General features: G+C 41.8%; 4 protein-coding genes across 4 annotated transcripts; 3 read left to right on the top strand and 1 right to left on the bottom strand.

The window, feature by feature from the left end:
• The first annotated feature begins 57541 nt into the window (after positions 1–57541).
• PARD6G (par-6 family cell polarity regulator gamma) lies at positions 57542–123735 on the top strand. The gene is made up of 3 exons (XM_058833423.1): positions 57542–57769; positions 70716–70938; positions 120941–123735. The coding sequence occupies exons 1-3, from the start codon at positions 57698–57700 to the stop codon at positions 121798–121800; spliced, it is 1155 nt and encodes a 384-aa protein (XP_058689406.1). The 5' UTR covers positions 57542–57697; the 3' UTR covers positions 121801–123735.
• A 1025-nt stretch (positions 123736–124760) lies between these two features.
• On the top strand, positions 124761–131800 carry BLOC1S4 (biogenesis of lysosomal organelles complex 1 subunit 4). The gene is made up of 5 exons (XM_058833453.1): positions 124761–125027; positions 125349–125420; positions 126662–126763; positions 127444–127578; positions 130840–131800. The coding sequence occupies exons 1-5, from the start codon at positions 124815–124817 to the stop codon at positions 130936–130938; spliced, it is 621 nt and encodes a 206-aa protein (XP_058689436.1). The 5' UTR covers positions 124761–124814; the 3' UTR covers positions 130939–131800.
• A 12068-nt stretch (positions 131801–143868) lies between these two features.
• GLIPR2 (GLI pathogenesis related 2) lies at positions 143869–169007 on the top strand. Its single transcript, XM_058833522.1, has 5 exons — positions 143869–144208; positions 156067–156175; positions 159551–159654; positions 166404–166481; positions 167439–169007. Exons 1-5 carry the CDS (start codon positions 144196–144198, stop codon positions 167597–167599), a joined length of 465 nt encoding a protein of 154 aa, XP_058689505.1. The 5' UTR covers positions 143869–144195; the 3' UTR covers positions 167600–169007.
• Positions 169008–189767: 20760 nt separating this feature from the next.
• LOC131575928 (interferon alpha-inducible protein 27-like protein 2B) lies at positions 189768–194328 on the bottom strand. The gene is made up of 3 exons (XM_058832029.1): positions 194033–194328; positions 191156–191302; positions 189768–190279 (listed from the first exon to the last, which is right to left on the bottom strand). Exons 1-3 carry the CDS (start codon positions 194178–194180, stop codon positions 190251–190253), a joined length of 324 nt encoding a protein of 107 aa, XP_058688012.1. The 5' UTR covers positions 194181–194328; the 3' UTR covers positions 189768–190250.
• Between the last annotated feature and the right edge of the window lie 12355 nt (positions 194329–206683).

Here is a 206683-nt window from a genome sequence, read left to right as displayed (position 1 = left end):
CAGCATTTGTGACACATATTTCCCTATTCCAAAGGCTTTGACTGAATATTCAGGAAGTGTCATGCCTACGCTGTCATCCCCGTATAATTTTTTTCTTCATTTTCCAAGAGAAGATTGTAGAGGACTGGTTGATGGCAAAAAATCCTCACATTCCACAATTTCTGTCTCTTACATGACAGACCCACACTTGACACTACTAGGGTCCTTCTGGTTATGTTTTCCAGGAAGCAAAATGAAACATTCCTGTTATACTCAGTTTTGTAAAAATTAATCAGAAATTGCCTTCAGTCAACATGAATAGAGATGTAAACATGGATTGCATAAAGCTCTTAAGAACATCCTCAATTTATGCTCATTTTCATTGATGATAATCTCACAGACCAAACAAGTGCTAAGTGCCTGTTTAACCCCAGCACGGAGCTAGGGCTTTAAATTCTGAAACCGCTTTTTATCACTCTGGCAGCAACACAAATCACAACCACAATAACAGAGCTTTACAATGGTTCAAAAAAAAAGGTAAACAAGGAATCAGGCCTTAGCTTTAACTCTTCGAGCCAGCAGGGGTGCAGTTTTACCCATGGATGCTCTCCCCTCTAAGGAAAGAGTTGTGGTCAGGAGTGCAGGACCACCAGCAGAGAAATCCCCCACACTGCTGTTTATCAGAAATGTTTTATCACCACCTTTGAACAACTTGTAACAAATTTAGCAGGGTACAACAACTATTGTTTTATTGTACCTCAAATAGGATGCAGGATGTGACTGACCAGCATAAAGAGTTACGCCTTTAAGTATATTCTTCTGTTTCTCTTCTTTCCGTCTTTATATCATTCTGATTGTTATTATTATTTTCTTAAACTACAGTTTTTATTCCTATGGACATGGGAGCTATTTCTGTACCATCCCCTTTGATTTATTTCCACACACAGATGCTGGGTCTTTTTGCTCTTTGTATTTCCCAGTGATGGCAGGTCTATTTTCTGCTTCCCCTCTGTTTAATCCTACTCATATCAGTAGAAGTTTTTCTTATTTATTGAAGTATAAATTGAAGCACAACCTGTCCTGCCTCACCAAAACTACAGAAACTCTTAACCTAAAGGGAAAATTAACTTTTAAATTAATACAACCACAGCTCTCATTTCAAGAGAATTATAAATTATTATAATTATTATCTCATTTCAAGAATTATAAGCCACTTCCTCTTTATTGAAACCTTATGCTTTTCACAACCTCTACAGCTGATAGCTTTTATTCAACAGACACTGAGCAGTACTGAATTTGAGATGTCTTGCCTCTTTTGTACAAGTCTGGGATTTATTTTTTTAAGTACTGATTTTGACAGAGGCTTCACACAACTAGTTTTACCAGCTTTTAATAAGTGAGTGCATAACCTGCAGTAAGTGAGTTTAAAAGAGCATTTTACAAAACATTAGTAAGAAGTAATTTGTAATCATGGACTAAAAGGTTATATATAGAACTTAGAGAATGAGGTTTTATGATTTTTTTAGTTAGCTAGTTTTCCATTCCCACAAGGGTTTGTGTTTTTTTATTGTGTCCTCGCCAGAAACCAGAGAGCAGGAAAACAGACATGCATGCTGCCTTGCAAGGACCATAAGGGAGAGCCCTATCCCAGTGGGACTACAGCCTCAGTGAGCTGCAGATCTCTTCTAAGCAAAACAAAATGTCAGGTGCAAAGGAGTTTGAGCCCACATTACAAAGGTCAGCAGGTCAGTCACCAGTGAGACATCGTTTTATAAACTTGTAGTCTCTGAAAGTCAACATTAAAGCAGGAAACAGGCATCTTGAGACTTCTTGCAGAGAAGACCTGTTCCTTACAGAGCTTTTGTCTTGTTTTGTTTTTTAATTATTATTCTCACTTCAATAATAAATGATCTACCAGGTCCTTTGGTCTCAGACTCTGGTAATACCAACTTTTTCTGTTCCTGTGGATATAAAGCTGAGCAATACATCTGATAAAGTATAGCTGTCTTCCATTTTGCAAATTTGAAGGGTACTTCTACGTATTCCTATGTACAAAACACAAAGTATTTCACACGTGAAGGGTTACACAAAAATACTTGTTTAGCATTAGACATATGAAAACAGCAACAATTTTGATGGTTATTGCTCACTTTTTAGGAGGCTGCGTCATGATGACTAGTATTTGAAAGCAGAAAGTGAAAAAAATGTTTACAAATACAGTTTTCCCTTAGTATTTTCATGTTTTTCTTTAGAAAACTGGGGTTAAGGGATTCACAGTTTTCTATCTCTTCATAGTATTCAAATCTACTGAAATAAATTTTTAACTGACTCACCATATTTCATAGATGTATTTCCAAAGCACATTTAGCAGCCACAGGTGTAGTGGTTAATATGCACGGTGCTCCCAAATGTGCATTTTTATGGTTGGTTTTCTTCCTTTGCTTGTTTAACTGGCAAACTGCTGGATCTGGAAATCAGTGTATGAATTTCCTCAGAACAAAGCTGTTCCTTTTCTTCTCTTTTCACTGTGAGTTGTATGAGATCATGCCCTGCAGTCCTGTCATGCTCCCTGCTTGTCTTGGCCCTTCTCATTTTTGGTACTTGGCATAACTTTTATCTGGATGTCTTAACATGACACCTTCATTCAGGAGAAGCTGACTCTGACAGCTTCAACTGGCTGTGTAGAACTGATGCCCATGAAAAATTAACATTTATAGGGCTTCTAAAGTCAAATCCATCCTTTGTTTAACTTAATTGGTTCTGCTGGAAATGAAGCTCTATTTTGTTCCATCATTTTGAAACTCAACACACTCTTTGCTCATCCCAAACCATCATCACAGGGACTTGTCACTGGAGGCCCCCATTTTTCTGAGTCAGCCTTACCACCCCAAATGGCTCACAGGCCATTTGTGCCTTGGTCTGTGCAATTTTTTCCTCAAGATAATGAACCCACATATACATGCTCACCTCATTCCCCAGTCTGAACACACTCCAGCAATCTCACATCACTGACACACAAACTGGAAACAAATGAGATGATTAGGAATTGTAGCATTTAAATTTCATCAGTGCTTTATTTTCAGATTTTAAAAAAATAATTATCTCTCTTTGTTCTCACAATTTTGCTTTAAATAACGGGTGTGAAGCTGCACATCTTACAAAACCTGCTCTTTATTCCAACCGAAAGCTGAGAATTGAGCACCAGTCCAAAAGAGGGGTTCAGAGCATAGGAAACCAGCACAGTATTTTGATTAATCTCCTTTTATGTTTGTCTGGTAAGAGAGTAGTGCCAATATTAATGAAAACAATTGTGACTAATGCAGTCAGCAAGACTATCAGAGAATTTTCCGCCACGTTACAATAGGAGCCCATCACTAGAAACACCTTAATTACAGCTATTATCTCTTGAAATGTCTGAGTAACTCTTAACATTAATCTGATTTGAAATAGAAAGTTTCCATTATGTAGTGAGATGTTAAACAGGGCTTTGCTGTGTAATTACATGGGGTAAAGTAACTATGAAAGTCGATTTTGTATGAAGGCTACACTGACTGCTAATGAAAAGATCTCATTTTCTGGCACCTGTATTTTCAGTATTTCCATGGAGAATTGAGTCTCATTTTAAGGAACATTTTCACATGGTAAAAAGGGGGAGTAAAGAATGCAATTATGACCACTGTGAGAGAAAATAAGGGAAGTATTCGTTAATGCAAAGAGACGTTTACAGGGAGCTCCAGCTGGGTCCCAGAGGTAAAAACATTTCCATGCCCTCTCTTTCCTAGCTTGAAATCACTGATTTTCACAAACTTGTTCCATGGTAAAGCATCCTGCTTGCTGCCCGCCATATGCTTAGCCTTTACACTGGCTTGAGGCACTCCAATTTATTCCTTCAAAGTTGCTCTAGTCCATGAAAACACACCCTGTAGGTGTGCTGGACACCTTGCATAGATGATGACAGAACCAGAGTGGATGTCTCTGCCCAGAAAAAATGTTTGGTGCAATAGCACACACAGCATGGACAAATGTTCAGGCTGCATCTCTGACATCATCTGGCATCTCTTTAGATGAGCTGTTTCAGGAAAAAATTAATTCAAGTGGATTTTAGGGAGGCATCACAGCCCATGAGAGATAATATTATTAGGCAACATGTCTGGAGAATGGGTGTCTGCTCCAGGCTCAGAGAGACCTGGTTTGGGGTGGCTGCTCTCCCCAGCATCGTTGCTGTGAATCTGAAATGTTTTCAACCTGCTCAGCCTTACCAAGGGAGGGCTTCTGTTGTGGATGATGAGAGCACGTAGCTACATATTTAAAAGGAGTCATTTTGGTTTGGAAGTGTACTTTCAAGGGATATATTCACAATAACAGCCATCATGTTCCCACTAAAGGAGAGCTGAAGGTTCCCGTGCCTACATGCAGTGTGAGGGACTGCACGGGTTGCACTGTACTCTGAACCTGGTCACCCCTTTGAGGTCCTCCTGCACTGGACACTGGATTCAAAGCCCAGAGAAGGATCTCCAGACTAAATACAGGGAATTTAAGCCCTAAATTAATTTTCAATCCATCTGCGGCCTGCATGCCTGCACAGTAATGTTTGTTCCAACTCTTCCATGGTTCTGTTTTGTAATCAACACTAGAATGTAAAGAGAGAGAAAAGAGTTACTGCTGAGGTGGTGTGTAGAAATCACCCTTCCTGCATCTCTCTGTGAGGTGGGAGATGGGCTTTAATGACAGAAGCTACATGGGGCAGCCACAAGCTGAGTCCTCTTTCCCCAGCTGCTGCCAGCCTGCAGATACCCCTTAGCTCCAATGGAGCAGGACCAGCTCAGGATGGCAGGAGAAATGGCTGTGGCTCTGTTTCCAGACATATCCTAAAACTTTTAAAGATGAAGACTTCTAAATTAAATAGTGACAGTGGTACAAAGTGGCAGAATGAAATCCTGCTCAGGTTGATATCTCAGTGAAACACCTCTTGTTTTGAGAGAGGCTGTTGGATGCTTTACACAGATAAAGGGCTGTTACAGAGTTGTCAAGGGGCTTCTAGCAGCTGGTAGAGTTAAGGAGAACACGTTCTCAGTTTTTGATTCCCTGCCAAGTCTTATGTAAAATATTACTCCCAATGTCTCATAGAGAGGAGGATAGAGATGTGCTCAGCAGTCTTGTTTAGGTAGCTGTTCAAATAGATTGCTATCATCTGTCACTTTGGCCAATATGTCTCTTAACTTTGATGGTGTGACCAAGAAGTTTAATTTATTGTTGTTAATACTTAGGAAAGGGGTTAATTTCTCCAGCACATTAAAATTAGGAGCCAGGAGACTGCTGGGGTGTTCTCTGCCAGGGTCAATGAGAAGCCTGGAAAAATTTTGGTTTTAGATGAGGATCCAGGTGGCAGCTGGGTGGCAGAGCCTGGAGGAACATAGAATCTCTGTTTTTCAGATGAGCCTCAATTTAGCTGAGAGACAGAGCAAGGACAGCCAATTGCTGTAGATTAGGGGAAGATCAGTGCCTTTTCAGACACGCTAACCAGATCATTTGGAAACCCACAAATACACATGAAATTCAGGCCAACCCATTCTTTTTTCAGTTCCTCCTACAAGGAGAGAACACATGTGATGGCTCCGATGATATGCAGAGCTTGCCAAGATACCACAATAACTTGAGTTTTACCTAAAATCTAATTAATGAGATCACTGAAGGCAACTGTTTCTGTCTTCCTGGTAAGTAAATGTGCATAGGAGCATGGACAGGAGTTTGGGACATTTTATGGTCATTAAGTCGAGAGTGATCTGCTTAGGTTTAGGCTGTGTAGGAGATTCTAAACAAATCAATAGATACTTCCCAACTATACTTTCATCATAAGGCACAAAATGCTAATGTAGGTGGCATATTACAAGGACCTTAAATGATTGACACAATGAGATGGCATTTACAGACTTGTAACTATGGGGAACAAAACTACACGGACCCCCTTCTGCATCTGAACGAGATCCCTTTATTGCAGAAATCAGTCCCTTTTATACCTTTAATCTCCACCCAACATAGCTGAAATCAAACCTAGGCCTAACAGAATTTAACAGAAGAAGGGCATCCATTGGCTGGCTCAACTGCAGGGCTGCTGGCCACGTGTTACTCCATCCAATCAGGTTCCCTCTCTTACACTGTCCATGCATTCCTCCAGCCAATCAGCATCCTGCTTGTATGGTCTCCACATTTCTCTCCAGCCAATCACAATCTCAGTCCCAGCTGTCAGTCAACTGACTCCTCACTCATAACTACCTCTCACCTCTCAGCCACTTCCAGCTGTCCAGCCTCCAGCTGTGCCTTCCTGCAGGGCGTTCTGGTGAGCATAAGCCTTAACCACTTAAACAATTGTAACCTCATGTCCCACATCTTCCCCCCCTTTTTTTAATTATGCAACGAAAACCTACCAGGAAAAATGTAAACAACTCCTAAGACATTAATAATAATAACAACAACAATAATAGCCATAATAGCTTTTCAAAAACTCTAACATATGCTTATAACATAGCAACTGTATACACACAGAATCGGAAGGGTGTGACAAAAGGTTGCACACACCATGATGGAACCCACTCCACATGGTGACCTGTGGAGACACAGGCATAGCCTCTCCCCCATGTTAATAAGTCCAGGGGTCCTTTCCGTTGTCCACTTAGTAAGTCCTCTGCCATTACTTGAGGTCTTAGATGGGCCTTTGTGTTGAAAGAATGCTGTCTCTCACATGCAGTTTGTCCCATCTCATCCTGATTTAAAAAATTGAAGACATATAAAGCTTTAGCTAGTCTGTCATGAGGGCACCCCAACTCCCCCTCTTTTTCTTTTTCAAGCATGGTTTTTAGGGTTCTATGGCACACTCGACAATAGCTTGTCCTGTGGGAGAGTGGGGAATGCCCATTTTGTGGGACACACCCCATTGCTGCAAGAAGATATGAACTCACTCTAAGGTGTAAAGGGATGGTGAAAAAACAGTCCTTTATATCTAAAATTACTAAGGGGAAATTGAGGAGTATCATTGTGGGTGATGGAAGCCCAGATTGCAGAGCATCCACAGGTTCAATAACTGCATTTACTGCCCGTAATTCCTGCAATAATCACCACTTACCATTTTGCTTATTTATACAGAATATAAGTGTTCCAGGGACTAGAAGATGGACAGATATGGCCTAAGGACAATTGCTCTTCCACAAGCTGCTTTAAATTTAGTAGCCATTCCTTTCATAGGGGCCATTGGTTGACCCACACAGGGTCTTCAGTCCACCATGTGAGTTTACATTTGTCCAGTATTTGATTTTGGAATGGCTGATCAATGGCCCCTATGAAAAATGTTTTCTGGTGAGGTTGAGTCTATTTGTATGGTTGTTCCAAATTGTCCCAGAACATCTCATCCCCAAAATGTGCATGGTATAGGGGCAATGAATGGGGCAATCTGGGCAGTTTGCCCATCAGAGCCAAGGACAAGCCAAAGGTGAGCGCTTTGTCTAGGGCGTTGCATTCCTCCCACTCCAATTAGGGTTCATGTGGGGCTGATTGTGGGCCAGTTACTAGGCCATTCATTGCTTTTCATTATAGAGACATCAGCTCCAGTACCAACAAGCCCTTTAAATTTTTTGCCATCTATACTTTATGTTAAGGTTGGCTGAGCTGTTGTAATAGAGCTTGTTCAGAAAACCTGTGGCTGACCATGCTACTGAAGTTATTTGTGCCACGTTTACCCTTGCCTCTAGGGGTTTTGTTGGAAAAGGGAATAAGCTGTGCTATACGTTGACCTGCAGGTATAAAGCAGAGTGACACATGAGTCCATAGCATAATTTGTGTCTCGCCTTCATAATCTGAATCAATAGATCCAGATAGCACAAAAAGTCCCAAATTAGTGGCAGAGGAATGCCCTATTAGCAAAGCATGGATGTTGTTACCAAGGGGTCTCCACACTCCAGTAGGAACTAAGTGCAGTGAAGATGTCATAAGAGTTATTGATTCTCCAGAGGCAAGGTCCAGCCCCGCACTGCCTGCGGTTGCAGGCAGGAGCTCGCTTGCCAAATATTGTGCCTCACTTTTTTTTTTTATTCTCTTTTGCTTCTCTTTTTTTGATTTTTTTGACCTGCCCCCTGCCAGAAGTTTCCCAGCTGTGTAGCCTTCCCTTTTACAGGGTACCAAGAGCAGCAGTCAGCAGCACAATGCTTCCCACTTCCACATCGGGGACAATCTCTAGGTGGTATTTTTATCCCATCCCTTTGTTGTTTTTTTAATCCTTTTTAAAATGACCCATTGAACCGCATTTAAAACACCCCCCACCCGCGTGTCTGAAACCCAGAAGTGCGCAGCCAAAGCTGCTGCCAGAGAGTTAGTATTGTAAGTGGTAGTTCCCACATTTTGGCATGCTCTAACCAAATCTGCTATGTCACAAGTATGTGGGTTAGGAACAGCGAGCAATGCTTTTCTACAATCTTCACATTTGTGAAAACAAGCTGCCACAACAGAATAGCTTTGGCTTCATCATTATCGACTTGCTGGGAGAGCGTGGGTTCAGTCTGTCCAGGAACTGTACAGAAGACTCTGCTGGACCCTGTAAAGTCTTAGTGAAAGACATGTTAGAATCAATATCCGTCCCTGAGAGTTGCTACAGGGCCGGCAGGGCTAGGTGAGTGATGATACCATACACCTCACATGGATAGTATTCTTGCTGTAGGGACTGCATACAGACCCTCTCTGGTTAGCTGCACGACAATTGGTGGGTTTCTGTCTCACAGCATTTCTGCCTGTGTTGTACACAATTCTGTAAACCACATTGCAAACTGTTGTTGTAAAGCATTTAGAAAAATGGTATGACCCGAGAATGTACCCCCAAAATATAGCATGTAAGCTTCTTCCCCTTATCTTTTCCTCTCCAGCTCTCCCTATTGGATGTAAGACCCTAACCCTCCCTCTTTCCCCTGCCTTCAAAAAGAGGCGCTTATCTATACTCTCTCTTTCTCCATGGGACCCCAGGAATAAGCTGCAATACCATCTCAGCAAGAGAGAGATCCTCCTTTTTAGGCCTCTGGTCCATGCTACATAATATCTTCCCTGTCTCCCTGGCTGCTGTGGACAGTGGCAACAGAGAGGCAGGGGACATATTTATGTAAAAAGTAGCAAACTGCATCTCTGTTAAGATCATTTTCATTATGCTTTTCCAGTCCTGAGGCATAAGGACATACACTGTACTGAGAGACTCCAGGTAGATTAGGGCATGCTGGGAGGATATGCTGCTTTCTTTTACTAGTGTCCTCAGTTCTTTAATTGCTTTATAATCTAATTCTCTGTACACCGGCTGTTGGTTCGGCACGTATATAACTGGACAGGCAGTGACAACCGCCACATCGCCCTCCTTCATCGCAGCTTCCTTACACTTCTGACAACACTGGGTTGCAATGTCATCATTCTGGGCAAGAAGTGAGCCTGCCACTTGTTCACAATGTAGGAATTCCATGCTGAGGGGGCCAACTGAGCGGGGATTTTTATCGGTGTAAGACAATTCCACAGGGTATGGGTTAATCTCGGAGTAGCCTCATCAAATGATGAGATATGCATCAAATGATGCATATCATGATCATGTGATGGTAGATGCATCAAATGTGGGTTCTGGTGGTGCTGAAGGCTCAGGGGAATTGGCTTCAAAAGCCACATAATGGCTGACCTTCGCATGACTTTCTTTAATGGCCGCCATGATTGTTCCCTATGTAGAGAGGCACCCACAAGCTTCAGCATTGCATCCCCAGCAATATAAAAAAGGCTCTTCCCTACCACTTGCCAGGTTTCTGATTGAAGGGAGTAAGGATTTCTTTTCATGTCTAAACAATGATAGATTCTCTGGGCTTGCCAGTAACGATATTCAGAAAGCTGTTTTAGTTTTTAAGAACTAGAAATAGACTAATGTTAAAAGGGTCTTGTCGGTGTTATTTTTAGGTTCTAATACATTATCATGAATATTCTTCCTTCTGACTTTCTTACTAAGAAATTTAGTATATGTTTGCCTATATTTTCCACTTTTCCACTCTGGCTGAGAGGATCCCGAAGTGCTATTGCCAACACTGGGCATGCAGTGCTTATGAGTCATGCTACACCAGACTGAGCAGCTGGCTTTAAAACTGTAAAATCTCTACTTTTTCCTTCTCTCATTGCCCCCCTGCATATTTGCCTTGCTTTTCCATTTTAAATGAACTCTTTCTATCCTGTCTTCTTTTTCTGAAACCTCTTGAATGCCACATCCACAAGCTTTGCTCTTCCTTGGTTCATTGCACTGGGAGACATAGAAATCCAATCAGGTAGGAAGAAAGAGAAAAGAAAGGTGAGAGTATGCCATGCTGTCACCCAACATGCATCCTTGTCTGATTTCACACCTTTAGGCACCTCTGTCAAGAAGTGCAGTTCTTCCCCTGTACTGAGGAGATGTCCCGGAGCTGCTGAGGTGTTGGTTAAAATCTCACCAGGCTCCCATCAAAGCTTGAGCTCAATGAAGCAGGGAGCTGTATGGCTTTTCAGTCCACACAGAGAAGGGTGTGAGGGATGGCATCAAGCACTATCCTGACAGATGCCTGAATCTTTCCCCACAACTTCTTTTCACTGCCTTTGAGGTTGCTGTTTCTGGGGGTGTCCTCTGTTGCAAGATTAAGTATATATTCTGTTGACCACATTCCTAGTTTTTAAAAATCCTCCTGATCATGCTCGGCCTTTGGAAGCAGGAGTGGACATTGCTTGGACTCAGTCATGGGGAACCACATTGCTGAGGCTGCTCCTGACCACATGAGATCCCCAAAAGCTATGTGTGAGGAACTGCAACATACAAGTTGAAGAAATTCCATGTACCTCTGGCATTTGAAAGCAATCCAGGGAAAATGCTCCACGAGTAGGGAAGGCATTGCCTTTCAGCAATTCGTATTTGGAAAGGAAGATGCAAAAGGCCTCATCCCAAAGTACAGTCCCCAGAGGCTGCCTGGGAAGATGCTGTGGCCCCTATTGGAGCAGGTGGCTGAGGAGCCAAAAGTCCCTGGCATCTGTCACACAGCTTTTCCCTAATACATTTCCTTATATCCAGTAACTAACTGGATATAAGAGGAGCACCAGTAGTACACAACTGATGGCCCAACACCAAAACCCTTCAAATGGAGGAGACAGCTCACATCAGTGGTCTATTTATCCATTCTTGAACTTCAAGCTTTTCCCAGCAATTAATTTTTTTCATTAAAAAAGCAGCAAAAAGTTAATTCACAACAAATCTATTTGTTGATGCCAATTTTTGCCATTTCATCATACAGTAATTAGGTTGGAAAAGATCTTGCAGATCATGAAGTCCAACTGCAGCTTTTCATCAAAAAACTCCATTACAATTCAGCTCTAATGCCATAGCAAACAAACAGAAACACGTATCGCTTTGGCATAGGACAATATCAGTAATTTTCCCAAAGTGATAAATTTGGGAAGGAAGCAGAAACTGAGACAGTCTCATAACTTTGTGGCAAAGTTTTAGTGACAATAGGCAGCACTGAGGCAGCACTGTTCTATGTAGCCCCTCTCCCTGGATCCCACTGTGTTGGAAAGACATCCCTGGATCAGGGGCACCTGGCAGGGCTGACAAGACTTAAAGTGTTTGCAGAGGTTCAGAGCTCCTCTGCTCTTGGGACTTTTTATCACTTTACTTGTCCTGTGCCTGTGTCTGGCAGTGCCCCCAGGTGCTGCTCAGCTGTTGCTTTTCCTGCCCCAGCTACACACTGTCTTTCTTTAGCTTTGCAAATAGGCTTTCCTCGTTCTTCTGATCTCATCCTGCTCTGCTTAAGGAGTCTTAAGTCATTGCGTGGCAGCTGCATCTCGGGGGAATTTGGAGTTCAGACATGGGTTATGTGTGATAACAGCTCTTCATGCCAGCCACAGCAGGCTGACAGCAGCATTGCAGGAAATACAGGTTATTTCAGGAAACAGCTTGGGAAAAGGACATCTTGCATTTTCTGGAGATACTGGCTCTGTCCAGGCTGTTTCACAAAGGCAGGATGTGCTGTAGGAATCAGCTCCATATGAAATGATGGAGATGGTCCCTGCCAAGCACAGCAGCCACCAAGGAGGGACTCTTCCCAGATGTCACATAAATATCTCAGTTTCACTTATGGCCAGCAGTGTCATCAAGCTGATTGACCAATGCCAACATTCACCTTTTAGGCAGCATACCTGGACATTTCCCAGGTCAAATCCTGTCCTCATGTCAATACATCCAAGACCATTCATGTTAACTAGGAAGAAATTCAGCCTCCAGTCTATAAGGGACACTACAAATGCAGTAGCCTGGACAATGAACTCCCCTCCTGAGCCATTTAAAGCCATCCAGCAGCACAGGAGTTACACAGGGGTCCCCACAAGGTGGAGAAGCAATGAGGAGGGACAGGCTCCCTTCCTGTTAGCTTGGTGGGTACTGCTTTTCCTCATCAGCAATGAATGCTTTAACAAAAACACAGGTCCAATAATAAACCATGTCATGTTTGAGTAGAAATGGATCTGAAAAGGCTGATGGATTAGTCAGTGGCAAAGATGTTTCTTACCTTAGTGGAAGAATAATAAAAAATTTAAAAAAAGGTTTGTGTTAGCATCCTCTGTGTGTGTTATCTTCTGCTGCATAATAATGTATTTGTAAGTTCAATATAGTATATATATGTACATCATCTCCTTCAGGAGATTGTTTGGCTTTCCTTTTTTTAAAGACCATTTCAGTAAGGAACAATTTCCTACCACACTGTTAGTTTCTTTTGAGTTTCAACAGGGAAGGAGTCACGCTGTAGCTGCCAGCCCCAAATTTTGACAGGCTCCTCCATCTCATATTTGAACCATCAGCACAGCTAACTTGGTGTTCACAGAAAAATCATAGGAAACTCAGCTGATTTTAACATGCATAGATAGGCTCCTGAACCACCCAGACATAAAAGACTTCTCACAAATAATTGGTGAATTATTGATGCAATTAAAACATCCACTTTTCCTATCCACGGGAGCAGATCATTCATTTCTGATTGCTTCAGCACTTTCTGGGGGATCTTTGATCAGCTCTGTAAAGCACACTATACATTTCCATTTTCTGCTTCAGGTAAGTTTTATCACTGGGCCAAGGGCTTAAGAAATTAATTTAGCCCATGAGTCTGTCAGGCTTAGATTTCAGTGTAGGAAGAAATGGAAATCTCTTAAATGTCAAAACCTTCCCTTTAATGGCCATGTTAGTCTGCCATAGGTGCCCTGCTTTGAAAAATCAGTGCATACAAAATGCAGCACTTGGTGTGGAGATAACAAAGCCCATCACTGGGACAAATACATCAGGTGTTTGTTCTTGTTTATTTAATAGTCCTATTAGAGACTTTTAGGTCACACCACTAAATAAGCAGGCATGTGTCCACTTGTTTCTGTGAGTCATATTGCAGTAAAGGGAGTTATTTGAAAGAGCAGGAAATTAGTGATTCATTAAATTAAATTGCTGCACATTCCACTTGAGAGTTGTGTTAATGGTACTCACTGCATGCAGATCTGAATTTCTAACATTCATGTAAATTGCAATACTACATCCATATAAAATCATCACAATGCAGAACATCAGCTTTGAAAAATCTAGCTGGATTCAAAAAATCATTATAGTCTCCCTTTTTTGAGTTCTCAGTGTAATTTTCTAGTTGGGACTACTTCACAGTCTTAAAATTCACTTACCACAAACCAATGTGAAAGGCAGACTTCAGTTAGTCTCAGGCATACAAAGAAGGAAAGAACAGAGATTGGTGGTCTGTGATCATTCAACCAGTACTTCTGGCTTTCACATTTCTACAGAAAATTTTGCATGGGCTAATATTAAGACAAATTGTAGCTCAGGGCTTTTTTTTCCCCTTTTTTTCTTTTTTTCTTTTTTTTTTTTTTTTTTAATGTCAGAGCTATTTTCTTGTCATCACAGAATCTATGGGTCTTTTTTGCTGTACATTAAGCAACATGACTAGTGTCCATTTTGCATAGTTCATCCTCTCCCTTCTCCAAAGGAAGCAATATGTGTGTAGCATTACAGTATGCAAGGATTTTGTAACTGATGTAAAGGATTGCAAGGAAAAGCAGCCCCAGTTCACAAGTTAAATCAATCCTATGGATATGTGCAACAGATGTGAGCTAATTATAATTAACATTAAATGAAATTAACTTTCAATGAACTACATTATATTTGAAAGTCCACTTGAATTAAATGACTCCTGTTTCCTTCCCTTTATTTTTTCTATTGGTAATATTGCCAATTAAAGGTCATGCTATTTTCTGAAGCCTTTTTGTGAGGTTTGTTGTTTTGCTGATGCTTCTCAAATCCCACAGTTGGGATGTGCAGCAGTCTGTGCTTGCGTGGTTGAGCCCCCTGGCCCACAGACATGACTCCTCATGCAAACAAGCGTCTGAAACTACAGATTAGAAAATTAAATTCAACTGTCTCATGGCATTAAAGGAAATGGCCATTTCATGCAAAAATTAGATGTTTTGCCATAATGAACACACAGAGCAACACGGAGGAAGATGGGCTGAAAATGCCACCTGCAGAACACATGCACACAGCACCCAGGCTGGCATGTGCAAACTCTAGGACATTTTCTATTTATTGCTGTACCTGCAGTGGGCTGCATAAGCATCCCTTTATGAACTGCAATTAGGGTTAAATGCAGTATATTTAACTGCAGTCAGACTTCCAGCCTGTGGGGCTCATAGAGCTTTCCATAACTATCCAAGGATTTTTTTTTCTGGGTTTTGCTTTGAATAAAGAAAAGCAGAGTTTTTGAGGTATCTGTCAGAGTGCAGCTCTTTCCAAGAAGGATATGGCCCATAACATCTTCTAAGTATCAGCTTAAGCTTCTCTTAACCTTTACTTCACAGGCACTGTGTACTTGTTTGCAAATACCAGTCTAAGAAGGTTTCTGTCCAGGGGTGATGCTTGTATGATTTTGACTGCAATATCAGTTGACACTTGTACCTCCAGCCCATAGCACTTGGCCAAATACCTCCCAGCCAGACCTAGAGTTAGCACAAAGCTGAAATCTCACAGGCCCAGCCTCTACCAAGTCAGGCTCTTCCCTCATGTCAGTCTAATATGTCAGTCTCCCACCAGGGAGGGAATCCCTGTATTCCATCTTCAGCCTAATTTCTGAGGACACAGAGAGTCCTTTCTCATCCCCTTCTTTTTTTTCTGTGCTTTTCTCATGTAAGAATAGTCACTTTGTTTCCTATTTGTAAATTGTCCTGAAGGATAACAAAACAGTGTTTATGGCAGCTATGCTTAGCAGCCAAAACAAGGGTCTGTTTTATTCATAAATGGAGAAAAAGGAGCAGTGAAAACCAGGAGATTAGTTCAGGTAATTACAGCAGGTGAAGAGTTTAGTCTCAATCAGGACGCTTTCATTGCTGCTGTCCCACTTTGCATGAACACTGGGAGACAGTGTTAAACCAGCAGAGAGCTTGAGAAGAATTATCAAGGCTTACAGTTTTAACCTGCTATTCCTGCTCCCCACAAAGCTCTTGCCCACAGCACTCCCAAACACCACTTGCCTGACAGAGAAGGGAGGTGCATGGGCACTCAAAGGGGTTGTGGGTGATGGGAATCAATGGAGCACAGCAGCAGACTTAGAACTGCATCCTCAGCTCAGAGGCTGCTCAGCAACTCTTTGGCACAACGCAAGTTAAAAATCTTTTATCAGGCTGGCCAGAGATCACAGCACAGTCAGTGGCACGAGCCTTAAGCTCTTTTCTGTACTGGGGCTGGAATGTTCACTCAATGCTACAAATGCCATTTTAATACCTTCCAGACACTCATAAGTGATAGAACTTGGAGTAAATATTTTACAGAAGACACTTAAGCATCATTATAGATGAACTCCTAATTTATAGTCTAGGAGCAAATGTGGGAAAGTCGAGATGTGCTTTACTTCAGTTGTGGTGTCAAAATAAATCATGCACTCCAGAATTTTTCATGGTTTCTTATCTATCTTATTTAGTCTGTTTTGCTTAAACAAATCAATATTTCTGCTCACATTCATGTGAGGACATAGGCACAACCTGCAGGTTTGCCAGCCTTGCCTGGCTCAGGAAGACTTTCCAGCAGGTACAGCTTGGGGTGAGAGCATCTTGCCTCTGACTTGACACCCTGTGTACCAAGGAGACATTAGTGCTGGTAACAGCTTTGGTATGCAACAGGGCTTCACAGGCAGGAATCCAAAATGCAGTTGTAACTTGAATTAAACAATTCCAAATTTCTGAGGGCAACATGTATCAGCCACATATAGCTATACGTAGTGGCCATGTATATGCAAATATATTAATAAACATGGACAGATTAAATGCCCGAATTCCTGTATAGGAACTAAGCATGTACATATTTATTTTATTTGGAGGTTGCATGCAATTTTCAATCAAACAAAAAACAACAGGGATGTCTTATTAGGAAAACCATGATGGAAGCATGCATGGGATGCCAGAGACAGTAAAATTACCCTCCAAGCAATTCAAGTCTTCTGGAGGTTTGCTTTACACTGTAATTTAACATTTCTGGTGTAAGCAACTCAGTCAGACTGACATTTAATTTCAATGGTTTGGAACTGTGGAGCCACTGCAAAGCTGGGAATAGCTGGCTGCCACTGAGTCTGGTCCAGCCTGCTCCAGCAGCCAATTTCTGCTGTTGGCAGGGAAAGAAGGCTTTGACATAGCTTCTCCCCAGCTGCAGGACTAGCCAGCATGCATCCACCAGCCACGTGGCCAGGGAGCTCCACAGGGCTGCTAGGTAGAGTCCCTGAGTAAACAGAGTGCCTGGCATTAACAGCACCTTTTGGATTAACCCACAGTTAAAAGTTATCCTACATAATGATTAGTGCAAAAGTGGTAATTATTAGTAATGAGCAATTATTAAATTACACTTGAAAACCTTGTTGTGCCAGCTTCTGAATAAATACATCTGAGGAAAAACATCCCTGCCCTGAGTTCTTAAAGCCTTGTTTAGTGACTGTTCCTAGGGTGTGGCCAGAAGAAAAAGAAAATAAATCACAAAATATGTTATGAGCTTTATGGTTCAGAGGAAATTCTGTACTAAGCACTTGCAAATACTATGTGCCCCTCAGCCGCTGGGTTTCATGACTCACAAAGGTGAGCTGGTAGAGAAGTTGTCAAAAAGCCTTGCAAAAAAATTTCAACATAGCGTTCCACATTATGACATGGAGTCATAGAATCTTTAAGGTTGGAAAAGACCTTTAAGATCATTGAGCCCAACCATTAACTCAGCACTGCTAAATCCACCACTAAACCATGTCCTCAAGTGCCACATCTACACATCTTTTAAATACCTTTATTTAAATAATTTAAATATAATTTAATACAAGTTTTAAATAATAGAGATAGTGACTCTACCACTTCCCTGTGGTAGATGCCTGTGAGGCTGACCCTCCTACCAATGAAGAAATTTTTCCTAATATCTAATCTAAAGTTCTCCTGGTTCAACTTGAGGCCATTTCCTCTCATCCTGGCACTTGTTACCTGGGAGAAGAGACCAACCCCTACCTGCTGAAACCTGCTGAACCACCACCTGCTGAAGTCTCCCTTAAGATAGTTGTGGAAAGCAAAAATGTACCGCTCCTTAGCCTCCTTTGCTCCAGGATAAACACCCCCAGCTCCTTAGCTGTTCCTCAGAAGACTTGTGATCCTCCAGCAGCTCTGTTGCGCTTCACTGAACACACTCCAGCACCTCGATGTCATTTCTGTTGTTAGGGGCCAAAAACTGAACACAAGATTGAGGTGAGGCCGCACCAGTGCCAAGTACAGAGCGATGATCTGTCCTCTTGTCCTGCTGGCCCCACTCTTGCTGATACAGGCCAGGATGCCATTGGCCTTCTTGGCCACCTGGGCACACACTGGCTCATGTTCAGCTGCTGTGGATGACATCACCAGATTGTTTTCCACCAGCAGCTTTCCAGCCACTCTGCCCCTAGCCTGTAGTGCTGCCTAGGGTTGTTGTGACCCAAATGCAGGATCTGGCACACAGTGTCATACATTTGGCCTCAGCCAATTGATCCAGCCTGTCCAGACCCTTCTGCAGAGCCTTCCTGCTCTCCAGCAGATCAACACTCCCACACAACTTGGTGTCATCTGCAAAATGACTGAGGGTACACTCAATCTCCTTGTCAAGTCATCAGTAAAGATGTTATACAGGACTGGCCCCAGGGCAGAGCCCTAGGGGACACCCCTTGTGACTGACCGCAAACGGAATTTAACTCCAGAGGAACTTAATGCCTCCTTTAGCTCAGTGTTTAATAGTAAGACCAGTTTTCCTAAGGGTGCACAGCTCTCTGAGATGGAAGACAAAGATGGGGAGCAAAATGAAGCATCTACAATCCAAGCAGAAGTGGTCTGCACCACTGAGACACACACGAATCCTGTACTTGGGTTACAACAACCCCATGCAATGCTACAGGCTTGGGAAAGAGTGGCTGGAAAGCTGCCTGGAGAGGGATAAGCACATCCAGAATTTTGAAAGAAAGTGTGCAAAGCATTAAATAGCTGCAAAACATAGCAAGACTAAGTGATGACATATAGATGAATAGCATCCTTTCACTGCCTTTAGCCTGATTGGAATTGTTCCTGTGCAGTTGCAGGGTGGATTAAAGACAGGATTTGGAGAACACAGTATCATGGTCCCAGGGGACTAGTTATTCAAATTTATCTTCTGTATATCTTCATATAATCATTGCAGTGTACAGTGTAAAATAGGAAAAGGTTTTAATATGTTTCTGTCTAGATATGTTTTGTCATCACAGAAAGCACCACTCAAATTTTTAAGTAAAGAAAGTATCCTACCACTACTGGGATAGACCGAAGCTCATTTTGGGGCTGGAATGGTCCTCAGTCAGGTTGCTGTACTGCTGGCCATTTACAGAGTTGGTAACCCTTTCCTTTCAGCAGCAGGATCTCTTTCTCTTCTGAGTCCTTCATTTCAAATGAAGATCATAAAAAGACAAATCATCTTGAGATTGGGCAGTTGTTCAAACCCACCTGAGCAGAAGCAAACCAGACAAATGGGGTCCCAGCAGGTCCCAGTACCCTCTGCCCTGAAGCATCACTCATGTTAGTCTTGTTCCCTTAAAGTTTTCCATTACCTTATGAAATCTACTGTCCTATTTTGCCTGGGATTATTTGTTCGTTAAACATCAACAATGACATTTAAAAGGTATTGCCACAGGGAGGCCAAATTAGATCAGGGTGGCTGCTGTGCCAGGCACTGTGTGTGCACAGAAATAGATGCGTGGCTGGGAGGACTCTAATTCTCTTAACCTCTTCCTATGAGACCTTCAGACACTGTTGAAGGCTGATGATGACTGTGGTAGGTACTGTCAGCATCTAGCTGACCACAGGGTAGAGAAAATCACATGCAGCTGTGAGGAGGTATCCCTTCAGCCATGTATACTTTAAAAATTCAAGCTTAGCCTGACCAGAGCTACTACCAGAAAGGTAGAGTAAACCTGTTTCAAGGGCACAACTAAAGCAGTGCAGAGAGCCCTGTCTGCTGGGGAGAGAAGATGGACCCAGACTGATGTGCTTAAGCTGTGTAAGCTCTCAGCGACAGCATCAGCCACAGCACCAGAAATTCCATCTGTTATGATGCAACTGCTCTTCATAAAATATTAAGTGGAAATTCATTAGGCCAGAGGAAGTGTCCTCTGTCCCTCTATGCACAGAGCATTCTTGTCCTCAGAGCAAATGCCTTTTTATACTCCTGTGCTGCTCTTTGTCATGCTACCAAACATGTTAATGCACTGAGGTCCTTTCCCACAGTATTATGGAAGACTGTTATTCCTGAGTTGGTAAGAGAAATTCTCAGGGACATAGGTAGGTGTAATTTCCACATCACCCATGGAGTAGTCTAATGTCTGTTACTGGTGATAGGGAGGCAAGCTGGCCTGCTTCCTTCAGTTCGCACTGTGAATATCTTTCTCTAATATAAAGACATACCCAGGGCAGAACACAAATATCAAAATATTAAATCTCTTCCACTTTATCTAGAATCTCTCTGTGATAAGAGGTTTCCAAAGGCTAGGAATTTAACATGGAGTTTGAATACCCTTTGACTGTTATTAATCCTTGTGGAGTAATAGTGGAGGGAACTCCTCACCAACCATGGAGCTTTCAAGTTAATTCCCTGTAGAAAGATGCCTGTAACACAGCTGTGACACTCCACTTCCTGCAGAAGCTATATAGGGGAAGGAGAGAGCTGGGCAGGCAAATTTGTTCTACTTCAAAATGGCCCCCAAAGGGTGCCCTGGGTTAAGGTACACCATGGCAGGTGAATGGCTCTATAGCACCAAAGTTTAGCTGACAAATTTTGTCTCATCTCTTAAAAAAACTGCACTGAGCAGAAAGCTCAGAAGAGGAAAAAGTGACAGATGTTAATATCTATTACTGTTTTTACAGATGACTGCGGTCACTGGTTCTAAGCCAGATTTTAAGACAGTGTAAGCTTGTCTTCCTTGATAATATTTGTACTTCATCCTAAATCCCATGTTGTGGTAATGTTCTAAAGTTTTTGCTCATTTTCATTCTGTTATTTATAATTTACTTGGGGATTCATGAATGTACATTTTCTATGTTCTTAGAGGAGATGAGGTGCTTTTCCTGCTGTGTGGTGTCTGCTGAGAAGACAGGATTGTATTAGGTTTCAGTTATTCACATTTCACAGTTAAGCTGCACTCTGAAACTGCCCTACCATTAGTAACACATTTAGATGTACAAAGGAAAGGGTGAAAGCATATGGGGAGATTCAAGTTCTGTCAAATCCCTGGCTTTTGCCTTTCATGGGAAGGGCTGTATCCAGGCCTCCTGCAGGAAGTCCCTCACCCTGACATCCCAGTTCTGACAACTAAAGTCAAGGCCATGATAAGCTATCCAGGTTACATATGGTGTTCACAGCAAAAAGTTGGCATCCCAATGAGAAGAAAACCCGTTAGAGAAGGTTTCCATACTTGGCCATAGCTTTGCTCCTAGAATACATGGACTTCTGTAGGGCAGGGCATCAGTTCCTTGGGCTCTGTTCGCTTACCTATGTACTCACAGAGAAAGCTAATGAAGCCAGCATTGCTTTCCCAGCTTCAGCTATTCTGGGCAGTATCGTGGACTTACCATGCTGCTTCAGCTATCTGAGTGCTCTAAAGGAAGGACAATGAGAATGGTATTGAAAGGAGATCATTTGCATTCAGAACTATTTAGATTCCTCTCAGCCAGGTAGCCTTCATGAACAGAACACACATCAAAACTCACCAAGCAGCCTCACTGAGGCAGATGCCTGTGAGGCTTTGCCAGGCTGTTTGCCCCAGCACCTGAGCAGAAGCAAGTCTACCCTTGCTGATAAGTGTAGGTGTGCTGTGCAACCTGGTGATTCTGCTCAGGCTCATTGTGGCTTCCAGATAGCTCCTTTCCCTGGTTCATACGAGCTCTCTGTCTGGTGTCACTTAACACACCTTGTCTGTAAGTGACTGTAATACACCCTTGGAAAGAATTATTTGCTTACTTTTAGTAAGTTATACTGATAAATAAGAAGATTATAATGTTGCTGTTGCCTTAATGCCAATGTGAATGTTTAACTAACTCACTTAAGTGTGAGTAACTGGTGTCAGCTGGGTCAAGAAGTTTCCAGTATCCCTTTTAAAGACAAATATTTTAAACCAGACACGGGTAGAAAAAGCAGTAGCAATTTAGGCTTGCTTGACTGACTGCTCACACTCATGGCCAGGATAGCTGCTGGGAAATTCACTCAAGACCTGCACTCCTGGGAAGGAGGGCAAGCTGGAGTATGCCACTTCCCAAAGAGCCCCTTGGTGAGGCTGCAAATGACACATGGGGTTATCATTTGAATATTGCCGGTCCAGAAGTCACTAAACCTTTTAATTTTATTTCTTGACTGTAACCTAGAGATAAGGTTCTTGCTGTGACAAATGTGTAGAAGATGCATAATTAGGCTTCCAGCAGCACACAGATGCAGTTTTCCTTATTATTTAAGGCTGAGGCTGACAACACAGCCCTTGCCAACCAATATTCTAGCCTAGGGGTATCCTTTAATCGTGCCTTGGATACCACAATCTAACTGCTGACAACATTATATTTGTGCTATTGTTTCTCGTGTTGTGTACACTGAAAACAAGGCATTTCAGACTGCAAAGCACAGCTGATGTAAATAAAAAAATACAGCTGTTACCAGGAAACAGTTGATCAATATGCAGTGCCACGGGAGCATATGGAGAGTAGTATTAACTAGACTAGAATAAAGGATTGGCAGGAGCCATACCCAGGGCTGCACCTGGGGGACAGGAAAAATATCCATAAAAGGAAGGAATGGTTATAGATAAGAGCTTTTTCTACAAAATCAAGGCTTCAACTCACCTGCAAGAGATGAAGTGCAAAACAGATTAACTGGATAGCATGGACCTCTCAGGGAGTTTGGAGATTAACCATCAGAACTGGTACAGATGCAGCTGCTGTTGACTTCAAAGCAGGAGGACATCAGGTGTCCTCAGCTATATCACATGAGAAATTTGGACAGTGATAGCAAACAGCAAATCTCGCAGGAATGACCCATCTAATTATTCCTTTCTGCTCTTCATTTAGCGTCATCAGGAGATCAGCAATTCTCTTAGGTTAAAGCAAAGTGACCTTGTTCTGCTGTCTTGTAAAAAGGCTTTTCTGTCTTTACAACTGTCTCAAAGATTGGTGAAGGTACTGAACAACTGTAAGTCATGCTGTTTGTCTCCCTGGGGTTTTTTTGCAGAGTTACTCTTTGTTGTCTTTAGAAGTAAAAGAATCTCCATTCCTTGGGGATCTTCTTACTGTTATGTGCATTCATTGTGGGAATAAGAAAAAGAATTTTCTGGTAGACCTTTCCCCTTTCCGTGGTTGTAGACCTTTTCCCCTTGCTCATCTCTCCCAGAAAACTAACTGGGACCATCTACATGGGTAAATAGCAGGTATTTGAAAGAACAGAGGATTATATAATATATTTTATGCTTCTATAATCTTTTAGACTTTCTCTATGCTGTATAATAAGGTATTTTATAGAAACGTTAGGCCATAGTCTAGAACAGAAGTTTCTTCTTGAAAAATTCAGTTTGCATGTGGTTGTCTATGCTAATCTTCAAACACTGGAAGTACCCTTATGAAAAGTAAATCTATATGAGGTTTGGGGGTTTGTTTTAGTTTTCTTTTTGCATGTTTCCCCATGGTCCTTGTTTTATGCTGTTTATGGTGAAAATGTATTTTGATCAACCACGGAGTTGGTTGAAATTCTTTCTGCTCTTATGCACTGTACCCTTTGCAGAGAGTAGAAGAGAAAAATCTGGAGAGCAAAATAAAATTTTAGATTACAACTGATGGACTAACAGGATTGATGCTGTCAGGGGGCTCTGCATCTGAGAGGCAGAGAAATTATTCTATGCAGAAAGAGTGAATTTCACTTCTTGTATGGAGAATGTCTACATTTTATCAATATTCTCTGGTTTGTGCAGACATCTTCACACTAATTAATCTGTCAAAATAGTTGTACAGGATTCATAGAAATTTAGTCAGTCTTGAGTCTAGAAAAATCACTGTGATCTTTATCACTTTCCCAGTTAATTTTGTGCTGACAATGGCTTGTATCTTCACTGCACAAAACCTTTCTCTTGTATTCCTCAATTCTGCCTGCCTTCCCTGTAAAATGAAGACAAATAATTCCTTCTAGGTGGAACAACCATTGCTTGCTTAAGGTCTGAATCCTGCAAACATATAAGATTGTATTTAACTGTGCTCTAGATTTCATTCCCATTGACGTCAGGAGAGCTGTTCAGACAGGGAAAATGAAGTGTGTATGTGCTTTGTAGCAATATTAAGTTTTGCCCTTCCTCTTGCTATCAGTCCTGGCTCTCCCAAGTGCCTTTGAAGGCATGAGACTGTCCAAGCATAGATGAGCCATGAAATAAGCTTTGAACAATTAAAGAGGCAGTCCAGCTGTGCATCCACAGCCTCTGCTTTCAAATGTTGCTTTTAACAATGTAGCAAGAGCTGTTTAAAACAGCAACATTTTCTTTGAGAGAGAGAGAGAATTTGTATCACAAATTTTAAATTACTCATCAAAGAGGCAGGAGCAAGCTCAGTTACAGGGTGCTTTCAGTCCTCCTTTCCTCCTGTTACACAACTGCTGCAGACACACAATCGCTTTAATGCCGGCTGCTGACGGGAGAAGGTCAAAGCCTTTGGCTCTGGATGGAAGGACCCCAGGCACTTTGCCTGCAGCATAACAGGGAGGCAAAGGCCAATGAAATGGTTGCTTCTGGCATGATTTATTTGATATAACAGAAACCTAGCTGGAAAGCACATGACAGTCACAGGCTGTGTTAATACAAGTAGGGGAAACAGAGAACTGCAGACCCTGTTGACCATTGCGGTATTCCTGAGCATGTCTGAAAACAGATCATGATGGAGCTGCTGTGATTAATCTCAGCAGTATTGACAGACTGGCAGAGGGTGAAGTATAGGGGAAAAACCTGGAGTCAGATTAAATTCCACTAGATAAGATGGTGTCTGTTAAATTTTGGGGTCTTCTTGTTTTTGTCTTATGTCAGCTATTCTGCTAAATCAGGTAACACACTGGGCTTCTCTCACTGGAAGAGAAGATGGTTTTACTTGTCCATTCAGCATAAGCCTCCCCAAAGTAGAAGTCTTCCTCCCTGGGACAAAGGGGCTGAGTCACTACCCTGCTCTCCACCACAAGTGACCACAAATACTCAGGCCAAGCAAGTACATTCTATGCTTTGTGATGGGTTGGGGAGCAGGTGTAGAGGGCTGAGTGAGGAGCTGAGAGCCAGAGACAACCTGTGAGCTGTGAGCCTGAAACCTGTGTTCTTCTGGTCAGGGAAAGGTAAAGAGAGGAATCTAGTGACAGGAAGACATGAAACTTTAAAGATTAGGAGGGAAAACTGATGTCTGATTTTGCTCCCCTCACTCAGTAGGGGATGTAATGCCAGCATCATCAGACTGCCAAAAACAAGAAGCTGGGTAACTCTCTAGGTGACAATTGGACTAGGGCTACCCAAAACAAAGGCACCTTATCCTAAGCATGAAAACACAGTGCCACAGACCAAGCTACTCCCAGGCTACATCTTTTTCTCATGCAGAAAAACAACTTTCTAGGAATCAGGAGTCTCTTACCCTGGAGGATTTGGCTTCTGTAGAGCACCAGAAGCATCATTAGCCAACCATGGCAGCAACTTCTGCCGAACTTGGTCACCTTTCAGTCTTGTCAGGAAGCACCATACTCAGCACCAGACAGATACCAAAAGTGTAGCTGTGAATATAGTGGATGGACATGTCCTGAATGCATCTTGACATGTCAGATGTAAGTATCCTTTACAAAATGATACATTACATCAACAAATTTAGATTCATTATCTTAATGAATTAATAGCCATTAAAAGAAAAGCTGGGCCATGATCTTTTCTTAAAAATAATTTGTAGCTTTGTCATAAAGACATTTTAAAAAAATTCCTTTTGCTTAAGATATTCTATAGAAATGTAGGTTACTTCAATGTAAGTTCTTTTTCCCCACTCATAGCAAAGACTGAATTGGCAGGTGGAGGAACAAGTAATTTTCTGAGCTTTTGGGACAAAACTGCCTGGCATGACCAGGCTCTACATTTTAACTTCATAATTTGTAATAGTCATTCACATTGTTTTAAGAGAAGCAATATGCTACAAAACCAGACCTAGAATATCTTGTACATAACCTGTGTCAGAAGTAATGACCCTAATGAATGGTAGAGTCCTGGATCTGTGAGCACAATAAAGGAATTCTTGGCACAGCCCCTCCACTCTGTTTTCCTTTCTGCAGATCTGCTGTGCTGCCCTGTGCCAATATGTGAGTGCAGTACCAGGAAACAGCCTCACACCAACTTCAGGGTGATGCTAAAGGGGAATAATTCAGTGAAGACAGAGAGCATGAGCGTGGAGATGTTGTGTGTCTGCACCCCCCTTCCCCTCACTGCTGTGCATGTGCTCAGGGAGTTCCCCACTGTGCAGAAGAACCTGCTGCTGAGTTCCAGGGTGGGCAAGTGCAGGTTCCATCCTCAGAAACAATTCCTCTGGCAGTTCAGCTTGGTTTAATCTCTTTAATCCTTTCGTTAGCTGCCTGTTGGAACCACTGAGAACAAAGCACCTTTTCTTTTTGCTGTGTGCTGATGAGGCATGGTGTCTTAATTACAAACATCTGCCCGAGAGGGGGACAGATTACCTCTCCAGCCCCGTTTTAGAGTGGAAGAGCTAGCTGTGCTCAATCACATTGATCCTTGTACAGAAACCACATTCACCTATACTGCCCTCTGTTTGCTGCTTGTCTTTTAAGCCGAAGAATACATAGATGCAGCGCTTCATTAAAAAAACTCAAACAAACCAAACCAAACAAACACAAGAAACCTGATTGTGTAAATGTTATTTTAAAAAATCTATATTTGATATTTTTCCTGCAGCCATATCTTTTTTCTGATTTCCTTCAATACTCCATTCATTTATTTACATACTGCATGTAAGTCAGTGTGGTACATGCTGGTATAGATACGGATTAAAGTTTTAAACTGTTCATTTGTACTGGGTGCAGCTTGTTTGAAAAACAGCTCTGTTTAATTTGCATTTGGACAGTGGATGTTAAGACAGTACTCTCTGGTGCTCGGTTCAGGCTCGAGTATGCTGAGTGGGGGCACTATTCCTCAAAAATCCTATTTAGTAAATTGAACTGCTTCTAGGGCTTTTTTTTTGTACATACTGTTGGGCAATTCAGTTCTTTACACTGAGTGTGTGACTAAAGGAGAGTGTGTGACTAAAGTGTGACTAAGTGGAGAGCTCTGGTACCTGAGCCTGGGATCTGTTCCAAAGGTCAGGAGGTAGAGGACGGCTTGCAGGCATCAGACCAAGATCTCTGCCATGACCTGTAAGAGTTTAAAGTACAATGAAGATGTGGGGCATTTTAGAGTTTAAAAAAAATGTGTATGTGGATGGACTTCTTAAAAAAAATCTTAATTTTGAAGGAAAGTGAGAGGAGACCCAATAGTTCATGGACTGAATCAATCAAAACAGAAATAAAGCTCTAAGTTCACCTTCCTGTTTGTCATAAGACCACATACAAAGATGAATGACAGGCAGCAGCCTCATGCTGACAGTTCGATAAACCAAGGCTTTGTGTGTCTTATCATATTTAATTAAGACCTGAAAAACTTGTGGCCAACAACACTTGTTGTGGCTGTGTTCATTTGTAATTAGCATGTCAAACCCTTCCACTTAATTGGCTGCCAGTGTGAAAGTCCCTAGCAGGCCACCATCCAAAACACAGACTTTTGGGTGGTGCTGGCTGCTAAGTCTTTTATGTCCCTGCTGAAAGAAGAGGTGCCCTCTATGATGTTCTTCATAAATATTCCTGCCTCTCCCTGCCTCTGTTATTGTGTCTTGCTCATGTAGGATTTGATTGTTCATTTCTAAAGGCAATTTTAAAACATCTGGAAGAAATTATGTTGCTTTCAGGGAGTTTTTTATACTCTCCTTTTTTTTCACTTCAATCAATTCCATTTGGCCACTGGGGACTCCAAAGAGCCCCTTTTTGTGCATACCCCAGCATGTGTAAAATAAAACATCATACTTTGCTTACTGCCATAGGGCAGGTTTTATTTCAGCTTAATCTTTAACTGATGTTCTCAGGCCTAATCTTGCTTCCCCTCCTGTGCTCCTGTGCAGGGAATATTGTCCAGAGCAGGCTGCAAAAGCCTAGTGGATCTCTGTGCACTCATCTAACAAAACCCATGTGCCCAGAACCAAAAAGGATTGTATTCACAGTTTTCTTAATACTTCCTTCTAAATAGGTGGCTCCAAGGACTTCCATGGGGACCTCCTCCACAGGTCTGCTGCAAACTTCCCCATTACAGCCCACTGTCCCAGCATGATATCTCCCATTGATACAGGGCTCTTTTCAGCTGCATCTGTGCTGAGTCACCCACAGCTTCTCTCCTGTTCTCCAGAAGATGATGCTAGTAAAAAACCCAAGGGTAAAAATGCCACCAACCGCTCATGCCCTCTGAGCTGCTTGAATGAGGCTCCAGGGCACAACCACAGTGTAGCCAGTACAAAGTCCCATGCTTCTTTTCCTGGCAGTAGGCACTATCAGGGATTTCAGATGGAAGTGAAGGACATGCTGCCAGTTCCCAAGAGAGGAAGTTTCTGAAGGTGCTGTGTGCTTTGTGTTGTTTCTAATACAGGAGTTCTTGTGGCCCTTCTCACAAGACACTTCATCCTCGGCTGCTTGATCCATCAAGCATCCTCTTGTGTGAGTCCAGCCTAGGCAGTATATCCTGTTCGCAAAACTTCTGTCCTGTGTGACTCCTTGAGCACCAGGGCACAGAAGGGTAACAGCACATTGCACTGGAGCCCCAGATATAGGGAGCATTTTTGACACCTGTACATGCTTTCAGTAACTATTCTCATTCTTGTTGTTCTCTTATATTTTGATGTTTATTTTGACTCTTATTTAACACATATGATAGAAATGATCAAATCTTGCTAGAAACATACACAAATTTGCTGTATTACTGGAGCATTTCATTTGTCCCCATTGAGCAGACTGGGTTGGAGAAAGGGAAGAGTATTTTTGTATACAAGACCACTTCTAACTTTCAACTATATAAATAACAAAAAAAAAAGTAACGTATGATACAGAACTCATTCTCTGAAAAAGCCACCTCTGTTTGAAAAAAAATGACTGATGCTGCATAGTTTGGGATTCTTAGTTTTTTGAATCATCTAATTCAATGGGGCTTTTTACATCTTACTACTAATTTTTGAAAGTTTTAAATATACTCATTCTGACCCATGAAAAAGGCATCTCAAAACATCATATCTTTACATATAAGTGGATATGTACATGCACTCATACACAGTAAGTCCATCTATTACAAAACGCATAGAAATATGTATTTCAATTTATTTCTAAAAGCAAAACCACAAGTAAAATCCTCCCATCTCCTTGACAGCTCTCTGTGTCCTTGACAGATGTTTCTAATAAAGCAGAATGATGCAAAGGGTTAAACAATAGTTCTGTTGAAGTCAGTGTGGCTTCTGCCAATCATTTCTTGTAGGGCCAGTACTGCACTTCAATCTCTGCCCAGACCAAGTTAACAGAAATGTTAACATCACAAGCTTTCCGTGTGGGTTTAGATTCAGTAAGAATATAAAATCATCTGTGAGAACCCCTTCCCCCTCCCTTTCTGAGTGCTGTTAACAGCTTGAAAGGATCATCTCTAATGTTATTAGTAAAAAAGAAAATATTTGAATAATGTAATTTGCTGTTGCTTAGATTTATTATTGCATTTGTCATATATTCTCTACTGCTGCAATATAAAGATATAAAGATACATTTCTGTATTTGCATATTATGTCAATTGAACACTTTTATACAACATCTTGAATTTATCTCTCTAGCTTTATCTCCAGGAGACAGAGCAAATATCCACAGATTGAGGGTAATATAGGGCACAGTGCAAAGTGTCTGAATCCAGAAATAATTCAGAGTAGCACTGCTGTGGAGTATAATTCTCCCTCTGCCTGCTTTTTCTTCATTTCCTTCCATGGGAAAAAAAGGGGGGGAGGTTAGAAACATTTATTTTACCCATCTTTGAAATGGTTCAGTGTTAAAGCTAAATGGAGACAGGAGACGTTTCTCTCCTCATTATCTTCAGTGACCTCGGCACTGGTTTTGCCTATGGAATGCAGGGGTACATCTGCTCCACATCAAAGTTCATTCCACATTTTTCTGCCCTCTGTCATCTCATATTTGCAGTACATTCCTGTCTCTTTCCTTGATTTTCTTTTGCTTTCCCCATTCTTGGCAGACTTCAAGGACACTGGAAAATTCACCATAGCATGTTTTACAAAAACAAAGAAGAATAAGCCTTTGTTATTTGAGGATCATCAGAACAATTTCTGATGAATTCTCAGCAGTCTTGCATGTGGCCTGCTTTTCTAATGCTGTTATTCATATAATTTCCAATATAAACTTTTTTCCATCCATTGTTTATTTTATTAGGTTTTGGTGAGCTTTGCTGCACATGGGTTTCAGTTTGGATTACAAAGGTACCTTTAACGCTGCAACAGCAAACTTTGCTCCTTAAAGCATGAGTTTTTCTTTTGCTTATGGTGCAGAGGTGCCAAAATACACATACACACAAAAAAGAAAGTGTGACAAACCTCAATAAAGGTTGATTCCTCAGCATAGCATACAAGCACACATTTACTGAAATGAGATGCTGCTGAGCTCTCTGTTAGCAGATAATGTTCCTCATATGTTCCAAGAAGTGTACAGGCTCACAAGGATAGGGCCAAAAGATTATTTGACTCTGGCCTGACTAACCTGTAAACCAATAATGGTCAGAGTAAATTTAAAATGCCAGATAGCTTTGTTGCCTGGTCTGCAAATTTTAGCCATCTGCACTGCACTGGAGATACTTGTTCTTGGGTTCTTTTTTAACAAGTTGTTCAATTTCCTTTAGGACAATGTCTGGAGCTCATCTTCTAAAGGATTAAATGATTAGTGTTCTAAAGAACAGAACTGGAACTGCATAGGTTTTAGTCCCACTCACCACCACAACAGTTTGTACTCTCAGGCAGCTCCCTGTGCCACAAGTTAGTGCATGCAATGTGCAAACTTCACTTTCCTGCAATTAAAACCCCCGCTCTGAGTGCAATACATCCATGTCAGATGCACTGGAATGAAAAACAAAGGTATTTTTGGGTTGCCACATTGGGCAGAATAGAACCAGGCCACTTAATTTGCAGGGCAGGTGGAACTAGGCTGCCCTGCATGTGGCTGCCACGAGCAGAATGGATATAAGACCTTTTTATGCCACTTGGCCTGGCCACACAAGCATTTCATGTCTTGCCATAGGTGTTGTTGTGGCTGCAGGGAGGTATCTGAAGACATTGAAAAATGCTCCACCAGTGATGACAAGAAGCATTATTCCTTCTTACTGCACAGTGAAGTACACAACATCCCTGAGTGCTGGAATAAATCAGCCAAGACTCCATTCTTTTCATGCAGAAAGCTGAATTGTTACTGTATAGATAATATTTTGTAGGGTTATCAGAAGGCACTGTATTATATTTGATTGGTTGACAATACATTTACACATAGTTTATTGGTTGGTACATGGTATTTTGCATATCTATCAAACTTCTGTATTTTTAGTTAGTTTACATATTTTTTTTCTATTGGTTCTCATGGGACAAATCCCTTGTTTTTGCAGGTGCATTTGTTTTGCACCCTCAGAATAGATTGTTGTGGTAACAAACTCTCACTCTCAAAATAGTTTCACATGGGAACTTGTAACTGCACTTAGAAGAAGTGACAGGGTAGCTTTGGCAATTTAGCAGAGTGAGGCCTGATTTCATAAGGCTTTTATTTTATAATTCTTTAACCTGTCTATGACACCTGGGCATCAATTTTGCTGAGCTACAAGTGAACTGGGCTTCTATGATGGGCATATGAGTAAAAAGAAATGTTCTGGGCATCCTCCCTACCCCTTCTACCCCAGGCTACTCCTGCTGAAAGCTAGGTTGGTTTATCCCATGTTTACAAGTGAGCCTCTCAGTACCAGAACACAGCACTGATGGTCACAGCAGGCTAATAATTAGGTCTGCTTGTAAAATGCTTTGAGGTCATCTTTTCCTTCTCTTCACACAAATCAACTTATTCATACATAACTAATTCCCAAATTACTTCACTATTTGTCCCCAGCTACCTAACCCTCTATACAGAATCTGCAGGCATAATTTGCATAGATTTGAGATGGGAGAGGAAGATACAATTTTAGTTTTACTCAAGCTCTTGGATGTGACTTTGGCATAGGAAGCTCAAAACGAAAGGCCCAGAAAGGTCAACTGGGTCCTACTTCATTTGCACATCTTTTGTCCTTTTCAGGCTTTTTAACAGATTTCTCTCTCAGAGAACAAACTTGAGTCCTTTGTCTTCTCCTCCTGTTGCCTTTTTTGTCTAGGAAGGCCACTCACTGGTTTAACACTGGATCAGCTTTCAACAGCTTCACCAGTGTGACAAGGACTATTGCAGGGCTGAGATCACATCCAGCAGACATGGAAGAGAGTCTATGGCTCTTCCCAAATTCATTGGTGGTGTGCTTTTTTTCATAGTTCCCATCTGCATTACATTTAGTGCCTCTTTTTCCAGTTGCTTTTGTTTTCAGCAAAACAGAAACAATTTGTGCCATTAGACTGCGTTTCTTGTCTATGCTTAGACAAAGTGTAAATGGTGAGAATCCATTGTGAGCATTCACTGAGTCTTCTCTGAGCTCCTCACTTCTCTGCCTTTGAATTCCAGGGATAAAAAACCCTGCTATTCTCTTTTGCCTGTGAAGAAACATTTCAGTTTCAATCTTGCTTTTCAGGTTCTGCTCTTCAGCCCACTGCTGGTTTCACAGAACACAAATAGTTGGAATATGCCATCTATGGGCCTGAGGAAGGCTTGCAAGCTCTAATAATTGGTTACAGAGGCCTGTTCTGCTATTTAAAGAGGGAGGCAAGCTGTATATTCCATTAAAGAAGTAATGGCAATGTTTGGAGACAACTCCCATCCCTCATGTTAAACCACTCCCATTCTAAATATAAACCTGCCTGGCCACAAAAGTGCTTCCTGTTAGGAAGCGAATACTGATTGTGACTGATTCAGTAGCATCTTACAGTGGTGATAGGAAGGAGAAACAGATGAAACAAAACTGTCCTGATGTTGTTTTGGTGTTTGGTTGGGTTTTTTTTCAGTAGAATATAAATTAATGTCTTACTTCACACAGCTCCTACCAAAGTCTTGGCTGCTGAGGCAGCCTAGGGTTGTCTAAGACCAGAGCTGGACTTTCTGTTACTCCTATCAAAGTCATATCTGGGGATAAATAAGGCTCATTTGCCTTATTTAGCACCTTTTTAAGTGAAATATCATTTCAGCCAATAAAAGGCTGCAAGGTGAAAACTTCAAATAGATCTGACAGGGGACTGAGCAAAGAAAGCTTGTCCTGAAAGTGCGCAGCATGACAAATCGTGAGACATCTCGGTGTGTAAACAAACCTCAGCAGCAGTGGAGAGGTACTTAGGAGGGGATGAGACTATTATTCTTATTCATGGGGCTGGATTCACAGCTTTTCCCACTGGAGCTGCTCCAGTGTGTCAGTGGAGCCAGAATCCAGCCCTGGTCCATGAGGTGCACTTCAGTGACACACTAGAGGAGAAGAGAGGATCCAAGGTATACAGAGTAGTCATTGCTCCATGTAATTTGTGGTAATTACTCATGTGCATGCTTTAGCCCAAGGTTGATTGAATTACCCTTCAATGAAAGACAGTTAGCTGATCAATTCAAATCCCCTGAAACTTATCTTGACCTTAGAGCATGCACAGGGACACTCATTATGAACAAGCACAACCTGTGGCCAGGGCTTGACTTCTCTTCACCATCCAGTGCTGCAAATTCTGCTCTTTGTTACACATGCCTATAGAACCAGACACATCAGGACTGAGAGGAGTGAAAAGAGGTTCATGACCCAGTTTAAGTCATGGACAACAGGAACTAACTCAGTGAGACGACAACAACAACATCATCCAGAACTTTCAAATTTGGAGTAGATTAATAGATCTATATTTAGCATCTTTTGAAAAATGAAGGGACATTGTCTGTCCAGCACCTTTTCAGAGAAAGAAACTTCAGTTTTTAAATAGTCGAGGCATTTAAGCCAAAGAGGACAGCTGATACTGTCTCCTCAGGTTGTCTGTCAATTGTATGCCGAGTCTTTCCCAGAATGATCCTGTTGCTTTGTGCTAAGAATTGGCATTAAAGCTGTGTAAACCTGTTTGTTCATCAATGACCAGAAAGGTTGTTCCCAGAGCAAAATTAGACATAAAAGTCCCCAAATTCTCATGGGGATAGTGCTCAGAATCTATTTCCTGAAAAATATTACAAAAGGCATGCAGTAGAAAAGGCAACCTAGTCAAGAGACAGCCACTAGCAGGCACTTTACAGTGGACACTAAGAACAAGCAAAGAAAGAGCCTTCTGTCCAGAGACACTGGAGCTGCTCACACCACAGGCATAAGCAACCTCTGAATTAAATCTCCTGTCACCTTCTTGAGTAAGGCTGACTTTCACAGATGTGTTAGTGTGGTTCACTAGATGCTCCCTCAGAGTAGGAGTGATGCAAACCTCAGATAGTCTTCCCAGTCAGCCTCCAAGTGGTTCTTGGTTATGCCTCCCAGTGATGTTATCTTGAGGTTTGTGGCCTTGAGAAATAGTGACAAAGTCAATTATACTCATTAAAGAGAATGGCAAGGCTGAAAGGAGAACATTTTAAAGGTGTGTGAGCAGTTTCTATAAACAGCAAGCTAATCTAGAAGGGGCAGCTGCTCTGTACTCTCATTCGATTGTTTCTGAATAAAGGTGCTTTTCAGCAAAGTGTGATATCGATTCTCTTGCTTGCTGCAGACACCATGGCCATTACGCTCCTCCCATACAGCTACAGCTTATCCATGAACAGTTACTTTGACCTGATGCTCTTTTTTTCATATCCTCAGACACTGGCAGCATCTAAACCATGCAAATTTTCTGCACATCATCTTGCTCAGCTCACACACATATCTAAATACTCATCTTTCTCTAATCTCCTAAAGCTCTCCTCCAGGCTCGTGTTACTTTTTTTGCATCTCTACCACAGATCCCACTTCTTGACAGCATCAAATACTGGCATTTTCAAAGCCCTTCATAAGTGAATTAAGGATCCAGTTTCTGGACACAGACAGGACCCTTGAAGACCTTGAGTGAAAGAACTGTGGGTGTCTACTTCTTGTAAGTTAAAAACCTAAAAGAATAAAATGGTAGTTGCTAGCTGTACTCAGATGAGTGCTGGTGGTCTTCCTCACCACATAGCTCCTCAAGGAGCTTCAGGAATTACTGTGGGGAAGACTCCTCTGAGCAGCACAAGCTGCATGTCTTCCCTCCTTGTCTTTCTCTGTTGAGTGTAACTCATAAAAGAAAGTGAGTGCCTGGAGGATGTGAGAATCTATCCTAGCAGTTGCTAGTGCTCCATTGGTGGAGCTCAGACCTGTGTCTTGAGATCTGTGCATTTGTCTTGAAACAACATAGACACACCACTGCTGGTGTCATGACATTACAAGGTGTGTACTCTGGTGAAGCACCAACATGTGCTTGTGCAGAAATACAGAGTTAAGTAGGAAAAGAGATTCCATGTGCATCAGCCCAAATTCCCATTTGTTATTCACAGTTTGTTAGATGGAACAGGTAGTTCACTCAGAGTTCTGCTTTTCAAATCCATATGGTTGCTGAAAGTGATGGTCACATTATTATGCCAGGTGCAGAGGGATGAGTAGGAGTGCTCAGCTTTCCATCCACAAATAAACATTTTTCCAAAACGTTTTTGAAGTAGCCATCCCAGTATTTAGGTTTCCTTATGCTTAATTCCATTGTTTTTTCTGTGTGTTTGTTTAAAAACAGGAGAGAAAGAGGAGAGGAAGTTCATAATTTAGTAACTACTGTAACCTTTCCAAGGACAAAGAGGAGATCTTATCATGTGTATGTGCTTTTTGGTAGGACACCGGAAGGCAGAAAAATAGACTAGTCTAGATTAGACTAGAATCTCAGTTTGTAGACATAGTGGCTCACCTTTATCCACCATAAATGATGCTTCCAGATGCATATCTTAAGTCTGATATGCATAAACCACATGCTGTGAGCTGCTGGGCTTATCAGTCCAAAATATCTAGGAGACCACAGAATAAATTTTATTATGGCCTGGTGGCTGTTGTGCAAAGCTTTAAATTCATGTTTTGTTCTTTCCTTAGTGTTTGTGGGCTTCAGATGGGGAGCAGAATGTTAATATTTCTTTCACTTGGCAGGAGATGTCTGCACACCCCACACCATGTTTTGTTGCTTGATTTGTGGCTGGCTCTCTTCTTCCACTGCATTGGCACAAACACCAGCAAAACCCAGTGTTTCCAGTTGGCTGAGTGAATGAAGCCACTGAAAGAGCTTACTAAAAGAGCAGCCCTTGCAACTGTGAAGCAGTTAACACCTTCATGAGTGTGATGAAAGAAATAATGGTGGTGGGGACAAAGAGTTTTCCCAATGTCACAGCAAGGTTGGGGCAATGCCAGTGCAAAGCCTATGGCTCTCCCTTCCAGGACTTGGCTTCAGTCACTTCTGCCCTAGCTCAGCACTACTCCCACTGGCCAGAGCACAGGGTACATGCTGCTCTTTGTGACATGGCCACCTTGGTTCAGAAACAAGAACTTTGGGGTTTAATTCTGCTTTCTTTGACTGGTTCAGATTCATGCAGCAGTTCCAACACATCAATACTTAAAAAAAAAAAAGGCAGACGTAAAACCGAGGTGGTTTTAGGCTCCTACCACAAATGCTTACTTATTTTCCTTTGCTTTGTGGTCTCACTGGTACGCTGCCTGTCTCATTTTGCAGTCGAGAAATGTGGCCCTCCATCACATGGTATTTGTCATTTAACTCCAGACAAGCTCTGACATCGCATTTTGTTATTTCTAGATGACCAAAACAGAAGAAACAGCTGATGTGTATAGAGGAATTACTTATCTTGTGATTTCAAAAGAACATCCTCGTCTGGTCTTTATGGAGAAGAAGTTTGTCTGTTTCTTGGACACCTTCCATTTGAGTCCCAGTGAAACCAGGTGACACCTGGTGTGCCTCTGCTCCTGCATGCTGGGCTCTCTGTCTGCTCAGTAAGTTTTACTAGTGCTAGAAACTCAGAAATGGTAATTTGTGCTTACTGGAACAAGCATTGCCTGCAACAAGAACACTTGCTCCTCTGTAAAGGACTTTCCACTTTGCAAGGTGATCAGCCCTGCCTGTCCTTCCTTCCTGCACTATAATACCTAATTTGAAGTTGCCCCAGAAATCCTGGTATAAAAGCTTGCACTGTACTTGAGGATGGACCAGTCTGAGCCCTTCAACATATCACTGTAAGTCCAGCCCTTTGGCCTCCTGGAAAGGACTAAGGTTTGTGCTCCAGGTGTGCAATAATTCTACTCATCAGAGACATGAAATCCAAAGTCAAAGCATGGACTTGCATACATTACATAGTGAAACACCAATCTTCACTCTCATGTAACAAAGTGCAGCAAGTGTTTAGTGGACATAAACAGGCAGCAGTGAAAATGTGGATACAAACTATCAGAGGAAGTAAAATAGGATAATGTCAGTCTCAGGGAACAAGTTCTAAGAAAGCAGGACTAGGATAATACTAGGTTTTTTTTAAATTGCTGTTTACTAGATAGGATGTATGTCTATTTAAAATTAACAGCAGCATTAGTAAAAAAATCTACTTAAATCTGCCACAGTCAACAGAAGAGAGGATTGGTCACTGAAATATCTTCCAGATCAAATTAATTTCTGAATAGGAAGGTAGATTTGGGATTTAAAATGGCAGTCCATACCAAAACAGGGAAGTCCAAATGCCATGTTAAATGCTTGTTGAATATAATTTTTTCCTCCCTGTTCCTACTCTTGAAAAAAATTGGTAAGTGGGATAAAGAGAAAATGGTTTTCCTCCCTTGGATACCTCTGCTGTGGGCTGAAGACAGCACAGCACTCCTCAGATGGCAAAAGAAGGAGGAATTCCTTTCGCAACATCTGCCTACGTGAGGGTCCTGGAATTTGCATCTTCCCTGAGCCTGCTTTAGCTCACCTCCCTGCCTTCTTGACATTCCCCTCTTGTCCAGCAGATAAGAGCACATTTTCAGAAACAGTTTTGCAATTACCCATCTTCTTAGTTTTCTTTCCTGACCTTTAAAGGGGATGCACCAAATAAATGCCTTTGTATAAGCGCCAGACTTTCTGCAGGGTGGCTGTTTCAAAGGAGTAAATATGATCTTTTCATAAATACCATGTCAGGCCCATGTAACTCACAACTTATTTATTACAGTCCTAATGCACACCGTGGAAGCCGGGGCTAGTGTTGCACAAGAACATATATCTAAAACATTTCAGGACTGCAGAGCAAGGTAGACAGTTAAATTTTTGTGCAAGCCGCTTGGCCATTGTTGAGTCTAGCTTTTACTTGAGTTTCATGAACTGTTTAAAGCTATTCAGAGTTTAGAAGAAAATGACAGAAATATTGCAGCCTGTGAATTCTTTGTTAGGCATGTGGTCTTGGCATTCAAAATCCAAACTAGCTGCCCAGGTAGAAGGACAGAAAAGTCTTCTGTGACATTGAGAGTATCAGTTTGTCCCCATTGACTTACAGCCTCCTTCAAAGCCTTCTGGCTTTCTAAAAAGCCTTTCTACACCAACCCAGGGCTCATTTGAGCTGGACAGAAAGCTGTTTTAATGAAAAGCTTTCCCAGACTTTGCTGTTGTCATGATATCCTTAGGAGCGGAAAAAGGTCCTTGTCTTTGGTGTGCACTGGCTTCACACTTGTGTCCCCAAACGCGGGCAGTGGGAAGCCAAGAGAAATCCCTTGTTTTATTGAGAAGCTCAACATGGACCTGGAGTGCCCTTACCCAGATGGCAGTCAAAAAATAGTATTGGTTGGGAAGCATGGCTGGGTCACAAGTGTCACTACTTCTGTTAACCCCTTCATTTCCTAAATACAGCAGTGTATGGGAGGATTTCACCCAGTATGGAGGAGTCATGAGTTCAGAGAATCACACCCTGCAGCTGGCTTTCTTGCCATACAGTGTAACATAAATAGCTAAATCCTCCTTCACTCCTCTGTCGTCCCCTGGTGCACGCGTGCCTGGTGGATTGTGAACCTTGAGGAGGTGGTGGATCCCTGTGCTTCAGTGCAGTTGTGGTCAATGTGGTTGTGTCCAATGTCTTTTCTGCCATGGAAACTGTGTGTATACCTCTAACAGATTAGGGACAAGTATTTTATACTTAGCAAAAGCAGAGCAACCATCTCAGGGGTTTTTTTTAGTCCCATTGAGTATGCCTTGGCATTTTTACAGGGCTAGGTGCTTCTTGAAAATGTGGCTCTAATACCTTTGGTGGAAGCAATTTGTTCTTAAAATGAAAAAAATTTTCAAGGCCCTTTCTGTCTGCTGTCATCCTGCACAATAGCATTTGATACATCCTGAAACAAAGGCTGGCATACCAATAGTGAGTGCATGAGATAAAAATAGTTAATGAGCAAAGTGCACTCGCTTCACTCTGTGCTTTATGGATAGTCATAAACACATCTTAACTGAAAACAATCTGATGTAGTATATATTGCTGCTGAGGTGAAAACACTTGTGTACTCTTCATCTCACACAGCCTGTTTTTGTTTATCAGGACGCAAGTAGCTATCAGCACTGGATGCTTAGCTTTCACCTCTAAATCTGGCTTTCAGATCTAGTGGCCTGACTTCTTCCATTTTTGGGGGGTTTGAATTAAACATCAATTCTTTTCGGTGATGAAAGTGTTTTAAATGCAGCAACTCCACCAAGAGGTTTTGAAAGTCCGGTTGCTTGAGAGCAAGTAAAATGAAATTGTGAATAACTTTGCTTTTTTATGTAATTTTCAGATGGGAAGAATAAATCAGAACCACAAAAGGGATGTTAGCAGAGCCAAAGTTATTTAGAGTTTAGGTTTCATAAAGCCATTGGCAAGATAAAGTCTTTTGTGGCTGTATACCAAACTTCTTAAAAAATAATCCAGAAAGATGTACTGTATGCTGAGCTTGGGGCTAACTTCATTAGTAGTCATCATATCTTATTCAAATTACACATACAGTTGGGTGTTTAAATTACAGGAAGACTTTGTGTTTAAGAGTTTCCGCACCATGCCGAGGCTTGGGAAAAAAGTCAGATTTGACACATAATAGGGATTGATGTGCTACTTCAAATGCTGGTGTTACTGGAAAGGAAGGAACTTCCACAGGAAGAGCAAAGGAAATAATACAGGAATCAATAAAGGATGCTAAAAATAGTGCTTGACTTGTCTTCCATGTAAGTCAAAATACCCTGCTCAAGAGATACACATGATATGTCTTGGCTGGTATATCCAAACTGCTCTTACTGGTGTACAGGCTGTCAGGATTTCCTCCAAAGTCAATGGAGAGAGGCAAGTGTCTCTGGAGGACAGTTCATCCCACCTACCTAAGGATTTGCCAGCAAAAAGAGAGTGCTGTAGAACCTGCCATTTTCCTAATTGCCATCAGCTTCACATGTTTAAAGTCAAGCATGTGCCTAATTAATTAATTTCCTGGAGGGTGTTCAGGGAGCTGAGCACCTGGCAGGACTGAACAGCTAGCTTGGAGGAAAACTAAGAAATTTGCAAATGTTCTGGATGAACCTGATGAACAAAACTGGGAAACAAGGAGAGCTTGCCTGCAAGGATGACTAAGTTGCAAGCTTGCAAGCATAACAGGTCCCAGGAGAGAGAATATGATTAGTTGGGTAATTTACAGGTAATATGCTTTCATCGTTTTCTACTTAGCATTAATTTTCTAAAGCACCAGGCAGGAGTTTGCTCAGAGGGGAGGAGAGAGGTAGCGGTAGAGCACAGGGCTGGGGTGACATTGTCCTGGGGGATGCCATGCCATGCCATGCCATGCCGTGCCATGCCAGGAGCAGAGCTCAGGCCTCTGAATCCCCCCAAGCCCAGCTTTGTCTGGCTATGTTTTTTCTCAGACAGAAGTTCTCTGGCAGCATCCATGAGCATCCTCCTTCCATCCACCAGGCCCTCTGACAACATCAGCACAGGGTGGTTGTGCTTGGAAAGGGGAACAGCCACAGCCATTTGCCTATACATTGAAAAAGACTTGATATTTTGGGATTTGAAGCAGAAGCTTCAATTTGGAAGTTCACAGGGATTTTAGCTGTGCAAAGCAGAAGCAAAACTGAGCAGTGTGAGTTGAGAGATGGTGTTGTTAACCAAGGCACTAACAAACAGTGGAGAATGTGACAGGGAAAATGATGGGTCATGTAGCTTTCTTCACACTTGGGATTAACCTTTCCACACTGCAGTGGCTGTTATATCTGACTAGGCAGCTGGTCAGATCTGTTAATTAGATCTATTTTAAGTCCATGTTTAGAGGAGAACTCTTAAAGAACAACAGATTAGATGAAGGACAAATACACTGGTATCCAAGGTTCTTCTGCTAAATGTGAGAAAACATGGTGTGGGCACAATTAAGGAGGAGATTTTTGTTTCTTATATGCTAGAAAAACCTATTATACAAACTCCTCAGGGCTCTCTACGCTCCTTAATGGGGATTCTGTGACTAGATTGGGAGCAATACAAGGCCCTAAATTTGAAGATTATAGCCTGTAACATGTCACAGAAAGTTTTTAACGTAGCCCCTCTTAATCAGCACCAGAAAAACATGTGCAAAGAATAATATCCTCCCTACATGCCTCCCACCTCCAGCCTCCCCATCTTGCAAACAAAAAGCTGCAAGAGCCAACAGATCTGCTCTGGCTTGTTTTATTTCACTTTGAGCTTATTAAAATGCTGTGTTAGCAGTTTATATTTGTTGGCACACTGTTATTTCAACGACATTTAAACAAAAACTACATAAGGAACAGGCAGATCAAGAGAGTAGCTCATTTAATTCTGTGTTTTGAAGGGATCCTATGTAGTATTATAATCACCAATTACATTATCTGTGCTATTTATTTGCTTTTGATTTACTTACTTCAGAGGATGACTGACTTCAGCCGTTTCCCTTTGTTTCTACTCATTTCCGCTTTCAGTTTCTCAAGTACCAGCATGACAAATACAGCAACAACCAAATTAGTCTACCAGCAGTGTTTACAACCCTAAAGGATTGTCTGTGTGGATGTTTAAATTAAATAGGAAAAAATAAATCTGTATTAAAAACAGTATTTATAATGTGTGACTGCACTCCCTTCTCCTCTACAAGGCCAGACCTTGGTATCCAAAGTCCCTGGAATGGAGTGAGAACTGCTTCCATGGTTGGCCATCCCCCAGCTGATAGTTGCTCTTACTGGTGTGAGGTTTGGACACGGCAGCAGCAAAGACTGCCTGCAGCCCTTTATGGGTTGGTACCATCCAGAGCACTGTTGCAGGCCTTTGTTTTGGCTTGATAAACACCCCTTTTAAAATCATTGCTGGTTCCCAAATAGGTTGTTCAGGAGCACTCAAATTGAGCTCTTACCTTCTCTGTACAAGTTGTAGCTACATCTGTACAAGTAAATTTGTTGTTCCCTGCTCCGTTCCCTGGCTCTAAGGGCCCCAGTACCATATGTTTAAGCTCTGCTACTCACCAAAGAGTGTGCCTATCTTAAGCTGCCTTCTGGGAATAGTTTTTGGGCCAGGAGATCTTTGGAAGATGCTCTTTGGCAGGAACTGTACTAACAATTTGACAATACTTTGCAATTGTTCAACAGTTTGAACAAAATTGTTTAATAACAGAACTAAAAGGTTCTGGCTCCTGGGAATGGTCCCAGGCATTATTATTGGACTATTAAATTAATGTTTGCATGTGACTCCTCTTCCTGCTGCTCAGCAAAGCTTGACTTGGTCCCACCCCAAGTTCCAGCCTTGTACTCTTTCATCCCCAAACTGAATATCCACAGCCAAGCAGCACAAACTTGATGCCATCACAAACTGCCTGAACTTCACACCCATGTTGTGTCTTCCAAACAATCAGCCTATCACTTGGGACTCTAATTTGAATGTCCTAAATAAATGTGAACCTTTTTTTACTATTTACTGAGCTTATGCAATTCCCAGGCAATCCTTAAAACTTTCCTGAAATTCAGGAACCAAAATTCAATTGACTTCAGCAGTAGAGTCGATATCACAGCTCTGTGGATGCTCTGCTTCTCTGGATTCACTGGTGCCTTCATATGGTGAGGAGTTGGGCTACAACTAAAAAGTTTTAAGATAAATTCATTTTCTGTGAGCTGCACAAAACAGCTTTAGCTCTCTCTCCTGAAGCCAAGCCAAGAGAAGGCAAAATGTTTCCTTTCCCATAGTCCAACAATGATAACATTTTTCATATCAGGTTCTTTTAAGAAAAAATATACTATGCCTGAGTATGTGGGGAATAAGTTCATCTGACTATTTCATCTCCATTATTTCTTCCCTTTCTTGTCAGCTTCATTTTTCCCCTAGGCTCTGAGAAATGAGCTATTTTTCCCTCTCTGTCACTGGAAATAAACAACTATTCCACGTGAGCTTTTCCATCAGGAAGCAAAGCTGAATCTGCTATTCCCCTACACACTGATTACCGATTGTTTGATCTCTTGGGTGTAATGGTGCTTCCTTTGTCCTGTCAAGGGTGATATCAATGGTGAAACCTCTGACAAAGGTCAGTGAAAATTTGAATCCTGTTATATATACACAACCCAGAATAATTCTGGGTCAGGTTTCACTGTCTACCAAGACCTCCCTCATCCTCACAGGGAGCCCTGAATGTCTTTCCTGTTCTCCACTTCTTCATCTTCTAAAGGTTAAGGAAGCTGGAGTGACAGTCAATCGCTCTGCAGGAGACCTACTGTAGGTTAGCATAAAAGTGCCGGAATGAGTCAATGCTTTACCTGCAGGAGAGCTTTGCCTTCCTCTTAGAAACAGAATGGAGAATGGTTTATATCACATTGCCCAAATAGGCAGGGAAATGGGAAAAATAGTCAGAAATTATTAGGATTTGGTGAAATAAAGATAAGGCATTTGGACAGTAAGTGGTCTATGGCCTGAAGGAAAGAAAACCTTGTATCGGGAAATGACAAGATGATGTGTAAATGCAAATGAAGAAGGGATGATAAGTTTGTGGTGGTGCTGGAGGAGAATCTTATCATGATGTGGAGTCTGGTATCAAAGGCTTACTCTGAATCCTGAGGAGGTGGATACAGTCCAGTCTGATGATCTGACACTGAAAAGCTTTCTTTTCTAGGAGGAGGAAGTCTTACGGGTATCACAAAGCCACTGGGTTGTCCCCAGCTGGGGAAACAAGGAGGGGAATCAAAATTTCCCAGGCTTTCATACAGAGAAGAACAGTGGTGGGGAATGTCATGGTAAAAGCAAGGAGCTGCTCCAGGCTTTGTCAGACTGTGCCCAGCCATAGCAGTCACTTCAGTGCTGTCAGCAACCTCACAACAAAGTGATGGTGGACAGCAGAGGAGGTAAAATGTGGGGTATCTGAAAGGCACAGTTGTCTAAAGCCACCTGTTTCCATCAGCAATAGGCTCGAGGTCCTTTGTTCAGAGGTGGGATGATCTGGATGAAACCTGAAGGCATCAGACAGCAGGGTCCTAAGGAGCTTCAGACAAATTCCTACAGGAAGAAATAAACAAACAAGAAGGACTCCTGGGCTGGTTTTGATGTTCTTTCACTCATATGGGCTCATTAGCAGACAAAATTGTCTTGCAGGCAGCACAGGCTCTTCTTCCTCACACACTTTTCCAGCTTCTCTGACAGGACATAATGACTTGCCAGCCGTCTTAGGCTCATTAGCAGCATAATTTCACATTTTAACTTTCCTGCTACTATGTTTGAGGGCCAATCCTGGCTTCCCTGTGCCTGTGAACTAATTCTTCCTGTTGTAGAGAAAACACTTGGCAGGGTATTAAAGGGAAAAGATACCTTTGGAGATTTTTTTTTTTTTCCCAGGATCACTCTTCAGTCATTTCAGTCATTCACTTTGAAGCTGATTTAAACTGGAAGACCTGTTTTTGCAATCTGGTGGCTGGCTTAAAAACTCACAAGTTCCAAGGTACTGCTTATCTTCTCAGGGGTACCCAAATTGCACATGACAAGCTCAGTGACAGAGGGTTCACCATTATTTTTTTATGTTTATGCCTGCCACCCACTCCTTTACTTAATCTATTTCCAGAACACCTAACTGGTAGCACATTCTTTAAAAAATCATTTTAAATAGAAAAGCTAGACATTTCCCATGAGAATCCCCAGGAAGAAATATGTAGGTTTTATCAGTATTAATTCTTAGCTGGCACTTCCTCCCAAGAGTTATTGTTCCCCTAAGAAATGGTTTTGAGGCAACTACACAACGTAACTTAAAACATGTTGCACATTAGTCCAGTCTCATCCTTTTCATGAAGAGAGAGGACCAGGAGCCAGCCAAAGCACTCTTTGTACTTGTCTTGCTTATGGCTATTTTATAGACTGTAACCTTCCTAATGAAGCACAGCCCACCAAACCTAGCTGGAAGGGACTAATGCTCCAAGCAGCTACTTGTAGAAAATGAACAGTACAGATTGATGTAGTTCTGCTGATGGGGTGTTAATGAACTTCCAGCCCAGAGAACCCTGTCCTGGATATGTCGTTTTCCCAGTTGCGTCAAATAAGAGATGGCGCATTTTCACAATTGTTGCACTGTAAGTAAAACAACCACTTTATGTGTAATGACACTCAGCTTTTAGCCTCAGAAAAATGTCAGCATTGAATACAAAGGAATAAATTTTAAAAAAAATTAGGGATTGGGACCAGCATACAGTACTACTCTTCCTGATGTGTTGTTCTGGCTTCAATCAGCTGGCAGACAGGAGTTTCTAGACCTAAAGAACATACCTGCAGCTCTGTGTTTATTTGCCCTGACAGTGTGTCTTACTTAAGTCTAAATGCTTTAGAACTAATTGAATCTTTTAGCCTTCACAGCATCCTATGGCATCCTGCTGTTTAATGAAATGCTATGGGGGGAATATATTTTATCTTCTTTGCTTTAAGCTCCCACCTGAAGGTTCCTGATTTTTGTCTTATGAGCAAGCACCAATAACTACTCCTTATTCACCTTCCTGTCCCCAGCACAGGAAGGGCATCAACCTCTTCAAGTGAGTCCAGGGCCACCAAGATGATTGGAGAGATAGAGCACCTCTCCTGTCGCACTATATTAGGAGCGGCGAGAAGTACGACACTACTCTCTTAGCTGCATTGTCCAAGAGAGCAAAGTTTATTACTCTTCATCTGCTTTTATAGACAAGTTCGAGAAGGTCCGAGAGGTAAAACTCTCATTGGTCATTAAAGTAACACATCACTAGCATGGGTTAAGTGGAACACCACCCCTGACTCTTTTCCTAAACACCACCTGCAAAGATTGTTGTCCTTCACCAAGGACTGTTTGGATTCTTTCTTATGCTTTCTCAGGCCAGAATGAGAAGCCTGTGTAACTTATTTTCACACAGGCTCTGTTCCCTGCTAGCTTTTTGCATTTAGCATCTACACTCTCCTATGCAGAAAGGCTGAGAGAATTTGTTTTGTTCAGCCTGGAAAAGTGAAGGCTTAGGGGTGTCCTAATTGTGTCCTCCCAGTAACCTGAAGGGATCCCACAAGAAAGATGGAGAGGCGCTATTTACACAGCAGAAAGAGAGAGTATGTTAATATCAGCTATTAGGAAAAAATTCTTTACTCTGAGGGTGATGAGGCACAGGAACAGGTTGCCCAGAGAAGTTGTGGATGTCCCATTCCTGGAAGTGTTCAAGACCAGGATGGATGGAGCTCTGAGCAAGCTGGTCCAGTGAAGGGTATCCCTGCCCATGGCAGGAGGTTGGAACTTGATATCTTTAAGGTTTCTTCCAACCCAAAGCATTCTGTGATTCATTCACTTAGAGATTTTATAACCTCTCCAATTTCTCCTCTCAGTCCTCTTTTTTTCCCAGACTGCAGAACTTCAGTTCATCTTTCGTATTAGAGAAGCTGTATCACACCTGTGGCCAGCTTTGTTGGCCCTTCATGCATCTTTTCAAATTCTGCCACCTTTGAGAGGTGGGTCTGGGACCAGACACCAGATAATGAAGAGAGATATTCACTGTGTGTTTATGTAATGACATTGCTGAAGCTTTGCCTTTCTCCTCCTAATACACACAAGAATCTATTTGTGTTTTCCACTAATACTGAATCAATGTCCCAGGAAATTGTTGTTTCAGATACCAAAGTGTCTGCACAGTGATTACCCAAACACCTCACATAGTCCTTACTACTTCACATGCCTCAAACTGCTTTGCATTAAATAAAAAAGTTGCTGTACTGCTTTTCAGGTGCAGGCTTGCCAGCAGGAATTCATAAGAGAGGCTACCTGCCACACACAGCCAACACACCTGGAATGGAGTGCCAAGTGTCCAGGCCAGCTCAGCAGGCAAGAGGAGCAGCCTGCCTCAGGTTCAGGTTGCCTGGCATTTCCTGGCATGAGATCCTGCCTTTGCTTCCTTAGGGCACTGCCCAAAGTGAGCAAGCTGAAATCTTCCCTGGGTGCCTACCTCAGGCTAGTTAAGTCTTGTTGGGAGTTGATTTCAGTTTGGGATTTCTGTGGTTTGGAGGGGGTTGTTGGTGATTATTTTGTATTGTTTCTCCCAGGCAAAACAGCTCTACCATTGCCAGGGAAGAGGGTAGGGAAGGTACCTCTTACCCATATTTAAAAGAAATAAATTGTGTGGTCTTTCATTTGGAAATTACTAAGCAGGATCTGAGAGAAAGATTGTATTCATGCAGATTACATTTCTACGCAGTGTTTTGTTGAGTACACTGAGCAAGAGACTGATGGCATCGCCGCTGACATGCGCCTAATTTCTTCCAAACATGTGAGGAGTCTAGTTTGAACAACTTTCAGAGATCTGAGTGGTTAAATTTCCAGAAGACCTTTCCTGGTTAGCCACTCACAGCTCCTGCAGGTCATGCTAGGCCAGGGGCACCCTAGTGAGGTAAAATCAGTCCTGTGAGCAGCAAGGACCCCAGACTTGGCAGGAAACAGCTCCAGGCTGCAACAGAAGAAAAAGCATCCAGCTAAGGAGAAGGAATGCAGTGAAGCAAAGGAGGCAGGGAAACTTTAAAGAAGCAATAGAGTAAGAGCAGGGGGACCAAGATTCACCTTGATGCAAAGGACTGACTTGCTCTGGAGAGGAAGGAGAGTAATGAGGGCAGTTTCTATTTACAGGACGCTGTTTTACCCCTGTTCTCCCACCTGGATCCAGACCGTTGAGCTCCCAGCCCTTACCTAGCATAGGTACCTTCATCTCACTCCACGTATGCCACTATATCAGGCACCACAGGTACCTACAGACTGGATCTCTGCTCTACAGACAGGCATTTTTTCTAACAAATTTCAAGTTTGAAGCATGGAGCAGGCTAAAACCAATTACCATCACTTCCCCCTGAAAAGCAACTGGGCTCATCAACATTATGCTGACTCCTCCCAAACACCCACCCTCCAGGGACAGCTTTCTCCTTGCACTCAGGAGAATAATGTCAGATCCTAGCCAGCTGCATGGCGCCAGTGCAAAGGGAACAAAAGCCAAGGCAGTTGTGGGAAAAAGGCCATTGTTCCAAAAAATGTAAGTGATGTCACTCTGCTCCCTAACAGTGTCAGTAAAGCATACTTTCCAACAGCAAGTGTTTCTCTCTTGCAGTTGCCTGCAGTGAGGGTAGAAGGCATGGAACAGATTAATCTGCTTTGCAGAGGCTGCATGATTATCATAAACCACCATTTTTCAGCATAGTCTCCCTTTCCCCCTGGACATGGAGCTGAGCAGCACAGTGGTGTGGGGCTGGATCCCTTGACCGGACCTCACCCGTCATGAGTGTGTGTGGGCAGCAGCAGCAATGGCGTGAGTGTACCTGTCCCCAAAGGGAGGAGAGCTGCTCGTGCTCCTCGTTATTGTACTCCCACTTACAAGTCATCGCCATTTGCATTGTGACATCTGCTAGAAATCTTAATCATGGGTTGTGGCCCCAGCGGAGTAGTCCTGAACAGATGTAAGAATTAAATTTCTAATTAACTTACCACCTTTTTGGCAGGGTGTCATAAACACAAGTTAATTAAGACTCGTGCTAAGCCTGTGTTGCAGAGTTACAGCTATTTCTCTTCATTCTGATTTAGAAATTAAGAAGATAAGGGACCAGCTCATACTTAGTCCTAAACCCCTAATCTCCTGCTGGCCTCTCCACTTTAGCCACTAGGTGCACTCCCACCTGACAGATCATCAACAAGTTTTGACCTGTTGTTGATAAAATTAACAGACTACATCCAGTGTCCCTGCAAAATCTTAAAGTTTTCTTAGAGAGCTGAAAATCATGAAGAATTCCAATGTTTGTTATTCTCCCTACATCACTGCCCTGGAAGTGCCTCCCCCCTTTCAAAAACCTGGGAGCTTACCATGGATGCACTCCTGAAGACATCCATACCCATGTGAATCATTAGGCAGGCAAGGGATGACTCTTAACTGTCCATGGGTTGTACCTCTCTGTCATTCCCATGTGGCTCTCATGACATCTGCACCTACAGCTGCTGAATCCAAGGAGTGAAAGCCAGATTTCCGTACAATCCACTCACGCTGCTCTGCCTGCATTGTGCTAAAACCCAGCCAGTATGGAAACCTATGCAGTGGGATGCAGCTGTAATATCTATGTCTTGTGAGAAACATCCTGGGAGATCAGGATGCTGGCACCCTCTGGTGATGCATCCCAGAGCTGTGTGTATAGGAGGACTACAGGTGGCTCTGCTGCAGAACCCTGCTGGTGCACCAGACATCCTCAGGTGGACTTTGGGCAAAAAGGGTGGAATAAGGCTTGATAGATATCCCGCCCTCCCTTTGGACCTTTACAGGAAAGGAGAAAACAACTTCAGCCTTTCGGTCTTGAAAGACATTTCCTTTCCTTTCCTTAGCCCTCTTGCTACTATCCATGAGCTGGGTACAAGTATTTCCAGGCTCCTCTAGCCTGAAAACAAGGGAGGCTGGGGCAAACTGGGCTTGGTGGGCATCACTCTTTACCCACAGGCAAAGCATGTGGGTAAACGATTCCTTTCCACAGGCAAACATTGAAATTGCAGTTCATTTTTCAGATTCTCTAAGGGAAAGCACAAGTAGAGCTGTCAAGGTAATCTCAGCCAGATGGAGCAACTGTTAAGAGGACTTTGAAATAACTCAAAGCAGACACTTAGAAATGGAGATATGCAGAATTAAGCAACTATAAAACTCTAACTTGGGGTTTCCATAAGCTCTTCATTGCACTTGCTAAGCAAAACTTGCTGATGTTCATGGTGATGATAAAAAACCCAGGCACCAGTCCTCAGTTAGTGGAATCTCATAAATTAAATCCTCTCTCTTTTATTTCATAATCTTTTTATTGCAGAATTGTTCTAGTAAACTAGCCTAAACCTAGAGTGCTGCAATCAGGCACCCTTTATTCAAACTCTTCAAGCTGTCAAGGAAAAAAACAAAGAAGTCTCTTTTAGCCCAGTTTTAATCCATCAGTTCTGAGATTAATGGGGTTTTTTATTATTTTTTATTCATTTATCGTGGATTTGGAAGAATTGGCAAAACTGATCACAGAGAAAGCTTAATTTATGAGTAAGTGTTGTAGTGCTTTACTACTCTGCAGTGCCCTTAGCAGTCAAAACAGTACTTATGAAAATACATCTTAGCAAATGTGCAAATTATTATGAAGCCCTTTCTACTGCTGTCTCATATTTTGAAGAAAATATTATCATTGAAAACTGGGGCTCCTTTGTTGAGCTGCTTATTCTGGTGAGCTACAGGCAGAACTGTACTTAGTGGGAATGCTGTTGAACAGATGGGATCCCTGTTTTGCACACGATTCTGGAATGCAATAAAATTGTTTGGTTCTGGGAAGCATTTTTTTCCTCTTATGACACTGTCAAAATGACCAAAAGGTCTCATTCTGAAATCCATACTCCCATGAGTAATTCTCATTCAAATTTCAGGAAAATGCAAGTTATGAAGGAAACAAAAATACAGGAGCATCACCTCTACTTAGAAATATTCTCATTTCCTGATCGTAAGAAGATGGAAAAGTGAACTTGCTTTGGGAGTATACAGATATAAAGAACCTGTGTACATTGCTAGCAGCAGGAACATGGGAAGGAAAATATGTAAGTCCATCAAAACCAAAAGCCTGCGCTTACTTCAGCAATCTGGCCTGGAGAAGTAATGTCAGAAATCTTCTGAGAGATTTCTCTTTTCAGCACCCTTGGCCAGCAATCCTGAACACTTCCCATCCCTTCTCACCTCACAAAACCATTCTCTTCAGCAGCAGAGGTTGGGGAAGTTAATTGGCTGAAACACAAAGGGCTAGATTCTAGACCAGTATAAATCATTGTGGCCCCCCAAAAATGCCACAGTGAGGCTCCATTGCTTTACACCCACCGAACATCTGGCCCTCAGCCTGTGGGAAGAGAATATAATGTGCCTCATGCTTCATGCATTTCTAAACAGCTGCTCCAAAGGACTTCTTCAAACCTCACATCAGGCTGTTTGCCTTCACTGAAAGCTCTGGAAAGGATTGATTGTTCACAACTGATTTAAATTTCAGTGATTGCAGGGCACAAAGGCATGCTGAAGGGCATCTCCAGTGTAGTAAGCCGCTTCTTGGCAAATCTCTTTGCAAGTCAGGTGGGTGAAGAAGAGATTATGTCCAGTCCCAGCCAATTAGGGCTTCACAGTGCCTTCCATACAGGAGTTTGCTTCAGTAGTTCTGACAGGATAAGGTGATTTCAGCCTGGTACAGCTATGTGTAGTAAGCATCAGATGGAGTTTGCTATGTGAATATATGACCTTTCCCTCTAGTTTTTTTTTTATTATTATTTTTAATCGGGAATGACATCTTTGAATCTATCTTAACGCTGCCGCTGGTCTAGCAGATCTGCCAAAGAAATTTTGCAAAGAGCAGACTTAAAAAGTCACCTGACAATTTTTAATCCTTTTTTTGCTAAGAAGCTTTCAGCTGCAGCGCGTTACATTTTTTAGGAATTCAAGTCAGTAAGCAAGCAAACAAGATTTGTTTGTTGTATGACTTGCATGGCTAGGACATATTATTTTATTATATCCTTTATTAGCAGGTGAGACTACAAAACACCACTTGTGAGAAGGCTTAACTTACCAGCTAGACATAGTGCCTTACAAATTACCTAAAGCTGCAATTCAGGAATATTGGGGTTGTTTATTAAAGGTGACATTTAGTCACTTCCTAAGTGGAAATAGTCAATAAATTATGTTCTCACGAAGATTCTGGTTGCTCTTGGCAGTTAATCGCATTCCATGCAAAGCTAAAAACCTCTCTGTGCTTTTGGTGAGGGAATGAGCCAGTCTGGGCAAAATTCATACTCTCTTACCCTGTTACCATACCCTACACTTCAGCTGCTAGGAAACAAAGATGGTAGATGGCATTCAGATGAGTTAAATTGCTACCCAAAGAGATTAAAGCCAGTTTGTGATTTAAAAGAATTGCAGAAAGGTTCCACAGGCAGGATTCTCTGTTCACTGAGCAAGTTAGATAAGCACTTCAAAGGAAGGAGTGATTATATCTTCATGACAGCAGTTTTCTCCAAAAGACATTAACTTTGAAAATTAACAACACCAATTTTCTTTCCAGATCTAATCAGCTTAACTCCATTAGAAAATTTGGTAGCTACTGCAGAAAAATTACTCCAGTGTCATATTGTGTTTCAATATTCAGTTTCACGCAGAAAAAGTGTTTGCCGTCTGCAAAAATTTTTTTGATAGCATTGGACTAATTAGAAGCTGTATGCTGCATTTGCCAACTTCCAATTATGTTTCAGTTTCCTGGAGAAGTAGGACCAGAAACAGAGGTAGAAGAGAACCAGGCAGACTTGCACACCCTAGGCCTGTGATCAGCAGTACTTTAAATCAATAATATTTTAAAAGTATTTGCAGTAATCATTTTAACACTGTAAGCAGCTGCTATCTGCAGAGCAGCACATTGTAAGCGAAGTTTTTAACCTGTGTGGAAGTAGAAAGACCTACTTCTGGACACTGTGAAGGGATGATATCTATTGCTCTGCTGCAATGAATGACATCTGGGAAATGTTATTGCTTTACTTGTTTTTCTCCTTGGTAAAGAGCAGAAAACCAAGAATCAAAGCAATTGAAAAGGAGGTAAAGATCATTAAATTCTGCAGATTTATGTACAGAACAAATAAAGTTTGAATATTTTTGTATTTCATGGGAAATGTTGAATCCTGGAGAGTCATGTAGTTGAAGCATACTTTGGATGCAGAATAAGGAGCATGATCCTCTCTCTTCCCTCCTTCCAATCCTAAACACATCTTTAGCAGAAAAACTCATCTTTAGCAGAAAAACTCATCTTTCTCATCCCTGTAAAGCGCTGCTGCTTTTAATCCCAGTTGAGGTGTGATTTGGAAAAAGGACAAATGATCTCATAACCTACCTTACTCCCTCTCTTGCGATGCTCAGAGTTTAGCTGCTGGGGTTGTGGTATCCCAGCAGCTTTGGTTCCTGAATTCTTTTCACGCTAATACATGTCAAGTGTAACTGGTTATATTATGTTCACTGGTAAAGCCAAATGGGAAAAATTTCAGCTGACACAAGAGCATGTTGGTTTATCTGCTGAAGCCAGAGTACCTGTGTGTAGACAGCTTGGGGACCTCCATCCACTCCCCCAGAACATCTCTCTGGATAAATACTGGGAGCTGCAACAGCAAGTGCTCATCCTCATGCTTGCTTTTGAGCTCTGCATGCAGCTCAGCAGGTGCCATTCCCTCAACTACTGCTCTGGTCTCCCCTCTTCAAGTGTTTTGTAGTAAAGTCATACAAGAGGTTTCCTCAAATGCTTCATCATCCTTGAGAGAAAAGAAGCATCAAGTTCCCCACGCCTTGAGAACAAGCCTTCACTCTCTCTGCTCTTTCTGCTCTTAAATGCACATACATCTCTCGTAGGCCTGAAGGCAAAAGCTCTTAAAAGGAAAGAAAATGAAGATATTTCACTGCCACAAGGGATGAAACAATGGAAAACCATTGGAGCAGCCAGTCTCTGGTCCTGGAGCATCCATTACTGCTGTGGCTGGTGGCATTATTCTTCTTGTTCCCTTCTAGGTAGCTCCTGCACTAGGGCAATGGATGTTCCCTGGCATTGTACTCTGAGTTTGATGAAGTGGAAACTATCTTCACTGTGGCAGGAACATTGCTCGCTACAAGCAAAACAATAGTTGTCATCCTCCCTCTTCCCCTCTTCGTGCTATGCCTTATTTTGGTATACATTTAAAGAAACCAAAACCAGTCTGTCATTTCAGTAGTTTCCCGAAGCACTTCCCATGTGCTATTTGTAACTCTTGCAAGTTCAATGCAGGGTGTAGAGTTAGAAAAATAACTCCTTGGATGTGAATCTGGGGTATTTTTTACCTCTCAGAGCATGTAGATGACTTGTTAATACTGATGAGGCGTGCAGCAAGTAGAGGGAAGCCCCTTGGAAGCTGAAAACCAGCATTACAGGAATGTGTCTGGCACATGTTGCAGCACTTTTTATTGGTCTGGTAAATAAAAAGCAGTGAAAACAGGAAAATCTGAATATTTTTTAAATGGTCTGTTAGGATCCCTACACTGTGGTTTCCTTGCCCAGTTTAGGGCAAGAAACAAGAGTATTTGGTGAAGTGCTGCATGCAGGAAGGAGCTGGCTGACAGCAAATGTGCCCTCTCCAAGTTCCACATGCATCTTGGGAGCAAGGCTGCAAGAAAGGGCTGAGAGACGGGCACACGGGAAGAAATGGTGATTTAAAAGCTCTGCAGGTCAGAAGCAGGGTAAAGTAACCACAGATTACTAAAACAGATGAAGATTTATAGAAATTGTCAAAGGAATGCTGTGCCCTTGGCAAGCGATGAGAAAAAAAAAAAATCCTGAAAGGTGGCTGAGCAAAAGCAGTTAAATTAAAACCATCTTTGTGACCGAGTCTGAGGAAGAAAACAGCTGGCAGGGGCTGCAGCGCCTCGCACAACCCAGGCTGCGGGAGCCTGGGAGCACCCCCAGTGCTTTGGTTCCTGCTGGTGCATGGAGCCAAAGTCACTGCTCTGTACAGCACAGCACGGGCAGGGAAAGGGGAGGTAAAGGAAAAAGGAATTTTTTCAAGTTGCCCCAGTCATGCCTCAGCTCTGCTCTGGAGGAAAGGGACTAAAGCTGCAACTAATTCGGAAATAGCGAAAAGAAAAATGTATCTTAGAGAATTTGCAAGAATAGACTGAACTGGATTTCAGGGCAGCTTGAATGAGAAGCATTCACTTTTAATAAATTATTAAATGCTATTAAGAAACAATATTGATAAATTATACATAATTGATACTTATGTAATATTCTATTATTCTGCTAACAAAATAATAGAGCCAGTTTCTCATACCGTGACCCCCTGTTTTAGCTTAATTAATAAGCTATCCAGAAACGGATCATTTCTCAGATCAGAGTGGGTTAAGGGTATATACACTGACCTACAAAAGGATGGATATTTAACTCAAATGGAGAAAAAACAGCAGAAATCAGATTTTGTTGATGAAATTTGAAAGGAACCTGTGCTAGCAGTAGCCTCTTTGGAGGTATAAAAAGCATATTTCCTCATATTAGTGTATTTACCTTGCTTCTGTAAGTGTTTAATGCAAGGCTGAAAAATTGGGAAGGAATGGAATAGCCAAAAAGCAGCTTTTTTTACAGGTGAATTAAAAAAAAGAGAGGCAGTAATCTACTAGTTCTAAATTCTTGTAGGATAGAAGCAGAAAAAATATTAGCTCCACTCCTCAAATAAAGTAATATTTGTCCTCAATATACCTGTTAGTTTCAAAGACAGATCATGTGGTGATGGAAATATGAACAGGATCTGCAATGGCTGGGGAAGGGAGAGTGGAAATCCTTTTAGCACTGCTGGTAAATAATCCCCTGTTTTATGCTTTCAAACATATATCTTCATTCTTAATTAATTCATTAGAGTTTACCAGCTTTTATCTCACCCAAAAATATATATAATTAAAAAAAAAAAATTCACAGAATTCTCGTTGGGGTTACACACAACTTGGTAGGCATTATTAGTCTGAAGAGTCTTTATAAATATAAAAGAGATGGTAATGAAACATTTGCACTACCTGAAGTAAGCATAAAATAAAAGACAATCAGGTTTAATCTGTACTCCTCAAATGGGCATCACAAATACAACAAGTACCAAATTTAAAGACTAAAATTAAGACTAAAATTGCTTGCTCATTTCTTCCTATTGAGAACTTTGTTTCTTAAAAAAAAAAACCCAAAACCAAAAATAGACCAAAGAAATTGAAACAAAAAATTTTCAAAAAACTGAAGAGCAGTCTTTCAGCTACTGATTAACTTCATGCCAGTGAACAGTCCTTGTTGCTCCAGATGTTGAAACACTAAACCATACAGATACAACTACTGGATTTCAAGATCCATCTTTACATTGAAACATCCCAAAAGGGCTGTTCAGCCTCTGAGCACCCCAGGGATGCTGTGTTTTCCTGCTGTGATGGCCAAGGCCAAGCTGAGGATGTATCTCCACAGCTTAGCCTTGGACATCACAGCAGGAAAGCAAAGCTGCTGCATTGCTCATGCTAAGATGAAAAGAGGAAAAGATCAAGTTCATACAAACATTTCCTTTCTCAGCTCTCTAGACTTTATTTTTCCAGTTTAATTTGCAGCAAGCCTTCCAAACACAGTGCAAGGCCAGAACATGTGGCGAATGTTCATTTCAGGTCCATTTTCCAATAAGATGGAGCTGTTTGTCTTTGGCACATGTGCTTTGATCCTCCTACTTGGAGTCACATGAAAAGTCAACTCAGTTCTTGTTTTTTGCCCCGAAATTCGTGGGTATTCCCATCACTGCCATTGACACCTGCCCAGAAAGCCTGGAGGAGAGATGGGTGGCTTGTAATGTCTGTTAGGACTTTGTGCTCCTCGCTTAGACACGCAGATGATCCTAGGAGATGTCGAGCAGCAGAGAGCTGGTTGCACAGGTTTGTGCCGTGTCCTGAGCTTCTGTACATCACGATTTGATGTTTTGGGCAGGATTGTGTAGGAAAAAAATACCGCTTTCAAAGGCTCTCAGTGACTAAAAGATGCTGACTGAAGGAAGGTCTGTTAAAATTAAAAAGATCCTTGGCAGAAGACGTAAAGAAGTTATTTCGAGTTATATTCGAGATTCTCAAATTAATAACCTACCTAATTACTAAGAGGTGCTAGAAGAGGGAGGCAGTCCACCGATTTATTTCAAGGAGGGCGTGGTGGAAACTCTCCTCCCAAACCTGGTGATCTGTGGTCTCAAATTAATGACTCGCAGCACTTTTCAGATCCAAACCCTCTTTCAAGAACAATCAGCGCTGTCTGGAAAAGTTTGTGCGGGCACCTCCGGGCGCTGGGGGGCACCCGGGGAGCCACCGTCCGGCGGTGCCGCGGGTGCGCTCTGCGCTTCGTGCGCCGCTGCGGCACCGGGGCCCGCCGGCCGCTCCAGACGCCGCTTCCCGCACCAATTCCTGCTGCTCCGCAGCTCCGCCGGCAGCGCCCGAGCCCCGCGGCCGCCAAGGGGCGTGTCCGGGGCGTGTCAGAGGCGTGTCCGGGGCGTGTCAGAGGCGTGTCCGGGGCGTGTCCGGGGCGTGTCCGGGGCGTGTCCGGGGCGTGTCAGAGGCGTGTCCGGGGCGTGTCCGGGGCGTGTCCCGCCGGCCCAAGGCGCCCCCCCGCCGCCGGCCCAGCCGGAGCGCGAGCCCCGCGCGGATCCCTGCGGCCGCCGCCGCCGCTGCCGTTGGCGCGCGCGCGCGCGCCGGGAACAAAGTGGCCGCGGGAGCGGAGCGCGGCGCGAGCGGGGCCGGCGGCGCGGGAAGGGGAGGCAGCGGGGCCGGGAAGATGAACCGGAGTTTCAACAAATCTCAGACTCTGCGGTATCTGGAGTGCAGCGCGGTGGAAGTGAAGAGTAAGGTGAGCAGACCGCGGTGCGGCCTCGGTCGGGAGCGCCCCTGCCCGGTGGTGCTCTCGAAAATGAATGGGGAGCCCCCCCAACTTCCCCCGTGTCTCCCCTCCCCGCCCGGTGCGGCCGGAGCCGTGTCCCAGGCTCAGCCCGCAGAGCGGTGACGGGCTGGCGGAGAGGCGGGATCACCGCTCTGGGCGCAGCTCCCGGCGAGCCGCCCCTGCCCGGCCGGAGGCGGCGGCGCGACCCTTCCCCGCCCGCCCCCGGCGCGGCGCCCGCCGCTCCTGCTCCATCTTTTGTTTCGCCGCGGGGACTCCGGCCGTAACTTCGTGGGGCGGCTCGGGAAGCGCCGCTGGCCTCGCCTGGCGGGCGGGCCGGGGCTCGGCCCGGGGGCACCGGGAGGCGCGGCGGCGGCGCCGCGCTCGCCCCACCCCGGGACGTTTCAGCCCCCCGGAGCTCCGACCGGCTCCCCGTAGGCGGGATGGGTGCCCCGGCGCTTTCTCAGGAGCGGAGGACCGGGAGGGAGAAGGGCCGGGTCCCACCGCGGTCCTGCCATGGGTCCGAGCCGCAGGAGCCAGAGGGAGACCTGCGGGAAGCTTCCCCGTCCTGCGGCGGCTGTGCCGGGATGCCGCCACCGGCATCAGCTTGTGCACGCTGGTGGTGCTGGGGAAGGAGCCGAGATAGGCAGGGCTGCCGGAGCTGGCCCAAAGGATGGTGTCGGGTGGCTGTGCCTGACGTTGGTTTCGCTGAGCTCTCGTCGAAAGACTTGGGTCGCTCTCGGTTGAACCAGCACATCAAAATCTTGCCTGTGCCTCTGAGGGATAAAATAAGTAGCATTTAAGCAAAACTGAGAAATCTTCCCGAAAGCCCGTGTTTTATACACATAAAACAGACAAGGTGTAGGTAATGCGGAAGTTGGAAAGAGTACGGATAGCGTTAACCTTTGCTGGAGTCTCTGATCACCTGCTGAGATGGTGTTGAAGGTAGTGTCTTTGGGGCTTTCTGCTTGGTGCTGTTCATTTTTGTCCATTTTTGCCATTAAAATTTGTATTCAGATCAAATGGCCTCGAGCAACACATAGAGCAGAGGTGGCTTCAGTGGGAGAAGTGAAGTACCTTGTGTCCAAAGGAGCTTCTAATAATTTCTAAACATGGCACCTGAAATGTGGGTTCAGCCCCTTATTTCCTAACTTCCTATTGCCACCCGAAAGGGCTCAACTGGCGTGGAAAGTTTTCTTTCTGCTTCCATAGCTGGAAAGTTTTGGTTCAGCTTGTTCTGGTTCTAAGATGTAACCCACCCACAACATTCCTTGTGGCTCCCAAATGCTCCAGATCCCATCTTCTGAATTAGACCTCTTACATTCTATGAGTGTTAAACTGAAACCTTTACTAACTACATAGAGAATTTTTAAGTTCATCTCCTCTCTTCTACTTCAGTATTGCCATAGCTTGAGTTTGTTCTATTAGCAATTAGAAAGCAACCTTATAGTAAGGAGCTCGTAGCTTCTCTTACAGCTGCAGGAATTCTGTAAGTGAATGCTACCTGGCTATATAGACACAGAGTAATGTGTAGGGAGATTGTAAGCCTAGGAATGATTGTGGATTTTTGGAGGGAAGGAAAATAAACTTGTATGGGTGGGATGGGTTTACTGAAGACCTTCTGTAGCTCAGGGTTGTCACTGCTGATGGCCCAGAACTTAGTATGGAAACTCTACTGCACTGGAAGAAAACTTAAAGTAGAGGCTAAATTCAAAATACCCCGTTGAGGGCCTACAACAATGATCTGTGAACCTGCAGTGTGTGTCAGTGGAAGCTGTGCTGTTGAATTTCCTGGTGCTGGTGAGTTTTACTGTTAGCATGACTTGGGCACAATAACAGCTAGGCTGTTGATTTAGCAGGCTATTGGTGCTGACATTGCAAGATAGTTTTATTTTGCCTGTGAAGCTCATAGGCTCCCTTTGACAGTGATCCAAAGGAGGTCCAGTGAAAAGCTCTGGCCAATGGTACTTGGCAAGGTGCTGAATAAAAACCTTATACCTCTTAAAAACACAGTGCTCCTGTAGGATGGGTTGTGATGCTGGCAGCCTTGTCCTTGTGGATCACTGTGTTGTTGTGCTGTGGTCATCTAGAAATACAGTGTTGAGATTTTTTTGTTTGCATGGACTGTCTGAGGCTGGGAAAACAAAAAGGTTCAGTAATGCTACTTTTGGTAGCCCTGTGTAGTTCAACCTTTTAAACACTTAGTTACTTGTGTTTTGTAAGTATGAGGCCTGTCTGGGCTTGCCTGGGAACTTGAAAGTTGAGTCTGAGAACTCATGATTTTGCAGCTATCGCCTGAGAGCGCAGGCTGCCAGGTGAGTAGAGGTGGGTGCAGCTCAGCTTCTGCGCCGGGGCATGCTGCTGGCTGGGGATCAAGGGATTCTTGGTGGCTTTTCAAAGGCTGGGGAAGTGGCAGTCCGTGGGCAGGTGGAATCCCTTTTAGCAGAGGAGCTGAGTGTGAGAGAGTGCTGCTTTTACACAATGGTGTGAAATAGATTTTCTCCTCTGAAGATTGAGTTTGAGCAGAAGGAGCTCTGGGAAAAATGGTTTTGAGCAGTCGGATGGGAGATAACCCCAGCATCTGCAAACTTTGATGTCCCTGCCTCTGTTATGATTACCAGGTGGTTCCTACTTAAGAATAAACCAACATCCTGCTGGTGTCTTGCATTAGTCACAATTCAGAAACGGCTCCTGTGAAACCTGCTTTTTCTGGATTTTCTGAATTTCTTCCCTTTTCTCCAAAAACCAAGTTCTTGAATGTCAGTTTGTGCCCTTGATTATTGGAAGGGGGGGAGTTTGTCAGCACTAAGTAACATACTGGATAAGACACTTCTCTGGAAATCCCCAAGTATCCTTAAGTTATAAGGTTCTTGATGCATGCCAGAGGGTTGTTAAAAGCAGTGTGTGTGTGTATGTATCTGTGTGTTGGAAGCGGGCGGTGGGGGGAAAGGAGGAGGGAGCATCTTGATGGCTGAACTCATTCCCGTTTTTGACATCCCTCTTGTGCCAGAGGGCCAAAACCTGCAGGCGGTATTCCTCTTTTTTTGTCCAGCGGACCTGTGAGGTTTGTGGATGATCGGATTTCAGCGGGTCTGAACCAGCCTGTACCTCTGCTGAACCTAGCCTGACCCATCACCCCTGCTGGGAATGTGGCCCAAAGCATGCTTCAGCTCATGATTCTTGTGTCCATGGATTTTTCATGTGTGTGACTACATGGTGGGGACACGGGCAGTGATGTATTCTCTGGCTATGTCATTGCAGAAGAATGGGCTTTGTGACACTGTGTTGTACCTTTTGGTGTATGTCAGGTCACTTTTCCTCTGAGTGATTGTAAGGGGCTACAAAAGCTTCATGGCTCTCTGTGCTGCAGCAAATACTGAAGGGAAGAACCCTCTGTTGTCTTTGCACACCTCTGTTTTCAGACATGGCAGTGGTAGAAATTGCTGCAGTCTTCTGCTTTAAGAAGTCCCCTTCTATCTGGCTTTCTGCTTTCTCCCTTCCTCTACCTCATCCTCAAAGAGCTGGCCTTGAAATCAAAACTCTTAAAAGCTTATTGCTGGATAGAAGAGAGGAAGGGTAAAGAGAAACCTGCTTAGAAGTTGGCACATGTCATAAGAAAATATTAATTGAATTGTAATTACACGTTAGCCTTTCTCTCCTGTCTTTCATGACAAGATAAATTAGAAGCTCAGCTCTTATCTAGGTGTTGTCTCTGTAGCTCAGGGTTAATGTTTCAGCCCTTTTAGAAAGGATCTGAAAACACATTATCTTGCTGGCTTAGAAGAACTGTGTATTCTCATGTGTCTACTACTCACTGGCTCCTTTCCTCTGTTGGGTGACAAGTGAAGTGTCTGTCCCCCTCAAGAAACTGCCTCTAATCTCTGAAAAAGATTTCCAGATGACCCTTTCTCTCCCCTTTTTTCCCCTTTTACCAAGAACTCCAGTGCCTGCAATGTGTGGGGCTTTTTGTGTTTGTTTTGTTTGGGATCTTGTGGCCACAGGCAGAGTTCTTAACCTATTTTTCATTTTCTGTCATTAGCTTACAGAGAGGTTACAGGCTTCTTTGCCTGTGAACATAAGCCTACAGAAGAACAAATGCTTTTAAAATCAGAATTCCTACATTAGTGGTGGAACTTGTCTTGAATTATAACTCCATGTAGCCAGTCTTCTTTTGTCTTGCTCTGAGTGAAAGGAGGATTTATTTTTTGTTCCCTTGAATATTATACACAGTTTTTTCAAACAGGAGGGTAACTATCAGCCCAAATGTGCATTTCTTTTCCAATCTCTTACATATTTTGGAATAGTGGAAGTATAAGATTGCCTCAGGCCTTTAAATGACAGCACTTTGAATTCTTTGTGAAAGTGTGTGTTGTTTTGTTTTTTTTTTTTCACTTTGAAACTGACAGGTCCATGTTTCTGGCTTAAAAGCAGTAGAGTACTGTTTCTCTGTTACTACTATATGAATTCATGTGAACTCTATGTACTAGTAAGAATTAATTTTCATTGTTTCAAAGATGCCTAAATGTACTCATCGTTCCCTGATAAAAGCTTTGCAAAAGAACCCTTTGTTGTTGATGAACCCTCTTGGACAATGGAACTTTTGATAGTGGCTGAGGATTGTAAAAACATAGCTACCTGACTCACATGCTGACTGTCACATTTCTGCCTTATTAATAGTGTCACGTTTTCTTGCATTGCAAACTGATTTACAAATTAACAATAATGTGACTAACATCCTACTACTATAAACAAACCCATTAAGATAAATAGAACCAGTTAATTATAACCATATTTTTTTTTTATACTCTCTTCTCCTATCCTGTTTTGACTCTCATTGAATATCGGTGTTTAGACAGGTGCCACAAATGGATTATTAATAATTTTTCAGTCATTTTCTGATATGCCCTGAGTCGGCAGGATACTAATACGCTGTTCAAAGACAAAAAGCATGTTTGGGATCAGCTGTGCTCTGTGCTCTTAGCAGGTCACTAGCAGCAGAGGCTGGTCTGAGGCACAGTCAGTGCTTTAGCACACCTGCCCAGCTGCCAGGTAGATGTAGCATTCAAACAGCTTCTGGGTGCTTTGTCCTGCTCACGTGTTGTCCCCCTTTCTTAGAAGAAGTGTGCCTGTGCTGTTACGTAAAGATGGATGGTTTGAACCTTTTGCATCTTCCCCCCCTCCAAAGTTGCTGGCATTGCATGTCCACATGGCTGTTGAGCTATGGCAGTATAGGTATACACATTGTGTATTTGAAACCTATAAAGTGTCACATTAAGCAGTGTTAAAAGTGCAGCAATAGCACTAAGAGCAAGCTGACTTTTAATAGCCCTCTCTAAAGAGGTTTTAAAGGTCTGGTTCTGCACTGTCTGGTGTTAACTGAGAGAGGCCTACAAATTGTGTTTTCCAGCCTTTTGTACTTTGATTTCACTCTAACCCTGAAGCTGTACAGGCCTTCTGAAGTTTTAAGGAAAGTTTTCCATGTGTAGCACCCTGAAGCTGTACAGGCCTTCTGAAGTTTTAAGGAAAGTTTTCCATGTGTAGCACACTTCAAAATAGATCAAAAAGCAGCATTCTTTTTAAATACTACAGAACTACAGAATGTTAAAACAGACTTTAAGTCTGCTTAAAGTTTTTAAGCAGTACTTTAGATTTTTCCAAGTTAAGGTCATACTTGTCATACCTGGCATTAAACTAAAATAAGTGCAGTAAAAAGCCCTGTAACTGTCTGATTTGACTTCTGTTTTTGAGCTTGAAAACATAATCGATTATATGCAAACCAAATGTGGCACGGACTCAGAAAACCGCAGTGCTTCCCCCTCTCAAATGAAGACAGTGTGCCACAGTAATAGCAACTTGAGACGGTCTGGATTGTTGCAAAACATGTCAAGAGAAAGAGTCTGTAAACATTAATCTCTTAAGAAGTTTTGCCTCTGTTCCTTTCCCTCCCAGTTTGCTGGGCTTCTCACAGCAGGTATTGTGCTTATTCTGATGTGCTAAATAGCACCTACTAAACTCCTGGTTCCTTTCTCATTATGAAGAAATCTTTGTTTTCATAGTAGGATAGCTTTCTGAAGTGGTCATACCTAATAATCTTAAATCTGTCTGCTAGGTGACATGAGAGAAAGTGACCACAGCTTTCAGCCGAGCCACAGCAGCAGTGTGTCCTGTTCATGCTTGCTGCCCTTACAGATGAGAGGTCAAGCCTTTCAGCTGGAAAGTGTGGCACAGACAAGTCATCTTGTGATGGTTCTGTTCAGGTGATGGCTGCAATAAGCAGCAGCACAATGTAACTTTCTTCTCTGACCCGTACTCTGGCACTGTGGCAGCAGTATTGCCTCTAGGAGTTACAGGGAAGGCTGGAACATTTGAGCTACCTCGTGTCACAGAGCATGGTGTGGTGGAGGATATGCTCTGGTGCTCAGGTTTGGTGTAGTCTCAGGTCTGTCTTGTCACAGAAAGGTGCTAGGTCCTCCAACAGTGTGCCTGAAACAAGTGTTTTGGTATGGGCTTGGGTACCAGCAGTACTAACTGGATGGTTGGCACTCACCAGAAGGCTGCTATCTCGTGTTCCAGTATTCCCATGCTTTCCCATTCTTGATCCTGCCTCCAACCTCTCTCCTGTTTGTAATACTTTTTAGTCTAGTAACTTGGGAATTTCTGATCTGCTTAAAACTTTGTCCAGCCAGTCTGTTTTATGTGAGTAATCTTCTCAAATTTAGTCTCACCACACTGAAACAATCCTAAAGGACACAGAACAATGGACCTTTCAACTTTAAAGAGCACCTCAGAAATTTAAATGTTGTTTACAGCCAAGTCAGAAAGGAATGTCTCCCGTGTGAGGTTAAAATACCTGTGGAGGTTCTGTCTAACAGGCTCCAGGACTTGCTAGCTCCAAGGAGTTCTTCACAGGTGTAATTAATAGTGCCTTCCTCTGTAGTCCCTTATCGTTCCCTTTGCGAGAGACTTTGTGTGCACTTAATCTGAGCTTTTAGGAACCAAGAAAGGTTTTCCTAGGACTCACTGCTTGTCTCTAATTACCTTTACAACGGCAGGCCAGGAGTTAAAAAATGAAATGTACCTTGGAAGACACTGCCTCCCTCTAAGTGAAGGCAAAATCTCCCGGTACAGAGGTATTCCCGTTCCCATTGGAAATGCCTGAAGTTCACTCAAGCAGAAATGTCTGGGGAAGGGTGTGGTGCACCAGCCCCAGGGCCACCCAGCCTTGTGCCATTCCTCCTGCTTCCGCCTGCACAGCTGTTCCCAGTCCCCCTTCAGGTCTGGCCAGGGGTGTGCGTGCATCTGCATCAAATTACTTCTCTGCAGCTGTTGCTGGCGCTGAGCTCATGGGGAAACCTCTGGCGGCAGCTAAAAGGGTCTTAAATAAGTTTGCAAGCAGCCAAAGCCCTTACTGGTTACAGGTTTCCTGTATCCATGTAGGTATCTCTCAGTAAATGTTCCAAAAGTGGTTTGCTCTCGCTGGAGACCTGTAGTAGGGCAGGGCTGTATTTCTGCAGGAAGCTAAGGCTCACGGGCTTATCACAGTGTCGACCAGGCCTGATTGCTTTGTCCCTCTGGGTGGCAAGGTGCCAAATCTTTTTATCCCTCATGCTGATGGTGACATGCCATGGATATATGCATCCTGTCGTGTACTTGTGCTTAAGCTCTGTGGTGCGTTAGAGTGGACCTGTGGTGTGTTGCATAAAAATACAGCACCATCTCAGTCCACATCATTTGCAAACAGACTTTGGTTTGTTCCCAGAGATGCAGGGGACTGGAATAAAAAAAGGAGGATACTTGCTTTTGGAAAGGTAGACTCGGCACTTAAACCACAGATTTATTTTAAAGACTTTGCTTTCCTGCAAACGATTGTTCCTTGAAGGAGAACAACGCTGAGGCTTTAAATATCAGGAGGTGAGGCAGTGAGCAAGGCTGGCAGTGTGCTGGTAGGGAGAAAGTAGCTATGTGGGTGACCTGATAGGAGAGGAACTGCTGGTGCAAGGCTGGCAAAGAAAGGAGGATGATGGTTCCAAACGAACAAGCTGATAATTTTGTTTCTGAGAATAACTATTTTCACAGACTGCTATTCTGTAGTGAGGCAAAATAAGCAGCCTAGTGGTCTAGTTCCCAAAAATTGTGAAGGTAAGTGAGGCAGGGGAAAGGGTAAGCTTGGCTTTAAGTCGACCTTGAGCTGACAGCCAAGCATCTGTGAGGAGATATCTATGAAACTGAATGTGAGGTGCATCTCATGAGCAGCAGGTGATCTGAGAGTGATGGGAACAGAGAGAAGGATTTCTCTTGCAAGTAGCTGCAGAAGAAAGGAAAGTGCTGTCTTGAACTGAGCCTTACAGACCCCTGGAGAGGGTTGAAGGAGTTACAAAGGTTGTTCTTGTAACAAAAAGCAGAGATACGAAACATTGTGTCAAAGAAGAGGAAAAAAGAAGGGGAACCACTGATTTTCTTTGGTAAGAGAAAGTATTTTAAGCATTTAAGATACTAAAGCATGGCTGTGTTTTTATGGGACAGTAAAAGGAGGGATTAGAAGGAAGAAGGGTAGAAGTATGGGATGATGTCAATTGGGAAAAAAGTTTGCAGGAGAAGGTAGAGAAATTGTGTCCCTGAAGGGATTTCTATGAAGGGCAAATAGGAGAGAGGCTGTCTTGCTTTTGTGACTTTCTTGGAAGAAATAGCAAGATGTGAGCAGGGGACTGAGCAGAACATGAAATCTCACACTTTCTACCAGCTCGATCATTTTAGTGAAGTAGAGCTGCTCTGGAACAAGCCATTGAAGAGAGAACTTGTTGCACAGAACATCTGCTTGCTTGGTGGCTTTTTGCCACTAGTGACAATCACTCTGAGACTGGGAGCAGAGCCAGAGAATGCTGTGTGAGCAGGGGAAGATGCAACTGGGTGAGAAAAAGGGAACAGAGAAACAGAGACATGAATGTGACAGCAGAGCTCTGAAGTCCCAGGTGAAGTCAGCAAACACAAAACCATTTACATTATCTTCCCTCCTCCTCTTTCTTGCCCTCTGCTCATTCTCGCTGATAAAGCATCCCTGATTAGCTCTTGCCAGTTTTGAAAATCTCACATGTGAGAAGAAATTACAGTCTATGCAAGGATTAAAGTGTTTAGATTTCTTTCTGTTCTTGATTTTTTTACTTCATAAGAGAAGTAGGTGGCTAATGTAATTCATGTTTATTGCTAAATGTTGCTCTTTGATGTCTTCTTATTACAATAGCCTGATTTCAAAGCCAGCAATAAACTAGAGGGATGGCACCTCATAAACATAGGGCTTCATTTTTGGCCCTGTAAGCATCTTGAAACTTAAAATTTAAAGAAAAAAAAAATAGTTGCTCTCTTTTGCTTGCAAATAACTCCTTCATTTCACAAAATAACAGCTCTCTAAGTAAACAAACCTCAAAATCCTGCTCCCTCATCTCCTCTGACCTCTTTTACCCTTTTGCCAGAAAAAAAGCCAAAGAAAGCAGCTGGTTGCTCTTGATCAGCCTGTGGAAGTTTTGATCAGCTATCTGTGTCTTCCTTGTTCTTTAACACAACTTTTATCTGAACACTTTTCTGGGCATCTGTTTTTGTTCGGTGTTCCTGCCTGATGCGTTGCATTTGTTGTGAGTTTTTTGTCATCAAACTGCAGACAACAAATACAGTGATTGGCTGATTGAGGATCTTGGGAGGGAGGTTATTTTTGTGAAACAAAATGTACAGTTCTTTCTTAGTTGTTTTTTTTCAGTCATAACGAGCTCAGTCAGACTAAATTCTTCTTAAGTTCTCTGTGTTCCTCCTGTCCTCTGACTTCTGCAATACTGGATGCAGTATTTGCATTAGTTAAATAGGCCTGAGTAATTTATTTCATTATGGAAAACTAATCTGCTTGTTAAAACTGTTAGTTTATCAAACAGTGTAATACAGTATTGTTCTGGCAGAGACTGCTGGCAGACACCAGCCCTTGTGTATCTTTCTGTGAAGGGATGTGATAAGATGAACTTTGTGACTTAGACAAGCAGATCAGTCATTTTGGCTATCAGAATTTGTAGTTTCTGTAAGATACAAGGTGGATGTTATCTTGAAATCCCATCTGAATACAATGTAGAGCCCCCAGTCTCCAAGCTGAGTGGTACTGCAAACCCCATTATTGCTGCCATACTCTCTATCAGCCTCATTAGGGATGATGAATGAGCTGAAGCAGTTTTTTCCGCTCTTCTGAAAAGACCTGCTGACAATGGTTGCTGCTAGTGTATGTGCACAGGGTGAATAAATCAGCTAAACTATTACTACAGTAATACTAACCTTTAAACAAAAAGAAGGTCATTCTCATTATCTGCTTAAATCTCTTGACTCTTCCCTTCTCCTCTACGGAGTCACCTTCTAGCTCACTTGCCTCAAAAAGCTGGGTCATGCAGAAAGCACAAGTGAAATCTTTTGCATTTGTTTACTATTGTGCTATTCCCTGGCAAATGAAATTGACTCTTGGGCTTTCCTAGGGCTGAACATGTGAACAAGTCAATTTGACTGTACAGCATTCCTGTCAGACCTCGGTGCCCCGAGCCTGCAATGGCATTCCCACATGTCAGGCTCCACTGATCCTGTAGTTTCCAGTGTGCCTGCAGGGGCTAGGCTGGGAGGCTTGGCCCTTTTGCCAGCTGTCTTCTCATGTGGCAACTGAAGCTGAGCTTTGGGTCATACCAGCCAAGTGCAAGTAACCATCCTCAGTTCTCTCCTCTGTCCTTTTCCGTGTCACTTTCCTGCTGGGTGCAATGTCCCTGCACAGGACCTGAGCCCTGCCCTGGCTGTGTTGGGCAGAGCAGGTGAGATGGTTGGATGGGTTCCCTCAGCAGACCGTGGGTCCGAGGGGGCTGTGTAGGGGGGTGTTGTCCTGCCTGGGGTAAGATTGCACAGCAGCTGCTTCCTCCAAAGTACCAAGCGTGCTAATGGTCCTGAACGAGCTGTCCAGTAAACAAATGGTTACTGGGATTGGCGTCTGAATGCCCTGGCATTTTGGCTACGGGAATCCCAAGGAATCCCGGGTTCCTCCTTCAGGTGTGCAGAGCAGTAGATGCCGCTCTAAGCAAAACCTACAAAGACCTTGTTCCTGTCCCATTGGTTTATCATGTAGACAGGTGTTAAGCTTGACACTCAAAGATGGCTTTTTCAAGCTTGAATCTAAGAAAAAGAAAACTTTAGGATACTTTTTAAATAAGAAGACTTTAGCTTTTTCTTTTTGGTTTGAAATGTGCCCACAGAAGTAAGTTGGCACTCGGATTTTTCTGGGGAGGAGCAGGGGATGGAGGACAAAGGAGGACTGTTTTTTCCTCCATTGGAACCAGCTGTGGTTTGCTCGCCTTTTGTGCATTTGGATGGGCACTCTGAAATCCAAACTGGAACTAGCAGTTAATATTGCAAACAAGCAACATAATTTGACTAAACAAGCTTTCGGATGATCACAACTAGGCTTTGATGCTCAGGAGTGGGATTTTCATAACTGCGGAAGTAATTTGAGAACATGCTTGTGCCCAAAGCCAGTAGGGTTATGTTGGCTTCTTTTTTTCCTTTTTGCTTGAAGATGATTACGGTGATGATTCATTCTTTTGTTAGTCTCAGCAGAAGAAGTGGCTTGCATGTATAGTTGATTTAACAGCTGAGAACCTCTAAGCAAGTCATTCTCCATTTTGAGGAAGAATTTGTCTAGAGGAGATTCTCCCCTTTTTATTTTTTTTTGTGTGCTTGTTAGTTCTGTGTCTTTGGTTTCTAGCCCTGTTTTTGGCTGACTTTGCAAATAAGAACTTCCATGAGGTCCTCATTACAGTCTTGCTTGTTCTTGGATTTGTGGCTGTTGTTCCATGTGCTCAAGAGTTAAGATAGTTTTAGAAGTTTGGTTGATGAGCAGTAGTTTACTCATACTATACAATCTGAAATATTAAATTAAATGTACCAGAAAGGTGATTTAAGCTGTTTCATCTAACTAGATGCCTGTTTTCATTATTTTAATTTCCTTAAATAGGGGATCAGATTTTTCTCTTCTGTTCTTAACAGCATATTTTATTCCTAATATCAGAAATAAGGACCATTGAAATCTTCTCCTCAGTCACTTTGACTTACTTAAAACAGCTTCATGTATTTATAACATTTTCTATTGTCTTCTGCCAAATCACACTCTCCTACCCGTGCTATTTTTTTTCTTTTTGGACAATCACTTAATGGGCTGTAAAGCTTTAAAAATAAAAACCAGTGGAGTGACAGAAAAATTAAAGCCATGAAAACTAACTTTCCTTCTGCTGCATGGATTGCCAGGAAATTCAGGGGTCATGTAGAGTGAGTGTATTTTCTAATAAGAAGCCATGTGCTCACATACCATGCTTCTTTGAAGGTCTTGTGGTTGGGATCCCAGTGGGATTGATGGGAAATGTGCAGAGAATTTTTAAAAGGTTGTTTGAATAGCTGAGTAACTTCTTTTGAAAGCAGTAGAGTGAATATTTCTGCTTTGGACAAAATGGTTCTGTGGATGCTTGAGATGATGATAATGAATGATGGACCTTCAAAGTTAAGTCCTACAAATGCAGTTATCCTCTAGAGGATTTAATGAAAGCTTAATATTTAAAAAATGTGAATTCTTTTAAGATGGAACACTTGACTGTACCTGTGATGTCTTGGTAGCCATGGTTATGTTCTGATGGGAGGACCCATTAGTAGACTTGTAAGCACCAACTTGTGACTGTATTCACCAGGAATAGGTTTGAATAGTAGAAGCTTGTCTCAATGATATCACAAGTCTTTTCCAACCTGATTGATCCTGTGGCTCTCTAAATCTGTGAAAAGAGGTGGTGTTTACCACGTTCAGGTGCCAGACTGGAGCATTGACCTGTGGTGACACATCTGCTGATGTTTTGTTTGCTTTCTCTTGCAGTTTGGAGCAGAGTTCAGAAGGTTCTCTCTGGATCGCTACAAGCCAGGAAAGTTTGAAGACTTCTACAAACTAATTCTTCACATTCATCACATAGCCAACCTGGAAGTGATGATCGGATATGCTGATGTGCATGGAGACCTTCTCCCTATTAATAATGATGACAACTTCTTCAAGGCCGTTTCAAGTGCTCATCCACTGCTCAGGGTTTTTATCCAAAGACAAGGTAAGATGCAGTTTCATTTCAGTGCCTCAAAGTGTGCTGTGGCAAGGGGAAGAGTGGATTTATGGTACCCATTTAAAGGCTGAAATTATGTAACAGGCATCTAGGGGCCATCTTGCTCTTCCTCACAGGCACTTCATTGCAGCTGGGAGGAATGTCATGGCTTCATGGCAGGTAGAGGGACTGCATTGCTGCCTGTAAGATGTTTGAAGGATCCCATGCTGAGAATCACCATGAGCCCTTTGTTGTCTGAGGTGAATGTACCCTGTGCTGCTGCTACTGTGTCATCACCTGAGCATGCCAAGTGCACCGTTCCACCGTTCCATGCTAAGTTCCCCTCCTTCCACCGTTCGGTGGATGGAGGGCAACTTAGTACTACTAGTTCATGTTTAGAAATCTTACCTATCCATCTTGATAGTCTGTGTCATACCCAAGTTATTCATGCCTGTGTGTGAATGCACACAGATGTGTAGTTCTGAAAGGGAAAAACAAATTATCACAAATGGCATCTAGTTTGACTATGCTAACCTGGCAAACGGGCAAATTATGATTTTATTTTTTTTCCCCCCTCTGACCTTACACTAAGGAATGCTGATTCTTCCCATTTTGAATCATCAAGCAAACCTTGGGTAGAATTGCCTGAATGTCAAGATGACATCAGGTTAAAGTGGCCTGTCTGCTGTTCTCTGCAAGGACTGTGTTTGGCAGTCACTTCAGAAGAGGATTGGCTTTTATAACAAGGTGTCTTCTCACAGAGCTCCTTAATTCCCAGGGAAACCTAACTCTATGTTAACACTTCCTCCACAGGTTTTTTTTTCAGCCATGTAGTGATTTATAGCACAGGCTTTTGGAATTAAAATCTTGTCAGCAACAGATTCAGAAACAAGACTTGATTTGAGACTTGGAGCAGTCATGTAGCTTTTTTTGGCCTAGACTCTTGCTGTGTACTGATAAGGATTTAGCAAGAGGCTTCAGCCTGCTCATTGGTGTGAGCTGGTGTAGTGTGTGGTTTGATTTGGTGTCATCAAATACATCCAGGGCTGTGTGGCTCCTGTCTGTTCGGAGCATATTGTCTGCCACCTTTTAGATGTGATTTTTAGATGCTCAAGGAGCCAATTGAGAAGAGGGTTTGGAGCAGTTTGTTTAGTTGGTCTGTCTGTTAGGTGAGTGGAAATGTCTGTGGGAGAAAACTTGCTCCTACTTCTTGTGCAAAAAGTGCAAACGTGGATTGCAAGTCCGATTAGGTCTTCTTGCAGACCTGCTGGGGCTTGTGAGTGTTCATGGTGGGTCAAGTCTTTGTCATGCCTACTTGAGTTTTAAGTTTATTCATATCTCTGGATCAGTCCTATTCAGAACACAGTTGTCCATGCTCTGGATGGACTGCTGAAGCCAGTGACTTAACCCTGCACTGGGAGGGGTTTGCCACTGAGATGCTGATCACAAAAGTAGGCAAATCAGAGAACTGTGGTCTACGTATAGAAAAAAAAATCTCCCTCTTCTTCTAGGAGAAGTGTGCTGGTTATTAAGGTTTCTAACTTTTAACCTTAATGGGAAAGGGCAATATTTCCTTTTTAAAAAGCTTTTATTTTACCTGTTGCTCAGTGAGAAGAGTCATGCTGACAAGTGAAGGAGGACAGGCCGGTTCTTCCTTGCGTGTGGCAAAGCCTGAAATCTTTCCCGACACACCTTCTCCTTCTATAAAGCTGAAGGGAACAGTAAATTCTGGCCCATCCCTTTGCTTAGTGCTAACTTTCATAAGGGACTCCTGAGGTTAACATTTGAGATTTGTACATGTGGATGGTCCCCAACAGTCATGCTCATTTCCTTTGCTGGGGCAAAGTCTTTTGGAAATGTTTCTCTTCAAGAATGAAGGTGCAATCTTCATCTCGTTTTCCTTTGCTCTCCTGGGGTGATAGAGCAGTGCTGGTCCTTCCGTTGGAGACCACAAGAGAACAAGGTGACTAGCACCAAGAAATCACTGTACCATTCAGGGGAATGTGGTGTGCCTGCACCCTAAATTCTGGCTTCAGAGGCAGGAAATCAGTGTGACAGGGATGCTAGTAAAATATGTGAGCAGTGCTTTCTTGGGACTTTGAAGGAGACTGAGAGCATGGGCTCTCTAGGCTGTTGGATCAGGGATCACTGCTTTTCAGTGGGAGTAGTCCTGGGAGCTGGCTGCCAGAAGTTGTTGCAGAGTAGGGAGAGTTTCAGGGAACAGGGCACAAGTATGCAGGCATGGAAGGACTGAATAGTTGAAGGTCAAGTCTCTTTTTCTAGCAAAGCAAACTGTTTATCAACTGCATGATTAGTCACCCTGTCTGTTTTCCCAGTTTACCCTTTCTCTTGTCAGGTCAATTTTACAGTCATGTTAAAACACTTAAAACATTCTCAAAGTGGCAAAATAGGCAACTTAGTCTTTGCACAATAATCAAGCAACAATTTCCTAGTTTGATGTTTTTGTTTGCCTGGTGTTTTTCATCTGAGCTTAGTCTTGCACTTTTTCAGTTCAAAAGCCTTTCTCTCACTTGTCCCCAGAGGCCAACATTGTGCTCATTGCTTGGACTCTTCTATGCCAGGTTTGTGTGTCCAGGTATGGGATGGCTGTTTTATTCCCCTTTCTCTCTTTTGTGTTCAAATCACTTGAGCCCCAAATTTTTCAAGATCACAGTAGTTCCACACAGGGGATGTTAGTGCTTATTAGCCAGCCATTCCAATAAGGACTAGAATTGGTGTTCCCAGTGTGCTTGCAACAATTGCTGTTCATAGTTTTTGGGTCTTGATGAATCTGGGACATTTGCAAGTTATGTTTGAGTAAATTCAGCTATAGCAAGTTTTTGTAGCTCATTGTGATTTGTCTGCTTAAAGTATACGGTACTCTTTCTTCTCCAATACCAAATTACAGTGTGGATAAAAATCCTAATTAGAGAACCAGGCTATGAAAAGGAAAAGCAGTTTTCCTTTGACTTGCTTTCCCAAGCTGCAAGTATGGGTCATGTCCTGTGTTGTAAACTGATGTGGCTCTTCTGGCTTTGTTAGTACAGTAGTGATTTACATCAACTGATGCTTTGAGCACGAGGATTTGTTCACTCAGCTGTAACTGATACCAGACATACACAGAACTCCCTATGGAACGTGCCTGCTGCTGTGGAAGGGGTAGATGTCTCAAAGATCTTAGAGCAATGCAGGAACCTGAGGATGTGTTTGACTTGCTCCTGAATAACTTTTGCATTTTAGCCAAGACCTGCATCAATGAAGAGCTTATCTGATGATGCTGATCATGTTTTTCAAGGCTGTTTGGTCTGTGTCTGACTTAAACTATAGCACTTGAAACAATCTCTTGTATACTGCAAAAATATTTAAGTGTAAGCTATGAATTCAAGCAAAAATCAGGAAAACTGAAAGGAGTTAGTACTACATACTGTGAATGCATTACATTATTTCTTGTATGATTAAATGGAATGAAATTATTATAAAATCTTGCTTTAATGCCTGTATCACAGAGGCACAGCATGTGTTCAAACTAATCTGTATTGGAGCATCTTAAATACAATGGAATAAACAGCAGAATTATAATGAGTTCTTCATTGTAAACCTGTCTCAAATGACTCTTTGAAATTTGCAGGAGGGGTATAAGGAAGTAAGTTGAGATCTAGCAAGTAAAAGAGATTTGAGAATTTCTCCTCTTTTGCTTGTGTTACCTACTGGGGTGTGTTCAACCTAGAAAGTTCAGAATCTCAAGGAAGTGTGGCAAAATGAACAAGCTGATCACCCTGTAAGTACTCTGTGCAGTGCTTTTATTCCAAGATTTCTTTTTTCCAGGCGGTATGTCTAGGGCCAGGTATAGCAAGCAAAGTGGACAGAGTGTGGTTAACTGAGCACACCACTGTAAATCCAGGCTAATGATTCTGATACTGGGAGAACCCATGAAGGCTGATGATGGCCAGACCTTTGCTTCCTACCCGGCTGGGCAGGGTCTGTAGTGTTTGCACGGGCACTAACAGAAAATCTGCTGTAGCTCAAGTTGCAAAGGAGGTGGGAGAGGTGGTGCACAGCCTGTCTGGTCTCATCTTGATGCCAGACTGAGGTCAGATGAACTCACCTGAGAAGCCTTTCTGTTTTGTCCACAACGGAGGTATGTTCTGATTCTATAAAAATAACAATAAATTAATGAATGTGGGGGCACTTTGTCAATCCTTTAGCAAATTCTAGATAAAATTCATAACCTTTCCATGAGTAAAGTTAATTTTAAAGCTTTCTAAAGGTTTAAATAGTTTCATTATAAGTGTCCTGCAAGCAGGAGACAGATGAAGCACTGGAGTGTCAGGTGACAAATTTATTTCAGGTTAACTTTGTCAAGTATTACACTTCTTGCAGGACCATGAAAGGCAAAAAAACCTGAACAATCAGAAGAGCATTCTAGCAGCATGCTAAACCACACTCCACAGCAAAATGGAGCAGGTCCTTATAAATTAGTAAATACCACAAATTAACTGCGGATGTTAATAGACATGGATGGAAGTTAGAGAAGGCTGATGACTTCTGATGTCTGTGTTGTGTTGTATTTTGCAGTCTGGAGAACTGATAGTGTATAAAAAGCTATCAAGCACCACCTTCAGAAACTTGGCATTAGTGTCTTTTCTTTTGTAGTTATATTTTTTAATAGACCATTACTGTTACAGTAAACCAGTACTGAACACCAGTCATTACTTTCCTCCTTGAGTGGTTAGAACTGCTGTCTACCACCAGTTCTTACTTAAAGCTTGATCCAAAATCAACACGGGAAAAATGTGCGTTTACCTGGTTACTGGTTGGGTTTGTTTTAATGTAACTTGGCTTGTTTTAATGTAAAGATTGGAAGATGTTTTTCTTCAACTGCATACAGTGACTAATGTAGTTAAACTGCTGTGCCATGCAACATATTTGTGCATGTTCAGAAGCCATTAATAACCCTGCAATTTGTTATTTACCTGGCAAAGTTTTGTGCAGCTCTAACTACCAACATCTGTGCTTAGCTTTCTTGTATTATAAAATCAGAGCGATCACACTCACATTTAAAATAAAAATGTGCTAATGGGAATCATGCCCATGTCTGCCTGAAAAACCAGTGGTGGGTTGTTTTATTGTCTTTCATACTCTGAGCAGATAATCCCCAGGAATGGTTGTTGGCTGTCTAGCCACATGTGTTAAACACAAAAACTGGCTTTGAGGCAGCAGCTATTTCCAGCTACCTAAAAGTTTTAACTCTATGCTCAGCCTTCTAGAGTGGGTGCAGTTACAAAAGTTTGAGTTCAATTCTTTCACATCTTCTTTTTAGTTCTTCATTAACCCTCCTGTTTGTTTAGCAGCACAGGCATTGACTTTGTTTTCTCAAAATGTTATATTTCTAAACAAGAACAATTTGATTTTACTGTTCTTGTCAAAGGTATTTGATGTATTAAATAATACAGCAGGTTGCAGCACATATTAAGAGAAAATACTGAACTCCTTTGGCTTGAGCTGAGCACATTTTCACAATGATCTTCTAGGAGTCTGGTGGAAAAAAATAAATTTTATTAAAGTGCAGAGGTGATTTGAGATCTCAGTTTATCTGCTCCAAAGGAGGGTGGGAGGGTGTAGAAGAAACTCTGCTGACACTTGGTGTAGCTCATGGGCGCACTGGAGGATGTGGCTCTGCTGTTGGCTGGAGTGTCCCAAGGCTGCTTCCCTGTCTCCTCTGCCCTGGCACCAGTGTGAGCCAGTGGCTGAGCTCCCTGAGCCAGCTCTTTGGTAGAAAACAACTTGCTTGAGTGAGGAGCTAGCGTGGGACGGGCAGATTTAAAGCAGCTTAACACTGCCATGGAGCATCTGCTTCCTGGGAGGAAGAACTTGTCTGCTTCTAGCCTTTGGAAGTGCGTGATTCCACTGGATTTGGAAAGGAAGCAAAGCATCTTGTCTTAGCTTTGACAAGATTAGAGGATGGTGGTAAATTTCATGCTAGTATGTAGGAATTGCTGTTAGGCTTATATTAAATCCTTTCATGACTCTTCAGAAACATTTCTGGTTTTGAACTGGAGGGGTCTTTGAAAGCTTGTCAAGCCAAGTAATCTTTGTCCCACTCAAGTCCTTTGATACTTGAAGATAAGAAAAATGCAGCTGTTTGTTGCAATGAAGTCTGGCAACAAATTACTCTAACTTCTCTGTTCCACCTTTCATGTGCAAATGATGAGACTGTCTAATCATTATCTTTCTACTGGTTTATTAAGCAACTTTGAAAACATAAAGTTTTTAATCTGGCTTGTCAGACATAAACAAAAAACAGGCTTGGATTTTGTTGCTTGCATGGTTAGTGATACCTGGTGGCTGAGCAGAGCCAGTGTGAGGCTTCTTCTTTCCTTCTCCTCGAAAACTCCCATTTCTGAAGTATGAGGATATTTGATTTTCATCACCAGTTACTTTTAATTGCAACAGGAACAGCTGCTAAGGAAGAATTCCAGTAAAAGAGGGATGGAAATAGCATAGCCTACAGCTAGGCTTTGTGGGGTCAGTCGATAGCTGATATGGGAACTGTTGCAGAAATATGTGCTGCATAAATATTTGTAGTTGCAGTGTACAGTAATCACAGAACAGAAGCTCGGCAAAAACAGCAAACAGTTGTTGCACTTCATGTTAAAGCTACATGGGATTTGTTTTCAGTTTCAAAGTTTAATAACTTAGTAATAAATACACATAACCAGCTATATTAAGATTAAAAATAGACTTTGAGTCTTAAAAATTGCATCAAGCTCGTACCAGCACCACACGCTGTGCTGAATTTAGGCTAAAGAAACTTGTTTACAGTGGGAACTCGTGCAGCCTTTAATAGGAGCCTCTCCTCAACTCCATGCCTAGCTTCAGTTCCTAACCCACGTAAGAACGAGCAAATAGACATTCTTCTGTCCCTCCAAACTTCTGTTTGTTGTCTTATAGTTGTGGATTGCTTCCCTAAAAGTACTTTAATAAACCAAAATACAAGAACCTCCCAATTGTATATACTCACAGATAGTCTCAAGTAATGCTATTTCTTGTTTCCTTCCTTGGTTTGATGCTTTTTTCTTTAAGACAGTGGAGATACCCTGGCAAGTGGCTTGGTGAGGAAGGCTTGTCAAATGATCCACCTCTGTTATGGTCCCTGTATGAGGGGAATTTTCCACTATTTACCTTTTCTTACCTTAGTAGTCAAAACAAGAGATTCTGCTTCCTGCTCATGGCTCAGGTTTTTTCCTGTTGGGCCGAGCTGTCATTTCCCTTCTGTGGGTGATGGAAACAAGTATAATGTGCAGATAATGAGAGTGGACAGTCTCTTTATTTTACACTGGATTTTACCTGACAAGACCTCATAAGCTTGAAGTAGCTTTCACATAGCACGTGAAGGTAGATGGCACAGTGCAAATACAAACATTAACTCGAGATTCAGGCCTTCAGGAATAGGTTTTCTGCTGAAATTTTGAAACATTCTAAACCCTTAAGTACATTAAAGGTCTTAGGACAACTTAATTGGTAGGCTCTTGCATTGAAAACAAGCATGTAGTGAAGGATATTTCTGCTAGGTGTTTGTAGTAGGCATTGAAAAATTAACTGCAAATATAGTTCAACAAATATAACTCCACTCAAACTATATTTTTTAATGAATGAAGCTTTCTCTCTTGTCTTCAGTCTGCCCGTGTTGTTGGGATTGCGTGTTTCATAAATGGGTCAGTATTACTACTGCATAAGGACTCTGGGTATTTTTCACCTCCAAGAAAAAAAGCAATTTGGGGGAGGTGGAAAGAACCCTTTCTTGAACCTGCCCCTGATGATGATCTCCTTGGATCTTATTTTTTCCTCTGTGCTATGTTTAGAGCAGTAAAGAACCCAGTGGGAATATAAAGGAAACTATTAACCTAGAAAACTTCACTGTCGTTCTTGCTGTTCAGGCCCCTGCCATATGCTGATACTAAGTAACCTCTAAAAACTCCACATGAATAACTTCCGCACCACTTATCTCCTCTGCCACCCCCAATTTTCCTGTAGTTTTTCTCTTCTGCTTTTTCACCCATATTGTGCTTTTTCTTCCTCTCAGCTGTCAGCTTTCTACTCCTTGCCTCAGCTTTTTAATTGCTCTGCAATGCTATTGCTCCCTGGGAGGAGAATGTGTTAGGTGAAAGCACACAAGGGCTGGTGTTGCTTTACTCCCAGCACTAGAAAAAGACTTGGAGAGCAGTGACAGAGCAGGTGTGAAAGTGACACTTGGTGAGGACAGTTGGCCTTTTGCTGTGAGTCTTGGACCAGTTAGTTTTCTTCTCTGATTATCCCTTTGCATTAGAAATCATAGATTACTTGAGAATCAAAAAAAAAAATAAAGCTGTAAAGTTTTGAAGACAAATGGTTATTTAATTGGAATTGAGATATAAATAAGACATTCTGTACTGTCTGGTGTCTTTTGAAATCTGGAATTCAGTGGAGCTGGGGAAAAGCTCTGTCTGCAAGGGCACTGCAAGGCTACCCAGCTGCTGATAGTGGCGAGCTCTGAGACAGCCTTTCTGCCTCTTCAGCTGCTATAGGTGGACAAAACTGCTTCCTTTAAAGCTGAGTTACCAGCTGGGATTTGAAAAGGGCTAAAGCTATTTCCCTCATCTCTGGATGCCATGAAGCTGTCCTAAGAGGAGGTCTGTTAGTTATGGCCTCAGGATGGACACTGGTGGCAGCCCATTTGTTCACTTTATTAGCCCAGTTTATTACGACTTTGTTTTTGTTCTGCCAAGCAATTTAGTAGTTTTAGTAGTATGATGCAGTGATTTTATATGCAAAATAATGTAATCTCTATGTTTTTGCTTTTGTGTGCTTACTAAGGTCTAGTTTGAAATGCAGTGATGGATTGAGTGAGTGGATGTGAGTAAAGGGAAGGAAAACCCGTTGCATTAACAAAACACATTGTATTAATCAGAAAACCATGAAGTTTCTTGCCGTTTGGAAGAAATTTTTTCTGACTCTGAATGAATAAATGAATGCTTTATAATAGAGCCCATAAATAACTCCTAGGGTAGTGCCTTTGTGGCTAATAAAAATTAAAAATGGAGTTTCCAAGCTTGTATTCCTTGAAGCAGCATGATTCTAACATGCCTTATCCTTTGGCAGGGAGGAAATTATAAGACATTTGGAGTACAGTATGCAACAAGAAATGTTAAAAATTTCGTTTCAGAATGATTCCTAGCTGAATATCAATAGCAGGAGGAGTGTTTGCATTATTCTTCAGTCACTTAAAAGAGCACTGAACACTGGTGCAATGTACTCACTGCATTTTAAAATCCCTGCATGTTAGAGAGGGAGTCAACATTTGTGCATCAAATCTTGGTATGGGGTTTATCTGTACTGCTACGAAATGTGAGATCCTTGTTTCCAGTGTTAAACTGAACTTGGGTCATACAGTGCTATGGTTCAAAGGTTGCTTCTTCATCCATGAGGTTCCTTAATGAGGGAATTACTTTTCTGTATGGGTAACCACATGATGTCTCCATTTATCAGCTTGTACCCAAAAGTATCCCAAATGTTTGCCCTGCACAGACAATCATTGAGGGCAAACAGTGCTGACAATGATCTGCTAGTGAGCTTAACATGTGCATGGGTGACTGAAAATGCTAATACTGGTCATGATATTCGCTAGATCTGGCTAACACTTCTTGTGTAAATGGACTAAGCTCAGAGGCACATCAGATTACTTTTTTTTTAGTTGATTTCAGTAGTTATGTGGCTGGTGCCTTTCTGACCTCATCAAGATATCCATGCTTGTAATGGGCTGTGACTCTGAAAAACAGGAAACTTATTTAACTTAGTCTTCTGTTCAGGTCTCTTGCCTTTTGCTTGTGGATGCAAAGGTGCTGTTGATAGTACTGTGGAATTTTCCCTTCCCAGTGTTTTTTGGCTGCCTTCAAAGGCAATGTGACAGCGTTACCTGGCAGCTTTTGTCACCCATGTGTAGAGTTAACATTTCTTGTCCTGAAAGAGAGGAATTGAATAGCTATCTACAGGCTGTCCTGAGGGTCCCAGCCTGTTCCCCAGAAGAACACTAGTTCCCTGTGCTGTATTTTGCTTAAAGTGGGATTTAATTTCTCTGTCCTTGATGTACTTGGCTACCATACCATAGCACGCCTCCTCCTGCCACATGTAGTTTCCAGTCACCTGGCAGGGGACATGCTGAGTAACAAAGGGGTGTGGTACCTGTGTGTGTGTAATAGAGGGTCTGTGTTAGAGAGGTTGTTCTTTGCTATATGCTGTTGTACAGGCACTGCTGGGCACTCTGGGGCACAGGGAGGTTTTTAACCTCATCTCACAGGCATGCCATGACATTAGAAGGGCTGGAGGAGAGAGGGGAAGCTCTGGGAGAAGCTGTGAACTGGATATATGTTGTGAGTTAACATGTTTTGCTGTGGGCAAAGTGGCTTGGCAGTACCTCAGAACCCATCTCCTGTCTCTGAAACATTCCCAGAAGCAGCTGGCCACAGGAGCCAGCTCATGGGGTGCACATCACAGGAAACAGCTTGCTGCAACACACTCATCTTCCTTTGCTCAGATGACCCCTCAGCAAGGGTACGTGTCATCTGCATCAACTCTGGCAAGTGCACAGTGGTGGTGAGTAAGAGAAAAAGGATATTGTTGGAGGTGTGTGCCAAGCCCTGTCTTAGAGTGGAATTCACCAGTGTTGATCACCAGACCATGTGCAGAGCATCCCTGCAGCTAGTTTGTCCTGCCTGGATAAGAATTTCCCTGGGTGGATTTTTTTAGCACTGTACCTCATTCGATCCCTGTTCACCTGGTAAGTGGTGGCAATGTCCCACACCCTTCCTCTCACCTGTTGCATCCTGAGATCCCAGAGGTGTATTGCATCATGAGGAAGTACTGGAGCTGCAGAGTGTGGTCCAGGTGCCTTTCTACCATGATGGGTGTCATACAGTGTGTGGGTAGCACTCTCCTGAGTCTTGTTGGTCTGGTTTATGGGTGTGTGCTTATCTCAGAAAATCGGATTTCCTAGCACCATCTGTCTTCAGAAATGTTATTGCCTCTGTTTCAGACCACTTCAGTTCCATGTAGATGTCCCAAGCGTGCTGAAAGAGGTCAAGTGTGACAAAGATGCTCATGTATATGCATCAGCAGCAGCCATGAGAGAACCTGCTAGTACAACTTAGGTTAACTAGGCTGCTTGCCAGCATCTGAATGTACCTTTCCACAGTGGCTCTCACAACTGGTGTGAAACGAACAATTCCAGCAAACCAGCTCTCCTTGCCTTAGAGACCCTCTGGCACTACCAGGCACACCAGTGTCAATAACATAAATTGCTGGATAGCTGCTTCATGTGGAAGAAACAAGCAGAAGTTGCATCCTGCTCAGGAGGGATCACTGTGGAGGGAGTGCTGCTGGAGGTATTTCAGGGGTTGTGCTGAGATCCAAAGATCTGAAAAGGTGGCTTGCTACTGTCCTGTCTCTGTAAGGTGCACAGAGGCTCTAGCATGGCCTTGCATCCCTCCTGCATGGTAGGGCTGTGCCAGCTCTGTGCCATGCAGTTATGGGGCCTCTGTCCCTGCTCACTGCAGGGGGGTTGGACTAGACTAGGACCTTTAAAGCTACCTTCCAACCCAAACTCTTTTGTGATTACTCACATTTGGTTCCTGCAGTCTTGCTGAGACATTGTTCCCTGACTCGTAGTGTTTGTACTGTTTCAAGGCAAACATAAGATTTGCTTATGTTATTAGCTTTCATGCAGCCTAAAATAAATCAAGAATGCTTGTTATTGCATGCAGTGAACCCTGTCCTGTTGAACACAGTGTTTGGCTACAGCACACGTGGGTGAGCTCTGTGAGCTGTTCCAGGGATTGGTGCACTTTGGTGCAGAGCATCAGGGCAGAGTTCAGGATCAAAGGGGAAATCTTGCCCCTATTCAGGTGCAGTCTGGGTCTCTTTGGGCTCACATGGCACCTAACTGTGCACTTGGCTGCTTCATTAGCTTGCAGGTGGTCTGATGGTTCTGAGATTGCTGTCTTCATATCTGAGCTTTCCTCCAGAATCTGTCTCTCACAAACGTAAAGTCCTTAAAATTCAAAGTGCAGGGGAAGAGAATGCACAGGAAATATCTATGGGAAAGATGGGGGGAAAAAACTGGAGGGGGAAAAAAAAGGCAAAAACCTCACTGGTTTTAAAAAGAAAGACTTCAGTTCCAAATTCACATATTTTAACTGCAAAATCTTGCTTCCTAGATCTTTTGCCTAAAGACTTTTTTTTGATGTAGTTAAAACATGAAAAATTTTAAAACAAATAATCTGCTTAACTTTATAGCACTTAGCATTCTCAACTAATTGGCTTGAAAATACAAGTGCAGAAACAAAAGCTGTTCTGAACAGCAGTTTGAGAGGCTTGGGTAGCTTGATATCCCACAACCTGGCTAGAATGGCTTTGGAGAAACCCTATCAGGGAGGATATCAGGAGGCTGGATGTTGAATTTGGATAGTAAAGTACAGTATACAGTTCAAAATTTTATCAATGTCAATGGCACTGAAAATATTGGCATTTGGAAGGAACAGAGTGGTTGTGATATTGGTCAACACTTGTTGTTTTTATCTAAATCTCAACTCAGTCTTTGGCAGCTTGAATGTCAGTAAAATAAAGTTCTTTTGTAAGGTGTGGAAGAGTAGAGCTACTTAAACACAGCCCCTGAAGTTGCTTGCAGTGTAGAGCTTCTGTAGTGAGCTTTGCTTTTTGCTCCTCAGAGTGGTACTTCTTTTGGAAACAGAGGGTGGGTGACTGATGATTGCCAAGCTGCCAGTTCACACAAGTGGTGTGTCTGCCAGGGTGGTGGCACAGTCACTGCCACCAGCCACTCCTGAATAATGTAATCATTTCCATGATAAAGCACATGAGCTTTTGCAATTTGCAGAATCCTGCTTTCCCAACAGCCAGAGGAGGGTACGCTTCTTTTTTTTCCTCTTGTGGTGTGCAAGTTGTATACATCTTTATCATCCCAGTAGGAGCTGAGTGAAGAGCTTTTGCACTGGTCTGATAAGATTTTATTGAGGACAACAATCATCAGGTGTTTTTAAGACTCTTGGATCCCATGCCACTTAGTTGTTTTTAATGATAGGGGAAAAAAAACTAAGGAGTTTAGGTCTGTAGTCTAGTGCATCCTCAACTGGGAATCCACATCAGCTGGGAAATAATTACCAGCTAATAGTTTAAAAATGGTTATGACGAGTAATCTGCTTACAACACACATACATTTGAGTGGTTTACTTTGATTAAAAAACCTGTCAAATGCACAATTCCACAATTTTTAAAAAAGTTGTTTCCTGTCTGTCATTTTCTCTATGTCTCTCCAAACACCAGCATGATACCACTGCTGCACTCTGCTGCTCTTTATTTGTGCTCTGGTTCCCAGCCCTCCCCAAGGGGGCAATGACCAGTAAAAATCTGAATAGGCAGCAGCCCAGGACCTTTGGAGGATGGTGAGGTTCAAAGCTGATGGGCCAGGTTCAATTAAAGCCCCATAAAGACTCCAAGGAGAAGAACTGTTCTTCCAGATTGGGTTAGAAGATTCTGACTCCTCATGTATGAAGATGGTTGTGTCTGACAGCTCAGAGGATCTGATGTGACCAATGCAAGACAAAAACTCCTATGTCTGTGGGAACTCTCTTGCCCAGCAGATATGTAAATTGGGAGCTGTTAAACAGCTTTTTCTCTTCAGACGTGGCATGTTTGTTTTCAGAGCAAAAGATGGAGTTTAAAGGGAAGTCTTACAACCACAGTCCTTTTCCTCATGGTCATCTGTGTGTGCATTCCTCTGGAAATGCTAAATATGGTATGTTATGCCTGTTGTTTAAGTACAGATTTAAAAGAAGGAAGGGAGTTTTATTTCAACTGTTTTGAAACTGTGTAGTAGAATCTTTTTCACATGGAAATATATTTACAAGAAGTCTTGGGCATGTATTACTCCCTGTGCTCTTTGTGTGGCAAAAATTGGAGGAAAAACATCGCTTCATGCAACCATTCAGTAACTTTTTCTGCCAGGCCCTCTTTGAAATGAAGAATTTTCATTATTTAAAAAAAACCAAAGAAACCTAGCAGTGGTTGTTTTTTTATTTTGTACTTTGACTGCCTTCTGCAACTGCTGGGAGGTGTTACATGTCCAGTTTTATTATCTCTGCAGAAGCTGGGTAAACAACTCCTATGCTGACACATTTAAAGCAGTCAAAAGCTGCTTCAGAGCACATCACCTCTGTAGGTAGAGGGAGGAGCTGTGCTGTAGGCGTGTTGTCTCCTGTGCCTGTATTATCTCTGAGAGGCAGGTGAGATATTGGCTCCTTAAATAACAGCTCTGGTCTTAAGCAAGCGATTCATAATGAAGTTATTTGACTCATCAGCTACTGGGAATAGCCCAGGTCCATTTTGCTCGTGGGGAAACAGGGCTCCACGGGAGAGGGTTTGTGTGGAGGCTTAGCACAGTTCTCTGCCTGCAACTGCATTTAGTCTGTGTTTTCTCTTGTGGCTGGAATGCAATGTGGTGGTAAATTGGTTAAGCTTGGGGCATGAGGTCCTCTCCTAGGCTGCTTGTGCAGCTCCATGGTTCTTTTGCAGAAAAAAGGGAAAGAGACCTTAATTTGGAGTGCTGCCACTGTGTCTGCTGAATCATGATCATGAAAACTGCTGAAGGGGGTCTGTGCTAAATAACCAGTGTTGTATGCCAATGGTTATTTTTGGTGGTTTCAATTACAATCCTCCTTTCTCCAAGAACCACACTGATGTTTGTGTAAATGGATGTTAAACAGCAACAGCAAAGCCATTGAGTACCAGAGCCAAATCTGAAGAGGAGTGGACACGTTTGCAGCAATGTGCCTGCTTTTCTCAGCTGTTCCACCCTGTGACCCTCAGCCTCTTCCTTGTGTAAACATAGATGGAAACAGTCAGGGACATCTGTATTTAGGAGCAATATCAGGAGCTTAGCTGGGAAGAGGGAGCACAGAGGATGGAGCAGTTGTTAGGCTATTCAGGCTTTGTCTCAGTGGGAAAGTATGAATGCATTTAATACTGTATTTGCACTCTTGGCTGGCTGGGACCCAGCACTGACCACTGTGCCTGCTAGTGCTGCAGGGATTGCTTTGGCTTTTAGTACATAGATGAAGGAAGAATACTTCAGGACCATATTAGCAGGTTGAGAAGAGCAACCTTCTTTCTTTCCTTTCACTTTTCTTTTTTTGTTTTTCTTTCTTTTCCTGTTCTTTCAGCGAGTCTCACTGTTTAGACATTTTGTGAATAAATGGAGGAAACTTTTTGACTTCTGTTTTGAGGGGAAGCCAGGAGTGACTAACATTCCTTAATCTGATTTTATTGCACATTCTTGTCTTGGATATGTTTTCTCTTTTTTCCCTAACCAGAAGAAGAAAACAATCCCTGATGCAAGTGGCTTCTAAGCTCTGTCTTCCTGTAGCTCCACATGTAGCTCTGTGTATCCGTTTGGGAACTGACTTCACATATTGTTTTTCTTTTCATGCAAAAGATCTTTCTGCAAACTGTGGCTTGAATAAAAACAGGAGGGAGTTCAGATACTGGGAGTCCCTGGTGTCAGCTGAGGCAGGCAGCAGATAATCCTTGCACTGTTCTGTACATTCATTAGCATTCTAGAAATACCTGACATGTCTGTTTCCTGATTAGGAGATCTCTTGTCAACTGCTTATTTTCTCACAGGAAACAAAGTATTCAGAATTTGTCTGGAAAAAATTAGGAATGCCTTTCCATGAACATAACTGGATAACTGGCTTTTTTTCATTTGCACATGCTGCTGGCCCAAATTTGTCAGGGACCTCTGCATGCTGGTAAAGTTTTTGACACACAAACAAAGCACACTAGCTTGCTCCATGCACCCCCCAATTTCTGCTTCTTCCTTTAATTAACAAATGTGGGAGATGGGCTTGACAGGAGTTGAGAGAATTGAAAATTATTTGAAGGGGAGAGTTATCCTAAAGAAACATGATCAAAGCTGGCTATTATCACTGAAATGATTGCTATTGATGCTTGCTTACAGCTTGTTAAGTCTTATGTATGTGTACAGTTTCATTTTGTAGGCAGATGGCTTTTAAGTCAAATAATGAGTTCTCGGTGTGCTCTCCTAAAGTGAAACACTGCTTCCTTCCTTTCTGTTTGCCCCCCCCCAACAGCAAGTTTAAAGTCGTCAGCTTAACCAGGAGTGCCCCATTCTACCAAAGACAAAATGTGTCCTGTTTGTTTAATAAATAATCAGCTGCCTTTGATTTTTTTGGCTTAATTTAGTCCAAGTGCTTGGGGGTGGCTAGATGGGAATGTGGTGTAGGGGGTGGAGACTTCCAAGGAAAAATTCAAGGAGTAGAAAATTGAAGTAGCAGAGTATATCCTCTGTGCAGGCTGGGGAGGGAGGCAGCACTGCAGCACATGCTGTTGCTTGTAGTTTCAAAGAATGAAACGGTGACTTCTGAGAAAGTATGTTACAATTAACCTGCTCTTAGCTAGATAAACTTCAGCTGCTTTATTTAGTTTTGACAGGGCAGGGTGTTTTTATTTGTGAAACCCTTGCATTCTAGAGTCAACTTCTGAGACACTTCCGAAACTTGTCTATTTTTCATCGTTACCAAGGTAAAAAGAATTTGACCTGAAAACACAAGCAGTACAAGAATCTAAGGGCATAGTGGTACAGGCAGCTGCATTTTGGCTGCTCTGCTTTCTTGGCTGAACATGACCTGGTTTTGCTCCAGAAGCCACATAGCTGGGTTAGTGTGGTGCCAAGCTCATACTCCTGTGCCTGGTGTCTGGAGCGGGCTGGGAGAGCAGCCGTCCTCGGTGGACAGGAGGGCAATGCCCTTGGCCTTGGTCTTTTGTGGGTGAATTAACAGAACTAGGTATATTTGTTTTACTTGCGCTTTGCTGTGCCCTCTTTCTGGGTGAGGAAATGGAGGAGGGGCATTTACAATGTGTGGCTCACACCAGTTATTCACTGTAATATAAAGAGATATTTTCTCTATTGCACCTCAATTTTTGTAGCATATGTAGTATGAGCAGTTCTTTACCAGTATTAAAATAAGCACCTGTGGAGCCAAAAGGGTCACTGGGTGACAGCGAACAAATGCAAGCCCTCAGGGGGCAGATTTTTCCTGAAAAGTTTGTATGGTCTCTGTCACCACGCTTTCCAGGAAAGAGGAAAATTGGTGGTTTCCAGAGGCTAACCTCAGTCCTTTGATGGTGACTCACAGCAATGGGGATTAGAAGGAAAGGTGGCCTCAGTGAGGAGGGGGACTGAAGGAGGCTGCTGTGTGAGGGCAGAGAAGCAGACCCTCTTGAAAGCACAGGGGTCTGGCTTTGCTACTCACAGTTTCCTAGCTTGATTTGAATCCCCCTTTGCATGCACCAAGTTACCCTGGTCGTTGCTTTCTGAACCAGCTGGGGAGAGTGATGCAGACAAGTGTTGTCAGCCTTGAGAGCATCAGTGACTGTGGTGATGGAGGGAGGAAATGAAATGCCAGTGTGTTGATGTAAAACTCCTTTGGAAGAGAAGGAAAACTTACTTGATGCAGTTTTTCCACTCATACTCAATTTTCTGCCATACAACAGTTTTGGGCCTGGCAGTGTCTTTCAGATTGCTGTTGCACAGAAGCTCATAAGACTTTGAATTATAGTATGCATACTAATAAGAGCTTGTTGGGTTTTTTTCCCTTTGAAATAAACAAAAACACTCCCACTTGATATCTCCTATCTGGAGAAAAGCACACTGCTCCCCTTGTGCTTTCCTCTTCGCTATCTCAAGCACTCTTTTGTGCTGTGAGAAGTTGCTGCAGATCTGTGTAGATCATGCAGCTTTGTTCCCTTAGCTGCCAGAAGTGTAACCCCTGTCTGTCTTCATGTGGGTAACACTGGATCTCTGGAAACCTGGGGAAGACATGCATGTGAGAAGGGGGAAAAATGTATGGTCCTGTGTTAAGCAATTAACCTGAGACAGCAACTGGAAGCCTTGGGAGTGTTTTGAGTATTGCTTGAAGCTCTTCAAAGCATGTAAGGATGTGTGTGTTTGTGTGTAATTTACGTTGTCTGCAAAAGCTTCCCACGAGTGACAGTCTCTCTTTAAAAGCGAGATTATTACATAGGACCAAGTTATGCTTTCAGACACTGCAGCCTAGGAAAGCATCCATCTTTTCTTGGCCCATGGCCATGCACGACATTGCCCATAAGCCTGGTGCAGCTGGTGGTAATGCCCATTTTCTGGGGAAGGTTCCTCAGCTGAGGAGCTTTCAAGTTCACAGAGTGGCTGCTGATACCCCTCCCACTCCACCAGTAGGTGCTTTCACCTGCATCAGGGTCCTTGTCCTGACTGCTGTTTCCCATCCCTCCCTGCTCCAGCAGCAGCCCAGCGCTTGGCCCATGCAATGGACTTGTCAGTGCAGTGTCTTCTTCCTCCCTCACTGCTTCCAGCCTTGAGCCATTTTGTTAGCAATGTTCCAAATGGTGGGAGAGCTCTTCAAAAACAGTTGTAAAAGCTGTTCTTTAAGTCAGTGGTTTCATCCAGCATTGTCAATGGCAGACTAGGGTATGTGGCATAAAAACATGCTGCAAAGATTGCATTTATCAATCAAATCAACACACTGGCAGCTGAGAAGCAATTTGGCTCAGGGGGAGTCTCTATTTAATGTGCTGCACCCTTTTCTACTGTTAACCCTTCATCTTATGAAAGAAGGGTCCAGAGGGTATGCAGCAAGAAGGCAAAGAGGTGTAGGAAACTTTTTTCCTTCTCTTTGTTTCCCAAAGTGAGCAGATGAACTGAGTGGGGAGAACAAGTGTATGGTGAGAGAACACTGGTATGGGGTGAAGGCACTGGAAGTTTGGTATGCCTGCCTTTTATATTTTGATTTGGATGAGGAGGGCACTTCTGATGTGAACCTCTTGACTTCCCCCCCTGTATTGCCCTGTGTGCTGGCTGGCATTGCTGAGTGGCATCAGGAGACAAGCTGGATTCCTTCTACCTAAAACAAAACCAGAGGCTGCATTCTCAAAGCCCACCTGGCTCGCCTGATGTGCTGGGTGTTTGATCAGTGGCAAGAGATCTGGTCTGAAATAAGTCTTGTAGACCTTTAATAATCAGGCTGTTGAGACCTTCTAACATTGTTCTGTAGATTGCTTCAAGCAATTTGGAACTGCAAAAACAGCTCTCGTGTGGTGATAAGGACAGACTGCCCAGAGGGGAGGTTGGAAATGGTGAATGTTGACTTGCTGTGGCTGCAGATCCCCTTGTTCCAGGAAATGCATGGCACACTTTTGTGCTCCCTTTCAGTGGATTCACATTTTTGGATGGGTGGGGGGTTTTTTGTTTGTTTGGTTTTGTTCGGTTTTTTTAGTTGTTGTGTTGTTTTTTTTGTTTGTTTTTTATAGCTGCCTTTCATGCTGTTTTTGAAAGTTGTCAGAAACATCTTTTTTCATCATCTTGCTATTTTCTCTTCCTGGGAAAGAATTGATTTTTGTCTTGCTGTAGAGAATTGAAGTAAATGGTCTTTTGAGGAGCTTTCTCAGTCCCTGCATACCAAACAGGTGATATGTGGTAGGAGTTTTCCTTGGCTGCTGTGTGCTCCTTCAGAGATATTTAGAGATCCCTGTGTGCTTTTCACCATAAGCATACAATGTTGTTGCAGTCTTAGCATATTTTACCCAGATTGAAATGAAGGTTAGGAGAGTGAATAAGACAAAAATCAAACATAAAGTGGGGGAAGTAAAGCCATGCTTTTCCCCAGAACAGGGAAAAGGCAACGTAAGAAAGATTGAGCCCACTAGAAGTGAAGTACTATCTTTCCTCATGGGAAACACTGGAACAGATTGCCCAGAGAAGATGGGGATGCCCCATCCCTGGAAGTATTTCAGGCCAAGTTGGACAGAGCTCTGAGCAACCTGGTCTAGTGGAAAGTGTCCCTGCCCATGTCATGGGGGTTGGAACTGGATAATCTATAAAAGTCCCTTACAACCCAGGCCATTCTATGATTTTATGATTTTTCTTCCTCTTCCTTCTTTCCCTCTCCTTCTCCCTCCCAACATTTGCAAATGCCTAAGATGGAAGAGGAGGGTATATTATTGACTGACATAAATAGTAAATAAATAAAATCTAATCTGAATGAAGGGTGCTGTGTCCTAAATGGCACACACCTTGCATAAGCTCATTATGCTGTATGTTTAAATTTGGCCAGCTCAGGAAGCAATTCTTACCATTAACCACCATTAATTGCCCTGCGACTGGATGGCTGGGACATGCTCCTGACACAGGAGAGAGAGATGCATAAAAGGCTCTCCAGTTGTCTTGTTTTGAAGCTCCAAGGCAGGTATATGTCAGTGTTCTTAAACCCTCATTAGTAACACGGAGCAGTTTCAGAGCTTAGCAACTTGTCCTTTCACAGGGCTCTCCATTATTGAATTTGTAGTTTGTGCTCCGTGTCTTGCCTCTTCTTGAGGAGCTTGCTGCTTGTTGTGATTTTGGCCATGCTCTGCCTGTTCAGGTGCACCAGATGTTTGCTGTAAGTAGCTGACTGTGAGAAAAGCCTTTCTCTTTGGTGGCTAGACTGGTTTTTACCCTGACAATGACTTCATCTTTTGACTATGCAATGTGTCTCAGACTAGGTCTGCTGGAGACACACCTGAGTAACTTCAGTTGTGGAGGTTATTAAAGAAAAATGTTCCCCCTCTAGTTATAATAAAACTTCTGCCATCCATTTCCTGAGTCTTAGTGCAAAGGCAGTCTCTGAGTGAACTAGTATGTTAATTATTTTTTAAAATAATTTCTCCCTTGTTGTTTGATCAGTTAGCATTGCTGAATCAAGTTAAGTTCAGAAGACTTAGTTTTGCTGCTTTTATATGAGAGAAGGAAATGGTATGCTTCTCTGTCCTAGAAAAGGAAATCCTCCCTAGATCAAGGCATAAAAACTTAATTCCATTTAAACATGGCATGTTATAGCAGGAAAGGGCTGGAGTGCCTTGAACCTGCTTAGGTTTAGGCTTTTACTGTCCAGCCCTGTTTCTGTTAACTTCTTAAAATGGTCTCTGCTGGAATTCACATGTGTTGGAAGCTGCTGTTCACCTCCTTGGTCTTCCTATATAAATTGGCATTTGTAAGATGAAAGGAGTTCACAGCGGACTCTTGACTGCTTGGTCTCTTCTATTTAGTAAGTAGGCAAGACTTCAGTGATGTACTGTGAACCTCTGGACTCAGAATTAATTCAATCTATAATTAAGTTTGCATTACATTACAACCTTGTGGCCGTCTGCACTGGGCTCTATGTATTTTATACAGCATATGCTTCTGCCCCCATTTCTAAAGAAGCATTTCCTGGCTGCAGCCTCCATCTCAGGGCCTGTGGGATCTGGCGTCAAACATTGTTTGTGTTCATTGGTGGGGATAGAAAAAGGAAAGGTGTGGAACTCCTCCTGCTTAGCAGCATCTCTTTTTCTGCTCCTGAGCCAGAAGCTTTTGCATGTGGCCTTGGGTGCAAAATCATGTTCCAGCAGGTTGAATGGGAGGATTAGTAAGAGCCAGCTGTTGGCAGGAAGGCGTCTTACTGCCAGTGTCGTGGCGTGAAATCGATTGGATCACTACAGCTCTTGTGTCTTACTGGGGAATCTTTTTTAAAATACGTTAATCACTGTGGGAAATCTGGAATCAAATATCAGACACTTCCCCCCACCTTCTCCAGCCCTAAACTGAGGCAAAAATCCTGGGAATTCTTGGTTTTGTTTTTGATGACTGCTGTATAGGATAAATAAAGACCTGGCCTTTGTGCGGTGGGCTTCTGTCCTGCTGTGTCTTGACGAAAGCTTCCCAAAATTTCCTCCTTCAGACACTGAAACAAAGTTGCAGTCTTGAAGGGTGAAAAGCAAGCACCTCAGAAACAGCAAAATTTTGAGGAATCTGAGATGTCCCCAGGGAACTGCTTACAGTGAGAAAATTCACTCACTCCAAGTGTTGTGGGGTGGCTGCTGGCACATGTGAGGAATTTTGCATTTCTCATGCCTGATACAATCGTATGGCACAGTGTTGCAGAACTCTTGACCTTAGCTAGCAGGCAACATGACTGTGATTCATTTGGTACTGCCAGTCTTCTCGAGATAAGAGATTAAAGCACTTTCAAGATGGCTCTTCAGATGCCATTTCAATAGATGGTTGTTTGTCCTGATGTTTTTAGACTATAAATTTGGCAGGATGCCTTTCAGGGTAAGTTGTTCCTAAGTCTGTATGTGCACCGTAAACCAAATATTTTTATATCTCAGTTTGAATAGCCTGATCACTAAGATATGATTCTGGTAGAGGTAGTAGCTAAGGTGGAAAAGCAATGGGTCATTAATTTGTGATCTCTCTTTGAAAGAGTATATTGTTTTTCAGAGTTCTTCCATTGTGCACATCGGGTGTTTATCTTGGTTTACAGTCATCAGTGATTTTCTCCTTAGATAAGTGACCAGTAGCTGAGCTGTCAGGCAGATGATTTCATGCCTGCACCACCCCGACTGGGCACCTAAATGAGAACCAAAAACACAAACCTAGGGCTGCATATTGTGTGGCTGCTGCATTTCATAACTGCTGTGAAACAATCACAGTGGGGCTTTTCCTTTCCAAAATGTCAAGACAATTGAGATATTTCTTCTAAAGAAAGAACAAATGGAAGAGGAAGGCTCTAATTGCCTTTTAAAAACAAAATCCCTATCTTGCCATGCTGCTTCTGATCTAAAATTAAAATGTTAGATTAATCTTTGAAGCAAAGCAAGAATCTCCAAGTGATTTTCCTTTATCCACCCCAGCATATGCCTGAGTTTTCCACTTGATTTAGGAGCAGACCACTCGTAGGCATGAGCTGAATTTTGTTTGTTGTTGCCATGGGCATAGAGATGGATTCAGAATTGAGGAGGCAAGAGGAGCCCTGATCTCCCTTCTCCTCCTCCAAAACAAATAAGGGTTGGATTTTTATTAAAACCACAGTTAAGTTTTGTTTCTTAAATGAAAACACACGCTTTATTGACTTTTTAAATCAGGTCTAGCCCTTCCAGTCATGTTTTGTTATTAAATGTGCCCTTCTCTTAGTCTCTCTGAAGTCACTTGCAAGTGGAGTTTAATAAAGAGTATGTTTTGATGTTTTTATAGTGAAGAGGGAGGAGATCAGGCTCTAGTTGATCTGCTAATGAGACTCTTCGAGGAAATCTATCCCCAGTGTTCATCTCTGTTTCAATTACTTCTATGATGGCTGACCTTCCCCTGTGCCTAGGCAGAAGGGCATCTGCTTTGCCAGCAGTCAGGGGATGAGATGATGAAGCTGTTCTGATGTTTGTCTTGCTGATTTTGGCAATACTGCTACTTCTGTCCTCTGCCTTCATTCAGCAGCTGTCTCTGCTGAATGAGAAATGCCCTTTTCCCCCTGTCCTGGTACGTATGAAGGGAGAATTCATATTTTGGTTTTATCCTATTTCTGGCTTCACTGAAAATGCCTTTGCTTTCTGATCGGGGAGAAGAAATGAACGTGTTTATGTGCTTGAAACATCCAGGATGAATGGTTTTCTATCCTTGCTGCAGGAGTTGGTTGAATCTTGTATATGACTTTGAAAAACTGTTCTCTGAGAACTTGCTTGCTTGCAGGTCTGACTTAGAGCAGCAGGTGTTAACCACTAGTTTCCCTCTGATGCTGATGCCACTTTGGTTTGCTGCTTTTGGCAACTGTTTCTGCTTGCCAGCATTCCACAGGTCTCCTCAGCACATGGAGCCAAGCTGTGACTTCACAAGATGCGTAGGTGGCCGTGCAGTGTGTTGCTAAAGCTGCTTTAATTTCTGCACAAATATGTCTGTGCTGGCAAGATTCAAGCTGACTGTCACAGCAGTCTCACAGCACCATGGCTGTATGGCACAGCTGACTTCTTATGCTCTTGCTCCTGTGAATAAACAGACTTTTGCTGACTAGAAAAACTTGAATTTTTGGAATCTGGAGGAGGCGAGTAGCAGGTACTGGGAAATGTCTTCTCCACACTACTTGCTGCAGAAGAAGCACTGTGTTTTGCTGACGTGAAACTGTGGCTTGGTTATTTTGTTTTTGTTCGGTTTTTCCTTTCATTACTGGAGCAGACCATCCTTCTTCCTCGGCAGACCATCCTTGCTGGGAATCCACAGGAAATGGGTGGCTGGAGGTATCTCACTACCTTATGAAAATATGTCAGTTGTGTGATGTCTGCTCTTTCAGCAGGTGGTGCTTATACAATGGGTGGCCTTACATGACGTGCAGAAGGGCAGATTGAATGAGGAGTGGTAGTGCTGATTTGACATACTTGAAAATACTCAAGCAGTTTGTTGGAGTCTTTCATGAGCAGGTCTAGTGTGATACAGGGGAGCCAAGGGGAGAGAAACAGATGCCAAAGTCTGGATTATACACCACCCCCTCCCCACCACCCCCTCTCCTCCAAAATAAAAAAGGGCAACATAAGCAAATGCAATAAACAGAGGACTTAATTATCTTCTGTTAACTCTAGTGACAGTGAAGGGTGACATTTAAATATAGGCAAAAACCATGAATGTTTTCTCAATAAGTTTCTTATAAAACTCTAAGAATTGTGCTTTTTTTTTTTTTTCCTACTTGACATGCCCTCATGTCCTATTTTCAAGCCCCAGCTTGTCAAAAATAACATGCCTGTTCCTATTCTGTTCTTGTAAACTCCTGAGTTTGTCATAGGTGAAATAATGGAGCAACAGCTCTGAAATGCTTCTGCTTGTAGTCCAGGCCCTTGCAGGCAGATGCCCTCAGATCATTCAGAGTTAGAAATATAGAAGCTGTGAGCTCATTAGATGGCAAAGACCTGGCTATACCAAAGGTCACTATTCCAGGCCAGAGAATCACGTAAGGAGGAGTTCTGCAGATGTCAATATATAAAGCACTGATGGGTGAGACTGGGAAAGGGAAAGGAGGTGAAGAAGCTGAAGGCTTATTTTGGCATCAGAATAAATGCTTGTGAACTGATAGAAATACACCTGTGCTGCAGCGCAAATGGTCTCTAATAAATGGAGCATTTGATTTCAGAGAGCCTTCCCATGCCACAAAATGAAAAAAAACCATCTAACTGGCTTCAGTAGACCACTCTATGAAACTGAGTGTGGCAGTGAGGGATTGGACAAATGTGCTCTATGAAATTCCTCCAAACCTGAAAGCTTACTAGTACCTTACTCTGCTCTTGTTTCTGAGTTGAGGAGGAGCTATATTATGAGGGAGGCTTGTGCTGCTACTGAGTGTGGTGTGCTAGTCTGGAGAGTTGTTACAAAACTACATACTCAAACAGGAATGAACTATAACAAGCACCAAACCAATGTAGTAATCCAGCAGCACTGAATACTGACATACAGCTATACCTGCAATGCATTGAACTTAAAATCCGTATTAAAACCTGCTCTGATAGAGCAATTTTGCCAGAAATAAAAGCTGGAGTGTGTACTCCTGGAGTAATGTGGCTGCACTGTGCAGACACTCACTGCAGAAGATGGGTCAGTCTGGTGGTGCTTACTCAGGAACAGCTTGATGATAATCTTAAGTCATGATCATATTTATCACGTGACACAGCTTTATAAATTGAGTGGCCTTTATAGTAAATCCTTTCAGCTTTTGGCTACAGTGACAGTGAGAGAGGAGTGAAATGGCTGATTAATGCTAATCATCCAGCTGTTAAGGAAGTATATGCTCAGTTTTTCAAGTTATGCAGAAGAATTTTTAAGTGGGTTGAATCCAGTATCCAAACTTGAATGGGCATGTTTTCAGGCTAAGTGTCAGGTACAATTGTACTGGAATACCTTATAGCAAAGGTAGGGTGGAAGATCTTTTGTCTTAATTACCTAAACAAGCTTAGGCTGGAATATGTTTTCGCAAGGTGGTGTCATGTTTTGTGGGATTAAGACTTTTAACCTGGTGTTATCCAGATTGCTTTATTTTCCTTCCCTAGGAAGCAAGCTGACCACCTCTTCTGGATTGCTGAAGTTGTGGACAAGCGTGCTAATAAACGAATGATGACAGTTTAGTATCTAATTCTCACCATCCTGTTCCACAGAATGGTTCTGTGAATTAGTATTCTCTTTTGACAGAGTTGCATGACTAGTAAGTCAACTGAAATCTCACTACATCCTTCCTTAAGCAGCTGTATGTCTCATAGGTTGCAGCATAGCAGTCACCACTTCTGAAACAAAATGATGTTTTGGGAGAGTCTGATGTAAGTGGGAGTATGAAGGAAGTCAGCAATGTGACACTGGTTATTCAAATGTGAGATAAGAATTGTTCCAGGCATATGGCACAGGGGCATTTTGTATGTCTTGGCTTTTCCCAAGCATAATGTTTGTGCTGCTTCCTATGCTCTCCCCTCTTCCCATATCTGCTCTTCCATTCCTGTTGAGAGCCTGTTAGAGTCGTACTTCAATTTCCATTTTTTATTCCTCAGGAGTTCTGTAGAGCATACACACACAAGTGATTGATAAGCCTTTAAGTTGCAGAGCTGCTTTTACTTCCATAACTCCCAAGAGACTGGTGTGGTTTTGGGCCAGCCCTGTTCTTGTTCAGACATCTCTTAACATGTCTGTCAGGTGTGCTTTCTTTCCTCTCCCTCTCTCCTGTTTTTCTTGATAGCTATGTGAGATCATCTTTTACCACCACCTCCACCATGCTTATCCCTCCTCCCAACACCTCTAGCATTCATTACTCGAGAGAACAGAGTCAGGGGAGTGAAAGATTTTTCTCTGTGGCCCCATCAGTTGAGGGAACAAGAATTCTCTGCTCAATGCATTGCAGCAGCTGCCTCAACCTCATGTCTCCTCTGCCCTTAGTTCTGTTTTTGTGCACTGCTGTAGGAGTGGAACTATAACAACTCGATTGCTTCAGCGTCTGAGAGGCAAAACACGGGGAATAGGCATGAGATGACTTAAGACTAGGGTCAAAATTTATTTTGCATGTTGTGTTGCTGGGTTGGAAATAACATAGTTCTTTTCATAGTTTTAAGCAATCCTCCTGTCTTTTAGCAGCACTTGAAGTGGAATGGTGTGGCTCCTGCCCACTTGCAAGTTAACCTTAGCCTTCATAGAGAAGTCACCAGGACACAGTGTGATAGATCTATCCCTGGAAGCTAAAGAGCTTAGAAAACACTATTCATTGAACACCTGTGTATACTTTGGGCAATGCAGTCCACCTATCTGTATGTTGCCAGGATTAAGTCTTCAGAGGACATCTCAACACTGTTAGGCTGCAAATGTTGGTACCAAGTTCTGAACAGTTGAGGCAGGCACTCGCTTTGATGGCCTCCAGAAGACTAGGCCCAGACCTTGAAGACTTGACCAAAAACAGAAGTCAGTATTCACTGTCTTGGTAGAAAATATATAAATTTCTGAAAGATAGATTGTTGTAGTGCATCTAAAAATCTTGGTATCTCCCAAGGGTAAAACTCACCTCTGGTTTGTGTAATGTTAGTTCCTACCTGAGAACCCTCTTTCCCTTTTCCCTTCCCATTGGCTGTGACCTCCCTGTATCCCCCGATCACCCCCGCCCCCTGGTATAAGAGATAAGACCCAGGGCATATCGGTCTCTTTCTTGCCCCAGATGGATGACATGCAATAAACCCGGGATTACTCCAGCAAGTTTGGGCCTCCTGGGTCTAGAAACTTTGAGTCCGTGTTGTATCCACTCCAGGACCCCCTCTGCTGCCTGTGTCCCTAGACCAGCGGGGCTGTCACCACGGGGGGTGGAACAAGAGGGGTCCCCCCGAGAGAGGATTACAACAGAGGAAGGGTCCCCCTGAGAAAGGATTACAACAATAGATAGTATTTTTTTTTTCTGCAACTTGACAGCACATCAGGCTGATGTTTAAACAATGAAGTTCATGAAGGAGATCCAGCTGCAGCTCTACTGACTTCAGTGGAATGATAGTGATACATGACAGCCGATGATGCAGCCCTGTAAATCTAGTCACAGCACATAGAGGCCTTACAATGTAGACTTCTTAACATATCATTTGACAATAAAATTACGGCTTTTCTAGAGGTGAAAATGAAAGATTTTGATGTAAGTTTGGAGCAATGTTTTCTGCCTGCATACTGTCTTCAGTGGAAAGAAAAGAGGATACAAAGAAATCAGCACTTTGTATCTAGGTGGGTTGACTTGTAAACTTTTTCTTCATGCACCTCCTGAAATCTGCATTAAGAAGAGCATATCTCAGACTGAAGTGAGGTGTTTGATGAAATGTATGTAGGTCTGTTAACAGAAATCCTTTCAGTCTTTAGCACTGGTTTTGGTTCCATACTCTCCCAAATAATCAATCTCATTTTTTCTCAGTGCTGGCCACAGTGCTCTTTCTACTTCATGAGCTGATGCCTTACCCTCTAGTTTTCTTATCTTCTTTCCATGTGGCCAGCCTTTTAGGACTATACAGACTTTGACTCTAGTAAATGCTCTCAGTGGTTCTTTTCCATGATACGTGCTCCTTGTAATGCAGGCATTAGCTCAGCACTGACCCCCTCCACACCCTCCCCTTTTCTTCCTCTCTCCTCTGTTCCTGTTCATTTTTATTATTTCTTTTCCTCCATTGTGCTCCTCTAAATATCCCTGTAACTAAGTGTCCATGACAGCCTTTGGCTCTCTGTGTGCACACTGGGCTACTGCCTTGTATGTCTCTGCTGTAAAATATGGATTCTTAGAGTGAATATCTATAAAGTTGACTGTCTGAAGAACAGGTTGTGCTTGCTTTTGTTTTTCTGGAAGTTAATTTTTTTTACTTAAGTAGCCACGGTTTCAGTGAGCTCAGCAGATGGTCAGATGCTTTTTGTTCCTGCCACAGTAGCACTTAACACTGCTTTCCATCTGCCAGCATATCACTATAGCTCTGCTGGCCTTTGTTAATGATGCTGACCAGACCCTAAGTATTGCTTTAAGATCTTGTCAGAACCTCCTAGGACAAACAACCCTGGTTTTTATCTGCCCTTACTCCAAATCTCACTCAGCATCAGATGCAAACATTTTCTTTCTTTAGACGTTCCTTCAGAATTTAACCAGATTGTCAAAGTGAGCCATAGCATTGTCCCTTCCCTAGATTCCTCTGCTCATACTGAAGTAACTTGCTGTCAGTTCAATGCAGATTGGACTGGAAGGATGTCTGACATTTAGAACAGAATCTGGGTTATACCTCTGTGGCTGGGAACTTGGGGTTACATTCACTGAGTGGTAAATCCACAGATCAGCTTCTCTTTTGCACTGCAAGGCAGTGAGCAGCCATACAGACAGCAGTCATCCTTTTGGAGCAAGTTGTTGGCTGGTAGCAGTAGGAGCAAGCACATCCTGCAGTCAGTAATCTGACTTTAAAGGCCTTTTCTATGCAGATATATTCACACAGAGTTTATCGCCCCTCTGATGTTGGCCACATGGCCTAGCTTCAGGGAGTGCTCTGCAGGGCTTATCATCATCTGTGCTCCTGTGCATGTGTGCGTGTACGTCTTTGTTCCAGAAGGAGCTTGATGAGAGCAGAGGTTCTTCACTGTTCTTTTGATCCTGGCTGCTTGAGGATTGGTAGACAAATTTCAAGGATTTATTCTGAAGCCAGGACAGATGAACAGCCAGTTACTAGCTTGCTATCTTTGTGGTTTTTATTAATAGTCCTTCAAGTGTTTCCCTTATCTCCAAAGCAGAAGTCATGACTTTACTTCCTCCCTACTTTCCTCAGTAGCTGCTTCAGAGGTGGTGTCTATATAGTCAGGTGATAATATGCATAAGATTGCTGATTACTGCTATAAAGGCATCCAGAAATAGCTGATACAGGGCTATCATATGTATTTGAGTTTATTTAACAGGCCTCTCTTGACTTGAAAAGAATCCTTTCCAAAGCAAAGCCTGAAAATCAAACTTGGAGCAGGCAAGGTTTAGGCTTTTGAGCTAAGACAATATAGGAAACATTTATCTCTAAGGACTGATGTTTTCGAGGTGTGATATAACTTACTGATCCTGGATTGGTAGTCTTCTACTACAAATTTACACATAAGCTGTAGTGCAGCTACCATGTGGCTGCATTAAAAATTCTTGACTTCCAGAAAATCAGAAAATGTATGTGACTTTTTTTTTTGGTCATCCTGGGAACTTCTTAGGAAAGGAGCAAGAGGACAATGAAGTGAAAACTTTTTTATTATGGTAGAAATTCTGGGACAGAGCTGGGTGAATTGACTTGGCCTGCAAATGTCTCATTGTTTAGCTAGGAGGACTCAGAAGAAACAGTTAATGCACTAGATATCTCGCAGTCAAGAAAAGGTTAAAGTAAAAATCATCTTGTTCATACTGTTCTGTGAAACTACTGGCAGCATTACTGCTACTCCTTTAACCTGATAAATCCCAAACTTCTAGTTTCCCATGGGGATAGACTAAAAGCCGTAGTTGGTTATCTGCAGGAGCTAGCAGTGACTTCCTCCTGATGGCTCAGAGGCTGTCAGGGAGGAAGCGCTCTTACCTGGCCACAAAACCCGCTGTCCTGGGAAAGGGGAGAAAGATACAGCAGTGGGTTTAGCTGTAGCAATCCTGAGATCAGGCTACTGTCATACCAAGGCACGGCTTACGGCAGCCTGAGAAGATAGAGGCAGGGACCAATTGAATTAGCCACAAAAGCTAGATGGAAGTGTAGGCAAGAAATCAACCCAAACTCAACCCTGAGTACAGTGGGTATTTAAAATTCTCAGTCTAAGAACTAAACTTGTAGCCTTGAACCATGGAGGCATGCTGGAATTTCTAATGGATTGAATCCATCCTTTCTGCAAGGCTACCAACATGCTGGATGTGGTCCTCATTACTGACATGTCTGTTCACAGCCATTCTTCAGAACCTAACAGTATCGATACTTCTTTCCTGCTGCCTCTCAAATGTGTTTTCCATATTGCTTTTTCACTTTTCATGGTGTAAACAGAGAAAAACATTCACACTGAAAATCTCTCTGTGACTGAAATGGAATGTAACACTGACATGAGCCTTCCCTTCTCTTAGGTTGCCTCTTCACAAGCAGAACTGCCAATAAAGTTCAGTTGAGGCAAAGGCAAAGGCTTTTTGGGTTGAATCCAGATTATCTTCAGGCCTGTTCTGTCTAAACTTGGAAACTGTGGAATGTTCAATGCAGTGTGGCTGTCTTCCAGACAGCAGTGGACCAAAGCAAATGAAAATGTGTGATTGAAAATTGTGAAATGCTTGTTCATATGCATGTATGAACGTAATTTTCATATATATATACACATATGAAAGACGTTGCATTATTTTTACAGGAAAATTCTGAAGATTGTTTACAAACCAGTGCTTTCTCTGCTTGCATTTTCTCTTCCACAAGCTTCAGTGATCTCTGTATTCCGTTTAGAATTTGAAGACTCAGTGTACCAAAAATGTGGATCCAGTCCTTGCCCTGAAAGAAGTCTGCCAGGAGAGACTAGACAGTTGCTGTATGAGGAGAGTGAAGCAGGCAATGGCTGACTTCATTATTTGCTTCTCCAAGTGGTTCATCTGTCAATGGCCCTGTTTTTTTCTGATGTGGTGATTGGGTTTTTGTCTCCTCAAGCTTTCTGTTGTGTAGAGCCAGCTGCTAGAGTGTTGCCTGTATTAGTACAACCAGCAGTAATCAAAAGGAGTTTGCTTATCAGTCAGGAGCATCCTGGACAGCCTAGTCTCTTGTCAGGATGAAAGAGCTGAGGGTGGAGTTGAGTTAGTAAAGATCAGGTTTGTCCATGGGAAACTGGCATCATTGGAGGTTTCAGACTGGGCCTGTTGGGTGGGTTTGGCAGAGCTGCACTATTGGTTTGAATCAGCCATCTGTGAGTAGGCAGAAATGAGATCTAACTGTGTGTTATAGCTCAGTAATGTGCCAGCTCGTGTTCCGAGGGCCTCTCTGTCCTTACTCAGGAGACATGTGGTGATACCCTGAGCAGGTGTGTTCTTTCCCAACACTGGCTTTTATTTGGGTTGGGAGCTTTCATGAGAAGACCCACAGTGTGTCTACTTACCCTCTCCCCATTTTTCAGTGATTGAGTAAGAGTAGGACAGAGCTGTGCTCAGGCCTGGCTGGAGCAGGTGGCATCCTGCAGGTGACATCCACTTGTGCATGCTGCAGATGTTAGGTATGTTCTCCTTGCAGTGGCAGTCCCAGCTTTGCCAGCTTTATTTGACTCTCATGCTTGGATGCTAGTGACTCTGCCAGCGTTTTGTGGTAAGGTTTGGGTTTCAAGTCTAAGGTACCTTTTAGCGAGCCGACTCCAGCTAATAGCTCATGGCTTAACTTTTAAGGGACCTGTAAAAGCAATACAGCATCTAAAACATCACACGGTCAAGCCTGTTCTAAAATGAAATGACAGATCATAGCTTTTGGAAGCTGGAGTCTGTGCATGCCTGGCAGCTCAGTGTCAGAGTCCATATAGCAGTCTAAGCCCTGACAATGACATTTGGGAATACAATAGCATGACACAGAGTACACCTTCTTTTGCACAATTGTCCTCTGAGAGGACAGGGCCACGTCTCTCCTCTGCTGTCAGTTCCTACTCTAACAGGCATTGAGCAATGTTTTTCTGCATGTCCCATTCCTCTCATGTTAGTCACTGGTCACCCTTCTGCAATGATTCTTCATCCACAAACTTTAGGTTGGTCTTCTAGATAAACATCTGTGCTAATGACACACAAATTGGTGTGGTGTTTCAGGTATTAGCTTGTAATTGGAAGTCCTTTCCCCAGCAAATTTTCAAGTCTAGCAGTAAACAGGAATTCCTCCACTTTCTGCACCCCACTGACAGCATGACTTCTGATGAAAATTGTTTGAAGGATGTGATCTGGCATATGTTTTTAATATTAGAGGTGCCGATAGGTTATAACACAGCCTGTAAATTTTAGAGCTAGAATCTCTTGGCTGTATTGCTGGCAGAGAGAGACAGCAGAGGGGACAGAGCAACAGCTTTCATGCTTCATTAGACATGTGAAGGGGGGGGAAATAAAAATGCTGGAGGAGGGAAGAAGTCTGATACAGTAGTCTGTCTTTTTTTTCATGTGGCTTTCCCTGCTAGAGCAATAGAGAGAAATTTATCAGAAATTATCTTGTGTAAATTCCTAGAAACAAAAGAACTTCTCCCTCATTCTGAGTCAAGCTCCGCAATGTAAGAAAGTCTGAATTTTCTTGCCATCCTTGGCTGCCTTACCTTGCCTCTAGAGTGCAAGGCTTGATACAGAAGTTGAACTTGGAAGCAGTTTTGTCAGGTGGTGGTGCCAGCTGCTGCTAAGCTGATGAAAACTGGCAGTAGGCAGCAGAGCTGGCAAAGCCCCCTGTGAGAGGAATTGTGGTTCAGAGTTTCAGCCAGTTTCAGTGACAGCTTAGTCATCTAAAGAGAACTTGCTGTGCAAACATTCTGCCTAAACCAAGCTCTCAAACTTTACAAGTTACTCCAATTGTAAATGCTTTATCAAAATGGTCACTTTGATTTGTTTACCTCCTTTGTAATATGAGTGATTTCTTGAAATAGATGTAGTGAGAACACTATTACAGAAAGGCAGGCTTTCTCTTGAAGAATCTGCAAATAATTTTGATTGGTGATAAGTGTGTGCTGATAATTAATGTCAGCATGAACAATTAATTCAACCTGCAATAACTGCAAATGCCAATTTGGGACACTTTGTGTGTGTTGCTGCCCCATGTGCTGATAACTCAAAAATGGAAATCTGAAAGTGAATTTCAGAAAACTTTTTCCTCATAAGAATTGATCATGTTTCTTGTAAGGCTGCCTTCCCTGAGTTTGCTAAGACACAGTTTCTTTTGGTTTAGAAAGTAAGAATGGTTGAAATGCCCTCACAAGTGGGCAGCAGAAATTTAGTATTTTATTAAAAGAAAATGAGGCTCTTGCAAGGCTTTATTTTGTGGGTTTGGGGTTACAGTGTTAAAAGCCTATCACAAGCCTTTGTTTCTGCCTGTTGGCAGCTTATGGGTCATGGAGTGTACACAGTGAAGGAGATAAAACCTTCAGATTTAAGCATTTTGGTCAAACTGTTGTGCCTTACTTTAAGTCTTACTTAAGATATCTATAAATTCCAGAGAGGAATAGGGAAGAGTTTGTACTCATGGTTACTTTCTTCCATTTGTGGCCTTAAGGAAAGCACCGTAGAGACTTGCAGTAATACACACAAATAAAAAGGCTTGAAAGGATGTGTATGTAGTCCATTGTCAGACAGTTTTAAAACTTCTTGGGGAGGGGTAAAGGTGACAAGATACATCTCCTGATTTCTGAATCAATGTAGTGGAAGGGGTTTGCATCCTCATTTTTTGCAGACCATTTTGAAAACATGCAATTGTTGCATGTGATACTTGTGTATACAAGTGTCCAGCTTTCTATAAAGCGTTTATTATAATGAAGGCAGTTTGCATGCTTTGGAAAGAAGAAATCCTCTGAAGGTAATAGATCTGTTAGAAGTAGACAAAACCCAGCTTAAGGGTCTTGCTTCTTTACTACATTTTCTCTCAAGTGGCTGCTTAGTGGTACTCTCACAGCTTCCTAGACAGCCTGTGGTGTGACATTCATCCTAGCTATCATGCCATAAACTTGTCTCTGTGCTGCTCCCTCACTGTCTGCTTCAAAGGTGCAGTCAAGGCATCTCCATTAGCCCTTTTTAAAAGTAAACCTTTAGCTCAAGATGTGAAGAAGTCATGTGCAGAGTGTATTTTCCATGAAAAGACTTCCTTAAGTGCACTGCTGAGTGTCTTTAGCACTGCTCATCAGGTAGCACGGTTTTAAATTGCTAGAGCTTATGGAATAAACTGATGTGTTGAGAGCCCTTAATTCCTCAGTTTATTCTTAGCCTTAGCTACTAAATAAGTGCCACCTTGTACAGTATTAACCATCTCATTTGACACATAAGCAGTCCTCTTAGTTATTCAGTGCCTTGTTTTTTGATATCTCCCTCAAAACTCAGTTTGACCAATACAAAATAGCTTGGGTGGTGTTTGTTTTTTCCTAACCAGCTTGGTCACACCTTGCAAATTCTTGATGATGGTCAACTGTAGCTGCTGAAATGCCTAAACCTTCCTCAGCCTGTCAAAATCAATCAGGTTGACATCTCCCTACCTCATTCCTGTCTGTGCTGAGCTGCTGTGGTTGCTGTCCTGTGGGTGCCCAATGCCACCATGCCTGGCTCCTGTTTGTGAAGGCTTCCTCCTGCTTCCCAGAGATAGGACAAGGTGGCAGCCGCTCTGACCTTCTGCATTTCCAGTGTCCAAACCTCCTGCTCTGCTAAAGGCCTTGCAGGGATCAAGGACAATATGGTATTTAAAAGAATTCACCACTTGGTGTGATTCTAGTATCTAGTATTCTTCTTCAGTGATAGGGATAACTTTTAAAGATCCCTAATTTTCAGACATATTAAACTGTAAATTACTTCTGAACTGGAAGTTTTATGACCTGTGAATTGGAGATTTGCTGCTGGCCACACTTAACTAAAAGTACCGAGACACGAGCTTGTTTAGGCTGGTAAACATAGCTGCTGCCTCACCAACTGGTGACATTATTTCCTTCTGGATAATCCCTGTTGGCCTGCAAATCACTGCCAAGGTATATAGAGTGACTCACTCCTTGTAGTGCTTCCAAGATGGAAATTCTAAAGTCTTAGCTTGGAGGTGACAATAGTAATATTTTTCACTTGTTAGGCTAGGGGTGAGCCCAAAGGGGACACATCCATATCCAGTAACTCCCCAGCTAGCGACTGCCTTTTGCTTACCGAGTGGATTTTTGTGAGGCTGGCTTTCTGTTTGGGAAATTTGCTCAGACAGGCTTGTAGTTTTAGGGAGGATTTTACGTTGCTCTTTGGCAGAAAGCTCCCATTGTGAAGGAGCTCGGGCTGACACTGCATAACGTGAGGAGTCTCCTACGCAGCATCCTCCCACAGCCTGCCAGCCTGAGACCACAGTGCTGGTGCTCTGCGGAGCAGCGAGGAGAGCGCTGGGAGCTATTGGCTAACGTGATTATGAAGTTAGGAATCTCCTCCTCACTTCCTGTGGGCTTGTGTGTAATACAAGAGCAAGACTTTTTAATTAGCACAAAATCTGAAGCGAGTAAAAGAGCAGAGCTCAGCTAAAACAGTTTTCCCAGCTGTTTGGGCAAGCAGATGATGTGAAATCTGGCATGTTAACTTTACACTGGCCTTTGACTGATCTGACATGAGAGGCATAAAACCAAACAGGACAGTGGTGCTTTCCCAGGAGAAATATGTGTTACAAATGAGATTCTCCCTTCTATTGACTGGCTTTTTGATCTCTATGATTCCTAACTGGTCTTGATTGCCTTGCCACTCTCACTATACTTCAGATAGTCTTAGTATCAGGATTTTCCAGATTTTTATTTTCTGCAGACAAGCCCTTTCCCCAATTTTCTTTCTTAAACTTTCAGTACTGTATCTGTGTATTAAAAAGTGGAGACTAAGAGTTCAAGTGGATTCCTTTCAACTAACATATCATTTGATTTTCCATGGTCGAAGGCCTGACTTGTGTGAAATGAGCTGATACAGACAACGGCAAGATGAGCTGTCTTGTGTAGAGTTTTAGTGTGATGTGGTTGTTAAATTGCATCCATGCAGAAGGAAAAACTGGGGCTGAGCAGATAAATATAATCTGCCTGGGTAAGGAAAAGAAGCCCAGGAAAAAAATGAAAAGACTACTTCTCTGTTTTATTTTATTTTTTTCTCACTGCAGCTCCCTCCATTAACGTGGTGTTAGCTGCTAAGCTAAGGACAGGTGTTAACTTTGGAACTTGTTTAACCTGTCTTTTTGATGTTCTGTATCTGTCCTTCAGCATGGGAGGAAGCTCTGGGATCTTCCCAGTTTCTGCAGGAGGTGCTCTGCACTGATGATGCACAGGTGCTGCACTTTGGTCACTTGGCCACCTTTAAGCATGTCCATAACACTTAATATAAGCACAGAAGAAAGAAATCTTCCTTAATCCTGAGAGTGAATTGTTGGTTCTTAATGTTGATCTCTATGCTGCAGCTGCAAAACTTTGTCAAGCTGGTAGACTGTAAATAAGATGTTCCAATTAGCTAGTGTGTTAATGAGCACATGTTAAAATGCAGAACAAGTTAGTGCTGAATGTTTGTATCCCTGCCCCCCCCCAAGAGCATCTTAGCAAGAAGGCATTTTAATCACATTAACCTCTGAGCCATTGTTTTGTTTTATATAGCTATTTGTCTTCACTTTTCATGTCCTTGGAACGTTTTTCTTCTGAAGATGTAACACATCATTGAATAAAAATTCTTGTCTTGGTCACCATTTGGCTCCTATTGTGGGAATTTAGTATGGATTTAGTAATACTGCCTGATCTTATTATTAAAGATCTTGCCAATTCCTGATGCTGTCTAGCAATTTAAGTGAGGTGGGGAAAGACAGAAAAGGGACACTGGGCTTTTGTCTAAAGAAAGCAGAAGGTGTTTTTAGTTCATTCTTGTTTCATACGGGAGGCAAAGATGTGATCTGGCTGCTCACAGTAGTCCCCCGAGGGACTGGAGGTGGAGAAAGGTCTCAGAAGCAGACACAAGAAGTGGTGAGCCAAGACTCACCACTGCTAGACTGCTAGCAGTTCGCTGTCTCTGGGCTGGGACACAGCTTGTGTCGAAGCTTGTCAGCTTAACAAGCGCTTGCCTTTTGTATGGAAAGGATGCTTCTGTTGAAAGCATTCTTGGAAACAAACTATGCAGTTTAATGAAAATAAGCCCTAACATACCTCATCTGTTCTTTCCTGCCTTTGAACCCTGCAAATCCCTCCTCTTTCCTTTAAAGCTGCTGGGCTTTGCGTAACCTCTGATGTATTCTCCAGGTTTTTAGTTTAACCATTTTAATGGGAGCTTAGTCTCCCGTGAACAGTAAACTTTTATTTTTAGCACTTCAGGATTCGCAGATGAAAAGGACTTTATGTAATTAGTTCTCTTATGTGGGACGCTTTTCTTTAAGGTGTCTTTTCTGTAACTTGAAATGGTAGTAAATCAGGAGGAGCAATTCCACACTAAGGAGCTCCACAGCAGTAATCTGGCCACAGCTTAATTTTCCAGCTGCAGTAAAATTCATGTCCTAATTCATGTTTGTGCACTTAGAGCAGGGATTAGGCTGTGAAATCTGTATGTTCTGTCAGGTAGATGTCTGCCCCTACCCCCCCAACAATTAACAGGCAAATGTGGTCATGACTCAGTGTTGTTATCTCTTGTATAACAGGAAAACTGAGATCATTAAGGGAATTCCCAGTGGCATGAATACTGGGTGTACCCGTGGCATTGGGAACCTCCGTTCGTTGTGGTAGATTGCTAGCAACAGAGATGAGGGCTGAACTTGAGCAGTGTCTGTGTTCAGCATCTCATCTCTGGAGCAGCCATGCCAGTCAAACCGTGAGCAGAAGTGCTGCTTGCTGCTGCTACTGACAGAGTTACGCTTTCATTCAAAAAACTTGTTTGAGTAGAAGCTGTAGGTCAGTATTTCTGTGTTTGGTGTAACTTTTCTAGAGAAATACATGGAGTAAGTGGTGCTACCAGGAGATACGTTGATGCTCGCAGCTTCCAGCACTGATACTTATTAAGAAGGCAAAATGCTTGCGTGAGGTCTGAATTATACTTAGTAAATAAAGTAAAGTTTTCTTACATTTGAGCCAGTAAATGTCAGCTTCACTTGCCATGTGTCATGTTTTGTTCTGATATGGAACCTGATCTAATTCTTTAATTTCTGAATAATCGCTTCCTGTCTGCCACTCCCTTGTTTGTATCATGTGTTCATAGGAAGAATCACTTCTCTAAAGGAAAAAGAGCACCAGTCACAAGCTTACCACGCTTGCATAATGATGGAGCATCACAAAAGTTGGAAGAAAGAAGCCAGGTTTTAAGCAGTGTAAACATAGGTAGTGTACTTGGGATTTTTTTCCCTCCTGTTTGATTTTTCAGTGTTGCAGATCAGTGCTTAATGTTTTAGGAAAAGAGAAACTTCACAGTCCAGTTAGTGGTCGTCTGTGGCATAAGCCTCTCAAGTATGCAGGTGCTGTGAGTGTCAGCAGGTCTTGGGGAGTCTCCTCAGGTGCAAAGTTTGTCCAAGCTGCAGCCTTTAATTACTTTGTGTACATAACTGGGTATGAGCTGTAGCCAGTGATGGAGAAAGGAATATAGCATTATACAAATGTTACAGAAATCACTTAGTTACACTTAGCTGTAACTCTACAGTGTACAGTGTTACTAGTGTAACTCTACACAGCTGATCCTTCTGCCTGAATCACCATGATACTTTAAGTAAGGATTTAAGTAAGCTTCTAAGTAAAACATGCAGTTTTTACTGACAGAATTGGGGATGAGAGTTAAGGGCCTCTCACTTTCTGATGATGTCCAGGAAAGGTTATTACTAATCTAACATTAAAAGTAACAAGTTGATTTTGTTTTAAGCAGTGGAAGCCACGGTTCTTGTAAGTTAGGCAAGGCTTCATTTCTGTTTTGAGGAAGAGGAGTGGGGACATTGCTGTAACCCTCTTGCTTCATGGTGTTCAGGCACCAAAGGAAAGGAGGGGGGTGATGTGCTACTGTAGCCCAGGTAAGGGCCACCATAGCAGCAGTGGTTATGGGATCCACAGAGTAATGTGGCGTATATGCGAACCAGTGTGAAGACCACAGGGATTATGATAAATACCACACTGAGAACCTGTGAGATCCTTTAACAATCTACTGTTGTAATGGGGAAAAAAATAAAAAAATAAATATGTATTGTGGGGCCTCTTCCTCCACCAAGATGGGCAACATGTCCTTGGCTCTGTAGGGAGGCTGTACATGAGGCAAAGTCAGGCAGCCCTCCTTGGACTGACCTTTTTTCATCCCTTCCTTAGCTTGTGGGCAGGGGCTGGGGGTACACCAGTAGCAGTGTTCAGCTGGGGGGAAGCATGTGGGGATGGGGTTGACATTTTGTTTTCCAAGCAGGGAGTTCTTCCCAACCTCTCTCTGTTGAGCACATTGGCTCTGCACTGCCTGGCACATGGTTGGGCCTCTGCAGGAGGAACTGAACTCTAGAGAAAAATCTCCTTTGCTTCTGCCCTCATGGTCATTCAGGAAAATTCTGACTTTGTGCTCTGCAGGCAGCCTTTACTGCTTTGCAACCTGTCCTCAAGGAAAAAAGGCTTCCTGGCTTTTGCTTTGTTCATAACCGGGAAGAAGATGATTTCCATTTGTGAGACGAGCAGCCATGTCCTCTGAAGGGGGAAGAGTGCCAGCAACTTGGGGAATTGTTACAGGTGCAGTTTGAATTGTAGTAGACTGGGCTCTTGACCTTGTTTCTCCTCTACATTAGAAAACCGAACATTAAATATATTTATATAGTAGGTGTTTGCAACTTTTCTGCTTTGCACCAGCAGTACTTTGAAGTTGCTCCTCCCTTGTACCCCACCACCTGAGGAGTCCACGATTTTGCTTCACTTGCTGATGCTCCTTTTCAGTGCCGTCATCTCCGCGTGGGACGCGTGGGTTGCGCTGGCCGGACTCCTCAGCGTGGATGGTGACTGGCTCAGACCTGCTTCTGCCAGGGCTCCGTGCCGCTCCTTCTCCTCCTGCCCGCGGGCTTGGTCCTGCCTGCCGCGGCCTGCTCCAGCCTGGCGAACAGGGGGCTGGAAAACATGTCTCTGCAGGGGCAGTGCCGCCTGTTCCTGCCCCACCAGAGCACAGGAGATAAGCTGTCTGGGATTCCCACAGTCCCACCGGCCAGGAGGGCATCCCGGTGCATCCGGGAGGCCACAGGTGGAGGCAGGAGCCTGCCAGTGCCGTAGGGCCCGGGGCATCCGGGGCAGCGGCTGTGTGGGGCTGATGAGAGGGTGCAGCTGTCGGGGCTGGCCACGACCGCTGTTTATCTTGTGACTAACCTGACTCCAGCCAGCAAAGTTTGGGAGGCTCCCAGAGGTCGTGACTTGAAAGACAAGTGTTGTAATTAATTTCTTATGCCACGCTTGTTTTGAAGCCTTTTTAATTCCATGATAAGAGGCAGAATCTGGACTTCATTTACAATCTGCTGGGTTGGAGGCAGGAACCAGAAAAGTGCTTTGTGAAGCACTGCAAATGTTTTTCTCTCCATCCCCCACCTTTGCAGGATGTATGTGGTATTATCACACCACAACAGTGAAGCTATAAAAACATTATTGTGTCCTTCTTTTTGAAGAGAGAAAGCACAAACTTAGAAAAAAATTTAACTGCATAAAACCACATCTTTCTCTGAGAAAATCTGGTAGCAACTTCAGAACACTCCAGGATAAAGAGTGTGGAAGAAATTGCCTTTATTTCTTTGATATTTATTATATAGATATTTATAATAATATATATTAATATTATTAATATAATATTATACTATTTATTATTAATAAATATATAATATTTAATTTCTTATATTTTCAGTAGATATGAACTTCTCCACAGTTCAATGATTTTTTTTTTAAATTATTTTTACTGGGAATTTAAAAGAATATGTGAAAAGGCATTTCCTAGCTTGCCTGTCTGAACTAGCTTGGGATGAATAAGGTGTTACTCAGCAAAAGAATGCGTGAGAAAGAATTACTTCAGAACAGAAAACAGCCTTTTTAGTAGTATCCTTTAGTAGTATGTTACAGATTTAATGTTTTCAGCAACTGAATGTCTCTATTGCTGCCGTTGAATAAGTGCTCCCACTTCTGGGACATCTTTTCCTTCCAAGAAGAAAAACTGCTTGCATGCTACAGAAACATGATTAGCAGTTAGCTGAGCAGGGGGTAATAAAAGAATCTTGATCATTATCAGTTTTGCTTTTGGCTATGGAGAGAGGATCACCCTAGACTGGAGAGGAGGAGAGCACCTGGCAGAGAAGGCGTGCATAAGTGGCAAACATTAGCAGAAGGGAGTGTGAGGTACCACACTGGATTTGGGTTCCCTCGGGTGAGCCACAAGCTGTGTTAGCTGATAATAGAGGTCCTGCCTTCCTGGCATGGCTCACCTCTGTTGGCTGTTGAAATGATCTTTGGTGCTGATCAAGTTACCTCTGAACAGTGGAAAAGGCTGTGTTTTAATATTTTTGTCTGTAGGATGATGGTTCTGATCAGGTTTAGTATTGCAGCCCTTAAAAACAATTTTCTTTCACCTCTGGCTGTGTAAATAATCTAATCATGAAAATACGCCACCTTTATTTTCTGCTGCCTGATGTTGCGCTGCCTTTCCAAGCTACATTTCAAGCTTCTCCTGAGACTAGTATGAAACAAAAAATTTGTTTCTTTTCAGAGGTATAAAATTGGTATTCTGAATTCATGTGATCCTGAGGTGATTTTTTTTTATTACTTGTGGTTTTTCCAAATATTGCAGCTATGAAAAATAGAATTATATTCTCCTGAATTTGCTCTTTTGCTCAGTCTGTAAACATTTTGTGCATTCTACACTTTAGACTTGTGCAAGAAGTAATATTTTTCTGCTACCAATTGGGAAACTGTTACATTCAATATTCACTTGATAAAATTTACCACTTTTTGTGTCATTAATGAACTTTTTATTGTATCTGTGCTGGCAGAGTTATGGTAGTTTTGTCTCTCATTTTGTTTTGCATAACACACACGTTTTCTGGGGGAAAAAGTGATTCCTTTAGTGCCTGTTTGAGGGAGCAAATGGTGCTCCCCTCAATTGCCTGGCATGAATGAATAGGATGTTGTTTGCAGGTGAAAAATTGAGTAGTTGAAATAGAATAATTGAAGGTTGCTTTTTAATAACTTTAAATCTTAAAGTTTATAATGATGATTTGCTGAACAGATTGTATGAAATTATCGGATGGAGAGGGTGGTTTTGAGGATGATTTTTTTTTTTTTGGTCCCCCCCAAAACATCTTTGAATAGGATTGGTAGCGCTCCCATTTTGATACCATCAGCTGAGTGAATACAGTTGTTGATGGTTGCTGGGAGTTGTTGGATACATGGTGATAGGCTTCTTTTGCCAGGCCAGCAGGAGAGCTGTTTACAGGTGATGCTATTGCTCTCTGCACCCGGTATTGCTGCTGGGTGTCCTCGCTGCTGGCTGTCCTGGGAAGCCATCTCACCGTCAAAACCTCCTGGGCAGCACCTGTGACCTGGGATGAACATAGTAATGATTAATATCTGAGAAGTGCAGCAGAAACATGACTCCTCCCAACTTCCGACTGATCTCCTGCAGGAAGTGGGAAAGATTAACTAATACTTTAAAGAAACGCAGCAATGAAGCCAAAGCTGAAAGCCCACAATTTTCTGCTGCTGCAATTACGTAGTCTTGGCATAATGTGGTTTGTGGAAAGCAGCAAGGGGGGAAAGGCTGTTGTTTCTGGCATGTTTTAGGATAGAAGAGAAGTCACATATCAAACTTAGAGGAAGAAAACCCTGACAATTCTAGTAATCACTATCTGCACATCCACTGTAATATTTGGGAGTCCAATAGTTGGCTTATGGGACAGTTTGGAGAGCTGGGTTTTGATGTTTCTGAGGACATGGATAACTTGGGGAGTACGTGCCTGTGTGCTTACTTATATTTGGTAGCACCTGTCTCTTCCAAAGCCCTCGCTTCTTTCATGGGGTGAACTTTCAGGTCGTGCCTCTGCTCCGTTGAGTGGGGCTGGGAGTCAAAAACGAGGGCCTCCAGCTGAGAAAGGAAGAGATTCAGCAAGGGAACAGTGGCCTCTGATGACAAGCAGTGAGAAGTGCAGGAGGCCCTGCCAGCAGCACAGGCTAAAGTCCCAAGGAATTGATTGTCTCCATCCTCAAGGCAGCCAGCTTAAAAATGTTTTTTATACATGTCCGACACTGTAAAGAAACAGAGATTAATGCAATTCTAGTTTTGACTGCTGTAACGTGCTAAACCAAAGAACAAAATAACATTTACCATCTTGAAACAACATGTTATATATATATATATGATATATATAATATATATGTATTATAGATTGTGTTAGATTTTAATCCTAAACCTATTGATGAACATTTCCTAAGTAGGAAGGCAAATTTATCTCTCTAGTACTGACTAACTCACTGGAGAAAGAAGGGTTGCCTTTTGCAAAACTGCAGTTTATTGGGCATAGTTCCTGCTTCAAAAGTCCTGTTGAATGTTAAACTATAACATTTAGGTGGTCTTCTAAATGTTGATGAGATTGTGTCCAGTTTCTTCTGATACAGTGATATGAGGGGAGAGAGATGAATGAGTACTCATATGTGGGATACATTACTTGATTTTTGACAGAATAACAGCTACAACTACTTTACCTACAGTGTGGTTTTTTGGTTTGGTTCACCCAGAGGTTGCTGGCAGCAGTATGGCTGAATTTTTTCTTAAATATTCCTAAAACACATACAATGCAATGTTAGCATTCAGATAACCTTCTTTTTCCCGCCATTAAATACTCCTTGATGAGCAGTATTGGCACTGGTCCTCCCCCCAGGTCATAGTTCATTTTGTATCTGTTTCCTCTTAAAATCCCTTTGCATGCAGTCAGCCTTACAGGTCATAAATGAGAGACGGCCAGCTTATTTGCTGTCTGATTGCTTTCACAAATGCTTCTGGTGTTGATCTTTCTGAGAAAATAGAAAGTGATTTCAGTTTCTGTCAAACATGGACAGTGTTTTGTAGCCGGGACACAGAAAGGTAGAAGGGTTAAACATGACAAGTTCCCTTGAAGTGGCTTTATGACTGCTGCTAATTTGAATGCTCAGTAATAGAGATCTGTTGGATGGAGGGGTTACCCTTCACTATTAATGACTCATTGGCCTCCTTCCCAAGCTGCCTGAAGTGCCGCTCTCCCTAGTGGAAGTAATTTTGTCTTTGAAGTACTTTCCAGAGCTGTCAACTAATGTTCCACAGTTCCCAGAGGAAATAATAAGCCATGAGTGCATGTACACTGAAAATGTAGAGTCTGAAATGAACTGTTCCTATAGGAGCCTGGCAGTCTGCTTCTCTGTGGAATTCAGCTTGTTTATACAATCTTATCTGGCTAAGCTTTGGTATTTTATCTGGCAGGCAGTTCCTATGAAAAGCAGCTGTCCAAGCAGTGGGAGTGGTGCTCCTGGTGGTTTTTTCAGAAGGTCTATAATTTCTTGTTTCATGTAAATTACAGAAATACAATACTCTCTTGGCTACAACCAAAGGCTCTAAGCAGTTTTTTTAGCCTTATAAATAGCCTTTTAGTATTCTCAGCTGATATGTCCAGTGTGACTTAATGATAGGATTTGTGATGCCCACTAGGAAGGTGTAAGTAAGGTGTTCCGTAATGCCACAGGCTAGCTACAGAACTGTTAGAAGAGCACCTCAAAGTTGTCAGTTTTACAGGTATGTTTTTAACCACCACCATCACCATTGTCAAGAAACTGAGCACAGTCTCCATCTCTGCATAAAGAGATGTCTAACAGAAAGGGGTAAGCAGGTAGTGACAATACTATTAAAAAAAACCCCCAAAGCACCCCACTAACCAAACACATAATAACAGAAAAGACTCAGCCAAAATATTTCAGATTTTGTGTAACTCAATAATAGAGAAAATGTTTCTTCAAATGTACTGAAAGCTGAAGCTTTTGGAGAAAAGAGTAGCTATTGAGTGCCTACAGAAGAGTTTGAGGTATTTTTTGTGTAGTTTTGGGTTGCAGATTCAAGTAAGAGAGAATTGAAAAGGTCAGGAGTTCTTCTCCAACTGTGGCAAATTATGTTCTTCACCTCTTCTTACAGGAACAGTACTTTCAGTCAGAAGCAAATTATGGGCACAGGTAAAATTCAGTCCAAGTCTTCTAAAGTTTAGTGGTTATTCAAGATTATCTATCCAGTTCATAGTGCATTTTACCTGAAAGCACTGCATCTTGTAGATTAAAATGATCCATACGATCTGGCATATTCCGAAAAATGACGGGACATAGTCAAGACCTAAAAGATTAATTCTCCCTCTGTCACCTTTATGTAAGTAACATTTAACTCTGGCCTCCTTTGAGACATAAGAAAATATGACACCCTGTAACATTCAGTGTTTTAAGCATTGTTCAGATGTGCTGTTTGGTGACACTTCTCATGCTAGTATACATGCAGAGTTCTGTAGACCCCTTTTGTTCTGCAAAAGGGGAATTTGATATTGCAACAAATGAAAAATGAGCTCTGTCTGGTTCCATATGGTACATTCTGGTCTTGCCTGAGACCTGGCATCGAGCACAGTCCATTTCTTTAGCTGGAATGGCCTTCCTTCTGGAAATCATGTATGGTGAGAAACTCAAAACCTAACAAGTTGCTGACCTTCATTAAAATTGTGTCATCATAAATTATGCACTGATACAGTTTCCATTTCAGTCTGACACATACCACCTGAGCAGTTTAGTACTGGAAATGGATAGTGCACCATTATGTGACCACCCCATAGTTGACAAAAATGAATGATATTCAGGGGTGGCTAACTCCTCCCAGTTCCCTTGCGAAGAAGGAGATTTTATTTTCTTTGTGGTGTGGGGATTGATGGCTTTCTGCTGCCACAGCAACAACTGATGTTAAACTTCAGTTGAGATACTTTGCTTTATTCCTGCAGCAAGAGTAGTAGTTCTAAATAACATTGTGAGTGTAGCTGCTTTGTTGTAAAAGATGGTTTTGTTTTGTTTTACTTATTTTGAGGTGATGTCTCAAGCAAATGTAACCGCTAGAGAGCAGGTTACCTTGAATTCAAGCAATGTAATAATGCCTGTATTGTCAAAGAGCATGTATTCTGAACTTCAAATTTTTTCTAGAAAATAAAGTTAGTATTTTTTATTAAAAAACTCTTCAAATTAGGTCTCATTTCTCCAACCTGTAATAGCTTTTAAGAGTTTTTACCTGTTACAATTAGATTTCATCTTTCTTGTATAGAATCCCATTTATAGTCAGAGTTGGAAACTACTTCTTGGCACTGTTTTAAAGCAAAATCTCCAGTCATCAGCAGGACGTGGACTTAATTTTTTAACATGGTCCAGCCCTGTAATACTAAACCCTAGAACAGTCAGTGGTCCCACACTGAAGGTAACCTGCATCACTTGTAATGTAATCCCTGCTCATGCCTGGTTTGTGTTTGGAGGAAAAAGTTAACATTTTTGTGGTGAGATGGGCTTTTTGTTATTAAAGGAGGTTGTTGTTTTGAAGCTGTTCAGAGGTTAGGAATGCTGGCAGTCATCTGGGGAGACTGGTTAGTGGGCTGAGCATGGGTGAGGAGGTCACAGGCACAAAACAACCACTTCTTTTGTGCCAGTGTCTGCTGTTGGTTCAGCTCAAGGGAGGTGCTTCAGAAATTACTTATGTCTGTTAAGAGGGCCATCATACTTCTGTGACTGTGCTACTTTATCATCACAAACTTGCATCTTGTGAGAATTAACTCTCTAGGTTGTTAATTTAAGGGAAAGAAAACAGTTTTGTCAACAAATACTCAGAGATTAATTATTTGGTAAAGCTTTTGCAAGTTTGCCCTAAAGTAATTAAGTATTAATATACTAACAGAGAGAGAGAAGGAGGTAACAGCTACCTGTGTGCTTCCAGGGGATAGATGGCTAACCAGGGCATGTGTTTCATTTTACCTGCAGTGCAGTGAACTGTACTGACCTGCTAATTTTCTGAGCCTTTAAGGAACATAGGTTTTCTTTCAAGCTTTTTTGCCAGTACTCCTAGAGACAGTCTTAAATGCATAAACCCATGTGTAATTTTAAGTGGCATCTTAAACTGAAAATTTCTGATAAAAGTTCTCTTGGACCTTAAGGCACAGCAGTACTATTCTACAGCACTGTATTTAAAGTAAGGAAGAATTTGAATTCTAGATCTGAAGTGCCAAGTTGTTTTCATAGAACTGTCACAGAAATTTATCAGTGAATTGTAGGGGTGAGCTGGGCACAGTGTTGGAAACTGTGGTGATGAATGATATCTCTTGTGCCCCCATACTTTACAAGGAAAAATACTTGTTGTGAACCTTTGGAATCATCCATCAGAAGTAGCCGAATGTAGATGGTGATCCTGGTAAGAAGACAAATCATGCCTGGCTTTGGCTGCAGTAAATGGCTACTGTACTCAAAAGAGTAGTCACTGCACTGACTGTTCACCAGGTGGAGTTAAGAAGGTGCTGTCACAGTCACTGTTTTGGCTGTGAATACCCCTCCAGAAACCACTTGGGAGCTTCTTGTGTTTGGGTGATTTTAAGGCCTTCCAATCCTGTGCCTCACCAGTCTAAAATAACACAACAGGGCCTGTGCAGCTGGTACAGCTCTGAACATCCTGGGAGGAGAGAGAAGAGGTGAATGTCAGGTTAAACACAACAGATTTGTGCAAAGAATATCTTCATTTCACAGAAACCTTTTCTTCAGGATGACCTTCCAGATGCCTTGTGATATCCTTAGGGTTACTATAGCCAGTGTAAATAAGTTATAGGAGAATGCAGAAATAATCTTTCAGAAGTTTTTAAATTATTTCTCTTCCAGCCCAAAGGGCTATGTAGGATCACTGTATAACTTAGACTGGAAGGGACCACCTCTGGAGTTGAGCTAATCTAACAACCTGCTCTGAGGTTCAGTTAGATCAGGTTGCTACTGACCACTTTTTTTTAGTGTCCTTTAATTAGAGTAACTTAATGTCACTTAATTTGTCTGTCAATAATACATCTTGAAAGTGGGCCTGAAAATGAAACCTTGCAAAACATAAAATTGCAATTATAAGCTTGCTTTTACTAACACCCTTTCTCCCCCTTCCAACTTTTATCAGGTAGAGGTATTGTCTTACTCTTTTAAACATTGCTACGCAAGGTTAATTTGTCAGAGAAGCAATTTTCTTAGTGGCAGTTCTGTAATTGCACTTCGTATGGTACTGCTCCTCTTCAACAGGAGAATAAACTGAAAGTCTGTTAATTTATCTGAAAAGTATGCTTAAACTCCTGGTGAAATAACTTTCCAGTTAGTGTATGGTTCATGTTTAAAATATGCACAGTATTATTATTGTGAGGTGCAGTGATGCAATTTTTACACTAACAACTTAATGATTTAAAGTTTTTTTATGCAAAGCATAACATGAACTTCTTATATAGAATAACTTGGTTTACTTGGATGAATTAAAGGTGATCACTTTCCCCATGCCCTTGAGATAACTACTACAGAGACTGAAATATTTAAACAATTCCTTAAACTGCAGACTGCAGAAAGGTATTTTCCTGTGAATCTTGCTCTCAAAGGCAGGAATGTGTGTGAATCCACGTCCATTCTGCGATCCCTAGCATACAGACTAAGCAGAGGAGTTTCCTCCTACCTGCTTCTCTTTCTGCCAGGCTGCTTGCTTACACAGTACCTTTTTTTTATCTGGCACTTTTTATTGCTGTCAAGTTCAGCTGATCTGAAGTACAATACTCCAGAGTGAAAAGTGATGTACCAAGAGATGCACATTAACAAAGCTCCTTTAGTAGAAAAGCCTAGGCTGAAAACATACCTAACTACTCTCCTGCACTCTTGCTTTCATCTTAGGTATATCTTTGTACCTAAGGTTAAGGCAGTGTATTGGGTATTGAAATACTCCCCAGTTTAGACTTTTAGGTTAGGAATGCATATATGCTCCTTGCCCTCTAGAGTAAAATTGTGTAAAATACAATCTAGCTCTAAAAATAGTCTCACATCCAAGATGATGTATCAGGCTTGCAGCAAGAATTGCCTTCTGCACAGCTGACAAGAAGTGTTGAGAATCAGAAGTCTCTTTTCTCCAAAGCATGGAAGAAATATGGGGAGTCATTGTAAACAGTTAATTCATTCTGAGTGTTGTGCTGGTGGACATAAAGTGAAACAAAGATTAGAGTAAATGAAAGAATTAATTTTATTTTTCCCATATTAGTATTATTTTTTAAATATTATTATTTTTATTTCCATAATACGATTAGTGCCTTCACTGAACCAATTGGGGGAGGAAAATGCCCTGCAGATTGAATTATTCTGTTTGATACATTGGTACTGTCTCTTTTTCAGATGAAGTGGACTACAGCAATTTTGGGACCAATACGCTGTCGAGGAAGAAGAAGGCTCTGGTGACACTGCGCAATGACAACCTCCGCCGGCGTCCTCACATCAACATTAGCATGCCTCATGATTTTAGACCAGTGTCTTCCATAATCGATGTGGACATTCTCCCCGAAACACACAGGAGAGTGAGGCTGTATCGACACGGGTGTGAGAAACCCTTGGGATTTTACATTCGTGATGGCACCAGTGTAAGGGTGACTCCTCACGGACTGGAAAAAGTACCTGGCATCTTCATCTCCCGTATGGTTCCTGGTGGCTTGGCAGAGAGCACAGGCTTGCTGGCTGTGAATGACGAAGTCCTGGAAGTCAATGGCATTGAAGTCGCAGGAAAGACTCTTGACCAAGTCACAGACATGATGATTGCCAACAGCCATAATCTCATTATCACAGTCAAGCCAGCAAACCAGAGGAACAATATTATTCGGAGCAGTAGGATGTCTGGTAGCTCTGGTCAGTCTACAGACAGCACTGCGAGTCACCATAGCTTGCCTACATCCCACGTTCTGCAGAACTTCCACCCTGATGAAATGGAGAGTGATGAAGAGGCTGACATTGTCATCGAGGGTGGTCTGGAGCCACAACACATTCCTAAACTGCACAGCCTTACTTCCAGTAGCCTCTCTCGAATCAATGGCAGCAGCCTTAGCCACAGACTTCAAAGGGACCTGGTGCTCAACAACAACTCTGGCCGAGAAAGCAACGGCAACATCCACAAATTACTCAGTTCCTTAAAAACTGATCCCCGACACAGTCTGGTTATCCCCAGAGGAGGTATTGAGGAGGACGGAACAGTCATTACACTTTAGTAGCAATTTCTGCAATTCTCCTTACAGTCTTAAGTGCCAATTGGGACAATCGACTCGTGCAACACGTGCACAAAACAGGGAGCTGATATTCTCACAGACCTCATGGGTGCAGAAAATTGTTGCTTTCTAGGAAACGTGGCATCTGGAGTTAGACATAAAACTGTTATGCACTGCAAAATTTGTCAGGAGAAAGCCAGAGTGCAAAACCTGGTTTATGTCCCGGCCCCTGAAGTGAGAACACAAATTTGTTTTAGTTGGTATAAATGTAAGCAGTCTTACAGGCTACCCATGGCAGTGTTATATACTCGGGTTTGAATGCATGGGTAGATGTATTTATACATGCATGTATATGAATTAGATTTTAATAGTAACAGACATGTCTATTTGAAGTGGAACATGGTTTTCTTCTAACACCAGCTAAGGACAGAGTGCTTCTTAATAGCCATCCCGTCATCTTCTGTTCCATACAGCCCTTCCGCCGACTTGTTTACACCGTCTTCTCAGCGTTATGTCTAATCCAGACGAGCTCTGTAAAAGCAGCCGTTTCCTATTTCGGCGGTAACAGCGCTCGGGAGACGCTGCAGACACATTTTCCAAAGGAAACGATAGAAATCTCTATCCGTATAAACCCGCGCGTTTCCCGCCGTGGCCGCGGCTGCCGGGCCATGGGCCCCACCTGCCGGCCGGCGGGGGCAGCGCCGCGGCCGCCTTGTATTCTCTCACCATATTTATTAGATAATACCTCCTTGTTTTGTTTGGTTGGTTTTTTTCTTTGTTCCTTTTTTTTGTTTTTTTCACCCCTCCCCGCATCATCTCTTTTTTTTCCAGAATCATGGTTCGTGTGAGTTTTTAGGCATGCAAGCCTCAGAGCTGACACAGCCCCTTGCTTTACCTTTGGGGCAATCCACAAGGTCTTTCCTTGACAAGAGATTTCCCTGTGGAGGGGAGGGATGCTGACTGACTCTCAAGCCTAACTTAGAATAGTTCTGTTATCTTTGGACTCCTACAGTAATAAAGCTTTATGTCTGCACAGGACTTCTGGAAAGTTGAAATATACTGGATATTTGGGAAGGTCAGACACCTTTGCTGGGTGGCCAGGTGGCTAGTGAGTAACCAGTGACTGTTGAGTCAGTACCTGTCTGCTTCTGGAAACACCATGAGTTTTATCAAAGTGGTCTAATCTAAAATATTTTGTTATATCTTGATCAGTGTAAGGAACAAAATATAAATGTTTTTAAATGTATTTTTCTACTTTTAGCTTGTGTCATTTGCTCTTTGTTTTTAACTTTGTAGTACATTAAAGCTTTTTTTATATGGTGGAATAGACATTTCTTAAATATTTTATGAACACGAAAATTCAGGAGTCTTGGTTTGGAAAAATTACATTCCGTTTTGGAATCTGTAATGGCTGGAAAAAGGATGTGTGGACTAATTCATTGTTGCTAATTTAGAATACCTGTGGAACAACCAGTCTTCTGCTCATGGTTAAATATATTTGGGACATTGAACTTAGTTTATTTCTTTTAGATTTGCTTTAAGAGTTTATTTTAAAAGTCTTTCACTTATTCTAATTAAAACTTTTCTAGGTATCAAAGCAGCTATAGAGCTGTACGTATTTTTCACAGCACAGTAAGAATAGAACATTGATCCTGTTCATCTTAAAACTGTGTTTGTACTTTACCAAAGGTTTTCATTTAAAAACAAAAATCATCAGATTATTGGTGCAGTAAAAAAAATGAATTAGCTGGATATGCTTCAGTCAATCAGATCATCTTATCCAGAAAAAAATGTTACACCTTAAATAAGACTACTTTTATGAATAAGTGGATTTGTCTGGCTGAAGTTACTCATTTTACCTTAGTTAACTGATGAAAATGTGACCTTGTCTGCAATAAAATGTTCACTGTCTGTCTTCTACTCTGAATTTTTTCCCAGTGCCTCAAGCAATTTATGTGGAAGCATCTCTCCTCCCTATGAAAACAAAGTAGCCAGTTTGGGTGGCTCTTCAACTATGCAACCATTTCAGTGCAGTGTTTTTTCTCAGTGCTGCTTTTACTAAAGGTTCCTTTTATTCTGATTTCCATGGGGCACCAAGTAGCTTCCTACCCTCCTCCTAGCATGGCCTGCTGCAGACCCCCGGGCTTTGATGGGTAATTCTGGCTCCTTGGAAAAAGGCCAGGATACCTCTGAGGGCCGCACTGCACCCCTTTGCCCGGCGCCTGCTGGCTGTCACTGTCCATAGAAAGCGTTCTGGTACAATCTATCCAAACTTTTCCACCCCATTCATCGCAGGAGGGAGGAAGCATAAGTTGTTTCACACACATGTACAAACTACACACTGAGAACAGCCAGCTGTTGATGTGGCCTTGGATCCAACACTTTATGAAATAACTTTTAAGACTTGCAAACATTTTGTGCGGCATCATCATGGGGAAAATAAACACACACACACACACAACCCAGCTTCTATTTTGAGTGTCCCACGGCCGTAAGTGAAGCTTTGTTGGAAATTGTCCACTCACAGTGAGCTTCCCTTGACAGCTCAGGCCATGACGGGAGGAATCTGCGTGGAAACGCGGCTGAGCCGCTCGGGTTTCACACGCCGGGGCCCCTTCGCGTGTGGGATTAAACGCCGAACGGGGCTCTGAGGGAGGCTGAGGGAGCAGCGGCACGCCAGCCCTCGCTAAAGGCCACCCTCCACAACCGCTCCCGCAGACGGAGCCGCGTTCCTGTCCCAGCGCTCGGCAAGGGCTGCTCGGAGGGGGAGGAGGCTGAATTTCCTCAGCCAGGGCCGGGCCAGTCCCGCTCCGCCCGCTCCCAGGGCCGGGCCAGTCCCGCTCCGCCCGCTCCCAGGGCCGGGCCAGTCCCGCTCCGCCCGCTCCCTGGGCCGGGCCAGTCCCGCTCCGCCCGCTCCCTGGGCCGGGCCGCTCCCCCCCCTCCTGCCGGGAGCGCGGCTGCGCCGGCCCGCCCGGTCATGTGAGGGGCGGCGCATCCCGGCGGGAGCGGGCTGTGGGATGGCGGCGGCCGCCGGTGCAGGCGAACGGGCTGGAGCTGAGCTGCCGGACGCCTGTCCCGGCGCGGACAGCGGGAATGTGTCCCAGAGCCAAAGCAGAGCCTCCGGCCTCGGAGAAGCGGAGGATGAGGACGCCTCGGAGGCGTCGCTCAGCGCCACCGCCGCCGCCTACTCCGCGTACCTGCTCGCTGACCGCAGCCTCTTCAGCGAGCAGGTGGGCGAGGGGCCGGGCCGGGGCTCCCGGACAGCTCCCGGGCACAGGGAAGGGGTGTCATGGGAGCGCAGCCCTCTGGAGATGGACACGCTCCGGGGCTGGGGCTGTGCAGCACAGGACGTAGCGGGGGTCGCGTCCCTTGCGCTGAACGAAGCCGAGAGAGAGGAGAAGCCGTGGGATTGCCGTGGGACTGGCTGTAGTCTGGCCGGTGTCTATACTCGGTGGTCCTGTTTGTGAGGCTGGCCGGGGTTTTGTGAATGTGAGAGTGTGGGTGTGCGTGTGTGTGTGTTTTCAGCACTTCAAGTGACCTCTGTTTTGCAGATAGAAAGCTTAGACAAGAGTCTAGAAGACTTACTGACCAGAGTGGATGAATTCGTGGGAATGTTGGACATGGTTCGTATAACTTTCACGTGGTTGTGTTTTCAAAGTCAGATTAAACACAGTTTAATCGGTGTTTGTAAGTAAGATTCAGAGAGAAAGAAGCCTTTAGTCTAGGCAACTTCCAGTATGAAAACATATTTAATAATTAGATGAGTTATTTTGGTAATCAGGTAATTCATGGATGAAAACTACCAAGCTTTCATGTCAGAGCAAAATGTGTCTATCTAGCTATAGAATCATAGAATCAGATGGAACTTCTTAGGTTGAAAAAGACCTCTAAGATCATCAAATCCAGCCATTAACCCAGTAGTGCCATATTTACCCCTAAACCGTGTCCCAAAGTGCTACATCTTCTAAATACCTCCAGGGATGATGACTATACCACTTCCCTGGGCAACCTCCTTCAACGCTTGACAACCCTTTCAGTGAAGAAATTTTTCCTAACTGCATATTTGTGTAGTTGTATTTGTATTCTTGTCTATGTATACGTACAGAATCCTATTTTGAATGGTGTGGTGACAGAGTTTCAAAAGAACAGTATGATATTCTGCTTATCCTTTAAAATACATAAAGACATCCTTTGTTGGTTTTATAATGAAAATACCTAATCAGTTGCCAAGCCACCAAGGCCAGATTTGTCTTTAGGGGACCCTCTTTTCAGAAAGGCAGCTTTGTTTCGACTTTTCTCATAGGATTAGATGGGGAGGCTGAATGGAAACTTCCTGTAAGCTGACATTGGTAGATAGCCTACCTTTTAAAGTGTAGCACATATGGTTCTCCTGCACAACTCTGCTGTAGGTTTGGAGGGTTTTTTTTAACACCAGTAAACTAAGATTTTTGTGGCCTGACTTTTTTAACAAACCTGAGGAAAAGTACAGGTAGTAAAACTTAAGACAAAATTTTAGCTTAATATATTTAGTTCTTTAGTGTGTCTTAGAAAATGCTCCAATCCAGTTCAGAAGAGATTGTATATATACTATGTATATTGTATATGTAGCCTATTTTTAATATAAGTATAAAGGTGAATATTAGTCTCTGCAAAATACATTTTCTTCAAAGTTACTTGGAAACTATACTAAAAAGCTATAGTGTATTGATTTTAATTTAGTGTTTTTATACTAATTTATTCCAGTATTTTTAAACTCTAAATTTTATCTGTTCATTGGAGCACAGTTCTAGTTTCCAGAGTAAAATCTACTAAACATTCTGTTTCATTCATTGATTTTTGTATTATTTCTTTGCATTGTCTTTAGATTCGAAGTGATTCCTCTCAAGTTGTCAATGAAAGTATACCTCAAATTTACACAAAAGCTACAGAAATGAGGCAGATATATAGGAAGATTGACAAACTAGAGGTATGTATTTGCTATCTTCTAGATATATTTTGTTTCCTGGAGGAGGGAAATATCATCGTCTGCATATTTGTGTGTGTGTGTGCAGACATGTGGAGTGAGCTCAGGTGAGTTGTTCTCTCCATGTCCATGCTGGGTTCAGTACTCCAGGGTTAATAAAGAGGACTACATTTATGAAGAATTTCTGGGGACTGTGGGAATTCCAGACATATATTTAAAAAAAAAATAAAAATAAAAATTGTTCATTGACTGTTTGAAGCAAGGCAGTCTTTTGTGTTAGCTTTCAAATTTTCAGAAACAAATAGAATGAGAGCTCCCTTGATCCCTAATAAAAAAAAAACAACTTCAAAATCATTGTTCAGATCCTTGGTTTTTCTTTTGGTAGAAAGACAGGTAGAAGTCTAGATTCTGAAAAATCCAATGTAGTTATTTGAAAGGAAAATTGGAAAAGGAAGATGGTTTTATTAGATTTAACCTGGTTTTCAGTCTTTTAAGTATCTCAAGTAATTTTCAGCATTAAAATGAACTTGTAGGCAGAAGGGAAATAGAGCATGAAGTTTTTGACTCCTCATTTAAGCAATGGATCTTTCATCATCATTTTGCAATGCATAATCCTGTTTTATGTTGTTAGTGAAAAGGTTATATTTATTTTCTTGTTTGTTTGGGTTTTTTTCGCACACTAGGCTTTTGTGAAAATGATTGGGAATAGCGTAGCTGGACTGGAAGAACGGGTCATAAAGGCAGAAACAGACCTTGGAGCTTTTCCAAGCACATTCAAGAAAATCTTGCACACAATCAGCATGCCATCCTTCCTTAATGTAAGTAAAGTTCTGCTGCCATGTGACTAGCTCAGTTGCTCTGCTTACTAGAGCAGATGATTTAAATAATAATATGTTTGTTACAAGTGTATCTGAATGTAGCTGTACTTGTTTTATATACTTTATTAGGATTTTTACAGAGTTCTCAGGCGTCTTTAAGAAAAAGAAAATGAAAGGAAACAACCAAACTTAAAAATTTATAAAAATTTAATTTCTTACAAGGGTTTGTGTAATGTTGCAAAAGAAGGCTGAGCACACAGAGAAATTAATGTGAAGGACACAAACAAGCACATAATGTACAAGCCTCAGTACTAAAGCACCCTTGATCTCTGTTGGAATGCAAAGCAAGTAGGAAAAGCCTGTATAAGCAACTGCTAAAGGATTCTTCTGCATTGATAACATCACTGCACAAATGTTACCAAAAAAGAAAACGAAAGCTAATCTGCACAGTATTTTTAAAATAATGGTCATGTTTATATTCAATCCACACAGTTTGATAATCATGTTACCACCTTGGTAAACTTTCTAAGGATGCAGTTTTCTCTGTCTTTCCTTGTGGACTGTTCCTTTACAAAAGACTTGAAGTGCTCTCTCTGGTACTGAACTGTCATTATGCCTCAGGTTTAAAATAACCTTTTGGTTAAAAAAAACCCCCAAATCATCTGAGTACCTGATGCTTCTTGACATCACCTGTCAAGTACAGCATTTGTAAGTTCTTCTCTTTTGCATCTTGTCAGCTCACAGATTGTTTTATCTTTTCATATATTCATCCTGCTCAGTTTTCTGTCTCCTGGTAAGAATGATGAAAAACATAGCTTTGTGGAGGGGGAGAGGAAGAAGGTTGTGGCTCTTTGAAGTATTTTTGTTCCTACATCTTCCAATCACATATAGCAACAGAGAAAAATACATATAAAAAGAACATGTGTTGTCTTGTTAAGGCTTGGTTCAAGGAACTTGTTCCTCACTGCTGTTTACTGTGCAGCCTATAGGTTAGTTAATTTCTCATCTCATTCCTTAATTTTCCTTGGTGTTTTAGTTTAGAGTTTTGTCATTTTTTCTTTAAAAAAAACCTAAAAACAGCAACACAAAGCTGTTCTTTGTGGGCCAGTTACAAAACCAGAAAACTGCACAAGTTGCCTTGAGGAATATTCAACAGTATTTTCCATTTTTTTCTAGAAACAGTTATCAAGCAAGGAATTGCAATCTTCACTTGAAAAGTTTGATAGTTTTAAGAAAGTAGTTTATTTTAATGTTGTATGGGAACACTTTGCCAAATTAGCACTTTTTCCACAATTTAAGAGGTAGAAAACCTTTGAAAGTGTCAGGAAGGTGAACCTGGCATCCCCAGTGGTTTCTTAGTTTGATTATGGGTAGCAATAAAATAACACCCAAAACTTACTGGCATTACTTGATTTACTAAAAGGCAGGTTACTGTGTTTTGGATAGTAAAATAACTACTTTTAGTAGTAAACACAACCGTATGTGAATGAAAATGCGTGTAGAGATTTCTCTACATGCCTGATATTTAACTAGCTCAGTACATCAATGGTAAAGCACATGGTTTGGAAAAGAAGGTTATTCTGATACCATGATTCTCACTGTAGCTGTAGTTCACGTTTTACTGCTAGTTTTAAATTACTCAGGTTCCCTCATTCTCTTTCCATTTAAATGTATCTGTTTCTTTACACAAAGGCTGTTTTTTCTGTTTCTCAAGGTGTGTATTTATAATCTCCCTTTCAGATCTTGCCCAAAGTTCTTCCCTTGTGAATATCAGGCAGTGTAAAGAACACTACTGTAAGACTTCTAATATTGCTAAGAACGTAGACTATTGAAAGGTAAAAATGTCTGCTAAGTAGCTGTGAAAATAACTGATCATAAATGTGTGCTTAGGCAGTTGTGGGTTCTGTGCCTGCCTATAAATCTTCCTCACTGGATTGAAATTACCCCCTTTTTTCTCAGGGGCAAATACAGTGCCTCTTAAATCCATGCCAGGAGCTGCAGAAAACCTGTGACCCGAGTTTCCCATCATCAGTTTCTCTGATAGGACAGGGTAGGAAATGATTTTAAAAATCAGAACTTTGATTTTGAAGGTTGCTCTTGTATTTGGCAAAATTTGTGATACAGAGAACACTGATAGTATACATTGTTTATAGATCAGACCTTTGCTTATATTTTTAATTTCATTGCAACTTGGATGGCAAAACAAACTTAGAGAAATTAATGGTGTTGTAAAGTTAAAGGCACAATTTTCTATATAGCAGGAAAATATGTACTTACTTCATATGGAGCACAAGTATACAGCTCAACTGAATATTGAGAAACTTCCACTTTGTTTCATAGGTGTGGTTATTTTACATCTTCATTTTGGTGCTGTAAAACCTAAACTCCAAGGTTACCAATGATATTTGGTGTACTTTTAACTTCGTTGGGTGAAGGCGAATTTCCTCATTCCAAACTGACAGGGCTCTACTAAATAGTTTATCAAAATCTTTTTATTAGTTGAGAGGAACTTTTAATGAATGAAATCTTGATTTCAAGCATTCTGTTTAATGTCAGGCATTGAAAACATACCCTGTGTCGGTGTTGAGTTGCAGCATTATTTACAGGCAGCAAGGCTGACACAGTAGTCACTAGGGGTCCTTGATGTTGTCTCTTTCAATGAGCCATTTGATACAGCAAAACAACGTACAGGTAATAGTTAATAGAAACATATACACCTTTCCTGAAAAACAGTGTAACAGCTCTTTTCCAGTCCACTACCAGATTATTTTTAACAGTGTGCCATATGAAGAAGCTCAGCAGTAGCAGCAACTTTCTTGAGAGAATAATTTGCTAGGTGTGTTTCCATAGGAAGACTTTTTGAGTAACTAAATGAGAGCCCAGGCCCAGAGTTGACTAAAAAGAAGTGGCTGAGGAAAATTGAAGGCTGGAGCAGAAAAGGTAAATGTGTATGGCTTGGAAAGGATGAAGGTTACAATGACTCTCCCATCATCTGGATGGTACAGTTTGGCTCCTGCAATGCTGGCATTTTGGATGTGTTCTAGGACTGGGTCTGTTCAGGTGCTGGAATGGCAAGGGTCAAAGGCTGCATTTCTTCACTAACATCAGGAATATGCCAGACTCATCTGAGCTATGATTAAGAATTTATTCAACTAAGGAGATACGCCTTAGAAACTTAACTTGTTTTACATTTTAACTCTGCAGGCTTTGTTTTAAAATGCTTTATGAAAAAGGCGAAAAATAAACTTATCTAATTTGCAGAAATCATCTTCCTCACGACAACAGCAGGCCCTCTATGAACCTCCAGTCCTCTTCAAGACTGAAGACTATTTTCCATGTCTTAATGAAGCACCTTATTGATGATTTTTGCTTTGGGATTGATATGAATCAGCCAGAATAGAGAGCTAAGTGAACAAAAGGAATACCAACCTCTGAACGGCTGCCTTTTCTAAGCACTATTGATGGCATATTGCCATTCTGATTCTTGTTGTCTTCCTTCAGGCAATATTTTCAGGTAATCTTTCTTTGTGCACATTATTTTAAAAGCCTTCCTAAAACACCATGTAAGTTTTCAGATTATTTTGGGGAAGGAATTTAAGAATATTTTTGCATTACGTTTTTTTAATATGGAAATAATAGGAAACATACTATTGTATATAAGTTTTTTAACACGTAAATATCTGTGCTGCTGCAAGTGTAAATAGCTATACCACAAGGATGGAGGTTTGTCTTTTTTTCATAATGTGCTGATTGAGGTGAAAGAAAAACTGTGCATAAAATCATCTATTTCAAGGTTTTAAGCCTGGTCCCTGTGGTTTGTACAGAAAAATGTGGCACATTGGGATGTACTTGTTGCAGGGGCAGGACCTGGAAGATCATCAAGGACGTGGTTCAGTGCATGTGATGTAGTCCCAGTTCATAAAGCAGACATCCTGCCCCCACTGATGGTCCTCAGGTCACAGTGACCCAAGATTGTAATTACTGCATCATTGTATTGTTTGATGTGTAACCAGGTGGGCATGAAATAGATGTATGTATAGAGAGAGAGATATATAGATATATAAAACCTGCTGTCAAAAAGAACAGGTATCTAAGTTGGGAGGGCTGACTTTGGACTGAACCTCAATCAGGTACCTGAGCAGATTGCACAATTCTCTGTGGTTACTGAGGCTTCCCATGCTGATTGCAATTTATATTATCAATAAACTAATAGCTGACTAACCCCTGTTGTGGTCTTGCATTTCACTGGACAGTATTGACCTACCTAGCAGATGTTAATCAGAAATTGATGTATTCCTCTAAATAAGTTTTACCTCTGCTGCTCTATTGCCAATGTAACTTATTAGAAATACTCATAATTCAAGTCTGGGAAGAATGCTTTAGAGAAACAATGCTTCTTTAGATTTCACGTTGCACGCACAAAACAGGTATGGGACTTGCAGAGCAGAGATTATTGGAGATTACTGGATCCTATCTCTGAAGACCAGCAGGGATTGGGTTCTAAACATCTTCAGTATCTGAAGAACATTTATTCAAAATTAAAGATTTTCAAGTCAAAGTTAGTAGGCTCCAAAGAAGTTCTGAGGTAAAACTTACCTGAATTTTAACATCAAGACTCTAGAAAAATAATCACATATAAACATGCAGAAAGAAACAGGCATGACTTTGAAGAAGGGCTGACCTCCCATTCTCCTTGTTTTCATAAAAAAGTCATTATTCAGGTGTTCCACTGGAGCAACAGTTGCATTTCTGTAAGGTGTGGTGCCTTTCAGTGTATGCATAAATAATGCTTGGAGGTTTATCCCTACTCAGTGAGACCTAATAAAATTGTATACTTAGTGTAGCAACATAGGGCTACAGTCAAATACTTTCAAGCATACTAACACTGGTGTGGAAAAAAAAAAAAAGTTGTCTTTAGAACAATTTTCTAATTAAATGAATCACCTTCTCAAATAACTTTCCTCTCTTCTATGTGGAGCCAAAATGCAGTTTCTTTTAAACAGATGATATTTGAAATGTTAATAAAGATTTCAGCAAGTTTATACAGCTGAGTAGTTTTCACACAATATTGTTCATATTAATAAGAGTGAAAATTCAAATATTCTGAAGTGACCATTTTTGTTGAACTGTTGTCTGGAAAAAAAAAAAGCTGTATCTTCAAGGCATACCACAAACAAAAATCAGACTGTTCCTTTAATTAGTATAGATCTATGTTGGAAATTCTCAAAAATATTTTTATTAGTGAAAATAATGGACAATACATGGAAATTTTTAAAAGGAAATTCTATAAAATTGCAGACAATACATAAATTATGGCTTTTAAAAATACATGGTATGAAATACCAAGGTCACAGTTGATCTGTTAAGAAATTAAGCTCATGGTTATGAAATTAAGGTATTCTCATAGTACTGACAGAATGCAGTCTGCTGTTGGTTTGTTTGCACCTTGGCTGTCTCCTTATTCATGGGCAGTCTCACCATGCAGGAATAGCATAAAAACCATCCCAAGTGTTCACACTCAGTGAAGAAAGACTCAGAATATTCCTTTATTCTGTCTGCTGTTACCTTGTATTAGTGTAAAACCAGTAATAACGAGAGTATTAATTAGGTTCAATATTTGCTGGGTTTGCCAGCTGTAAACAAAATCTGAATCTCCAAATCCACTGATACCAATATTGACAGTCCCAGAAGGCTGTACTTGCATTTTCCCCATGCAATGTTTGTCCTTTTGCCTGAGTTCCAAGATACAAGCCAGTAACTATGGGGCTACATCACCTGTTTTTAGCATGAGGAACTCTTCGTCTAGAACTGGTGTAAAGCAACATGTAGTTACTGTGCTGAGCTGCTAAAGGTTCATAAAAAGAGATAATATTATAATCAACAAAGAAATCTACATACCAGTCTTTTATTCTGTGTCATTAAGCAAACATTTTAAAGCAATCCGAGCGAAAGTAATACTAAAAGTTTTTATATTCTTACAGTTATGTACATTTTAGGCCAATGTTAATTAGCATTAGCCTAATGCTAATTGAAACTAGTGCTGCAGCTTTCTAAAAATTACCTGTTCGCTGTACAATGTGTGTCAATATGTCACAGAAGCTGCATTCACAAGATATTAACAGTGAGGTTATATCACAGTTGGGTTGGACTGAATGATAGAGGTTTACACTTTTCATAGCTCCTGGACAAAAATCAGCATGATCTGTCTTACATAGATATTTAGTTATATGATAAACTATGCCTGAATTGGCACATAAAGGTTGTTACTTGTATTTAATTATTTTTGGACCAGCAGATTTTGTTCCAGTCAAGCAGTGCTGCTGCAACTGCAGTAAAGCCCAAAGAAACTACAGAAGGATGCAGATGACTGAAATGAAAAGAATCAGGTTTGATGGTTTACCTGATCAAATAAGATAAATTACTTAAAGATGCACTGGATTACATTGGCATCAAAACCTGTGGCATTTCATTACTTTTGCTGATAATAACCTTCAAGGTTAAGTAGTTTTACCTTACAATACTAAGAATTAAGTAGCAAGCTTAAGATGTAAAGAATGATCCTGAGTGAAAGACCTCCCAGAATGAGAAAGAAGAGCAGATAGTTTGCATCTTCATCTGTGAAAAGAACTTTATATTTGAAATTGGTAAATAATGTTCCCATTAAAAAAAAAGGGGGGGGGAAGAAAAAGAAGAAGAAAAAAGTAAAATGTTTTAAAATGTTTTTTTAAGCAATTACTTATTTAAACTCCCTTACATTTTGTAAAAAAGAAATCTAGTCTTGGACCAGCCAGCAGGAAAATCCTTGAAAAGCCAAAATCCCTGTCAGATAATACCTGTGGTCAAGGAGGACTGTAACAGGAGTTGGTATCTTTCTAGCCACTGCAGCTAAATCCATCAGGGATGAGGAGTTTCCAGCTGCTGGGATTCACATCCCTGTAGGAGCTGAGCTGCTGTGGCAGAGGAGAGGCTTTGTCCACTCAGCTGCTTTTGTTGATTCTACTTCAAGCCGATGGGTGGTAGTACAACCTAAAGATGGTAGTACAGACTCCAGCTGATCTGTGATTTTGGGAGTTTTCTTGACTTTCTTGCTTGATGTTATCTACTCACTAACTCTTTTCAATGCTGGTAATTTTTTATGATTTTGAAAAGCTGCAAGGAGGGTATGTGGATGGTGCATGATGTCTTAAAAGTGCTAAGGAACAAGCAAAAGAGAAAAAAAGGGGACAGAAGGTGTTGTTTGTGGGCAGCACAGTGCAATGCCAGGGAGACAGAATGCAATCACCTGTAGACAGAGTGTGAAAAGGAAATATTGAAATAATGCCTTTGGATTTGTGTCAGACTGAAGGACATGGAAGGGAAACCAAAATATCCTGTCTAAAATCCACATGGAAAACTCAAAATTATATTTCTTTTTTGTCAACTTTAATATTGGCTTTACGTTCTTTGGTGGACTATTAGAGTAATAAAAAATACATTAAAATTGCATTAATAATCATTCAAATGTGCTATCTGTATGGGATCTTAAATAGTATATTTTAAAAGTATATTGAAAATACAGATATGTAAATGTGCTGGCAGACCTAAGAAAATGAACTGAATGTTAGCAAGGATTTAATCAGAGGATTCTGAGTGAAAAGACAAAGGGACAGAGTTCCTGGGAGGAAAGTGCACTCACTGAGAAAAGAAGGGTAAGTATCCAATTTTTCATCTCCCACTGTTTCAGAAGCTGTAAGTTTCATGAGAATAGCTCAATGCCTACATTATTTAAAAATAAATTAATTGCCATCTGTTCCTTACAGGTGCCACTGTCAGGGGTTTCTTTACAAGCAAGGGGTCTAGAAAGCAACCTTAAAGAAAAAACAAAAGCAGAAATTTCCACAATCCCAAGACATTAAAACCAAGGGCTGACACTAAATACAACAGAAGCGCCTGAGAACTGCAGACTGGCAATAAAGCTGGTTCTGACTGATTTATAAAAAAGGGAAAAAGGAATGGTAAAAGCCTTATGCAGGAATGGAAGGGGCAGGAAACAGCATAGTCAGGAGATAAGCCAAGGCAGGTTTCAAGGTGTGAACTTGTGGTGACAAAGCTGTGAGCAGCATCAACAGACAAGGACAAGATCCCTGAACTGGGGAGTAAGAATGGATATCCACAACAGACGTGACATATATATGTGTTGTTATTTTTTCACAATTTAGGACATTTTTGGACTTTTTTTACCTCCAGTGTGCACTATTCCCAAGTACATAGTTTTAGGAGGGGCTATAACTACTAGAACTGTTCTAGTGTGTGTCTGGACCAGGCTGCTGTTACTGCCTCTGGTTACTCCCTCTTTCTCAAAAGCAGTAGGACTTACAGGTAGCTAGCCAGGTCATGGGACTGTTCTGGCTAAAAATCAGTCCTGCCAAGCCAAACAGCCCCAATCCAGCCCCAGCTCTGATGTCCTTGCACAAGGGTGAGGGGTGACACTCCTCTACTCCCAGCCATCCCCCTGAGAAGGTAAGCAAAGCACTACCCTGACAGTGTCTCCCCATGTACAGCTGGGGAGATGCCTGCTATGGAATTAACATCTGTTTCCTTCGTGTTTTTTTGATTAGGCCTTTTCTCTACAGGGATGGCTTTGCAATTTGATTGGAAACACAGAGGGAAAGAAGAACAGGAAAGAAATAAGGTAGTGGGAATAACCTTCTTGTTGTTGTTACAGAGATGTCTGTGTGTCCTGCTCAGATGCTTGCTTCCAGCAATATTTTATCAACTAAAATGTAATGGTTCATCTGCTAGTGATAAGTAATGCCATTATTCTTGGTGTCAGAAGTTGCTGGGAACTTTTTTGGAAGTATGCGTGTTGTATCTAAAATCCAGTGTATTTTTAAGCGAAAAAATATTTGGGAGGAAAAATACTAAACTATATAATGGAACAAAAATAGTGTTTTCTTTCTGGATTTATTAGCTTGACTTCTCCTGAATTTTATTGTGTTTCTGTAGCTGAAGGACAACATGAAGCAGTAATGCCAGAGGAATCTTGCCTAAAGAAAATCAAGCATGATATTGTTGATTAACAAGGTAGATGAGCAATGCAAACTCACATGTACCAGTGAGATAAGTTAAGGATCTGCTAAGCAATTTGGATGAAATTATGAGGACACAGAGTCAATAATAGAAAGAGGTCAGTGAAAGCAGGGTTATATGAGATACCAGTGCCCATCTTGAATAGCATCCTGTCTCATTAGTTTGCACTATGGGACTGCCTCTGAGTGTAAAATGGATTCTTTTGGGATTGAATACAGCCAGAGACTTGCTCAGGAGTTTAGCTGACTTGCTGCAACTGCTGTTGGGTATTCATTCCATGCTGCTGGCCACAGGCTAGTTTCAGGCCAAGATAAAACTCAGTGGAACATTAAGCTACAAATCTGCCTGAGCTACTGTGCTGAAAACTTGCTAGGACAGTCATAGCCCCAGGGTGGCAAGCATCACTCTGCCGGGGTAAAAAGATTGAACCAGATCTCTGTGATGAATGCAGATGTGATGGTGCTTGAATATGGACACTGCAGGAATTGTGAAAAGCCTGATAGATGTCAGGTAGGGAAGCTGCTGCTGGAGAGGAGATGATGGAGGGATAGGTATAGATCTTCTAACTGGAGTAACTGGAGTACGTTCAGTTCAAGTCCACAAAAACAACTAAGGGACTGGAACATCTCCTGTGAGGAGTGTCTGAGAGAACTGGGATGGTTCATCCTGAAGAAGACACAGGGGTGATTTTATCAATCTGTATAAATACCTGTACCTGAAGGAAGGGAGTGGAGGAGAGGGAGACAAGCACTTCTCAGCAGTGCCCGCTGGTAGGACAAGAGGCAGTGTGTACTAAAGTAAAATCTTGCCAAAGCACCTTCTCTGTTGCATCCCACATTCATATTTTTGAACCCTCTTCCCACAAGATTCTTTTAATATCCTCTAGTTTTTGTATTGGAGGACACAATCAACAGTCATGAGCCATCTGTGTTGCTCATCCTCTTGTAGTAACATCTGTTATTTCCTTTTCCATGATCTCTTCCATTGGCTGAAGAATCATAGAATGGCCTGGGCTTGAAGAGACCTTAAAGATCATCTGGTTCCACCCCTCACCCTGGTCAGGGATACTTTCCTCTAGTTTACTTAAAGCCCTGTTATTTTGTGTATGAAGCTTCCATGTCCTTGCTGCCTTTCTCTGATCCTTTCCCACTTCTGCTGTATCCTATTTGAGATCAGAAAACTGGGACTACCTGTGTAATTTAAGGCAGAAGCAAGACAGAGGTTTAAACAGTACCACAACCTGCCTTTTTCTTGTTTCTTCTCTGGTTATTTCCCTATATCAGATGTGCTTTCCTGTCTTATTCTGAATGTTTAAACTGATGGTTTCCAGGACCTATCAGAGTTGTGTGATCTCATTTATGAGTAACTGCTCAAATTTACTTTCTGACTCATAATGTGGTTCATGTACAAAGATATTTTAATGTAGTAGCTAAATCTGTGGCTGTTAAGCGGGAGCTACTTCCAATCAGTAGGATGAAGTTTTGCTAAAACAAAGCTTATGTGGATCAGATATAAAAAGTAGTAGATTGTGAGGCAATGCAGAAGAAGGCAATACACGAGTGCTCCATATGTCAGTGTGTTTGTGTGGATACACCACTACTGGAGGTTAGCAACTGGCCTAGTTGTCAGACCCCTTTGTGTGTATTTGTGCTCACCTGGGCTGTCATTTACCTTTCCTTATCATAGCTACAGAGCAGTGGTCCTGGAAAAATGGTCCTGAGGTACTGTGCTGAAGCAGAGAGCCCATGTAATGTGCTCCAGACACTGTTCAACCCACTGCAGCTTTGGAGGAGACACCTTGAGGAAATGAAAGAAATTTTCTTTTCAGTACTCCCAAATCCTTCTTTGTGTCACAAGTCTGTTCAGGGTTTCTTCTTCTCCCCCCCTTTCCCTTAACTCCTCTGTATCCTGAGACCAAGCTGCCTCTTACGGAGCCCCTGTTCTCCTTGATAGGGTTGAGGGGAAGCACTCTGAGCATCTGGACAGATGGGAAGTGATATTTCCCATGGAGGTTCCTGCACTGAGCTAGTTGAGAGAAATTGTGCTGAGAGTTTTACTCTGATTCTTTTGTGAAGCGAGAGCCCCGTAGTTTGAGCCATATTGAGGAACATCCCAAGTCTGAAGCTGGCATTTCGCTGCCCTGCTCTGGTGAGGTTAATGTACTATTACTCTCAGACATTTATATGATCCTGAAGAATGTCAACTGGGCCTCTCGAGAGAATGGCAGTGCTTGTGCTACACTCCTTTGGACAACAATATGCACACATTTTGTTCCCCAAACCTTTGCTTGGAATCCAGTCCTTGAAGCCCTTGATGGTTCCAACCCCCACTGTGGCAGGAGATTGGAACTAGACGATCTTTAAGGTCTCTTCCAACCCAGAGCATTCTGTAATTTTATGATGATGATTAATCACGCGCTGCTTTTATCTTGCAGTGTGTAGGAAGAAGTTGAAGTCAATGACTATTCTGCAATCACAGTCTGCTGTTTTCTGTGTGAGGGTTTTGTGGATGTGGCCATCTGATAACACATCTGATAGCACAGTGCTGAGAAAAGAGGTATAGCCTTGCTTTTGCACTCTTCCTCTTTTCAGCTCAGTTATTTTCATTTTCTTCAGCAACTGAGCATTATGGTCAAATTAAAAAGCAGGATCTTGTCTTGCAAGGAAAATTAACATCTCCAACTGTGTTCAAGTTGACTTTTTGTGATCTGCTACACAACCTGGCTTAATTCACAGGTGAAAGGGCAATACCAATATAGATCCCAGAAGCAAAGCCTGGCAAAACTGTAAAAGGAGGAATATTCTCAAATATTCTACCATGATTTTTTGCCCCATTCTCCTTTAACATTTTTAAAAATAAGCAGTTTTCTTGCTGCCTGATACAGCTTTGTGCGTAATTTTATAGTTCACTCATTGTTCTTGTAACTACATGTGATATTCCTTTGTGATATTTTTATAGTCATATAAGTACTATTGGTCCTTAGTGTTGCTTGTTAAGGGTGTCTGAGGAGAACATATTTGTTACATTTAGAATTGCTCACAAACTTTTCATCTGCATGGTTTGACTTGTGGAGAAACTGCTCAGTGTTGTATTTAAAAGAAGGATGGGATGCATCCACACCTCCCTGGCAGGGCCTGCATGTGCCAGTGTTGTCATATGTCAGTCCCAGTCTGTGTAGACACCTAATTGTACCTGATAGATGCCAACTGAGGGAATGAATTAATGACTCAAAACATTAATGGTGACAGGCGTTTGCATCAACTGGACCCATCAGAGCAAGCACATATGAAAAGGTTCATCTCAGGCTTTCGTAAATGTGTCTGAACCTGCCTCCCAGCAGCTGGGGATCTGCACAGGCAGCAGCTGGCTGGCTGGCTGCTACTTCCTTACTTGCACTGCTGCTGAAACAGAAACGTGCAGGCTGAAATCCATGGTGCTACCGGGGCTCTCACAACAGGCACACGGCTGCTGGGGAGCCCTGCTTAGGGGGTGCCCTTGCCAGATGGAAGGAGTTATTTAGCTGTGTGCAGGCAGACCTCTGGGAAGACAACAGGTAACCTGGGATCTGCCTGGGGCTCCTTGCTCTATCAAAAAGAGATCTGTTTAGTCCTGAGTTTCTATAGATTTAGCCATATATGTCTGGTTGGTGGAGGGTCCTGGAGGAATATTGAAGGCTGTTGGCATGTGGCTGTGAAGACCAAGCTGGATGAGACAGCAGGCAGCAGCAGCATCCCAACTGAGCTCAGAAATCCACGCTGCCCCTTCCACCACTGGCCTTGCCAGGGCCACAGCCCTGAGGCAACCTGTGAGACACTGCAGGAGTGCCTGTGGCTACCCAGGCCTGGTCACAATGCAAGCAGCAGATCACACAGGGTAGGCTAGGGTGCTGGAGAAAGAAAGAGAGGTGCAGGAAGCTTCCAGAAGAGACAGGAAAGCAAAGAAGGGAAGCAGCTGGTGGCACCAGAGGAGTTTATGAGGCTGCATGCATTAGGGTGAGTAACATCAAGGTAAAGAGAAGTGGCTGATGTGGGCAGGTGAAATGAATTTGCTTTGTAAGGATAGAAGGAAGTATGTTTTGTCATCTGAATGGCCCAGTCAGTTTGACACTAAAATTTTAGCCACAGATTTTCAGGATGCAGATGAAATAGCTCTACTGCAGATGAGTTATCACTAACTCCCTGATTGTAATGATTCATGCACTTCCTTTCAAATTCCATTTTTCCTTCTCATGAGCTTTATAACCCATTTCCAGAAAGAATATTTATTACACCAGCTTTTACTAGGTAAGTTACTTTTCTTAGCCAGCTGTTCTTGTTCTGCTTTCAACAGAAAGATGAAACAATTAAAAATTAGTCAGTCCACATTGTACCTTTTTTTTGCTCCTTATCCAGAAGCATTTAGTCAGTGTGGCCATAGGAGGCAGAATACTGAACTCCTCTGACTGCACAGAGCATTTCTGTAGCTGTAATTTAGTTTCTAGTGTCTGCTATTAGATAATACCAATGTCATTCACATTCTGGTGATTTTTAGCTAGTGCTTAAGACCATGACATCTCTGTGTAAAGGAATCATGCTTTTGGAGGTGCTTTGAGACATCATAAAGCAAGTGGAAAATCTTAACATTATTAACATTCACATTTGTTTGATACTGCCTGAAACTGGTAAAGGATATTAATGGCTTACAGCTTGAAAATTATCACTAGCAGTGGCTTTTATTTAATTTTCTTATTATTTTCAATATTATTGTTTGCATTCTTAATTATCAGTGTACATACCTCCTCTAAATTTCCATCTGATAATATTCTTCAGAAATATTCTTCAGTGTGGAACTTCCAGCAGGTGATGTTAAAATAATAAAAAAGCCCAGCTCCCTCTTTCCTCTTTGCTTTTGTATGTCTCAGCTTACAATGCTTTCCTGTCTTTGATGAGTCATTGCACTTACTTTGTACTGATACTTCTATATATCAGACCAGAGCATTCATTTTTGTTTCCTTGTTTTCTGATCAGAAAAAGCACAGTTCTTCTTCCCTGTAGGTATCACTGGATTTTTGTCAGATCAGAGAAACCCTTTCTTCCAAGTTGTGATTTCATAGGATGTTGTGTCAATGGCATGCAGGTGTATCTGGTCACTTTTGAAAATGCTCGGTGCTGTTTCCAACTAGCAGTCCAGGTCTGGAAGGGATATTGCTTTATAATTCAACTGAACATTATAAAGATCTAAAACATCATCCTGGGGTGACTTTATGATGATTGTATCCCCAGTTGTCTGTTCTGTTTATGCTGGATGTTAAGCTCTGCATCTCTAAGACTGGTTCAGAGAGTGAAGCAGGGGGGAAGAAGAAGCACACAGTTTGTTTTCAGAAATGGCACTCACTGCCCCACATGCTGCTCCAGACTGTGCTGTCTGCAGCACAGAGCTCTCCTTTGCTTTGTTAGTTTTTAGCTAGCTGAGGCAGACAAGTTCCTAGACTGTGTTTTTTTCTTTTTTCTTGGATCTGTTCAAACCTGCTCTGGACTGAAAACCCAGAAAACACCAGGAGCTCACGCCTGTGGCCCACCAGGGCCTGGGCCTCGGCACTTTCCAGCACTGGAGGGACTGATAAAGGACTGAGTGAGCTGAGCTACACCCCATGGCAAAGACTTTTCTGGATTTGCCACCTCTTTGAACAGAGAAAGGTTTTATTGTTTAATATTAATTTTTTATGCTTGTGAATACTTTGCTTGTTAAATAAAAAGTTTTTTCCACTTTTCTCCAAGGAAATCTTTTCCCAAACCAGTTGGGGGAGGGGCTGCTTGAATTGCTTTCTGGAGGGACCCTATTCAGAGGTTTTCTCCCAAATTTGTCCTAAACCAGGACAAACATAAACACTATAAAATATAACAATCAAGTATGAGAATATAAATGAACATTTCAAATACCAGAGACTCCCAACTATACAAATATAAAATCCTTTTTACTCCTTGTCATGGCCATAGGGTGGCACTGGCTATTGCTGAGCATAGATGTGTGTCCTAGGAGTAGTACAACCCAGTATTTCAAGTTCAGCAGAGCATTTTCAGAGACCAGGAATCTGGTTCATTCAGACTGGTCCATGATTTGTTCACTCCTGCAAGCAAGTAAAACAGCAGCTTTTTCCTGACAGGCCTCTGATAGTACCAACTCCATCTCTCCACCCTCTCAGCCACTTGGAGCAGAGAGACTCAGAAGAGATTTCCTTCTGCACCTTCTCTGACCTCCTTCTCCTGTTCTGCTGCCTGCCTTGCTGCCAGCAAAGGAAGATGTCAGGCAGCTGTGTAAGATGAATGTGGTCTCACACCCTGCAGTTTCCTGTTCTGGGTGGTGATCAGTTGCCCTCATGCCTCTTCTCAGAGAGCCCATCAGCAGTCAGTGACACTCCCTCACCTATGTTTCAGCCCTGCCAGTAAAACAACCACAAGAGTGTGTTGATGAAGGGATGTTGCCTTTCCCCACCTGCTGCTGCTACTTGCATAAGAAGAAAAAACCCAACCCTTGCATCTACTTTTTTCTCCTTTTCTTAGCATGGAGCAAAGCCTGCAGAGGTGGACAGAAGATAATTAAATCCTGCTGAGCCAGCAGACTTGGCACAAAACCAAGAAAAACCTTGAAATATTGAAAGGCATTGTGAAAAATTGGGAAGCATTAACCTTAGATGATTTTTGTGATGATGAGAAGATGAAAGATGGAAACACGTAACTGAATTATTGTTTGTAGATATGCAGCACTTCTGAAGTTAAATCAAAGTATCACTGTAGTTAAAGTAGTTAATATTTGCCAGATTAACTTGAGGCATTTCGATGTAATGTGAAGATAACAGTGGCACAGTGTGCTTACACGGATAAAATGAGACATACTCACGTCCAATGCTTTTCACAGAAACACACCATCAGCACAGTTCCTCTTTAACCTGCAAAAATCTTATTTTACTAATACCTTCTACGGATTATGTTGTAACAGTGCAGGAAGTGATTCATTTTAGACATACAAATGTAGTTATGCTTCAAAGTGCTTTATCACTTTTCTGTTTCAACTTTACTTACAGCAAGTGGGTAAAACTTCAGCAGCATTCAACTGTGTGAACTAGCCCCATGGGCTATGCCCACTGTGGCAGCAGAACTATTTGTCAGCAGAATTTCTTCTCACAGCCTACTCTTATCAGAAGACAGATGCGATTACTAAGCTAAAATGGTATGTGAAAACATATGGTGTTTTGGAGCTGCTTGGTTACTGTGGAGGATAAATAGCTCCTGACCCTAACCAGGATCTTTTAATGAAAAAAGAGCGGTGTCCCTATGCCTTATAAAGGCATGGGCAGGCTTATTCCAGCGCTCAAGAAGGGGCGGTAGCGGGTTCGTGCTGCTGAGTTTTTTTCCAGTAGTGGTTGCAGGCGAATGAAGAAGTTGAGCTGAAACTGCGAACACTTCATCCCGGCACTTAGCGGCAAAACTCAGTCAAGAGAGGAGGAAGCAGGTGAAATTACAAAAAAAAAAAAAAAAAAAAAAGAAAAAACAAAAAGAAACCCACTTGGTCATGGGGAAATCAGGTGAGCAAATGAAATGCCTTAGTGCAGTTGGCTGTGTGTTCACGCAAAGTCCGTGCCTGGTTTTGTGCTTGGAAAGCGTTGCTAAAGCGTTCTGCGGCTTTCCTCGGAGAAAGCTGCTTTCATTTGTGCATGGCACAGCCTGGGAGGAGCTTTCTCTCTGACAAAGGGTTGGATTGAAGAAAAAAAAGAAAAGGGATCCCCCTCCTCAGCCTGCACGGTGTAGAGTTCGTTGTATTTCATCCATAGTTTGTATTTTGTAACCTAAAGTACTTTTGCTTTGCTGTAAAAAATGGTTATGAATCCTGTAGCTTTAAAGTTATTTTTTGTCTTGCTGTCTGACAAAACTTATTAGCCTTGCAGATAAACAACAGGATGCTTCGAGGGGGGTAAGCTTTATCACCCTTCCTGTCGGAAGGATTTAAATGTAAGATTTGGTTACCATTTAACTGAGAACAACCTTGCTCAGCTCCTAAGTCTCTCCCCAGCTGTGCAAATATTCTTTAAGCCTTTCCCTGCTGCTGCTGTCTGTGCTGTTGGTTCTTTCCCCGCTGCTGCTGGCTGTCTTTGTGCCCTGCTCAGTTTGGGCTGGGAGAGACTTCTCAAAGCTGCCAAGGAGCCAGAGACCTTAAGAAGGGAGCACTCAGTGCCCGGGGTTTTCTTCACCATTGTCCTGTTAAGGCTATGAGTGAAAAACTGTCCTGAATTTCTGAAACAGCTATGAAATGGGATGGGGCTTTTTGTTCTTGTTCTTTGGGCATTGTTTCTGTTACCAATGAGAGCCTGGTGGCATGTTGTCTGTCTGTCCTGTGTGTGAACAGCACATATGGGGACATACTCAGCAAAACCTAGTATAGTACTTGATTAACTCAAAACTATAGGCCTCTTCAGAGAAACTTAAGGAAAATCTTTGTGTAGCACTTTAAAGGGCCTCAGCCTGGGTGTATTGGTGGGTTTTTTTCCTTTTTCTTTATTTTTAAAGGTCAGCTTGCTAGATGAGATCAGAGCTGTCTGCAAATGTGACTGGAAATGGCTTACTGGTATGACCCCCAGTCCAGACAACTGGCCTGCTTTTTTTTGGTGAAGTCCAGCTGCCAGTGGGTGGGTTTGGTCTCATATCCTGGCAGCTGGACTGGGATAAATAACCCTATAACAATTTAAATAAGTGTAGTTGCTGTGAACTATCAAGTTCAGCACTTCCTGTTAACATTGTAAGAAGTACAAATACCAAATCAGTGTAGTGCCTGTACATTACATTAGCAAAGCACATTAGCCAAAAGCAGTAGATACTCCACTGTGCACCTCTCAATCCCCAAAGGAATAAAAATCTTCTATTTTAATACATGCAAATTGCTAAAACAGTCATAAGGCACTTACCATCTTCATTTTTTTCCCTGCACATTTATTGCTGTGCATTAGTTGATTTTTACAAACTTAGGAACAATGACAGACCAGAAACTCCCTTTGCCAAGGCTTGGGTAATGTTTGCATCCTTAAGTGTTTATACAAATAATTTGAAATCTAGGTACATGTTAAAAATGTTTCGTCACTTGTGTCACACTTTTCAAACCAATGTTAAACTGGGTCCAGGTTATTGTCTTTGAGCTGTGTGCAATATTTTTAGATGAATCATAAAACTGAGATCCTGTCCTGACAATTGGTTTATTGACTAAATCCCATCTGCCCTTTCTAGTTCACTGAAGTCTTCGAATTCCTGTCTGAGATCATTCAGTGTGGTTTGCCTTTGAATGGGAAGAGCAGCTGTTTCACAGAGTAGTGCTTCCTCTGTGTTTTGTGTGAAATACAAAATGTGTTCCCTCTCTAGTACTCTTGAGGTGTGATGCTGACAAATTTCTCTGTACTAGGGTACTTGAACATGTAACAGGTTGCATGACAGATCTGTCTGACCTCAAAACAGATTCCTTGCTCCTCTCCTGGGTCAGGAAGATTAAGGCAGAGATTACCTGAAGGTTTAATTTAAGGGTACTCTAACTCATGACAAGCAGGGCCACTATTTTAATACAAATGAGCAGTTTCTTTAACTTCTTGGTTTTGGTGAATCTGTCTTGAGGTCTAAGTATCCCCATGCAAAGAAAACCTGCTATTGGAAATCTCAGTTCTTCGATAAAAACTCTCCAATAATGTTGTATTACCAGTTTTTAGATTATATTTGAAGCAATGTTCATTCCAAGTGTCAGAGCTAGAGACTTAGCATTGCTTTGTTTCACTGGATAGAGCTGAGTGTTGAAAGCACCGGCACCTCTGACTCAGCTTTCGTCCCTGGAAGCTGCAGGCTGATGAAACCGAATTCATCCTGGAACTTCCTTGTCAGGGTTACAAAAGTGCCTCCCGTGGTCATAACTCCTGCAAATACTTAAACCAAAGGCGGAGACCCCCTGTGCTTTCCCCCAGGTCTGTTTTTTTAGACACCGTTTGGTTTAGTGGGGGATGCAGGCAGTCGTCCCCACAGATGCCAGAGAGCTCTAACCAAAAAGACAGGGGTTAGTATTTCTGCAGGGGAGGAAGGATGGTGAGGCGGCAGCTCTTCGTTTCCCTGCTGCTGAGGCTGCGGCGCCGGCCGGGCTCTGAGCCCGCTGCAGCTGTGCTGGGCCGGGCTCCTGCGGGCAGCCCCAGCGGGCACAGCCAGCCCTGCCGGCAGCTGCGGGCGATGCTCGGCAAAGCAGCTGGCTGCAGCTCCACTCCTCCGCTCCGGAGCACGTGGATTTCTGCTGAGCGGTGGGAGTCTCTGAGAAGGCTGGGGTGGTGGTAGGAAAGGCTGCTAAAAGTCTTATTTCTCCCACTTCCCCCCCGCCCCCCCCCCGGTTTGACCTGGTGGGGGAAGGGAGCTTTCCCCGCTTGCTCCCTGCAAGGGGGAATAGCCCTCTTTATTCTGGCAAGTGAGTGCAGACGGTGTCAAAGTCAAGGTCAGGCTCAGTAAATACTGCTATCATTTTACAGAGTTTGGTTTCCTTTTTAGAGTTTGGTTTTATTTTTTTGCTGTCTTTCCTTATTTTTTTTTTTTTCCTCCCTTCTGCAAATGTGGGTGGGACTCCAGAGAAAGGGCTGGGAGTTACCCACTGCTCTGCTTGTTGAGTGATACAAAAAAATCAAAAAGGGGCTGAGAAAGGGTTTTCACAGAAGGCAAAGAGACAGGAAATAGACTCAGTGCAGTTTTCCATGCTGGTTTTAATCTCATTTAGAAGCATGTGCTGGTTTTTAACTCTTAAGATGCATCTTTAGAATACAGTAAAACGACTGTTGTGTTTTCTGCAGAACGAGCTACATCTTCAGCTGAAGTGCTGGCTTGTACATCCTGGTAAGAAATGGCTGTGGCAGGTCATGACAAAAGTACAGGCATACTAGACAAGTGACCTGCTTGCGTTCTGAGAAATTAGATATTCCCAAGCTGCCAAAATGATAAAGAGTTGTGCTGGCTGTTTTTGCAGGACTGGTGGGGAAGATGGATTGTTCTGAACTGCTAGAAACTGAGCTTTTGCATTTGGTAACACTGGGACATTTGCAGAACTTGCCCACATAAGTTACTGTCTTTTTCTTTACACCAGAACTGAGCTGGAGGTGTGGTGGGAAAATGACGTTTCAAAATCAAAGTTAATTCAATTCAGAGCCCCACATCTCCAGTTTTTGTGTGCAGAAGACATTGATTGCTGGGTTCAAGTTCAATAAATAGCAGACAAAAACCAGTCTTCCAAGAATGTGTCAGGCTTTGGCAGTATTCTGGGCCCAATTTTTACTTGTCTATTGAACCATCAGGGTTTTGGTGGGGGAGGAGAATGCAGCAGCCACCCCATGCAACAGTGGTTGCTCCTGTCAACTGTTAGATTATGCCCTTAATTCCTCATGTTCAAGGCAGATAAATACCAAAACAAGTGAGAAGGGCTCAGGAAGAATAAGATAGAATGTGATGGTCTGTAGTAACTGAGATACCTACCAAGATTTCCCATGCTACTGTGTTGTACATCAGGAAAAAAAAAAAAAAAAATTGAGCATGAAGAAAGCTTTTATTATGGGAAACATGCAAACCCTGTCTTTCTATCAGTACAGTTGGTAGTATCTGTCTTGCCTGGGTTTGAATTTGCTTCTGTTGCTGCTCTATGTGCAGAAACAAAACGCAGGAGAAAACAAGAATTTTGATTTTAACTGTTAATTTATTAATTAATTTTATGTTATTGTTTTATTATTTATCTCAACAGGCCAGAAGGCTATGTGAGATCTCTTTCTGTAGAGGCTGTGCTGTTCTCTGAAAGATAAGTTGGAGCCTATCTCTGTTCTGTTTTTACAGGCAGATGTATGCAAGTTCTGCCCAGTCTGTGGAGATCTGAACAGCAGCCAGAGCTGGGATGGGTGGCCCTGCAGAGGGGGATGAGGTGAGGCTGTGCAGGTTCCCAGTCTCCCTGGTGCAGAACTGGCTCCTGTGCAAGTAGGTGTGAGGAGGTGGTAGGAGTCTGTGGTGTTGTATAGGAAGACAGTACGGGCCTGTTCAGGTCACTGTAAATATCATTTAATATATCCCTGGAAATGTTCAAGGTCAGGTCAGACGAGGCTCTGAGCAACCTGGTATAGTTGAAGGCCTCCCTGCTTATTGCAGGAGGATTGGACTAGATGACCTTTCAATCCAAACCACTCTATTATTCTGTGATTCTATGAAATAAATACTTTTAAAAAAGATTTTGAATTGTGAGAACTAGAGTTTAACCTGTTGAGTGGAGGGATGAAAAACAGGTGATGTAATTGATAGTAAATGTGAGTAAAGAAAGATTTCTGTGCCTCCTTGCCTGACTTTGGCTCCTGGATAGGTGAGTTCACACACATCAGTGATCAGAAGAAATGTGCATGGCCATATTTCCATGCCTTAGGGAAGTGCATAAGTAAACATACTTTGGGTATTGCCACAGCTATCTTGGATAGAAAAGCAAGGTGGGAGGATGTTTGGGCTGATGAGATTAAAGCTAGTTCAGGTACGCCTACCCCAAACCATGATAGAACATGAATGGCAGAGGTGTAAAATGAAGGAGCATATCCCAGGAGACTTGGGATAGTTCTTTTATCTCTCTTTGGTTCTTGTTTGCAAAATTCTTCACTTTCCAAAGACTTTGGTTGGCACAACACAGCTAGCAGTGCTATGTAAAATGAATTTGGCACTGGGTAAAAACAAGGTTATGTTTCTTGCTGTCCATCTACAGAGTATAAGAACATGCAGCATCCAAAATATGAATAGATGACCAAAAAAAATTATTCTGTTTCAATTCAATTACTTGTTTTCAATTACTCAAAACAACTGATTTCTGTTGTTACTCATTAATGAACACAGTCATGCCTTATTTTCTTCAACAGATGTCTGTAATTATAAACTCTAAGCAGATACAGTGTTGGGGAGAGAAGAGATGGAGAAGATTACATTACTTCTCCTGTATAGTATGGTTTTAACACATGCAGGTCACTTGTGGCTTTTTATTTGGAAGTGCACATGCCCATGGCATTCTGTGGCAGATGAATTTAAGAATAGAAGGTCTTTCTGATGGGAGAGTCTCCTTAGCCTTTTTAAAAGGGACAGCAGCACACACAATAGCTGCCTACAAAGGTTGTCTCTCTGGGTGTGTGGCATGATTACAATATTCAGGTGTCCTTCATGGCAGAATATAAAAAGCACTTCTGATTGTCTTTCATGCAGAGCCAGGACTGGCTGCTCTGGAGATGATGAGTCAGTTCCAACTGTATGTAAGATGAGCACTTCATGGAAGGGACTGCTTGCTGGTCTTATTGTTGGTCAGTTTGGACAAGACAGGGGCTGCAAGCCAAGGACTTCTCCTCACACCCTTGTCTCCAGAAAAACTTTCTTCTCACAGTGCTCAAGACCTCAAGACTGCTGATTAGTGCTTCTTGTTTTTTAAATGCCTGTATCACAGAAGGCTCTGCTGCCTCTCAGAGCTGTGCAGCCTCCAGTTAACCAGGTGTTCCTTTTTAATCAGGGCCGTCAATTACCTTACTGTTTATAAAGGGCCTTAAGTGAGGAAGTAATCAGCACTATCTATTATAGCAAGAATAGGATTTGCAATCAAATAGTGTCACGACTAATGTCATCGAAATGTTATTGCAGCGGCAGCTTCATATTCTCAGGCCTCATGCCCCACATTGGGTATGGGGGAAAAGTGTGTGTTAAATCATGTGGCACAGGTGATGCAAGGTTATTAAGTTGCCAGTTTGCAGTAGAGTGAGCCTAGATATTAAAACGAGTGGGGTCCTTGTCCATCAGATCCAGTTAATTCAGACATCTCACTGTTGTCCTGAAGCTCACTGAAGTGGGAAGCAGGTGTGTGAGCAAATTCAGGCAAAACTGAATGCTGGGAATCATCACAGAAACTCCTCCCTGAAGAAGGCTCTCCTGTGCTGAAGTGAAAGCTATTTTGAGCAGCAAACATAAGAACATTCCAGGAAATTACTCCCATTTAAACTAGCCTCTAATTATAACTCCCAATTCCTTTCACTTCCATAAGCAATACCCTCTCTTCTAACTTTTAGTAAGATTACAGGCTAATTCAGATTGGAAGGGAAATCATATACTAACGATTGAGATCTCTCATAAATGCCTATTGTATAGGATGGAGACCTTGCCCCTTTATTGAATTCTTGATTGCGTAAAAGGAGACAAGGAAACCCCACCCAGGATACAATAACTTTCTAAACATAGTATGATTTTATCTTTCCTTTCCTCCAGGATTTATACATGGTTTCATTTCTTCTGTATATTTCCAAGCAACCAGCCAGTTATGTTAGAGAAAAAGGGAGTTTAACACTGAGGGAGATCAGTTTTTATGGCTGGAAATGATTAATGAGTTGGCATGTCAGATCCATTTTCCCAAATGACATCTGGCATTAAGGGCCAGTCTTGGAAGATGTTACAGTCCCAAATGGGGGGCAAGAAAGTGCAGTTAAATACGTGGGGAAAGAAGCATGGAACATTCACTCCCTGTGTTGCTGCAGACACCAGCCAGCATCAGACCACCCTGGAGCATCTGCAGCTTCAAACCAAAGTGCTGAGTCAAAGTGCAGTAGAACATGACTGTCTCCTTAACATTTCTCATATCAGTTAGACATCCCTCGCTTCTCCATAGAAGGAATGCTATTCTCAGAGTGTGAAAAATTCATCTAGGGATGGTTTCCAGAGAGTTACATTTCAAGTGTGGGTAAGAGTTAATAATAAATGTCAGTTATCTTAGAAAAGTCTAGATGCAAATGTGGTCTTTAGAATCTGGGATCTCTTTTACTCAAGAATTTTGTTTGTTTCCAGTCAGTGAATATACTTTGAGAAGTTTGTCACAGTAGAAGTATCAGTTACCTGGGACAGTAACAAAGGACTTTGTGATGTAATTACTTTATAGTTCCCTAAAGCTTCTAATTATTTTTTTCCACAAACCTATTGAGCATACTAAAAGCTGTGTTTGCTGCGTTCTTTTTCTGTAACCCACTTCTTCTTTCAGGGTGGAGTAGAGCAATTCTGCAGAATCAAGGGAGACTGAAGGGATTTCAGTTTGAAAGCAGAGCTTCAAACTCAGTGTTTTAACAGTTACTTGATTACCTTTTATATGTTTACTATCTACTTTTCATGTGCCTTCTCCATGTATTCTGGCACTTGGCTTCTGTTGTGGTTTAGGAATGGTATTCTCCAATTTAATGTCCCCATTCTCAGTCCCCTCTCTCCCTACCTGTGGGTGGCTGGAGAGGAGAATTGGAGAAACAAAAAGTAAAGATGTGTTGAGATAAGAACAATTTACTGGAAACAGGAAGAAAACAGAGTAACAGCAACAATATTAATAGAAAAATGTGCTAGACAGGTGAGTGATTCATATGCAAATACTCGCTACTGCTCAGAGCCTAAAATACCTGATCGTGCCACACTACCATGGAAAAGACCCCTTCCCGAATTCCTGGAAAATGGTGAGAGGTGGTATAGAATAATCTCCAGGTCCTAGCTGTGCTCCCTCCTGGCTACTGCAAAAATTAGCCCTGGCCTGGCTGGCCAGTTTCTTTCTGCCTGGGTTCTGGGCCTGAAAGGGTAACATGGAAGTAATATGCAGTGTCCTGTTATTCTATGAGCACATTTCTAATTATTTATTTTTGTGGCAAGATTGAAAGGTGGGGTCATTATCTCAACTTAGCTCTAATGCAGACATTAGGTGAAGAGTTTGAGGCCTCTGTCACGGTTCAGAGAGAGATTGAGGGTACATAATGGTACCCTTCTGTGTAGGATTCTGAATGAGGTTTGTTTCATAGTAACAGGGCAATATGGGTTGGAAGAGGTTGTTGAAGGTCCTCTAATACAACCCCCAGAGCAGGTATATCTTCAACTACATCAGGTTACTCAGAGTCCCATCCAAGCTGACCTTGAATGTTTCCAGGGATGGGTTATTCACCACCTCTCTGGGCAGCCTGTGCCAGTGTTTCACCACCCTCATCATAAAAAAATTATTCTATACATCTAGCCTGAAACCACTTCCTTTTATTTTAAACCTATTACCCCTTGTCCTGTCACTACAAGCCCTAATAAATTGCCTCTGTCTTTCTTATAAAACCCCTTTAAGCACAGGCCACAATAAGGTCTCCCCAAAGCTTTGTCTTCTCTAGACTGAACAGTCCAACTCTCTCTTGTTGATAACATTATATATTAATTATTGGAAGGCTAAATAGAAAAACTTAGTATTTATGGAAAATAAAACATTCTCAGTGAAGATTAATCCAGAAACAATAGGACAAAAAGTGCTGAGAAGAAACAATACCTTTAGAGATTGATACAGGCCTCATTTTTAAGAGTCACCTGGGTGGATACTTAGACATAAAAATGTATGCTTGTTTTGCTAGTCATGTGTGTGGCTGTTATTATGTTGTTTGTCCTGAGTGCTGAGGTAAAGGCTTCCCACAGCATTTCTGCTGTGTAGGGATTTGGTGCTTTGTGGAACAATTCACGTTACCAACTGGTGGCTCCACAAGACCAGTGGAGGAGGTGCAGTTGACAGCTGCAAAGGTGATGCAGGGCAGCTCATGTTGTGGAACACGTTTGGGTAACTCACCTCTGTTTTGATGCCCAAACTAAGGCAGAAATGGCAGGAGAAGACAGCTCTAAGAAGAGGCTGTATGGATTCAGGCAGGAAGAGCTCTTCATGCAAAAAAGACTTATTGGCATTGTTTAGGGACAGTAAGAATGGAGAAATAGAATTCTCTGAAAAACAAATGTAATGGGAAAACACAACCTAGATTCCTCTGCTTATTTTTCCCTGTCACACCAAGTTGATCAATGAAACTGGAAGTCCAGGAGCCTAACAACTGTAAGGTATGCTCTGTACCACGCCATAGCCTAGAAATTCATTGTCACATGCTGCCATTATCTTAGCCAGTGTTCCAGAAAAATAAGAAAGAGAGGTAAATAATGTGATATTGAGGAGCAAGCAACTGTATCTAATACCTTCAGTTGTTTTACTTATTAAGCTGTGTAATGATTCATGACCAAACTTAACTCTCTGGCAATAGAAAATATTTTTTTCAAGCAGCTTACATGGAGGGAAAGAAGTACGTCTGCACAGCTGTTTGGGAAGCTGTTCCCATTTGGGTGGGAGCCTGAAAACTCCCATTAACTCTCACTTTTAATGCCTGGCTTCTCAGTGTATGGAACACTGGTAAAATGGAAAAACTTAACATGCATTCTTGAAACAAATCTTAAATATATCTGGCACTTGGGCGTCCCTCTCCACACATCATCAGGCACGGGAGAAGCTGTACAGAGGGAGGTGGTTAGCACATGAGCTTGAGTCACAGAAGATAAGCATTTCTATAGCAGCCACCTTTGAGGGAAGGGGAGGATTGAGGTTCTCCAGGGACAGCATAGCAGTGCCTGCTGTAGCTAGAAGCAACTTAGTTTTGTCCATGACTTTTTACTTTTTGTAAGTCAGAAAGTTAGTACAGAGCTACATTATGCTTCTGTTTCTGTTTCTACATTATGTTTCTGTTAATGTATAGACTGAGCACTGACAAAATCTCTATTTCAGTTGATTTTTTTTTTTTTTTTTAATTGGAATTTCAATTTGATGTCATTGAGAGCAAATGATTTGGATTGAAACTTCCATACTTGCAGGTCAGATTGTTTATCTACTATTCAGTGCTGAGTGGGTGGGATATTAAGTCTAAGTAATACCAGCCACAAGTTTAACATGGTTTCAAACAAAAAAAAAGTAGTCTGGAGTATGTGATACAAATATCAAAGCTATGTTGTTCAGTGTCTTTAATTTGAAGTCTTAAGGTTTCCTTGCTGGAAACCTGGACCACCTACATCAGGGAAGGGGGTGAATTGGATGTAGGCTTGCTTTCCTCAGTGACTTCTGATAGATGCTGTAGAAATTGGCTACCTCTATAATAGAGCAGATGAGAGATTTAGGACTCTGGCCTGATAGAATCAGTGAGCTGTGAGCAATAGTAACCAGAGTGATGGGACAAGTTCATTAGCAAAAAGGAGTTTGTTTGCTTGAATACCAGAATGGAGGTGCCTGGTTGTTTGGACTTGTGATACAGAAAATTGAGGGAGAACTGAAGGAAGGTGTTGGGCAGATGTCACTTTGCTTAACAGGGCTGCTGTGTTATACCAATAAACTGATAAAAAAAGAGTGAGCCTGAAAGCATGTTATGGAGAATATATTAGATATATATGTCCGCAATGACACTTTAGTCAGGAAAGAGTCAACCCAAATTCAGACGATGTTCAAAAGATTTAAGGTACTGCATGAAACTGTAATTGCTTTCTTATGCACATTGCATACTGAGATTATTTTAGGCTTATATATTATCCCAGAGCTGTTGAGGAAACTGCTGAGAGCTCCAAGAACAGCCTAAAGCACGAGACTGAGCTAGATAATCGACTCAGGAGAAAGTTCTGAGAGCGGTGTGTGTGCAAACTGACAGCTCTTGTTGTAGGGAAAGTGCATTGTTACAAACAGCAGAAAAGAATAATGCTGATACAGCAGAGAATGGTTGGTTTTAGTTGTTAGGATCAAGTAGTGAGAGTAAGTTGAGAAACCTAAGGTAATAACAGGAAACACTTTCTAGTCATAGGATCTATTTGGGTTTCTGAAGTATCTTACAAGGAAAATTATGGCAGTCATGCTAATTGGGATATTCAGAAATGAATCTGATGAATCATTAATTAATACAAAAACCCACACCACAGCAGTTGTTTCTTTCCTTACCAGTTGCTGTTTGGGAACATTTATTTGTCTTGTGCCAAATAAAGGTGCACTTTGAGGTTTCTATGAATTTGTGCTATAAAACGAATTAGAAGAATGGTGCATGTTTCAAAGTACTTGTGGAGATCTAAACATTTGAGTATCTTCATCCTCTTTAGGTGGTGCCCTGACTAATACAGACAGTTCTTGCATAGAGGGACAATCATTTGCATTTTTTAATGCATCTCCTTGAAGGACTTATTTGTTGCTTATTCTGAGATTGGAATGGTGATGCAGTGCACTGATGGCTTAAAATGAAAGTCAGTCAAACTGAGTTCTGTTTTCAACTGACAAACTGATTGACTAACCTTAAATCACCTAGCTATTGAGGAAAGCAGTATGAATCACATTTTTCTTCAACCTTTGGTGAGTCTGTAGCTTCCCAATGGGATTGTCTGTTAGAGTTTGTTTCTGGATGGAAGTCACTAGTGACTCATTTCATCCTGCTGCCAGGTAATGAGGATGGTACTCTTGTGTTCTTCTGTCCATCCTGTGCCAGTGGTACAGGGTGTGCTTTTTCTGTGTTCACTAATGTCTGTATTTGACAGACCTTTCCGATTTTTTTTAATGTGATTTCAGCTTCCAAACAATTTGCTGAAGAAGTCTTGAAAGTACACAATGACTACAGGAAGAAACATGGAGTCCCCCCATTAAAACTCTGCAAGAAGTTAAACAGAGGAGCCCAACAGTGAGTTCAGTCCTTTCTTTTCTCTAATGAGATTCGTGGCACTTTTATCTGTTAGGTTTGACTGTGTTTACTGCAAAGATATTTGTCTTTTGACATGCTGATAACCAGTGAAGACTTACTGAGTAGAAAGTGAGGGACTCTACTCTTTCATCCCTGCTTTTTTCCTCACATAGCAGTAGCTGGTCATATGGACACTTCTGTGGTCACAACTGTATGAATCTTTCTTGGAGCCTTTTTCAGATGTGGAATACATCTGTCTGCACTGGTAGGTGTCCTCTGCAGAGGGCAGTTGTCTAAAACATACTTTACCACCACTTTTGTCAGATGAGGCATTATTATCTGCAGGAAACTATCTACTCATGCTGAAATAGTGAGAAAAGAACTTTTTCATGATAAAAAGTGGTGACTGGTCTGAAATCAGTGGAATCAGGAGGAAGTAATTTCAGATTAATATATCTATATACCAGCCTCAAAAGTAAAAGTATTATATGTTCTCTGTCCTGTCATGAAGGACACATCTTGCCTCTTCTCCAGTGTTGAAGGCTGCACAAGTTCTTCTCAGTCTAACTTACAGCGAATCCATCATCCTGCTCTCTGACTTGAGTCTTCTTACAGGAATTTGAGCCCAATACTGCTAAGTCCTCTTTACTGTAGTTATGATAACAAGATTAATTCCTTTCTCTTTAGAGCAATCTTTTTCAAAAAGTAGGTTTAAAAATCTTCATTTTTTATTTTCATGCTGATCCTCATAGCACAAAGGAGATAACTGAAGGAGTAAATGCTGATTAAACTATTCAGAAGATAAATTGTACTAAATTTTGGGCAGTTTGTTCTCTACTCTAGACATAAGATCTCCTCCCATTAGCTTTCTACCACAACCAAATGTAGATTTCTCTGTGCTGGGTGACTGGGAGACAGAGATGCTGTAGTCTTCCCACAACCTGATTTATTGTCCCAGCATGGTGGGACACAGATGTCACGCAGATAAACTGGCACCTGACTCCTAGAGTTGTCCCAGGTGTTGTGCTGAACAACACACCATGTGAATGGCATGTGGACATGACCTCTGGCAGCAAGAAAAATCTTGGTGTTTTGGTGTTTTCTTTTCCTTTTTTTTTTTTTTTTTTTCCCCTTGAGACACCATTAAAAGTGGATACATTGTTCCTAAGACGAGGAAAGCCAGTGACTCATTTACCAGCCTCGTAATCTGCTGGGGCTTTCCTTCTGTTCTTCTAAGAGGCTTTTTTTGTTTCTGTTTTTCATGCTCTCAGTAAGGAAAAGATTTCATTGACTTGTCAATAGCACTTGTTGGGTCTCAGAAGTGCAACACTTGGTTTGAACAAGTTGGCTTGTATGAATAGCTGAGATTATTCTATCAAATATGCATTGCTCCACCTTTATCTCTGAGTGTACTGTTGCCCTTGCTGGGTATTTTTAGATCCTTCAGAAATTCCTCATAGCCATCTTTGGTCTCAGCTGATGCCCTGCTGTGATGAACAACAATAGGAAACCTCTCTTTGGTTGAAGTCTGTAACTTGTAAGAATTAAAAGACATGTTCAGAGACTGGTAAAACTGCTTGATGGCAAGAGCAAGAAATGTTTTCTCTGAATAAAAGGCATGACATGTAAGAAATCTTGTATTTGTCAAGACAGATTTTGCATATTCTTAAATTAAAAGAAGAACTTCACCTTTTCTTTGGGTATATCCTATATATATACCTTTGTTGGTATGTATTTTATGCATCTCTGGGTACTTTTCTGTGCTTCTCTACCTGTTTTGAAAATGGTATGTTTCCTACTATTTTCAGGTCCAGTTATTGTGACAGGTGAACTATTCGATCCCTGCTTTAACTTGAGATGAGTCAGCCTCAGCAGGTGTCTGTTTATCTCTGACTGTAATGAAGCATAGGGTGATGATCTCAGATGAAAATCTCATGCTTTCAACTGCCTGGGCTGGAGTGGATTAATCACCCTTTGTCTTAAATCCCTGGCAGCTTCATCCATCTGCAACATGTACTTTGTCCCAGTCCTGCCTCTAACTTAGGATATGAGGATCCTGAGAAAAATTACAGGACTGTAGAGATAGAATATGAAGATCCTCTAGTCCAGGATCTAGCAAACTGACAAGCTTTCATTATTTATAAATTAATGGATGTAGCTTAAAACCATTTTGTTTTGTTTTGGTGGGAGGATTAGGGCAGAAGAAAATTAGGATGTAGTGACTGAAGTACTAGCTTGGGTCAAAATGTCCAGCTGGACAAAAGTCATGTCTCTGGCAGATACCAGAAGCTCATGATTATGGAAGGAGTAGGAAGACAAAAACAAACGTGATCCTTCCCCCATTACCTTCTCCTGGAAATTATGGTTTTCCTCAGCAGTAAGCTGTATCCTCATTTATTTGTTGCTGTTGTTTAATATGCCAGGAAGATTCCTCCCCACATCCATACACTGTGAATTTGCTGCTCTCTTTTCCAAGCTCACATGTGCTTTGGTGTCTGCACTGTCCTGTGGCGATGACTTCTGCTGCACAGTGTGGAAAGAGTGCTTTGTCTCACTTGAATTGTAAATCTACAACCTGATGACTCTGTGTTGCCTCTATAAGAAATAACAAATGGTCTTTGCAATTTCCCTGTCCCTTTACTGAAGCCTTTCCAATGTTGAATAAAGAGAGTAATTGTTTAAATCATGATGTTCCTCCTAATACTATTGTCCTAAGAAAATAAAATACATCCCACGCTCGCACACGTGTCAAATTCTATAGAAGCAGTGCTGCTTATCCTATGTTGGTTTACACAGTTGTTGCCTCAGAGTCTCCATGTGGTCCTCTTCTCTTCCATCTTGTTGCCTGGTACATTGCTTATCTTTTGCATTTGACTTTTTTTCTTTTATTTGTAAATGTAGGGGGGGTTACGCTTGCTTTGACTGAATCCCCACTTCTGTGTTTTTTTCCAGTCTCACTGAGAACATTTAATTTACTCCTGTGAGGAACCTAGAAATGCCAGGAGGTGACACCTGTAGCAATTGCTGTAGGTACTTCCCTTTCCACCAGCAGCCATGGCTAACGATGGCTGGTGGATTTCCAGGTGCTGGTTAAAATGTGGTGCAAAGGGAACTGCCCTTTGATTTCTTCTAGACCCTTCTCAGAATTTATACAGATACTCATGAAAGACAGGGAAAATGTGTTTTTTCCTTTGCCTAACTCATAGATCTATGTAACCTTAAAGCATCTCTGGCTTCAGGGCTTTGCAACTTGACTTAAACCCATCATCTTCTATCCAATTCCTTGCTTGCATATCCTTCTCTTCCTCCTGTTCCTCCTCCTTTCTGCTGATTGCAGCTGTGGTCCCTGACCCAATGTGTGGATTCCTTTGCTAGGTATGCAGAAGAACTGGCTACCACGAGGGTCCTCAAGCACAGCTCCGAGTCTGCTAATGGGAATTGTGGAGAAAACCTAGCATGGGCATCCTATGACCAATCAGGTGAGCTCTCTTCTGTTGTCTCACAGACACCTGATAAATGCCTTATCTCAAGTACTTTGGGCTCAGAGTGTCTGGTTGCAAGATTTCCTCTACTTCAAAAGTGTATCCAGCATAGCCCAGCCCTAGGGAGCTCCCTGGGGACAGGCTGGTGGTTTGCAGTCACTTATGTGTCCTGAGAGCAAGAAGCATATGTGGACACAGAGGGAGTAAGGGACTGTGGTGATGAGCCATGTCCCTTTGGAAGCAGGACATGGCAGCTAGGCCACTCCGAGTGTCCCTGCTCTGGAGCTGTTTTCAGTGGTACTCATGTGTCCATGGCAGGGGAGAAGGGAGCCAACAATGCCCCTACCTCACCTTTATCCTTAGTTTGTCCCAGCTAAAGAGAGGTCTGCCCACAGCCCAGCTGTGGTGAAGGATGTGGAAAAATGTCTCTTGCACACTGCACAGCAGTTCCTGTTTGTGGGGGCAAAAGCAGGGGACTGACACAAGAGTGACAATGGCTAATGTCCTTCCACTAATATCTTCCACTCTGTCAGCAAACGGGCTTTTAAGCCCTTTTCCGTGATTACATTTTTGAAAACTATTTTACTCCATGTATTTTCTGATTGTAAATGTAGTAAGTAACTGGGAGCCTTTGGTTTGGGTGTCCCAGGAGCTGAATTTTGGTCAGGCTGACAGCCTGTAGTGAGCCCTCAGTTGGAGACAGATTCAGCAGTCTCTTTCCTCCTGCTTCCTTCCAGTGAGCAGGGCTCGTCTCTGCTTGCTGGGACAGCAGGTGGGATGTATTAAAAGTGGCCACTTGCTTTCTTTATTGGAAAATCTACCCCTGGAATTTCCAGCACAGCCCCAAAGAAGCAGAAGATCATTTCCACAGGCTGGAGGCTCTGTTTGAAGAACTGGGAAATTTTAGTGAATTTTAGTCCCAGGGATGCTGTTTGGTTCCTCTTCAAGTGCCAACTCTAGTCCCAAGTGGGTACATTTTCATGTTGAAAAAGAAACCCATGGTGGAAAAATACAATTTGATCTGCTCATGTTTGGCATTCCGTCCTTCACAAGGGTGTGAGGAAAGGATTCGGAGCAGCATGGGAAAACACAGATGTATGGCAGAGTTTGCATAGTGGCTATGACTCACTGACTGAGCTTAGTTCTTTCTTCTTGTTTGTGTTAATGGCCTCTGCTCCTTCCCTCGAGGTTAAAGCCACAGAATTCCCATTTACAGAGTTGGAAACATAACACACAAATCATTCTACGTAATGTCTGCCTTTTCTCTGGATCCAGTCTGTTTTCTTCAATGCACAGTTTCCATACTTTCCAGTTTTGAGAAGTTTTGCTGGTTTTTATCCACAGGATTAAATGCCATGTTGAGAAAATTAAGCTACATCCTCTTTTGTTCTGTGTAGCATTTCTTTATTTCCAATGCAGCAGGATCACTCAAAGTACCAGAATGAGAAAGCTAGTTCTTCAAAGGAAGTTGTTTTCTCATCTAGGCTTAGTCCTCGTCTCTGTGGAGCTGGTTCATTCTTCCTTTTTCTCATATAGTTCCCTCTGGGTAGTTAATTTGTACCCTGCTCAATGAGGCTGAAATTTGGATTAAGACATCCATTCAGGGGCTTAACAAAGGCAGGCAGTGTCTTCTGGTTTCTTTCCCAGATAAAGCAAGACTCAATAAACCTGTAGAATACTCTGTATTCTCTCTCAAAAAGTGATGCTGTTGTTTGTTTTGGCTCTTGCTGAGTTCTGTAATAATGCCAGAAGATGCATGTCTTGTTTCAGGGAAGATTTAAGCTTTCAACTATAAAGCCTTCTAATATGACTCCTCTCCTGGTACAAGAATACCTTGAATTCTGTTCAGGATTTTAGAGTTACATGACCTAAAGCTGTTGCTAGAAATATGTTTATCCCTGTAATCCAAGAAATGGTTGACAGCTGTTTCCTCCCTCCAGTCCTGCAGGAACTGCTCGGTGTCAGACTGTTTTTTGTCTGTGTTCAAATAAGTGAGCTGTCATCTGCCACTAATGCGAGAGGCACTAATGCTGCCTGCCTTGGCAGCTGTGCTGTCAGGCTTCTCAGGATGCCTCATCTCGCTGCTCATGTGTCAGGAGGCTGAAGGCAAGCACTGGATGTCTGAATTCTGTTTGGGATGGATGGTGTGGCTGAGACGAACATGCCCTGTTGCTGGTGGAAACATTGCAGCTTATGAACTCCCTAGAGAGCTTGTAAGAGAAATCCGTGGTCAGCCGTCCCCCAGATCTGTCATGGGAGGAATCTGGGTCTCCTAAGGTTGGGACTAGTGTACAGAACAGCACAAACACTGTCTGTCCCAGCCCTGGAGGAGTGTGCTCTGACTGAAGGCCTTTCTTGATGCCTAACACCAGGTTCACACAATACTGTTAAAAAAGTAAAATAAAGTAAGGACTTACATGAGGGATGTTGAAAGTAGAGAATTACTTCCAAAAGCCCATTAGTATGACGTTAGTCTAGGTAGATATTTTATTTCAAAAGCAATGATAAATCTACCCTCTATCCCCCCAGACTGATGGAAGGAATGTTGTGAAAACTTAGTTTTTAAGTGAATCTCCGAGGTGCTGCCCATTTGCAGAGAAATATGTCCTATGTGATTTTATTAAAATGTTTTTAACAACTTAGTGGGATTACTTGAGGATTTTAAGTATTCTTTGGTATGAGGAGAAACAGTAAGGCTGGGCACAGTGAAATTAAGTGTTGAGGGGAGCTGAATACAGGAATATGGCTTCTACAGCATTGTGTTCCTGATGGTGAGGCTGGGAATGTGTTTCCAGCCTTACACACACAAACACTGGAGTATATATAAGTAAATTAATATAGTATATAAAATTCAAATATCTATTTCTCAGTAAATGATTTAAAAGTAGATATAATATACATATATATAATAATAGAAATAGAATTTCATTGTGGATCCCAGCAGTAGCTAAGCTCAGACACTCAGCCTGCCCAGAGCTGTCCCTGGATGCCAATCTCACCAGTAGCTCGCACCTGGACATACCAATTCCTGAGGCTGGAATGAGTTCCATTCCAGTTGTCAGTACAGTGCATCTCACACACACAGGCTGCTGACCAGAAGCCACCCTGCAATGGCCATACACTTCTGTAGCAACTCCTCCCAGGGCACTTCACCTGCTCACCAGCAGGTCCCTCTCGTGCTTTGCTGGTGCTCCAGTTGCTAGCACCAGACACAGAGGTCCCTGCAACCCTTGGTCTGGTACTGGTTGTTGGCACTCACACCCTCAACATCCACACAGAATGGAGCTCCTCACCCAGGAGAATAGCTAAAAATTATATTTATGAGACAACAGCACAGCTGATGAGATACAGAGCATGGCCAGGCGAGAGTAATGGCACCTGCTTACATGCAGTGGCCCCTTGAGAGTAAGGGGAAGATAATTTAGACTGTTAATCCTACATATGGGCTGAGCCCTCATGGTCACTCCTCTGACCCTCTGAGGAAGCTTGAGGTACCGTCAGTGTGACCATGTTGCATGCATGTAGCTTCTGCAGATAAAATCAAATCACTGTACTGCTTCTGGCCCTAGTCTTGGGCAAAACTATACTTGGGCATTAGTTCAAGGGTTGTTGCACCAAGTTTTCAAGTGAGGAAGATTGTCCATCATGACTGAAATTCATTGGAGTGAGATTCAGCCTGTTCTGAAATGAACATTTAGTAAGCATAGTGAAATGTTCACTAAAGTGAACATTTAGTGAGCAGGTCATCAGTGAGCTATCTCTCACTTGGGAGAAGGGTGGAGTCAAACTGTGTTTCCTTAGTGAGTGTGTTGAAACTCTGAGTGTGGTTTACAGCAGTACAAAGAGGAAGGGTCATAAAAAAGCCCAGCAGAATATTTATAAATCAGTTCCACAACCAGAGCAATAGAAGAGAAGCTGTGGCTCTGACTGCAGGGCAGATCCGTGTGCTTTTTGAGAGGGGTAAACTTTATCATTTCTGCTCTGATCAGGAATGAGGGATGTGAGCAATTTCTTGTCTGTGTTTTTTTTTTTTTTCCTTCTGACTGAAAAGCAACCAGCTTCCTCTGTTTTGGGGAAACTTTGGAACAGGAGAAGCTGTTTTCAATGAAACATTGAAAAGTAATCAAAACAGACCCTAAATATGATGGCATAATTTATCCCATAATACATTGAAATGGGAATATTGTGGTCAGTTTTCTGAACCAGTAAGTCTGAGGATGCAAGTTGCTGCTAAAGCAGGTAGGCTCAGTGCACTCCTGACCCTTGTGCTGTTTTCTCTCTGGGAGCCTGGGAGTCATGGGGCTCAAAACAGGGGTTTTCCTTAGTCCCCTGTGTGCTAGCTGTCACTTTCAACTTTGGCTTGAGTCCCACTAGGGCATTGCTTACTGCTCCACAAAGGGCAAAGAAATCAGAGGAAAAGTATTTCAGAGAAAAGAGAGGCTGTTTAATCACTAGGTACCTACCTGTCTTCTCATGTGGTAATAACCTCCACCTTGGACTTCCCCTCACTTCCTGTGCCGTGTGACAGATACAATTCATTCCCTTCACTTACAGGACACTTCTTTAGCATGATTTCAAGACAGAGTTTGTCAGAAGTTGTCTAGTCCTTTGGTGACATTCTCTTTTGCTGGAAAAAAGTCAGTCTTTATTTTCTCACAGCTTATGAGGCCATGACTCTTTTAATTCAAGGATGATGACAGCGGGGCTATCTAATGAAGACTTGATCCTGCATGTGAAAAATGGAGAATAGTGATCAGCTTCTTGGCTTTAACTGCCTGGCCTCAGTCAGTTGAAAGCTTTCATCCTTGAAATCTGGGAATTAACACATGATAGACTGTGCTGCCCAACTGTGCTCATTTTCTTTTAGGTACAGGATTGAGGCAGTCTTACCTGATGCCATTGCTATCTCCCTTGAATTAAAAAAAAATGTTCAAATGATAGTATTCCTTAAATTAAAAGCAAATTAATTATGAATAGATAGTGTTTGTCAAAACTCCCATGTGCCCTTCAATACTTGCATTATGGAGATTTTAAGTTCTGTCACGTGCAGCCTAGGCTCACTTCTCAGAGCTACAGTGAGCAGAGTGGGGGTGACTTTCTCTTTAAATACTGTTTATACTGTATCACACTGATACAATAACAGAGGGAATAAAAAGCTGGCAGCAGTGAGAACACAGTCCTACATCTGCTAAAACCCTACTTATGTAGTATGGTCACTTAAGCACTTGTACAAATAAAATACATGGGCTTCATAAAGCCTGATATGTCAGCAGTTACATTCTGTACTTCTATTACACCCAGCTTAACACAAACCCATCTAAATCCTTCATAGCTATAAAATCTAGAGTAGGACAGGATGATCTGCTTAGTTTGTTGTGTGTTTTTTTTAGTATGTGCCTTTTTCCCCCACCTTGTATTGCATAAAGGTCACTATTTTCACTTTCTTTTAGTCTTCATTTTAGCTGTAGCATGAGTAAGAAATGAACAAATAAGTATGTGTTACATACTTCAACCATCATACATGTCTACTGCGTTTGGTTTTTTTGGCACAAGGAGAGCAGGAAAAGAAGAAACCGATTGTTATTCCTGAAACTTTTACTTTGGGAGGCAAAAGATGTTTTGTTACCTTTTTATGTAGATAAATTTAATTACTCTACTAAACATTATTCCTAACAAGCAGTGTGGCATATAAGTTCATAGTACTTCCAGTTCATAAACTTCTCTAGAGATAGCATTTTCATTGAATATTTGCTTATCAGCTAGGGCTCTGACAACCAGCTTGCCAGGCTAACAGCATCATCCTTTTAGCTGACTTCAGTCATAAAAAACTGAAGTTTAAAGAAGTTAACGCAGTGTCTGTCTAGAAGTGCGCAAGTTTAAGACTTTTTGCTGAAAAATAGCAAAGCATGAGTCATTGCTCTTCTGCAGCCAACAGTCCACCAGGGACTAGCATATTCTTCATGATGGCAGGCTTAACAGCTTTGGCAGCTTGCTTTGAAATCTCCTGGCCTTGCGTTGATGATGCCTTCTGGAATGCTAAGCAGAAATTTCATTATCGAGGTTGCTCAGGGAAAAACCTGACCCCTCTCATCCCCCCAGTGTTTGACACAAGCATTTCCTAACAACCAGTAATGGAAAACAAGTAACATTTGACATTTGTCTGCACAGCATCTGCAGATCCTGGTCTGAGCTACATCCCTGGCTGTAGTCATAGTCCATACACAGCTGTTGTCAGGGAAAGCCTTGGATGGGATGAGACAGTGCTGGACACACAGACTTCCACACAGAAGCAGCCCCTAAGTATGAATATTTAAGGTTTATATTGTACCCTGTATTATAGTGCCTCAAAATGGACCTTCACAGCTAGGAAGAAACCACTAAAAATAAATGCACTTAGAAATCTGAAATATTCAATGCTGGTGAGAAAATGGGAAACTAAAAGACATCAGAAATTTAATATTTTTTTTTGTTTACTTGGAGATGGAAGGGGTAAACATCCACAGATGTGGCATTTTGCTTAGAAAACATGGCACACAGGCATTTTCAAACACATTTCAAGAGGAAGATACCAGTGAAAGCTGTATGTATAAGCCTGATGACAGGAGCATTTATGTAAGACAAGGGAGATGTGTCTTCCTTACCTTCCAAGCTGAAAGTTACAGAAGACCTTACTGGCCAGGCTGTTAAGTGAGCTACACGTCTGTGTTTCTGTCATGATTCTATAGTACATTTCTTTTGTCTTTCAGGAAAAGATGTGGCTGACAGATGGTACAGTGAAATAAAAAATTACAGCTTTCAAAACCCGGGGTTTTCTTCTAGGACAGGTAAGTTCAGACTGGGAACTGTCTCTTCAAAAATGAAACTTCTATTATCATGCTGAAGACTGACAAAAGTGTAAAAAATCCTGGGAAATTAGAAACTAAGCAAAATTTGTAGTGTTTTTTTAGTACTGCATTTTTCCTCCAACTTCAAAGTTTTGAGCAAGCAATTTACTTTTAAAGCAAATTAATCTGAAAGAAATACTAAATTGGAATCATATAGGAGTCTTACTAAATGTGCTATGTTGTTGTTGACATGTGACTTCTGCTGAATTATATCACTCCACTCACAGAGATCACTTCAGCTAAAATTTGGAGATTGGGAACAGGTTGTTGGCTGCATGTTGACAATATAGTGCAGAATGAATTTGAGAACATTGTTCCTCAAATAATGCTTAAGCAAGAGAGGCACCTGACCTTGTTTTAGATGAAGAAAATCACGCTTTTCTCCCTGATTTTGGGATTTGCCTGTGCGTACTGGGAACAACAATGTAGGGGTGGCTATTCAGCTAGGCAGAAGGAGCCACGAAAAGAGTGGGGATTTTGAAGAGTTGCATATGCAAACACATGGGGGAGTATGAGGTGGTTAAAGCAAATGAATAATAGTCACTCTCAAAACTGCTCTTCACACTGCAGGGAGTCAAGGCTGTCATGTCTTTGTAAAATTTTAAGTCAGATACTTACCAAACTACTTCTTTCATGATTCTCCTGCTACATATTCTCATTTGGATATAGGATATGGAAATGGGAATAGTACTATGAAAACAGATCAGATTAGGGGTTTTCAAGACAAAATGCTAGAGGTAGGGCTCCTTTTCATCTCCTTAGTTTGTTCTCATGTTTGACAAAGAAGCAGCTGTGTATTGTTCTTTTTTTTTTTTTTTCAAGCACCTCACATATTAGAGGGAATGTTACAGATTTGGTATCTAATGGGAATGTTTATGTTTCCCTCACTTTCTTCAGGTCACTTCACAGCAATGGTTTGGAAGAACACAAAAAAGATGGGAGTTGGTAAAGCATCTGCTAGTGATGGCTCAACTTTTGTGGTGGCTAGATATGATCCAGCTGGAAATGTAGTAAATCCAGGCTATTATGAAGAAAATGTTCTTCCTCCAAGAAAATAACTTTTTTTTTAAGGTAGTCTTACTGCTTAATGACAAGTGAACCTGGATTTGGACCTAACAGTGTTTGAAATTAAGCCAAATTCAATGAAATCTCCTGTTTGATACTGCTGTTCATGTCTTATTGTGGAGGAAGCAATTACTTGTTGCTTGAATCAATCTGCACATCAGGCCCCTGTTGTTTCTGAGGGGACCTCAATTTATTTGAGGATGAACTATATGCAGCATTTCTGAAGGATAAAATGGGCAAGATTTTTTTTTTCTTAATTGTTTGCGTGAACTCTGTGTCAGCATGTGAGTAAGCACATGTTGGATGTTTAATTTTTTTTTTAACAAACAAATTTATAGCTTTCTGTAAACTGAAGATACCAGCTCATAATTATATTATGTACTCCCAGCTGTCCAGTATATTTTAATAACTGTAACTTTGTTGCTCTGACTTTATCTCCTGCTGTTGTGGGACCTACTCTCTGCAGATGGAACACATGCAAAACTTCTGTATGAAAGGTACAGGTGTGAAATGTAGTGGAATTCAGACCCCTGTATTTTTATTAAGAGGATCCTGCAGAACACTAAAAGGCTGATGTCGAAACCGTAGCCATCAATCAATCTGTAATTAATGCATGATCTAAAAAAAACCCCAAACTTTTTTTTAATCCCATTTTAGATGCTGATATATAAAATATGTTTGAGATGAGTGTTTTTAAGTTCAAAGTGAAACCCACAGTTTACAGTATGTACCTTGTATTATAATCAAATTGTTTACTTCCATTGAAGAAAAATAAGTTTCTACTTTTTTGATATTTATGCATAAAAAGGTTTCTTTGATGGTGCACTTTGGATTTTACTTCTCAGTAACTTATTTTTATTTCCTAAGGAATATCTTTTAAAGGTGTCATGCTATACAGGCAATAACATTCCCAAATCATCTCATCTCCTTTAATAATCTAACAGTAGAGGTATTCACATTGTCATAATTAAGAGATGTTTGCTCTTTATTCATATTATTCAATAATAGTACTATTACACATACTGGATTGATGTCTTGAAAACAGTGAAGATTTAATTTCCTTAAGAACAAGCCAAGCAACAATTCTGGGGACACTCTTTTCTTTGATTAAATGTGGATTGGGCCATTTTGGCCAGGTTCATATACTATGCTTCAGTTTGGGGGTTTGTTTTCTTTGTAAAAGTTTCTCGTGAGTTTTGCTGAGATTCTGTATGCCATAATCTGGTTCATGGACAGTGCCATTACAGAAATACTTCTTTTTTGTTTACACAGTTGTAATAAACTGCACTCTTATGGCTTGATTATGTGTCACTGTGATGCTGTTTGTTACAATTTTTTGCTGTAATCAAGATTTGACATGTATCATGAGCAACTGAAAAATAAATATTTTTAATATTAACTACTCAAGCCTTTGCTGTTACCTGATTATTTGTTGAATAATCCTCAGATTTTATTTCTAGGACATTAACATATGACTTTATTACTTTTGTAACTTTGGGGCAGATAAAAGCATCAACTATTCTAGTCCAGGGAAGAAAGAGGAGACCTTCTAAGAGAGGCTAAATCATACAGCAGATCACAAATCCTCACTTCATACAAAGACTGAGCAAAGAGTTGAAGCTGAAGAGGCGCGACTCATTCTCTTGTTTCATTCTGCTGCTCCCTCTCTCGGCTGACGTGTTGTCAGTAAAGGAAACCCACTTGACTCCCACTCAGGTTTGTGTGTGTTTCAGGAACTGCAGCCTTGGGGCCTTCCTCCCCTCAGCCCTCAGCTGACAATAAAGATGGGAACGAAACCAGGACTTTCTAAAATAATTAACAGGCTTGCTACAGCTGACGTAAAGTTAACAGCTGATGTTAAAGAAATTGGCAGTGTTAAAATACTCTGTTTTTTTCCTAATGACTTTCATGCTACTGGCCTTATAATTCCTTGAATGATTGATGAAAAACTGTACATATTGTAGTTGAATGAGTCAAATCAGAACCTTTCTCTGCTGCACCTGGGTTTTATTTTAAGTTCAGAGAGAACTGGGAAGGTAGGTGAAGAAAGGACAAAACAAAACAGAGCTTTGCTTGTCTTTGTTTAAAATGATAAAGGCAAGTGCACTTCTGGAGGTTTTCAGACAGACCATTTTGAGGGGGCCTCAGAAGTAAGTGGACATGGAAGAAGCACAAAGCCACTCAGATCGCCTCAGTGCTTGCTTCATGCACTCCAGAGAGAGTCCATGTAAGTATGACTGTAACAATTAAAAACCCAAACTGTTAATCTACTTCCTCATGACCCAAGATTATGATGCTGATACCTTCTGCAAATGAACTCTGGCTGTGCAGCAAACCATGGGGTATGTAGGAGTCCAAATGCAAAGGGAAGGGTAATGGTGCTGATATGACTCACTCAAGCCACATGATTTTTGGGAATTGTACACTGAACCTTGACTTGCCAGCCATCAGTATTAAAAGATTGTGTTGGTGTATCACCCCACTCTCTACCACATGTTGGAGACTTGTAGAGATTGGGAGGTAGCAAAGAAAGGTTATCTCCTGTCAGGTTAGAGCAAACAAGATGTTCCTCAGACAGAGTTTTAGAGGCAGAAGTAGCTTTTACCCTGGTAACAAAGAATAGGCTAAACTGAGAAAAATACCTACTTTTAGAGGCCTGCTGATGATTTCTAAGGTCTTTTTGCAGCAGCAGGAGAAGGAGGAGGAAGAGGAGGAATATTTGTTGGTCTGAAGCTCAATTTCTAGTCTTCTGTGTTAAACAATAACAGCATTTGGGGAGGAAGTGGGATTGGTCTTTAAAAGGTGCTGAAAAAGTAAGTCTGCAGTAAGCATTTTCAAATACCAGCTTCCCTCCTTTGCCTTCCCCAAAAGACAAAACCTTTCTCTGCTGAGGAGACTCTTTCCTGAGGAGACTCGAGGCTGTTGGCTGAGTAGGAGCTCATCAAGACCTGACAATGTGCACTCGGAAACCAGAAAGCCAACGGTGCCCTGATTCAGCCAGCGGGCTGAATCCAAAGCAGTGTGGCTGGCAGGACTCTGCTCTTCTGCTCTGCTCTGGTGAGACCTTCTCCCTGCTCCCAGGGCAGTGCATCCCTGGAGCATCTGGGCCCCCTTGTGTAAAAAAGATGTGGGTCTGTTGGACTGAGTTCAGAGGAGGGCCATGAAGATGATCAGGGGGCTAGAGCACCTCTCCTATGAAGACAGGCTGAGAGAGATAGGGCTGATCAGCCCAGAAAAGAGAAGATTCCTGGAAGGCTTTGTAGCATTCTTCCAGCGTGTAAAGGGGACCTGCATGAGAGCTGGTGAGGGACTTTCTACAAGGGCATGTAGTGATGCAGGGAATGGTTTTAAACAGACAGAAGGTAGGTTTAGATTAGGTATCAGGCAGAGATTCTTCACTCTGGAGGCACCGGAACAGAGAAACTGTGGCTACCCCCATCCTGGAAAGTGGTCAAAGCCAGGCTGGATGGGGCTGGCAAAGAGGATTGTAACTAGATGATCTTTCGGGTTCCCCCCAGCCCGAACCGTTCTGTGATTCCATGATCAGACACCCCATTAGTCTAGTACCTAGTTTGACGCTTTGGCCGCTCACCTATCCCGGCACGCCGGTGCCGCTGGAACAGGAGCCCCGTGCGGCGCTCCGCCGGTGTCCCGGCCATGTCCCGGCGGTGTCCCGGCAATGTCCCGGCGGTGTCCCGGCCATGTCCCGGTGCTGTCCCGGTGCTGTCCCTGTGGTGTCCCGGTGGTGTCCCGGCCATATCCCGGCCATGTCCCGGTGCTGTCCCGGCAGTTTCCCGAACCTCCGTGGCCGCAGTTCCCGGCTCGGCCCGCAGGGGGAAGCCGAGCCCCGCGCATCCCGCCCGCTCCCGGCGCTCCCGCCGCCGCCTCTCCGGCCGCCTTCCAGCCCCGTCCCAGTGATCTTAATCCCACGGCAATAACTCAGGCTGGGGTTTGGGGCTCTGCTGCACGGATTTGGCTGAAAATGCGATTTAGAGGCCACCCAAATATACAGTGAGATAAAGCGGTGGGAACCGAGAGCGGATTTATATTCTGTCCTTTTTTGGTGAGCCCAGTGTCTGCACCTGTAGCTACGGCTCGAGGGCCGCAGGTCCACCCACACCTGCATCCAAAATTCACATTAACCTGCCAGAAAACAAAGCAATAATATAGAAGTTCACAAAAAGCTTGCGTTCATTAAAGTGTCCTGGATGACACAGCTGTCAGTGTTGTCCTGTAGTCCTGACTCAGTAGCTAAACATCCTGTCTGGCCTTAGGCACGGGGGGAAGGTGCTGCTGGATATCTGTAGGTGCACTGATGGGTTTCTGTCCATGGTTGGGAGTGGCAGAACACAGAGGGAATCACTGCCTGGAAAACTGCTCCAGAGCAGCTCGGCTGGACCTGTAACGCTTTCTCCCATCTGAGGGGAAGCAATACCCATTCAGGCTGTGATAGGGGATGCAGATGGCTTCCCCATTCCTCCTGCTTCCACTTTTCTTCATTCCCCCCATTTAGTTAGGCTTTCTGCAAAAAAAGAGAATGAACCCCCTGAAGCAGAGAGTTGGCTTTTTGTGGGATAGCCAAGAAAGGTTCATTTGCCTTATGACAGCGGCAAAATCCTGTGCGAAATTACCCATCCCACAAAGGGATTTCCCCCTGCCTTTCCATCACAGATACCTTCCAAACACCTTGCTCCAGACAGAGTTAAATTGTGGGAAATGTGTTGAGTCACCATCCCTAGAGATATTTGAAAGATTCAGAGTTTAGTGCTGGAATTGGCAGTGCTGGGTTCATGCTGGGTTTGATAGTCTTAAAGGTCTATTCCATCATAAAAGATGCTATGTTTCTCTATGTTTCTATGAATTGTTTCTCCAACAAGCCAGCAATTTCTCTCCAGTATTTGATAATTAGTGACATATTGTGTCCCTTTTGGCTGCTTGCCCACTTCCCTTGACAAGTGCAGAGCTTGCATGTAAAGCTCAAAGAGTCTTATGCAATTATTTTGGTTTGTGTTGTCTCTCTTTTCCTTGGTTGGGAATTGCTAGTGAACACAGTGCCTTCAGGCTGTAATTTCCTGTTGCATATTTTCTGAAACCATGTGAGGGATTGTTCCTGATGAGCTTTCCAGGAGCCTGCTACAATTGAACTTGTCTAATTATCAGCCAGTTATAGCCTTCAGCTTCTTGCCACCCTTTTTCTCTTGTCGCTCAGGATTGTTTTATTTTCCCCTCCTGGGATTTGAGTGCTGAAATGGATCATGGAGTCTCTGACAGTAGGTGTCACAAGTTTCTCTGGGTTAGCACAGAAAAATGTCAGGAAGGGAGGGCTCTGAGTGGTAGGGGTGCTTCATAATGGGTTTATATGGTGCCTATATCCTAGACCAGGGCTTGCCAAGGGATAGTCCAGGAGACAGCGATGACTGTTCATGACAGTGTATCATCCTTATGCTACTCTTTGGTAAAGACATGATCTGGTGGGCAGAGGTGGTTGTGAAATTCTTAGGGCTGAAGGTGGCAGGTGGCTCAAAGAAGATGGGAGGATTGACAGAAATGTCAGTAGGACTTCAAAGGATCCTGTGTGCATGTCTGCTTCATGCAGCAGAGCAGATGGAGGAGATGCCCCAGCTGTGCCTGAAGTGAGTCCAGAACTCTTAGGGCTAGGAAGATCATTCAGCAGCACAGAGCTGGTTTTGACAGACCTGTGTACCAATACAGCCTGCCTACCACACAGTCAGCTGAAAGGTACATCATTTCAAGGAACCTGATTGTAATTTCTGGAGGCTGCTTTATTCCTGAACAAAGCAGTATTCACTGCCAAGTATGCAGGTGCGTTTCTGTGAGCTTTCTTCTTAGCTGCCTGTTTTCCCAGCCTCCTGCATGCAGTGCTTCAGGTCCTTGTGGGGCCATTCTCTAGCCTGCAGAAGCCTCACTAGGAAGAGTCAGCCTGAAGGTGATGTTTCCTTCTTTTCTGGGGGCTAAGGTAGAAAAAGGCAATTAATGACTGCGTTTGTGGAGCTGGGCATCTATCCAAAGGAGGATGTTTGGATCCTTGCTCTGGTTTTATGTGGTGCAAATGGCCAGGAGTGGTCTGTAAGAGCTTTGAATTCCCCTCTTCTGAGTGCTGAGAGATTTCCTCCCCAAAACTTCAGTAGGCACCATGGCGTCCTCAGGGTCTACAGCCACTTTAGATAAGGAGAGGTATTGTCATGAGTTCCCAAAAGGATCACGGGTCTCCTTGAGCCAGTGGTATTCAGAGCTTCCAAAGATTAGAGGCAGCTTGAAAGATCATCATTCTTTTCCTCAGCCCCTGGACTGCCAGCTTTGTGCTGTCACAAGGCTCTGCTTAATTTTGCTGTGCATTTACAAGTAAAAACAGGGTCTGCTTGCTGGCACAGTACCTTTCACACAGCATCTCTGTCCATCTCCTCCTTCAAATAATGGGATTTAATGAGCAGAACTGAGTATTTGTGTTTACATATAAAACCTCCCATGCATTTATCAAGGAGGTGTCCAAAAGCTTTGGAAAAACAAGGGAAAAAAAGTATTTTCTTTCTCTGTCTTGTAAGCTTCTATAAAATTGAATTCAAGAACAACTCAGTGATTGTTTCTCCCCTGCTACAACTGGTTTCAGTGTGCCACTGTACTCAGAAAAATGTATTATATGTGTTAGCAATTGTTTCTCTACATCCATCACAATAGCTGAGGAGTTAAAATTGCTAATGATCTTTCCAGCAGCCCAGCTATTTTTCAGCTGCTCACTGAGGCCATTAATCAACATACCCAGGACCACTTGAGCAACATTTGCTAGCAATTAACCTATGGGTATGGGATTTATTTTTTTTTAGTATTACATTTCTATTCTAGTCTGAACATCAAATAAAAGATGCATCCTAACACTGCTTTTGCTAATTGAAGAGGCTGGAAAATAAAAGTTCTCAAGCCTGCATGGACCAGCTTGATATGAGAAAAGAGGGCATCCGTATGCTGGGAAAAGTATACATTAAATACTTTCTCAGATTGCTGAACATTACCTGATCTCTTTCTACTCACTTTCTACTTGTTCTTCCTAATATTATATAGATGATCAAATTGACATCTGAGATGTGGTGCTTTTTAGTTGCTATGTATTTTAAATATATAAAAAAATAATTACTGAAATACTCGCTTGGGGAGAAAAGTAATTGTGTATATGTTCCCCTGACCTTTACACTGGCTTTACACTCGATGATGTCACTGAGAAGTGTTATCATCTCATTTTTCACTAGTGAGATGCATCACCAAAATATTTCTACTATTACTTAAGTGGTGTCAGCGAATTTACACCTGGGGAAATCTCCCCATCTAATGTATTCTACTCTGCAAAATGTATTTGACTGGAAAGTGTTACTCTGTGACTTTGCAGAGTTTCTTTATGTCACAGAAGAAAGGAAACAGGAAAGTTAGTGAGAAATTGAAGAAACAGTTTGCCTCTGAAATTATTGCAGGGGACTTTTCTGGTTTGCAGAACTTTGTGAGATGGCAAATTAAAGATGCCCAAAGGAACAAGCACACACCCTGAGCAGAGCTGGTGCAGTATCCTACCTGTATTGATAAGACTGCAGAGGACCAGTATCTCCCATCCTAGCATCCACTGGCAGTTCTGTACGGAGGTGGTCCAGAAGCTTTAACGTCACCTAAAGCTGAAGTAACGTCGAGTCCTGTAACTGTGATCAGAAGCAGCTTAGCTAAAGCAGCACCTGCACCAGGGGCCAGGTTGCACCAGAAGACCCACTTCTGTTAGCCTTTGTGAGCAGTGAAGGGAGGCTTTTCCACCTGGAAAAAAGGAATTTTCATGTGTACATCCTTCTGCTGGTGGTATTTCAGAAGTGCAAGGGGAAATAGTGCAGTGGTAGCTTTGGATCCTGGCAGAAGAGGAAGGGTTAGTAAAATAATTAAATTACCTGCCATGCCTGTTTGCATCACTAAGATAAACTTTTTGATTAATAAATACAGACAGGAGTGTAATAATAAACTTATTACTAAAGTATCCACATCAGAATGACTTTATTTTCTTGTCAACCCAAAGTTTCATGTTTACTGTTCATTTCCCTTCACCCCAGACCTTGCAGGGAATGTGTTCATGCTCCATCTTAGGTTAGACTGAAATCCAGCATCACCAATTTTGGCAGCATTTGTCATTCAGCCATGCAATTCTAATACACAGGACTCTAAGAGAAGCCTAAATATAGTAATTCTCTTGGCCCTTATTTATGTCAGAGACAATGCCAGCTTCTAGCCCACATCGTTGTGGGGGAAGGAGGCTTCAGCATGTGACACAAAAGCAAACAAAAAAATGTCTCCCAACACATTTAATGTAACGCTCTTGCTTTCTTTTGGATTATGACTCATGTGTTTTAAATGATTAGTAGAGCCTCAACTTCAAATCCCACTCAAAATAGCCCTGTTACCTCTGATAAGAGAGGAGGATGTCACTTTACTGAGTGTGGCAGCCCTTCTTATCTGCCCTGGAATGAAAAAGCAGGCACAGAGTGGGCAGGCCACATGCCTGGAAAGGAGACAGTTTAGCTCCCTTGAGCTCATTGAATGTCTTCAGCTCTGGCTAGTGTGAGATTTTGGGCTGAGGGACAGACCTTTCTGAGAGAGCAGTACAAGCAGAGTTAAAGAAACAGGAGCTGACACCAGGTCTGAGCGTAATGCAACCTAATTAAAATTAAGAGTGGTTGGAAATGTGTTTGGCTATATTCTGCAGGCAATGAAAGGCTATTTTCCTAAAAATGCTATCTTAATGATTTGCCCAATTTATATTCTCGCCTTTTCATTTATTAGTTACCTAAACCTTATAAAAGCAGAGCTTTCTCCATCCTCATGAGGCAGGTGTGTATACAAATGGCAGGTACTGATGAAATGTTTACTGAAAAGATTAGCTTGTCAATGAGGCAAAGGACGGATATTGATCCCCCTTCTATGTTTGTCAACCTGTAACCTGTTTAAGAAATGGCCTACAGCAATGAAATCCAATCAAGCACTCTCTGCAGCTCCAGTTTTCTTGTAATATAGGGAGGGGATTCAATCACAATAAAGGAAATGAACCACTTATCATATAAATGAGGGTAAGGCAATTAACAGGTTACAGGTTCCAAGTGAGGAGAGTTCTGACTGCAACACAGGATTAAACAATGGCCAGTCTGTACACCTGAGCTTTCCTGTGGTCTTTCTACAGGGAAGGGGTGTTATGTGGCAAAATATGTTGCAGAGCTGAGTTAACAGGTTTAACAGAAGTCAGCATGCTGTGTGCCTCCTCTACCTATACCACTGCTTGATAACTTCGTAATGGAAACATTTTCAGAAGTGGCCAAAGCAGCCTTCTAAGTAATTAATATCACTTGTCAATCCTTAGGGCTGCCTGAGAAACAAATTTTCAGCTCTATGACAGTTGTGAGAGTTTGCGGAACTTTTATTTTATTCAACATCAGAAGAAAATTTTCCGATATGATCCTCCTACCCTGACCTCCCCCCAGTAATATGTCCCAGGACCAAGTTGTGTTTAAGACAAACATTGGAACCACCAGGCTGCAGGTACAGCCTTCAATAGCTTGTCTTTATTTAATTTGCATGAATGAGTAAGAGGGCAGCAAGGTCTATAGAAAGGCTGATGTGCACCTTCTCTTCCCTCCAGCGGAGTGGATACCCATGTACAGCACCTTATTTGTAGGTTCAGATCCCTGCCCTGAATCAGAGAACAGCAGCTGATGCTGAAGCTTTGCCATTTGAGACAAGCAATCAATCTGTTTGGCCTCTTAAGAGTTTCCTTCTCCAGAAACACAATCCCAGACCCTGCTGGGAAAAGATGAGATCAAGTAATTTTTCCATTAAAAGTTTAGATATTGGTACTTGGAGTGGGTTGATTTGGCTGGGTATCAGGTGCCCACCAAGCTGCTCTCCCCCTCCCCCTCCTCAGCATGATAAGGGTCTTGCTGAGGAAGAGGACTGAGGGGAAAATAGGACAAAAAGAGGGAAAAATAGGACAAAAAAGCTTATAGGTCAAGGCAAGGACAGGAAGAGATTATTCCATCCAGAACCTTGACATGTAAATCCAATACAGTGCTCAGCCTTCTCCAGCTAAAAAAGTGTGCCACTGCAAGCATCTGATCAGTGTTTAACCTAGAGAAAGTTTTATTTCTAATCTTCTATCTCCAATGCATTTTTTTCTTTTCTAAATAATATTCTTCCTAATGGATACGTTTATTGCTTCAAATATGTACTGAAATCGACTTCATTAAGCAGCCCTCAGAGAGGAGATCAGTGAAAGATTATGCATGACAGTCAGCAAAATGTGAGGATTCTGGGGCCTGGTGGACTTGGGGAAGGCAAGGAGGTACAATGCCTAATTGCCCTGTGTCAGCCAGACCATGGCAACCTGTCCAGTCTGACCCAGCAGCCTTCAAGTTCAACCAACTCAGCTGAAAGTGCAGAGAAACCACGGCTGATCTAAAAGTCTTCCGAAAAAGTAGCTGGCATTGGGCTGTTGGTGTTACCCCTGGCCAGGAAGAAGAACCAGCTCTTGTGGCAGTCTGCCAGTGGTGCAGGGTTAGCTTAAATTTTCCATCAGTTTACCTTCTTGAAGTAAATTGTGCTTTAAGTATTAGGAGTTGTAGGTGAAAAGTTACCGTGTTCCTTAGACATATCCACCCTTCCAGTGATGACTACTGCCGTGTTTAACCTCTTCTGGTTCCCACCCTCAAAAATGTCTTTCCAGGGGTGTAAAGAGTCCTTGAACAATGTCTCTTCTTTCATAGAACCATGGAATAGAACCACAGAATGGCTTGTGTAGGAAGGGACCTTAGAGATCTCATGTTCCAATCCCCCTGCCATGGGTGGGGCCATATTCAACTAGACCAGCTTGCTCAAAGCTCAATCCAGCCTGGACCTGAACACTTCCAGGGATGGGGCATCCACAACTTCTCTGAGCAACCTGTTCCAGTGTTTCACCACCCTAATGCCTGATCTAAACCCATCCTCTTTCAGTTTAAAGCCATTCCCCCATGTCTTGTCTCTAGATGATCTTTTAAAAAGTCAATATAAAGAACAAAATAATAATTTAATTATTAGATTTAGTAAAATCAATGACTGGAGCTATTTCTCATGAGCTTGAAACCTTAGTTTTGTGACTTGGGCTGACTCAGACAGCAGGAATAAGATCTAAATTAAAAGTAAAATTTAAAATTTTGAAATAAAGGGCTAAATCTTTCATATGCAATGATGTTAAATTTTTCATCCGTAAGTAGTCTCCTGTGAAATAAAATGCTGAAATGAAGCTGTGACATGGCAGTTCATCTTCCTAAGAACAATAAATGTACCCCAAAATTGGTGTAGATATTGGAATAGTCAGGATAGAGTCAAACCCTTTAAGGTTCTTATGGCATTATCTTGCCATGCAGACACCTTGCTGGTACCAGTACCATCTGGTCCAGCATTCCCAGGTGGAAGTGTCTGCCACTCACTCGCAGAGGAGAGGAGAGTCCTACATCTGGTTCCCTCTCTGCTCCCGATACCACGTCCCCCAGAGATTTACTGTCTGCTTTGTTAATGATTAAGAGCTAACTGCAGAAGGGCACGTATCAAGTATGGACATTTTATATTGTGCCAGAATTGAGGAGGAAGCCTCGGGCTTGTGTCCCATGTGCCTCTCTTCAGTATTAATCTTCTCAGTACATGAAATATTTTTCACCAATACATAACCTCACTTATTACTTCCTGCCATTAAGTGCAGCAAATACTCAGACACTCTTCTGGAACATCTCCAAATGAAATCTCAGAGTCATTACATTAACCTTTTCCATTATAGAGCAGAAGGAAATTAGCTATTGGCACACACAGAAATACTTAGAAAGTCGTACGATTTTTCACATAATTGTATTTTTATACTTTCCAACAATGCAAAGAGTTAAACAAAAGCATTAAAAATCCTACATGCTTCATTAAAAACTCTCAATTTCTCTATTTTCAGCAAAATAAGCCATCAGAGTTAGATTCTATAATTGACACCATTGCTTAGGGAACAAACCTATGAATCTTATTAGAGACAAATTCATTACTTTAAGTCCACCCTTAGGATGCAGAGCTCATAAAAGAAACCTCTGGAGGGTTCAGCTTAGGGGATGAGATGATTTCAGGCTGCAAATCTACAGATTTGCTGTAATTAACCTGAACTAATTATTGTCAGGCGATGGGTCAGACATCCTGGATAAAAGCCCCTGACTGGTTTTGTGGTCTACTGGGTTTTCAGCAAGAGAGCTGCTTGTTAAACAAAGAAAAAGTACTGAAAGCACAGCCCTATATATTCTTAAAGTAAAATAAATTTTTCCACTAGGAGAGAATACCAGAGTCCATTTAAAATGCACAGTCAATTGGCACACTGAAATGTATCAATGTTTAATACTTTTGTTAGCTATCTCACTGCAGGCAACCATCAGTAGCAATGGTCAAAAACAACGCCTGGGTGGGCTGTGCTGCTCTCCCTCCACATGAAGAGAGCACCTGCCTGCCTGCTTTTGCAAATATTATGAGAAGGGATCCATTAAACAATTCTTCATGCACTGCAGGTGCATGTTCTAGTCCTGTAATGGATGCTGCCCTTTCACTACTCTGCTGCTGCCCTCAAAGGGTAAGAAAGATGCAGGAGGGCACCTACAGAAGCCTCTGTGGCTGGCATAGGGCAGAAGGAGCTGGCTGGACTCCACAAGATATGCTGATAATCCTATAATACAGATTACCCTGATTCATTTATCACAGCTTCAAAAGGAAGTGGCTATTTTCACCAGTGGGGAAGAACGGTTTCAAACTTATTGTTTCAAACACATATTTTTGTATGCATCTAAATTTCTAAATTCTGTTGAAATCAGTGGCCATGACACAAAAATATTTGGAGGTCTCTGTCCTTTGAAGTTTTCAAGACTTGGCTGGCCAAGATGACATCAGCTTCCACCCTGAGTGATACATGACCTTCAGAAATCCCTTCTGGCCAGTGTTTCTGTGACCCAGTGTGGTTAAGATGTGGTTACAAGGAGAACTCTGTGCTCAGGTGCTGTACTTTCTCAGGAGATGCTTATTGACTGCCCCTTGCTGAGGAGTTATTTTCCCTTCAGTCCAAAGGTCCAAAGCCATTGCTTTTTCTCTCATAAATACACACTTTACCTTCCCTCTCACCTCTGATGGTGCTTCTTGGCAGATGGTCACATATTTTTACTGAATGTTTCTCTGTTATTGGGCAATTTGTTTTCCACTTCCTCTGGGTGTCTCTGATGCTGTGGGACTGAGTTTCTAACAAAGGACTCAGAACAAGGGAAGAGTGTGTTTGAGTGCAGCACAGTTAGAGCTGATTTTGATGATCACCTACAGACCCTGGGATACACCAGTGAGGGAACACAGGGTCAAGTAGTGGGGATAGTCAGTGGCTCTTGTCACATGAGCAACATAAAATATCTTGGTGACATTTCAACTCACTTGAATGTTACTGAAATGACTTTAAATTTTGAGCCTCTGTGAAAAAAAATCCGTGTCAGTGCCTCCTGATAAATCCCAGGTCTCTCTTTTGCTGAATAGCTGTGGAGATCCTTCAGGTTCCTCATCCACTCAGGTGCTCCCAAATAAAACTTTCTGTCTCATGGGAGTATTGTGAGTGTAAGGTCATTTCCTATCTGCTAACCTAATGGGATCCATCGAGCTTCAGAGGTCTTGAAATTAAAAGAAATTGTGACTAGAGCTTTTATTTTGCTTTTTAAAAAAATATCTTCTGTGTATTACATTGATGGGTTTGTTATTGGTTTTCACTATTTGTATCTCATTATCTTTTTTCCATCATTAGCACTTTTCCTACTGGTATAAAGACATTTCCTGGAAAGCAGAGGATTTAAAATTACTGGTAAAAATAGCTGGAAATATGAACAGTTGAACTGGAGGAAAGTATGGGAGGGATTGATACTGAGCATTACACTGCTTTTATGTGGAGGCAACATGAGCTCCTCTGTAGATCTGAATGTTCTAGGTGAATGGATCCTTGTAATCAGTCAGAATTTATTCATTATATGAAACAGATTTTAAAATGCACAAGTAGTAGCATTTAAACCCTACTAACATTCTGCAGGAGGAAGTTCTTTAAGTACATCAAATTTTCAAGCTTTGTGTTTTGTGAGAACATATTGCAAACTAAGATCATTAAAATATCCTCCCTCAAAAGATTATGAAGACGCATAGGGGTTTTTTTTTGTTTTTTTGTGTACTTTTCTAAGTTAAATGTTTTCATTCTGCCACCAAAAAAACGAGATTTTTCTCACTCAGACCTGCAGGCAAGCAGTGAGATACACATATCCTCATCCTTGGAGGACAAGGGGCTCTGGCTGCAGAGTCCTCACTGCACTGCAGGGTTGGCAGGGCCTGGCTGTCACGAAGGGCTTTGTTGAATCGGTCTGTCTGAGCTCCTAAGGATTAGTACTTAGTATAAGATAACCTTTTGCTTCTGAGCATTTCTTGTTTAACCCTCTGACCCTGTATATTTCAAGCACTAGTTTACTGTGCATTGTTTCTGTTTCCTGATTTGGGCATCCCAGTAATAACAATGCATCTTCCTGCTGGGAGAGCAGGGAGAGCGATGCCAGATAAAAAGTGCCTTTTTGCCATCCTTCCATGCAGGTCCTCAGCTGACCCAGCTGTACTTCAGCCTTACTCAAGCATCAGACTTGATCTGGATGTAAAAGCACCTTCTTCAATGTTAACAAGCTTGCACTCCGTCGGCTGCCCCATTTACAGATAAAACCTGTTCCTCTAGCAACAGGAGGAAATCCTCCAAACCCCTCCCTTCGCTGCCCTGGTCAGCTGTGACTGGTGCTTCAGGTGTGACTTTTTGAGAGCTGCTCTCTCCCTAATCAGCATCAACTCAGGGCAAAAGCATTGCAAGCTTGCTCTGTGCCTGTTTCTGAAGATATTGCAAATAAAAACTATTTGCCAGTGAATGGCAAATCCTAACTGCGGCAGGAAAAGCTGCAGTTAGCATGCATCACCACTGTATGCCACTACAGACTAATTACTCTAGTGGATCCCAGAGATGAGGCACCGCTACAGCAGACCCTCAAGAAACACTTAGTTAATATTAAATTGTAATCCTATTACCTTTAGATGTTCTCAGTGCTATTAATCTCACAGTTTCCAAGTCAGTAGTTTAAAAACAGATTATCTGAAAATCACAATGCCATTAACCTCTTTCTGTAGATACTGTTTTTAAGCACAGGAGCCAAGAGGAGTGAAAATAACAATAAATTTATATTTTCAGTATCTTTCTGCTTAAGAATATTCCACATATAATTTAAAATTAATCAAAAAAGTACCAGCTATGAAAAAGATTAATTTCATAATCTATTTATGCTAAAGATAAAATAAACATGAATAATCAGAAATGAATTATCCACTGTCTTTCGTAAGTCCTCTATTGATACAAAATTACCCTCAGATTTATATTCTAGCACTAAAAAGCGTAAATAAAATGCACTACAGAAGAATTATTGGTTTGATATCTTGAAACAGGTTTCTAGAGTTAATTTACACCCTAATAAAATTTTTGTTGAAAATTCACTAATGCTTTTCCAAAAAAGTCTTTGCAACACGGACCACGGACTACTGTGCTGAAGTAAAAATTAACTTTTTGCTGACAGAACATGAAGAACTTTTTAAACACTTATGTATAAATGCTTAAGTAAGATTATAAGTGCATAAGTTAGCATTTACAAGCTTTTTGAATAATATTCTAAATTTGTTTCTACTGCTGTCTCCTACAGGGTTGAAATCTTAAAAAATATTTTCATTTTTGGTCTCTTCTGTTTTCTGATAATTATCATTCATTGTTGCTATATCTGATTATTAATAGATTTAAGCAGCTGCTTGTTCTGTCTCTATAAACTTCTGTTCTTATGCTGTCCTCAGTTTTTATTCCATCTGCAGTTTAAACTAGTCTTTGTTCTAGAAAAATCCCTCTAAGATGGGTAGGAGGGCAAGGAAGTTTGTAATTATAGAAACTGTCACTTTGAAAAAACAAACCATGCCTAGAATCTTTAGTATTTCTTACAGAAATTGTAGGGAATATCTCCTTCATCTTGAGCACAAAAGCCAAATAAAGTGGAATTGTGGTCTCACCAAGAGCTGGGGTGTTTAAATTCAAAACTTCACAACAGATTAATCTGGTACAGGCTACATCATCACTTCACTTTCTCCGAGAAATCACAGACCTTCTTGGAATGCATCCTTTCCATTTCCTGGTCAGTGAGGAAGATGGGTGGTGCAACACTTGGAGAGTGTTTCCTTTTGTGGCTGGGATATTTTCTCACCTTTGAGAAACTCAGGCATGTCTTTCTTTTGCCTGTGCAAAGGAGCTGTGCCTCCTATTTACAAAGTGCTTTAATATGAGAAACTTCATTAAAGAGATCAAATGGCAGGGAAAAAAATAAGACAAGAAAACGAAATCTTCTCCTTTGAAAGTATACTCTTAGAAAGCTGAGAGGTGCACCTTGTCACTAAAGTAACATCCGTGAGTTGTTTCAGTGCTGAAGATCTTTTCAGCTGATTTTACAAGAGCTCCTGCTGGAGCTTGATGATGCTACTTCTGCTGCAATGCCACAGCAGTTTCATGGAGATGGTACAAATTGATGTATTATTCCTAAGAACCCTTCCTTGTCCTCTGGGGTTTCTCTGGGCATTGTGACCCATGATTGCTACCAGGAAACTGGATCCAATCCAAATATTTAAATCTAGACGTGACTTCCATCATCTACTGAGTTTTGTCTGCCCAATAATTAGTAACTACTTGTATGCTTGTCATTGTAGTTGTGTAACCACTCCCTTTTCTGGCTGCAGTATGATATTCGAGCTCTGAAAGGGATTATACCAATCCCAGAAGTGAATTAATCCCTTCCACGAGAGTTAGCCTCTTAAAATAATTATTGGGAAAAATGAAGGTGTAATCATTAGTCCAATAATGGCTCTAATGGAAGGAAAAATAAATTAAGTCGTATTGGATCTCTGAAACATTAAAGTAGGCAAATTAGGGATCTGATTTTTCTTTAAAAGTCTAAATCTATAGTAGTACTAAAGGAGGGCAGTGCTGGATGTGAGAGGAAAATAACTCTCAGTTGTGAAATATCTTTGGACTGTTTAGCAGCATTACCATTCACAGCCACGGAATACATTACATTTTATTGTAAACTTTGTTCCTTAGAGAAGTATAAATCTTGAAAATGTGTCAATACTTGGCAAAGTAAGCAGTCTCTGGAGGCAAAAAATGTTTAAGACCATCTATCAAGTATAAGAAGTTGATAGCAATTAAAATCAGAGCTGTTTATGTATAAACATAAATTGCAGAGGTAGCTTAAAACTGGCCAGTAAAAATCTTGGCTGGGTGGAAATTCCAATAGCAAAAGACTGCAAAAAGCAACATAGGAATTTTAACAACTGTTTTTGTGGCATACATACTTTCTTTAGCAAAAATATTTTCTATGAAATTTTATTGCATTGAGGAAAATGTATGTATTTATTTATTTTCATATCCAGGTATTTAAAAAGCACCACAAACAACAAAACCCAAAACCCACTGAACAACGGGTAAAAAGAAGATAGCTTGGATAAAATATTATTTATATTAGATAAGCACTAAACCAGGTTGTATTTCAGTGCTTGCTATCACCCCAAAAACATACTGAGAAGGATGGGGAATGATTTAATGTTAATTACTATAATAATAATGATTATTTTTTAAATCATTGTGTATTAAAAGGGAATTATTAGCTCTGTCTCTTTAATGTTTAGGGTTCTCAGGAAATACACTATTGTGGTCAGTCAGCACAATTTTATTGCTTTTCGCAACTGTTACAACACAAAAACTTTAATGGAATGAGAGCCCACAGAAAGACTATTGGGGTCTCTTCCTCTCCTGAAGAGGAAAGGGACTGACCTGTGTAACCCAGCCACTGGGTAGCCAGTTGCTGGTTTGAAAGGAATGTGTTGGTGTTGTTCCAGGTTTCTGGTCCAGTGCTGGAGGGGATGCTCTGGGCTGTGGTTGGACCCTGCCTCTTCTACTGAGGCTTCCATGACTTTGGGGATGGTAAATAAAGTCAGCGAGGCTGTTTCCTCCCTTAAAACATGGGGAGGTGTGAAGAAGACACCAATTTAAAATGTGACAGTCCTGGGGAAGCTTGAAGAGCAGGGGTGCTGTGCCCACATGTGCCATGGACATGGGGAAACTTGCTGGCAGCAGGAACAGTGCCAGGCTGCTGGGTGGAAGGGAGAGACCGTGGCTACAAAAAGTGGGACTGAATGCTGTTAAACAGAGCATAATGTACAATGTTTATTTGAAATTAATGAGGCTTGCATGTCTTCAAAATGTGTTTTAATATTTAAATTGATGAAAAAGTAAATTATTAAAATAAAGTGTCCATGAATTATCACCCTTGATCTCCCAAGCCGCAGTACTAGAAAATGAGAAACAAAGAGTGCCTAGGTCAGTGAGGTAAAGGAAAGGCTGTCCCCTTTTCATGCTGATTTTTTTATACTGTCAGATTACTTCTTTCCATTTCTTCTCAGCTGTGGAAAAGATGTCTCAGGAAGGAAGTCTTAAAATGGGACCCAAATCAGGACCTAGTATATTACTGAGAGATTTTTGTGTTCCAGACACCAATATCCACCACTAAGGGAACAGAGCAAATCCACCCACATAAGTGTATTAAACCTGGCATTATTTGACAGAGAAGAAACATGTCAGGACCTTCTTTTCATCTTCCTTACTTCCAGAGGAAGATCAGTCCAGCAATTGTTTCTACATCTGCTCCAGAACAGTGCAAGAGAAGAGGGTTTTATGTGCTCACAGCTTTCTAGTGGAAAAGAGTGTCTGAGCTTCTTCCCAGATTTGCAGGGCTCCTGCTCTGTGCACACACTGTGAAGAAAACCAGAACGAGTGAGATGGTAAGGCAGCATTTCATTGCAGAGAGCTACTAGACCTTGGATCTCTCCTTTGTTGGAAGAGTCCTTGGACAAGGGAGTAGTCTTCTTTCTCCTTCGTGCAAGAGCAGGGCTACCAATGGGTCCCTTATTAACACAAAGAGTAAAGGGAAGCCCTAGGAAATAACAGAAGTATTTTGGTATTTTTAAACTTAGACTTTGTCTTGCACTGTCTCCATCAAGAATTTGTGAGAATTTCATAGAACAAGACGTGAACAAATCAATAGAGGAGACAGCATCTGAACCACAATGCAGGCATTTAATGTCTCCTTGTGCATTAAATTACCCAATTAATGTTTCCTGTTGCCTTAGCCTGTTCTAATAAGGCTTGACTGTCGCTTATCAGCCCCTAATCTTCTAAATGATGAGCAAGAACTGCAGCTGGATTTACAAGAGCCTTTGGGGCACAATACCAAACTCCCAGAGTGCCAAAGATCCATCCTCGGAATTATGTTTATTAGGGTTTCTCATTCATTATCATTATCATTATTACTTCACACAGATATCCACTAATAAGATCAGATTGACTTTATTATTTATTATTTATTAAGTACTATTAAAATAGATACACTGGATAATCAATTTCTGCGTATAAATAATTCCTAAAAAATAAGTTTTTTGTTGCATAAAAATGTTGTTTCAGATACCAATACTCCTTTGAGTTAATTGAGTTTGCCTGCTATGTGCAATTATTTTTTCTAAAAGACTGATATATAGTTTAGAATGTTTTGGGGTAAGAAAAATTTTTCCAGAGTAACTGAAAGTAATTTTTATGGGCTGTGTCCATGAGTTAGCTAATTAGAATAAAGATGTTGGGAAAGAATGGTAGGTAATGACTAACTTACAGGGATAAATGATTTTTAATAGACAGTGGCAGTGTCTTCAGAATGATAAATACTTTCTTGTTGTATTATAAAAAATAAATAAATCTATTTTACTAAGAGAGACTTCGGATGAACTGTGAGGCCAGTTGGGGGGAGGAATAGATTCATTTAGATAAAATGCTATTAAATTGCCCGCATAGTATCCTGTCAGACGACTATTGATCCCATCCCATGGGAGAAATTGATTTCTGTGCAGAGAGCTATGTGCTCTCTGCAGTGTCTTGCTCCTGTGCTATTGCTCTGGTAATCACACGCTGCTGCCTCTTTTCCTTTCTCTCTCTTTCCATCTATTTGTTGTGCAAAGATTGATTGAGAGACACGAAGGATTCAAACTGCAATATTTGTTGTTGTTTGACCTTTCCAGTTATATTCTGTTAAATATGTAAATGGTTCATTTGTAGTTCTGTACATATGAATTTGCTGAAGCAGTCGGCGAGGAAGGCTTCCAGGGGGATGCTTGTACCTTTGTTCTCCTGTAGACCTATTAGAGCAGACACAGTGAAGGGATTTCGAATGCAGCTAAGAATTCTCCCTGCTTCTGCAAAGCTGTCTAGGCTAGTTCTCAACACAAGATCTAAAGATGGGAAGATAATTCAAACTTTTAACACCAGAATTATGTAAAAGCTGAAAAGTGAAATGATAAGTGATTAAGCATCCTTGCTTTGGTTTCCTTCTTTTAGGCATAAGTACCCTTTGTCAGCTCTCATTAATGTGACTCATTTTTCAACAAGACAAAAATACCTGAGGTCAAGGAATGACAACATTAAAGCTGAAACCCACTTTTAAAACTCCACACTTTGAATAAGAAACAAGGTCTTTAATTGCCATGAAATGGTCACACATTGTTTCTCAGATAATACAGCTTCAGTTTGTCTGACGAGTTATGTATGTATTTGACTTCTTCTACTATTTCTTGTCATTCTTATATTGGTTTCATTCTTATGACTCATTTATCTTCATCATCAGTGCTAAGCAGTTGTTTGAATGTCAGCTTGTGGGGATCAAGGTCCTTGCTGTTCTCTGCGAGCATAACTTGGCATTTGCACATAGAGAAAAGCTCTGAATGGGAAAAATCCAGGGTAGACCTCCTGGCTTCAAATCATGCCAGTGCTAAGGGCAAAGAAGGAAGAAAAGATCTGTTGGTAGATCACAGCTGTGCTTTAGTAGTCCCAGGTTGCTGCATCAGACCTAGGAAGGAAGGTGTAGGATGGATCTTCCTGGAAGGTTTTCACAATCTGATGGGAAAAAGCCCTAAGCAAACAAGACTAACATTAGGGTTAACCCTTCCTTAACAGAAGTTTAGAGAACTTCCCTCATTCTCCTCACACCAAGGTCTCTTTGAAATTAAATCTTCCCATGATTTTATGAATTCATGCCCTACATTTAAACATTTGCCCAAGATAGCTCCTTGTTAGGACATCAGCTCTAGCCTGTGAAATGAAGCCCTTGTTTTCCAATTGCCTTTGAATGTTTTGGATAGCACATCAAATGAAGATAGATTTCTTCTCCTCCTCATTAGTCTCTCCTCCCTGCTATCATTTCACCACTCAACATGTAATTCAACTCTGTTTCAGCTGGAGGCAAACCTTGACTTCTTGTGTGCATTCTGGAAGGTGCTCAGACAGCAGGGAAACCATATCTGACAGCATAAGGTGCATGGAAGCAAACACATTTCCCAGCTGTGGAGAAATTCAGCTGAGATGGGAATGCCCAAGCAGGGTAACAGGAGTCATTGGAGATCACTGACTGCAGCTCCCCAAATACAGCAGCTCATAACTTTTGGTCTGAAGGTGTGAGATTCTCCCTCTCCATCTTGGAGTGGAGAAAGAGAAGAAGCAGCTGTGCTGTGTGGCTTTGTTTGAAATACAGGGAGAGGGAGGTGATAAAGTGGGGAGGATGAGGAGACAGAAAGACAGAAGGAAGATGAAAGTGTGGGGCAGTTTGTATGTGGCAATTTGAATAGGGAATGCACAATGTTATGTGTATTTGGGGAAACATCAGCACATATGAAGGAAAGGAGTCAGACGTGAGGAACAGCAAAAAGCCCCAACAGTGAGACCAGTATCAGAGAAAATGGGCTCTTTTCCTTTCCCATTCACACCTATCATAAGTTTACAGGGGAAGTTTCAGTCTGACTGGGACAAAGCTGACACCTTGCTGCAAGCAAACAGGTACTAGAAATTATTGTGAAAGGGACCTCAAAAACTCTACAGGTATACAAAAAGCAGTCCTGGGACCTGTTTTAGTTTGCTTATGTGTCTCCTTTACTAAGTAGAATTTAATTTGATAGCCTGTAAGAAGTACATCTAGAAGGAACTGCTGGCTGCCCCTTACTGAGTGTTTCTATGCTTCTCTCTCACAACAGGGTGACTTTTGCACTGTAATTACTTTTTGTAAAATAAACAAAGCAAGCATCTTGTAATTGAAGAGCCTAGTGTTGCTAAACCCAGGATTTTCCTAAGACAGCCTTGCAGTCCAAGTACCTTAACTTCTGTTGGCTTGTGTTTGTGCTTCAGAGAACATTTAATCAAGGAAAGAACCGTCTCTCATCTCTATCCCCATTAATTTAATGCAAGAATCCATAATTTTAACAGAAACTTTATTTGTGCACATGGAAGGCTTTGCCTTTCATAACAGGGAGAGCAAAGAAGGGGAGAAATTGTCAAAGCCGATGGTGAAGGATGAACTGCTTGTAGTGTTTATTTCTAGACTGCTGCTTTTCTTCTATTCAGCGTCTTCCTCCTTTTCCACCCATGGCTAAGGAGAAATACAGAGAAATTGTGAGGAGAATATAAAGCAAAGTTGCAGTACAGGAAAATACATAGACTATACAAGCATTGGCTACAAACCTTCCCAGGTCGGAAATCAAAGGTCTCTGCTTTTATTTGAAAGACACTTTTTGAAATGAAGAACTTCAGTCCTGTCTCTAGTGCTCTTCCTAACCTCACAGGATTCTACTGACACAATTAGCATCCTTATTGATGCACTCAGGTATAGACTAGGCTCTCTCATAATTTGGTTTATTTTATCTGGGTGTGGGTTGCATTAACCTGGCAGAGTGATGAAGGAGATTTCTGCTCTCTGCTTTGAGATGGTAAGTGCAGGCAGATTCCTGTGGTTTTGACCCAATGAATTTCCTTTAAAGGAAAGAAAGCTAAGCTGTTCTGAAAGGCCCCAGGAAGTAGACTAATGATTCCTGTCTGTCAGTCTGATAACTCCATTCTCATGTTTCACTGTTTTTTCACACTATATCTGCTTTGTATGTTCAATTTTGGAGTTCTTGGTTTAATCCTAAATTTGTGACTGAAAAAGAACTATTGAACTGCCACTGTGGTGCTGATGAAAGCATAACCTAAAAGTCCATTGGGCTTTTTGTTCTGTCACTGTGTTTCAGATTTCTGTCTCTGCTGCCTTTTCAAGTTTGTGGCATAGTTATTTCCACTCATTTCCCAGTTTCTTCTTCCCTCCAAGTTTAAAGAAACAAACAGTAGAAATACTGCTTCAAGTACAAAGCAGCCACTTCTGTTACTTGCATCCCTTCATCTAGTGATTGTACAGTAAATGAGCTGAAATATTGCTGGCAGCTCAGAAGTAAATTGTTAATTCATCTTTATCTAGAGGACTCTCACTTACAGATGGACTGGACTGTAGAAGTTGTACCACCTCTGGGAACTCCGCCTCCATAAGCTATGGCCTCCTTGGACATCGTGTCGGAGGCCCTGGATCCACCAGAGATCCCACTGCTGGTATAACCTGAGGAATGGGTTGTGCCTCTGGCACCTAGAACAGGTACAAAGGATATGTTACTGACAAAAAAAAAAAAAAAGGAAGGAACCTTCCTTTTTTTGGACAATTATAAACTACCGTGTTTTAAAAAATTCAAGGCTAGCAAAGGTAGCAAAAGACAAGGTGACTGCTGATTACGTGACTTGTTCTGTCAGTGTACTGCTTTTTAGCTGCCACCCTGGGGAAAGGATATTATCAGTGCTGTTGTGGAGTTCCCAGAACACAAAGAAAATCTATGGCTCTTGCACAGACTGTTTTTGATAAACCTGGATCTCCAAACAGGTTCAGCACAATTTGTCTCTGCTGAAAATGTACTTTTCTGTGGAGCTACCTGAGAACAAACTTCTGTAGAAAGTAGGAATTGTTGCACTTTCTGTTCCAGGAGATGAACATATTCCTTTCACTTCACTTTCTCTCACATAAACCTGTAATAGATACCTGTAAAATTCAAGTACCACAAGCTGTGGTAACCAGTGGCCAATTTATACCTTCATCTCAGTCTAAATAAGCCCCAAGCAATATATTCCTTTGCAACCTCTTCTTCTCCTGGGAGAGGAGTAAAGCATTAGTGACGACAAATGTTAGTGATAATGCTTAAAGCATTCCTGGAGGATGCTCAAATATTTTGGTGATGAGCTTGTTATAACATCTTCTGTAAAGTGATACTGAACAATACTCATGCCCCACTGCAGAATCAGCCGCTCCTTCGAGCATGTTTGTTCTGGGGGGAGGAAGGGTTACAGTCTGAATGAAAAGGTTAAGAAGATGTGTTTGGAGAGATTTCAGTGAGCACCTGCGGAAATGAAATCAGGCCCTTTTAGCTCTCAATCAGGCAAAGAATGTGTGGCAAGCTCTCCTGCTGCAGGGAGCCAAAGCTCACACCTGTCTTGGCAGTGTTACAGAGCTAGCATTTTCCACATGGATAAAAGCTCTTTTGGAGTATCTCCTGTCGGCATGGCTAAGGTTTCCTTGAGACATGCAGACTTCTCTTCACCAAAATGGTGGTTTTCATAAATGTCCATAGTTAACACAGAGTTTGCAAGAATAAAACTAGACATAGTTAAATGCTTATTTTGCTTCTGTTTCTTATAAAAATTCTCAGCACACAGAGGGATAGAAATTTTCTGTGTTTAATTTAGAGCTGACACCTTCATGCTCTCTGTAGGGCATCTCCATTGAAGAGTTTGCCACAGGTTATGAGCGTGCTGTACCACCCTTATCTGTAACAGAAGGCAGCTTGTGCAGCTGACTAACATGACTAGAGTGAGCACTGGCATCTTCTGCCTACCAAGATTTCTGCTGCTAAGGCAGTGTGGTGCCTGAGAGCAGCTCTCCTCCCCGCTTTTCACTCCCTCTGTCCCACTCCTCTCCCGACTTTCTCATATTCTATCCCTTGGCTGCTACTAACCCTTAAGCTCTTTCCTACTGAATATTCAATAAACACTGTATTCAGCAACCTAAACTTACTGATCAAATCATACAAAGTGAAAATTAAAAAAATGCCTCACAGGAGTCAAATGCAGTATGTCTCTGAATGACCCTTATGTCACCTATTCCCTCGCTGTCTAGAGGGCCTCAGTCTATGAATAATATTGGCAGCAATGTAATTATTTCCTTTCAACTTATTTCCTTTCAATCAAGCTTAACACATTTTTCTGCTGTTAAAAGGTGCCCTGAATCTGGACCCTGGCCATCTCACCTCATCACCCACCATTTTTATGGCAGGAGAAGTCACACTCAGTTCCATCCTTCGGACTTCTACCTGCCGATTATGGAAGCAGTAGACAGTGCTGGACGGATATGGCAGAGATGCCCAGCTATAACCAGCCTGCTGCTTGGCAAACCTTTGACACATGGGACACGTGGGTCTGAGACCCTGAAGGCAGAAGGGGTTTTGAAGCATCTATCCAAGGTCGGAGAGCGAATTACTGAGCTGCTGGGTAAAGCAGGATTGCATGGGGCACTCTGTTCTGTGGAGTCATGCCTGTTCAGAGGACGCCTGCTGAATCAGGTCACACAGGCAGGTCTGGCAGGGAGAATACCTTGTGCACAGTTCCCACGGGATCTGGGGTTAAACAAGTGCCAAGCTGGTAAGAGTCATCTGGTCAGGGACTGTTCCAGTATGAATGCCAGTAGAACAGCAAACACCTGCAGGGTTAGCTCATGTGAAAGGCAGCTATGCCTCATTTTAGTTTTTAGATGGGGGCTGTCAAGGATGTGCATACATTCCCTTCATGAATTCCTCTCTCGGACTGCAACTGATTTCTCTACAGAGTTTGCATAAGGCTTTAGTAGTTCACTTTGTATGGATGTGAGTGAGTAAAGAGCAAAGTAGATCTGATAATTTATATGAAATGTAGCTACACAGATCATGTTCTTGCATAAGTGCATCATTGCTTGTCACTACCCTGGCTCTTCATATTATTGATGATTCCTGGCAGAATGAAGAGATAGCACAAACATCAAATAAACTCTGTCTAAAACCTCACGAATACCACACATGTATATGTTCATCCACACATAGCATGTACAAACACAGAAAACACCCTCAAAATATCCCTCTCATAGCACACAGTTAAACAGATGAATTTTCTTTGTTTGGTGCCATACAGAAACATAAGAGAGAAGAGATTATTTTGAAAGCTTATTTTCAAGGAGAGACTGTGAAATAGGTCTGTTCCTATGCACTGAACCACAAAACCACACACAGAGAATTGCTCATACCCATTTCTTGGAGAGTAGAAGTGGGACCTCCAGAAGGCACACCTCCCCCAGAGGCTCTTGCTTCTTGGGACATCAGTGATGAAGCAAGGGATCCTCCTGTGATTCCAGAGGGAGTGAACCCAGCGTTGCGGACGTTCTGGTCAGACATGCTGCTTTCTGCTGGTGAGAATTCCGGTGAAGCTGGTGGCTCAGATGCTTACCTCCACTCAGGGGTGGCTCAGACCACCTTTTTATACACTCTCCAGCTGACAGTGAAGAAACGAAACTGCTGCCATGATAAGGAAGAATAGAAACTGAAACTTATCCTCAGCTGGAAAACGAAACTGAACTTTGTCAGTTCATAGACCTTTTCATTGCTGTTGCCACTCTGGAATTTAGGCAAACCAAGTAATAGCCTCTTGCAATACTAAAACAAATTACTAATGCATGAGTCATTGTTTGACAAGTGATGCAGCTGAAAGCTTTGCTTATTCACTCTTTTGCATTGCACTCTATTGCACTGGATTGCATCTGTAGAAGGTACTGCCTTGTTTTAAGAATTCATGCAACTCTGAGTGAAGACAAGAGACAAAAAGGCAATCAAGTGGTGGCATGGAGAGACTTCAGGTGGGTTGGTTATCACACCCAGAGTTCAGCTGTGGTACAGCTGCCTCTGAAAACACTGGTTTACACAGAGCTGGAAATCAGAATCCAGCTGACAGTGGATGGTTGGAATTAATTTCTATGTGGAAGGTATCATGAGGTTCCTTGTGTCGTATGAGCAGATTGACGCAGATGTTTTGTTCTTCCTCATACAAGTCCCTCTAAAGCAAAGCCTCTGTCTTTTAATGAACAGGCCTTTGCAAATAGCACACACGCCTTTATTACAGCTTTTCTTAGCCAGGAGTTTAAATAAGGCTTATTAAAAATCCATGGACCTCCCTTAGGTAAAGAATTTCTGATTAGGTCACACTACCACAGGAATGGCTCTCAAAGAGGAAATTTACAGAATAAAACTATAGTGTTTTCTCAACAGTGTGATACCTATATCTTGTACATGGTGGGTTTAGAACAAAGGATATGGAGTCTGTTCCTCTCTTCTTATATGTGTTTTTTATCTGAGTGGTGGAATATCTGGCCCTAAACCAGTGATCTTTTAACTCTTTTCTTTCATTCAGCTTTTCATGTCATACATGTTTGTTTTCTTTAATTCTAATGTCAGTTATTTTTGTTTTCTACTCTGCTTGCATTAGGTCTTCTGTAATTATGGTGTATCTTTGGCCCCATAATTTCTCCGGTTCCTCATTTATCATTTTAATTTCTTAAAATAATAAAATACTGAAAATTTTTAGGTAAAATTCCACATAAGGATAGGACAGTGAATGCTACAGGCCTTCTTCAGTCACAATAAAACCAAAAATGTCAGTTGCTTTGTACATATTGCTGAAAATCCCTCCTTCAAAAATGGTAAAATCCTTTGCTGCTTTGTTAATATAATTTATTTAGTATTGCAAACAGCCCATTAGGAAATGATGGTGAAGTCTGGCAAAGCCAAGGAAAATGAAGTCTTTACAAACTGCAGAGATTCTATATGAAGTGACATTTTACTCAGTCCTAAAACACAAATTATAATGGATACACACAAAGTTGTTTAACTAAAAAGAATTAAAACTAGATATAATAAAAGTTTTATTGCCAAAGAAGTGTCTCAAGGCAATTCAGATTGGCAGAGACATAAGAAAACAAAGAAGAACTTACTAGAAGTCTCATTAAAATAAGATGAAGAAACTCAGTGTAATAAGGGCACGGAAGACACTGGAGGGATTTGAGGAAGGCATTGGACTTGCCTCTACAAACTTGCCTGATGATTTGGACTCTTGGTTCAATTTGCTTATCATCTCTGGACCTGTTGTGCTCACCTGCCGTGGTGGGACAGCACCTTGCTGTGCCCTGGTAACGTGTGACATGAACATCATAACTTCCAATTTAGAAAGACATAGTGTCACTGCTGAAGTGGGATTGGGAACAAGAACACAGTTCTTGAGCCTGCAGCTTCCAGTGGTTCTCTCTCCATAAATTCTTCCAGAAAGGTGTGCTTTTCTTCTCCTTTCATGGCACAGCTTTGTGTGAGACATTTTCCTAAATGGTTCCCTACCTTTTTTTTTTTTTTTTTTAATAGTTAGAAAGGGTAACTTCCAAGATCTTAGGGCAAGTGTAGTTAATGTTCAGCTGTGTTTTCAAGGAGACTGGCACAGAAGCAGTCAGGCAGTTGTAAGTCTGTGGGCTATTTGCCAAAATCCAAGCAGTGATACTTTAAGAGCTAAATGGATGCAAGTTCTAGTTAAAGTATGGAAAGAAAAAATAATAAAAAAAAAAAATATCACAAAGCTTGGCATTATAACAGTAAATAATACCTGGAAGAATATCTGGGTAAATTAGTTTCCCCATTCTAAAAACTAAAAATTGTGCAGGAGGTGCATGATGTGAGCCAACCTGAAAAGCATCCAGTAGCACTTCTAAGCCTGAGAGACAAGTCAGGAATACCAAGAGTATGACTGTCCTTATTTTCAGGTGTCACTACAATTTCAGTAGCCTTAGGTGCTAGAGCACTTAAACACAGAGCTAAGAGTTTAACTCTCTGTGTTTCAAGTACAAATGAAACCCAGAGGTGTCAAAAATCTAGACTATGTGCTCTTGGAAAGAAATTGGAAAGCCAGAAGCTGGATTGAAAGTACTCTGAAATTTTGAATGGTGGGCATTCTTCTCTTCTTAAATTAAAAAAGGGGGGAAAAAAAGAAAAAATAAGTGAAGCTGAAAACATCCAAACCAAAAGCGATCAGATGTGCAAGCAACTATTCTATATTTTGCTTGGAAGGACCTTAATCTCTTGTGTTTGTGGATTTAAATTGCTGCGTCTCTTTGCTATGTTTTCCTTGCAGTCCCCACTAGTGTGACACTTAGAAATATTTACCTCACAGTGAAGCTGGGCAGCTGATCAGAGACATTAATCTCTGCTTTTGGTAGTCACCTTTTTTATTTCAATAACATGTTCATTGAAGTCACTTTTTCATAAACATTTTCCCATAAACCTCTGTTTCAAAAGAGATTATTCAAACAGCTTTTAAACAATTAATCTTTTCAAGGGTCTAATTGAAGGAAATAAACCTGTAGAGAATCTGACTGAACCAAAGATCTTCAGCATCCAAGATTATCTATCTGTCACCCTCTGACCTATTTCCTTTACACTACTTTTTAATTTTTGTAGCAATTACAGTGTATATGGATAATACCTATTAGCATATTTATGGTCATTGCTTCATATTTATTGTCTGCACAACTCATTAATCTTCATCTAGTGTGTGAGGCTGACAGCTCAATCTATTTTGCAATCTCTGGGCAGCAGCCATATCCAAAAAGCTTTTGTTTCCCTGTAAATAAACTGTGTTCAGGACCAGAGGACAATGGTACATCATGCAGTGATTGACACAAGCCATGGCTGCTAATCAAAAGTAGATTTTATTACCAGCTGAGTCAAGTGCATTATGGGGCCATTGTTCTAGCACTGTCAGGGCAAGAGCATACGTAGTCAGTCACCTTCTCAAGATGGGTTGATTGTTCTCCAAGATTAGACAGAGTTGCCTTATTATCCATCCCAGACAACAAGGCATCTCACCCAAACAGACGCCTTTACAGAAACTGCCTGTACATTGAATTGATTTGAATTGCTAATGCATAATCTGTCCAGCACAGATGTGCAATGAATATTTGGATGTTGTTTTGCATGTCAGTTGAGAAGACTGAATGATGAGGTGATGATCGTTCAGTGATGGGTACTGGACATTTGCCAACAATTGAGTTTGAGCACTTTCCCTGACAGTAATCAGATCAGCTTCCAAAACGTCTTTTCTTCAATTCACTGACAATTTATGTTAGAAGATAATGCAACTCTCTCACAGTTAACACAGTTGGCAGCAATTTGCATTTTTTTCATATAATTAAATTTTTCATTTCACCCAAGAAGACACACATGCAAGCCGCCTATAACTGATACAGATATTCCAAGACACTTCCAAAGTATCTCCACCAGAATAAGAGGCTGTCTAGATAGGCCAAAAATGTCAAAACTCTTCACAATACAGGTAGCATTAGTTTTATTAGTTATAAAGCCACATTTTCTGTGAAAACATTGCAACCTTGCTATCAAGCCTTATTTGGTAAGGGCCCCCCCAAAAAACAGTTAATGAAATCACATTCAGCATATGACTATCATAATGCTTAGGGTAGGCCAGAAAACACAATTATCTAATTTGAAAATTCTCAGTGTCAGTGAGGATTGGCAAAGTGTAAAATAAGAACAGAAAATAACCCCAAAAGACAGATATTATGATATCAAGGGACTGATACGAGCTCACACAGTGACATCACATGACTCATGTGAATGTGAAAGAGGTTTTTGTGTAGTCATAATCATAGAATCATACAGAAATTTAGGTTGGAAGGTAGCTCTGGAGATCTTCCAGTCCAGCCAGGAAATTATCCTGTTATTTGCTCAGAGACACACTTGGTTGAGTTCTAAGGAGCTCCATGGATGGTGACTCCACATCTTCTCTGTGAAACTTGGTCTGTTATCTGGCTACCCACACAGTGATTTTTTTTTTTCCTGTATATCTAGTTAGAATTCTGCAAATTATGTTTGTTGTTGTCCTTTATCTATGCACCTCCAAGGAGATGTTTCATCTTCTTCATATCACTCGTTATTAAAACCTTACCATTAGGCTATAAGTAGCTAAAAAGGTATTGTTAGCTTACAAAAATCAGAGGATTGTAGAGACATTTCTGTGATATCCAAGAAATTTTACCTTCTAACTTTATTTACATATGTGTCTAGTGAATCTCAAATCATATAACAACTTTTCATCAGAAATAAATGCTAATGCTTCTCAATAACTTCTAGAGCTCTTTTTAGAATATATATTAATTATTGCATGGTCTTTATCTGTCTTTCAAAGGTAGAGATGAGTACTCATGAGTGTGTAACATAGGGAAGAATCACTTCCTTTAACTTATCTGTCTATTAGCCAAATTTGCTGTAGCTGGGAAGAGACTGAGAAGTGATTGACCCAGAAGCTTTATAACCAAGGTCAAAAAGAATTTTATGGGTAAGTTATATAATATTTTCATATGTCATCCTTTTTCAGGATTAGGCTGTGTGTATCTCATTTGGGTTTTCATTGTCATTTTCATCTGCCAAAGGCAAGATATCATCACTCCTGTATTACAGATGAAACAAATCACAAAGTTGCACTGATGTTTTTTTGGGGGGCAGAAAATTATAGTTTTGGAAGTTTAAAATTTGTGTGCTATTAAAAAGAGAACTAAACACATTTGATATCTATATACACTGCATAGTCTTATCAACTCAAATTCTACAGAATTTCTAGCTAGAAATCTAGAAAAAAAAAAACTTTGAATAGCCTTTGAAGTAGCCTGAGAAGACTTAGTTTAGGCCTTAAATGGAGTTAGGTGGCAAAAATCTTATTAATGTCCATGTCCAAATTCCAGCCTGTGCTCCTCAGAGGTCCCTCTGACTGGATCATACACCACAGTGACACCTCTGCTTTTGACCTTGATATTATCTTGGAGAGTATAGTCACTCTTGACATTGTAGTTTATGCCAGGACTCTACTCCATAGTCCAAACATATGAAATGAGACCCTGCTCAAAGCAGGCTCTGCAAAAGAGGGAATAGTCCTGCCTTGAATGCTCAAGCTCAGAGGATTCACCCAGATCAGGACTCAGCCCTTCAAGAGCAGCACCGTAGGAACGAGGAGCAGAAATACCACTCAAATATAGAGTTATGTCTCTCCCATTGGTTCTCTGCCTTCAAGGAAGTCTTCATTATTACATTGGGCTTCCCAGTGATTCTTTAATTTCCTATCCTGACTTTCTGTGTGTCTTTGACAGACTGATATGGATGCTTAGGCATCATTCTCAAGGCTCTAAGGACAATGGTACTTGGAAGATGTCATGGAATAGCCAGTGCTAATGTTCTGAGCGAAATAATATTTTTATTCCAAAAATATTTAACATAAGCCATTATTCCTGCACTGCAGATCATTTCCTTATGTTTAAATGTCTTACTTTACAAAACATGGAAAGTTACTTCAGCTAACAAATAAATGTCAGCAGCAGGTCTTTGATTTTTGAGCCTGAAAATGGAGGTAAAGATGAATTATATATTATTCTGTAAAACAAAATGCATACATAATGACAAAACTGTGTCATCTGCCAAGTTAGAGTTCCATTTGACCTTGAGGTTGTAGTCTTCCCATGCACAGTTATACTAACAAAAGCTCAGAGTACAGGGATACAGACTATCCTAGCCTCTGAGAAGGAAAAGAGTCTCAATTCGTTCATACAGTTTTCAAGACATATAGATTAGAGGGAAAATTTTAAGTCTTTCTGAAATCTAGGAGATAGGTTCATGGAGATAATAGACCAAGTATACAAGCCACTAATAAGTTATAACCCTCTCTTAAAGAAATATAAGATGATATGATTTTCTGGAAGAAATCTGTTGAAAATAAAAATAAAATGTGAAGCAATAGAACTCCTGGTTGAAGTCCCATTATTAACAACACTGAGTTCTCACCTCTATTCAAATATAATAACAATTGGTGCCTTAATAAAGCCATTTCAAAAGACACAATCTGCAAACATTAAGTAAGTCTATGTAAGTATGGGCAGCTTTTCTAGTTCATGGATCCCACATGGATAAGCACAGTGTGCTCCAGGGAAAGTGCTGAGAAGCTCAGAATGGCTCAGGTCCCTTGGGGAAGCCGCTGCCTCAGCCAGGGAACCTGATCCATCAGATCCTAGGGCAGGCCTGGTGGGTTCAGACCACACAGAAGCTGCTGGCAGAGGAAGGAGGAGGAGAAAGAGTCTAGTCCAAGCCAGAGGACATTATTTCCATGATGGCTTACGTGACTTGCCAGATCTCTTCCTGGTGTCCCAGACTGCACCTTCTGCATCCAAGGAGTGTGCTCCAACCATGTGAGTCTGTGGTCAGCACTGCAGGGTCCAAGGAACAGAAACAAAGTACTGTTTCCAGAAATGAAAGGGCAAGTCCTGTCAGAAGCTAAGCATAGAGAGCTTAAAATGTATGGACTTCTCCTTGCCTGTAAATTGAAGGGAATATTATTTTCCTGTTTCCAGGAGATTTCTGAGGCCATATGTAGTATGCTACTCAGGCATTATGTTAATAAGCATAGTATAAACATTTAATACAGACAAAGAGGTTTCAAACACAAGTGAGTACCTGTGAAATCCTAAGCACTGAAAATGCTTTTGTGGTGCTTTGAAAAGCAATTATTGACAAAGTGGTCTGTCTATTACATAGGCAAGGGCTCTGAAGACCGGATGGCCTGGTTTACTTCTCAGTTCCAGCTGCAAGATGCATGAACAGGTTTCAGACCATGCTTAAAAGAACTGAGAGGCTTCCTTGGAAGAGCAATAAGTGGCTGCCTCTTTCAGATTCTTCTAGGCCTTAGCAGCCTGTTTCAATTAAGGCAAACCTCTTATTTTCGGTTTATTGGAAAGTTTTTGCATCTGTAGGATGTTTGGATTTGCCGTTAGTCTTCTGGTTTGAGAATGGAGGCTTAAAATAAATGTAATACAGCACCTGAGATATTGTAAAGAGTAAAGAAGCATGACTAAGGATGAAGTACAGTAAGAAAAGCACACAGTGGAAACCCTCTCTGGAAAGATCATGGAGTGCATCCTCTTGGCAGCCACATCTAAGCATGTGAAGTAGAAGAAAGCAATTAGCACTACTCAACATGGATTTGCCAAGGGCATGTTGTCTGTGGCCAACCTCACTGCTCCCTCTGTCAAAGTGTCTGTATCCCAAGTGCCACGGAAGCTTTTGTAACAGAAAGAAAAAAAAATTTGTCAAAAACACACAGCTGTTTGTAAAGAAGCTTGCAACTGTAAACAAAAGAAAAAACTTCCTAATCTCTGCAGTATTTAGGGAAACATGTCTGTCCATGGATAAATGCCTTGAAGCAATAGTGCCTTCAGCAACTAGGTAACTTTCCTCATAACAGAATCCTGAGATCTTCTGAACATCACCTATTTATGACAACATGATGCAAGCCTTATGGAAAGGTTTATCAAACAGAACTAAGTCCTTGTGGCTAGTTCTTAAATGGGAAAGAAAGTGCTTCCCTATTTATAATGCTAAAGCTTCTGGGCAAGACACAGTGAAAGACTTAAATTAAATGTCAAATCATGAGGTACTAACAATAAATAATGAAGAGATTTCTGTTGCTTGTGGTGGCTGCAGATAAGACACTGGATAAACTATTTACTGCAGGTAAGTTGAACAGTCCTAGATGGATCATTCTGTCCTAGATGGATTGTCTATGTTTTTGTTACTTGGGTGAGTGAGCAGATTGGTAAGAGCCTGTGCTGCCCACATCTCAGGGCTTTTATGGTCCCAGGCCTTGTCTGTAGTGTAAAGTACCTGAAAGTGTGCCAGAATTTCAAGAGCAATTCTCTCTCATCTTTTCTCCTTACGCAATATAGACCCACCTGTGCACTCACTGCCCCTACTTGTCTGCACTCTGTGATGCTGACAGGGGCTGCAAGGAAGACACCCTGTAGTGTGGTTCATCTCTATCATTCAGGTAGACATTATTCTGGAAAAAAACCAGGCCACAGGACCTGATAGTTGTAAGAGGCCACAGTATCCTCACAGTATTCTCCAGTGCACTACATGACTGTGAGGGGGAAAAAGCTGGAAATTTCCCCATTTGCATTTTGACACCATGCTCTGATTATACTTACATCTGTCTCTTTTTTATCATTATCTTTCCTTTGTGCCAAGGTCCACGCTCATTGGTTTGGTCTATTAAGACACTGGTGTACCATTAGAGCATCGAGGCTGCTTCTTGGGCTCCAGAATCTGCACAGAACCCCCAGTCCTGATGACAGAGCATCACGTAACGCTTTATTCCCCACAGCAGAGTGATATTTAGGAAGGTGTCTCTATGGAAAAGCCATGAAAGTTCAGGTTAAATTTCAGCAGCTATTCTAAGTAAACGAGAGAATTGGACATGCTTACAGAGTGCCAATGAAGCTGCTGAGAGTAGTTAGTGCCATTGGAAAAAGCAGAATAAATGTATAGCATTTGCTGGCTCTTCTTTGGTACAGAGGAATAGGACTTGAAATCTTATTTGTTCCACAAGATTTTGACACTTGTCAGTTCCTGCCATGGTTATGTCACAACTCATGTGAAAGTGAGTTTCATCAGCTTAAATGAGATGTCATCTGAAAGTCTATGGATAACTTTCTGGCTGTAGGCCCACCCCCATCCACTTATCCTGCTCTTTTTCTCTGCAGGGGTTGAAATATTCTTTGCAATTAGCAAAGGGAGTCTGTTACCAAAGCAATACAAACAGCATTTCAAAGTTGGAAAACTGGTTTTATCCTTCTTGTCCCTGTCCACCAAGACCAGCAGCAGGCAGAATAAAATGGTCAATTGGAGTATTTTGGGGAGGTGAGAGTTTCAAATGTGAACTTAGTTACTTTGCTCACATAGTAAAGGCCTTTACTTGGCCTTTTATGCATCAGTGTTAAACAGCACAGTTCTAAGGTGAATTTTGAGCCCAGAATCACTATGGTGGAGCAAAGATGTAGAGTCCTATGGAAAGGAAAAACATGAAACTTACTGTTGTAATCAATCAGACTTAGATCCTGCCTTAGTTTTGTCCATTTAATGTTCTTAAGTTTGTTGTTTTTTTTTTTTTTTTTTAACTTGCTGAAACTACAGCCTTTTTTGTTTTAATCAACTTTCTATTGTCATTGTAAATGACCTTGATCTTTGCCTGAGTACGAGAATCTGATATAAAAGGGTTCTTAAAGGAGAAAGGCGAAAACTAGATGAATCCTGCAGGCAAGAGAGGAGATTTGAATTAAGTTGTAAAAGGAGTGATCTTCCTGCCTGTTTATCATCTGCTTATTATCCTGAGGAGTTTCCACTCAAGCAGCTGTAATATTGCAGTGACTGGGTACTGGTATGTGAGCACCAGGGATCTTTTTTTCCAAGTTCATACCATGGTCATTGGAAGAGGTCTCACAGAACACAGTGTATTTGCAGATTTAATCTTTCTTTCACTCTTTCACACGCTCATAAGAGAATAGCATCTCAGTGCCACATACAATTAATGCACAAAGCACTAATCACAACACGCAGCAACTTCTGCTCCTTTCTTCTTGCACATGCTGGCCACGAAGGCCATTCTAGGATGAAACAGAGATGAGCACAGATTCCTGAGTATTTTTTAATAGGAAGGTGTTTCTTGTATCACAACTAACAGTACAGAGGTGAAGTACAGAGATGAAGAGACTGAGGAAATGAAACCTGATAGAAGCAAACAGTATCACACAAGAGGACAGGGAGTGCAGGAGACAGAAAACACAAGGTATTGATGCCAATATAACCTTTCTGGACTTGAGGTGTGGCTGCTTTCAGCACAGTAACAGCTTGGATTTAGAGTACTTTTTCATCTCTTCTGGACAACTCTTCCACAAGTCCAAAGCAATTACAAAGTTGTTAGCACATAAAAAAAACAGTTCATGGCTGGCCACCCAAACTGGCGATATATCAGGTTCTAGATGAAGATATGAAGGGTATGACTGTATCAGCTGAGTTCATGAAAAGATCTTCTATTACATATTTTCTTAAATCAGAATGTATTTATCTACTTTGAATTTAGGTTGAAGAGGCTGTGTCTTCCTACAGTTCATTAAAATAAATCATGAGTAGATACATGTATATAGATTCTGATTCACATTACTGAAATTGTGAAGAAAATTGTAAGTAATTTCTTGCATATCTCAGTGTTATTCCTCAAAGTTAGTTCTTTAAGAAATGTATAGTTTGGACCTATTTTATCTGATTGAGAAAAATGCCTTTCAGAAGAGTGTTTCAAGGAGGAAGCCACCTTCTCTGGAGAAAAACATATTTCTTTCTGAAAATCCTGTCTTTGTTACAATCGCCTGTGAAAATCCTGATTTCTCCTGGGTCTTGATTTGAAGAAGATCCTGGCACAGAGTATTTTATTTCAGGCCTTTGCATATCCTTCTAATCCTTTTTATTAACCATTTATTTTAATATTTTTGTGACTGCTTTGTGCTCTAGTGGAGCTGCTTCTTCAAAATGGATCTTTCTTTGGAATTTGCTGCTCTTCTGTGTACAGTGGTTTCAGGATTCAATTTCTCTCAACCTGTTACTCGGATGGGCAGAACAATGAATCATTTAATGGAAACTGCAAGGAGCAGATGAAAGTGTGACCCTTGCTTAACCAGACATTTTTGCTTTAAGTTACTTTTGGGGAAAATATTCAAGCTTGGAACCAAATAAAAATTAACGAAACTTCTAAAAGTGTATGTACCATGTTCTTTGCAGTCTCAAAAAATGAATGTTTATGCTTACTCATTCCTATCAGATTGACACATGTTTTCTAATACTGCTGGAATTTTGTCTATTAATTTTTAAAATTTACACTTCTATTACTCCTCATCTTTATTTTAGATGACCATAGCTGCTAATTTTTTTCATATTGTGTTGTGGAGAACCTTTTCACCTGTATGAATTAGAGTGCTTTTTTCCTTGTTTTAAACAGGTATGTAATCAAAATCTCTTTTCCTTGTCAAATACAGAAGTTTGTTAGAGCTGCAGGGTTAGACTACTACGTTAGATAATTGGCAAGTGCCCTTACTCACTGCAGAGAATATTGCAAATTTAATTCTAATTGGTATCTACTTCAGCCTCTAGAAATGTCTCACTAACAACCCCATAACCCCCAAGTTCTAGGAAATGACTTCCCTTTAAGAATATATAGGCAGAAGGCAACCTTACTGTAGGCATTTTTATCCCTATGGAGGACAGCCTGGACTGGACTTCTTTCACTCAAAAGGTCAGCTCTCCAAAGTGGGTTCACGTATGCACTAGGAGACTAGAGCATCCCAGATTATTAATGAAATGTAACAGGAATGTAAGATGGGGAATCTTACCCTCTCACCTATCACAAACTTACATATAGCTTTACTGAATAAAAATTCATAGATGAAGATTTTATTCACAGTAAATCACAAATTGGTTCCTTAAGTTAAAAGTGCCAATTTCTTCTCTTGAATTCCCACTGAAGTGTTAGAAGAATACTTCTATGCAGATAATTAGATGCTGCTGGGATAGGTTACAAAGTATCCTCTCCTTTGAGTATTTTTAAATCAGACACTGGTACTGGATGAACGGAATATCCCCTCTCAGCAGAATTCTCTTAGTATATTTTTTTTTATGTCAATGTCAATGTCATTTTTCCTTGGACATGGACTGTTTCAGGAAGAGCGTTGTCTATTTTCATGTCCTTCAAGCACTCTGTGCTTTTTGGGTGGTCTCTTAATTAAAATATTTCCATTGTTTGGGATTCTGCCAAAGAACAGCAGAGGTCCAAATTTGGATCAAGAATCAGATTAGATTTATGTTCTGTTTTCATCAGGATCTGTCTGAAAGAAAATGCTTATGTCCAGCATTATTTCTGGGCTAATATAGTTTCCAGCTCCTAATCACAATTACTGATGGACTTTCTAAGCAATTACTGTATTTGG

This window comes from Poecile atricapillus, chromosome 2, assembly GCF_030490865.1.
Source record: "Poecile atricapillus isolate bPoeAtr1 chromosome 2, bPoeAtr1.hap1, whole genome shotgun sequence".
In the NCBI taxonomy this organism is placed as follows: domain Eukaryota; kingdom Metazoa; phylum Chordata; class Aves; order Passeriformes; family Paridae; genus Poecile; species Poecile atricapillus.
The sequence above is the reverse complement of the archived record's forward strand: the minus strand, read 5'-3'. Positions and strand labels throughout refer to the sequence as shown.

Bases quoted from the DNA above. Each gene is read 5' to 3' on its own strand.
- GLIPR2 (XM_058833522.1), top strand. The intron at 156,176-159,550 runs GTGAGTTCAGTC...TTCCTTTGCTAG, and splicing joins TTAAACAGAGGAGCCCAACA to GTATGCAGAAGAACTGGCTA. The intron at 159,655-166,403 runs GTGAGCTCTCTT...TTTGTCTTTCAG, and splicing joins GGCATCCTATGACCAATCAG to GAAAAGATGTGGCTGACAGA.
- BLOC1S4 (XM_058833453.1), top strand. From the start codon at position 124,815: ATGGCGGCGGCCGCCGGTGCAGGCGAACGGGCTGGAGCTGAGCTGCCG. The intron at 125,028-125,348 runs GTGGGCGAGGGG...TCTGTTTTGCAG, and splicing joins GCAGCCTCTTCAGCGAGCAG to ATAGAAAGCTTAGACAAGAG. The intron at 125,421-126,661 runs GTTCGTATAACT...CATTGTCTTTAG, and splicing joins TCGTGGGAATGTTGGACATG to ATTCGAAGTGATTCCTCTCA.
- LOC131575928 (XM_058832029.1), bottom strand. From the start codon at position 194,180: ATGTCTGACCAGAACGTCCGCAACGCTGGGTTCACTCCCTCTGGAATC. The intron at 191,303-194,032 runs GTATGAGCAATT...TACCTGTTCTAG, and splicing joins TTCTACTCTCCAAGAAATGG to GTGCCAGAGGCACAACCCAT. The intron at 190,280-191,155 runs GTAAGTGAGAGT...ATTTCTCCTTAG, and splicing joins TTCTACAGTCCAGTCCATCT to CCATGGGTGGAAAAGGAGGA.
- PARD6G (XM_058833423.1), top strand. From the start codon at position 57,698: ATGAACCGGAGTTTCAACAAATCTCAGACTCTGCGGTATCTGGAGTGC. The intron at 57,770-70,715 runs GTGAGCAGACCG...TTTCTCTTGCAG, and splicing joins CGGTGGAAGTGAAGAGTAAG to TTTGGAGCAGAGTTCAGAAG. The intron at 70,939-120,940 runs GTAAGATGCAGT...TCTCTTTTTCAG, and splicing joins GGTTTTTATCCAAAGACAAG to ATGAAGTGGACTACAGCAAT.